Source organism: Lissotriton helveticus, chromosome 10 (genome assembly GCF_964261635.1).
Source record: "Lissotriton helveticus chromosome 10, aLisHel1.1, whole genome shotgun sequence".
Classification (NCBI taxonomy): domain Eukaryota; kingdom Metazoa; phylum Chordata; class Amphibia; order Caudata; family Salamandridae; genus Lissotriton; species Lissotriton helveticus.
In genome coordinates this window covers 118,792,140-119,080,497 of record NC_136071.1, presented here as the reverse complement: position 1 = coordinate 119,080,497, position 288,358 = coordinate 118,792,140, and positions in this window count along the sequence as shown.

Below are 288,358 nucleotides of genomic sequence, written 5' to 3'. Positions count from 1 at the left end.
GGATCCAGGTGCATGTTCATCTACTTGTTCACCCTAGGTGGAACAAGTTGTGACATTAAATTACAGGCCCTGCTGCAGTCTATAATTAAAAGAATTGGCATAAGTTACCCATTAGTATAATAGGAAGGTGGAAACATCATTAAAATGATTATATTACTGAAATTCCTATATCTTTTACAAGTTCCAATTGTTTCTTTTTTTACTTGAGGGGGCTATTGGTAGCTTCATTTAGGGGTTTAAGAAAGTATGGTGTGCAGTACGATACATAACATTTCCCTATAATCAGGGCGGCTACAGCTTCCTGCTTTCAAGTTGTGTTATTGGGCTACATTTGCTGGATGCCTTCATAATTTGCTGTCTGTGGGTAATCCAGATTTTTGTTATTGTTTTGCGCTTGGACCGGATAGTAGACTGCTCTTATATAAAGCATATGATCCCAACTATTTTAAAAGAGTCAGATTTAAGACTATTTGGGATATAGCCTATATTTGGTGCAAAATCTCATTTAAGTACTACCTACCACTTATTCATGCGAACTTCCACCTGTGGGAAAATCTGATGCTCCCAGAAGTCTTTCATGACTCTATTGGCAAGATCTGGGCTAGTTGTGGGGTTTGCGAATAGGACTTGTATACAATATAAATGGGTTTCAAAAGTTTGCAAAGGTCTTTTGATCTTCCTCATCAGCTATTTTTTTTAAATATTTGCAGATCAGCGATTATTTTTGGTGCATGGGGGAATAAAGGTGTGCAGAGCTCAGATCTGTTGACAGGTCTTCATCAGACACCCTAGAAGTCTTAAATAAGCACTACCTATCAGATCCTTTGCCAACACAGAATTAATGACAGCTCAAAGCTTGCTCTGAAATTAAGTAATTTTTTGTCAGACAATATTACCCCTCAGATGTAACCGCTGACGACAGAGAGGTCAACACATCCCATAAGTTGACGGATGTCCGCAAACCTCCTGCATACGTTCATTACTTGCCCTGAATTGGGGATGTTTTGGGAAGAAGTGAGCCAGACTATTAGAATCTGTCTTAGTCTAGATCTGGAATTAACAGATAAGGAGATCATGCTTGGGTATAGGGTCATAGCAGATTTAGGTCTAAAATGCCTCTTCTCTGTTATTATTGTTACAGCTAGGCTGTGTATAGCTAGGGTGTGGATTTTGCCAACACCCCCAAGAGTAACAGAGTGTGGGTTATTCTGAGGGGAATCTATGAGAAGGAACTGGCTCTAGGTAGGACAAGAGGACTACATTCTACGAAAAAATGTCAATGTATATGAAGCAGGTTTAAGTAGGATGATTTGATCTGATTTATCTTGCTCTGACCCCTCTTTTTCCTTAAATCACATTTTGTTTTTGTTGTATATCTATTTTCCATGCTAACAGTATGATGAATATTTATAACCCTGTGTCTGATAGCAAGATATCTGCAAGATGGTACAATTTCTTGTTTTATGAACGTTATGCGTTGAACTTATAAGTATCTTGGATTTTTTTGTCTGATGATCAATTTCACATAAAAAAAACTCATGTGCAGATTTTCGAGTTTTTGTACTGAGTTTGTGCAGACCTGAAAAGGTAATTTTCCGTAATATGTGTGCCTTGTGGTCATGCCATCCATCCATCGATCAAACCACCCACCCACCGGTTCGTCCATCCATCCATCTATCCACCCACTCATCTGTCCATCCATCCATTCATCCATGGTCCATCCATCCAAACCCATAGCACATAAGTCAGTAGAACTGTCAAGGAGAACAATAAGAGAAACTGTAAGAACTAATTAGAATAATAATATTTAGACCAAGAATAGCCATATGAATAAGAGCTTGAGTAATACATCATCATACTAAGAAACCTGCCCTTTATGCAAGTTTCTGTGTGATTGCAAGGATCTGCATCCGCTGAATGGATGCAGGAGCACTAGCATGAGCAGAGATTCCAAGCATGAGTACGTGAGTGGGTGTAAGCTGCTGTGTCTCCCGCTGGGGGTGCACACTGTGCTGTACTGATTGGCAAAAAACTGAATTACATGATTAAGAACATTGCAGTCTTGGGCCAACAGGACATTTTGAGGAAATCAAGTGTTGTTGAAATGTGTGGGAGAGAGATAGTTTCCCAGTAATTTCCAAGCTGAGGAGAGAGAACTTTCAAGATCACTTAACAGTGACCTCACCATCACACACCTCAGCAACGCCACCATCTGATCAGAACCCCACGCACTCTGGGGCATATGTACAAGCCCCTATCGCCACCACAATGTCACTTTTTCTGATATTGTGGTGAACATAGGGGCTCAATAAGGCCCCAGTGGTGGGCAGTGGGTCTTGCGGTAGGCATTCCACTGCAACACCCATTGATTTTTACGCTGCCCCCTATGTACAAGGACAGCGTACATAGGAGGCAGTGCAAAATTTAAGACCAGGAAAAACCTGGTCTTAACTTGGCAAAATGAGGAGAAATGCATTATTTCTCCTAGTTTTTGCTTTTTACATGTGTGCTGCCTTGAGCAAGCAAACTGTCATGGATTGTTTATGTACAGGAAGGTCCCCCTTCCTGTACATAAACAATCTGTAAAAACAAAAATGTCATTTTGTGACTTTCATGTGTGCTGCATGAAGCAGCACACATACAAGTGACAAAATGGCATTTTAGGATTGTTTATGTGCAGGATGCCTTCCTACACATAAACAAATGTCCCCTGCACACAGAAACCCTTGCACTATGGTGCTACACTGCTAAGTGTAGCACCAGCGCAGGGGGAAACGCAAGGCTGCACCATGTCCTTGTAAATAGGGTGCAGCCTTGCGTTTCGGAAGTGGCGGAGTGAGGCGTTAAGCCATGACGGCTAGCGCCTCACTCCACCACTTCCTCCTACATATGTCCCGCTATTTCAACGCTTTTGTCTTTGCTGTCTTTAAGTTAGAGACACCTCACACGGTCTCACTCATATATTACACCAGTGGCCCGTATATTTTTCTAGGCCTCATCCCTAAATGTTGAATGTCTTTTAGAAACATCGGGGCTAATTTACAAGCCTCATGTGCTACCCGTACGTCACTTTTCCCATGTTAAAAATTAGGCAAACCTGGCTCAGGAGGCTTGTAAATAAGCAAGCCTCCTGAGACCATCATTTGTATAAGCATTGTGAAATTGCCCCATCATTTGTATAAGCATTGTGAAATTGCCCCATCATTTGTATAAGCATTGTGAAATTGGCCCCACACTACATTCTCTACCAGATGTGACTGCTGACAGTAATTCATTTATTTACTGTTTTATAGTCAGCTATGTGGCTGGAGGGATGCACAGCCTTGGATACGGAAAGTCCCCATACTCATAGATATTAAGGGCTCAAAAATGTGCAAAGCATTGTGAAATGTTTTGAATGCTGGAACAGAGGAGCTACACCCAAAAAAATTCTAATGTGTTTTTGCTAAGTGCTAGAATTTTCATCCATGTCCTTTAATGGTGTTCGTCTAAGAGCCATGGTCATAGGTTACAATGTTGGCACTTTTGAATGTAAATTCTGGGTTGGATATCTGTTTTCCTGAGTGGAGAAAGAAAAAAGCGACATCAACCGGCCGTGACCTCATGTACTGCGAGAATCTCACTCGGTTGTGAGGTACATTTCTTTGGGAGTTTTGTGTTTGGGAAATATAAACATTGCTGACCAACCCATACTGCCACCATGACGTGGTGGACTGGCTGGTATGCACTTTTTCGCTAAATCGATTGAAGCACTTACCGTGAAAAATCCCCATGGATACTTCATAAATTCTTACCTTATTGGTCCATTTTCCAAAGTCCAAATGAGGCCATTCGTCTAGTAATCAACCTATATCAGTACTTTCGGAATGATTAACTCATGCTGTCCACAGCCTACTTCTGTAATTTTATTTGAACATATAATCAAAGATTTGGCCTAACTTCAGAGCTCGCCACTTTCACCATACTCCTGTTTGTAATCTTCCACACTGGCCAGAATGAGAAGCTGAATACCATATATACATATTAGTAACATGTACTTGTTTATTCTTTAATGCAAGTTATCAAGGCATAAGTTGAGAAATAGGAATGTATCTATGCAGCAATGTTGTACATCCAGATCTCTCCAGAACTGGGCAAGAGATGTGACCCGTATAGCTAGAGCTGGTGGCCATGGAGCTGGGGAGCCACTTTTAAATTCTATTCTTGGCTCAAGATCCTGTGATTCTGGGCAAATCACGTTTTCTCCCCCTACCTAAAATATTGTGTAATGTATCCTGGTTCATTTGTAAAGCTCTCTAATAGTTCACACTTTATAACTTCAAAGAAAAGAAAATGGTGGAGAACAATGATCACAGGCAAAGATCACTCAGCTTTCAAAACATGAAACGCTTTCACAGTATGCGCTCTGGGATATGTGAGTAACGCAAATAAAAATTGTGATTTATTAGGTAATGCAAGGCGACCTTGCGTGTCCCTGCATGGCTTCACAAATCTTGAGCAATGTAATTGAGTGCAAATCACTGCTTTGTCTTACTCTGCTCCAGGGAGGCCTTTCCATGGATGTTGTGTGGGTGTTCCCATGCAACATTCATGGATTTTGATGCATTCCCAGAGTTACAAGAACAGGTAAATCTGGGAATGTTCCAAAAAGATACGCCTTCCCAAGAGAGGCGTAACAATGAGAAATATATTTCTGCAGCACACATAGAAAGAGGGAAACACCTCTCAGGATTGATTTTATGCAAAAAGGTGCCCCTTCCTGCAAAAAAACAATCCATAGAACACCTCCTGGGTGCAGAGTAAGGCGATGCAGCAATTTGTGCTGAGTCGCCTTACTCATGATTTATAAGTGCCCCCTAAGCCATGCAGGGTTGCCTTACTCTGCACCAGGGAGGCATCGCATGGGTTTTGCGGTGAGTTTTCCCGCATAACACCCATAGAATTTGACGCTGCCCCTGATTTACAAAATGATGTACACCTGGGGAAGCGTCAAACGTGTATTCCTTCCTTCCACTTTGGTGTAGGGCAGCACAGCCAGGTGCTGTGCTGCCCTACAAAACAAGGCTTAGTTTACAAAATGTCGTCTGGGTAGACATTCTACAAGCAATACTTATGGGAATTAACACAATGGGTCTGTTTGCAGACCTCATTTATATGTATTAATAGTTCTCTATTTTAACATAAAAAGAAACTTTTGCAAAAATCCTTTTTCATTGACTTGTTCACAAGCAATTCTTTGTAAGGCAATGAATGCTTCGCAGGCAAAACAACAAACAGGCAGGAACGTGCATGTTTTAACCAAGCCACTAATTTATTCCCGTACAACATCCCTGACTCATTTTACAGTAAGCCCAGCTCAGCAATAGTTAGCCTTAAATGAGCCTGACTGCATCCATTAGGGAAGAGGAGAAGCAAAGTCTGCTATCAGCACATGCTAAAGGATACCTGTCGTTTGACATTTACTAAACAACAACATCATGATATATTTTTCTGCTTCTGAATGATTTGAAAAGTCAGTAGACGGTGCATTTTCATTTTGGGAAAGGGTTTCATTGATTGGCAGCATTGTTGCTGTCTGCATCTCAACTCGCCAGTTGTCATAGTATCATTATAAAAGAGTGTGCTTTTGATGTCTTATGCCAGGAAATGACATCATCTGGAACCAGAGATGGATTATGCCTTCCTGTTTCTACACACATCAAAGTGTTCCAACTTATTTTATATTGTATTTTAGATATAATATTAATGGCGTACAGTTATATGAATCCAATAAACAGTTCACAATAAGGTTTACCTATGCAACATTAAAAATAATGGGCCAGAATTACTAAGGGCTGTGCGAGTGCTCACACAGTGCAGCACAACGCTAATAAACAACCCCAATGTATTTGTTTACAGTGCACGACAAATTTAAAGATCCTTTGCAAAGTGCCCATACATTGCCATTTACTTTAGTGCCTGTTGTACACTTCATAAATATAACTTTACACTGTAAAGTCAAAGTCACTTTAAAATCTACATCTGAAGCAGGACCAGTTGATACAGAACACAGGATTATGCAGATGAAATAGCAGAAGTGCCTACTACACATACATCATAATTGTATCACGTTATTACAATCACAATTAGTAGACTTTATGAAAAAACCTTAACCGTACACCGCATAGTCAATTATCTTTACCTTATCTAACAACCGCCATTAAGGGATCAGTGGTAGCATAAATTCATTTAGGACCTGTCATCCCCTTGATGATAATCTAGACCTCCCTATTTTGTAAAACTATTTGTTTTGCCCCAACAGTTTGTTTTATTTTAAATAAGACGGTGTCTCCAACGAAGGTCTCCATATGTGGAGCATTGACTCAGCAGTGTTATAGATACAAAATCCTTCTTTATAATTTTCATAATTGGAAATAGAATCACCTGTCACTGATTAAAAATCTTTTTATACAATAAAGGTGTGTACCTTGGGTGAGATTGCTAAAATACGTTACCTTCAACTTATTGTGCCTTTAGTGGTCTAAATTGAAACTAGGAGGAGGCATAGCCCTTTGCTAATTAAATGTATGATAGTCAAAATGTGTTTCTTCTAAAGTCATTTTTATATTAAAAGTATAAACATCTAGCAATATTGGAAGACTAAGTCACTAAGTCAAGTTTATTATGTTTTCGGCTCTCAAAAGAGGGCCACATATAACAATCACATAACTATACACCAATAGATACAGTAAAAATCACAATAAAAGCCGATTGAAGGATCACAACATGAACACTGGCCGAACAATCATCAAATAACATCTACAGGTTTCATTAATAAATATCTAAAAAACCCTTAAAAAAGTTAAAAATTTTGAAGCAAAACATTTCATTGGGTGGACAATAAAGGGCATGAAAGAAAGTATTTACATTAAGAATTCCTAATTGTAGACAAATAGATTTTAACCATTTAGAGCGCAATGGACGTAATGTAGGACAAATAAACAGAACATGGTTTCGGTCCTGCACTGCCTTATTACAAAAGTTACCTACAGGAGATGTTCCATACCACTTTGCTAAAAGTGAATTTAAAGGAAGCAAATCATGTCTTAAAAGGTACCATAGCCTTCGGACTCGATGAGGGATATTCCAGGAAACATACTGCTGGGCCTGCTTTACTGAATACGTGCTTAGGAGTAAATCACCACCCTTCTTTTCGTGTAAAGCAGTCATATCCAATTTAAAGCAGAGTTCCCAAGATGCATGTTTCAGCTGAGACTTTAGTTGAGAAGGAGAGAGTAAGAACAAAGTACTTTCGTCCAACTCTAACATTGATACAGCTTTTCTAAAAAAATTTACTATTAATGAGAACTCGTTTAGATTGCCCAGCAGTTCCTTTTTAATATGTGCCCGTAAGGAACCCGATTCACCTCTGGCCAAACAGGCCACCCATCTTACCAGGGCAATCAACCCCTGTACCCAACAACTCCGAAGGCCAAATTCCAGCCTGCATGCGGTCACGGAGCAAGCTGTATTAAAGGAAGAAATTCTTCTTAAAACCTTTCCCTCCATTAACTGCAAAAAAACCCAATGCCTTAACTCCACCAGTTCTATTCCGTAAAGCAGAGTTGCAGGGATTTTTGCTCTATACACTTCCAAAAATCGGGCAAAGTGTCTTTTCCCTGTAGCAGAATACAGGGAACATAACCCCATACCATGAGCCAATGCCTTACGCGAATTATGTTCAATATGGGGTTTTTCGCTTAGGTTTGCCGAGATTATTTTACCTAAAAAGGTGTAAGTTTTAACCACCTCTAGTCTCTGGCCTCCTATAGCCCATCCGAAGTTTACAGACCTACATTTTTTTCTTCCAGTAATGCACATGATTTTGCTTTTGGAGGCATTAATCTTCATAAAATGTGCTTCTGCAAATAAATGTAAAGCTTGCAGGCGATTAGACAAGCCCTTAGGAGTTAAGTCTAAAATGAGGATATCATCTGCATACATTAAAACAGAGATGGATGAACCTCCAACTACCGGGGCTAAACCAACACCTGCAGCAATGGAAGCAGGTAGGTCCGCAATATATAATGAGAACAACATGGGGGCCAATAGACACCCAATACGTTACCTTCAACTTATTGTGCCTTTAGTGGTCTAAATTAAAACTAGGAGGAGGCATAGCCCTTTGCTAATTAAATGTATGATAGTCAAAATGTGTTTCTTCTAAAGTCATTTTTATATTAAAAGTATAAACATCTAGCAATATTGGAAGACTAGATAAGGTCCTTTTAAATTATTGTGTGTTTTTTTAACATGTTTCTGAAATTGTATGTATATTGACTGTGTCGATTTAATAACTTGTGAGCACTTAACATTTGTTTTAGATAAATAGAGTGCTAGTTCTAACTGAACTTTAACCACATGAGCGCTAGCGAAATTCCCCTCCTGTGCTCATGTTTTAAAAAACCCATTATTCATGACGAGCTGGGCTCGTCATGAGCGTGCGAGGAGGCTACCTCATGACGAGCCCAGCTCGTCATGAGCGTCGAAGGGGTTAATGATATGATAGAGGTTGTCGTCAGCAACACATGATTGTATAAATAATAAAATTGTTCTTTACTGTTTAGAAAACTGTCCTGAAGAAGGTGAACATCCTTTTAATCACCGAAACGCAGCGTCGACTTTGTTTTCTTAAAGGTAATCATGAAATGTTTTTATGTATGAATTGTTTTTAACTTTGTGAATGTAAAAAACTGATGAAAACTATCTTTTTAAATATAACTATATCTTTTGGTTTTTATTACTTTGTGTTTGCTGACGTACCATTCCTCTTGTCATTTAATGTTAATATACAGCTACGTTGGATTTGTTATGTCCACATTGTGTGCACACTTGTACCTTTAATTTGGGACGCTTTTGAATTGTTATCCCCTTGGTAAGGGCATAATTGTAAATCCTCGCATATCAGAATGGCACTATTCTATAACAAAGGGCCTGATTATCATGTTGGTCAGATCGCCACTGACAGACTGTCGGTGGTGGTCCGTCTGACATCTCAGGCTGCCGTCCAACCGCCGCATAATGATGTGGTCGGTCGAAGCGCATCGTGTGTAGGAGCCTAACGATACCTCTGACAGGCTGAAGGAGCCCGTCGGGTCATCGATCAGAGTGTAATCTCTAAAATGGGAGTGGTGCCTGAGGAGGCACTGCCGGCGGGATTATGATGACCCTTTTTCCTCTGCATTTACATGCTGGTCCAACCGCCATGTGAAGGCAGAAGGAATGGGCCTTTGGGGGCTGCTACCAGGGCCCCCATCCCCTGTGGGCCTCCATTATGGGCCCAGGGAGGCACATGTGGTGCCACCCGAAATATCCATGCCCCATGTGCTATGCTCCCCATGGTGCCTGCCACACGCTGGATACATGTTTGGGATCCACCCTTTTCCATTGCAACTTGTGCTATTGCCATTTTTCAGGGCCACAGCACAAGCTGCAATGGAAAAGAGCAGTTTTTCAACTGCCTACAAGGTGGTCCCATTGTAATTGGGCAGGTAGCACCGCCAACATCTAGTTGGTCTGACACCTACCACGAGGCAACGGTGGTCAGACGCTCGTGTGACTGGCATCATAACGAGGCCCATATATTAAGAAATATACATTTAACTTTCATTGTAACAAATTCCTGGGTCATCTTTACCAGTGGGTGGTAATTTCTGTCTGTGGTCAGCGGGCCTACTGTAGGGTTAAGGATGATTCCGATTACAAAAGGAGAAACGGAAAGGGAAAGGCAGAACCCCCATTGGGGGAAGCACCTGCTGGTGAGAGTCCTGACCAGTCACTACAAGTGGGCATGTGGGTTAGTGGTCATAACTTTTGATGAAAACATTCACAATGGTAAATCACCATATGTCCCTACATCTCTGGTGAGAATGCTGGGTCATGATTGCCTCTCAAGTGGAGGAACAGTGCTGATCTGAATCCAGTAAGTGTGTGTAGGGGGCATTGGATGGTCTCTCCCAGATCCATTTGTTTGCACAGTGAAGATTCATGGTGACCCTACCCGAAGCATAGTGCAACTGGTGTCCTTTCCCTGCCATATATGGCCCTGGCTTTCTTCTTCCTGTTCCTATGGGATTACTTTGTGTATGGTTTTTTAATTGGTCCTGCTACTGACTCTTTTTTGTGGTTGGTCTGGAACTTAATTGGACTAGTTGACAATTTCTATTCTAAGTTATATGCCATTTCTTCTACTTCCCCATACTATTTTTGAATTAAAAGTCTGTGTTGCAAATTTCTTTCTCAGATTGCTTAATCAGTTGCTTCCTAAGATAGTTTCCATATGTCTGAGATGTTTTTGCACTCTTTCTTCAATGCTAGCCATCATTCAATTGTTGTCAAAGGTATGCATTTGGCTTGACCGAGGGCTCCAGGGCCATGTGCCATGCCACAGTAAAAATAGCTTTAAGACCTTGTCAGTGTAGGGGAAGGTTGAGATATTTTCTATCGGTACCAAATTTAAATGCCATGCACCCAACCTTGTGGTCTTCATGGCCTATGTAGGGGTCACTTACTAATACATAAAAGTGAGGTTTTCACTGTTGATTTGTACAGGTCGCACAGCAGGTTTAAACTGTAGCAATTAAGCTACAAAGGTAGGACTAAAGCAGCGTTTTCCCTGTCACAATAAGTGCTGTAGTCCATAGGTGACATTTAACTTTCTATGCCATGCGTGCAGTTTCTACAACATATGCTATTGCCTTGTAGGAGAGTTAATTAAGCCAATCATGGATTGGGCCACTTTCTACATGTTTAGTAGACAGAGCACATACACTGGGCACTGGACAGCAGTGCCCCAGTGTGCAGGGTCTGAAAACCAGCAAGAAATTCAGCATAAAATGTAATTTACCTCACAAAAGTGGTATTTCCTCAGAATTGGGAAGACCACCTTTGAGGAAATCGGGCATTTATGTCATTTGTTTTATCTTACAGTGCTGAGACATTTAACACCTGGGACAGCTCAAAGTTCACTTTGACGCTTGAAGCTTCTGTTCAGTTACTGCATCGACTGCAGGCAACAGCAATAAAGCTCAGTGATTGTAATCATGACATTGTTCTGGTACATCTCTAGTTTGCACATCTCTTTACCTATACTGACACCCTCTACATCTGTGTTGTTATCTCTCTGCTAGCATATTTAATGTAAAGAGAAAGAGGAGTCGGTACAGGGGACATCACTGTCTTGTGTCTCATTTGAACTCAAAGGACAGACAGGAGATACCATTTACCCTTACGCATGCACAAAGATTCCAGTGGTTCTGAATAAGGGGCCAAAGCCACATTTTTACAATGTTTTATTTAGGAATCACCAGTTTACCATGGCAAATGCTCTCTGAGTGTCTAATGATAGTAGAATTGAGCTTTTCATGGAGCTGTGACTATTATCCATAATAGGCATACATTGCTTTGTATTTTCCACAGTTACTTCCCACTTCCACTTCATATACTCCTAAGTAATAGGAGCTGAAAGTCATAGCAATACATGAGTCACAGTATTGTATAATGTTCCTAGCATTTTTAACCTTTGCTATTCTGTACCTTGTAAACTTTCTTCTAAGATTTCAATACATATCGTTTCCACCTTTCTGCATCCATTGTCGAAATTTTGCTTTGTCTGAATTTGGGATTATTTCACCATATCAAAATCCATGGCTTTAAATCGAACCACTAAAAGTTTCTGTGATACCTATCTAACACCAATTGCATTGTGTATTCTCTCCAATTTTTTTGAGTTTCACGTTCTAGGTGAACTGTTTCTCTGGTTTAATGAATACTTTTGAAGCTGCTATCAACTGCCTATAAAAGACCATTTTAAGAGAGTCCCATTAAATTTCCACATTCGCCTCTCCATTATCATTCTCTGTTAGGAATAATATAATGACATTAAACATTTGATGATCAATGTTCATGTATGTTTCTCAAGGAGTAGCGTATCTCTAATCCTCCACCACTTGCTATTGTTTTTTAGACATCCTTTTAAATTTGGGCATGATTTGCTAGGGTACCATCCCTGATCTCTGAGAACATGACTTCCAGTGTAAGAGGTGAACAAAAATGGTCCAATTTAGAAAAGGTGTGGTGATCTGCATGACAAAATGTACAGAGTGTTAAGTCTGTGTGTTAGGTCCACCATATATCCACTAAACCTTTCTGAGTCAGCCAGTCAAATGTTTCTGTAGTCAAGGTTCAAGAGTGGTCAATATCTATCCTTGATCACACTCATCTGTATGTTAAGGTCATCTCTAATGATTTTGCCTCATTCTCCTGTATTCTCTTAGCATTTAGCCTAAAATAGCAGTGTATAAGTTTGTGACCACCAGTTTGCATGCTCCTAGACTGAATTCTAACACTATTGATCTGCCAGATTCATCTGAAAGTGGTGAAACCAACTCCCATGGGCATTTGCGAAGCTAAGGATTGGTACTTCCCCTATTTTGGACTGGCTGGATGTGAAAAAGTCGCTGGGGATATATCTAGATTAAAGGCATTACCAATCTTTTTTTAATTATGTGTATCTCTTGAATCATGACAATACAATTGGTAGGTTGGTGCACACCCTGGTTGTATTATTAGTTTATAATAAATCAGCAAAAGTTATTGAGGTTGGGTGCTCCTACAGGTGGCGTGTCCGTCCTGACACGTCAATAAACATATGACAAGATCGTGTTACCATATGGCAATGGTAACATCCCTGTGTGTGGGCACACCTTTTGGGTTCCTGACAATCAAGACTACTTAGATTTTATACGATTTATTGAAAAGTTCATCAATTATAGTATATCCATGGTATTATTTTCATACAGGTTCCTGTATTCAACTCATAGTTGTTTCAATGTGCTCTAATGCATTTCGGGCACGGCGGCCCTTCATCTGGGAGCTCTATAATGTAAAGTATAACTTATCAACCATGTGGCATAATATCAATTTTCAGCATGAACAAAAACTATATATAATCAAACAACATCACGATAACCGTGCATAATAGGTAAGTAAAGTGAGCGTGCAAAAGCCTTCATTGTGTGAAGAATCGGTATCAACATTGTGTAGCAGTGTGCGAACATATGGAACTCTGACGTTAAAAATCCGTCTGTGCTCCCTGGTTAGTAAAGGTATACGAAGTGGGTATGTGCAATATTGGTCATAATTGGTGTAGAGGAGTGAGTTTCATGATAATAAGAAAGTCATGCATTAAGCGTAACGTCACGATTGGGTATGTGCGATGTTGGTCATAATTGGTGTCCGGTGAAGAGGAGAAGCTAGGTGCCGAAGCGGGTAGCGAGCGTTGAGGGCGATGTGCCAGGTACGCTCCTACCCCCCTCCCGAGACCAATAGTGCAGCTAGCGCCATAAACTAAAGTGCAGAAATACTCCTAATTCAGGAGTTTTTGGAATGAGCAAGCAGCTCTTCCTCCTTTTCTTTTGCACTTTTTCACTTTTTAACCTTTTTCACTTTCACGTCCCCAGGTTAGGGTAGACGATTAGAGAGTCCATACCGCCGGGGTTCACACTAGTCCTGATGAATGCCCAGGTAAATTAACACCAATTTAAGGCTGAAACATGTTGACTGATCTAACTTAACTTCTGAATTAAACCAAACCATTACCTTTGGCTGTAAATTCAGACACATAGCACCCTTTTTAATCGTGTCATAGGGATCCACTAATAAAAAGTTTTTTGAGATACTCTTTAGACACTTTTATTTATATCCCTCACTACACGCCTATTCACACAACCAGCTCCGCAGTCTTCTGGCGTCGCAGCACACCAAAGAGGCATTCGGCCTCTGCGGTGGGGCCCAGTGATAAAGCATGACACTGACTAGGTCGGTGTGTGAGGGCCTTCCTATCCACCCAAATTGGGTGTTGATACTCTTCCTTTACGTAGCTCCTTCTCTGTGGCTGTTGAGACACAATTAATCTCTCTTTTTTTGTTTATACACAATATTGCACATACCCACTTCGTGTACCTTTACTAACCAGGGAGCACAGACGGATTCTTAACGTCAGAGTTCCATATATTCGCACACTGCTACACAATGTCGATACCGATTCTCCACACAATGAAGGTTTTTGCACGCTCACTTTACTTACCTATTATGCACGGTTATCGTGATGTCGTTTGATTATATATATTTTTTGTTCATGCTGACAATTGATATTATGCCACATGGTTGATAAGTTATACTGTACATTATAGAGCTCCCAGATGAAGGGCCGCCGTGCCCGAAATGCATTGGAGCACATTGAAGCAACTATGAGTTGAATACAGGAACATGTATGAAAATAATACCATGGATATACTATAATTGATTAACTTTTCAATTAATCATATATTGATGAAGATAAAATCTAAGTAGTCTTGATTTTCAGGAACCCAAAAGGTGTGCCCACACACAGGGATGTTACCATTGCCATATGGTAACACGATCTTGTCATATCTCTTGAATCAGATATATGTCTGTCCCTAACTCCTTAAGCATCCATAATACAGTTAATCTTTTTGAGGATTCATTCATCCCAGGAGCATTGAATCTTAGACATCAGTGCCATGAGTAGGTGTATACCCTTCTCTGCTATAAGTAGGGGAAAGCTTGTGTGGGGTACTACCTGTGCAAGTGTTGCTTAGCTGCAATAATATGAATGGAGGACATTTTGAACAGATGAATCCCTCTCCCAGCTGCCCTAGCCATAACAACAAAAGTTAAGTAAAAAAAATAAAAAGTACAAATCAGTAGTTTCACTTTTGAACGTCAACCTGTGAATTCACTTCCTCGTCATTAACTTGCCAATGAAATAATATGAATTAAATCAACTCCTGTCCTGTCATTCCTTTCTGGTGCATCTGATGTTGATTCTTCTTGGTCATGCAAGGGATTATTTGGTTTGCTAAGGAATTTTAGTGTATGCAGAATGTCAGCATTGGCAGTTTTCTTATTTCCATGTGATGGTTTCTTTGTCCTCTGTCACACACGAGGTCTCTCTCTCAGCATTCTAAGTCTAGGGCAATATGTGCTCTAATTATGCATTTCTAGTGATGGTTTTCCTCCTGTTCCATTGAAAGATAAGACCCAAAAGGTTCTACCATTAATACGTAAATTGTTGATAGCGTACAAAATCTGTGACATCTGCGATGCTCCTCCATCAGCAGGATATTGCTATAAATTGATATGATTGCATCTTATGACCTCAATATATTATTTCTTCTTGTGCATGGAAGATGGTAATTAATTCCTCCTTATCATCAAAGAAATGAGCCCTCATAAGGATGGCTGGCAGAGAGTATTTTACTGAGTCCTCAGGACCATATCTACTAGTGCAGTTTATTCTTAGAAGTGGTTTATCAGGGTGACCCCTGATGGTATGAAGCAATTTTTGGACACATCCCTGAATGTCCTGGTCTTCCACTTCACTTGGCAGGCTTCTTATTCTGATGTCATTCCACTTTGAGTAGTTTTCCAAGTCTTCCTGATTGATTTGTGGCTATTCATTTTACTCTTGAATGCAGAAAAAGATAAACCATATTCTGTGTTGCTTTACCTATCTGTCACCCACTGCTTCCATACCATACCATACCGTACAATGTTGCCTTAAAACGCCTTAAATCAAGTTTTGATATTGGATATTATGGTCCTAACTTTTGATTTCATCTCCTTGTGGAAGCTGTGCAAAAAGTCTTCAGTGACTTGTGATTTTCATGTGGAGTTGTTTTGAGCCAGGTCACAATTCTGGCACATATTATAAAAAGATATTAAGAAAATACATCTAACTTACTTACAATGGTGGTTCTTAATCCTCACTAAACCTTAGTGATGTAAGTGGACTGTGTATGCCACTGCACTAGGAATCCCTAATATTATTTAATTCAGATTTCTGATCAGAAGCCTTATGGGTACCACACCAGCATTTACAAGTAGACACTTCATTGGAACTAGCATGGGTTAAACCTATAGTGCTTAATTACACACTGATACAGTACCCATAAGTATTGGTCAACACAACTTCTGAGTTGTACCATACACTTCGATGTTACTGGTGCAGTAGCATACATTCTATTTCCGTATACAACTTGGAAGCAAGAAAGTGTGAAATGGGATGGAAAATAAAAGCATGCTTTTGAGGAGGCCAAGAGGAAAAGAGGCAAAATGGAATCTGCTGGAGCTTGGGAAGGATTCTGGCTTCTATTAGTGTAAAAGAGGGTGAACAGGGTAGAATCCCACACGCTGCTCATACCCAATTATTGATCCAGGACCATGAGCATGGCAGTGCAGACTCTCACAGAATTGGATAAATGCACCACCATAGACGTGAAATGCAGAAATACACACCCACCCTTGCGGTGTGAAGAACTTCCCCTTATACACCTAGGGATTACTTTGGAATATGATCAGTGCCAAGACCTTTCTCAGAAGGCCACTACCACTTGCACAGGCCATTAACCTTGCCAGCACTGCCATTACAAATAACACCACAACTACTAACATTACACTTCTACAGGCGTTACAATCCGTACTATTCCAGGTCCCTGAATCTATAAGATTAGACTGGACAGCTCACATTTAGAATTTTGAATGTTCATTTATTGGATGAGAGCCCTCTGCTGTACATTATAAGAATATTTGAGGGTCATCTGTTGTCTGATAGAACACAATTGATTACTGCTCATCCACTACTGAATCACAGCCTTTACCACCCTAGCATACCCTCTGGAATGGTCCAGGACAATATTCACAACCTTTACAGAGTGTCCTTTATGTTTCTTCCTCTTCCTGTTAAGTAATGCTGTCACTGCTGACCTGCTGACTGAACCATAAGAACTGATGCAATCTACATCTCACCGCTTACTCAAGTGATCTCATTTTTAAGGCTGGGGCTGGTACTTTTGAACTGACTATCTAAAAATCAGGAACAATGGAAAGTGCAAGATATGCAGCTTGCCTATACCCATAGAGGTCAGCTGGTCCATTCACCTGGTGGTCTGCATGTGGTACTCTACAGAAACTGAACCACTGAATGTCTCTAATACTCTTTTTCATTCTCAGCATCATATGAAATCCTCTATAATGACCCTCTTGGGTCTTCCAGCTGCTTTAAACACATTGGCTCACTTCCGTAAACACCCTAAATATAGAATTAAAAATATCGAGGGGACAAACTATCGAATCAAAAATATCGAGAGGACAGAATATAGAATAGCCATAATATAGTTGGAAATAATATCGACAAATAGGTCAGTAATATTGAATGTCATTATATCGTATATCATTAAATAGAATTTCATTATATAGAATGTCATTATATCGAGAAAAAAATTGTATTAAATGTTAGTATATGTGTTAAAAGTATATCATATTTTTTTAATGTATGTTACAATTTATTTAAAGATAATGAATTTTTTGTCAATTAATTTTTGTGTGCATTAGTTCTGTAGCGGGTTGTGGGTTTATAGGGGAATAGGGTGGGAAGTAATTTAATTTAAATAAAAAAAAATACTTTTTAAATTAATATTTTTATGGTTAATAATTAATATTGCCATTTAATGTTTGCATATATTAGTTCCGTGGTGGTTTGTGGGTTTATAGGGGAATAGGGTGGGAAGTAGTTTAATGTAAATACAATATTTATTTTATTAATGAATAATTTTTTGGTAAATATTTATTATTGGTCATTTTTATTTATTTGATAAATCTGTAAAGTGTGTTTATTTTTATTAATTACTTATTAATTATTAATAATTAATGTATTAATATGTTAAATATGTGGGCCGTGGCTAAGCACGCAATGGCGGCGGACGTGCCCGGGTAGAGCTCCCTGCTAAGCTCCCTAACCGCAGGCCGTTTCTCCGTCTCATTTCTCCGTTGTTGGCCCACATCCCCAGTGGAGCTCTCACGGACGATCCCCGGCCCTCCTCCTGAATTTGGGGCTGATACTGGCCCTGCAAGTGTCCCGGAGCCGACTGAGACCCGGCGCCTCCCCTGGCAAGCCCCCCCAGCCGGCGCGTCTGCTAACGCGAGACCGGGGTCAAGCCGTGTCCACAAGGCCCAACTGCTGGGAGTGGAGTCGTGGAGCATCAAGATCTGCAGCGTCGCCCTGATTACAACTGCAGCCACGGTAGGATGAGCGCTGGGCCCCCACGTCCCGAGGGGCATGTCGGAAGTGGCTGGCTGGCCGCAGCGGCGTCCCCGAACACATCTGCCCCCCCGCCTGACGTAATACCCGGAACAAGGCTGAGACGGAGCTGCGGCTGTGGGGCTTGGAGCTGAGTCACTTGCAGTACGGGACCTGGTGGCTTGGGGGTGCGGCCGCGGACTTTCACCCCTCCTGATTCTGACGCACTTAGGGGATGCCCTTCCTGGCTCAGACACCCTGGGAGTGAGCTGCGCAACCAGCGGCCTTCTTGGACTACAACGTAGTAGGCCGCACTGCCGGCTGCCACCAATGGTTGCCTGCTGCGCTCCCCAGGACCTGACACAATACACCCCCCGGGAGGCCCCGCTGCTGACGCACTTGCTTGTGGGCCCTTGGCCTGGGCGTTGTCACAGGACTTCACGAGGAGCCCACGGAGACGCCGCCCCCCTGATGCCCAGGGGACGTCGGAATCTGCCCAAGTCTGGAACGCACCCTAGGTGGATGTGAAGAAGGGGTCCCATACAGCTAACGATTCCCCCCATAAGTGGTACCTGGAGTAGACAAGGAGACTTCGCCGCCTGTCCCGCTGGGACTCTGACCCTCACCGCCCCCCCACTCGGTGAGACACTTCTCTTCTGGTGTGCTGGTGGACATGCTGTGGGGCGAAGTGCCATAATACGGCGGTAGCCATCCACACTGTCGTGCGTGCTGTGGTGCTCAGCACCTACTACATGGGTGGGCGGCTTGAAGGGACTGTTGTCCCCGGTCTGTGACTCCCGCCCAGGTCCCCACGGCGACATACTGCCTGCCATCTGCACGTGCCGACCAGCGCTGACCCCAGGCGGAGAAGGTGTGCATTTTCCCTCTCGCCCCCTCCTCGACTGTGGCCGGTAATCCTGGTGGGTAGTGGTGTCGCCAACACGGGACGATGGAGGGGTCGCCCTGCGTCCCCCTGAAGTTGGTATCCACCAACCCCGCGGCATGCTGTGTCCTCATATGGGCTTTGGGAGGCCTTCACGGAAACACTGGCGGATCTACTATACCGCTCTGCACATGTCTGGGGGACCCAAGACGAGAGCTGGTGCTAGCGGCGCCCAAGTGAAGGGAAAGATGGCGAAGACGGCCGAGCCTGACCTGGCTGCCTCCAAATTGGACACGATGCTCGCGGCAATGGAACGCCTGGAAGAGTCACTGCAACTGACTCGTACGTCTCTGGAGACGAAAATTGACAGTGTAGCCATTGACTTAACACACCTCCGAGCTGATCATAAGAAACTATCGGAATGAACGACTGCCTTGGAGGCCGTCATGTCTGATACCACACCCAAGATCAAACAAATGGACCGGCACGTTCAGGACCTCCTCAACAGAGTGGAATTCCTGGAGGACCGCACGGAGGATGCGGAAGGGAGGGCGAGGAGAAACAACGTCCGCATCATAGGACTTCCGGAACGATGGGAAGGTAGAGAGGCGGAGGAGCGCATGAAGCGCTGGCTCATGGAGTTATTGCCTGAGGGTACCCTCTCTCAACATTTTGTGGTGGAATGGGCCCACCGGGTGCCAGTGCGACCTCCTCCCGTGGGATCCAACCCCAGGCCCATGCTTATTTGTATCCTCAACTATCGGGATCGTGACGCCATTCTGAGGGAGACTAGGAAACTGCCGGACATCAGCGTCGAGAACGCTAAGATCATGTTCTTCCCTGACTACACAGTTCAAGTCCAACGCCAGCACCACTCCTTCCTGGCAGCGAAACAAAGCCTCCGCTGCCTAGCTCTGAAATACTCCCTTCTCTTTCCTGCACGCCTGCGTGTGGTGGCCCAAGACAAGACTCATTTTTTCAACACCCCCGAGGCAGTTGAGGCCTGGCTTGACTCGGGCGTTGACACGGATCCCGGTGAGACGCCATCGATGACGCGGCGCGACCAAGGACCCCGACGATGACGCCGGCGGAGACCCTCGCCGATAAAATTGACAAACACGGGGACGGAGGTGGGGCCCACACCCAAACTCGTGCAAAGCGAACAACAGGAGGCTCTTCGAATGGTGGCGGTGATCAGCGGATTGTTGGAAGCGGATCAAGACCTGGAAGCCAGCCCTCGCGCAGTCACAAGCAACGATGACCGCATTTATGGAATACCGGACTCACAAATCTCGGGCGATCTACCGGATGTTACCCCGCAACGTGTGGGTGTTTGCCATGTTGTGCGTGTCTGCCGGCTGCATGGGGAGGATGGCTAGGGGGAGGGATGGGAGAACAGATATATAATGGCTGTGATTAAATTTTGTACCTGGAATGTGCGAGGCATGCATACGCCTTCACGCCGTTACCAGATTTATTCATATCTCAAACGACATCACGTCCACATTGTGCTATTGCAAGAGACTCATTTGACCGGTCCAGAGGTGCACACGTTACGCCGCAGGAGGCGGGGACAATTGCATGCCACTGGATTTTTAGTATTTGCGCGGGGGGCGCTGATATGGATACGCCCTGGGGTCCCCTTCGCACTCTCCCACTGTAAGGTAGACACAGAGGGTAGATATGCAGTACTCCATGGTAAAGTGGATGGACAGTTCATAGTTCTCGCTTCCATCTATGCCCCTAATACTGACCAGGGCCACTTTTTCACACAGCTGTCTAATGGTGCTGGCTCCATGGCATGGAGTACCGCTTCTGCTTGGGGGCGACTACAAAGCTGTCTTAGATGTTGCGTTAGACCGATCATTTTCTCCCCTAGCCGGCACACCTGTGGCTGGGGCGATGAGGGCACTCACAGACTGAGCGGTGCAGTGGGACTTGCATGATGCCTGGCGCAGCCGTAACCCCCACGAGAAGGTATATTCATATTATTCAGGTGCCCACAGACTCCACGTCCGATTAGATAGGTACATGATGACAAGCGACCTACTCCCCCATATCACAAACACCAGTTACCTCGGACGCACTCACTCTGACCACAACCCTCACACCCTCGACTTTGCTTGGGAAATCCCCCACCCACCGATACCAACCTGGCGACTTCAACCAGACGTCTTACTAGACGCCCCGTATAGGGAGGCACTATCGACCCGCCCACTGCAGTATTTTGAAGAAAACAACGATACAGCCTCCGCCCCGCAATTGGAATGGGATGCGTTTAAAGTAGACACTAGGGGCCACTGTCTGGGTATGCAGGCGGGACTGCGGAAACAGATTGAGACGGAACTGACACAGGTCGAATCTGACCTGCTGAAAGGGGAACGAGAGGCGGCGGGGGAGATGACAGGGCTTTGCTGGCAGCCAGAGAACGGCATACACAACTGCTGGACAGGTTGAAGAATCTAAATTATGCTGCCCACTCGGCGCGAACGCATCACCTAGGTGACAAGCCTGGTAAATTGCTATCATGGCTGATCAGGTGCGACGCTCACACCACGCCGGTAATGTCTATCCACACTGCCCCAGACACCACTGTTTACACACAGAGGGCCATTCACGAGGCCTTCACGTCGCATTATGAGGGCCTTTATAGCTCTCGCTTGCGAATCTCAGCCGACGACATCTCGCCATATTTTTTGACCTTGCCCCTGCCAGTAACCACTAATGAGCAACGTGGAGACTTGGGAGCACCGCTCACTTCGGAAGAATTACGGGCAGCTATCTTTTCCCTCTCCAACGGCAAGTCCCCGGGACCTGACGGACTACCCGCGGAGTTCTACAAAGCTTACTCCGTTATCCTTATTCCTGAACTGCTGCGCATGTATAGGGCGGCAATTGCAGAATATGCCCTCCCGCCTTCCCTGAATGAGGCGAACTTAGTGTCTCTCCTGAAACCGGGCAGAGACGAGCTCAGTCTGGACTCGTATAGACCGCTGGCCCTCCTCAACACCGACTATAAGATCCTGGCGTCCACGCTGGCCCAACAACTGGCTCCCCTGGTGCCTGCCTTAGTGCACACTGACCAGAATGGTTTTGTGCTGACTCGCAGCACGTCATATAACATCAGACGCTTGTTCAGAGTCCAGAGTCTAGCTGCGGCCCGATGGCCTTCTTCGGGGTGCTTGGTCCTTGACCTTGAGAAGGTGTTCGCCTCTGTAGAGTGGCCCTACCTAAAGTTAGTGCTGGAAAAGTTTGACTTGGGAGATGCTTTTCTCCAGATGGTGGAGCTCCTGTACCAAGAGCCAACAGTGCGCGTCCGCACGGGTAGACTGCTCTCGGACCCAATCCGAGTGCGCAAGGGCACTAGGCAGGGGTGCCCCCTCTCTCCCTTAATCTTTGCACTCATGATGGAACCCTTGGCGACGCAGCTCCGAGCTTCTGGCGCGGACTGGGGCATCCCTTTGGCCGACGGGCTACATGCAGTGTCACTGTACGCAGATGACCTGCTCCTCTATATTAGAGACCTGACTTGTATCCCACGAGTGCTTACCGATATTTTTCGCACATTCGGGGAGATGTCGGGGCTTAAAGTCAATTGGGCAAAATCAGGTGTATATTCCGTTGCTGCCGGCACGCCAAATGTGACATAGCGGTACTGGGCGAACTACTTGTTTGGTATCCGACCACCTTCCGCTACCTGGGAGTGTATATATACCGAAACCCCACTGACCTGCTGGACGGCAATCTAGTACGGGCGGTTACATTGCTCACAGCTCAGGTAACTTTCTGGAACTCCCTTCCACTCAATGTCCCAAGCCGAATCACGCTGACGAAAATGATAGCGTTGCCTAAACTGCTATACTTTTATGCCAACCTTCCTGTTTATGTCCCGACCCGAATGTTTCGGGAATTAGAAGCCCTAACCAGATGACTGATATGGAACACGGGGCGGCCCAGGGTTGTGCTAAAGACACTGTATGCCTCGGCAGAGAATGGTGAATTGGCGGTTCCCAATCAGGAACTCTATTTCCTGGCGGCCCAGCTACAGTGGGTGACCTACTGGCTGAGTGGGAAGAATCTGGGAGACACTGCGACGGTTGACGCGGTTCTGATGACGGTGCAAGTTCATGCGTTATACCACCCTTTAGCTAAAACCCGATGCCCAGAGCAAATACACTTAGCTGTGGCACGGACGTGCTACATGAGGAGTCTGAAGCTCACGAGCTCCATTAAACCGTACGCTCAGAATTTGCCGCTGCTGGGGATGCCCTGGGAAGGCGGTGCTCTCACGGAGGCAGTACTGAGTAGCTGGACACAAGTTGATCTGGAGGGACTGGGGGACCTGTTCGCCGAAGGTGCTTTACTTCCGTTCAAGACACTAGCGGCCAGCACGGGGCTACCCGTCGGTCAATTCCTAACTCACGCGACGGTAATACACTTACTTTCACAGGCTTGGGGTGACCTCGCGGAAGAACCACCAACCCACTTGTTGATACAGTACTTGCATGTGATGGGGAATGGTTCCCACATTGTCCATTGGCTAGCACAGGCCCTACATACACATACTCAGTTCTCCCCACAACGCTTGCGCGATAAATGGACGGAAGATAGGGGACGAGACTGGACAGATAAAGAATGGGCAAGGGTGTTGGCTGGCGCGTTGAATGTCCCGCGCAACTCCTGCTTCAAGATCATCCAATACTACATTATACACCCGCAGTATTTATCCCCGGATAAAATAAACCGCTAGGTTAGTGGATGCAGACTTCTTACTTATGCTCTGGTCATGTCCACTTCTGCACGACTACTGGACAGCAGTATCGACCTCTCTAGCGACAGCCACGGGGGGAAGCTTACCACATACATGGGAGGCTTGTCTGTTGGCCCTGTATAAGCGGACGAAACAGACGATAGCCCAGGCTAAATTCTGGGACCTTGGCTTAATAACGGCAAAGAGGCTTATCACCAAGCGCTGGAAGAATGGCGAACCCCCCCAGGCCATGCATTGGCGCACTTCATTTGATAATTGGGCACAGGCAGAAAGTGTAGCCCTGCGTAGGGAAGAAACGGCAGGGCTCCGCATGTATCCAATAGCTCAAACCTGGGACGACACCCTGGCTGCTTTTCACCAAGTGTGCCTACAAGGAGGGATTATTTAGAAGTTCCTCCCTCTGAACACCGCCTGACACCCTCCCTCCTCCTCCCCAATAATCTGCCTACCTGTTCCTTTCACCAGCCTCCTTTTGACTGGGACCTTCTTTGACGATTCCCCCCCGCCACCACCACTACGGCCGCTGCGCGTGGCGTTGGACGACACCCACCACAGAAACGACGACACATATACTTACCCCTGCCTGTATCCACGTCCCACTTGTTTTAATAAAAGCTTTTTTATTTTTTATTTTTTCCTTTGTGTTAGTTTTCAGTACCTATTTTCACAAGTTTTTATTTGTTGTTTATTGTTATGAGCAAAAGATATTGGGTATTGATTGTTTGCAGATCTTTTTTGAGCTTCACTTGGTGACTGCAAGACTACACTGAGTGCACAGTTGTAGATATCCCCCTGGGATTGGCGCGGCACTCATGAGTACAGCATAAGAGACTCACCCTGAGAATGAGGGACGCAAGCAAATGCCGCACGTGTTCCCCCACGCAGTAGTACCCCACCCGTCCGGCTCCCCCTCATTAAAACGCTCTTTCTGACTGAGATGTTATCTATCGCCCGGGACGCACCGCAGCTGTCCTGCTAGATGCACTCTTGTTAGTCTCCTGACGCGCCCAATTCCTTTTCACCTGTCAATTTGTTGCCATAGATGCCCTACCACACGGGGTTTTGATTTTCCGGACAAGACTGGGTAGAGCTGTAGGCCTAGCAAACTGTTGTCGTGGAGAGGTATCCTTGTACAGCTGTATTTAACATCCTTGTCATGCTATGCTTTATCCTGTTTCATCTTCTTCATTTGTATGATCATGTATAGACAACGGATGTGAAATGTTATACTTCATCAGTGCTACTGCTGTACTATCTTATTTTCCTGTACTCTCATGAAAGAAATGCAATAAAACATATTCAAACAATTTTTTTTTAAATATGTTCATTTTTTGAGGAGTTTGTTGAGTGATTATAGGGGAGTATGGTGTGTATTAAATTAATTGAAAAAACATTGTTATTAATATTTAAATAATATTTAATCAAAGTTTTTTTATACTGTTAATTGTGTTAATTATTTAGATATCATTGTTTTTATTTTTTGTTAATTGTGATTAGGTAATTAATTAAATGTTATTTAATTATGATAATCTATTCATATTTTAGACTATTGGAGGTGACTTTAATAGTGGAAAATAGTGGGAGGTAAATTAAATTTAAATAATTAATTATTTTTATAATTAATTTTAATTAAATTGTGGGACTGGGTCTACTAAATTATTCCTCGACGCTATCCAGCACTTTCCCTACTGTTGCACTCTCTGGAGTGGGAATAGTAATTTTTACCCCTACGCTAACCAACGCTTTCCCTACTGTTTCATACACTGGAGTGGGAATAGTACATTGTACCCCTACGCTATTCAACGCTTTCCCTACTGTTGCACTCTCTGGAGTGGAAATAGCCATTTTTACCCCTACGCTTTCCAACGCTTTCCCTACTGTTGCACTCACTGGAGTGGGAATAGTCATTTTTACCCCTAGGCTCTCCAACGCTTTCCCTACTGTTGCTCTCTCTGGAGTGGGAATAGAATGTTTACCCCTACACTATCCAACGCTTTCCCTACTGTTGCACTCACTTGAGTGGGAATAGTAGTTTGCACCCTTACGCTATCCAACACTTTCCCTACTGTTCCACTTGCTGGAGTCAGAATAGTAATTTTTAACAACCCGCTATCCAACACTTTCCCTACTGTTGCACTCACTGGTGTGGGAATAGTAATGTTTACCCTCCCACTATCCAACACTTTCCCTAATGTTTCACTCGCTGGAGTCGGAATAGTAATTTTTAACTACCCGCTAGCCAACACTTTCCCTACTGTTTCACTATTTGGAGGAGGAATAGTAATTTTTACCCCTACGCTATCTAACGCTTTCCCTACTGTTGCACTCACTGGACTGGGAATAGTCATTTTTACCCCTAGGCTCTCCAACGCTTTCCCCGCTGCAGCACAACGCCCTCGTACGGCCAACCAGCCACAACAGGAAACTCTAACCACACCTCCAACTCCTCCTTCCAATCACCACACCTCCCCTATCTACCGCTTCCCACCGCCCCTTACAGAAAACAATTCCTCGTCAACTGGCAGCCCCCTGCTCACGAGCCCCTTCCCCACGAGCTTCATCCCAGCTCTCAGACCCCCTAAACCTCCCCCTGTCCCTTCCCCTACCCCTCCCCCATCTTCTACCCCGATCCCAATCCCCCAACCCCTCCTCTTGAACCATAACACGCCTGGCGCTACCCCTGATGCCCACAACCCTTCACATGATTCCATAGCACAGCGGCTCGCGGCCCTTGAAATCCAGATTGACACTATCACCCAAGGCCTAATGGAAATCCTCTCTAACCTCGGAATAGCCTGTAGACCCCCTAAATCCCCTCCCCGGACCTCCTACTCCGCCAACGCCAACAACACCCAGGGGCCCACAGAATTCCCTAGTTCCCAGCCTCTCGATCCCCCCCATAGGATCTCGGGTTCTGGTCCACAGAAGCCCGAAATAACCGGAGCCCCCTGCCCTAGGCCCATGATCTCTAATCTATCTAACTAGGGGTGCTGAATGTTTACTAGTCTTGATGGCTGACCTGTGTTCATTAAGCCGGGTCTTGATGGCCCGTGAGGTTTACCCCACGTATCACAGATTACATGGACAAGTGATTAAGTACATGACATTACGTGTATCACATGTCCATAGTTCCTGTGCACAGATTTTAAAGTTGTTAAACATCAGGGTTTCACCTGTGAGAATATTATTGCAGGATAAACAGGAAGCGCAACTCAAATATTCTTGTCATTTCAAGTGCTTAGATTGTTTCATTTGCTCTCATTGCCTCTCTTTCGGTTTGCCTGGGTGTGTTATTTTACATAAATTGCTTTTCCCTGACCCAGGATTTCTGATCCATTATCAGGGGTCCCTGTTACTCACAAATGCTTACTTTAGCACCTACATGGGGCAAAATCATTAACAGCTTCTTAAGAAATGGAGTGGTCCCTGATTGTCTAAAAATGGGGCAAGTCACCCCTCTGCTGAAAAAAACCGGTCTTGACTCAACAGACTTGAACAATTTCAGACCGATATCTAACCTCCCTTTGCTCTCTAAAACACTTGAACGCTGCGTACTTCTGCAATTGACTCAACATATGGACATGATTAATCTCCTGGACCCCCTCCAGTCTGGCTTTAGACAAGGCCGCAGCACAGAAACTGCGATGCTGAACATCATAGATGATATCCATGGATCTCTGGACGCAGACAAATGCTGCCTCCTCGTTCTTCCCGATCTTTCCGCAGCTTTTGACACGGTGGACCACAAGCTCCTCATCTAGGCTCTTCAAGAAAGAGCTGGCCTCGGCGAGGTAGTTCTCAAGTGGTTTTCCTCCTTTATACACAACCGCACGCAAATAATAAAAATTAAGAACTTCACCTCCGAAACCCAGCAAGTCAGCAAGGGCGTCCCCCAAGGATCAGTGCTCTCTCCTCAGCTCTTTAACATCTATATGGAACCGCTCGCCAAGTTACTCAGGAAAGCCAACATCCGCTTTCACCTCTACGCGGATGATACACAGATCTATCTGGAAACTTCCTCTCTTAATGGCATCCACAGACTAAATGACGTCCTGAATGATGTCCAAGAATGGCTGACAAATAATCACTTGAAACTAAATCCAGGCAAGACTGAGAAACTCCTCATCTCGAACAAAGAAGACAACCCTCAAATCACCGAGTGGCTAAAGGCAATCGATACGCTTAAAGGGAATCTCACTCTAGCTGACTCCGTAAAATCTCTGGGCATCACCCTAGACCCCAAACTATCCTTGACAAATCACATTAAGAACGCGGCAAAAAGCGCATTCTTTAACCTCAGACTCTTAAACAAAATCAAACCCTACATTCCCAACAAGGATCTCAAATTGGCCACACAATCACTAGTACTGTCAAGACTGGACTATGGGAACGCAATCCTAACAGGCATCCCTAAATCGCACTTGGCACCGATCAAAACAACACTACATGCGGCAGCCAAAATGATCACTGGCGTCAAAAAATCTGATCACATCTCCCCGGCACTCAAAGAACTCAAGTGGCTCCCAGCAGAAATGCGTAGTATCTTCAGAACGGCCTGCCTAATACACAAAGCCCTCCATACCGGCAAACCTGAATACTTGGCAAATAAACTCAAAAAAGCAGGCCAAACCAGAAATCTGAGAAGCACTAACTCCCTACTGCTCATCCTACCTAAAACCAGAAAGAAAAGAACAGCGGACTGCTCTTTCACAGGAAATGCCCCCAAAATATGGAACTCTATCCCCCCGCACATCAGAACCATACCATCCTACGTGAAATTCAAGAGTCAACTTAAATCCTTGTTCCTTATCCGTTCCCTAGGTTGTGGATAACACGAATCAGATAGCATCCCCTCAACTATGTGGCTACGCTGAATCCTGTTACCAAAGAAAGTTCTGCTGTCCAAATTTTCTCCTTCACTATTGACACTTGTTGATTGCTATTACTTTTCATATGTCATGTTCCTGCTGATTATTTGTCATTCTCTTACTGTAAAGCGCTCTGTTACCTTAGGGTCTTGTTAGCGCTATAGAAAACCTCCTAAATATAAAAATAAAATGTTGCACTCTCTGGATTGGGAATAGTAATTTTTAGCCCTACACTATCCAACGCTTTACCTACTGTTGCACTCACTGGAGTGGGAATAGTAATTTGTACTCACCTGTTATCCAACAAATTCTCTACTTTTGCACTTGTTGGAGTGTAAATACTTATTTTCTTTCCTTAGCTATGCAGCGTTTTTAATTTTGTTATTTTTAATGTAGTGTAAATTATTTATTAACATAAAAAGTGTTACTTTAATTCTTTAAATTAGTATATATTATTTGTTTTTATATTTATATAATAGGTTTATTTATATATATGTAAATATTGTTTTAATAATGTTTTCAATATTTTATAATTAAGATTAATAATTATTTTTGAATATTATTAAGTAAAGATATGTTAAAAAATATGTTTTTTACATTACATTTATTATTTTTACATTTTAAGCTTTTTTACATTATTTTAACTATGTTTGATTTAATTGTGAGTATTATTTAATTACTTTTATATTATTTTAATACATTTAAAAAATTCTATATTTTAGTTAACTATATTTTAAACATCGATATTTTGTACTCGATATTTTATTACTTACCTGTTTGTAGATAGGGACTTGATATTCTGTCCCTCGATATTTAGTCACTCATCCTCAACTTCATCCATTTGTTTTGTGTCTCCTTTCTAGGTGGTAATGGTACTCTTTTACTTGGGTTTCTTCATATCTTTCTCGACATTCCTTCTCAGTCTCTTGGAAAAGCTTGACTTCTGCATCACATCTGGTTCATTTCGGAGTTCAACAGGTCTCTTTTCGGGTCCACTGTTTTTTTCTCTTAGTACTATTCCTTTCTCCTCTTATCACTACACTTGACATTAACTCTGCTGATGAGTCTCATACATTCGTCATCATTCTCGTTCTTTTCAATGACCCTTCTGAAAAGTGTGCTTGCATGCTTAGTGGATACTGAAACATGGAAGTCATCGCATTTCCTTAAGCACAAACTCATAAACACTGCAGTTTTTTTCTTCTTTGCTGGCCTTTGACTCTCCATACAATCTCAATCACATTCCCACCTGCTACTATTCCCTATTCCTCTTATGGGATATGTGTTTTATTCTTCTCTAGATTTATTAATACAGATTGGAGCAGTAGTCAAAACTTGTTTTCTTTTTGATGTTCAGAAAATGTAATCCTTCATTCCTTTTGTTCTAGTAAAAAGTCATTGATTCTTTCCAGACTTAACTTCTTTTCACCCTTACGGGTCGGCTTGCTCAAAATGTTATATCTCCCCCTTAGTCAGGTCAGAATGCTTTCATTGGTCTCCTTATTCCTATTTTATTTCATTCCTCAATCAACCTATATTAATGTTAACAGTGTTGCTTATCATTTCTGCTGTCTGTAAATGTTGTTTTCTGTATATTGTTTTTAAATGGTATCACTCCTTCCGCTCTTCTCTGTCTTTTCTGTGTTCTTTGATCTCCTCTAATTTTTCTTCTTGGCTTTTGTGCTCTGGTTTTATATGACTTATATTTATCTCTCATTCTCCTTTTGCTTTACCTATAGTTCACTATTATGTGCTTCAGACTTCTTTTCTCTGGAATTGACTTTCTCCCCTGGAAAAAAAGGGTTGTTAGTTCTGCTGCATGTTAACCCTGCTCACCTAACAGCCACAATACCTCTCAGGGTGAACCACAAAAGTTACTAAATTATTTTGTGCAGTCAGACTTATCTTAGGGGCAACGTATAAAGTATTTATGCAACCAACAAACAGTGATAAAGTGAAAAGACAATACAAGAAAAATTCCACACCAACTCAAACTACATTTTAATAAATGATTTGACTCCAAACCACCAAAATGCAATTAGTTATGCAAGAGTTCTGAACTTTTAATGTTTAAGGTAAAAACTAGCGGCCAAACGATCAAAGCCCGACCCGCATACGTCTAGTCACATGAGACGGGTCAAAGTAAAAAATATGGCTGGGCTGCGATTGAGTGCAGGTCAGATAAAATAATGGTTTGGACACAGGCAGCACTTCGGACATAAAAGACATTTTGAAAAAAAATTCTTAGAAGGCGAAGTTCCGAGGGGCAAGGCTGTAGGCGGTGTCTGAGAAGTAAGTGCCGTCATCAGGGAACTGCTGGACAAAGCCACTGGTAGATTTTTTCCTTAGACGTAGACACTTTTTTGGAAGTTGCAATTCTCCAGAAGGATGAGGCTGGAAGCTATAGCCAATGAGAGTTTCATGAGGCTGGAAACCCCTTTGATGAAGTACCACTGAACAGTATTTGCTGCTGCGGAGAAGAATGGAGGTGGAGCTGCAACAAAGTCAGGCGACCAGCGCTGCACCTTGGGCAGATAGATGGGCAGGCTGGTCCTGGTCTCCTCTTTCTTCTCAGTTTTAGGCAAAAAAAAAACATTGAAGTGTCAAGTTTTGAAGTTTGACTATCTGATCACCTTTAGCACTACCACTAGGGTCCAGAGCTTGGGTTCAAGATTGTTGGAGCCTTTTCTGTCTCTAAGGCTCTGATCAAGAGACCAGCCATGTAGCCCTTGGAGTCACTCTACTGGTTTCAGCAGTAGATTAGGGCTCAAACAGCAGGGCAGGCCTCTGAGGGTACAAGGCAGACTTCAGGCAGTAAAATAGTTCTTCGAGGTACAGCAAGGCAGTCTTCTGAAGTACACAGCAGGATACAACAGCAGGATGTCCTTTGAGAAAAGAGTGGGTCTGGGGGTACATTGTATACATGGTACCTCCTTTGAAGTAGGAGATGGTGCTAGAGAATTCTCTTTGAAATCTTTGAAGTTTTGTGCTACCTCTGCACTGGGTCCAAGCTGGCTGCATGAACATTGCGGTGATGACAAGTCCTTTGTGTGAAGGTAGAACACAGACTATTCTGTTGCAACATCCTGCCAGTTGATGGCACATCCAGGCAAAACTAATCCCTCTATTGTGCTACTGTCTGGGAGAAATGGACAAAGTCCAGCTGTCAGATTCACCCCATCACGTTGCTGCAGATACCAAATAGGTAGGGCAGGTATATGTCAAGTTTCTAAAAGTGGAATTTTCAAAATGGTGACTTGAAATCCAACTTCACTAGTGAACAGGATTTTTAATTATAATTTCACAGACACCAAACACAAACATTCCGCCTGTTCCCAATCAAATGTTATTAAATGGTATAAGGCAACGCAATGTTATCATCAGAGAGAGGTAGGCCATACAGCATTGAAAAATGAATTTAGGAGTTTTTCAATACCAGGATATCTAAAACTTAACAGTGCATGTCCAACCTTTTAATTACAATGCACCCTGCCCTATGAGTTACCTAGGGCCTAATGTAGAGGTGACTTATACTAAAAAAAAGAGTTTAAGGCTTTGCACAGGTGTTATAGTGCTAAATTGAATTTGCAGTTAAAGCTGCATTCGGGTTGCGATGGAAGGCCTGGGATATGTTCTAAGGGTCTACTGAACTTGGTGGCACAATGAGTGTTTCAGACCCACTAGTGGCATTAATTTTACAGGCCCTGGGTATATAGTATACCACAATACTAGGGACTTATAGGTAAATTAAATATGCCAATCAGGTGTAAGTCAATTTTACCATGTTTTAGGAAGAGAGAAGGAGCACTTTAGCAACAGTTAGCAGTGGATAAGTGCACAGCATCCTAGAGCCAACAAACACTAAGGCAGTAAAACAGGAGGGCTGAAGGCAAAAGGTTTGGGGAAGGCCAGCCTAAGACTGACAGGTCTAGCACTTCTCAAGTGGGATGCACCTTTAAAAAAGTAGTAACAGAGCATTTGTTCTCCTCTGGTTCTTCTTGTTGCTGTTGTTTGAGTCATGGTTGTTCTCTGCTGTAAACATTGTGTGGTAATTCATAGAGCTGTTGTACAGCTGTTGCTGCAAATTCTCCCCAGATAGCAGCTAAAGACATTGGGTTCATTCTGTGTGTATATGTGTGGTTGTGATGTTGCCATGAGTTCATGTCCACAGTCTATGTTCTACAGATGTGCTTTGCATTCACAGGTTCTAGGTGCCCCTGTGTATTGCAACGTGGACACCACTTTCATTTCTGTTAATTGCTGATTCTAACTAGATCAGTGACTGCCAGGTATGTACCTGGATGTGGTAACATAATCATGATCATAATTATTCTTCGGCTCTGTGATCCCAAGTGCCTCTTTCCATTTGCCCTTTGGTATTCCTCTTTTGTCTTCTATTCTTTTGCATTTTGTGTTTTCATCCAGTGCCTCCTTACCTTTCCTTATGCTGTCTTTTCAGTCTTCCATAAGTGATTCTTGACTATTATTTTCATTCTTATGCCCTCTGTCTCTCTCTTACCATGCATTTTCATGCCTGAAACAACACACTAGCAGAAGGTGTTGCTGTGGACAACCAGAAAACCCATCTCCATGCTTTGGTTAATCTAAACAGAGTGACTTTTGGAATCATACGTTTGACAGTTCATCGGCTTAATTTACTCATTCTCTAATGCTCTAATGGAATATTAAATGCCAGTCAGGCCTTAGAAAAGAGAGAAAAGTCAAGGTCAATTGAGATCAGAAGGGAGATTTAAGGGTATTGATAACAGTGTCTGGTAGTTAATTCGGTTAAATGCAACGGGAAAACTAGGAATGACCAAGATGTAGGATTCACATAGACTATGCTCCAAGAAGTGTGACTCACCCAGCAAGTGAAATTGTACTCTGGTGTGTGGGATGCACACCAAATCAATTTGATTGTGCACAGATGTTTGGGACTTACATCAAAAGAGTGAGATAAAGAGGTGAGACTCATATGCAATGATTAAGACTGTGTACCAAGGTGTGTGGCTACCCTGGCCACTGCAACACACCTTTCTAAGGCTACAAATTTATAAAATACGTAATTGCAGAATCTACAGCTTTATACATCTCCCTGTGAACTTCTTTTCTCATCAGAAACCACACTAGTCCAACAATCAATTTGTTGTTCTCGATCATAGTATAGTCATTTTCTTCATTCCAAAACTTTGCAATAGACTCTGATCTTCTGTATGTCAAACATATCCATCTGTTGTGCTGGCCTTAAACAATCTTCCTCTTAAGAAACCCTTCAAGACAATTTTCCTCAAGTAAAACTGACGTAAACACCATTTTGTAAATTCACTGGGGCAGATTTACAAGCCCCTTGCGCCACTTTTGCGTCACTTTCTCCATGTTAAAAATGATGCAAAAGTAGCGCAAGGGCCTTGTAAATAAGCCCCACAATCTATGTCTTAGTCTTATGTACTCTGTTTGTGATGTACACCGCTTCATCGTGCGCACTGGTAAATCAAATAAACTAAGTTTACTACTTTATTTAAAAAAGATCACTTATCACTGGTTTGTGCAAACCATATATTACCATCTAGAACAATTGCAGCATTGTTTAGGGCTAGAAAAACACAATTACACTAAGGGGGCGATTCCGATGTCAGACGGACCTGAGTCCGTCCGACATAGGTCAGGAGCCGTAACCGACCGACCTGCTGTCGTCGGTTACATCCCTGTTAGTACGATGTGACCGAACAGGGTTCGGTCACATTCGTATACCTCACAATGCAAGCATGCATTCCGAGCGGAATGCATGCCTGCATTGTGTAGAGCAGGGGTGCAGTTCATCCCTGCACCCTGTGGCCGGCACCCCAAGGTGCCTGGTGACGGGATCAACAGAGGGGCACCATAGGTGCCCCCAGACTGCCATTTGGCGGCCTCGCAGCCATGGGGACCCTGCTGGGGGCCCTCAGAGACAGTTTCCAACTGCCTTTTCGTGACGGTACGAAAAGGCACGAAAAGGCAGAGAAAAACTGCCATTGTACTTCCTCGGTCGTAAAGAGGCGACCAGAGGAGTACTGAAGAATTTCCGGACGGCAGACAGGCTCTCCGAGCCCATCGTAGGCCATCCGGAAATCCGAGTCAGATTGCATTCCGACCAAGCCCATCAGAATGCTCGGTTGGAAAGGAATCTGGCCTGCACTAACCAATGCGGTCGGAAGGGCTCTGAACATGGTTCGGAGCCCTTCCGACCGGAATCAGAATCGGCCCCTTAATGTGAAAATGAAATCCTCCAGGTCTTCAGTTTTCTACATAAAGAATACAAATATGCAACATAACATGTGTTACAGGATGCAGATGACGTAGTCTATAAAGATGTTTCTATATCAAGTATAATATATTTAGGATACATTACAAATAGATAAGTGAACCTTGACGTTCCCTCTACAGCAGGTAGAAGTGAAACCTCTTAATATGTTTCTAGATTTATTTCGCAATATAAGCATTTCTGCAAAACAATCTTCGAGTAGCAAAGAAAGCCCCTTCCACTTAGAGTGGCATCATCGGGTGAAACAAAGTTGTATTCCCAAACCATCACAAGAGCAATCGATAGGCTTTTAACTCTCCTAGAGAAAGTTGATAGGAGTACCAATTAAGGTCCGATCCAAGCATGATCAACTGCTGCATACTCCATGCTCCCCATCTCCATACTTAATTGAATGCACACAACACTACTGCTCAACTGAGTTTATTTCACATGTGAAGTAAGAGTTCATAGGCAAGCGGGTGTATCCATCCGTCTTTTCATTTGTTTTACAGTTTGCAAAGGCATAACAATAATGAGTTAAATATGTCTTGTGGTAGATATGTGAACTGTGTGAAATTTAAATTGCAATTAACATGGTTCCAAAAAACAAAACGACTATAGAATATATGTTGCTTAACATTCTAGATGTGTTTCTTATGATAAAGACATTTCATGTTTCAAAGGAACAGGAAGCCTATTTAAAAGCTGATATTTCACAATCTGTTCTGAATAGGCACTCCTGCTGGGCATTGAAATGTCACAACGTAGGTGCAATCTTCAAATGGTTTAGGAATATCACACTGCCAAAGAAACAGATTTTTTTATTTTAGATTTTTTGATTAAGTTTGGCCTTTGCATAAAGTGGCCACTCTACAAGTGTGTCACTCGGAAACGGAAGACCTTCAGTCTGTCTAAGGACATATAGAACTCTATCAGAGATGCCCCCGGCCCCCGCCCCCCACTTCAATGAAATGGTTCACAACTTGTAGACTACCTCCCACCTCTAACCAAAAAATGAAAGACAGTAGCTTGATTCTCTAAGATGGTACTCCCAGTGCATATTTGATATATGCATGCCACTATATGATATCAGTTACAAACTCCACCACCTGATCCTTCATCATCAGCAGAACAGACATATAATGTATGAAAGGACCAGTGGAAACGTGTTGGCACATAAACAGGCAATCATAGCCCACTTAACTAGCCACTCAATGAGACCCAAACAGGCCCGGCAAGACCAAAGAGGTCTGTCACAAATTGCTGGTCGTCAGAGGACTCCAACACATTCTACTCTGCAGGTCCCAAGTTGTAACACAATCTGAGCAATGACATCCTATAATGACAAAAGGGATGATGCTAATGCTGTGCATCTTGCACATTTCTTTACAAGACATCTCATTATGGCAATCCTATAAAGAAGGGCTGTAACATCCAGGCAGCTCAGTGAGCCCCTTCACTCTTTATCTAGACCTGCGTCCTTTCCCAGATCCATAAGGTCACAGAGTAAATGAGCTCTGGCATAGCATAGCAAATATGATCAAGAGCATACATGATAAACTACCAGCATAATAAAGGGACTTGAAGCGTTGATCAGATCTACCAGCATAACACAAGCTATAAAAATGTGGATCTCTGACACTTCTTCATTGTTCACACTGCTAAGTGCTGCATCTGATAATACAATAACTTCATATTGTTGGGCTCCACATGGGATATTGATACACTTCTCACCTAGCCCGAAACAAAGGCAAGACATTTCCAGCCATCACCCACATGGGTGTAGCGTGCTACCTTTTACATAGGAGTAGTACGTTCTATACACATCCTATAATATAGAACAGTGCAATACAGCTATGTAACAGCTTTTATTCCATTGGCCTACATCCATTCCATAGGCTAACATTCCTACTTTTTAAATAGTTCAGTTATAATCAGCATAGGGCGCCTTTCCACAGGTTTGTGAAAATCTTATTTTCTATGCAAAATGCAGGAGTATGTAGTGGGACATTGTTTATCAGCTGCAAAAGTAATTTGACACACCGGAATCTACAGATAGTTTGGGTGTCCAGCATGCATCCCTGTGTATATATAGGGATTGCAAAATATTTCTAAACTTTTATAGAAATAGAAAATGGTGATGGCAGAGCACTGGTAATATCTGCTTTTTACATTACACTGGTGTGTATTTGAATGTGTTTGTATAGCTTTATATCCACTGGAAAACATGAATTGAAGGTTTTGCATTGGTGAACAAGTTCAACTTTGGTTCTGGGGTCCTAGAATAACATTTGCATTACACTTTCTGTCTAAAGAAAACATAAACCGAATATTAATATCTGCTTATTTACTTATTTACCAGTTAGTTCTATATGACGCGGACCAGACCCAAAGTGTGATATACAAAAGTGGTTTTAACAAGAGAAATTCCACATACAATAGAGAAACATGGGTAAATGTCTTTAGTTTTAGGCATACAATATAATATGGAATACAAAGGGAGAAAAAATGTAAAAACACTATTTACATAAATAGTAGCAGTTAAAATCAAGCAAAGATATTCTGGTTCGTATGCAATTAAGGGTCCATCCAAGCATGATCAACTGCTGCATACTCCATGCTCCCCATCTCCATACTTAATTGAATGCACACACTACTGCTCAACTGAGTTTATTTCACATGTGAAGTAAGAGTTCATAGGCAAGTGGGTGTATCCATCCGTCTTTTCATTTGTTTTATATTTTGCAAAGGCATAACAATAATAAGTTAAATATGTCTTGTGGTAGATATGTGAACTGTGTGAAATTTAAATTGCAATTAACATGGTTCCATAAAAAAACGACTATTGAAAATATGTTGCTTAACATTCTAGATGTGTTTCTTATGATAAAAGTCATTTCATGTTTCAAAGGAACAGGAAGCCTATTTAAAAGCTGATATTTCACAATCTGTTCTGAATAGGCACTCCTGCTGGGCATTGAAATGTCACAACGTAGGTGCAATCTTCAAATGGTTTAGAAATATCACACTGCCAAGAAACAGATTTTTTTATTTTAGATTTTTTGATTAAGTGTGGCCTTTGCATAAAGTGGCCACTCTACAACTCTGTCACTCTGAAACTGAAAACCTTCAGTCTGTCTAAGGACATATAGAACTCTATCAGAGATGCCCCCGGCCCCTACTTCGCTGAAATAGTTAACAACTTGTAGCCTACCTCTAACCACAAAATGAAAGACAGTAGCTTGATTCTCTAAGATAGTACTCCCAGTGCCTATTTGATATATGCATGCCACTATTTGATATCAGTTACAAACTCCACCACCTGATCCTTCATCATCAGCAGAACAGCCATATAATGTATGAAAGGACCAGTGGAAACGTGTTGGCACATGAACAGGCAGTTATAGCCCAATTAAGTAGCCACTCAATGAGACCCAGACTGGCCCGGCAAGACCAAAGAGGTCTGTCACAAATTGCTGGTCGTCAGAGGAATCCAACACATTCTACTCTGCAGGTCCCAAGTTGTCACACAATCTGAGCAATGACATCCTATAATGACAAACGAGATGATGCTAATGCTGTGCATCTTGCACATTTCTTTACAAGACATCTCATAATGGCAATCCTATAAAGAAGGGCTGTAACATCCAGGCAGCTCAGTGAGCCCCTTCACTCTTTATCTAGACCTGGGTCCTTTCCCAGATCCATAAGGTCACAGAGTAAATGAGCTCTTGCATAGCATAGCAAATATGATCAAGAGCATACATGATAAACTACCAGCATAATAAAGGGACTTGAAGCGTTGATCAGATCTACCAGCATAACACAAGCTATAAAAATGTGGATCTCTGACACTTCTTCATTGTTCACACTTCTAAGTGCTGCATCTGATAATACAATAACTTCATATTGGTGGGCTCCACATGGGATATTGAAACACTTCTCACCTAGCCCGAAACAAAGGCAAGACATTTCCAGCCATCACCCACATGGTTGTAGCGTGCTACCTTTTACATGGGAGTAGTACGTTCTATACAAATCCTATAATATAGAACAGTACAATGCAGCTATGTGACAGCTTTTCTTCCATTGGCCTACACCCATTCCATAGGCTAAAATTCCTACTTTTTGAATAGTTCAGTTATAATCAGCATAGGGCGCCTTTCCACAGGTTTGTAAAAATCGGATTTTCTATGCAAAATGCAGGAGTCTGTAGTGGGACATTGTTCATCAGCTGCAAAAGTAATTGGACACCCTTGAATCTACAGATAGTTTGGGTGTCCAGCATGCATCCCTGTGTATATATAGGGATTGCAAAATATTTCTAAACTTTTATAGAAATAGAAAATGGTGATGGCAGAGCACTGGTAATATATGCTTTTTACACTTACACTGGTGTGTATTTGAATGTGTTTGTATAGCTTTATATCCACTGGAAAACAATAATTGAAGTTTTTGCATTGGTGAACAAGTTCTACTTTGGTTCCGGGGTCCTAGAATAACATTTGCATTACACTTTCTGTTTGAAGAAAACATAAACCTAATATTGATATCTGCTTATTTACTTATTTACCAGTTAGTTCTATATGACGCGGACAAGACCCAAAGTGTGATATATAAAAGTGGTTTTAAAAAGAGAAATTCCACATACAATAGAGAAACATAGGTAAATGTCTTTAGTTTTATGCACACAATATAATATGGTATACAAATGGAGAAAAAATGTAGAAACACTATTTACATAAATAGTAACAGTTAAAATCAAGCAAAGATATTCTGGTTCATATGCAATGTGGCCCAGTAGTGAACATTAATTAGAGGAAGCCAAATTGAAACAGCATGGTCTTCACTTCTCTTTAAACCTTTTCCACTGAAGGGGTTGTCTGAAAAGCTTGTGCAATGGAGTTCTATACTTTGAGTTCACTTTACGAAAAGTATTGTTTCTATTCTTGATGACGAGCTAGGCACACTTTGAGCATCCCATGGAGTATGGAGTTACCATTGGTCAGTATGAGAGGTGAAACACTTGTTTTAAACTGGAATTAAATATTTAAATTCTCATAGGAGTTTAAGTGGAAACCACCCCCTTTCAACTAGTGACTGATGAGGGTTTGAAGATTAAGCTACTTGTTCATGATGAAGGCAAGAGTTTTAGCACATTACACTCTGAGGGCCCGATGTAGGTAGGACTTATTTACCGATTCTTAATTACCGAATTTTACCGATTCGGTAATTAAGAATCGGTAAATAAGAAGGGGGGACATGTAGGAGCATCCAGATGTTTATTTTACCGAATCGGTAAAAATCTGTATTTACCGATTCGGTAAATACCGACCGGTAATGCCCATTCATTCCTATGGGCTTTGAAGCCCATAGGAATGAATGGGCATTACCGATTCGGTATTTACCGAATCGGTAAATACCGAATTACACAAGGGTGCAGGGGGTGTCACTTTGACACCCTCTGGCACCCCCAAAAGAGGCTCGGGTGCCATGTGGCAGGCATACCTGCCCTAAGGGCAGGTCTGCCTGTCATATGGCATAGGTGTGCATGCACACATGTGCATGCACACCGGAATCCGTATTTTAACATCAAATTGAATTTGATGTTAAAATACCGATTCCGTAAGGCTTGTGGGGTTCAGAAGAGTCCCACCTACATCTCATAATTACCGATTCGGTAGAAATACCGATCGGTAAATTTACCGATCGGTAATATTACCTAATCAGTTACACATGCCCCTACATCCCATTTCTGTAATACCGGTCGGTAACGGCCGAAAATACCGATTTTCGGCCGTTACCGACCGACCTACATCGGGCCATGAATGTGCTGTAAATTAGCAATACAGTGCTTTGAGCCAACTTTGAAGCAGGATGGAGAAGTTAGGTGGAGGGTCAGAAAAAAGTCGATTTTGAGTGGGCTCAGCTTAAATTGGTGGTGTTTAATCTAATTTTGAATATTATCAGGCAAATAAAATGTTACATCTCTAGGGGACGACATTATAGAAGTGTTTCGAGAGGATAAGGATGAAGGCAAGAGGTACCGGTTGAACAGAGTAGGAGAGAGATTGAACCTTGGGTAACCCCTTCCTGAAGCATAGAGGGGCTCAAGAGATAGCTGGCTATGTTATGCTTGTTCTGTGGGTTTCCATCCATGACGAAAATGAAACAAGGAATATATTATTCTTAAATTGTGAATTTTCAGGGGAGTGGTTGTAGAATGCTGATAGTTCAAGTAGGATGTGAAAGCAGGGATCACCTTTGTCCAGAATGCATAGTGCATCATCCACTTGTTTTAATTCAGTAGTTCCTATGCAGTAGGCTTATATGAATCCTAATCAGTATTCATCTACCTGTTAGCTTGCACGAAAAGATTTTGAGTTAGGTTTCCATTCATCTTTCTAAGATTGTATCCAGCAACAGAGAGTTAGTGACTGGCCAGAACTTGTTTAGGTGCTCTAGGTGTGCCTCAGGTTGTATTTTAGTAATTGTGCAAACTGACTTATTTTTAAGAAGTCTAAGACTTCTCGAAGCAGCAGGGCCATAGGCTACCATCAATCAGTCTGAAACTTCATAACAAAGATAGAAAACCTCAGGAGGCCATGCTGCAGAAAAGGGGAATTTGGTTCAAAAACCAATTCATTTGTTCTGGTAAAGGCTCATCTAATAGCCAGCCTTGAAACTTACCATGTCAGGTCTATATAATCTCAAAAACAACAGTAGCCACTGCGTCCACCCTCCTCTCAAAATGCTTCCCCTAAGCATGCAGGGAAGCTGAAGGAGTAGTGATTTCAAATAGTATCAAAAACATTCTTCCGGCTGTAAGATTTGGTATACAGCCTTTACAACGAAACTTTTACAACGAACTACCATTACAACGCAACTTTTACAACGCAAACCATTACAACGCATAGCGCTGGGGGGCGCTCTAGGATAGGGAATAGGTTTAATGTACTATCCAACACCTTCCCTACTATCCACGGGGACTGGAGTTGGAATAGTAAATTAAACTATTCACTATCCAGCGCCCAAAAGCATTATTCGTTGTAATGGTATGCGTTGTAAAACTTGCGATGTAAAGGTAGGCGTTGTAAAAGTATGCGTTGTAACGTCATACATCCGTAAGATTTGAACCTCTATATCCCTACCATCTACAGAGTTCATCCTGATTGATAGAATCAAAATGATATGAAATTCAGGCGACTCAAAGATCACAAAACCAGGGCCCAGTTTTAGGCCTCTATCTATTCCATATAGGGCTTGATCGCAGAAGGTGTGAAGTCCCATCGGATGTGAAGACACGAATGGTCAAATGGTCTTTGCCATCTCAAGACATATGTCTAAATATGTATAGCTATAGCTGTATGAATCATGCAACTATCCACATTTACACTTGCTTCACTTTGATTATTGAGCATCCACTCCATGCAGCTTCCCTTGCTCTGTATGTAGAAGGAAAGAAAATGACAAAGTAAACACATTCCACTTTTCATCAATTGTTTTTGGAGGGGTATTATTATTATTATTATTATTGTTGTTGTTGTTGTTATTCATATTATTATCATTATTAGTAGCAGTAGTAGTATTACTATTATTGTTGTTATACATAAAATAATAATAATAATAATAATAACAATAATAACAATAATAATAATAATAATAATAATAATAATAATAATAATAATAATAATAATAATAATAATAATAATAATAATAACAACAATAACAATAACAATAATTATTATAATAATAACACAATGAAAACCACCAAAACTACATTCATGGCTTTTAACCCCTATAAGTCATATAAAGGTGAACCAATTTTAGGTGGGACTCCCCTGGAAAGAGTTAGTACTTTTGATTATTTAGGAGTTTTACTGGCGGAGAAAATGACCTTGAAACCCCACTTAACAAGGATGGCACTGAGCCTCAAGTGTGACACAGGGGCATTACGGAAAGAACACTGATCCTCTCACAGTGACCTGTTGCTGCAGCTCTGCAGCTTTATGATTCAAAAGCTGTTAGCTCTGCCTTTTATGTGGCAGAGCTGTGGGGCTTTGACAAGACAACCAAGCTCACTAGATCAGAGCATAAATTCTTAAGGAATCTAGTGATGCTGCCCCAAAGCACCCCACTTTCCTCTTTAATGTTAGATATCGGTTTACGCCCTATTAGTGACATTGTTAAGCTCCACCCTTTGTTGTTTTGAGCCTGAATTCAGAGGACTCCGAAGTTATTGCCTTATGCTGAAGCCCTGACAGAGGTCATACGTTTGGATACCTCTAACAAGGTGGGGTGGATAAGAAATGTAAGAAAGACTGTGGTTGACGTTGGGCTTCCGAAAGTCTGGGAAAATTCTTATTCACCCCTGCTCCAAAAAGACATAATAAAGCCACACTATTGGGAATGTGTTGCACAACAAGATTCCATCAGGCCTGACCGGGGGACACTCACTACAGAACTTCTACTCCACAAACAGGTCAGATTCCTGGAACCTTACCTTGACCTAATCCAGGTACCCCAGGATTGGAAACTCTTCATCCAATTCAGGTTTGGCACCCTCCCTGTGAATGAGGTGTCAGCCAAGTGGCACACCAATGACCCCAGCCTAAGCAACTGCCCAAGATGCAAGGCACCTGTGGAGTCTGTAGCCCATGTGTTGTTTATATGTCCAGCTTAAGCGCGGCCAAGATCAAAATGAATAAAACCCATCTGCCAGCAAATGGTCACACAGAATTACCGGGCAGTCTTGCATATTCTTAAATCTGATACTAAAACACCGGTTATAAAATCAGAGGGCCCGTTTTGTAAACATTCTGTAACGAGATCGCCGGGCATTTTAATTTTCCTTTTTACTATTTGTAATATATATATATATTTTTAACTTTTCTCTGTTAGAATGCACTTTTAAGATGAACTGTTTTTATCCCTATCATGATAGGCATGATAGTATATATATATATGTATCCTGTAGGATTGAATAAGAACGAAGAACTTGCGGTCCATTTAGGATAACTTGTTACACTGTTGTACTAACAAAAGTAGCCTGAAGTGATTTTATTTGTTTTGTTTAGTATAAAACTTTTAAGAAAACTATGAACTGATTACATGTATATGTATATTTTATCATAGGAGACGGAGACACCAGCATCTGTAAAATGGAAATTATTAAGGAAGTCAGTATCGCCATATACATCAGCCCACTGAGGCAGAATTGAACAGATTATTCATATTCAGTTGAAGTGCACAAATGGTTAATGAATTATGCCCACTGGGGCAGAATTGACAGTATAAGGTGCAATAGTACTGGACCATCAGTTGATTAATTGGAAAAGAATGGAATTTTCCTTAAAACTAAATTTAGGTGTAAATATTATGAATTTTTACATTTGTTGCATTATTTGTCTGATTTAATTTCAAATAATGAGTTGCAAAAAAGTAAAACCGACCATTAGTAAGGAACAAACATTGCATTTATATGAGTAATGAAATACTACAAAATGGCGCCTATATTTTCTCACCTATTGATGTGGTGTGGTAGTCCTATGTTTATGTTGATTTTTTGTGATGTCCACACTTGTTTTTTTTTATATATATACTTTATTGAAACAAGGAAATAATGACCCGTGACCAAGGAGCTGGGCTCCGAAACGCGTCGGGCAGGATTGCCAATTTATGATCGAATAAACCCTTTCACATGCAAAACGGAGTTTGGGCTCGGTTCTTTCGTTCTTCTCACGAAGAAGCTCACGAAGGAGTTGGTGTAATATATATATATATATATATATATATATATATATATATATATATATATATATATATATATTATACTTATATTATTTTTGTGTTATCTCCAGCTGGTTTTAACAGTGGCAGAGAGTGTCTTGTGCGGAAATTGGATGATGGACTGTGCTCTGGTAACCACCCAACTGTATGTTGTAAAGCCTCCGTTTCTGCATAAGGTTGAATGTGTGTGTATTTTATGGCATGTCTCCTACGAGTTGTTCATATTTTATATTTTTTGACTATATTATATTATTACATGTGTGTTTCGTTCATTCGCTTTTATAACACGAGTTGTCGAAATAAAGCTTATATATATATATATATATATATTACCTACTGGCGGTCGCCAGTAGGTATATATAGTTAGGATTTTTTCTCTATGGGTTTTTTGAAAATTCTATGTCTAATAACTTTGGCGTTTGTGGACGGAATCGGCTGAAATTTTCAGGAAAATGGCACATTTTGTTTCTGAGCAGCCCTTGAAAATTTGGGGGGGGTTCGTCCAGTGGGGGCCGAGAAAAAAGGGGGGTCCCAAAACGTGTTTTTAACATTGAGTTTTCCATAGGGCGGTTGGCCTCACTTTTAGCCCGAACGGCTGAATGGATTTGCACGAAACTTGGCAAAATTGTAGGGACTGGTAGCCCGATGTGCCTTTTGTAGGTCTCAATATATGTGCTCCAGTGGATTTTGAGAAATTAACGTTTAAAAAAAGATATATATCTGTAACAGCGGACCGGTTAGCGCTCTGGTTCACGGACTTTTCGCGCAACGGAGCTTTGTGAAGCGAAGCTGATTGGTTCTCCGGCGTCTGTCAACATTCCAAACAGTCCGTAGCGGCCGCCATCTTGTCTCTCGGTAGGATCGAGAGACAAGAGGAGGTCAAAACAAAGGGGGAAATAACTATAAGGGGGCATAGTAGATCCTCGCTGACCCCCTAGGTTTGATGTGGAGGTTTTAAAAGGGCCCCGCGGGGCAAAAAAAAATAATAAAAATAATAATTGAACGGCTGAATGGATTTGCACGAAACTTGGCAAAATATTAGGGACTGGTAGCCCGATGTGCCTTTGCTAGGTCTCAATATATGTGCTCCAGTGGATTTTGAGAAATTAACGTTCAAAAAAAGATATATATCTGTAACAGCGCTCCGCTTCGCGTAACGGAGGTTTGCGAAGCTGATTGGTCATTCTGTCACTGGGCTATAGTTGGGCTACATCTGGCTGATATTTGGGCTACATTTGTTTTTTTGTGTGTCTGGCGGCCATCTTTGGGCTACATTGGGCTACATTGGGCTTCATTGGGCTACATTCGGCTAATTAGCAAATAGCTCATCGCAAACTAGGAATGGTAAAGAATCGCTATTTATTCCTTAAAGTTCGCTATTTAGGAAATGCAAATAACTTTTATGATACATATGGCGGTTCATCTCTAACAAGATAAGAAGCATAGGGATAGATTTATGATGACTGGCGCATCACCAGGGATGTGTTAGTCATTCTGTGCCGCTGTTCCGTCACCTATGGTGTGCTGCATTTACAATGCGGCGCATCATGGGGCAAAAACAGCACAGATGCGTGATGTATCTGTGCCGTAAAGGTGGCGCATTGCTGGAGTTGTATCGCAAGTGTGATGAAGCTCCAGCAAGGGTCGGGGGTGCCCCTGTCGCAGGGTTTCTGTTCTCACACAGAACTGTGGACAGAGGATTGGAACCTCGGCGAATTAGGGTGTCCCAAAACTCACGTTAGTAATCAAAAACTATTTAGCAAGCTAGGTACAGTGTCACATTGGATATAACAAACTCTCAATGTTTAGACAATCCAGAATATGAACTTATAGTACCTCAGGATACGTGGAACTCATGAACAGTCGGTCGTTATATATTTCTTAGAAACCAGAACATGGAGTTAAGAAGAACACATGTGTATTTGAAATGTTTATTTACTAATGCCGTCTTCTCAGGCGTAGTACCTTAGATAATAAAAGTACACATATTATCAGTAGCAAAATTACCAGCATAGTTACTAGTACATAAAAAGTGAATGGTGATAGTATGTTAACATGCTGTAAATGAATAAGAGTTAGCAACACTTATAAGCAGCCGCGGGCCGTGGAGGGAGTTACGGTGAGGCAGGGAGGCGGGGAGGGGGAGAAGCAGGGTGGAGAATACAAGTACACATATTATCAGTAGCAAAATTACCAGCATAGTTACTAGTACATAAAAAGCGAATGGTGACAGTATGTTAACATGCTGTAAATTAATAAGAGTTAGCAACACTTATAAGCAGCCGCGGGCCGTGGAGGGAGTTACGGTGGGGCAGGGAGGCGGGGAGGGGGAGGGGCAAGGTAGAGAGGGCTCCACCCTGCTTCTCCCCCTCCCCGCCTCCCTGCCCCATCGTAACTCCCTCCACGGCCCGCGGCTGCTTATATCTCACCCTCCCTAATACACATATTATATTATTTGCTAAGAAGGTCTCTTTGTGTTGGTTTAGGGCGTGTCCATACTTTAGTGTCTTAGATTTGAAGGAATCACATCAGCATACACCAGCTCTCTCTTCATGTGAACCGCATCAACTGTTGTGTATGTGTGTTCGGCAAAGCAATATAAAACCCGCCTCATGCCCAGAATTGGCAGAAGTTGCACTTATGTTATGAGTATGAAGTCGTGGAGATCAGACCTCATAACAATTCTGTATCGTGTTGTTCTTGAAACTTTAGCACTCGCTGTACAGATATAGTTTAACAAGTAAAGCAGATAGTAGACCAATAACATATTATTCTCATGTAAACCACGATGAACTACTAGGTGGAAAGCTAAAGCAACAACTAAGTGTCGTGTGCAGAAGTTGCAAAAAAGGAAAAATGGCGTTTAAACCGGTAATGAGCCCATGCTAACTTAACACGGTGTAAAGATATCCAGGACCTAGATGACACCTCCTCATGATCCGGAAACGAACTGAATAAGATAATAGAAGTGCCATCTCATGAGAGCAGATTGCAAGTTTATATGTGGACGGTCCGCAAGGTAAAGCATTAAAAACTAGGAAAATTCAATGCTAAAGAAAAATAAAACAGCCAAGTACTTTATCGAGTCTTAAGCCAATAGGCAAGGTAAATAATAAAAACTTGACAAATAAGTCAATGAATTGTCAATGAAATGCTAGTACTCAGCATATCAAACATGAAAAAGGTCTATGACATAACTGTGTATGCAAAATAAGCTGCAACAGCCTCCAATAGGAAGTCACCGTCTTCATCCGAAAACAGTTCAGCCATCCAATTTAAAAGCGGAAAAGAACATACGTGCTCTCCCAGCACCGGATCCTCTATCACCATCAGAGGACAGCTCGGTGGGTTTTCAAGAAAGCTGTGTTCCAAGAAAGACTGTGCTGCCGCCAGTAAATTCCAGGGACCAAGTAGTCCATGCATCAATGCCACAGCCATAATCCTTTCGCCAGGACAAATCAACTCGTGAGTAATGATAGGAGTCATCAGCTGATTAAAGTCGACGTCAGGAGAAACCGGTCCGCAGAGACACAAATCAATGGCCCAATCGAAATCACAGGTCAGGCAGTGAAATACAGGCTGGACACAGGTGAAGTAGGAGAACCGAAAAGATAATCCATATGCCGTGCTTAATATCGCCAACGGCATTGTGCCATAATATTCTAGCATGCGATTGCGGAACAGTGTCAGCAGCTGCAGGGTCGGAGGTTGCATAGGAGGGACATCCATATTTAAAAATGTAAAAAAGCACAAGAGCGTCCGCTGGTAATGCAAGTAAAAATGCAATCCACGAACCAGAGTGGAGAAAATGGAATGAAAGGGAGCAGGGATGACTCCAAAGATTTTCTCAAATGAAGTCACGAGACCACTGGTAACAACTTTAAAAAAGTGTGCCAGGGATTTTGTGGAGGATGCGTTAAAGATAGTCGGAAACATGTTGCTGAAATTGAAAGGCAAACCTGTGTACGGGTGTTCGCTATGTGAAGTACGAAAGTTTCACGGGCCGAACTCAAGGCCACCTCTCTCTGAGACAAAAGAGCTCTTATTCTTGTCATGCCGTTGAAACGTGTCCCAAGGTTGGTATTTGTGGCCAGATTGAAAACTCCCTATGTTCATGTGTGGGAGGAAATAGAACATTTCTGCAGCAAATAACCCGTTCACTTACTGTTACGATAAAAGGAATACTTTTTAATTAACTCAGAACAATCTTCATTATTGAGCATCAAATAACTACCATTTTCCAACAACTTGAACGTGGGGATGATAGCAGGAACTGGCGTGCCTTGCAACACGCAAGCCATATTTGGTCGGTGTTTGTTGCATGAATCGTGTAACTGTATGTGCCTACACATTAGTGAATGATCTGGCGTCTCAGTGCATTCCTCTCCATTCAGATAAACTTCTTGATCATCTTTGAAACATCTGTATGTGTATGGAAGCGACCAGACCTCATGAACAAAAGCACTACCTAAAGGTTCATAAAGACCTATTGGTATATATTTCATACAATTTGAAAACTTATATAAAGCAAAAGGCAGCGTTATTAAACCGTGGATAAGGCATGTTGCCAAAAAACCCGCAATCCTCTGCTGATGATGTCACTGAGCATGTCATGAATGATGTAATATGTGACATCATCAGTAGTGGATTATGGGTAATAGTATCTCTAGTTTACTCCCCTATAGCTGTCTTTCTTTTAACATAAGTGTGTGTTTCCTTCCCTTATACTTACTGTTTTTGGTTCGCTTCCAGTTCGCGTACCAGCGAGCGAACTAGGAAGCGAACTAAGAGAAATAGAGGTTGGCACAGTTCCAAATATTGTACCAATTTTTTAATAACGGGGAGGTAGTTCTGAAAAGAACTTTTTTTTTTATTTTTCTGAACATTTTTTTACTGTTTTTGAATTTTTCGGAACAGTTTTATATTTTTTTGGGTTTTTCTTGGAGGGGGCAATGAAAACGATTCATTGTAAAGGGCTCAACAGGAGCAACAAAACAAAAAAAAGAAGTATTTATTATTTTGGGCATTTCGGACAAACTTGCATATGATAGTCAATAGCTCTGTTGATCAGAGTGATGCTTCTTTCTCCGTAGGAAATGAATCCATCGCAAAATACGCAGGTGTGTTTTACTTCACCAAATCTCATTTGTATATTTGGCACCATCTCCCTGCCCTCTGGTCCCGTTACTTCCGGTACAACAGATCTTCTGGCCATAATAGGGAGATTATCTAGGTCGTTCCGAAACTGTGCAGCACTGTAGTTGTTAGGATGCCACCTAGTCATATGGCGATGCATTGTGTAGTTTCCGAAACTGTATTTTTTGTCGGTCCCTCTGGACAGTCTATCTTGACATATAAGGCAAGTTACGTATCTTGCATTTACTTTTTTCTGACCTTTGGGAATTTTAAAAAATTGCCAAATGAAGTTTTCTTTCCGGTGAGACGTCTTGGGCTGCTCAGGCAAAAACTGCCTCTCTTCGTGCTCGTCCTCCTGTTCCTCTTCTTCTTCTTCTTGTTGAATTACAACTTGAGCAGGTGGTCCACTCTTCCTTGGATGTGGTGGAGGTGGTGGGGAAGCACCAGCTGAAGCTACTAAAGAAGCCATTGCTCAGTGATCACAAAGGGTCTTTCTCTCACAATGATGAAAGTCAGAGTGAGGAAAGAAGGAGGGATTTTCATCATTTGGGAAAAACAAGAGTTCTCAACCAATCAAAAGTGTTCATTTTAGATTATATGACCTAGTCTTACATCATTAGGAAACCAAAAGTGAAATGAACCAATGAAAAGTGTTATTACCAAGTCACATGACTTGCTGTGTTTACGTTAAGCGCTTTGCAGGGCCTCCCGGTTTGCTTCCAGAAACCTGCGCTTTGGCACTCGCTTCGCGTACCAGTTTGCTAACGTAGCACGTCATATGACGTATCAAGCGACAACGTGGAACGTCATGCGGACGGGAGGCGTCACGATGTTGTTTTCTAACGCGGCACTTGCGGTAAAGAAACGTTTACCGGCTCGCGGTCTATTTCGCGGCATCAAGGTCAGCTAACGGGAAGCTTCCCGATTCGCGAAGCGGGAACGAAGAAAAAAAAATATTTAAAAAAAAAATTATTCATAAACATATAAAATATATTTTTGGATTTAAAGAAGAATACATTTTACAGCTACAGATATTAGCTGTTAAAAAACCAATGAAATTCACAGAAAAAACCATAGGTTATAGACCATATATAGTTAGGAATTAGCATTTACAAAACCTTGAAAATTCACTGAAAAAACCATAGGTTATAGACCATATATAGTTAGGAAATAGCATTTAGAAAACCTTATTTTACTCACACAAAACCATTGAAATTCCATATATAGTTAGTTGCACTAACTATATATCGCGCACCTGCAATCCACTGCTGATGATGTCACATATTACATCATTCATGACATGGTCAGTGACATCACTGATGACATCACTGATGACATCTCAAATGACATCACTGATGACATCACTGATGACAACATCCAGTGACTGTATGCTTCTGTAAAGTTAAAATATGTCTTACATATTGAAGAATGAGTGGATGTATAAGTGTCTGGATGAAGGATTTAGTAGGTGCATGACTGACTGTATAAGTGAGTGATTAAATGTGTCTCACTGAGTGCATGGGTTAGTGACTAAACTGTTTTAAATTGTGCATCATTGTGTCTGTTGTTTTGTAATCTGATGCATGTGTTGATCATTAGCTATATGACTAACTATATGGGTTATTGATTAGTTGCCCAAGTATTTGTATGGGAGACTGAGTGTGTGTGTGGGTGTCTGGGAGGTGTATGACTCTGTGCATAGATGTGTGAGCAGTTGATTCACTAGATGTATGGGTTCAAAAGTGCATGTGGAAACATCTGTATGGGCGGTTGACTGTGTGCATGAGTGTATTGGTGAGTGAATGGATATCTCAGTGCTACATGTCAAAGTAAGTACATATGTAAAACACAGTACATGTGATAGTTGACATATATAAATAACTGTGCATAAGAGCCAGTGAATGTGTGAGTGGCTGTATGGATTATTGTGAACTTGTATCAGGGATTGTATAACAGAGTAAATATGTGTTATTATATGTTCCAATAAGTAAGGTGTGTATAACTATATAGTTGAGGAAATCGAGGTGTGATTGATTCTTTGCAAGACTGACTAGGTGTGTGAGTAACTCCATGGATGAGTGACAGTCTGTGAGTGTCTGTTTACACTGAGTGTATCTAAGGTTATATTAGAGTCTGAAGAGGTTCATTGTATCATCACATGAATGATGTCATCAGTGATGTGATCAGTAATGTCAAATGAGATGTCATCAGTGATGTCATCAGTGATGTCATTTGAGATGTCATCAGTGATGTCATCAGTGATGTCACTGACCATGTCATGAATGATGTAATATGTGACATCATCAGCAGTGGATTGCAGGTGCGCGATATATAGTTAGTGCAACTAACTATATATGGAATTTCAATGGTTTTGTGTGAGTAAAATAAGGTTTTCTAAATGCTATTTCCTAACTATATATGGTCTATAACCTATGGTTTTTTCAGTGAATTTTCAAGGTTTTGTAAATGCTAATTCCTAACTATATATGGTCTATAACCTATGGTTTTTTCTGTGAATATATATATATATATATAATAATGTGCATTATGACCATGATTATTGTTTTTGCTGTTATTACTAATATTATTTATATTACTATTTATTAGTATTGTTATTATATGATTGTTTTTATTGTTCTTATTAAGTATTGACTTCACCAAGAAATTCATTTAAACCTGCTTGGTCCCTTTTGTGATTCGTTGGTACCTTTATGTGGCATTGCCAGATAATTAGAATTAATGTGGAATATGTATTGTGGAAATAAACAGTAGGCATTTCGTAATTTCTAGTAAACGTTAGAAAGTTTAATGCATGTCACTTCAAAACCTGAGTCTGGGTTCTTTAAACATTTAAATATAGTGTATTTGTGACAGCACAAGCCACCTGTTACAAGAAAATTATTTTATTGCTCTACTGTTATAGGTTATGATGAAGTTGTGATGTCAGAGTATCTACAGGCAGAGCTTGGAGACACTGTGAAGATACGACTATTATGACAACTATGAGTCTTGCATAAACATTTAATGGAAAGACTACATTTTCAGCTCCCTTTCTTCTAAAATGTTTTATCCTGAAAAATTCCAATTATCTGGCAATGCCACATGAAGCTACCAACCAGTTATAAAAGAAGGGGCCACACATTTATAAAGGGGTTGTGGCATGGGTGTTGGTGATAAATAAGGTACACCTATAAACAAATTTGGCCTTTTGCCACTTTACTCTCTGTGGTCACAGATACCCTTGGTGACTTGCGTGATCTTTATAGCGTAATGTAGTGTACTACATTCAGTCCAAACAATTATTAAGAAAATTGCAATAGGATATGTAACCCAGTTGGAGCAACCAGCCGGTAAGGTGACATTGATGTGAAACTCTGACCACAGCAATTACGAAATGCAAATTGGATTTTGGTGCACACCGAAATGAAAGGTTTCGCTGAAAAAACATTATCAACACCGCAAAAATATTCAATCTTCTATTACACCAACAGGTACATGCATCAACCAGTTTTGAGGGCTTCTGCGATGCATCAACCTGTCAGCCTCTTGCAATGTAAGAAATCACAAAATATTGAGATTTCTTACATTGCGATTGCATTTAAGGAACTGCAAATTGCGATTCCTTAAATGCAATGCATGATGGAATTGCAAATTGCAAAAACCTTGAAAAATGGACTAAAGGGCATTTTTTAAAGTCTTAGGTTAGACACACACATGCCCTTGGGGCATGTGTGTGAGCAACATGCGTGCACAGATCAATTTCAGGGGTGCAATAGGGTGTCCTTTCGACGCCCTTGCATCCTTGAAATTGCATGCGCAAATTGCGAGTACCTATTGGTACCGATGAGTGTGGGTGGAACTCTCCTGACACATCGGACACATAAAACAAAATGGGAGCCATACTCCTGCTGTCCACAACCACAAAATCACACAGTATGATCACCACATCTCCTAGATCTGTATAGCCTAGTGATAGGTGCTTTCTAATGAATAGACAAATTTCCTGGAATTACATTAAATTAATACATCACTTTTAAAGAACAGTTGGGCTAAAGATTGTGCGCGAAAATTGATTTTTTTGTAAGACAAGTGAGGCTGGGGCACAGATATATTGAACAATGAAAAAGGGTCCATGGCCCATATTAAGTTGGCCACGATTTCAAATACATAATCCATCATTTTCATGTTTGTTTTGAGACTGAAGCAAAGAGTTTATATTCTGATTTTATGCATGGGTTAGGTGGTACTTGTAACTAATGGTCTGTCAGTGTTGCTCTTATATGGCTCTCAGAAGATGTTGTATTGTCATAGTCATGAAATGTTCTGTTTTTCACATATCTGGTATAATGGTTTGCAAAACTGCAGGATTTTATATGCCTGCAAATTAGGTTTTTATTTTATTTTTTTAAATCTTTGGCAGTTACGAAGTGTGTTTGTGAATTTAAAAAAAACACAAACTGGGTAAAATCGTTAAGGGTTAATATTGTTAATATTGGCTTCTACAAAGTTTAGAAATCATTGCTACACAGCTAGAATAGGAGTTAATAGGAAAAATAAACATTTTAAAACTTTCTGGTCGCATGAGATGTTGACTTCAAAATTGTTCTGAAGGAAATGCTTCCGCTGTCACTTTTCCGCAGAAAATGTCTTCTGCAGACAACATTGTACAAAGTACTAAACTAGCAACTTCAGCAATAGCAAAGTTTTCAACTTCACATAACTTCTATAGAGTAATTTAAATTCCACACCCTCTTAATAGCTGGGTCCTAAGCACCTACATTTTGTTATTCACATAGATTCCTTGAGTCCCAAAGTCACTTGAAATGATTTTATGGAACATAATATACCACAAAAGATGAAATAACAGACCATCAAAACAAATCATTTGAGATGTGTCAGGTTATGCTGTCTAAAGTAATGAAGGCATTTTTAGCATATTGTGTTGTTTTGAAGAACTGCTGACAGTGTCACATCTGTTGCTCAAATACACAGCATTTTCCTGACCTTGAGTGATTTGTTTCCCTGTTATGTTTCTCACTGTCAAAATCCTGACCTTTAAATGTGTTCTGCTGATATTGTGTTAGGGGATAATAAGACAATTCCAGACTCCTACTGGGCCTGCATACTGGAAGGTTTCAAAAGGGTAACAAGCATTTCACAGCTGCCTATTCAGCACACAGAAAGTAAGTGGCAAACAAGGACACAGTGTGAGTGGAGAGAGGAAGCCTGTCATAGCTGCCAGATAGAAATATAGGCAGGTCGTCGCAAAGCAATTAGTTTTCTTTTGTTCAGTGACACTGGATAGATATTGTTTAAAACCACTACCTGATGATGTACTGTGACATTACTTGAATAATACTGACATCTGATCAGGTTAACAAAACTTCTCTTCCCTCCTCCTTTGTCTTAGCAATTCTGCATTCAAAAGACAGAAGGATGCACAAAACAGAAACTGTGCACACAGTAGAATTTCTGAAAATACGAGGCAGTTCTGCATTTACTGTGGGCAACATCCCACCGACCTGCAGTACCAACAGAGTCCTGAGTTAAACATTTGACAAATGATCCCTGCAGCAGATTTAGTAAGGGAACAAAGCAACACTCATTTAGCCCAGATTTTAGTTTAGCACATCATGGTGTGTTTGAGAAAGCCAACAGATAGAAACATACACATTAAATTCAGCAATTTATTCACAAAAGTCATAGGGGAGAAGGGAAGAAGTAGGACTCTCAGGCGTAGTGTAAAACAGAATGTCTTATTCAAGTATCACATTGTACAGGAATCGTCCCATCCACAACAGCTGCTGTCAGGTAACTTACCTGCATCATTTCACTACATCCCACATTCTCAATCTAAGGAACATCATAAACCCATTATGTCAGTTATAAGATATTTACGGCTATAGGCAAGGTCCTTTTTTAACCCCATGCACCCTTTTTCATGTGTGCCACTCCAGGTCTGCTGCAAAACACTGAAGGGCTAAATGTTTGTGGTGCCTTTGGTGCCCGACTCCACAAAGTAGCATCATAGGTACTCTCCTTTTTAGGCTTCACCTGCACAGCGCTTACGCTGTCTTTGTGTAAACTCTTGCATTTGAAAAAAAAACTTTAAAAGGGTTAGAGCCCGCCAATATCTTTCCTTTACTTGCCATTGGCTGGCTACCATGTCACTCTTATATCCTTGCTTCCTATTGGTCAGTGCCTCCTCCTGGCCTCCTCTCTCTCGTTGTTTTTGCTACAGATAAAAAAAAATTAACAGAGCCAATGGATTTTGCATAGGCGAAACCTATTGGTTTTGCCAATGCTTGTTAATCTATGAATCGAAATGGACCTGACGCCCCACTGGCTGTATCACCATGTCTGGCGGCATGTTATGCTCTTCAAATTTGATAACATCCCTAGAATGGACATCATAGGAAGTGGTGAAAACAATTCCACTATACAAGTAAAATCCCAAACAACATACTTCAAAATCTCACAAAGACAATTACAAAAAGGCCACGATTATTATTCTTAGTTGCGACCCCTAATCACCCACAAATTAAATCCCTCCCATCAATTGGTGAACTAGACAACGGCCTTCTATAATTGTTTTATTGCTGTCTATGGTAGCAGAATGGTGCAATAAAGTGTCTGCAATTTAGTATCCGAGCTTTAAAAGATAGCTCATTTTAAAGTTATTGGTAAGTGCTGAACTAATCATTTGGTTGTTTATTTTGCTTTTTCTATGCTTAAACCTCACCATCAACATTTGTTACAGGAAGTATTCCGGGTGTAATTACTGACGTCCTTAGAGAGTCCCACTGACCCACTACCTGGGTTTAAGCTGCAGAGTTTGTCTGCAAAGAGATCCTAAACAAGATGGAATGGTCAATGTACAGATATACTTGTATAGACTTACATGTGAGTAGATTTCAACTGAGGTGTGCTGATTGATGTACATATTTGAGTCTATAGACGTGCAAGTACGTAGATACCAACGAAGGTGGTTTGATTGATGTACATATATGAGTGTATAGAGTTACATGTGAAAAGATTTAATCTAAGGTGATCTTAATAATGTACTGATATGTTTGTATAGACCTGTGTGTGAGCAGAACCCAACCAATGTAGGCTGATCGATGTACAGATATGATTATTTAGATTTATGTGTGAGTTTAGAACCAAGAAGGATCATATTCACTTATGAGTGAGCAAGCAATCTGAGGATCCAGCAGCACTTATCCAGGTGACCATGTTTAATCTACGACATCCATACACAGTTAGAGCTACTCCGTATTTCAACATAAGTTCATAATTGAATAATCACTGAACACCAACTGACCACTTCAAGAACAAACCCAGCGCAAAAGGTCTATGTAATTGTTTGTGGGAACTGTGATAAATAGGGATGTTTTGCGCTGAGGGGTTCTGAGTGACACCAAATTCACAACAAAAGCAAAGTTTGAGTTTTCTATAAGGTCGCTCAGAATCCGAAGTTGGAAACCATCCTCTTTATTCATAATTCTCATATACAAATGTATGTTTTTTATAAATCCACCTCCCCCGATTCTTTTCCTCAGATAAGCAGTACATTGGTAGAAGAGTTATCAAGGAGCCATACATATTCTTGTTAGGTCTCGGCGGTGAACTTCGCTCCGATCACAGAGTTTTTGAAGCTCGCGGAGTGCAGAAAACTCTGCTTCGCGATGTGCAGAAGAGTTTTTCCCCACTCACGATCGTGAACGGTAAGTTTGCAATCGCGAACGGTAAGTTTGCAAGCTGCCGTTTGGGTGGAATTTCTACCCGAGCTGCAGGAATACCAGCAAAAACTGCAGTTCACCACTTGCAGCACCCAGGCATAATTCTGGTGTCCTGCCACCTAACCCCATCACCCTTGGATTAGGCTGCACTCCCCCACACAGAGGTAAAACATTGCCTGGCATGGCAACTACTCAATTCCCCTTGCCAATATGTCCCCTCTACCAACCACATTTATTAAAAAGAAAACTAATGCCTGGCATCCCTTCATCCCCCATCAACTCTCTTCAATACCCTTCTCCACTCCAATGCAAAATATCCTTCCCTAGCAACCTAACCAAACCCTAACCCCTCACACTGCCCCCTGTGAACTTCCACCTCCACTGGCCTCCCACTTCAAATAAATAATAAGTAACATTACATGAAGCTGCAGAATTATCTCAATGGTTGGTGGTAGTAGTGTGATTATGCCAAAGGCGACGGAGGACATGATGTCGAGGTATGTTGATCTTAGTTATCTAAATAAATGGATTTGGTTAGACCAGCAAAAGTTAGTGATAATAAATCAAATGCGAGTCGTATTTATTCAGTGCATTAGACAAATCAATAAAGTATTACCAAGTACATTTTCAACATGACTCACATTTGAAGACATTGCCAGATGCCATTAGGACTAGCAGTTGACACAGCCCAGTTTTCAAAGACAAATGCAACTTATTCGTAAGGATTTGCAGGGAGTATGGCATCTCGGTGCATAGCACATACACTGATGACAAGGACTTGAGGTTTGTAGAGGTATCTAAGAGGTCAAAGAGAGATGATCTGATAGCATTTTCGCGGATTAGATAAATACTATTTCTAATTTGGAAAGGATTTATTAGGACGTTGAAACTGGTACGAGACCTAAATAAAAGGTACATTTTACTTGGTTTAGAGTATGGAAGCATTTAAAATAACTATAACTAATTAAACGAGATTTGCTCCAGTGTTGAACAATTTAAAGCAAAATGTTCCTGATGACTGACACAAATTGGTGTCCTGGGTGACTCATGTTGCATGTAAAATGGCATATGCAGAATTTCTAGTTGTTTTTATGGGTATTGACTTGATAATGTGATCCGAAGATACGTCACTTGTGCATATGTTCACCATTAAAAGCTTCTAGCGGCAGGAGCATGGACAAGGCGAAGGAGAGATGCACAATGTTACAGCAGTCCTTTTTTCAGGACTCGCCTAGAGTTGCAGCACGCATGCGCTTCACCCTCTTTGCGACATATTGAGTATGAGGAGATTTCAGAAGGGAACTTGAAGCCCTGCCCATCATTTTTTTTCGGCCACGTTAGCGTTTATACTAAACTCTAGCTTCCCGTTAAAAAGGATGCTCTTTCTCCTTTTCGTCCGGCCCATCCGGAATGGGTCGTCTGCTTCACGACTGTCGTGAAGCAATTTCTTATATTCATGGGGGCCATCTGTTTCTAATTAGCGTGGCTTCAAGGAACACGCTTGTTTGTTACAGCAGAGGGTATTACTGCAACCCGCCCATCGGTCGATTCTCAGACTGTCTTACGTAACCCTTGGCGTAGTTCGCGTAGTTGCGGCTGCTCGCACTGATTGTACAGTACCGGATGCTTGTCCGCCCTGTGCAATCATTGCAAACGGCATCTTGCACAGTGCAAGCGGTCGTTTTCTGCTGCTCGATTGGATTTGTACTTGAGCTGCAGTTTTCTCAACGCGGACTGGTAGTTTCTCATCACGAGCGGTCGGGAGCATACGTGACCACTCGCAATCCGAAACCTGACCTCCCCGCATTGGGAATCTCGGCGTGAGGTTTATTTTCCACGCATACGATCGGTAACTTGATGTTGCTGATCATGAACGAGGAAAAAGTCTTGCCAGGATGTCATTTTGTTCGCTCGCGGACGCCAACTTGACCTTGAGGACTGCGAGCAAGCAAAAAATTCCCACTATGCTACGCTACATGTTTTTGCACTATGATACGTGCAATTCGCATATCGCGTAGTTGCACAAACTACGCGAGTGTAGCATAGTCCTACGCCCAGGGTTAGTCTTACGCCACTGGCACTGGACAACACTCTACTTGTGCTAATGCCTGGTGACACCTCCTGTAGTTTCAAAATAAAAAAAAAAACAGGCGTGTGCTCGACAACCTACGACCTGCCGCCTCTTTATTACAAATGCCATGGGAATAACTATTTGTACGATGTCAGAGTCGTTTCCTCGACAGGACTAGAGCCAGCAAGCTGAGCGCCTTCTTGTGAGGAGTCATCGCCAGCCAGGATGACCCGTCTCCTTTAGTGTGGCTCAACCCAGGCGAGGGCATTCTGTTCCCACTGCACCTTTGCTGCGGCCCCTCTAGAACAGGATCACCAATAGAGTGCAGTCAGCACCGGACATGACGCACCAGGGACATGAGGCTGGCTTCTCTGGCAGAACATGCGCTGCGTCATCTTCCAGAGCCTTTTATGGCATTCATAAGCACCCCCAGGGTGCATGGCCGAACCCCTCAATTAGTTTCCACCCACTGGTAAATGGTACTTTCTGTACTGAACACAATTAAGAGGTCTAGACTAGGGGTGGGTGGAATTTGCATAGTCGTGTTATGCAAAGTTCCGCAAAATGGTAAAAATATCTCTGCGAGCTACGCAGAATTCCACAAACACGTATAATTGCTTGTCCTGCCCGTTCGCGATGCGTTTTTCCTGTTCAGGGATGCTGTTTGTGTGCTCGGGGGAAAAGTCTCGCGAACCTGCCCATGCGGTCAGGCCCATCTTGTTTCACTTGTCCCGCCTGCTCGCGATACGTGTTTTCTGTTTGCGAACGCGGATGTCCGATGGCGCGTCCGAATGACGTATTCGTGAACGCACACTCTCGCAGGATCGCGTGCCCGGACGCAAATGGATAGGAAAACCCATCGGCGAATGCAGGGATCCGAGTAAGTAACTCCCGCGTGCGCAAACACTCATTTTGAAAGCGCTAACAAGGAATAAATTACGCTACGCCGCGGATCGCGGAATTCTCAGCAATTCCGCGTTCTCCAGGGAATGCGGAATTGGCAAAATTCAGCAAATTCAGCAAGTGGAGCAGAATTTACTGCACAGGCCTAGTCTAGACCTGGTTTAACTGAGTGAGGGTGAGCAAGCTCAGGGCCCCAAGTGGATGGAAGCTATGTGCTTAGAGCTGGGGACACAACGTCACTGACAAGCATGTAGTAACGTGTAGTCTGCACTGCTGGCCTCACAATATGCTGCTAAAACTAAGAGCAGACGTCGGAAAATCACTAAACACGTCCTTCAAGAAGTGAAAAAACTAATGGCAAAGAATGTGAAAGAACACATTTTCTTCACTAGGCTCAAGATTTCTCATTTAAGCCAACCACTGCGGTGACCTTACACTGAGTGACCACTGATCCCCCATGACTGGTACTTAAACATTTTGTCAGGGGCCCCAATGTACACTCTGGGACGTGCCAGAGGACCGCACCCATGACGTGGAATTCCCAAGAAGACAGGGTGGGTTTGGAGATTATCGTGACTGAAAGAAAAACGTACCTTTTCACAATATAACTAGGACATGTTTTATTGAAAAACGTTTTGAACATTTAGCTGCAGTTTATAGCATACTGTGTGTAGCCCATTCCTTTTTAATTGTGTAGGCTAGGTGTTACTGGGTGTAATACATTTGAATGAGTACGTGCATATTCACAGTGCTGTCACAGGAAGGGGCCTCGTAGCATTATATAGGCAGATCACTTTCCCCACTAGTCCAACCAGGATGTAACTATGTGACCTGCTCTCTAGTCAGAAGCGCAACTACAGCCAAAGTTCGGCGTGGGGGGCTAAGAAACATTTTTGGGGGGGGCTAATTCTTTCAGCAATAGGCTGATTGTAGATGCAGGGGCTCTAAGAAGGGGAGAAAAAACAACCGAGCCTCAATCACAAGCAAATGGTCTTTTAACACCTTGCGTGTGGCGCCGATTCTCCCCCGGTGCTGGACATTCCAGAACAGGGTGTGGTCGTGACGGAACCATTCCGTCATCAGCACAGCTCAACCGTGACTGATGACGGAATGGTTCCGTCACAAGCATCAAAGGGTTTAAAGACCTATGTACTCAGGTGCAGCTGTGTGTGTGTCTCAGCCTGGGCTGCCACACACGAAGGGGGGGCTGAAGCCCTTTGAGCCCAATGGGCATTGCGCGCCTGCCTCTAGTTACACACAGACGTGAATTTAGTAGAGATCACATTAACTAGCTGGATTTTCCATCCAAAACCACTCATTTCCATGGATCAGTTTCACTTGCACTAAATTTTCATTCAAAGGTTTTGCATTACATGTTATATTCAGGTACCTTCAGGGTATAAGTGTAACTTTTATCTCTTGATATGCCGGCCTCGCTTTCTCTTAATATGCAAGGTTACTGAAATTATGCAGCAATGGAAGACCAAGTTATGCGGCAGGGTAAATTAAATTATGTGGGAAGAAAATAAAAATTATGAGGTGCAGTGTGGCACAATCAGTGGAAGTTCTATTTCACTATTTTATCATATAATATTGTCAAGCATTTGCAATGCAATAGGTCTCGCATTCACACGATTTTAAGCTATTAGTATTGGAAATAACAATGCCTTGTATTTATGTTTTAAAACCCAGAACATAAATAGAAGGCATTGTCATTTACAATGCCAATAGCTCAAAATCGTGTGAATGCGAGACCTATTGCATTGCAAATGTTTGTCTTATCTACCTGTTGGTGAAGCCAAAGTGAGCGAAGACACTGGTAAAGGAGAGGATTTGGTATTGGAAGTGCAGGCAGGTAGGTGCCTTTGCTGAGGAGAAAATGGAAAGAAAAAAGGGAGCAAAAATAATTATGCTGGGGATGAAGGAAGGAATTATGCGAGGATGAAAAATGAAATGAAAGAAACAATCAGGGAATGAATGAGGGGATGAGGGATGAATTCTCAGAAGTGTTTGTGACGTTAAATAGGGGTATTTAAAATATGCACCTCCAGGGGCACTTCTAAAGGCACTATTCTGAAGAAATTTAAATTTAGCACATGGAGGTCATTAAGGGAGGAGCCTGATGGTCCTCTGAATCAGGCGTACATTTTGTAAGATTGCAGAGATTGGTCCATGTGTGATGAAAAACTGGCTCATTAGGGGACAATTCCCTACTAAATCACTAGAATTTGGGATCCATGGCAGAATACACTCGGGGCCAGATGTACGACAGGGGCATTTAGCAACTCGCAAATTGCGCTAAATTGCAAGGCGCAATTTGCGAGTCGCTAAATGCCATGTACAACATTGTCAGAGACACTGTTTGCAATTTCCAATGGGGCCGCAAATTGCATGCCTTATGATTATTCATGAGGAACTCACAATTTGAGACCCCAGTGTGAATGGCTGGCCCTCCCAAGGATGGTGGCCTGCTGGTCTCAGCAGACCTCCATGCTTGGGACTGCTTTTAAATAAAGCAGTCTTCTTTTTTTATGCAGACCATTTTCCTTAAAGGAAAACGGGATGCAGTTAAATAAAAGAAAAATGAAACGTTTTTGTTTAATTTTTTAAGGGCAGGCAGTGGTCCCAGAGACCACTGCCTTCTCCTACAAAATGGTTGCACATGCATTCCCAAAGGGGAAGGGGTCCTCTAGGGACCGCTTCCCGTTTGCAAGTGCTTTACCACCCTCTTGAAGGGGGTGGTAAACTGCGAGTCTCAAAACATTTTTTACATGGCTTGTGGCGTTGCTATTAGAAAGGGAATGCCCCCTACTAATAGCAAAGCGGTACAAAAGGGGGTGGTGATGGATGGAGCATCTGAACCAATCAAACAATCACACCCAGTCAACAGATCTGGGTTAAATCCATCACCCTTCTTTAGCCCACTCTGCCACCCCAGTTCAGACATGGCCATATGCAAATCAGTCTGACCCTGTGCCTCATGGGAACAGTCCAGCCCGAACTGCCAAGCCATGCATCGCCTGGACCAGAAACAAGCTTCCTAGGACCGGTTTCTGGCATTACAGCCATCTTCAGCCAGGCTTGCTTGAATCCAGTGGCAAAGTGAGCAAGGGACTCACGTCTGAGTATACCCTGCCAATTTATGGCAAACAAAGCGGTACAAAAGGGGGTGGTGATGGACGGAGCATCTGAACCAATCAAACATTCACACCAGTCAACAGATCTGGGTTTAATCCATCACCCTTCTATAGCCCACTCTGCCACCCCAGTTCAGACATGGCCATATGCAAATCAGTCTGACCCTGTGCCTCATGGGAACAGTCCAGCCCGAACTGCCAAGACCCACTTTTGTACCGCTTTGGCCGCCATAAGTGTAACAGTGTATGCTCAGACGTGAGTCCCTTGCTCACTTTGCCACTGTATTCAAGCAAGCCGGGCTGAAGACGGCTGGAATGCCAGAAACCGGTCCTCGGAAGCTTGTTTCCGGTCCAGGGAAGGCATGAGTTGGCAGTTCGGGCTGGACTGCTGGACGGTGATGGATCAAACCCAGATCTTTTGACTGGGTGTGAGTGTTTGATTGGTTCAGATGCTCCGTCCATCACCACCCCCTTTTGTACCCCTACTAATAGCAAGTCACAAAACACTATTTTGAAAGTCTCAAATTATTTGCGGCTCGCAAAATAGTGTTAATACATGGCCCACAGGATTTTTGCATGCTCAAAGGGGTCACAAACCTATTTGCACATGCAATTTTCCATCATACATCTGGCTCTATGTGTTAAAGAGTGGGATGCAAGGAAATACCCCACAGTAGCTCACATCTGACACTCACCCACAAAATGGGCACTCTCTGTGGGAATCTCTGAATTACTGACTTTGAAATCATGCCACACCTCAGAAAAATAAAGCCCTTGAAGGGAATGTTTAAAAATCCTAAACAAGTGCTGAAGGAGTTTAGTGTGTTTCTGGAACCCATTAAGAAGATAGAAGTGAAGTTCAATGCTTGTGGTATGAATGATGTATATTTAGGTGACACATGGCAAGGTGCGCTACACTGAAAGAGAGTGTAGAGGTGGAAGGATGGAGAAGGTGGAATATCCATACAGGAAAAGTAAAGGGCGGAGCTGGAGGGCATGACAACACTGGCCTGGAAAGGACATGTATGGACCCTCTTAACCTTCAAGTGCTGGTTGACTTCAGTTGCTTCAAATATTTTCCTGCAATTATTAGCTTATTTACAATTTTTTTGTTTTACTGTACGAAGACGGTGCATCTTTACCGTGGGTCGAATAAAGCATCAGGAGGTTTGGTATCCTTTTGTCTTCCTAGGAGCTAATGTAGGTGGTTCAGAATGGAATATGCCAGTGGTTGCTTTTTTTGGCAAGCATTACTCCCATCACTTTGTGTCATTGTTCTAAATGTGGGTGATGGTATGCCTAGTCGTGGGTTCTGTGCTCACTGTGTCACTGGAACCAAGCTACAAGTGACTGAAGAGGCCCAATCAGGCCCAAAATGGTCTTAGGTTGCTTGTGTTCTGGTTCAGAGAGGACTTGGATTGGCAGTTTTGGCAGGGCTGTTCTTATTGTAGGAGAATTCAAACTGATGTGCATATGACTGGGTCTAATCTGAGATTGCATAGTGGACAAAATGATGGGTTGGAATCCTACTGCTGAGCAATTGTCAGTGGTTAGACTTTTTGCAAGCATTCCTCCCATGACTTTGTGTGTGTTTGACTTCAAAAGAGATAAACACAACCTTAGTGGGTCTAAAGAGGTAATGTTAAAAGGTTTTACAATAGGAATTGTAGAAAAGTGCAGCTCTGGTGGTCGTGTGACCAGTAACTTACGACCAGAAGGAACTTCTAGCATCTAGTGGAAAGCATTGAATCTAAAATTAGGAAGCATGTTGATAAGAAAATACTTTTGAGTTTCCCTCCCTGAAAATCTCATGGTATTCTGTGAGGTGCGGGTGTCTACTTATAGTGGACCTGCCTGTAACTAGAAGATGCAAACCAGAATTTGATTCAATTTGTAATACATTTTAGGATGGGCAAAATAAAGTTCATATTCAGCTCCTCCTTAGCTGGTATAAAACGCTCCATTATGTGAGGAAAGGCTCCTCTGTTGAATGTGAACTCCCATGGGTTGATTGCATTGAAAACCTTCAACACAATTTACTATAGCTGTTTGATAGGTCTGCAAAATGAGATTGTAAGTTGTTGCCAAAAAGGCACTTCTCTGTAGTTCGAAAGAGAAAGAACATCCGATGCATCCTATTTTAATCTGCCACTATCCATTAAAATGTGTGAAAGATCTAATTGAGCATTTGCTGATTCAAATTGTTACAATGAACTGACGGGCTGCTGCTGATTATCTGCTTAGAGAGGACAATGTGCAAAAATTGTATTAAATAGCAACTAAGTGAGGGAGGGGCTACAGCTTAGAATCATGTCAACTGAATTGCAGTGAGAAACAAAAGTGGTGCAAGGCATGCTTCAATTAGCCTAAACCAATGTTATTTTACCTCAGTGGCATAATATAAGCAGACACACTATATGCACATTTGTGTTGGCAATGCCACTAATGGGATAGTGCATATAGCCATTTTTATGTGTGATTAACATGCACAAATGCCTTGATGTGGAGTACGGAGTAGTCACAGTATGATCTATTACATTTTTACATTCTTTTACACAGCTGAGGCCCATCATTAAGGATGGAGAAGCCTGCCTCTCCACTATTTTCCAAACAGAAAGTGTGTCTGTCAGGCTGAGTAAACGTCAACCTGACAGACACTCATCATGGTCGGGTCAGGCAGCCAAGTGCTGAACATGCTCTTAGTGTACAGGTGCGTGGTTGCCTGAGCCAGAAGATGCCAGGCTGAAGATTTCACAGCCTAGTGGGTGTGTCCTCCTCAGTCCAGCAAAGTATTCTGGGAGCCTCCCCCTCATGACAAGGGGAAGCGCTACTGATAGACTTGATCATGATGCTTGTCACAGGGTGGGACGGGGTCAGCAACTCTAACTGAATCCATTCCACTCTAATAAGGTAAGAAAGTCCTCATTTCAGAACGTCAGCCAATGAGAGGAGGTGGTAGGATCCTTCTCCCTCCAGGAAACAATAGAGGCTTCACTCCCACCACCTGAAATCGCTGCTGTGGCCAGGGAAATGTTTTTGTTTTAATGTTGGGAGTATGTGTGAGTATGTATGAATGTTTGTGTGTTTGAATATGTGCGTGCATGCTGTGGATGTGTCTGTGTGTGTGTGCTGGATGTGAGTATGTACATGCGTGTATGAAAGAGAGTATTCATTTTTGTTCCCACCTCACCCCTGCAGCACATTTTTACCGCCACTGGTTTTACTCAATGTAATATATTACTACATGATGCTGCATCATTACGTGTTAGTGAATCCCAGTCAAGGGGAGGAAATGGGTGTCCCAGGGTGGGGTTCATCTTGAAAATTGAGACACTTTGTGGGTATTCTTAAACACATTTTTTTCACCTTTGTCCTTGGGTACTTAGGGCCTGATTACGAGTCTTGAGTTGTGAGGACTGCCAGACTCGCGGGGGCGCGGTGGTGACGATCTAGTCAAAACGGTGGTCCAGCTGCCCCATTATGACTTTGGCGGTTGGAACGCCATGGGGCAGCCGCCAGCAAACCGCTATTCCCTGGAGGTGGTGCGGCGGTCATGAGGCTGCAATATACTTGGCAGGACTGCCACGGTCCCACCAAAAATATATTACGAGTTTCCTCTCTGCCGCGGTGTCATGCAGGTTCCTCCTCGATCAAAACAGTGGCCTCCTCGGCATGGCAATGCATGCAGGGGGGCACATATTCTGACCTCCTTTGTGCATGCACCCCTGTCCCTACATGGCATGGACTTTCGAGTCCATGCCATGCAGTAACCTTATTGTGCAGTCCCATTGCGATGCCTGGTTTCTAAGGCACCAGAATGGAAATGCCTCGCCGCCTGCCTGCCAGGCCACTTTAAACTTGCAATCTGGTGGGCAGGGGGCGATGACCTTCAGCGGTGGAGGGCCGTGGGGGTGGCGTATTGCCCGCTTCTGCTCCGCCAAAAGATGTTATCAGGCCCTGAGAGTTCCTGCTGCCCAGTGCTCAAGTAAATCCATCCAGAGGGGAAGTATGGGTTGGGAACACTTCACATTGCTAACAGGAGGACTTTCCATGAGACATTAGAAATATTTTCCCTGTGGAGAATAAAAAATATGAAATTGCAATACAAGCAATTACATTTTAGCAGGTGTAACTTTACAATATATACAATTACATCCCTATTACTTTTAATGTGGAATTTAATGAGGATATTCAAGGAAAGCGAAGTTACTGATTCCAACCAGAATCCTTGCAGGGAAGTGCTATATTTAGGAGTTAAACCCTTCAGAATTGGATGCAACTGCAAACCAGAATATATTGGTAAGAAGTCTTCTCTAGGGTAGTAAATATCTGCAAGCACTCCTGTGTGAAGTGGTGCGGAGAGGGAAGAGTAATGAAGAATGTAGTCTGGTGGCGGGGAGCCTTAGATGCTCTTCCACAGCCTTATCTAAGGGTCAGGTAGGCATCCAGCCAGCCAGGCAGGCAGACAGGAGAATGGGCCAGGGCTGCAGTACAGTCCTCTTCCAATTGTACCAATATTCCGGCCTGTGAAATCACGACTAGTTGTCTCACGCTTGGAAAAGATGGCCCCTTTATTTGTGAGAAGGAAAATCCACAGTTAAATTCCACTCTGCTCAACTTGTATTCTGGGTTTTGCTTATGAAAATGCCAGTGTAAATAGCAATTCACAAATGATTTCCTAACAGACACAGATTGCTAGGCACACTTTTATAAAGTGTTGCAAATTTTTTTTAAAGCAAAACTTCACCAATTGAAAGATAAAGCCTGCTTAAATAGTATGCTAATAAAATTGAGCAAAACTAAAATCGAAGAGATACGTTCCCTGCATTATGTGCCTGATGGCATTTGTAAAGCAAATGTAGTTTTGTATATGCTGATCAGGAGTTCATTGCTGGTGTTGTTTTTGAAGGTATTGGTGGCTGCATCATTCTGCATGATTATTATTTTTTGTGCACTAGTGATTAAACATTAGATCTAGAACTGGAAAGCTATCACTGAATTTTCATTGGAAATTGTGAGGAGTAACTTACACAGGAGACGTGAAAAAGAACCTAGAGCATTACAATGCTCTTACATGAGCTACTACAGTATTTTACACCCTATAAACAAGCATAATTTGCATTCATAAAGGCACTGCAGCAAAATATGGCCACCTTGGACAATCCAATTTACAATTTTCAAGGTCCAAGTGTGCACTGTCTTGAGTAATTGTCAAAGAGAGATATGACAGAGTGTTGCAAATAACAAGAGAGAGCAAGACCTTCTTAAGGTGGAGAAAAACATCCAGATGAGGAAGACATTGTGGATGCAATGCATAGCCCACAGATCAATAACAAGGACATCCAGGGTAGGTTCTTGGATGCTGGCAAAATTAAATTGCAGTCTTTAAATCCCTCTTGAGAAAGATCCATACACTAAAGTTTCTGCAAAGATGAAAACTTGGCGTTTGAGTCTAGCTTGAGTGGCTCTTCTTTCAGAGATGCACCTGCCCTTTTCAGATTCCTGTCTGGAAGCAAACGCAATGGCACTTCAATTCCCTGAGAGACTCAAACAATAACATATGTTTACTAATATTTTGCACAGCACAGTTTTTGTTCTGGAAAATAAATCCCAATTCTACTTTGCCCAGATTTGTGCAAAGTTCTGGTAAATTTGCCCCACTGTATCAGGTGCTGCAATAGGAATTCGGTCAAATATTCTTTGAGGGGATGCTACCAAGCCTGTTGAAATATGGTGTCATATGACACACAGTTGCCTAGGGGCGTAACAGATATGCATGCCCTTTTTTTGTTGCCTTAGAAACTGTTGTATTACAGAAGGGGTTGTAGACACTTGCACGTCCCTGTCTGCAATACTGATAGCTCCAGGGCACAAATAGTGCTGTGCTATGTTACAAGTGTGTTCCCTCATTTGCTGGTGGTGTAGCCCCATGCAAATGAGAGAAACACTTTGCCTCTGCACCTGTGCTGCATTATGGAATTAGGCATAGAGGCAAAGAGGTTGTCAGGAGGTGCACCGACTGTGTGCCACAAAAAGGTGGTGCAACATCAGTGCTCCCTCTGATACCATCCCTTTAGAGGCAGTGAAGGGGGTACCATTCCCCCCAGACATCCCCGTTTAGGTGGGTGCTGTCACTATACCCGACTGCACGGGGACCTCCGCTCCACCTTTGAAATGCAGGTGAGTTGCCCCTGCATAATGAAGAAGGAGCAGCTACTTCAATCTTCACCTCCAGTCAGGCTCAAGTTCTTGACCGCCCTTGTGGCAGCGTCGGGATGGTAACAGGGTGTACTGCCCCATCTTCGGCAGGTGCTCATCGTAAAAGTGCACCATGATGTAGACATGGGTGGTGCATCTTTCCATATTGTGATCCCTGATGGACAAAAAATATAGCATTAAAATATCTGCTTGGTATCTGCAGCAAATAACTATGGCACTGTTTCAAATAATATCATATTTATTTTAAACTTCTTGCTACATCTAGGTATAGGTGATATTGACTATAAAGTAAACAATGGCTTGTGCTTTAACTTCTTGGCCGCGGCGGTAATTCTACCGCGGCGCTAGGGGGGAGGGGGTCCGCACGGCGCCACCATGTTCGCGATGGAACCACTCCATCACGAGCCGCGGTGGCGCTGTGCTTGTGGCGGAATGGTTCCATCACGGCCCCGCCTGCTCAATAGAACTTGCCGCGCAGGCGCGAAATCAGCGCCGTGCAGGCGCGGCGGCCGGGCCGTGACAGAACCATTCCGGCACCAGCACAGCCCCACCGTGGCTCGTGACGGAATGGGATGTATGACGTTACAACGCATGCTTTTACCACGCATGCTGTTACAACACAGTTTTTACAACGCAAACTTTTACAACGCATAACGCTTTGGGGTGCTGGATAGTGAATAGTTTAATTTACTATTCCAACTCCAGTCCCTGTGGACACTAGGGAAGGTGTTGGATAGTAAATTAAATCTATTCCCTATCCTAGAGCGCCCCCCAGCGCAATGCGTTGTAATGGTTTTCGTTGTAAAACCTGCGTTGTAAAAGCACTGCGTTGTAAAAGTTTAGTTGTAAAGGATGTTTCCCGACGGAATGGTTCCGTCACGAGCACGCAAGGGGTTAATAAGCTATTTTTATAGTTTCACCAATATTTTCTCTGGGTGAACCTTGTTACTGCTTTCTTGTCTATCAGCTAGATGTCCGGTGTTCCACTTCTAACAAGAACTGCACTTCAGGCTTCTGTGCTGCTAGGCTCCAGCTTCAGAGAGCCTTCCGTTTCATCAGTCCAGAAGGTTACAGTACTCCTTGGAATGGTGCCAGGAAATCCTGGCCTGGTGGCACACCTTTATCCCACACGGTCTAGAAAAGATCTTCAGATGGCAAAAAGCGTGGTTGAAAAGATGTTCAAATAAGTGGTCCAAAGTTTTACACAATATGTGGAAACTCCTAACCTCACTGGGGGCAAATGAACGACAACGAGCATAAAGTCAAAATCTCCCTATATGGGCCTCAAACACACAGTGTGGATCATTTTGCCTTATTGTATGCCAGATTTTAACTTTCAATGGTCCCTGAATTGTTGATCAGAGCAAGAAACTGTGGACGTTTTCAGAGCCTATATTGTTTCTTCATGCCATTCTGAACACAGGGTAAACAATGTCACTGTGTTTCCATTTGCTGGACTGGGCCTTCCAATGTTTAGAAACCCGATTCCAAGGGTTACTTGGATCAGCTTCCCTCTGAAAGAAATCATCCCTCCCCTGCATAAAGATCCTAATACATTTTGTGCTGTACAGATAAAAAGAGCTTCCCTCTTTGGATTTTCAAATGAGAGACAGCTGTATTCAAACAGTAATTGGCTACAAAATGAAGACGTCTATAAGCCTGTATTACGAATTCCACAGTCTGAACATCCAAATGAATGCAAATGTTCTAGTAAAGTATCTAAGTGATGTATGTTTGAGCAGACACATTAAGCTTCCATAAAAATAATATTTATACAGCAAAAATATGGAGGTAATGATACAGCATATATGAGGTTTCCTTGATTCAGTTATAAGACTACTGTAGGCAGCCACAGGATATCTTTTGCAAAGCTGGACGAAAAGTGCAGACCTTCAGAGCTATGTACAGAAAATTTCTCAATCATAGTATTAGTACAGTATGAATTGGAGACAGAGGTTTGTGTTTTGAGCCTGGTGAACTGTAACAGTGAGGTGTTAGTAAATGGTGCAGATCAGTAGTCATTCTGTGGTAGAGTACGATATCTCTTACACTGGAGATCCTCCTAAAGTTTGGTGTGAAGAAAGATTAGAAACCATTTGATGTAGTTAACACAATATGGTTGTCATGTTCATCAGCTGTGTAGAATGGCACAGTTAAAGTAAAGTTGGGTTCTTTAAGGTGTTAGGTGTAGGTTCTCTTTTTCAGTTTGTAATGTTTTCCCATAGTGTTTTTGCCTAAGCTTCTGCTTATGTTATGCCCTTTTTGGGTCTGGCTTGATAGTGCACCTTTCACCAGATCCTGTGTGATCAACCTATAAAAGAGCTTTCAGAGTACTGCAGAGAAGGGCTTTAGCTCAGCCTACATGTTGGTGGACATGAGTACAGGATTTAACTCAGTTGACATTGTGTGCTCGCACTGGTCTGATTCACTCAGAGAGTTTTATCTTCACTGAAGATGGCCACCCTGTCGAACGTAATGACACTGTGGCACCTTGCAGAAAATACAGCTGGTCACCACTGGTATAGATGGGGCAGTTTTGACAGCACTGTGGTCTTCTCTTTTGGAGTGCAGGGAAGCCAAAGACTGATAGCAGTGGTTTCCCCCATTACTAGATTCACCCTATGTCCCTTTTGGAATTGGAAAGCACATAGTGCTGTTGAGCTAAGGGCAGGCTTCAAACTTGGTCCCTCAGTTCCAAGGCCAACCACTATAGCCTCTAGGCCACATCTCCTGCCGGATGTTTCATGCAGCAAACACAAAAATAGACCTATTGTTTTTTCAAAACAGTGGGCACACAGGAGGATATCACTGTAATACAACTTTAAATCGAACATAATGCTTGTTTTGCAGTTGGATGCTCTTTAATTGTAAATATATAAACAAGGCTAACAGGCCTAAGTGACCTACCCGTTCAGTGGAAAGCAATCTGCAAGTAGTGGTTGTTGGCATTGTGTCTCTTATTCCATCACGGGGGGTCCTGCCCAGTACAAAGTGGGGATGACAGTAGTTGCTGCTGGATAGCGAGGCTTGTGGTGGAGGAAGCCAGGCAGTACTTAATTTGAGCTAGTGGTCTCTGGTGCTTGGCACCAGCACTAAGTTGCCAATACTGGCACTTATCACAGCTGCCAGATGGTGGCACTGTTTCTGTAATTTAAAAATGAAAACAAAAACAGTTGTTTAATTCAGTATACATTGTAAACAACTAATACCTACCTCCCAAGCCGTTCTTATAGCTTTGGGGGCCTCGAACAGTCTGAATTCTCACACTTGTAGCAGTGTGAGGATTAGGAGTTGTGTAGGTACTGTCATTGGCGGGGCTGACAGTGACAATAAGTGATGCAAGCTGCTGTGGTCTCCTGACAAGGGCCCTGGCACTTATTTTTTTTACAGATCAAGCTCTGAAGCCAGGCTTCGGAGTCTCTGAGCTGCCGGAGCAGACAAGAACATGTCACCGCCTGCTGTCTAGCAAGTGCCAAACTTTGTGGGGAACAGAATATGAGCAGGCTGAGCAGAGGGAAGGGGCGACAGAAAAGGCAGGTAACAGCCACAAGCTCAGGGGAGTGGGATAAGAATTACATCGGGTGGAGAAAAGGTGCTGGAGTCAGTGAGAGTTGTGCTGAGGATGGAGTGGCGGAGCATAAAAAACAAGAAACACTAGAAAGTAGAAAGAGGGTCCGAGGGAATATTTAAAGACGGATATTTTCCCCAATCACATACTGTATACAAACCACAATATCCATGGGTCTTGATCATACAAACCACTAAATTGATGTGTGTTGGAGCCTACAAAGGACCTAAAGAAACCGCAACCTATTCACGTCTTGACAAGCTATAGAGAAATAACTTTAGAAAGGACGGATTCCCATCACTCACCATTGGTGACATGCTTCATCATCTGGGTCTCCTCCTAGTGACACGCTAGTGTCACTAAGGGCTACAACCCTTTCAAAAGGAAAGGGGAGCTCACAGATGATTTTATGTTGTTCAGCTATGTATGATCCTACAGATGTGAGCAAACAGTTTGTGTAGGAGTGATAAGTGCAGTGCAAAGTAGCGGAAATTAGTGAGTTAAAATTGAACAGTGAGGGAAAGAAACTTTAATTGGTATCTCTCATTGCTCAAGCTTAAAAACAGTTCAATGACAGTTTTCAACAAATAACTGACTATGAGTGGAAACTAAGGGTCAGCATGTTTCAGCCAAAAAGGATTAGTTCTTCCTAGGCCTTCTTCAGGACCACATAAATGTTGCTACTGCATTGATGAAAACAAACAATACGAATAGGAAAGTAAAAGGTTGGTAACAAATACAACCTCGTCACCTGTAAATAGGGATATACAAATTCTCTGCAAATGGTGGTTAACTGTGGATATCTGAAAAGAATAAAAGAATGGTCCACATGTGAGGGTCGTCAAAACTTCAATGGAACTCATAGGCTTCATACATCTGATCGATACAGAGTGACCTTTTTAGTTGTCATCTCTGATCTTAATTGTTACGTAATCATGTGTCTTCATGCTTACACATTTTGCACGAGAACAAGACCTCACCTCGCCTGGCAACAGCTCAGGAAAAGGAGGCACCGCTCTGTAAGAAAATAAAGGAAAGAACAACTAATGTTCACCTTGTTCTCCAATACCCTCATTTGTCTGCTGTTGAAAAGGAACATAAGGTGCACATATGTCACACTAAAGCATGACTATAAAAATGCCAGATTAATACTCTAGGAGTATTCTGGTCTAGGATGATAAAGACCTTGTGGAGGTGTCTACATGAATAATTTCCCTGGCTCTTATTTGCTACACTGGGAGATCGGTTCTAAGCGCCTTTCACTGCTTGAACAGATGCCGATTGCACGCTAACGTGTCTTAGCATGCGTATCCCGGCATAGTATTGCGCACTCGTCAGCAACAGCTTGATCTAAAGACAAGGTCAGTTTAGGCACTTGTCATCTAAACTGGCAGTATGTGTCATAAATCTCTCTAATGAGTAGTTATCGGACAGCCTTCTTATATATCCGAATCTCAGGTATAACAGAAGATCGAGCCCAAATCTCAAACCCCGCCAGGAAATTGTTAAGCTGGCGAATGCAGCGGAAAATGCAACTCGCATAGCCAGACAAAGCTGCCACGCGGAAACAAACTCTCTAATAATAAATGTTATTACAAAACTAACAGAAACTTTAGTGCAGTGCATGTCATACATCTCTCCAATGAATAGTCATCAGACAGCGTTCTAGTATACCTGAATCTCAGGTCTCACAAAAGATCGAGCCCAAATCTCAAGCGCCGCCAGGAAATTGTTAAGCTGGTGAACGCAACAATAAAGACAAGTCTGCCGTGCGGAAACTAACTCTCTACACACTAAATGCTTTTACGAAACTAACAAAAACTATAGCGCGCGCCACAACTCATCACTCACCTGCCCGTCTGTACCTCTGGTGGTTTATTAAGCCATATGGGGAGGTACCGAACAGATGGTGACTCCATTTTTTAAAAAGGGCTATCAAATAACGTCACTCACAGTGTATTGGGCAAGGTTGATCATGTGACTTGCTCCAAATTGTCGTTTGAGGAATCATGGGACTTGTAGTTTGTTTTGTCAAGACGTCCCATGTGATTCATAAAAAAAGAAGACAGACTGCCAAACAGTTCTCGTGATAAGACTAAATGTTGCATGAATTCATATCAAGAATATATTCACATGCACCCCAATTTGGTAAAGGAGCGATTTCATCCCGTTACTCGTAATATATTGGGCAAGGTGTCTCTTGTGCCTTCCTCAGAACTGCGGTTCACAGACTCATGAGTCTTGCTCAAAACTGTTGTTCTCTAAGAATCATGGGACTTGTAGTTTATTGTATCAAGAAGTCCCATCTGATTCAAAACAAGAAGAAAACTGCTCGCCTATTCTAATAATAAGACAAAATGTGGCATGAGTTCATGTCAAGAATGTATTCAAATACACCCCGATTTGATTGAAGGGCAATCTCAAATCGTCACTTGCAGTGTTTTGGGCAAGGTGAAACACGTGCCTTGCTCAGACCCGCCGTTCTAAGAATCATGGCGCTTGCATTTTGTGTCGTTAGGACGTCCCATGTAATTCATAAAAAGACTGCTAACCAGTTCTAGTAATGAGTTTAAATGTTGCATAAATTCATATCAAAACTATATTCATATGCACCCCGATTTGATATAAATTAAAGTTTGAATTACAGACAACCTGTCATGAGGATTACCAGATGTAAAAATGTGCATGTATTTTATTCCGTCAAAAACGTGTGACTCATACCCTGTTCGCTCATCTGTCGGTACTTGAGAGGCAGACTATATATACACAGTGGAGGAAATCTAGACTCCCTTAACAACGGTATATTTGCTGCTCTATAATATCGTACAGTTTATGATATTCCTGGTCTTAGCTGGCTAGATATGGCCTCAAATGGCTACATATGGTCAACTGGAAATGCCATGTCCAGCTCTCTTGCACCATCAAACAGCTATCTTGATAGAATGAATTCCATAATACCCCTTGGGTTAAAGCTAAAGGGCGATCCATGGTATATCATCATTCAGTCCTGTTTTGTCGCTCTGCAATTTGAAAACCCATTTCTGTTCTCTTATAAATAAGAACTTAGAGATGTCTGTAATGGGTGTGGAATGAAGGGGTGTTCAAGAACTGTCCATACTAGGGGCCAGATGTAGGAGAGGAAATACCGGTCGGTAACGGACGATTTCGGCCGTTACCGACCGGTATTTAAGAATCGGCATGTAGGGGCCAGCATTTTACAGAATCGGTAAATTTACCGATTCGGTAAATTTACAGATTCTGTAAAATACCGAACCGGTATTTTTACCGATTCGGTAAATCCAAATGTAGGTGGCACTTCACAGAGTGCCACAGGCCCTTAAGAGTCGGTATTTTACCACCCAATCCTATTGGGTGGTAAAATACCGAATGCAGGTGTGCATGCACATCTGTGCATGCACACCTGTGCCATGTGACACACAGACATGCCCTTAGGGCATGTCTGTGTGCCACATGGCACACATGCCTGTATTTGGGGTGCTAGAGGGTGTCAAAGTGACACCCCCTGCACCCTTGCAGGATTCGGTATTTACCGATTCGGTAAATACCGAATCGGTATTGCCCATTGATTCCTATGGGCTTCAAGGCCCATAGGAATCAATGGGCAATACCGATTCGGTAAATAAGAAAAGAAATTTACCTACATCTGACCACTTCTATCTTACCGATTCATAAATACCGAATCGGTAAAATTCGGTATTTATGAATCGGTAAAATAGAATTACCTACATCTGGCCCAAAGTCTTCAGCACTGTGATTGTCTTTCAGGCAATGTCTTGTGAGTTTTGTCGCTTCTTTCTTGCATCTCACCATGCACTTGTGTTCCAGGATTCGTAGTTTAACCTTTTGAGTGGTCATGCCCACATATTGTCATTTATATGTACAGGTAATAAGGTAAATAAGTTTATTGCTATTGCAATTGATAAACCTATTTTGTACCCATGGTCTGTTAGTCCCTATGTCCATGGACTTGGATTGTTGTGTTTGTGGACTTTAAAATATATTTAAAATAGTAAACATAGTCACAAAACATAAACCAAAATATGAAATTACAAATGACAAGTTTTAGTTTACAAATAAAAAATATTAATCAAAAAATATTTAAAATATTAAAAACACTTCCCACCCTACTATCCTAAAATAGAGACATCCACAAACAATTATAGCATTAAAAACATTTCGGACTGATTACAAAATCAGACGGTATTGCTTCCGGCCAACACTGTCTCGTAAACGGGACTAACAGACTTCCAGTCGGCGGTCCCGACCCCCTGATTAGAATGCGTCTGAACACTGTTCGGGCACATTCTTACATTACCCTATGGTAGCAGGTGTTACAGTCCCATAGAGAAATGGGAGGGACTGGTAATCCTTGCCCCTGGTGGCAGGCACCTCAAGGTGCCTGCCACAGGAAGCAGGGATTTACAGGGGGGCCTTGGTCCCCAACTGGAGGCCCTGCTCACACAATTTCTGACAGGGTTTTAATGTCGGAAAAGCCGGAATGGCAACCCTGCTAGAAACTATGCATTTTGCACTCCCAAGAGCGGAAAGACCTTTGGGAATACGGGCTGGCCTCCACTGGCTGACGGGCTCCTTGAGCCCATTGGAAGCCAGCCGGAATGACTGGCCAGTTTCAATTCCAACCGGCTGATTCATAATCAGCCATTCGGAATTGAAACCAACAATGCCGGATCCAGAAGTTGGAGGCATTCCAACCTCCATCGTAATAAGCCCCTAGATATCTTGTCAATTATTAAATAAAACAATTACAACAATTACAATTAGTACAATTAGTGAGCAAAAAATAGTTAACAGAGTATTATAAATAAGGTAATCAACCAATTGACAGTTATTTAGAAATCAATATTCAATTAAAATGACAATATTCAGTTAATTAATTGACACCATTGATTAGCAATTCAAAAAATTGGATTACGTAAAAATAAAAAAAGATAATTTACATATTAAAAAACTCCCAACCCTAGTCATCTGCAAACCCAACCCACTAGCAAATTTCAAATTTCTAATTCTCTAAATACATTTAAAAAAAATCTATTTCATATAAAAGCACACTATATTATATTAAATTTACCAATATATAATAAATCTACATCAAACAGTTTTTAGTATACCTTTTGCGTAGTAGGAACTTTCAACACTGCGTCCAAGCTCACCGTTACTTGCAACAATTGCCAGATGATGAGACCTGTCTCTGTGTAAGGTCATTTCTCAGCATGACTGTGCGCTCTAGGGGTAATATGTGTCTACAGAAAATTGGATTTCTGTGTTTTAAATTATTTAGGTCTTTTACTTGGTTAGTAGGATGTAGCAAGCATATCTCAACTTGTTTTTGAACTGTGTCTATTTTGTTTTATGGTAGAACAACACTCTGGACATCGCTTTATGCATTTGTACTTACACATAAACTGATACATTTATGTTTTATCATATGTGTAATACTTTTTGTAAATATGGAGTGATGGATTGGTTTTAACTTATTTTATGCTGATGTATACTTTTGTGGTTGTGTTTTAGCCGAATAAAGTCTTTCTGAATCTGAAACATAAATCATTTTACAGCAGTAGCACCTTAGTGGTGGGGCGGGGAAGGATGGTAGGCAGGGGGTTTAAAAAAAGAAAATTGGACTTACCTGGCCGCCTCCACCTCACCTCCGGCCTTCTTACTTCAATGAGGCAGGAACAGTAAGGAAGCATCTAAACTCCCTACGCCAATCAGGACGCTGCTAATTGCATTGTCATGATTGATCTGAGCACCATGGTTCGGTGCTCAGAGAGGGAGTGGGAGCCTGGGCATATTCTCCACCCAGACTGTAATCGAGTGCGCATGATGGTTTGGCCAGCCCGAGACAGTCGGCCAAATCGCCGTGTGCAGTTAAGAGCACATACCACTCCTCCCCTGATGGCTGACAGACCAGCCGCACCCACCCTTATTAATAATTGTGCCAGCCCAGTACCGTAAAAATTAAATCCTAATAACATTATGCTATTATCATTTTATTTTTCATTTAGGGTGATGCTTCTCTGCATTAGCAGAGGAGCCACCACTGTTTTACTGTAATAATAATATATAAAAGTAAAAATGATTAAAATGTATCAAAGTGCTTACAAACTACTTTTTTATCCAACTATTTTAAAGAAAATGTGGTTGTATAAAGTGCCTGTCCTAGCTTACCTATCACTCAAAAAGCACTCTAATTAATTTTCAGCTACCTCCAACATCACCACCTCTGCTAATTCTTATGATCATAATATCGTGCTTAAGGGTAATGAGAGGCACCAGCAAAAAAAGTAAGTCTGTGTCTCGACCACCACCTTTTCAGGGATTCCTGTTCTAGCGCACATGCATGTCTAGCTTGTCTATAACTGTACAAGGACTTAAACCAGTGGTATATTACTCCCACTGCTCATTTGTGAGGTAATGATATCATGCTTGAGTGTGTTGAAAGCTACCGACAAGTGCTGCAACATAAGTCTGTAGCTCCACCATCCATAATGGTCACAATAGATGACTGTACCTGGGAAAATATTTTATTTTTTCCCTTATGGTGTAAACCACACCTGCCATTCACTTATGTAATTCTTTTTCTCAGTGAATACTTTGACCTTTGGTTTACTTTGTGTTTTTCCAGCATACTAAGGAGAAAAGCCATATAGACTTTTAGAATTTACTTTAGTGGGCATATGGACATGCCATGTGAACTCCTTAGGCAGCCTTCCTAGCTGAAAATAGAATTATAAATTAGTTGGTTTATAGCCAGGACTAATTCATTTATTTAGTGCTTTACCATTTTCAGTGATTAATGGCTGCTGAAAACACAGTGGAATTGCATCCCCTTGACTTACTTCTTTTTAGGAAAAGTATTGGAATACTGATGTCTGAATGTAGGTTGATGTCAATATCATGTGCTGACTGTAATTTACAAAGTTAACATCCCCCTTATAATTGATATTAGGAAATCTACATTCAAAGGGATGATGTTTTTCAAGAGGTATTGAGGCCATGTTATTTGTATGAATCATATTTCTGTCCACTGAATTTTGGCATTCAACCAAGCAGGCGATATCAACATCTTGGTGTGTCTGTGGCTCCCTGACTCCTTTTAATTCGGATTGTGAGAACCGTTTTGTCCTTTCTTTCTTTCACTGTTCTTCCAATTGCCACCATTTTGCTTGAGAAACATTTTTAAAGGTGCCACACATTGTATGTTACACCTAACAGCTGCAGTTTCACAAGCTTGTATTCAGGTATTTGGTATTTGTATAGCGCAAGCTGACCCAAAAAGACAGTGGAGGGCTGTCAGGGTCTTCAGTCTGCTAGGTACTATAATGTTCAAAATAATGCTTCAGATGAATTCTCCTCATTTTCAGTATTTAATGCAAACAGTGTTCCTTATTATCTAGGATGCCTTTCCTGTGCAACATGTGATATATCTAGGAAGATGTCTCAGTGAGCTGAATTAAAGATGCTGATCAATGTGATGCTCTCAAGATCACACGTTTGAATCCAGCAAGGCTGACTCAGTCTTCAATCATTCTGCAGGTCACTAACCTGAGTACCATCAATTGAGTAATTATACCATCCTATTTGCAGTGCTCTGAAAGAGCAGAAGTGTAGAATTGAACACTGAAAACAAATCATTATTCCATAGCTTTTCAGACAAAGCCATTCCTCAGTCAGATCTCACTGCCATTTCTGTTCAAGTACTCTGGGAATTTTTTCATCATCTTTTGAGAACTAGCTTTTCTTACACTACCTTGTTTTAGTTTTACTTGTGGTGTAAATTGTGTTATCAGATTTGCGCCTTAGACGAATTATCATTTAATTATATAGGATGCAGCATTATATAGTCTCTTGGAGTGTCTAATTTAAAGTTCTATATCTCAATATACTGCATATGTTCTCAGGATACTTATATGTGATGATACAATGGTAAATAACATATAACAATATGGGCACGTTCCCTGATACAGTATGTTACTACAGTGCCATTGGCCAAAATCCAACGTAAAAGATGGTTCCTATCAGGTCATGGTTGAATGTATATTTGGGAAAAAAATGCCAACCCCTGGAATGTTTTCCAAATTTAGAGGCATCCATGTTTCCTATCTCACCAAGCTACTGATTGATACATCACCCAACCACAGGCTGATATCATCCAGTCTATTAGTTAGGATATTGGATACAGTAAAAGGAGAATATTCTCCAAGAACTCTGTTCCAAAGAGGTCACTTCTCTTCTAGGTTGACTTATTAAAAGTAAGCATCATGATTCCATGGCCCACAACCCTTTCAATATACTGCCACAACCTGCCACCCATTCCATTTAAAGGGTTGATTAAGAGTCTGACAGGCATATGTCCACCTATATGCCAGAGCACTTTACTCTCACCATACCAAGTGCCCTACGCCCACATTTAAAAAAAATGTTTTTGGCCATCCCAGAAGGCAAATCTAAACACTGGCAGGAATGCTATCACAGAGGTTCTTGTATACAAATGTCACTGATGGTACTGTCAAAAGGATGGTACCACCCATCAAACTTTTAATATTAATAATATTATTATTATATTTATTTTTATAGAGCGCGCAGCTACACGGAGGTTTCCCGGCGCTCACGACACGTTCAGCGAGAATACAGTAGGGGGACAGAAGGGCCTAATAGGAAGTTTATTGGTTAAACAGCCATGTTTTTGAGTTCCTGCGGAATTGGAGGTAGCATGGGTCTGTGCGAAGATAGATAGGGAGGGAGTTCCAAAGGGAAGGGGCAAGGTATGAGAAGGAATGACCACCCATTCTTACTCGGTTAATCCTGGGTACCTGAAACGTATGTTGGCTTGAGGAGCGGAGGGCTCTTGAGGGACAGTATTGGTGGACAAGGGTACTCAGGTAAGATGGAGCTTTACCTGATTTTATTCTGTGCATGAAACACAAGGCTTTAAATTTTGTGCGGCTTTCGATTCGAAGCCAGTGAAGATTACGTAAACCAGAGGAGGTGGAAGATTTTTTGGGCAGTTTGCACAGCAGCCTAACCGCTTTGTTTTGCACTGTTTGAAGTTTCCTCGTGACTTCCTTACAGGCTCCTAGGTACAAGATGTTGCCGTAGTCCTGTCTGGATGTGATTAGAGCCTGGACTACGGTTTTTGTGTGTCCTGGGGGAGCATCCATATGATCTTCCTAAGCCACTTGAGGATGGTAAAACAAGTGGCAGCAACTCTGACCGCTTGTTGTTTCATGGACATTTGGTCATCAAAAATGATGCCAAGATTGAGAGCGGTTTTGGAAGGAGAGGGTGTGGGTCCCATCTGAGGCGGCCAATGTTGGGGACCCCACAGGGCAGTGTGTTTACCAAACAGAAGCAATTCAGTCTTTCCCCCATTGAGTTTAAGTTTGTTATCATGCATCCATTTGGCAATGTTGTTAAGGCCGGAGCAGAGGGAAGACGGGTTAGAGTGTGCATTAGCGGAAAGCGAGTAAATAAGCTGGGTGTCGTCAGCGTATGAGTAAATTGTCAGCCCGGCTTGTTCCGCTAAAGTAGCAAGGGGACTGATGTACAAATTAAACAGTATGGGGCTGAGAATCGAGCCTTGAGAAACCCCAAATTGAGAGTTATGTGGGTTTGAGGAGGATGTGGAAGAGAAGACTTGGAAAGTTCTGTCGTTGAGAAAGGTTTTGAGCCATGCAAGGGCAGATCCAGAGATGCCACAAACTAGCAGGGTGTTAAGGAGGATGGTGTGGGAAACCGTGTCAAACGCGGCACTAAGGTCGAGTAAGATGAGTGCCACGGTTTCCCCATTGTCAACTTGTCGGCGTATGGTATCAGAGACCCCTAGAAAGGTCGATTCGGTTGAGAATCTCGTCCTAAATCCCGACTGGGATGTGTGAAGGAGATTCCTTGATTCCGTAAAGTGAGTGAGTTGAGTGACAATGTGTTTTTCCAAGATTTTAGAAAATAAGGGTAGAAGCGAGATCGGGCGGAAATTAGAAGGGTCATCTGGATCCGCATTAGCCTTCTTCAGCAAGGGTGCTATCATACCATGTTTCCATGCCTTGGGGACTTTTGCTTCACTTAGGAAGGAGTTAAGGAGCTCAAAAACTAAATCCCTATCAGGACTTTGTTTTGAAAAATACAAAAACTAATATTCATGGTGGTGGACTCCCATGATAACCCTGGTAGAGAGGAAACTTGTAATATCCTTGGCAGGACCTTGGTAGTCCGGTCAACTATATTGCTGCCTCTGACCGCCACTCCTATGCCAAGGAATGGCAGTTCGACTGCCCAGATAGTAATCGGTCAGTCAGACTGGCAGACTCGTAATAGGGCCCTAAATTGGGTGGCTGGTTGAATGGATCTGACAGCCCTTACTCCATCAGGAGTTGAGTGGGAAATTACATGATCAGGACTACCCAGAACATGTCGTCAAAATAGCCAAAAAGAACACAAAATAATAGGGACTCACTCTTGGAAGTTACTGAGAGACCAAAAGAAGACAGGAACGTGTGTGTGACAACTTTCCGCACAGCATCCAACTGTATTATTGAAAATCATAACTAAAAACTGGCATATCTTAAACACCAATGGCCTAAATTTAAAGAGCCCACTGTTCTTGTATTAAACAAAAATAGTGCGAGCATAAGACGTGCTAGTGCATACTAGACCACAACTACAGAGACAAAGATATCAGAGAATTCCTAGAGACAGGGTTGTTCCACTAGCGAAAGGACATTACTGCTGTGGGTCATGTAAAGCTTGCCCAATTACTTCAAAAACTAAATCCATGGATTTGGGATTTAAATACCCATGGGAATTGAGGAATCATAAGACCTGTAAAACAGGAAATGTTATTTACTTGATCACCTGTGTGTGTGGCCTGTAATATTTAGGAATGACCACGAGATGGGTCAAAGTCAGAATATTGGAACACATGAGCGATATAAGATGTCGAAAAACTATGACCGAACTCACAGCGCATTTTGTGGAAACGAATCACACTGAAAAAATATCTGAATTGGCTAGTGATCGACAAACCCTATATTCCCTCAACTACAAGAGACAAAACGAAACTGTTGTTTGTTCAAGAACCACGATGGGTACACAGACTGAACAGCAGTGAAAAGGGCTTGAATGATTTCCTTTTCCTGCTCCATCTGCATAATACATGGTGATGTATTAGGAGATGAGTAAACACAATAGCCCCTTTGATGTTCTTTAACTGATTAGGGCACTTGAAACAACATATATTGATATGGGTGGTCGAGAATACTATGTCTGAGTGGTCATTTTTGGGCACCAAGATTAGGTCTATATGAGTGGTTGATATGCAAAATAAAAAAAACTCTCATTAATACTTCAGTAACTTTATGAATGTAAAAACAAAGTCTGATTACCCCGGGGTATGTACTACAAAACAGAGCGCTAAATTCTCTGAAGAGCAAAAAGGGGACCTCCCTTGAATGAAAAAAGTTACAGCCTTTACAGGAGTTTACGGCCAGGTGTTGTGGAGATCCAGGTTTCAGTCTTTTCTTAAACATAGATTCCAGCTGTATGAGTCTCAGTTGAGTGGGTAGATAGTTCCATGCTTTTGTTCCCAGGACTGCCATAGACTTTCCTCCTCTGGATGTCAGATGGAAATGGGGGGGTACTAACAGATTTTCCGTGGAGGATCTCAAGTTGTGTGTAGGTACACAAGGTTTTATTCTAGTCCTGAAGTATTTGGGGCCGCTTTGTTTTACAGCTCTGAAGGTTATTACCGGGATCTTATAAAGAATCCTCTTGTGTATTCGCAACCAGTGGAGGATTTGGAGGGCCCCAGAGGCAGATGACCCCTTGGTAGTTTCAGTACCATTGGGTTTTAGCATTTTGAACAGTCTGCAGCTTTTTCAGGGTACTCTTCTTTACTCCTGCATAGAGACTGTTACAATAGTCTAGGCGTGATAAGATTAAGGCCACTGCCACTGTTTTACAAGCTGTAGCTGGAAGAAAGTCACAGACTTTTTAAAGAGTTTTTATCCAATGGAAATATGCTCCTGCCACCGACAGTGCCTGCTGGTGAAAGGAGAGGAAGGTATCAAATCTAACCCCTAGGTTCTTAACAGTCTCCACTGTATTAGGTGGGGGGGGGCTGTATCTGTTAGCCACCACAATTTGTGCGTGGAGATGTTACATTTTCCTAGCAGCATAATCTATGTAAATCATACTTCTGGGGAGAAATGTGGGAATGCAGATCGATAATACTTTTTACCATTTGCTGGAAGTTCCTGAGATTTCGTGTGGTATTGGGTCATATGACTGGGCAATTATTAGACCTTCCGCCCAAGGCAAGTTCAGTCTGATGCCAGGAAGGACTGACCTCCACTATATTCCTTTTTTATTTTGTTTCTCTAAGGTGGTCTTGTGGGTTCACCACCACCATAGGCATTTAGCCCCTTCTGTCACTAGACAGTCTTTGTTGCCACTTATGGGGAAGATTGGAAGAATAACCTCCAATCCTCTTGCCCACAAGGAAAAATGGGAATTAGATACCAGAGATTGGTTTCTATAAAAGTAATGATGTGGACTTGAACATTTTCCTACTCCCCCACCTTGTTCTAGAAATGCTCTTGGGGCTCTAGTGGTGGAGGGTGCCACCCAATGACAGGATAGGACAGCCTCCATCACATTCTTTAAAAGGAAATATAATCTTTTGTATGTAGTGTGCTTTCTGGCCCTATGGGGAGAGCAAATTAGGATCCAGAAAGACAGAATGTCTGATGTGGCTTCAACAGTGGGTGATGTGGTCCTTTGCTAAGAAGGGGCATCCCTCACCCTAATATTTTTTTAAACACCTATCCATCGTGCCTATTGGAGTCTCTGACACCATGAGGTCGGCAGATTTGAGGTACCACCTGATCATCCTGACCGTGGGCTAGAAATACTATATGTATAGGGAGAGGCTGCTCGAGCCTGCCTCCAAAAATAAACAAACAAAGTATACACTCGTTGCTCTATGCGGATGATATAGTGATGTTTGATCTCACTCCATTCGGTTTGCAAAATTCTTTGGACATCTTGTATCAATACTCGAAAGAAAATTTTCTAGTCCCAAATATAAAGAAAACAAAAGTTGTAGCTTTCTCTGGGAGGAAAAAAAGTGTTAAATACAACTGGAGGCTCGGCGGAGAAAAGATCGATGAAGCAAATGAATATATATATCTTGGCAGGATCCTCTCAAAGAATCTAACAAACAAAAAACATATAGATAATTTAATAAGGAAATCTGACTTACATGCTGGAGCACTCTCAAGACTTTATAGCGCTACTGGGAGCAGGCATTTTTCCTCACTATTAAAAATATATAAAGTAAAGATTCCTGCAGTCCTGTCGTACGCAATGGAATATATCCCTATAAAACAATGGGGCTTCATGGATCGCCAAGAAGGAAAAATCCTGAAAAGAATTATGAAGGTCCCAATGGCAACACCAGTACAAGTTCTAAGGCTAGAATTTGCTATAACAAGTGCTTATGCCACGGCTGTGGCTAACATTATTAGGTGGGCCTACAACCTCCTCCATGCAAAGGAGGGAACACTTAGATTCCTGCTGAATAAAGAAACTTTTGATACAGAAGCAGCTAAGCAAACTTTTCTAGGGAATATGACAGCTGCATTTCGAATGGCTGAAATTACTACAGATATCTTACTCACTTGGTCTGTATCACAATTAAAACTCTTCCTTAAATGTTTTACCTCTAGGCTGAGTTTTGATCTGGACCTTGCGCACAGTAAAAAATTACCAACATACAAATCTTTCACAGACCCATTACAGTATAAACATATTCAGCCTTATATCGGGTTTTCCCTTACACATAGTGCAAGGAGGGTGATCCTGATGTTACGAATAGGTATTTTACCTGTGCAATCCTATAAATCAAAATGGTCAGCTGGGGAATTCTCCTCTCTCTGTTCTCTATGTCAAGGGGGCGAGCAGACCACGGAGCATTTATTATTTGTTTGCCCTAGTTCCAAAGTAGTAGTAGCTCGTGCTATGTATCTTGAGCCAATATATCGTACTTGCAGGATAACAAAGGTAAAAGATCTATTAACAGTAGGCAAATTGCCCCCGAATGAACTTGTATGTTATAATTTTTACAAATTTTTTAAATCTATGTTGTTTTTATATTAATTAATGATGTATATTTCTTTTCACCTCTGTTTTAAATGTTATATTTGTGGTCCTCTGTTGAGTACCAACACAAATAAATCTTTTTGACTATGTATAGGGAGAGGCAAATAACCATAACTGGGATGTGCACTCTCCCCATTGATAACATCACTGAAATCTAGTGGTTGGATCCTTGCTCAGGTACTGTCCTGCTGTAGTGATCTTTGAGCAGGGATCCACTTTGGAGAAGTACCATTGGAAGAAAAAGAGTCTTCCCTTTCCAATGTAACTCTCCCATTCAGATCAGGACTGGAGCAGCTAGCCTGTGCCCCTTAACAAAGATCACACTCAAAGCAGCTAAAGCCTGCTTCATTATCACACACAGTGATGTCATTACAGATTGCGCTTTGCACCCACATGAAAATAAATAAAAATGTTGCACTGTGAGTGACACTTACAACTCACATTGGGGCCCTTAAAAGAGATCTCTCTGGCAAGGGCATCAGAGGAATTCTCAGCCATGAATCTGGGGATGAAGCTTTCAAGTGCTTTACATTGCACTAGTGCACTAAAGAAGTAATTGGTAGTCATGTAACTAAATATAAATATGAATGTATGTTACATTAATGTATAAATTCAAAAAAGTTTGTTGTAATATTTTATAAATAAATAATAAACGTGGTTTATTTTTTGTTATATTTTAACATTACATTATATCCATTGATATTTTTAACTATTTGAAACAGTTGAATTAAATGGAACATTATTTTCTATAGAATTTTATTTTCTGCCACTACCTCCATAACTTACTGTGGGATGGTGCAGTATCAGTGGCTGCCCACATGTGGTACACGACTTACTGCTGCTTCTTTTCGGTAGTAGTAAATTAGACTCTGAATTTGGCTCCACTACCTTTTGCAGGGGGTAGAGACATGTGAGTCTACACTTTTGAGTAACTTTACACTCAGATTTTGTGAATAGCCAAAAGTAGTAAACTCATTCAACAGTGTAAGAGTAGTTTAAATGTGCAAATTACAATTCTAAGTCACCTTTCTGCATAGCCCCTGATGTGTATTTAATTGCATGTATTATTTAATCATTCGCACACTTTCTGTGCATAAATAAATGGAGATGTTATACTCAATTATACATCAAAGAAAACTGTTATAATTGGGACAATTTGTCCCGTGTTGTGTGAACACTTGTCTGTCCTTGCTTTATCAAAATCATTATTTTCTGTGTTTGCAAACACAAATGGTTTCAGTTATCTCCCTTGTGGAATATCGTGTTATACAGCAAAATTACATACACAATGGGGATCCATTAATGTTCTTGCACAACTGCTGTTTGCAAAACAATGTGTTTGTAATTAAAAACTATCAACAGGCTTCTAGAATTTAGATCAAGGATCAATTCCACGAATGCACTCGTTCCTTCACAAACAAACACTTCAGGTGAGAGAGGAAACAAGAAACAAATATTCTGTTTATACACATCTGTTTTAAATTCTGCTGCAGGCAGATTTCATATTCTCTGATGGGGAAAAATGTTAAGTAAAACCACAGTCCCAGAATACAAAGTGCCATTGGTGTTGCAAATATTAGCGTTATTAATTTTATTATTATTTTCATTATTATTTTTGGCAACTTTTTGGCACTTACAACTAAGTTGACTAAATTCAAGAGTGAACGTCAACACAAACTTGTAAAAGGCTGAATTTGTTAAGCAGTGTTTGTTACAAATTATTTCACAGAGTATCATAGTTATGATTAATAAACAAAGGCTTGATGAACATGTGAAGATTTAAAGTGCATGGTTCAGCATCCACTGGAGATGGCAAAATCACTGTGAGCTCCATTTCATCCCTGAGTTTCTGTCCGGGAGAATGTTCTGAGTGCTGCTGGATGGATTGCTTGGATGGATTGCTTGAATTAATCTCAGCCACTGGCAACTATGCAACGCTAAACAATGACACACCTCACACAAGTCAGTGGTGACCCTACTGCTCATGAAAATAGTCCATCATGAGCTGCAATGTTGAGTCCCCCACAAGATGGGACCAAAAGCAACCCTTAGAATAGCTTGGGTGTCATCAGTAGGGTTTCGCTTGAGTCCTACAACACATTGAGGAGGGGACTCACATTTGGGTATACCCGTCATAATTGGCAGTCGGTCTAAGCTGCATTCTAGTCCATTGATTTTCACCACCATGCCAATCTAGACAAAGGCACTCCCCATGTAAATCAATATCAACCCTGCTCTTCAAGGGAATAGACTACCCTGAACTACAAGGCAAGACCCCTCCAGAAGGGACCACAAACAACTCCAGACCAGATTCACCCTTCTTGGGGTTTGTCAGTAGGGTGCAGCTTGAGGCCTATGGGTCAGTGAGCACTGGTCCCACTTCTGGGCATACTCGTTGCACTTAGGGAATCAAGCAGGACCTTGCCTGGCAGTTTGAGTTGAACTGTTCCTGTCCAAACTGAGATGGCATAATGCACAAGAAAAATAATAGACCAGAATGCGACCCTAAATAATTAGCAGTTGATAAGATTAGTTCAAGCATTCCACCCATCATTTTTGTGTGTACTTCAGGGCATGCCCAAATAAGGGTCCCCTACTGTGCCACTGGAACCATGCTACATCCAACTGAAGAGACTAAATAAGGGTGCAATAAGTCTTGGGTTGCTTATGTTCTGATTCAGTGAGGACCTGTCTTGTCAGTTCGGGCTGAACTGTTTCTAGTGGTAGCATGGTGTGCAAAATAACAATGGTCTTGGATGCAGTCAGAGTAATTAATTACCAGTGGTTGAGATTAATTCAAGCCTTCAACTCATCACTTTTTTCTAGACTTCTTTGCAATGCACAGTGTGACGAGTATGCCCAGGCGTGCGTCCCTTCCTTACTGTGCCACTGCAACCAAGCTACACTAGACTGAAGAGCCTCAGTTGGGGTGAAACTGATCTTGAGTTACTTCTGTGTTGGTTCAGGAAAGACCGGGCCTGTCAGTTCAGGCTGGACTGTTTCTACTGGAGCAGAGTCAAGACTGATTTGCATGTGGCTAGGTCCAAACTGAGGTGGCATGGTGCTCAAAATAATGTTGGACTAAGATGCAGGTAATTGCCAGTAGCTGAGATTAATTCACCCATTTCACCTATCACTTTTTTGTATACTTCAGTGCAACACTCAATGAGCAACTGATAGGCCCAGACATGGGTGCCAATGGGACTAAGCTGCCCCAGATTGAATTGCCCCAATCAGTGTGAAATCAGTCTTGGCTTGCTTGTGTTAGGGTTTAAGGACCACATAGCTGGACTGTTCCAGCCGGAACAAGCGCAAGATTGTTTTGCATCCTGCTGGATCTAAACTGCGGAGGCAAATTGTGCAAAATAACAATGGACAGGGATGCAGCCCAGAGTTAATATCATTGGGTGAGATTAATTCAAGCAGTCTACTCCTCACTTTTTTGTATTTCTCAGGAATGATGGTACATGAAGAAACAGTGACCTCATTTGTGATTATGCAATATTATTTCTTGCTTCAGGAAGCCACATAGATATAAAATATTAGGCTGAAATGTTACCTCATGTGATGGAAAATAGTGGTAGTCATTTCAGATGCACAACAATGGTGAAAGAAGCAATTTTTGATCATGAATATGCAAACACCATATCATTTCTTTTTAGCAAGGGATTTCTTATAGTATTTGGTTGAAATCGTAATTGTCTTTTGATTTTTGCCATAATTATTTCCAGTGGTACTGGCAGTTGTTCATATATCTGCAATACATAGACAAAGAGATAGTAAATGGTATAGAAATGCACAAATTGTTCAGAAGTTAAATGTTATGCAGGCTGTAGTTTGTATATACATCACCGATGTCAAAAATATATGTCTGGTAGAAGCATGACTGTGCTCTGGCAGACCTGCAATTTAAGGGTGCTGCAGATACATTTAAAGGAAAAATGCTACTGCTGAGTAGAAAAACCCATTTTTATATGTTAATAAGTTGCCCCTAAAGAGTACCTTGTTAGCCCACAGAAATCAGTGCCTAATGTATGAATTAGAACCCTACAATAAAACCCTATATTGTTAAAATAGCATGCCCTCATTTTGAATAAATATGTACTATTTTTGCTGTGTAGATTAAGCTATATTATCCAGGAAGAAGCCGAGGTATAATTAAAATCATTAATTTAGATTTTCACCTGGGATACTGCTAGCAAAATCAAACTTATTTTCCACTCAGTTTTCAAATCGATTTTAATGGTGAAAACATATTTTGGTAAATTTAGCAGAAAGGTAATTTATCGAAATGAACAGTGTGCTAACTGAGCCAAAACTATGTTTTTCACTCATCTAAATTCAACGAGCATTTCTGGGTGGGGATTACAACCCAGCTCTCTTGAGGGTAGTGGCTTTGAGGGTAAAGACAGGAAGGCAGGGGGTGAAATAAACAACTTGCCATTCAACAGGAATTTGGTGTCTGGGGGAGGGACAGGATCTGTTGTCACAAAAAATGACAGCCTTCATTTTATTTATTTATTTATTTATAAAGTTTTATATAGCGTGAACTTGATCCCGAAGGATATCCGAGCGCTTTACAATTATAGGGAAAGGTAACAAATCAAAAAATGAGTCAAACATGGGGAGTATAATAGGCATTGAATCAAATAGTGCACACAACAGCTCATTTATAAAAACCTTAGTGAACGAGGAGTGGGCTATATGATGGAGCATAGTGATATAAGGGGAGTAAGTGAAATAATCATATACAGAAGGGAATGACACAGGCTCTTCACCTACGTGTTATGCACATTATGAAAAATACATAAGGGGTGATGCATCGCGCAGTTTTCCTAAACATCTAATACCGAATACTAAATGTAAGATTTCATGGGTATGTTGTCGTAGCCTAAAGAGGCAGCTCACAAAAAAGTCCTTCAATGTCACACATAGACCTCTCACAATAAGACACCTGGGTTCAGATCGCTTCACACTGGACATTCTGAGATAAATAAATTACACATGTGGCTCCAAAGTATCACATGGGTTTCGGTAAAGCAACTGCACCAATCTGTACTAGCGCCTAGATCAAGCGCGGCCGACAATACTAAGAACAATACTATTTTACCTCTTTCAACACTGTGATCGCAAATGACGCTGATGGGATATTCTCCTTTTCATTCTCAGGGTTCTCCTAAGCTTCCTAGCTTCAGAGGAGAAAAAAAGAGTATTAGAAATGGATTAAATCTAATCTAAAGACCTCATAAGCGCTTTGTGAGAGCCATAGACACTTCTGATTGAAGAACAGTGGTTTTTTTTTTTTTTTTTAATATCCTCATTTTGCGATTATATGTATAAGGAGTTTCGGGAGTCTGTTATTTCAACGGTCTTTACCTTCGCTGCCCCATGTATCACGAACTGAGTTGGGGAGTATCCCTTTCGGTGTTGATTATAAACAGATTTCTCGTTTATCCTTTATCATTACCAATAATTCTGATTTTGGTAAGGAGGGTAGCTAGCCATCCTGGCTACTCGGCAGAACTTATTTCACCTGAATTATTGTCATCGCTTTAATCATTGGATGTAGTTAGCGGGTCTTACTGAGGTATTAGCTTGATATTTGAAAATGTTTTTCCCATATTTCCCAGAAATTTGACTTTTTACTTATGTTCCCTTTCCTATCCAATTTATTTGTTGTTAATATGGAGTTCAGCCAGTTTGTGTGCAGAGGAGGAGCTGGTTTAATCCAGTTGATACCGATCTCTCTCCTTGCCAGTAGTATTAGTGCAAATAATAGTCTTTCCTGATTTTCAGTCAAAATACTTATCTCCACATCCCTTGTAAGATGAATCCCAAAAATAATTAAAGTAATACTTACATCTATTTGGTGACCCAAGACCATAGATATCGTCTTACCGACTTCATGCCAAAAGGTTGTGAGTAGAGGGCATTCTTGGAACATATGAATATCGTTCACCTTCTCCAATCCACATTTAGAACAAGATTTTATATTGGCTCCTTTAAATTCCGATAGTCTTTTTGGGGTCCAGTAAGACCTATGGACTGTAAACAAGTGATTTCTTTTCAGGGTTGCTGCTTTCAGGCTAGACCAGCAAGTTTCTAGAGATTTTTGCCAAAGAAAATGAAGGTCTAATTCGGGCATATCTTTCCTCCAGGTTGTTTCTGGGACTGGGCAGTCTTCCTCTCCAGCCTCTACAAGGGCCCAGTACCATTTCGATATTTCTTTTTTTACTGTTGAGGATTTTATCATTTCTTTCTCTAAACTTTCATTTCCCGTTTTTTTTTCCGTTAAAGATTTGGTCCAGCTAGCCAGCTGGTAGAATTTGAACTTAGATATATTGGAGTTAGTGATTAGAGAAATTTGGTCCCACGTAAAATGACGTTATCTTTTAGGAGTTGCCCCCAGGTTTCGATTCTGACTACTTTTAGTGGTAAAGCCAGAGAGTCTTTTAGGCAGTCAGGTGTGCCCGGGGAGTCCCATACTGGTGCCATATTGCTATAGTAAGGTATATTTACTGTGTTTCTAATTTGGTACCACAATTGTGCGGCATTGTATAAAATCTTTAGTTTTATTTTCTTAAAGAATTTTGGATGGCCGAATTTGAATAAGAAATGATCTGCTTTGCCTGTCAAATTCTGTAAATACTCTGGGTAGAATTGATAATTTTTTAGTAAGGGTCTCATGTTCTTAAATTGAAAAGCCCTGTAATATTCAAAGAGATCTGGACTCGCTATTCCTCCTTGATCTTTCTTCCTCCTTAGTTTGCTCTATGCTATTCTCGTGCTTTTAGATGCCCAAATGAAGCTGGCTAGTTCGCCTTGGATTTTCTTCAGTGAGTTTTTCTGGAATTCCAGGGGAATGGTGTTAAATAGATATGTGAACTTAGGTAGAATTGACATTTTTAAAATGTTCGATCTTCCCAGAAAGGTTAAAGGAAGCCCGCCCCACACTTTAAGCAAACTTCTTGTTTCTGCAAACACTCTATTCAGGTTTAGTTGTGGAATTTTATCCAACTCTTTGACCAGGATAATCCCCAGATATTTTATTTTGTTTCTGGAGTATGTAGTATTGGATTGTGTATTCAAACTCATGGCTTCAGTTTCTGTTTGATTTGTTAGGTAACCAGATACCTTGCCAAACTTAGAAATCGTGTCATCTATTGCGTTGGAGGAATTGTCATAGTTATCTGTGAATATCATCAAGTCGTCTGCATATAGTGCCACTTTCTTTGACCACATATAATAACTGAAAGGAGATATTGAAGTATGTTTTCTCAGGGTACAAGCCAGTGGTTCGATGTAAAGATCAAAAATAAGAGGGGATAAAGGGCTCCCCTGTCTTGTCCCCCTTTGTATTTCAATGTTGCTGGTGAGTGATCCATTTATTCATATTTTTGCTCTTGGTTTTTTATAAATTTCTTTTATCATGCAGCCGAATCTTGTCCCTAAGTTGTATTTTTTGATGGTTTGTTTTAAAAAGGCCCAGTTTACTCTATCGAATGCTTTGGCAGCATTGAAGGTGATTATGGTTAACGGTAATTTTTCACAGATGGCTATATCGATTGTTGAAAAAAGTTCATGTGTTATTTCGTGAAGTTGTCTGCCTTTTGTGAAACCTTTCTGATCAGGATGAATTAATTTTGGTATTACTGTAGACAGTCTTTTTGCTATGACCTGCTTTTAATATGATACTGATCGTGGCATCATTCCAGGAGTCAGGAATGTTTTCCTGGTCCATATATACTTTATTCATTAGGGGCCCGATGTAGGTCGGTCGGTAACGGCCGAAAATCGGTATTTTCAGCCGTTACCGACCGGTATTGCAGGAATGGTATGTAGGGCCACATATTTTACAGATTCAGTAAATTTACCGATCGGTAAATTTACAGAATCTGTAAAAAACCGATTCGGTATTTTTACCTATTCGTTTAATTTTATATGTAGGTGGGACTCTTCTGAGTCCCACAACCCTTACCGAATCTGTATTTTACCATCAAATATATTTGATGGTAAAATACCGATTCCGGTGTGCATGCACATGTGTGCATGCACACCTGTGCCATATGACAGGCAGACCTGCCCTTAGGGCAGGTATGCCTGCCACATGGCACCCGAGCCTCTTTTGGGGGTGCCAGAGGGTGTCAAAGTGACACCCCCTGCACCCTTGTGGAATTTGATATTTACCGATTCGGTAAATACCGAATCGGTAATGCCCATTCATTCCTATGGGCTTTGCAGCCCATAGGAATGAATGGGCATTACCGGTCGGTATTTACCGAATCGGTAAATACAGATTTTTACCGATTCGGTAAAAGGAACATCTGGATGTTCCTACATATCCACCCCTTAGATTTACCGATTTTTAATTACCGAATCGGTAAAATTCAGTAATTAAAAATCGGTAAATCTATTTTACCTACATCTGGGCCTAGGTCTGTTAAGTGAACTACCACTGAATCTTCCAGTGCTAAGTAGATTGAAGAACAGTTTAGCTATTTGGGACCTAGGGTTTCTAGAAATGTTTACAGTAAAGAAAAGAGGAATTGCTGCTAAAGGAGATGTGCATAGAGAGAGAAAGTAAAGAATTTGGTGAGATAATTCCTTTACAGGACAAGACTGGCACCTCATCAATTCCATCAACTCCTAGAAATACCCCTGAATCTCAGAAGACTACACCTGAAAAAGAAGGCCCTGATGAGAGTAACAAGAATAAAGGACTCCTCCTGGTGACTTGAACTGCTCGCCAAAGATAAAGGGACAAGAGTCTGATCTCATTTTTCCTGCTCAGGGACAGAAAAATCATAAGGGTGCCTTTGTCCAAGAAAGCACAGCTGTCTACAGAGAACTGGACACTGCAGCAGCTCTTACTAGAGAAAGACTTGGTGCCAGTAGCCTTCCAAAGGACCTGAGAGCTGCAGAAGTTACAAGGAGAAAAAGTAGATTCCAGTCGCTTTTTGTCACCTCCTGAGGACAGGAAGAAGGAGCTGCAGCTTTTCAAAGGAGGGCACACCCTAAGGGTGTCCTTCTGGATCCCACAACAGTGGTGTAGCTGGTGGGGGTGGGCAAGGGGGTGGTCTGCCCCGAGCAGCACTCTTTTTGAGGGCGGTGAAGATGAGAACGTTGTGTCTGTCGACTGCCACCATCCCCCACCAACAAGTCATCCATCGGCCAACACCAACTGCCCCGCCCCGCTCTTACCTGCAACTTGCAGCAAACTTAGGGGCCACCCTGGGTGGCAGTAGGTTGAGCTACGCTACTGTCTCACAATAACTACATCTTCCAGCCTTGCCCTACTGGAAAAGTTTGAGAACCAAAACCGTGACTTTGGGTTTTGTTCAGAGTTTTGCTGGCAGGGTACTCTACCACAAATGTGGTGGAGTACCATGTCATGCATCTCTCAAACTTCTCAGTCTAATTAGAGTTGGGTAAACCATCAGATTTCCACCAGCGTAGCCTCTGCTGATGGAAACCATTCACTGAAAGCTGGTGGATAGAGGGTAAATGGTCAATGAAAGTCCCCTATGCAGTTAAAATGTTCTCTGATACATTTGATAATCACCACTATAACATTTGATGGAACAGTACAAGAGTCCATTTAAAATTGATCAAGTTTGTCACTTACTGAGATAAGGGCATACCTGATGCACTTACTATTTTATTCGAGGTGATAATTGGGCTGGGTCAACACACTTAAGCACCTAGTAGTATATGCACAGTGGCTTACAAGTGTCTGGGCTATAAACCTGGCATTTTACTTTAGAGGTGTACAAAATCCGTGTAATTTGCTTCGGCGTACATTTTAGCAAAATTAGGTGGAATTACATGAAACTCACATCCATCACTTTGCGCTATATTTTACCATGAACTGCATCCTTGTGCCAATTTTTTATGCAAAGACGCAATTTGCTCTCAAATAATTGTGAAAGAAACCAAAAGCACGGCAAACAACAGCTGCTCATATCTGTTGTTCCCATGCATTCTCAGTAAATTTTTTCCATGTATTCGTGGTAAGTTTTTATCATGAATGGCACATAATTATGTGAAGTGGCATAATGATGTAATTTGGGGAATTTCATGTCACAAGGGTAAAGCGATATTCATGAAAAAATACACGTTATGCTGATATCATTTAAATTATACCCAGGGCTAGTTCACATCCACACTTTTCATGACAGAATTAAAAAAATAAAAGACAAATAGTAGACAATATAATTAACACTGAATGCAACAGAGCACAGCACAGGAAAAATAATTTCCTTTCTGATCAGTTCAAGTCGGACTTATATTTTATTGTCCCATTTACAACATAACATATTCAAATCCAAGTAGCAAGTATGTGAGAAGCCAATATTTGTAAGAAAGAGTTGACACGGCATTCTTTGAAACTCCACAGCTGACAAGTGTTTCATCGCAAGAGCGACTTTTTCAAGACCTGATACAATAAGTATGTATAAGTAATACAAATGTATTCTCAGGAGTCACAAAACGTTCTTTATCTTAGTCATGGCTAAGTCAAAAAATCTTTAAAAGTGTTTGGTAGACGGGATCTCCAAGTATGCCCTCAATAAAGTTCTCTCTTTGTTATTTCAGGCATGGGGAGCGTAGCTCAGGCACATTTTTTGTATTTCTGAAAGGGGTCCAAGCAGTACCCGTAGAACCTCCAGGAACACGTTGAGATCAGCGTAGCACCTAAATGGGGTAGGGGGCAAAGGATTGAATGTTCCATACTTAGAAACCTCGGATGACAGTTTTGGATGAACCACTTAGGACTACCGATACTGCCTTAAAAAAGTCACTCTTGCGACAAAACACGTGTTGGCTGTGGAGTTTCAAACAAAGCTGTGTCAACTCTTTCTCTCAAATATTGGCTGCTCAAATGCTTGCTACTTGGATTTGAATATGTTGAATATGTTATGTTGTAAATGAGACATTAAAACATAAGTCCGACCTGAACTGATCAAAAAGGAAATTATTTTTCCTGTGCAGGCAATAAGACAAGCTATCTTAAATATTTGCTAAACTCAACAGAGGTGCTGACTGTTGATGTAGCTACCATTGCCATCATTCATATTGTAATTAATAATAAAAACAGGAGCCCGTAAGATACCTAAAAAAAGTTCTTCCTCAACTAAGGCAACCTTCCAAGATCTAGAAATAGCAGTTAAAATAGAGGCTTTGAAGTGATAAGAAGTCACACTATCAAGAAAATATCTTGAGGCCAATAGGCAACAATCCTAAAATGTCCACCATCTTAAACAACAGATCCTGAAAAAAATCAAGAACTGTGGAGAGAATCCCATAGAGACTTTGATTAACTTATTCAGACAACTGACAAATATAGCTGAAAGTGAATATAGAAACAAAAAGTAGATAACATAACTAAGAAAGTAGAAGCCAGTAAGTGGGGAGACATGACAAAACAAACTATGGGATTCTTAGCACAGTGATACATGAATTTGAAGTGGACCTCCCTAAAAATAAAGACTAGGCCATTCAGATGAGATCTGCTGGATTCACAACTAAGAAGTATGTATGTACTTGTCAAGAAGTATAATAGATCAAACAGAACCCAATTAGGGAGCATAAACTGCAACGATTCAGTTTCATAGGATATAGACTCAACATGAAGAAAAGCAGAGATAGCAATAGCATCCAGAATTCAAGTCAATTGTTTAAGAGTAAAAGGATACCAGAGGGCAATATAAAGAACCCACAAAAAGAAATACCAGAAATCACAACCAACGAAAACTAAGAACCTATGAGGAGAGATCTGAAGTAACAAACAGGAATACAGGCAAGAACCAGAACTGGAGCTTCTTACCAGTGCGAAAAAGGTATCCAATTTTGCCCCATGGTTAGTTGGGAATTTGTTTTCCACAACATTGGTCTATTTAACCCCTTGCGTGCTGCCGTCTGCAAACGGCCGACGGCAGCACTACCTCCCTAGTGATGCCGTCGGCCGACGCAGCCCCGCCCACTCTTCCGAACGCCCGCACAGCGGCGGAAAAATCGCCGCGGTTAAGGCGTTAAGATCACTCAGAACTTAAACTGCAACTCTTCCTAATGGGCAACCCTATACACCCCAGTACCTCTGTGTAGGAAATTCTCCTTTTCTGCATGGTCACCCCACATTTTTCACTGTTGCTGGACACTATTTTTGTTTGCTGGTTTTAGAACTCTACCCACTTTACTGCTGCTAACCAGTAAGAAAGTAATTGTGGATGTATGACATTACAACGCATGCTTTTACATCGCATGCCTTTACAACGCGGTTTTTACAACGCAAACCTTTACAACGCATAGCGCTTTGGGGTGCTGGATAGTGAATAGTTTAATTTACTATTCCAACTCCAGTCCCCGTGGACACAAGTGAAGGTGTTGAACAGTAAATTAAACTTATTCCCTATCCTAGAGCGCCCCCCAGCGCAATGCGTTGTAATGGTTTGCGTTGTAAAAGTTGCGTCGTAAAGGCACTGCGTGGTAAAAGTTGCGTTGTAAAGGATGTTTCCCAGTAATTGTGCTCCTCTATAGCCATGGTTAAATTGGTGTAATCCTTATTGGCAATTTAACATGCGTGTAAGTGCTAGGTATATGGTGTAAAAAGTGCTTCCAAACCCTGGAAGTTAAATGTCACTTGTGAACTGCAGCATCTATTGTGCCAACCACTATCATAGCATAGTGAACATGGTTTCAGGCCTACTTTATGTAGCCTGACTAGCAGTGTAAAAACTGCAATTCGAACTGACAAAGTAAACCCTTGTGAACAGATTGTCACCTCCCTTTTAAATATTAATAAGTTCCCCTTAAATAGGCCCTGTAGCCCACAAGCAGGGTGTATACTATTTAAAAATCGGGCTTGCAGAATTGTAATGTTAACATGTCCTTACAGTGACCTGCACCCAAAAGTTATTTTCACTGTAAGAAGGCTGAGTGGACCAAAGAGAAGCACAGGAAACCAGGATTAAGTTCTAATACTGAGCACTTTACGTGCACTTTACCAATCACTATGTGTTATATTATCTTCAGTGTTTTGTGTACTTCAAATTCTTTAGCTGGCATGAAGCATGAGATACAAGCTGTGCTTTTTGCATGTCATTAGAAGATCACGTGTCAAACGTAGGTAGGCCCAGGGGGAGGCATGTGTTCGGAATGGGACAGAAAATAGTTACAGAGGATCAAAACACAGCCTTTTAGACAGCCACTGAAAGGAATCATTGTGAGGCCCCACAGATAATATGATACTCCAAGCAGACTGTGCCAAAAGCAAGTGAGAAACAGAGATAGCAGCCGGCAACCATTCATTAAACTGATAACAATGATTATCTGACAGAGCTGTAAGAGGGCTATTCTTCATGTGTGTGTAGTTTTGGTTAAGTACAGGATGGTTCCCTGGAGGCTTCAGACCATTTATTTCGCTGAAATAATGAGCTCCATTGTGGGTAAAATGAACTTAATTGCAAGCAGCCCCTTTTAATGCTAAGCAGGAGATTCCTCTTAAAGGACTTAGGAAAATTATGAAGAAAGGATGCTCTTGGTATTATTTTGAGTGCAAAGGGCACGGTTTAATTCCAGTCTGTTACCACACCTAGCCAGGCCTCCGAGGAGGCTTGTCTGCAGGCGGCGCGCGCACAGGACTATTCATCAACGCTCTAGTTTATACCTTATTAAGGAGCACGATGACCCAGAGCTTTTCAATTCAGATATGCAGATGCAGGGTCCTATCAATTTAATTAGAAAGATTAAAATCCAATGATACTGTATTTCAATTTTTTTTTGGAGCTGCTGATTAAGATTAGCCCACGGTGCGAACGCAAAAAGAATCAATCATTTGAACAGGGCTGGCCTATTGTTTGTAGCTCCCAAGATGACGTGCCTAGGGAACAAGAAGGCCTTCCGAACAAGTGTAAAATTCGTTTTTGAGACTCGCATGCAAGCATTAAAACCAACATTACAAGGATAATTGTGAAGCTACAGTGCTTAATTTGTAAAAAAAAAAATGAAGTGCAGGGGCTGAAAATGCTGCCAAGGAGGCTGTAGTCCACTTCTACCTCCAGTGTGCCCAACTTTCAACACCCACACTGCCTCAGTCTCTATCCTGTAACCATGCTCTGTTGTCTGTCCCCTAAGACATGCATTTGACTTCTTTATCTACACCAACACCAAATGAAAATGCTTTTTTGAACATATTTATCAGTATGGTCTGACTAGGTTTGTTGCAGGTCAGGAGGCTGCTTGATCATAGCAGGTCATGTCACTGCTAGTGCTGTCTGTAATTAGTTTGGTCCAGTTATGATGATGGCATAGGCCTCCACTGCTCAGCATGCTATGACCCTGCCTGCCACAGCACAAGCACTGTACCCAGCCGCAATGCTACAATGCCTGTGAGATGTGAGTATGGCTTTTGCACCTACTGGGCTCAGCAATTAGCATGCTTGGAGTTAGCGCACGGAAACCACAGGTGACTCCATAGCGCACAAAAGTTGCAGTGGGCCACTGCCACATCAAGCATGTTGAGGATAGTAGCAATGCAGGGCTGCAGACGACCACTACAATTATCCAATGGGAGGCTCAGGCTTAGGCAGTGGCAGTGTGCAGCAGACTCCGGGAATAGAATGCAAGCCATTCGTTAATGATGACTTCTTGGATTCATAACAGGTGTGACGACATCATCACTAAAGTGATGAAACACAATCATGCCTGACTGAACAGATGTATGCCTGCCTATGAAACCATACCAGCTCGTCACCATGCAAGGTATGTGGTTCTTTTTATTTTAAATTGGGCAATTAATATTGAGACCACCACCTGCAGGACCAGAAATCATAGCCCCGGCCCTGTGAAAGAAGTGCCGTGCTGAGCACCTGAAAGCACCTGCTCAAATTAAGCAAAGCCATAGGTTCTGAAGAAAAAGAAGAGGAATTTTCCAGGAAGAGGGGAGAGAAAATAAAATTTGCGTGCACTTACTTGTATGTGTGTATGCACTTTCGTTCACGGGTATACACATTTGTGTGTGTGTGTATGTGTGTGCAAGCATACAAGTGTGTGTCTGTGTAGAGAAGTTGCTACTGCTCTCTTCCGAAGTGCCCGTGCACACTCAGGCTGCCTAGCAAGCACGCACAAATATTTATTCATGAGTATAGTATAGGTTTTATACAGGAACACTGGGATAGAAACTGATGTGGCAATGAGGGATCAGGGACAGGCAAAGGTGCAGCTCATACAAGTCACGGCGTACTGGCAGCCATACCAGCTTTAGTTTGGCATAGTAGGCTGCGTTAACAGCTTTGACAGCTGAGACGCTGTACCTATAATGCGTGACAATGCATTTCAGTGGGGTGATGAAGGTCACCACACTGAACTGCGTTAGTGTAACGCCTGATGCGTGGTACTTGGCAGGACTGAGTGGTTTACAAACTGGGGGTAATTTAAGAAACTCATTTTGGAATGCATGCATGCTTTTCACATGAAAGCCATGTGAACATTAGCATCATGAAAAAACTGTAACCTAACTAATGACCCTAATGACTGTTGTCATGTGAAGTTACGTGTTGTCACTGTAGACTTGGCCATTGCAGGAATAAATTAATGACTGGTAAGTGTATTACCATGAGTTGCTGGCTGGAGATCCCAAACGAATTGCTGCTTGTTTCCGAAGCAGCGACTCTACAATAACTAATAGTGTTTTTCCATATGCTGATTTCCTCTGTCAAACTGACCATTACTGGTATAAAGACAATTTTTAAACTATGCATATGCCAAAGAAACAAGACATTTTCGCAAGTCCCATCACAGCAAATTCCCCGATTTATTTCAGCACTCTAAAATTACAATGTATGCCATTTTGGTACAAATATATCTGTGCTCGTGGATGCCTTTTTCAGTCTAGTTTGATTCCTCTCTAGAAAAAGCTTATATTTCAATAGTCAGACTTCAGTGAAATGATTTCTCATCTTCAGATACATTTGAAGGATGACCTGCCAGTGCAAGCTGCTTTAAATGCTCCTTTGCTGATAAAACCAGCAGTTCCTAAAGCTGAAGCCCTGCTGTTCCAAGATGTTGCAATTTATTTCAAAATAGCTTTCTATGCTGTTGTCCTCTTTTGCTTGTTTTGCTTGGACCTCCTGGTTACACGACATCCACTTTTTCATGTATCAACAAACCAAAGCAGGAGTGAAGCAGATTTTTTTGTATCTCTTGACTTTGAACAGTAAAATAAGTGATTCTTCTATGTTAGAATCAGTTTGTTGTACAAAAACTAAGGATCACAATTCAGCCATCTCTTTGAATTTGGTTTGATTGCTCGAGTAAGCTATAATGGAGACCTTGAAGGCCAACTTTCAACTGAAGGCTACATGCAGAACGTTGTGGTGAGTGTGGAACACCTCCAGTTTCACATTTCATATCCCTACTTTGTCCCTGTGACTGAAGGACCAGGGGAGAATGCCAAGCTCACCAAGTTTAATCCTGGTTGTAAATTGGCGAAACAAGAAGAAATGCATTATTTCTCATCGATTTTGCTTTTTCCATGTGTGCTGCCTTGTGCAGCACACATGGAAAAAGCAAAATGCCATAGTTTTTTATATATAGGAAGGTGTCCCTTCCTCTGCTAGACGCTCTTTGCCACTATCTCCCTTGCAGCAAGAAGTACCCAAACTTCCATGAATGCCTCTTTATTGCTTCCATATCGCTCCATATGCTGTCTGTTTCATATTTTACTTTTCTATATTCAAACTGTATATTCCATGTTACTATGTTCAATACCCTCAGTGGTTTATTGCTATACAATTTAATACTCTTCAGTCATGTATACAGTTTATTCCCTAACTTAAGTTGTTTTCTCCTCATCTCCCATTTTCTTTGCAAATTCTACTAAATTTTATGGTGCTTGCTATTATTGACATTATTATTTTTTATTTTATTTTCTTTCTTATTTCTTTCTTTTTATTATATCAGTGCTTGATCTTATGTAACATCTCTATTGATTGACAGTGCTTATCTTATTTGAAATTACTTTAATAAAATCTATTTTCAAACTTGAGGAAGGTGTCCCTTCCTGTATACAAACAATCTTTAAAAAAAACTCAATTTTGTCACTTTCATGTGTACTGCATGAAGTAGCACACATGAAAGTGACTGAATGGCATTTTAGGATCGTTTATGTACAATACACAGAAACAATCTTCCTCTGCACGCAGACACCCTTGCACTATGGTGCTAGGGTGCCTGTATTGGCACTAAATTGCTAAATGTAGCGCCATCGCAGGGGGAAATGCAAGGCTGCACCACATTCTTGTAAATATGGTGCAGCCTTGCGTATCAGAAGTGGCAGAACGGGGCGTTAGGCAAAGGAGGCTTGCGCCGCGCTCCACCACTTCCTTGTACATATCCCCCTATGACTTTTCGATATGCTATCTATACTAATATAATAAAGAGAGAGCCCAAATCCTTGAGGCGGGTAATCTCAGGAACCACAGCACCAATCACAACACCCAATACAGCGTCGGAAAGGGCAGTTGCAGCAGAAGGACATAGACTATGCAGACGCCCATCATATACATTTAAAAGGTAAAAGAACCGTGCCAGCAAAGTAGTCCCTTGTGGGCGTGTCTGCGTTGTGCTGTCGGCGTGTGCTGGGGGCGTGACAAACGCTGGGGGCGTGTGGTACGTTCCGCCCTTCATGCCATGTCTCATATTGTGTGCTAATCCCAACCTGCTCCCTTTAAATACCCCTGCAGCCCATAATCATAACCCACCCTTACTTCTTAAAATACCCCAACACCCTTAAACACTAACCCATCTTAACCCTATAAATATACCCTTGATAGAGCAAGATTTCGCATCGCGACTTGCTCGAGTCAAGAACCTCGAAAATCTATTATAATCTCATAACTTCAATTGTTTGTTTTACTAATTTTATGTATTTTGAATGTGCGTGGGTATCATAAAGACGCTTGCTTATGTGTTTTACTAATACGATTAATCTTTGTTCCTAAAATGGCCGCTGCTTGACTTTCCTCTTCTGCGCATGCGTCAGTCACACTCACGTGACTACACGTAGAGATAGTTTTGGAGGGAAAGGGTGCGCATGCGTAATAGCCACAAGATGGCATTTCCCTGTATTAACGTGGTAAAGCTTGTGCTGTTGCTCTCGTGTCGTTATATATTGCACTAATATTTAACTTGCATAGTATATTTTTATGATGATAAACGTGAAGTACGAAAATATAACATGTAATGCCTTCATTTATTCTTATGTACTAATTTGTTTTCGCTTACTTTTCATGTATCCTCGGCACTGAGGGGTGATGGGGCTGGGGAGTCCATCTTGGAGGGTACTTCTGCGCAGAATCAATCGATGGTGCGGTGGCATTGAAACCAAGCCAAAGAATGTTGCTGGCAGAGCCTGCATGGGAAGATGAACCTTTACCCAGCGAGAAAGCCTAACTTGTACCTTATTTGTATACAATGTATTCTTTCCATTGTCTTCCCTGCGACTTCTCGTGGGAACCCCAATCTTGCTAGGCGGCACCTTAACATGCAAAATAAGCCTTAGAATAGTCTGGTCTGATTGGTGTGTTAACCAAATCCTACCTTAGGACCAATCCAACTTGGGGATTCTGACACTTTGCAACATTTGGGGGGTGGTACCCTGTCCCAAAACAGTATATCTAGCCTAGGTTTAGCTAGAGAAATTGTCCGACTTGTCTGAATAGCTGACCTGTCACTGACCCAACGCACTCAATAGGTGACTGAAGATACAGAGCGCTGCGGAGCACTCTGTCCGAATTTGACCATAGACTAAGGTTTTACTAAACCTTAAAAGTGCTGGCGGAGCACTTTGCTGGGGAGTTCGCTGACCCAATCGGGGTTCTGATCGATAGCTGCAGAGAGGGTGGAGTGCGGGCGTTGCTTCCAAACTGCGGGTGCTGGTCGTGTCCTGGTGGTCCTGTCCTGATTCCTAATCTGGGTTTCCTGTCCTGTCCTGAGGGGTCCATTCTGCACCTGCTGTCCCATTGATGACTGCTATTCCTTGGGGTATTTCCTGTCCTTAACTGACCCGTGGCCAGGGTTGGTTTCCACACCAGTCTAGGTAAATATCTCGCTGAGATCTCTGAAACTGCACCTTTCTATTTTTCTGTCTTTGCTTCAATAAAGACATACCTTTTGCATATGTTAATTTTCCATGTTTTCTCCGCAAAACATTGCATCTCATTAAAGTCATTTACAGTTTGCATTTCATAGCATGTTCCTATGTTCCCCTGTCCTTTTAGTATAAATCTCACCCTACTGTTTATGAATTTAATGTGTGATATAAATTTCTTCTCAAATACTGAATTGAAGTAATAACGTTAGAATTATAGCGAGTTGCACTTTTACCTTTCCATAGATGTATAGGTTACCCTAGTGTCTTTTCTCTCGAAATATGACCCCATGATAAAGTTCCAAATACGTGCATAAAATTCCTTGCATTAAGTACTCTCCCTAAGAATTTCATTTCCGTTATTTCTGAATTTCCTCATTAGTGGACTAGATGGTTACCTGTGTACTTTTCCTATGTAGTTATGTGCTCTTCATTATTCTGATTATAGATTGCCTCATTACTATAAACTGTATGATTGAAGAATCTGAAATCTAAGATAAACTTTTAAAACTTCTCAGTTGTCCGTGGTCATTTCCTGAAATAAAGTATAAAAGTTGGGTTTTGTATTTTGCTGCCTTTCCTTTTACAGCTAGCTCCCTGACCCATTGTTGTCATAGGTACCCATAACGGTGGATGGTAAGTTGGGTACACTGGAAATAAAAGAAAGGGAACTCACAATTATTGATAGTAGATTGTGTGGTCATCTGATCAATGTATATGATAAAGTAAAGTATATGGGCCCGAAGCCAGAAGTGGCGAAATTATTGATAGGGTGACCCGCGATCTCTAGCAGTAATTTTCTGGTAGCGAAGAGGATGGTTAGGGAATAGTTAAAGGTTAGGTAGGACTAGTTAGTCTAGCTAAGTCGGAAGCTGCTAGTATATTGATGCTGCTACAAAAGTAGGCACTTCAGGAGATCTGATCAATCACTTGAAATGTTTGCTTTGAAAAATTATGAAATGTTTTAAAGTGTTTTTCTTATTATTGTACTGATATATGTATTTACCCATTCGTTCGTAAATTGTTAAATGTTTTGTTTGGAATCCCCGGGGAATTGAATAGCGAGTGGTGAATAGAATCCACTTGCTTTGAGGTCACTGGCCCAAGGAAAGTTGGTGCAGGTTAGGCAGAACTGGAAGCACTAACTAGGGTTTTTTCTGAATGTATGATTGAATAAATGTTAGTGACGAGGTTCATTGGTAAAATTCCTACTGTGGCATAACCTAGTGAGGGTCGCATCGGAAGAGTAGCAGGTTCATCGGAGCTCGAGTGAAAGCAAAAGGGTTCGCTAGGGAAACTTTAGGCTCGGATATATCCCGGAAAAGTGGATGAGTCTAGGGGAGTAACAGGTTCTCCAATGCTAGTGTGAAGGGTAGGCAGAAGAGATCTACTCGTAGTGAGTGAAAAGTAAATGGAAGTAGTTTACTTGCAGTAAAACAAATCTTTCCTGTCTAGACACTTGAGCACAGTGGCGAATGTGTATTCGTTGTTAAATAACCAAGCACTAAGCACTTTTAGAAAGAAAGAAAGTTTCCGTTACCTTGTGAAGGAGGGAGTCAGTCGCGAAGCGGCTCTGACGTCACTCCGTGCCGCGCTGGGATTGGTAGGCGTAGCAAGCTGGTAGCAGAGCTGAAATTGCAAAGGAGGGGTGAGTGCCAATGCGTGAGAACTGTCTCGCGAAAGGCCGCGCACCCATTGGTCGAAATTATTTGAACTCGTGCATTTTATTGGCCGCACGAAAATAAAAGACGCATTTGGATTGGGAGTGACTTGTAAACAAAGCCGCTTGCAGAAATCGTATGTGGCACTCGCATACTCCGGAGACTAGACCCGATCCAAGATACCTAGGGTTTGGAAAAGATCAGTGGAAGACTAATAGATATGACATTATGTACGGAAATAAGAGAAATTTGTCTCTCGCAAATAAAGTAAAAAAAAATTTCAAAAAAGACAAACCGATTAAAACTAGAGAAGGTGTTGTCATACCACCACCAAATACTCCCGCATCTTTCATGATGTTCGATAAAGGGTATAACACATGTGTGTGGTTGGAAAATTGGGTGGAATACACGAAAGATGACGGAGTGTTGGCTTTTCCGTTAGATGGAACATTTAACAGTAGGATTCTATTCAATCTGAGAACCCGAATGAATGATTTACATCCCAGACCTAGATTAACGCAGTACGAAGCACTAGAGGAATGGGAAATTGAGGCTTTCGAAAGGGATAAGCCCCGAATGGATAAAGGGTTAACTAAATTTTATCCAAAATTAAAGCAGGAAGCACGAGCTAAAAAGATGAAACAGTGGAGGCAGAATATGATAGTGGAGGGATTGTTTCCCATGATGCCAGCAGAAGATCCTCCTGGGGGGGGGAAAAGGACAGAGAAATCCAAACACTGGGGGCCCATCGGAGAATCGGATGACGAATTGTTAGATGACATGTGCATGAGAAGTCCGCCTCCTTATAATGAAGGACACCGACCTTCGAGTGCAGGGGATATTCCCCGGAGACCTCTACAAAGGGAAGAGGTCAGGTCCGTAAGTGTAGGAGGGGGTTATCTAATTCCTCCCTATACTGAGAATTTAGGACCCGTAGAAACAAGAAGTATTTACCCCAGGAGACCCGTTGGTGGGGAAGCGGGATATTCACGTGAGGGAGATTTTTGTTCTCGTCCCCCCTACAGAGGTGAGGTGAGATCCTTAGGTTCAGGAATGCCGTTATTACAGCCTCAGGATGAGGAAGAGCCGAGGATTCTAGGCACAGGAAGTTTGTTCCCAAGACCTAATTATGGTGGAGGACCGAGTGAGACACATCCCACTGCCCCGAGTTATGCTCCCACTCTAACCCCACAGGTGTTACATGACAAATCTTTGGACAGGTTATTAGAAGAGAAAGAGCGAGAAGCACTAGCAAGGCAGAGAGCTGAGATAATACAGAAAATGTCACAGCTAAATACAAGCCCTGAAGCCTTGACGATCCCAGTAACTATCGGACCAGTGGTTCCGTTGTACGGGGACCGTCAAGGGACTCCGAAAACTCCAGTAATTACTCCTGTCATTGCACCAGCCAGACCAGAACCCTTAATTGTAGATGACCAGACAAGTGAGTGCGAGTCGGAGGTCTCGCTGCTAGATCTGCCCGTTAGAAATATCTGAAAAAGGATACAGAAAAGACATAATCCTTTTAATGCGAGGGAAATTCAAATGGAATCGACCTCGGGTACTAAGAGTGTGACATTGGTGACTCCTGAAGAAATCGAAAGATGGAGTCAAGAATTTGAAAAACAAGCGTCCCCAACGAAACCTTTAGATCTCTACAAGCTGAGAATAGAAATAGAGGAATTGATGGCAGGAAACGTAGGATTAGACAGATTAAATACCTACTCCGAAGACGAAATGCTGTTTATCTGCAAGAGTCTCACCCGAAATACTCAAGTACTTCATGAAAAACTGACAGACACTGCTGCTAGCATGGGAATAGATATTTCAAAATCGAAACCTCTGCAGAAACCATATAGGGCAGATTTCTCAGACAAGGATTTGGAAAACCTGAATGTTTCAGGGAAGAAAGCACAGGTCAAAGAACTATTGACAGTATTACAAAAATGGGGAGATGTGGAAAAATGGAAAGCAAGATGGGTCAAGAAAAAGGATGAGGCCAGGTCTAGGCAGGCAACTCCCGAATTTGTTCTAAAGGAAATTGACAAACCAGAACAGTTATGCCCTATGCGCGAAGTACCAGGTGGAAAATATGTTCACGTTCCATGGTCCAGACAGGATATTGTATCATTTACTAATGATTTTCCGAAATTACGAGAAAAACCCGTGGATTGGTATAGGCAGGTAGAAAGATTCGTAAAGGTGCAAAAATGCCTATGGAAGGACCTGGATGGGTTCTTCGACATAGTGGTCCCTTTAGATCTGTGGACCGAGTGTAAAATAGCCATAGCTTGGCCTAGTGAGGAATACCCGAGAGACGACAAAACAGGGGAACCTTCGAAGGAAGTGATGAGGAAGTATGAACAAGTAATTCAACATTTGAAAATAAAAGTGCCCGCAAAGGAAACTGATTGGACCAAGATAGATAGAACCACGCAAGAAAGAGACGAGACAGTGCATTCCTTTTATGAAAGGCTGTTGCAGGTATTTAAAACATACAGTGGTATAGATAACATCGAGATGAAGGACATGACCCATTTCATTTACAGGTTTGTAAACGGTTTAAGACCCGAAATTTGTCAGTGGATAAAGGATAATAAAATCTGTTGGCATACCAAAAAGATAGATGAGGTCCTGCGGTACGCAAAGTACTGTGAGGACGAAATGGCAGAAAAGAAAAAAGCCCTGAAGGAGAAGGTGATGTGGGCTCAAGTAAAGCTCGCAGAACAGCAAGAAAAGCAATTGAGTAAGTTAAACAAAACTACTCAGAACCAAGGCCCTGGGGGTGGGGTGGAGGAAAACCCCGACCTAAAATGAGTAGAGAAGAAGCGAAAAAGAAATTTCCCTGCCACCAGTGCGGAGAAATTGGACATTGGCGAGACGAGTGTCCGTATTTACAAGGTGATAATGCCCAAACACCTGATTTAATTCCACAGACGCAGAATGAAAAACAAAGAAAGACCCAGCAGCAGGTAAAACGATTCAAGTGCCTCGAGCGCCAAAACCTATTTTTAAAGGGAAGTCACCACAGGGTGATGATGTAGAAATCTGGGGAGGCAATGAAGATAGAAATACAGCAACTTCGCAGTATTTGTTAAACGACACCTTTTTCTGTGATGACCAGTACTGACGGGGCCTGAGAGGGGAGGACGAGGAGTGCATACTTGGCGCCTCTTTACCGGTAGACCAGTCAGGGCCATACATTGAAGGAAAGGTTGATGGAAATGATGTCACCTTTCTATTGGACACTGGTGCTACCCGTTCTACTGTGAGAACAGTGGACGTTCCAAACCTACCCCTCTCGGGAGAAGCAATCCAAGTAGTAGGAGTATCTAATCAATTGATTAGTACACCTGTTACCGAACCCATGGAGATCTCAATTGGAAACTTTAAACAAATGCACAGATTTGTTGTATGTGATACCAGTCCGGTAAATTTACTGGGACGTGATTTGCTGTGCAAAATGAATTGTACCATCTTTTGTACACCAAAGGGCGTCGAAATTCAAACCCCAGACGAAGACGGTATCTACAAGCTAATGTTAATTAGACCTGACTCAGAAATAAAACGACTGACTATACAAGACTTACCTGAAGAACTCCAGCAGACAGTGAAGCCAGAAGTATGGGACTTTACAGGAAAGGATGTGGGATTAATGAAAAACGTAGACCCCATACAAATAGCCATGAGAGAAAATGCAGTGTACCCCAATGCCAAGCCTTACAGAATGAGTGCAGAAGTGAGAGCAGGTGTTGTCATTGAAATACAGAAATTGCTTGAAGCAAACATCATACAGGAAGTAATGAGTAGCCCGTGCAACTCACCCATTATGGGCATCAAAAAGCCTAATGGCAGGTACAGAGTAGTGCAGGACCTGAGAAACGTAAACAAGATAGTGGTCCCTTGCTGCCCTATTGTCCCGAACCCAGCAGTGATTCTATATCAGATCCCTTGGGATGCTGAATGGTTCACTGTGATAGACCTATGTCATGCTTTCTTTTCGATCCCATTGCATCCAGATAGCAAATTTCTTTTCTCATTTGCTTTCAACAGTAACGTGTATGTCTGGAACAGGGTCCCCCAGGGGTACACAGAAAGCCCCTCTATCTTTAATCAGATCTTGAAAAAATGCCTGGAAACTTTGGTCTTACCTGGAAAATCTGTTTTGGTACAATACATTGACGACCTATTGGTGGCGTCTAAAAGCCATAGGGATTGCGTGGTTGACACCATTGCCCTACTGAATCACCTGAGTGAAAAGGGACATAAAGTGGCCCCTGAGAAATTACAGTTCTGTTCGAAATCAGTGAAATATCTGGGACACCAGATAGAAAAAGGTATTAGAAAAGTCACCTCAGAGAGAGTCAGAATAATTCAAAATATGCAGTTACCCCGTACTCAGAAAGAAATCAGGATGTTCCTCGGAGTTGTAGGTTACTGCAGGCAATGGATTGTGGGATTCGCAGTCCTTGCAAAGCCTTTGATACAAATGACAAAGAAAGGAGCAAAGGACCCAGTTGAGTGGAATGACGAGAGCTTAACAGCTTTCACACAGTTGTGAAATTGCCTGTCTACAGCCCCTGCTCTGGGAATGCCTGACTACTCTAAGGAGTTTGGCTTATTCTGTGACACTCGTGACAATTGTGCATTGTCAGTCCTGACTCAGGAGCATGGACTGACCAGAAGGCCTGTGGCATATTTTTATGCCACGTTGGATCCAGTGGCTGCTGGACTACCTGGATGTCTAAAAGCAGTAGCTGCAACTTGCACCAGTTTAGAACAAAGTGAGTCTATTATTATGGGACATCCTGTAACTGTGTATGTTCCACATGCAGTTGTGATCCTATTGACTCGTACAAAAACTCAATATCTCACCCCTAGTCGGCTGACTAAATATGAGAGGATTCTCATGGGTGCTGCAAATATAGTCATTACTCGATGTAACATTTTAAACCCTGCCACTCTACTCCCTGATTCAATGGTAATGGAAGATAAGGGAGATCATGAGCATGACTGCATTGACCTGACAGAGTTCAGTACTAAACCTCGCCCAGACATTAAGGAAACTCCTTTACCTGTACATGATGAGGAATGGTTCGTGGATGGTTCTTGCCTGAGGCATGAACTAGGAGGCCTAAGTGCTGCTTATGCTGTGGTCACGTTAAACAAAATTGAAGAAGCATCCTATCTATTTGGAGTAAAGTCTGCACAAGTAGCCGAATTGATCGCCCTGATAAGAGCTTGCAAATTGGGAAAAGACAAAAGAGTAACAGTGTATACTGATAGTCAGTACTGTTACGGGGTTGTGCATGACTTTGGCCAATTATGGCTACAAAGAGAATTCCTGACTTCCTCAGGTACCCCCATTCGCAATGGAAAAGTTGTCCAAGACCTTTTAGAGGCAATCCAATTACCAAAAGAATTGGCAGTGGTCAAATGTGTTGCTCATAAGAAGGGCCTTGACCCTGTATCTTTGGGAAATGATTTTGCTGATCGGGTGGCAAAACAATGTGCTATGGAACAAATGAGAATAAATCCCAATCGGGGTGGGGTTGGAAACAGCTGCCAACTTAGAATGTTTGAAGAAGTGCCTACATGGGATGAAGTGAGAGAATGGCAGCATGTGACGCCCTGGGAGGAGAAAGAGAAGTGGAAGGAAGAAGGTTGTAAACCGAGACGTGAGGACGGTGTCATTGTGGGCCCAAATGGTATGCCTGTGTTACCCAGACACCTGCTTGCCCCAATGGCTCGATTGATACATGACGGATCACACATTGGGAGGGACGCCATGGTTCTGGTATTTCAACAGACTTGGTACAACAAGAAGTTCAGGAAAGTAGCAGAGTCCCTTTGCCAGAGGTGCTTGACATGTCAGCAGTTTAACGCTGGCAAGAGAACAGTAGTTGAACTGATGAAAATTGGGAGATCAGGGGGTCCCTTTGTGAGAATACAAATTGATTTCATTACCATGCCACGATGTGAGGGAAAAAGATATGTCCTTGTCATTATCTGCCTATTTTCAAAGTGGGTGGAAGCTTACCCTGCCACACATTGTGACGCCATAACAGTAGCCAAGCTTCTACTAAAAGAATTGATACCTAGATTCGGGGTTCCAGTCTTTATTGATTCAGATAGAGGCACCCATTTTCAGAATGAAATTTTGGCCCAGCTTTGCAAAGCATTCGGGATCACACAAAAGCTGCACTGTGCATATCATCCAGAGGCTTCTGGAGTGGTAGAACAAATAAATGGCACTATAAAAAATAGATTGGCAAAAATGTGTGACTCTACTGGCTTGAACTGGATAAATGCCTTGCCTCTTGTTCTGATGGGACTCAGAAGCATTCCAGATCGAAGAACAGGCCTGAGCCCCCATGAGATATTGATGGGAAGAGTGATGAGATAAGCTTGGGTACCAGGATACAAACTGTTAAGCATTTCTGATGATTTGGTACTTGAATACTGCAAGCAACTGGGTGACCAAGTGCGTTCTATCTCTCGCCAGATTGGGGCAGACGCCGTCGCCAACCCGACAACACCAGTTCACAAATTGGTTCCTGGTGACTGGGTTAAGATAAAGAAGCATACTCGTTCGAGTTGCCTTGAACCGAGGTGGGGACAAAAGCGCCAAGTAATCCTGGTCACCACGACAGCGGTGAAGTGTGCAGGCGTTCCCAAGTGGATCCATGCCAGCCATACCCAGAAGGTAATACCCGACGAGGAACCTGGAGCCGAAGGTTGTCCAGCTGAGGGGTCTACAGTTGTTGGTCCAGAAGTAGCTGATATCAGACGGCCGAGCACCAGTCCCATTGAGGGTCCTGTAGGCGTTGGTCCAGAGGTAACTGATGACGTATGGCCAAGCACCAGTACTGCTGAGAATCCCACAGATGTTGGTCCAAAGGTAGCTGATGACGAGCTGCAGAGGATTTGGCCAGAAGATTGGATACCCATAATCGACCTTCCTGGAGACCCACTCAGAACAAGAGAGCGAATAAGGGAAGATAGAGAGTGGAATAGAGAGGTCGAGCAAGGCACAGGCGAAGACCCTCAGATCATTGAGATTCACATCAAATCTGAGGACGAAGAGAAGGTCAGACAGGGACAGAACAAGTGATCGATACTCCTCCACTGACTCCTGATGTTGAAAAGGGACAGACTAGACATAGTGTAATAGTTCGAGCAGAAGAAAATCAAGGGATCGAAGTGCTCGAGCAGGATCAGACAGAAATAGAAGAACGTGTTCAGGACACAGAAACAGAGACATTTGAAAGCCAAAGTCAAAACTCACCTGAACAAGGCCAGCTTAGTAACCAGGCAGAAGAAATAGATACAAGACCTGGGACTAGTCAGACAGAAAGGGAGAAGGCAGAAATTCAAGTGCCACAAACCGGTGAAAATAAAAGGACATTAGAAGAAAGCCAAATAACGGTGCCAACCAAAAGACTCAAGAAAAAGAAGCACATTGAGCCAAGGTATATTAAGAGACTAAGATTAAGATTAAAAACTGTCCAAGAGAAACTTGCAGATATAAGAAAAAGTCCCCGAATTGCAGAGATACCTGAAGATAGCTCCAAGAGAAGGAGTGAGCGAATAAAAAGACAAAACGAAAAATACAAGGATCCGGAGTGGACCTACTTAATTTTGGAAAACTTTGAAGATCTTGATATTACTGACGAAAGCGACGAAGAACAGATTACTGATTACTCTGCAGAGGAAGAGGAAGAACCGCCGTGAAATTGCTCAGCATAAAAATACCTGGGCAAAGCCACAAAGAGGGGTTAAAATTTTCTTCTGAGCCAAAATGTCTGATACAAATGTGAGTGGTAGACCTAGCCGCAGTTGTTGCAAAACATGCTGCAAGGTGTGTATATGTAGTATAGTTATAGTTATATTAATTTGGATAGGATTAACAGTTTTTATTCCTTTTATGGTAAGCAAAAACACTAATATTGACCCTACCCAGACTACTGACACTGAAGAACTGACAACACGAAGTGTAGAAAGACGTGAAAAAGCACTTAGACAGACAAAACGAGACTTAGAAGCATCAGATGAGGAAGGACTACATTACCACGGAGTTAGAAACAAGACTCATTTAAATGTTTTCGCAAACTTGTTAGTGCATTATGTAGAAACTATGGAAATAGAAGACTGCTATGTCTGCATGAAGCTACCTACTTCTGTAGCTGAAGGCGTGACATATCATCACCTACCTCTGACCTATGGAATCTCCTGTAGTATTTTAGCAAGCATATTTTACAAAAGAGGACCGTTACAGTACTATTACTCTAACAATGACGTGATTTTTTTTCTGAACTTCCCATACGTGGAAATCTGAATCCTGTACATACCAAAAGACACGTTATATGGGGGAATATTTTCTGACTATAGGCACTATAGACTTAAATGAAGCACACAGAGACAACTTGACCTGTTCATTACATGAACAAGAAAAAGTATTTTTAAACATGGCAGAGAAAAGAAGGGAAAGTTTCCAAAGAAAGGCAAATGACAAAAGGCAGAAAACACCTAAATGGGCTGAGAACATGGAAAGCACCTCAAATGGCGGGGCAGGGCCTGCTTTGTTGCTGGATTTCGAGAAGAAAGGGAAACTCTGTCTTCATCGCGAGAAGACTGATTATTATAATAACATTTTCATTGGTTCCAGTCAATGTGAGCACAATTACAAAGTAATTGGAGGTTGGGGATTCAAAAATGGGTCAGAGCCTGTGTTTCCTGGAATTTATTATATATGTGGAGACAAGGCTTATTTCAAATTACCGGATCACTGGTATGGAAGCTGCTATTTTGGCATTGTTTTCCCGAGAATATACCATGTGAATGAAATGGCTGGAAGCAGTGAAAATACTAATGGCTTAGCGCGTAGTAAAAGAGAAAGCGTAGGTGAAATAATGGGTAGTATTTTTAGTGCACTGATACCTGGAGTGGGAGTGGTTCTGAACACTCACAGAATTTGCAAATTGTCCACAATAGTGGATATGTTGTCTACTGACACAGCTCATGGATTTCTGCTGGTCAATACCGAAATGGTTGCGATCAGATCAATGGTTTTGCAGAACAGACTTGCTCTTGACACCTTATTAGCAAAAGAGGGCGGAGTCTGCCGGATGTTGAAGGCGCAACATTGTTGCACTTACATTCCGGACAAAAGCGTACAGCTCAAAAGATATGTAAAGAACATTACTAATTTGGAAAAGGAACTCAAACCACTCGAGGTTGACAGTGCCTGGAAGAGACTGGTTGATGGTCTCTCCAATGTAGGACATTGGTTTGCTAGTTTAGGTAAAAGCTTACTACTTAAGGTACTGATGCCAATTGGAGTGATAGGTCTTATCCTATTTCTCATATTCGTCTGTTGCAAATGTCGAAAGCATACTAAGAAGTATCAGGTGAATACAAGAGGAGTGAAACGGAGTGCGGATGAACTTGAATTGGAAGAAATGAATAATAAGATTTATAAAAAGGTGAAAAATTCTCACCCTACAAAAACTGAAAAAGAAAAGCTGACCCGACTGTTGGAAGAGATAGAGATGTACAAGGTGTGAAAGAAAGTTGGCATCTGGTTCCATTATTTTGTGATGATAGTAAATATCATCAAAGAGGGGATTGATAGAGCAAGATTTCGCATCGCGACTTGCTCGAGTCAAGAACCTCGAAAACCTATTATATTCTCGTAACTTCAATTGTTTGTTTTACTAATTTTATGTATTTTGAATGTGCGTGGGTATCATAAAGACGCTTGCTTATGTGTTTTACTAATACGATTAATCTTTGTTCCTAAAATGGCCGCTGCTTGACTTTCCTCTTCTGCGCATGCGTCAGTCACACTCACGTGACTACACGTAGAGATAGTTTTGGAGGGAAAGGGTGCGCATGCGTAATAGCCACAAGATGGCATTTCCCTGTATTAACGTGGTGAAGCTTGTGCTGTTGCTCTCGTGTCGTTATATATTGCACTAATATTTAACTTGCATAGTATATTTTTATGATGATAAACGTGAAGTACGAAAATATAACATGTAATGCCTTCATTTATTCTTATGTACTAATTTGTTTTCGCTTACTTTTCATGTATCCTCGGCACTGAGGGGTGATGGGGCTGGGGAGTCCATCTTGGAGGGTACTTCTGCGCAGAATCAATCGATGGTGCGGTGGCATTGAAATCAAGCCAAAGAATGTTGCTGGCAGAGCCTGCATGGGAAGATGAACCTTTACCCAGCGAGAAAGCCTAACTTGTACCTTATTTGTATACAATGTATTCTTTCCATTGTCTTCCCTGCGACTTCTCGTGGGAACCCCAATCTTGCTAGGCGGCACCTTAACATGCAAAATAGGCCTTAGAATAGTCTGGTCTGATTGGTGTGTTAACCAAATCCTACCTTAGGACCAATCCAACTTGGGGATTCTGACACTTTGCAACATTTGGGGGGTGGTACCCTGTCCCAAAACAGTATATCTAGCCTAGGTTTAGCTAGAGAAATTGTCCGACTTGTCTGAATAGCTGACCTGTCACTGACCCAACGCACTCAATAGGTGACTGAAGATACAGAGCGCTGCGGAGCACTCTGTCCGAATTTGACCATAGACTAAGGTTTTACTAAACCTTAAAAGTGCTGGCGGAGCACTTTGCTGGGGAGTTCGCTGACCCAATCGGGGTTCTGATCGATAGCTGCAGAGAGGGTGGAGCGCAGGCGTTGCTTCCAAACTGCGGGTGCTGGTCGTGTCCTGGTGGTCCTGTCCTGATTCCTAATCTGGGTTTCCTGTCCTGTCCTGAGGGGTCCATTCTGCACCTGCTGTCCCATTGATGACTGCTATTCCTTGGGGTATTTCCTGTCCTTAACTGACCCGTGGCCAGGGTTGGTTTCCACACCAGTCTAGGTAAATATCTCGCTGAGATCTCTGAAACTGCACCTTTCTATTTTTCTGTCTTTGCTTCAATAAAGACATACCTTTTGCATATGTTAATTTTCCATGTTTTCTCCGCAAACATTGCATCTCATTAAAGTCATTTACAGTTTGCATTTCATAGCATATTCCTATGTTCCCCTGTCCTTTTAGTATAAATCTCACCCTACTGTTTATGAATTTAATGTGTGATATAAATTTCTTCTCAAATACTGAATTGAAGTAATAACGTTAGAATTATAGCGAGTTGCACTTTTACCCTTCCATAGATGTATAGGTTACCCTAGTGTCTTTTCTCTCGAAATATGACCCCATGATAAAGTTCCAAATACGTGCATAAAATTCCTTGCATTAAGTACTCTCCCTAAGAATTTCATTTCCGTTATTTCTGAATTTCCTCATTAGTGGACTAGATGGTTACCTGTGTACTTTTCCTATGTAGTTATGTGCTCTTCATTATTCTGATTATAGATTGCCTCATTACTATAAACTGTATGATTGAAGAATCTGAAATCTAAGATAAACTTTTAAAACTTCTCAGTTGTCCGTGGTCATTTCCTGAAATAAAGTATAAAAGTTGGGTTTTGTATTTTGCTGCCTTTCCTTTTACAGCTAGCTCCCTGACCCATCGTGGTCATAGGTACCCATAACGGTGGATGGTAAGTTGGGTACACTGGAAATAAAAGAAAGGGAACTCACAATTATTGATAGTAGATTGTGTGGTCATCTGATCAATGTATATGATAAAGTAAAGTATATGGGCCCGAAGCCAGAAGTGGCGAAATTATTGATAGGGTGACCCGCGATCTCTAGCACCCTGTACCCCAAAACCCAAACCTATCTCTAAACCCTAAAAATACCCCTGTACCCCAAAACCCAAACCTAGCCCTGAACCCTTAAAATACCCCTGTACCCCAAAACCCAAACCTACACTTTAACCCTAAAAATACCCCTGTACCCCAAAACCCAAACCTAGCCCTGAACCCTAAAAATAACCCTGTACCCCAAAATCCAAACCTACCCCTGAACCCTAAAATACCCCTGTCCCCCAAAACGCAAACATAGCCCTGAACCCTATAAATACCCCTGTAACTTAAAACCCAAACCTACCCCTGAACCTTAAAATTACCCCTGTACCCCAAAACCCAAACCTAGCCCTGAACCCTAAAATACCCCAGCACCCCAAAACCCAAACCTTGCCCTGAACCCTTAAAATACCCCTGTACCCCAAAACCCAAACCTACCCCAGAACCCTAAAAATACCCCTGTACCCCAAAACCCAAACCTAGCCCTGAACCCTAAAAATAACCCTGTATCCCAAAACCCAAACCTACCCCTGAACCCTAAAATACCCCTGTACCCCAAAACCCAAACCTAGCCCTGAACCCTAAAAATACCCCTGTACACCAAAACCCAAACCTAGCCCTGAACCCTTAAAATACCCCTGTACCCCAAAACCCAAACCTACCCCTGAACCCTAAAAATACCCCTATACCCCAAAACCCAAACCTAGCCCTGAACCCTAAAAATACCCCTGTACCCCAAAACCCAAACCTATCCCTAAACCCTAAAACTACCCCTGTACCCCATAACCCAAAACTATATCTGAACCCTTAAAATACCCAAACACCTCAAAACAGATACCTCAGTACCCCAAAACATATACCCCTATACCCATACTTACCTTATCCAAACATTAAAAAAAACATGCTTTTACCATTCATGCATTTACAACGAATTTCGTTGTAAATGTATGCGTGGTAAAGGCATATAAAATGTAATGCCATGCGTTATAATGGCATTGCGGAGTCATGGTACTTTTGTAATGAAAGTATGCGGAGCGATGGTATGCGGAAAGAAAGTTGCGGAATAATGGGTGTTTACCCTCCCCCGGTTGGTACATTGGTGGCACGGCAGCCCACATCTCCAGCAACATACTCATATTTTTTCACCACCCATTTGAAAAATGCACAGGTCTCTCTCATTGATGGCCAGCACCGACATACACTTTTAGACACACCTCCCGCCACAAGTTCTAGAATTGCGAACTTTAGAGCTGGGGAGCTAAGTTCGAATCACGGCATCAGCTCAACATCCTATGATTCCAGGCAAATTTCTTTGTCTCCCCGTGCCTACCACAAATTAATGTGTTCTTCTGTAATGTAAATTGTGCTCATGCCATGTTATCGAGTTAGCGCTATATAATATGGCAAGGAAAAATAAAGTAGGGAAACTCGAGTTCGCACACTACTGAACACGCACTCTTAAGTGCATCAGCAGTGCACTGTGAATCGGAGCGTTTCACAGGCCTGTCACAGATAAGAAATGCTATCAAAACGAAAACCTACAAAACAATATACTACTGGCCGGCAGCAATTCATACCCGGACAACGTCGGGACGGGGTGCTAGTTCATATATAAAATAGTCCCTTGTGCATTAGAATGGAACCACTTCTTTGAAGGTAGAATTATACAGCAAGGATACAATGGTAAGAGGTCAGGGATTGCTACTCCAGGAGGCTGATTGAACACGTGTGGGACAGACCGTAAAAGGCCAAAGGGGAAGGGACTGACTTATAATGTTCTATATACAAGACAGCTGAGTTGTAAAGTCCCACATAAAGAGGATCACAAGATAAACACTTTCAGTCAATCCAATTTCAAAAATATGTATTACAGGCACTTTATATTTTTGCTACATTTTAAGGGGGATACAAAAAATATAATGCAAAAACAGTGCAATGTCATTATTGCATTTCAGATTCAATTAATTAGTTCATCAAATATATTAACATCGAAAGTGTTCAAATTAACTTTTATTTGCACATTAAAAGACTTAAGTGGTGTACAATGAAGGTCATTATATTCATGGAGCTTGATTTCCGTGACGAAAATTCAATATTAAAATGTATGTTTTTTTTTTATCTGTCTACATATTTACTCATCAGAGCACTTTACATTGCAGCATGCAACTTTCCAGCTGCTTAAACACATACTTTTTATGTACCTTTTGACATTGTAACTGTCAAGGCTGACACAACTTATATGAGAGCTGTGAATGAAAGAACTGCTTCATATGAAGCCAAGTGGTTTAGAACAATTTGCCACAATTCAATTTTCATATTTGCCAGTTTTCAAGGCAAAATAAGATCACAAACGATTTTAAATTTACTCTTCTTGCATCCTCCTTGTTGCCCTCTCAGGTTGATTGATGAAGCTGCCTTTAGCAGGAAAGTGACCTGCTGTTTAATTTAATCATTCATTTATAGTTATAGTTTTGTTATGAGCCAGCAGGCCCCCTTGCATTCACTTCACAGCACTGAAATGTCAAGTGCAGCGGGCTTGGTAGTATGTCCCTCCTTGTCAGAGGCTTGCAGATTATGCCTCATGAGGGTTGTCTGGGTTAGTTCTAACTCATGATGGTTCTTGAAATCCTAAGACATCCTGGTGTTGCATTGGGCGAGTTTGTGTTATATTCTGCCATTGAGTGTGGTTTGCAAAACTTGCACATGATTACTGGTCCATGCTTTATGGATGTAGTGGTCCAGGTGCTGTTTGCACTGTGGCTTCCTTGAAGGGATATCTTACTTTTCATAATATGAAGGCATTGCCAAACCATTAATCAATATTTATGTTGAATTTGTTTCTATATAGATATTTCCCAATGTCAAAGAAGTAAAATACAATTAGAATATAAATTATAGTCTCCTTCAAGTACTTTTGTTAAGGAAGAAAACAGTCAAAACAGGTAGGGAATCTGAGCCGAAGATGCTAACAAATACAGCAAGCCATCTCAGAAACAATTCATTTATACTGTGGGTTCCTCTGATGAATTAAGCATATAGCTCTGTTTACTAGTGACAGATTGTGAGAAATTGAGTTGTTGGTTCAGAGCAGCTGTCCAGCAGAGTGTCAGTCCTTCGAAGAGCACAGCAGTCCTTCTTTCTGGGCAGACTGTCCACAGGTCCAGAAGTGTACTAAAGAATTGGTGTCTGAGGTAAAGCGCTTATACCCAGTTGTGCCTTCGAAGTGGGGAGAAGTTTCTAGAGGCAAGCTTTTGAAGTGCTCAGGTGTTCTGCCTAACTGCATGGGGAACGCAGCCCTTTGTGGAGAAAGGATGAAGCCTATTCAAGTGTAAGTGGGGCTTGGCCAAGCTCCTCCCTCCCATCCTGCCAGTGATGGCCCGTCCAGTCCCACTTAAGCTCCCCATTGTGTGTGGCTGTCTAGCCCAACTGTCACCCACATCCAGTCATGTGACCCAGAAACAGGCTGTAGGCACCAAATTGCCAAGGCAAGGAAATGATGACTTTCTCAAAATTGCATTTTCAAAGTTGCAATTTAAAATTCGATTTTACTATATGTTAGGATTTTAAATTCCAATTCCAGATATGCCAAACATGAACCAGTTACCTAGTCCCATTTGGAAACTACATTTATAAAAGGTAATAAGGTAATCTCAATGTTATTGAATGGGAAACATAGGCTTTGCAGAAGTGAAAAATGCATTTGAGAGTTTTTCACTACCAGACATGCAAAACATAAAAGTACATGCCCTCACGTTTTAAATACATTGTACTCTGCCATCTTTGCTGTCAAGGCCTACCCTAGTGGTGAGTTATATGTTCTAAAAAGGAAGGTTTGGATCTAGCAAAAGGTTTAATTACCCAGCTCGAAATGGCAGTTTAAACTGCTCACATAGGCTGGTGTGAGACATGTTTTAAGTGCTACTTATGTGGGTGGCACAATCAGCATTGCAGACCAGCTAGTAGCATTTCATTTGTAGTCAAGGAAACAGGCAGTGCCACCTTATTAGGGACCTACAGGTAAATTAAATATGTCAATAGAATGAAAGCCAATCTGACATGTTTCAAAGAGACAGCATAAACACTGTAGCGCTGGTTAACATTCAGGAAAAACAGGAGGGCTGAAGGAAAAAAGTTAGGGGGACAACCACATCAAAGAAGCCAGGTCTAACACCGAATAACATAATTTCCTACAATAACACCACAATTCCATGTATCATACTTTTTACTCAGAGGTTTATGACTCTTTTAAGTTATTTGGTTTTCCTCCATCAACCTCACTTGGGGTGGGGGGGCATCATAAATCACTTCATATTTGCACCAATATATAATGTCACATGCAAATGTTTGAAGCAATCTAGCAAGTTCATGTACTCCCTCAATCAATTTCTGCTTTAAAGTGAACGGTACTTAGTATTAATACATGTGTTGGAGTCAGTATTCCCGCCCACCAGACATATGTTGTGGCGGTGCCCTTGGTGGGACCAGGACAAATGGAGCAAGGGCAGGGGCCGCATCTGTAGTGTATTTGAGGTCTATGGTGTATTGCGACATATCGACCACAAGTAAAACAATGAGGTAGTGAAAGAAGTATTACAATGCAACCTAAAACGCTAAGGGCCTCATTAGGATGTTGGTTAGAAAGCCTCCAACCACAGATCAGAGGCTTTCCGACTGATAATCCTGGTTTGATTTCCACCCGCCTACTTACAATGTAGGCGGTCAGACATCAAACCGGACAGTCATTCCGACTGGCTTCCGACGGGCTCAAGGAGCCCATCAGCCAGCCAGAAACCACAACATAATCCCTATGGACGGCCTTTCCGCTGTAGGGATCATGATATCAGTTTTGCACAGGCTTTCCAAGTCAGGCTTTCCAACATGGATAACCTGTCGGAAAATGACTTTGGGGGCCCTCAGAAGGGCCCCAAGCTCCCTGCTGCCTCCGTTTGGGGGTCAAAGGGGCACCTATGGTGCCCCCCTGTATATCCCTGCCCCATGTGGCAGGCACTGTGAGGTGCCTGTGTATAAACAATGAGATTCTATCAATGTGTGGTGGTTTTAAATATTTAATTTTTATTTTTACATGTGGATAGTGAAAAGAATAAACTCTCTCTTAAGATGGTAAAGATGAGAGCACAATGTGCTTGTTAAAATACCCCTCACACACTAAAAAAATCCTTTAGTGTCATGCTTCATCATGGGGGTCTTCCCGTCCCTCTACGGGGCGGGGCGTGCTACGACCTGACGAACTACGCGGGAGCACTTTGAAAGTGACAGAGGCTATGTGACAGTGCAAAAGTGAGTGATGTCAGTGAAGTGTAGGGACCTATTTATGTGTGGGAGGTAGGTAACTGGTTCATGTTTGGCATATCTGGAATTGGAATTTAAAATCCTAATATATAGTAAAATCGAATTTTAAATTGCAACTTTGAAAATGCAATTTTGAGAAAGTCATCATTTCCTTGCCTTGGCAATTTGGTGCCTACAGCCTGTTTCTGGGTCACATGCCTTACTTCTACCCGTTCTGCCGCTCTGAAGGGGTATTTTTAGTTTTTAACTCCCACACATAAATAGGTCCCTAGACTTCACTGACATCACTCACTTTTGCACTGTCACATAGCCTCTGTCACTTTCAAAGTGCTCCCGCGTAGTTCGTCAGGTCGTAGCACGCCCCGCCCCGTAGAGGGACGGGAAGACCCCCATGATGAAGCATGACACTAAAGGATTTTTTTAGTGTGTGAGGGGTATTTTAACAAGCACATTGTGCTCTCATCTTTACCATCTTAAGAGAGAGTTTATTCTTTTCACTATCCACATGTAAAAATAAAAATTAAATATTTAAAACCACCACACATTGATAGAATCTCATTGTTTATACATATCGAATTGGAGGGTGATTCTGTCAACACCTCTATACTTCCTCTATTGTTTTGGAACTGTGAGGTGCCTGCCACACAGTCCAGGGATTTACTAAGCCTTGGGTTAGGACTACACTACGCTTGCATAGTTTGTGAAGTTTGAGCAACTACGCGCTCGGCGCATTGCACGTAGCACAGTGCAAAAACGCGTAGCAGGCATTTTTTGCTTGCTCGCGGACCTCAACGTCAAGTTGGGGACCGTGAGCGAGCAAAATAACATCCCGGCGAGACTTTTTCCTCGTACAGGATCAGCAACATCAAGTTGCCGATCGCGAGTGTGGAAATAAACCACCTGGCGATATTCTCGCGGGGAGGTCAGGTTTCTCATTGTGAGTGGTCATGTATGCTCGCGACCGCTCACGATGAGAAACTACCAGTCCGTGTTGAGAAAACTGCAGCTCGAGTACAAATCTACTTCAGCGGCAGAAATCGACCACTTGCACTGTGCAAATTGCGGTTTGCACTGATTGCACAGTGCGGACAAGCATCCGGCACTGTGCAATCAGTGCGAACAGCATTTTTCAGAGTGCACTACTCAGTTCGCTTAGCTAGCGTAGTGCAAAGTGCACTTCGTGTAGCTACGTGTAGCAATACTATGCGAATTACGCCCATCCAAACAGAAATGGGAGTTTGTGACCGCTCCATGTGCTGTCACATCCTAATATGGTGTTCGGAACAGCGGACCTACGGTTGGTCGATTCGCACAACGAAACTGTGTTGAGCAGATACAAATCCACCAAACACCTTCATTAGGGCCATAGTGGTGAACCAGGTTTCTTAAACAAGCTTCACAAAGCCTTGAAATTTGTTTTAGGGAGGTCCATGAACAGAGTCAAGTAAAATAGAAGTAAAGGTGCACACATGCTGGTAGAGAAAAACACTCCCTTTCACACATAGCCGACCCAAGAGTTAAACACCCATACAGAGAGGGCAACAAGCAAACTGGCACAATTGCAGGCAAGTTCAAAAACATAATACATCTTCACACACATGCAAGGATGCATACAGGTGGATACATTCTTGTGTCGGTGGATTAAGCAATTAACACATACATGATTGGGAGTTCGTAGCACACATGGATTCAATAATCAGTGCTCCGATGTCACAGTGAGTAGGAACGTAGAGCAAAATAAAGCTCCAAAATATTAAATAAATGAAGCACATGTAAAAATAAATGGTAAAGTAAGAACATACATCTGGTATTTTTGAAATTACAGGTGGGCTGGGATGGAGTCTCTCATTTGGAATGAGACATGATTCAAAGGTGCTTGTCTCTGGATCGCCTAAACACGAACTCTCCAAGGCCTGAGAAAACTGCACAATTTCTAAAGTGGGGATATGGCAAAATATGTTAACACCTCTTTTTTGTTTGGGTAAACTCCAATTCCACAGATCGACAGCCACCAGGACTCGTCCTCCTCACTTCCCTCTTGTAATGCTCTTTAAACTCTGCTGTGAAAAATAATCCTTTGTGAAATGTCTGTAATCTGGCCTAAGGGCCCTTTCTATAAATCACCAGCAAGTGAAAATGCTGCCAAAAGGATAGAAACCGAATTTCGGAATTACCCCTATGTCTCCCTTTACAGAAATGATCTATGAAGAACAAGAACGTGTTTGATGACTTTATTGCACAGCTCACTGAAAATGGCACTGCGCAGACTAGGCCTGTTAACGCGCCATGCACTTTATTTGGAAAGCTCGCCATGCACTTTATTTGTAAAACGTGCCATGCACTTTATTTGTAAAGCAAACAAACAGCCAGAGATGTCAAGTGGTTCAATTGCTTGGGGCACACCTTCAGCCAGTCCTATTTCTGATAACTACTGAAAAGTGCTTTTGATAATGGCGTTTATGAACCATTACTTTCGAAATTAGAACTGAAACTACAAGTCCCAGAATGTAATTTACTGTTGGCTAGAGTACCAGAGTTGGCTAACAGTGTCACATATGACTTGTGGCCATTCAGCAGCAAGCAAAAGTGTTATGACAGCTGTGACTGAGCCACCTACCAGTTTTCAGTGTCACTGTCAGTTCTCAAACTGTGTACCAAGTGTCCATATATAGTGGAGAAGTGTGGCTCAGGGGTTAGAGGCAGCAGACCCGGAAGCTGAGATCGGTCCTGGACCAGGGTTCAATTCCCCGCCTCGGCGGGTCTTGGGCTAAAAATTCCACGGTCTCGATAATTCTCGCCCCGGTGCCTCCTCGACTCACGGGTTCACACTCTGCGACTCTGGGCAATAGCTTGCTTAATCTCCACAACGGCCCCTCGCGGCGGGATGCCTGACTTTCACCTTGTGGATACCCTGCTATCTCACAGGGGAATACCAGGAAGGGTTCCCTAAGCAAGCGCCGGGAAACCCACTGCGGGTAGCTGTGCGCTATATAAGCTCAACTACATTTACATTATGCATGAAACCTTCACCACATCCTGGTAATTTAATTAGCCTATAATTGCATTTTAGTTTTTAGCTTTGTAAGAACGGGGCAGGAAAACGTATGTTGACTAAAACTGCAACCCTGTCTGAGGGTGTAACAGGTGATATGGTGCCTCTGGCAGCTAGGACTCCAGTTCTCATTTTGAGGTACACCAAAGAAGGAACTATTTTTTGTGGGGGCAAGACAACAGGAGAGCACTTGATCCACCTCGAGGGTATGCATCATTGTAAAAGGGGTTCCTTATTTTTCTCAGCCAGCCCTGTTCAGTATTGCACTACTAGTGTTCACACGCTTAAAATGGAAATCTGAAGAACTGTTAGTACTCACTATCCCAGAGTGCTTGTTTGATACTGCATACTGGTGGTACCCTCCCATCACAAGTATTGCACAAGTGCTGAGAAATGTTGTTAATCTCCTTTTCAAGTTTAAAAAGTGCAGGCACTTAGTACCTGAATGTGCATGCCAGTATAAAGCACTGAGGGGCTTATTACCAACGATTAGCGATATTTATCGCTAACGAGGCTTAGCAACGAATTTTTTAATGCTAAGCATCGCCGGAAATTATCGCAGAGATAACTTGCTATTAGCAAGGTTAATCTCAGAAGTGATAAAAATCCTCGCGCTGACTGCCAAATGAGAGATTATCGCTGGAAATCCAACGATAATCTCTCGAAGTTTGGCATTAGCTTGATGATAGGGGCTCACAAACTTAGCCATGATATCCACCTTCCATAGGATATCATGGCTAAGTCAGGAAAATACCAGGTGTAAAAAAAGCAGTGCCAACTGCGGTTAGCGCTGCTTTTTTTTATCACGAACAGGGTTAATGACATCCTTGATAATAGGAGAAATGTCGCTTAACAACATTTCTCCAATTATTTTTCTCTGGAACGCCCCCTCTGCATCTCATTAGAGATGCAAGCGGAAGCATAGAGAAAAAGGGTGCAAACATGCGAATTTGCGTGTTAGCACCCTGTTGCTGATAGGGAGATAATTTTATCTCCGCTTTCTTGGCTTTTAAAGCCAAAAAAGCGGAGATAAATCCCTTGATAATATGCCCCTGAGTGTTTACAAAAAAGAGCTGGAGACCAGTCTGACATCAGTTCCAAGGCCATGTTATTTCATTTTGTTACAGGTACTGGTACCACTGTGCACAGAGAGCATTCTACTTGGACTGGGTGCAAACAAGAGGGTAAAGTTCAAGGTAGCTGCCTTGATAGGAAAATGTTGTCAGCAATCCCTACTTGCTTGAAAGAATATGGTTGTTATTTGAAGTTTGGTGGATTGCATACTGGACAGATATCCCTTCTGCCGTATTACGAATGGTTGTATTACAGAATCACACATGCGTTTTGAACGCATGCCTTTTCAACACTGGCATTAGAACAAACACGTTGTTACAACGTGTTCCTTTTGCACGCAAGTCATTACAAGCACTGTACTTTTGATTAGCAACAGTTACTATTTTAACTCCAGTCTACACAACAGTACGAAAGGTGTTGCACTTTAAATCCAACACCACACCACCAATGCGTCCCCCTAAAGCAAGATGTTGTACTAACTTTTGTGCTGAATGGATGTGCTTGTTGTATTGCCAGCGCTGTAAAGGCACAGTTTGATTCCGGCTTCGTATCAAAGGATGTTTCCCAATACAAGTGCCACATGTGTTATTGCACTAGTAATACGCGGACAGAGAGTTAGGACATCCACCACATTTGTGACAGAATATCCCAGATGCCTAACTAAAAATAAGGCCCTAAATCAATCTGTAAGCATCAAGGAGGCTCCTTGGTTCAAACAGGTCAAACTCACCTTTGGTTGGTGCATATAATGAAAAATGTGTTGTAAAAGTCATCATTTTTACCACCTCTTTAAAATATGTCTTGAGGTAGATTGGCACCAAGCCCCGCCTCACTCTCTGCGCTCACTGTATGCAGTAAAGCGGCTTGTCTGAAAACACTTGACTGAGCCATTTGTGGTTCCCAGACTGGCACTGCTGGCTGGGCCCTCTCAGAGTCTCTCAGTGCAGCTCAAGCATAGCTTTGAAAAGGGGTGGGGTAGGAAGACATTGATGGTGGTGGCTGAATGTTAAGTAGCCAGGTGTGTTTATTTTGCATTTGAGAGTTGAGTGGCCATGTCATGCATGGCTCCCTCAATGCTACGGTGCTCTGTCCGTGTGTAGCAGTTGAAAGCAGGGGCAGAGGATATGTAACCTGGGTCTGGTGGCTCAGTGGTCTAAAGCAGCCACTGCATGGGCCTGTGTTTGACCTTATGGTCACAGGTTAAAATCCCAGCGGGTCCACGCGGCCTTTCATCCATCTGAGGTCGATAAAATGAGTACCGTTGTGTTGGGCAACAAGAAACATCTGTTATTCAGCGGCAAGACGCCTATGCGTAATCATGCGCTTTACAAATACTTTTGTTATGATTTTGGGGGCAAACATACTATAAAAAAAGAAAGTGAATAGAGGGGATGTTTTTACATCAGGTTTCTGAGTGACATCATAGAAAACCTGAGCTTCGCTCTCTGTGTCTATTTGGTTTTCTAGGAGCCCCTCGGTAGAAAATCTCAGTTATTCTCTGTAACCCATCCATAATCAATATATCTTTGAACTTCTGTGGTGGGGGATACACGAAATGCCTGACATACAAACATAAAAGGAAGGTTATGCTATTGATTGCATTTGTTAATTGTTCACTTGGCTTTGCCAGTGATGCTTTCAAACTGGCAGAGCTGGAGGAAACTCACTAAAAGGATAGCACTCTTTTGCCATTCATGCAGTGTATTAGTGGAACAAAGCTCCAAGTTTCTCTGGAGAGGAGAGTGTTATTAGAGCACTTAACCCAGGATTGCTGTGGCTATCAATTATATCCTCAATTTACACTATACAAGGTTGATGGCTTGTTAGAAGTTCAAAAGGTATTTTTAATGAGATGTTAATTGAGTGTACCTGCAGTTGGCTAAAATGTTCACGGGTAATTAAGTGCAATCATTTACTTACTAAATTCAGTTCTATTTCAACGAGTTTTACATACATTTCAGATAGTTTAAAGTTATTTAATATAGATCTGATACATATAGACGATGCCCTTAAGCAAATACTCAGTAATTAATGCAAATCAGTTAATTTCAAACCGCAGCAATGAATGCATTAGTTTAACTATGCCTGGCCAAAATGTTGTTAAATAAATCATTGGGGAAAATTATACATCGAAAAGCCCAAATAATATCCACAAAAACGCTTACACCATTGGAGTATTTTTAATGTAAAAATCTCAGTTGCATAAAGCTCATCCTTTACAATTATTCACAAATTATTGTCCCGAAAAATGGAAAGCTGTCCTTCTTTATTTACTCGCCATATTTTTCTCGTGTTACCCCCTCAACAGTGTAATTGAATTCACCAGGGTCGTCGCCCCACAAGCCCCAGAGCTATAACAAAAAATTATAATATAGTTTTATTTTTCAGCAACTCGTCCTGAACTGCCAGGACGGGGCGGGGCCAGCGCTGCCGGGTGGCAGCAGCACGGAGTCTGCGCACTTTAAAATGCGCATGTCTTTTTGGCCGGAAGTCTTGGGACGGCCAGCCAGATTTGTGAATTTTAAATTTCTTCGACCTAGCTGTTTTAGCCTACTGGGTTAGAGAAAGTGCACGTCTCCTATGCTGGGAGAGCCTGCTCTATCGAATCCTGGTGCTGCTTTCATGCTGTGTAAGCAGCACCAGGATTGGATAGTGCCGTTTCCTGCATCGGGAAATTCCTGGAAGACACCCGTGGGAGGAGGATGTCCTGCTGCGAAGGCAAGTGGATTTTTTGTGGCCCCCTTTCCCCAGCCTCACCACCCTCGGTGCAAGCTAGCTGCCATTCGAGATATCAGCTGAAATGTTCAGATGAAACTCCAGGGGAAAACGAGGCAGAATTAAGGGAATCACAAGTGGTAATTCCTCATGTCTGAGTGTACCCTGGCAGTAGTCCCTGCAAATGCCTATCCTTGAAATCATTATTGCCTCTGGAATCAGTAAATTTGTGGCAGAGGGGAAACACTGGCAATACCAGGAAACTAAAAAAGTGGTAGCGAGCAAGGAGTAGCTGCAAGAGATAGTTTAATAAACAATTTTACAGCTAGAAAGATGGCCCTGTATGATCTTCAGGTCACAAGTCTGAATTCCTCTGGCATGAACTCTGTTTTGCATTTTTTAGAGTTTGCTAAATTGCAACATGCTCACCGATGCATTTTCCAGAGCCCAGGTCCAGAACAACTAGACCTGAATTGTAGTGACCTAATCAATCTGCAAGCACAGCACTTCTTTCTAAAACATTTATCGAACACATAAAAATATAAATAAATTACATTACAGGCCTCCTCGCTCGGCTTGCCCAGGCACAGTGTCCACAGTGTGCCAGTGACACTCATCACCAAGTGCAGAATTGGCGACCACCTTATGTTTACCTCATAGAACAAATTATTAATTGTTTTGGTTTATAACTTCTCTGCTGTTAACATGCAATTAAAGTTTGTATCAATAGTCTTACGTCAAATATTTTACAATTATCGCACATTTTCTAAACTACAGCAATGTGGGGTCATCTTTGGTAGGACTGAGATGTAAGAGAAAAAAGAGAATTAATATTGTCTTCAAATGGCACCGAAATATTTTAACTACTTTCCTAAAAAGTGAAAACAAGTATAAAGTTGAAAACTCAGTGATAAAAATAGTTTAGATAATTTAAGTAGCCCTTTGAAGGAAATGGTGGACTGCCTTGTGCTGCTTAGAACACATGTGTGCTTTAGAAAGTTATCTTGAATTGTGCTGATCAATTGTATGGCCATGTCCTCTCTCCTTGAAGAAGATATGAAAGCTTAGGGGCCCAGGTTCGCCTTTGGGATCAATCTAGATTTGCAAGAACCAGTAGTCAAAACTGGTAAATAAAGGTTTCTTTCACTTCAGATTCTGTTGTTTTCATACAACACTATAAATTCTTCTTGCTTGTAACCCAATTTTGTAAAGTAGAATTGAGGGCCCACAATGCAAGTTTCCCAATAACCTGTGTGGAGGAAACAGGCAAATAACACCTAGTCATATTCTGCTGCAATACAGGCTGTTAGATGGCTTCTAGATCCAGGGCATGACCTCCTTCTCCACTGATTCCTTCATTGCCACCCTCCAGCAGTGCCCCTAATCTCTCGATAGCCTTTCTCTCACATGCATTTCTCTACTCATACCAGTGTAGAGTGTCAGAGCACTTTACCTCACACACACACACACACACACACACATTACACAGAGGCAATGAACCCTATTTGTGGTAATCAGTCTGTAGGAAATTTTACATAAGCAAATGAGGATTACAAGTTGTAGGAATCACATGTCATCCATACTGGTATGTTGTATATTTTAAGAGTGCTTGGTCTGGAGAAACATAAACTAAGGATCTAATGCTTACCACAGTGGTTGGCTTTACTATTATGAATGTATTATTACCAAAACGCACCCTTTTTTAGCAATATTAGAATAATGAAAGAGTAGGGAATAGTATCTAACAGTCTGACCTGTACCCTGCATTTTGCATGCAGCTCTTTGATGAGAGTTCCTAGCCCACTGTGCTATATTATGTTTGTAACTTATGAACTGCAACTAACAAAAGGGTCTCTGTGACAAAATAAGTAACCCCCTAGCCACATACCGTTCTGTGATAAGCATGGTTCCACTTCTCTGTGCTACTTATCGATGAGTCAAAAATGTCCCTAGACAAACTCCGATCTCACTGGAGTAGGAACATTAATCACCTGAGTTATCTTGACATTTTTACTGTTGCCACAAGAATCTCTGTGACAGATACATATGAACCCATATCTTAATTCTAAACATAGAGCCCCACACGTTCGGCCCCAGGTGTGGCTACACCCGTCGCACCACCCTAAAGGCTTCTCACGCCCATGCTTTGGAGCTTTCTGAATCCATGATCGGTGGTAATCAGCCACAAGAGACTTAGCATTTGAAAAACATATCTATCTCTCAGGAAATTTGTAGGATTGGCATGAGAGACATCTATATCTGTGACTGAGTAGATTTTTTTTATTTCCAGGATTGAGAAAAATCCGGCCGGTGGTCTTCCAGAAATATGGCAGTCTGTACAGTAAGAAATATTCAGGAACCTCATTTCTTGCACCAGATTATCATTCTTCTCTGTCCCTTACCATTGCTTAATTTGAGCCTCTGGTGTCCAGTGCTCAGCACCGGCACTTAATTGTCAACACCGGCAATTATGACAGACTGCCACATGGTGACACTGTTGGTCTAATTTAGATATAAGCACAACAGTTGTTTATTAATTCGATACACATTAATATGACTGATACCTGCCTTCAAGCCAATCTCTAAGCTTTGCAGACCTGGAATAGTCTGAATAGTCATACTTGTACGTGTGTGATGGTCAGTAGTTGTGTTTGAACTATCAATGGCAGCGATGGCAGGGCCAATGGTCCATGTAAGCTGCAGTGGCCTCCTGGTGAGGGCCCTTTCATTTATTTTTTGTACATATTGAGCACTGTAAAGAAATGTTATGTTCTCCTTGATCTCACAAGTCCTGGTACATGAGAGGCCTTTTTCCCCAGCATGGGGCAAAAGCCCCACTTATTTGTAAACTCAGACTGAAAGGCTCAGTTTACTTAACTTGCTGAGTGGCAGCAATTGAGGGCAGACATGACTGGGTTGGGCCTTCTTGGAACAGAGCTATGAAGTACCCTGGTATTGATTGTTCTTTGGAAAATGTCAAGTATCAATGTAAACATCTGGACTGGTTGTAAGTCTTATGTAGTTTTTATGTTTTATTTACAGCCCTGATAAAGTTTAGTTTAGCTGAAAGAAACGCGTTGGCTGTAACCCGGGCTGTTTTTATGAAAAACCATCAAACATTTCAATAAAGGATCATTTCATTTCATTATTAAACTTTATTTCGATTAATCAGCAGAATCATAAAAGTATACAATTTTAAAAATCAAATTTACACAGAATTCTCTAAATTCCATAATAAAATATTACAATCAATCAAAGGAAAGAGAAGGCCATAGACAATTGAAATAAAAGTGCTTGTGCTATTAAACAGCAAAGACTAACTACAACACATTAGGTCATAATACTACTCAATAGCGTTTTCTTATAGTTAGGGCTAGCCTGATAAAGCTAAGCACAGCACTACATATAGCTGCAGTAGACAATGACATCAAGTACTTGTATCTCTCCCTGTAATCACATGGTCGAATATCCAGCAAAACAGGTTTAATAAACCGATTTCTTGGTTCATTATACAGAGTACAAAAAAGAACAAGATGCAAAGTGCATTGTGAAACCTTATTATTACAAGGACAAGGGTGTAGCCTCCCACACCAACCCCCTTGTTTCAGAAATGCAAACAAAAGATGCAGTGTATTTAAGCGAAATCTTGTCAAATAGAAGCGCCATTTGGTGTGCATAGTGAAGGATAAATAGAACTGATGCTGCCATTTACCTCCATTGTATGATGTTTGCTCAATGTCTTTTAACATACCCAGGGTAATACGATAGCATTTTTGATTGTCAGCTTTACATCCTTCTGGATAGATTCAGGGTTATCAAAAATTTGTCCCAGACCAATCTTATGGAAAGTTTCCCTCACATATAACAGCCAAGGGATATGCATGGCATATTTAAGTTTAATGCAGTCTTGTAAGATTTCTTTTGATAATTTTAAATCTTCCGACTGCCAAATTTTCCCCCATAAAAGTAAAGGGGAAACGTGAATGATATCACTCACAAATTCTATACCTATCTCTGAATGACAAAAGATATTTGATGAACCAGATGGGATTGATAGAAGACGCTTTAGGAACTTATTTTCCATTATTTGGATCTGAGTGCATTTATGTATACCCCACACCCCGCCCCATATGTTACAACGGGCACGCATTTGGCTTTGTACAAGGTCTTTAGTTCAGCAATCGGTTTTTGGCCCAACTTGCTGGAAAAGCGAAAAAGGACCTCTATAGAGCGAGTTGTCTTCTGCACATGTGCTGATATTAAAGGGTCCCAACTCAGAGTTCTATTAAATACATTTCCCAGATAATTGAAATTATCAACTTTTTCAATGGTTACATTGTTTACTACATACTTGCGGGTTTTTGTCCCTTTCGGGCCGCAAACCATCGCAAAAGACTTTGTAAAGTTGACCCTAAGATCCAGATCTGACATAAAGTCATTAAAAGCTTTTAAACAAGCTTGCATGCTATTTGCAGTAAGGGTCATTAAGACAGTATCGTCTGCATAAGATAACATAGGTATCCGTTTGCCATTTACTTTTGGGAAATCTGAGCAGTTTTTCAACAGATAATTTTCCAACCCATTTGTGTAGACCAAACACAAAAAAGGGGCAAGAATACAGCCCTGGCGTACCCCTTCAGTTGATGGGATGGGTTTTGTCTTCTCGCCCCCCCAATAAAGGATCAAGCCAGATCTACTGTGTGTCTGTCGGGAGACAATGACTCATGGCTGATCACCAAAAGTTCCTCCTCCTACGCTGGACGGAATGACAGAATACACAGTGAAAGGCTAATCACTCCCTAACACGGCTGTGTCGGTGAGTAATTGCGGCTACGATGTTATTTAGATAAACCGCCGATCTGACACATTTGCTCTTTCTTGCCTTGGCAGTCACAGGATAGCACAGCAGTCCAAACACACAAAGGCACAAGGTCCTAGGGAGACGTGAAGGCTTCTGGAGAGCAGCATTGCCAAAGGTAGTACGCCTGTGTCAGGTTACTATAGTCTGCATTCCACATCTGTTCTGAAGAGGGTTTTTTACAGCCCTCAGTTCATTCTGAGCTACCAATTGACCGCATCTGCTACACCTGGAAAACACTTGCTCAGGAGATGAACCAACAGGGCCAGTCTATGGTCACCAGGTTCTCGCCAGGGGGGTAAGGGCATCACACTGGGGATAGTTAAGGCACGGTGAGGTGTCGCTACCCAGGTGAGGGTCACTTGGCAGGCAATCTCATATATGATTGTGACAAATGAATTGCACTTTCTGGTGAATTCCGAAAAGGCTGCTCTGTAAATCGCTGCTTAACCACTCCTGTGGGATTATAAAAAGCTGGTATTGGGCACAGCATGAGAGTTCAGTCAAAGGTGCTCGGCACCTCAGCCAATCTGGATTCCTCAGTCCCAACACAGAGAGTGAAAAGAAGGGTGGGGTAGGCCACAGTGTGTGCAAATCGTACTTCCTTTTTGCGTAAAGACTTGGCAATGACCTCCAATATGGAAAGCCAGTATAGTAGTTCCACCACCCCAGAGCTTTTCCAATCCCCAGAAACAGACTTGGAGGCGGAAAATATCATTCACCCATTTCAGATTAATTGCCGGCAGCTGGAACAATGGCACTCAATCAGCCTTAAGCCGTACAGTTAATTACGTCATTACTTGAGACTGAGGCAAGTCCGTCTAAAGGACTATGCGGATTACGCTGCCGCGCAGCGGAGCAGAGCTCATTACCGAACACTAGCAGTCCGGTTCTTGACTTCAGTACGTAGCATAACATTGTGGAGGAAACCTTAATATTTTTAAAACCTATGCTAATTTGCACAGTATTTGAACTGTAATATTTTACTTACCAACCATCTTTGCAGTCTGTTGTTCTGGGGAAAGGATCTGTGTTCAGTGCTCCTGAGAGGGAACTTCAGTTAAGGGCATTGCCAATTTGGTCAGCACTCTAGCTGCGACGGTGACCGCGCTCGCCCTTGATTGAAAAGGAGCGGATGACACAACGCGCTGCGGGCGCGCCTAAGGCAATCCTGTCTGCGCCCGTCCGACCCCCGACTGGGCCCAGGGGCCAGAACCCCTAGTTCTCCTACTAGAGAAACGCATTCCTATTTGGCAAACCAGATGCATTTCCTTAGAGAGATCCTGGCACACAAATGCTGTCACAGATTCGCACCAGATAACATCAGAAGTAAATGTCCTCATTGCCCATTTGAACTAGGTCCTCAGGCCATAGACCAGCTGTTAAGAGTCCCTCTTACCAGACTGTTTTCAAAATGCGCTTACTGAACTGCCATTTGATGCCGAAGCACACAATTGAACTCTGGGTATTGCTGGAAGAAGAAGATCCGGATGCCTTGTTTCTTATTGAAACATGGCTTACGAATATATTAGATCCGGTGGTGGTCCAGGCACATCCCCCTGGATATCTGATCCAGAGGCAAGATCGTGAATTAAATAGAGGAGGTGGCCTGGCCATTATTTATAAAGACACATTTAATTGTTGTATAATGACAGGTCTGAATCCTGATTGTGAAAGCTCTCTTTTTCACTTGGTTTCTCCCATAGTTGTACCTTTTCTGGGGTCTTAATGTATCCGCCTCCAGGAGCTACTGATCACTTCAGTAGAGTCCTACCAGAGATGAAAGCCAAATTGGTCAGTTATCTTCCCAACTTTTCCGTATTAGGGGACTTGAACATCCATTTTGATGATATTTCTTCACCAGTTGTTGAGGAAGTAACTGACAGCTTGGGTGCTCTTTTACTTGATCTGAAAGTGACTGGCCGACCCATCAAAAAGGCCATCTACTCGACCCTATCTTTTCCAACATTAATAATCTTGTTGTTAAAAAGCCTATCCCGGTACCTTGGTTGGATCATTATATGATATATTTTTCATGGACCCCTCTGGCCAGTAGTCCGCCAATGGAAACAGTTAAAAAATTGAGTCGCAATTGGGCCAAATTGCCCACTGAGTCCTGGGCGCTAACTCTTAGTAACACCAGACCATTTTTGAGGATGACCCAGAATCCGCCAACAAAACATTTAATAACTGGCTTGAATCCTCCTTAGAAGTGATGGCTCCCAAAAAATGGATAACCAATAAGAAAGGTCCCAATAGAATAGGATGGTACACTCCCAAGCTTAGAGAGTTGAAGCAAAAATGTAAATGCTTGGAGAGAAGCTGGAGGAAGGATTTCTCAACCGATAAGAAGATCAAATACAGAGAGGCTACTAAGGCATACAAGGTAGAAATCAGAAGTGCTTAATCTGGGTACTATGAAAAAAGGATTATCTCAGCATCCAATTCCCCGCTCAAAATTTTTCAGATTGCAAAATCTCTTCTTAACACCCCTCCCCTTTCTTTGCCCTCTGATGATATTTTAGGGCGCTGCAACAATCTGGCAGAAGTTTTTTTTTTTTATTCAAGATATTTATTCGGCATTTTCCCCTACTCCAGCACTTCAAAACGCTTCCCCAGTGGAGAACCAGCCACTAACCCCTGGTGGTTTCTTAGCTGTAATTCCTCTCATGTATATGAAAACCCTAAAAAACTACCTCAACAAATTGAAATCAGGTTCCCCTAGAGATGTGCCCCCCTCTGTTTTAAATCAGGCAATTGATACAGTTTCCGAACCATTCTGGAACTCATTAACATCTCACTCTCCTCTAGTCTTGTTCCCTCTCTTTAGAAACGGGCAATGGTCAAAGCTCTTCTCAAAAAAACGAGTTTGGATCCAGAAGTATTCACAAACTATCGGACGATTTCACTTCTCCCAGGGATCACTGAAAAGTATGTTAATTCCATTCTGCCCAATTGTTTGGAGAACAATGACTGCCTTCATCCCTCACAAACTGGTTTTAGACCCCAACAGGGCACAGAGACCGCCCTGTCTGTAGTAGTCGAGGAAGCCAGAAAAATTCTAGATGTCGTGGCTCTGCAGCAATTGTCCTCCTTGACCTGAGCGCGGCCTTCGACATGGTTAATCACCAACTACTGATTGCGAGATTCAGAGAGGTAGGAGTGACTGAAATGCACTTAAGTGGCTGGAGTCCTTTTTGGACGACAGATCATTTAAAGTTTTTGAGGACAGCTCTATCTCCAAAAGTATGCCTCTAACATGTGGGGTCCCTCAGGGTTTGTCCCTGAGCCCCAGACTCTTTAATATTTACATGAGTCCACTGGCCGAGGTCATCAAGCCCTTTGGCTTTCATATTGTTACCTATGTGGACGACACTAAACTGATTTCCTCCTAAACCAATCTGAGAATGCGGAAACCAATCTAGCCGGCTGTCTGGAAAAGGTGTCTGCATGGATGGAAGGCTCATATTTAAAACTTTATGTTCTTGGGAAAACCCTCCCCCCTGAACTCTAGCTCTCTCTGGCCTAAGTGCTTAGGCATTATGCCTCCTCCCAAAGATCAAATCAAAAGCCTTGGTGTTTGGCTGGACCATAATTTAAATCTGAAGGAGCAAGCAAGGAAGGTAGCAGGAACTTGTTATGGAGTACTGAAAATGATAAGGAAAATCCTCCTCCTGCTGCCTTTCATTGCTAGGAGACTGCTGGTTCAAGCTCTTTTTTTTTTTTGCAGAGTTTTATATAGCGCAAACTAGACCCGAGCCGAATCGGGTATCAGAGCGGTTTACATAGCACCAGTTACGTTACATGAGGACACACATTCATTTTAGGCATGGGGAGATTAAGTGATTTGCCCAGAATCACAGCAGGTTTTGGCTTTGTTACCTTGACTCGAACCCAGATCCCCAGGTCCAAGGTCGAGTGCCCTAGCCGTTAGGCCATTAGTCAGGACTTGACTATGCTAACGCTCTCTATTTATGCTCCCCGTGCTCAACAATCAGAAAATTACAGATTGTGCATAATTGTGCAGCACGCCTCCTCATCTCCTCATGCAGATCTCTAATAGGGAATCTGAAAGATCGTCAAACGCCTTTCTCCATTGGCTGCTGGTTGCAGAAAGAGTGCAGTTGAAAGCTCTACGTATCGTCCATAAGACTTTATCTTTCAAGGGTTCTCCGATTCTCCAGTCTATCATCTCTTCCTACTGTCCTAATAGGTCCATGCGTTCTGGGAATAAACACCTGGCAGCTGTTCCCAGGATAAATAGGTCTCAGAGCAGGGGAGGACTGTTTTTATACAATACGTCAAAACGTTGGAACCAGCTACCTAATCATATCCGCCTTGAGCATGATTACCTTTCCTTTCGAAGATTGCTCAAAACCTTTCTGTTTCTTTGATGTGTTGTGGTAGTTCTGTGATGGCTTTGTTCCTAGCGCTGGGAGGCCTTCTGATAGCCATGCGCTTTATAAATGCCAATTCAATTCAACTATCCTTTACTTTCAAAACCCATACTGGGTCCATGTGACCCCTCTGAGACCTTGCAGTTCACTGCTCCACACACTCTGAATTTGGCAACCCCTGAAAATCATGCAGCTGCTACGACTCAATTACTTCTGCCAGTCTCTCAGGACTCTTCATCTTTGGCTTTATCAGAATAAAATGAGAGACCCATCTTGGATAATGAGAAGGGGCATTGTGAATTAGACAAGCTAAGTGAAGCATCTCAGTAGGGGAGCAGGACACAATGTTACGGGATGCTAAAAATATGCTTTACCTTATTCTTGAAGAGATCAAAGGTCTTAAAATCTCTGAGATGACAGAAATTGCCTCTTTGCACAGCAGATTATCCAACACTGTAGCTCAGATTCCCAAGAGGCTAAAAGAAGCCGAAGCCGGGATTTCTGAACTCAAGGATCAGGTTGCCACGATGCAGAAGAAGCAAGATACATTTCACAAACAGAACTGCGAAAGCCAGGTTGAGGAGTTGGATAGTCACCGCCGGTGCACAAATCTCCACATCGTTGGGGTACCGGAAGGACGTGAGGGACAAAAAGTTCCTCAATGGGTGGATTCATTCATTAAAACCCATGTACTCTCTGAATACTCCGGTGACCTGACCATCACCAGAGCTCATCACATGCCAGCACAGATTCCTCCCAACCCTAAATTTCCTCGTACAATCCTGGTGAACATTGGGGACTTAAAAGTTAGGGAGCAGGTGCTAACAAAGGCATTCAGACAGAGACAGTTTATTACCCTCACTGTCACAGTTCCTCACTATCATATTTTTCCAGATATGGCTGCCTCAGCAGCAAGGTGCCAGAAAGTATTTGTAAAAATGCTTTCTTTGTGCAAAGCTCAGTGGGCTCAGGCAATTATTGCACAGCAATCTAAACTGAAGGTGCTGGTAAATGGAAAGTTCCACATATTTTGTAATGTTTCTGAGGCACAGGAACGTTTACAGCAGATCTCCGATAAGTCCTAGTTTTTTGTTTTATCTAAACCACTAAACCAGAGAATTGTTTAGTATACTTGGACTCTGCTGTTTCTCTGTCTGGTTTACAGGTGGATTGGTTAATATAATTGTCTTGTGCGTTTAGTCAGGCTATACTCAGGTTCCTGTTTCCCCTTTCTCTTTTTCTATCCTTTTTTAAATCTCTTTTTATTTTCTTCTTTCATATCGTTCTCACGGACTGTAGGGGTATGGAGGGGGGGTGACCGTGGAGTCCTGACACAGTGTCACTGTGCCATTATTTCCACAAGGGGGGTGCATGCCAGATTTGAGTGGCAAGGTGAGCCACTCACCACTGCTTGGATAGGGGCTTAAGGGGCCTAATGGTAGGCGCAGTGGGCAGATAAAAAAAGATCAAAAATTGTGAATTTTAGAAAATTACACCTGTTTAGGACACTGAAAGGTTTATATTAGTAATAGGTGGAGTAGAGGAGTGTCAACGCTGGGTCGACCATACTTCATATTTGCAACAACCTTATTGAGTAATAAGGTGGTCACCTATAAGAAAAGGTCAGATACACATGATAGGTGAATTAGGTAATAGCGTAGAGAGAAGAGATATTATACTCAATATGGGGCAACAGGCCATAGCTGGGGAGGCTCGATACGGGGTCCTTTTGGGCGCTAGTCATGGGATTGAAGAATACATGTCCACACTACGCACTTTGCACACTTTCTGCCATGCTCTCTGTGTGCATTTTTGGACTCGCTGTCAATAGACAGTCGAGAGGATGCTGAATCATTTCTTAAAGGTAGCCATTTTTAATGTTAATGGGCTGAATAATAAAAATAAATCACATACAATAGAAGCTTGGATTAAAGCTGAGACTCCTTCTGTAATTTTAATTCAGGAAACGCATATTTCCATCTGTAAACTCTGCGATTTTCGTTGTTCAAATCCTGGGCAGGTTACAGGGGCTTTCCCTCTTCATGTGCGGCACAGAATGGTACCGCCATCTTCCTTGCCCAAAGGCTTGGTGCCAAAATAGTTGATTTTGCTAGCGATAAAAGTGGACGTTGGTGCTGGGTGATTTGCCAGATGTTATGCAGGCGTATCACATTTGTAAGCTGGTATGCTCCAGTGGAGGACAACGTCATACCCTATGAGGAGAACCTCCAGTCTTTATTACAAAATCCCGGTGAAATTATTTTCGGAGGGAAGTTTAATTTTTACAATGTCCTAGACTAGATTCTTCAGTAAATTCAAAGAGGCAATTAAAGTTTAAAACCTTTCAGGTACTGCAGTTCTATCAAAAAACTCTGGGGATATTTGATCCATGGAGGGCTGCTTTTTCCACCAAAATTTAATATACCTGTTTCTCTGGACAATTTCGTAGCTCCCCTCATATAGATCTTTCTCTATTATCAAAAGCTCTGGCTTTTAAAGATCAGCAGATGTTGTCCAATGATCATTTAGACCAGTCAATGATTGTTTTAGGGATATCGTTGGGCAAGGCTACACAACATTCTAGACTGCTAGTGGTTAAATTACAAATTATTCACAGGAGGAAGGTTGGGTTAGGATATATAAGGAATATTTTGTAGGGATAAATCATGGCTCAGCTTACCCAAGTATTGTGCAGGATGCTTTAAAAACCTATATAAGAGGGGCGGTGATAGGGAAGGATGTCAAGAATAGTAAAGGGGTCAAATTCCAAAAGCAAACTCTAAAAAGGACTATCCAGCACATCTATGAAAAAGTCATTAGAAATCCTTCTAAGTTGAATAAAAGAGAGCTGGTTAGGTCCAAGCAGGCATTAACTCAGGTGTACTAACCAAAATGCAAGGTCTCAAACAGTACCTATATGCAAAAGGTTTATGAAGAGTGTAACTTCACATGGAGATTTTTTGTTTTGCTTGGCAGGTGCACAAACAATATGCTATAACAGGACAGATATTTGTAAATGCCCGGTCCCAGGGTTAGATATAAGGAACCGGAAAAAGTGGGGAACATTATGCTCGAACACCGATTTACTCCCAAAACCAAGCAGTAGATACATTAATCCTGGAAAGGTGTTTAGCAGAGTGCAATATCCCCATTTTATCCGAGGATGAGGCGGAGAGTTTCACTTGACCCTTCTTCAAAGAAGAACTTGAGGAGGCAGTTAGGAATCTCCCAAATTGCAAAGCCTGCAGACCTGACAGTTTCCCGGCAGAATTTGTAAAATCCTTTTAAGATGTTTTAATTGAGTATTTTTATTAGTGGCCAACACAATATTGGAGAGAGGCCCTATCAGGTTTCATTTCATGGGAGGAATGTTGTAAGTTTTTTTTAAAAAGGGGAAAGATGGTGCAGATCCAAAGTCATATCGCCCTCTCACTCTATTAAATGTTGACTATAAAATAGTCACAAAATTACTAACTAATACATTTAACCTAATTGCTTCTAAATTGATTCATTCAGGTCAGAATGGTTTTATCGCCAGATGGCAACTGGGCACAGATACACATTACTTAGCCAAAGCTCTCCATTATTTCTCAGTAAATAAAATTCCTGCAATTGTACTTTTACAAAAAGTATTTGACCTTGTGGTCTGGGATACACTGGCTTGTATTCTATCAAGATGTGTGGGTCCATCCCAGATCACAGGGTTGATACATAGGATGTATTGCAATGCAGAGGATAAAATCATTATAAATTTTTCAGAGGTGGGGAAATCACAAGTACCTAGCTCCGATCCTTTTCACCTTCTATATTGAGCCATTGGCAATTGCTGTTCAGAAAAATGCCCATATCTGTTCCCTTTAACAAAGATGGGGAAAATAAAATGATATGCTGATGATATTATGCTAATCCTCTATAGGAATATAGGCGTGCAGGAGAAGGTGTTTGAGATTTTTGCATATTATGAGAAATTGGGGGGTTACAGATTTAGAGCATGGTTCCAATGTGGTTAGGAAGGCCTCCTAATGGCATTTGCTCCGCCCAAATCGGATCGGGAACGTGTTTTTCTGACCGAATTGGAAAGGTTTCCCACCAACCGATTATGATGCGAGTTAGGCGTTAGGAATAGCACAATTCAAATCCGACGGCATTCAGAATGACCAAGCCATACAGAGCAGAATCGTACATCTCTACAAGCCACGTTTCAGAATGACCGATAATGATGCTGGATTCGGACAGCCATTCTGAATTGTGCCGTCTGACTCAAATCAGTAGTGAGAATCAGACTTCGGGGGCCTGTAGTGGGCCCCCAGCCTCCCGAGCCTTTCCGATTAGTTCCAGCCACCCCTTTCTTTAATGGGAGCCTATGCATTTGGTCGGAACATGCATAAGTGTCAATGGGAATCCAACCAAATCGTATCTGGTAGCATCAAATTGCATTGTGATCGGTCGGTCGCATTCTCCCGATCCTAGTCGGTCGGAAACCATTCCCAAACCAATTCGGTCGGGAAGACTTCAAAACTGCATCGTGATCGGGCCCTTAATAGGAAGAAAACAGAAATCATTTTATGCAGCTATTACCCTGATATACTACACCTAGACATAGTCTCCTGCATTAGTGTGTCAACAAAAAGATATCTCAGTATTAGGTTCTCTCAACAAATTGAGGATTTATATGATCTTAATTTTCCCGCTCTCCTGTTAAAAATACAAGCCTTATTTGCACAATGGAATTCACTGCCTTTAACTATTTTAGGAAGGGTTGCTCTGATCAAAATTTCGATTCTCCCATTGTTTATTTTCTTCTTTCAACTATCCTGTGTGTTTTAACTGCAACTTTGTTTTAAAAAGTGGAGTCCATTTTTACATCATTCATTTGTCAAAAAAACCTTCCTGAATCGCCCTTAGCACTTTGTATGAAGAATTTGAAAAAGTTGGCTTAGCTCTCCCCGTTCTTAAGGATTACTATTTTGCTTATTTTGCACAGTATATGTCCAGGTTTAATGTAAAACTCCAAAATGGCATTTTTAACAACTATTAGCACAGCTGATTTCTGAAGAATACAATTTATAGGATATATTAAAATGATCAAAGTCACCCAAATATTTTGCTACAAAGGTTTTAATTGGTTCTTCCAGAAGTGTACAGATCTTTATAGGAGGTTTGCTATTCCCCATATTAATGCAGTTACTCCTTTGTCAGAAATTGTTAATTTTGCACCTGATATAGTGCAAAAATGGGCAGAATTGTGGTTCAGAGCATCAGCCGACTTTCCAAGTGGTCAAAAATGGATAAGTCTGTCCGAAGTCCGCGATTTAGCCGGAGGTGATTTTCTGCTTCTCTAGTCCTTTAGAATGCTGAACAAAGTATTCACTGATTTTGATGCCCACCAAATTAGCAAGGGACAAAAAGTCGTCTCCGCTTTGGTAGAACTCCTGACCATAGACGTCCCAGGGATTGAAAAAGATTGTTTGCATCTTTGAAGAGCCCTGATTTCAGTAAAACTTCCATTATAAAATGGGAAAAATATGAAGGGGTGCATTTATCTAACAAAATGTGGATTGAAGTTAATATGCTAAATTTCAGGGTTTTTAGAGGAGGCAATTGGCGTCTAAGGCTATTTTTTAGTAAATGGTTGGTATATACAACTCAACAATTCCTTTCACAAATCAAAAGTTAGCTTGCAGGATCATTATTTTAGATGTACGTCAAGGGTGGTTGCAAGTTGGTCACATAATATTGGTCTGTGCCCCCTTATCCAGGAATTTTGGCCTGGAATTTTCCAGTACTTGGAGAATGACTGGCAGATGAAATTAGCCCCTACCATTGGGTGGGAAAGTTTGGGGTACAATCCTGCCTCTGGTTTAACTAGTAGATTTGTGAAATTGTTATTCATGGCAATGGCGGTGGCCAGATCATTACTACATCAAAAATGGAGGACACCATTGATTCCCACAATAGGAGAATGGATGCAAAAAATGAAACAGGTTTGATGTAAGGAAAGCCTATACGCAATGCACAATGGCGGGATGAAGCAATTTAACAAACGTTGGGGCCGGTTTATGGGCAAAGCCTTGAGATAGGCACTAAACCTGGAAAAACATAATTTTTCGCTTTTTTACACATTTAGCACTTATGCACTTTTTGTGGCTTACATTTTCAAGGAAGCTGATTAGATTCACTCGTATTTAGACTATATGGAGTGTTCCATTTCTGATTTCTCTCCTGGTTTTAAATGTGATAAACATTTTTTATATTTGTATTCTGGTGTCTAATTGTTTAAAATGTATGTATTTTTATTGCAATTTATGTATCTCCATTAAAAAAATCATGGTTGGGTGCACCGTCCTGTGGTTCATCTTTATGCATTTCTGTTTAGCAGTGGTGCCAAGCAACGGGTGACACCTTGGATGAAGTACAACTGTGTGGGAGGTGCAGTTCCAGGAGTCCACCATTACAATCGTTGATCATGAAGTGGTTGCAAGGCATGTTTGACTGTTCATTTCTAAAACAAATAAAAAAAAGAACTTGCTGAGTGGAAGCAAAAATGAATATAATTTCTAACTTCACCAAACTTGTTTTTGAGTGGGTTGATAGTAAAATCTAATCACTACTATGAATTTCATCAGCAGTTTTATGTCTTGTAATTTTCGTACAGATCACAATATATCCATTAAAATGAAGCAGTTTGTAAGGTGGCTAGTTACTGTACTGGTAACTTGATGATTTATGAATTCTTTATTATTGCAAAAACTGCCTCTGTAGAATTTTAAAGACATTCTACTTTATGAGGCTAGCAGACCCTGAAATAGCAACCTTTGAAAATAGAAAATGGCAGCTTTCTTGCAATCATTTTTTTTATTTCATTGTCAATGGAAACACTCATTTTGAGCTGGCAGTCATGTATTCTTTTAAATGAAATCTCACAATCCATACAATCAACAACAGAGGAGAAGGACATCATTGTCACATACTGCAATCGACACTCGACTAAAACATATCACTAAAAAGGACTACAATGGCTCATAGTATATTAAGGTAAATAAAACAACCCGAAATAAAAAAGAAAACATCAAATTAAGCCTTGTCTCATTTAAGAAAAGTATATATATGCCAGTTGTTAGAAATTGAGTTATCTGTTTAAGGCATGACCCCAACCAATTTAATAAACACAATCTGATTAGGCCAAAACATATTTAATAGATACTCTCTGATTGGCTGCTAGCAGCTGTATTACAACCAATTGACAATTGACAGAGAAGTGCATTTTAAGTTCAAGCAATACCACAAATTTTAAAACACATCTCAATGAAATTCCCAAATCAGTCAGCAAAACCGAGAAAATATTGATCAAAAAGACACCACAATTATCATAATTGAATAAAGGAAACCAGATAAATGTTTCTTATGCATTTTAGAGCAAACAACACTTACATAAAAAGTAAAGCACAATTGAAAAACAACAATTTGAGATTGCCCAAGATCTGGCTTCATTTCAGGTGGACCAATCACAATAAGGAGCTAAAGAGGGAAAAATAATCAGATCGCCCTCCACTCACATATTCCACTTTCTTTTATAGGAATGAGAGGGGCGTTAAACTTCCTCTACCCACTTATTGAATTTGAAATGTGAAATGTTACTCCGGCCAGAATGCTTACAATACATTTTAATGCTTATAAACCTCTTTCCAAGTATACCGCCAACTATATAGGCGTATAAAAGACACAAAAAATTGTGTGGAAGTGAGATAGCTCTTCATGTGCGCTACACCAAAGGAGCTACTGGTAGGTTCTCACCAGTTATGCCCTCGTTTCTCATCATTGGTAGCTATCTCACCTGTGAAGAGAAAAAAGAAGGAAAAAGTGTCCACTACAAATAGTAAAGGTGAAAATAATGATGTGTATATCACAAAGAAAGAGAGACCCCGTGGTGTTATGAGATAAAAAATATCTCTAATTAAAATTGAGTTAAGACTCACATATACCATGTGCCAGTTTTATTCAAGATCATGAGCTTACTCAAAGTTTAAAAACAACTGCATGATGCAGACCAATTTAGGATGGGCCAACATGTTTCATTGCCTGTGTCTTTGTTGTGGCGATTTTCTCGCAGCTCACTGTCACAGATTACCTTACTGGACTTCAAATTTTGTACAAAAAGTGACAGATGGTAGCCAAGGCCCCTCGTACCAACTTTCCACCTTGTCCAGGGTGTTTCTTTCTATTGTCAGCCCCTTTACAACACCATCTGTTTTAAATCGACCGCGTGTACCCATGAAGCAAGCTTCGTCTCCTTCCAGCGTTATTTCAGTTGGACCGCTGAAGTCAGCTATACCTATTGGGTCATCTCTATAAATGTTTTTTCCGTACGGCTTGAAATTGGATGCCATAATCCTAGTTGTAAATAATTTTGTCCACCCTAAGCGTGGAAGGGTATACTCAGATGTGAGTCCCTTGCTCATTGCACCATCAGGATTCAAGCAAGCCGGGCCGAAGACGCCTGAAATGGCAGAAACCGGTCCCCGGAAGCTTGTTTCCTTCCCAGTGTAAGAATTGGCTTTTGTAGTCTGGTCTGCCCTGTTCCCATGATGCACTGGGCCAGGGACAGACTAATTTGCATACAGCCAGGTTCTGAAACTGGGATGGTGCAATGAGCTAAAAAACGGTGTTGGATCTAGCCCTGATCTCTTGACTGGGTGAGAGTACTCTGCTTAATTCAGAGACTCTGTCCATCACCACCCCTTGTTGTAAATAATATAATCCTAGACTTGGCCAGGTCCAAAGTTGAGGCCAGAGAGGATCAGCTGCATCATCACCAAGCTCTAGCTGAACTGATTTATTTTTTTGACAAAAAGCTCAGAGCAGCTCAAAGCTCTATTTTGTGATTATAAGGTTGCTCTGTGGGGCTGATTGATTTGCTGACTCTTTCAAATCAAATTTTTACCTTTGTACATAACCACTTTTTTTAGAAGTCAGAACCTTCAAGTGGGGGAGGGCTGGAAGGGTTGTTGGAGCCACGACTGCCAAAACAGCGAATGGCTTTACAACAAAGAATTTACAACAACAATACCTTTGCCTCAAATGTCTTTTTAAATGATTTTGTTTTACAACGAATATGCCTTTACCAAAGATGCCTTTATCATGAAAATGTAAGTATGTAGAAACATACACGATAAAAACAGATGCTTGGTAGAAAATTCACAGTAAGGTCATTGCTCCAAATTTTCCCGCAGGCATGGACGCACTCAACAGCAAAATCACGGGTAAGAGTGAGCGCCACAGTCTGATGTATTTCCAGCTCTCATGTCGGTGATATTGGCCTAAAGCATTTCTGAACTTCTTTGTGGTGACACACCCATTCATTTTCTACACAATTTGACTGCATCTGATGGGCTTTAGCGCAATGCTTGCTGGGTTTTGTAGTGTGTGTCAAAGTTCATTAGTCCACAGATGGATGCACATCTATTTAAAAGCTGTTATTCATCTAAACCTTTGGATGGGCCTTATAATCCTTGCCACTCATAAATCCCTTTATCTGCTGATCCGCTTCTTGGGCTCGGCAGAATTTCCGGGCCCCGTGACCCCCAGGGATCAAGGGGTGGTGCATCCTTCTCGGCCGGGCTGCCGCGTGTAACATTTGGCTCCAAGTTTGCCCGCAGGCAAGGACGCACTCAACAGCAAAATCACAGGTAAAAGTGAGCGCCACAGTCTGATGTATTTCCAGATCTCATGTCGGTGATATTGGCCTGACGCATTTCTGAACTTCTTGTTCTCATCAGAGGCTCCTCAGATGAGTTCGTGCTGATGCACCCATGCATTTATACATAATTTGACACCCTCTGATGGGCTTTAGCGCAATGCTTGCAGGGTTTTGTAGTGTGTGTCAAAGGTCATCAGTCCACACTTTTCCACTGCTTTGGAACCTTGCCAGATAGAAGAGAGACATTTAATACTCTATATACAATCAGGTTAATAACCTAGGCTACCTTAACCAACATTGCTGGAGGTCATGGATCAGAAGGGGTACCTGACTTCAGGCTCTTATTGGCTGCAGAGGAGTCCTCAAGGGGTAGAGGGCAGAAATTAGCCAAAGTGGGACCCCCCTTGGTAGGAATTGTAGCTTCTATTGTCTCAGAATTAATTAGATCAGATTGCACGTCTATAAGATTTGCTTGAATGGTGGAGATTTTATCATGTGAAAATAGTTCCAACTCATCGCACCAATATGCCGAAAGTTGGCAGTCTCTGGAGACGACTTCACGACTTTAAAGATATCCTTTGATTTGTTACCGACTTTGGTGATCTTCTTTCCAAAGAAGGATTTTTTGGCCAAATGCACCTTTGTGTGATGGTCCTCCAGTGCTAGCTTATAGGTCACTTTATTCCTTCAGCTCTAGTTCAGCCTCCATTTCCTTTCAAGATGTTTACATTGCTTTTTGCTCGATCTGAGGACCTCAGTAAATGAAGGGGCTGTCGGTTTAGTCCTATGGGAATGACATGTTGAAATGGGGGCTAACTCATTAATAGTCCCTTGAATCCAGTCATCCATGCATATGGCATCTGATTCAAAGACACCAGAAAGGACCGGAGTGTTTGCTGCCAATGCTTAAATTTGATCATTGTGCTGAACTTTATGAAAGGCGCTAGAATGATCCCCAGTATTCTCCCTGATGGAATACCCTTTTGATTGTTGTGGCCAAGTAAATACGATGAGGTGGTGATCAGACAACACAAGAGGAACTGGCTCTGAAACATCCCTCCTTAGGTTGGAAAAGACCTAGGGGCCCATTACGATGTTGGGCGGATTGCCTCCGCCAGGCTGGCGGTAGCCACTGCCGGCCTAGCGGAGGCAATCCACCCGACATCCATTCCCGAATTCCCCCCCGCCATATTAGTATGGCGGGGGGGACCGCGGCGGACGGAGAATGTTTAATATGGTGGCGGTGTCTCATAGACGCCGCCAGCCATATTAGTATGGGCTGTGAGTCATGCCTTTATGTGGCGGAAATGCCGCCACGGAAAGGCATGCGGTCTTCACTCTGGGGGCCCGAAGGAGGGGTGGGGGCTGCACACGGGGGGTACCTGTGGTACCCTCCCACATTTGTATAAACAAAGCGGCAGGCACCGCGTGGTGCCTGCCGCTTTGTTTATGCAAATGCTGAAATGCATTTCTAGCATTGTGGCGGGCGTTGCTGAGAGCAGGCACATCCTAAGGCCCCCCACGGGACCCCCGTCCTTATGGCGGGCGGTCCCAATCCCCGCTATGATGACGGGCGGACAAAGTCCGCCCGGCATCCTAATGACCCCCCTAGTCTAATACATGATCAGCTTGGTGAGTTGCACGATTACCTGTTGTTTGAGAGCAAAGGATGACATAGTGTCTGAAAGTGAAGAAGCCGAACGATCAGAATTGTCCAAATGGGCATTGAACTCCCCAAGGACTACAAAATGAGCATACCTAAGAGCCCACGAGGCAAGTGCGCTGCCTAGTGATCGCTTTGGCCGGCATAACCAGGGGGATCTCTAAATAGGAGCACCCGCTAATGACTGTTGAGGAGACAAGGTCAGGCAGAAGCCTGAAGCCCTGTGCTTCTGCCTCCACAAGACCCTCAAGAAGAAGTGCTTCACTTTCATACTCCTTTTAGGTCTCGCTGGCGTCGCAGCGTGAAGCGCTGTCGTCAGCGAGACTTATTGTCGGCGTGTAGGTAGCTAAGTGGGACAGGAGAGGTGCACAAGCTTAATAAACCCATTGCAGTCAATGGCTGTGACCGTGTGCTTTAGGAGACACGCGCTGTGAACGCGTGCCCTTTAGGAGGCACGTGCTGTGAACTTGCGCGTCTCTTCTCGCGCTCTCCCTCACTTTCACTTTCACAGCGTGTGTCTCCTAAAGCGCGCGGACGCAGCCATTGACTGCAATGGCTTTGGTAAGCTCGTCAGTAGGGCCGCGCACGCAGCAAGGCAATCTCGGCTTTTACGAGGAAGGGCGGGGGCCGTGCTGGCCAGTTAATGGGTGCTCGGGAAGACGCCTCATTCCATGGACGGGCGAGGCCTTCTGCAGCACCAATACCGGTACAAGAGCATTCCCCAAACACTTCAGCCCTTCGTCCTGCCTAAGCCGCTCCCACTTTTACCCTGCCTCCCCCTCCATCCATCACAACATTGTTGCACATCTCCCCCTTTCACCACTGTCAGCCATGCTCTACCGTTCCACCCTGGCTCCGTCTACTCACCCACACATCCTCCGACCATTGGACCGCTCCACTCCTCCCCCCACCACCTTAACACTTTCCAACCGCTCATTTCTCCTCAAGTAGTCACTCGTCCGCTTTTCATCCCTCAGTCCGTTTACTCACCCATCGGCCCGTGGTCCCCCGTCCACCTATTGCTCTCACCTCTGCACCCGCCCTCTCAGTATTCTTACTTGCTTCTCCCAATCCGCTCCCCTCCTCTCTCTTCATTCTACCCGTCAGTCACCCCGACCGGAAATCTCGTCATGCAGGTAAGTCTTATCTTTTTTTTTTTCTGTAAACGGCCTAGATGTATTTATTCTTTTCCTGGTGTAACACACCCACACACAACAATCTCCAGAGGCAGAACACCCATAAATCACACACACCCAACATACACACAGTGATCTATTCACTCACAAATCCAACCAAACAGACCAACCAACACATCCCTGGAAGTTACAATCACAGTAACCCCACATGCACAAAAAACAAAAGAGAACGTAATTTGTATAAACTCAAAATGAATAATATTACTAAAATGTAACTCAGTATTTTTTTTTTTGTTCTTCAAATTACAAACACATCTCTGTAGCAGGCACACAAACCCACTGGGCGATCGTGGTGGTTGTTACCCGGTGACACACGACGTTTCCCAAATAGGCCAAGTTTTAAACGTTGTAGGTTGGGAAGAGCTTGACAGCAAAGGGTTAATCGCCATCGTCTTTCATTTCAAATGTTTCTATGCGATAAAAAACATTATGGTTTACAACACCGTTTACAATTGCAAAAGCTCTAATTTAAGCAAATGTAACTGTCACCAGGAAACAGGCCGCGTCCGTGCCGTGCTCAATTAATTGAGTCTAAATGACATCTAATCCCAAAGGAAGCTCTGTTTTCAGTGACCCGAAGCTGACATCTAGGGGATGTGTTATTGAATGCAAGGTCGCTGGACAGGCGAACCTGTCCTGCAGATTTAAGAAAGCAGTGCCAATGCGAAGCACGCTTAGAGGAAATGGCCTTTCTTTGGGGAGAGGTGTGGCGCAGCGGGCAGAGCGGCTGGCTGACTCTGGAGCACGGTCCTATCCCCGGTGCCAGCTCAGCTCAGCTCAGCAGCACCATGTGACCGTGGGCAATCGCTCATTTAATTTCTGCGACTGCCCCCAGCGCCTTGAAACCATAAGGGGCGATATCTTTGCGCTTTACAAATATGAATTATTCCTTGCACATGTATACATTGATATTTCTTTATTCTAAAAGGTATAACATATTCACCCACTCTAAATGGCATCCTGGCTGATCTCTGTACAGCTGCCGAACACAACGGAGGTCACACAACACAGTCACTACATCGCCTACTCAGCACCGAGAGTTACAGCGTTGTCTTCCGAGGGATAACGTTTGTTTTTACACTATGTTTTATAGCATTCTTAATCAGTTGGAGAGGTATGTGTATTTATTTTATTCACTACCACTCAGCCAGAAAGCAGTAAAAAGAAGAAAACTTCATCTAATGGCTAAAATGCTGGTTTTGTAGGGCCAGTGGTTAGCATTTCTTTGGTACCATTTCTCACTTATCAGCACATGTGGCACTTAAAAAATCTCTTCCACCTTCAAAAAGCATTTGCAATGCAATAGGTCTCGCATTTACGCGAGTTTGAGCTATTGACATTGCAAATAGCAATGCCTTTTATATTTGTTTTACTTTTAAATACATAAATAAAAGGCATTGCCATTTACAATGCAATAGCTTTAACGCGTGTAACTGCGAGACCTATTGCATTGCAAATGCTTGTTATAGACTATCGCTAACCCACAACCTCTACCGATCTTACTGTCTTTCCTAAGAATTTTATAATCCGATGGGATGGCTGTAGCTAAAGAGCTAGATGTACATTGGCCTACTCTAAGAGCAATTATTTGGTAAGAAACAGAGGGGCAGATTTATGTAGGGGTTGCGCCATGTTTACGCCGCCGTTGCGTGACGCAACGGTGAGGAAACGTGGCGCATCCCTGCGACCTATTTACAACGTGACGCATCTAGGCAGATGCGTCACGTTGTAAAGCCCTGCGCCACATGAAACCTGCGACAGGTTTCATGTGGGCGTTCTGTCGCAGGGTGGGCGTTCCCTCGTAGGAAAGCCCCCTAAAACTGACGCAGTGAAATCTACAAGATTTCATTGAGTCAGTTTTACGACGCTGCTGCGTCAAATCCTTACGCCTGCTGGAAGCAGGCGTAAGGAGTGACACACCACGTTATGTATGGGTGGCCTCTGTACATTGCGGGAGTTGCGTCGCACTTGCGACGCTACTCCAGCAATGCGCCGCCCGTACACCACAAGATGCGTCACGCATCTGCCCTTCCTTGCACCATGGAGCGCCGCATTGTAAATGCGGCGCATCTGTGGTGCCGCAAGGAGGGAATTGCGTGACGCATCAGTTCTGGCGCATCCCTGCTGATTTGCAGAGATGCGCCAGAACTCATAAATCTGCCCCAGAATGTCTAGCTTCCGTTCCAATCATTTAAGATGGCAAATACCTGCAATTCATGTTTTTGTAGGGAGTGCACGTTTAATAAAGCTGCAGAGAACTGTGCTAATGGCAGAATAGATCTGTGGGAGAGAGTTGATGTTCTCCCCTTAGCTTAATCCTTTTCGTGTCCATGCAAAGTGAGGACATACAAGTCTTTCAATAGCATGTAAGGTGAGTGCTCACAAACCAAAACTCCCAAACCGCAAAAAAGACTCCGTAATTCTACTGTCCAACCAAAATATTAGCCGCCCCGCCTCCCATGTTTAACCAGAATCAAAAGATAAATGAGATGTTTCTAGATTCAGTCCAACAAAGGCTAGAATTTATCCAGGAATTTTTTCATGGGATTATTTAAAACTTGTGCCCCAATGCTGTCAGTGAATTGAAGCCTTCAGATTGAACTCATCAAGGTTCTGTTAGGGGCTCTATCGACTGCATGGAGTCACATGGGAAGGCCTCATTTAACACTTTGCATTCCTTTGAAAAGGTAACTTATCCCTTAGTTATAGTTTTTCCTTTGTCTGCAACAAACCTACTATTGCATGCTATTTATCAATTAAAGTATTATTTATCCCCCTGTGACTTCTCATATTTGATTTATGTGAAAGTCTAGCTTGGTGCATATGTTTTTTTAGGTATACAACCTTTACAACGCAACTTTTACAACGACCTACCATTACCACACAATTTTTACAACGCAGGATCCATTACAACGCATACCATTACAACGCATGTATTTACAACGCAGGTACCTTTACAACGCATACCATTACAACGAAAGTATTGGTAAGTATATCATTTTATTAAAAATATTATAAGTTTGTTTTTTTGGGTAAAGGGGTATTTTTAGGGTTCAGGGTCAGTTTTGGGTTTTTGGGTAAAGGGCTATTTTTAGGGTTCAGGGTCAGTTTTGGGTTTTTGGGTAAAGGGGTATTTTTAGGGTTCAGGATCAGTTTGGGGGTTTTGGGTAAAGGGGTATTTTTAGGGTTCAGGGTCAGTTTTGGGTTTTTGGGTAAAAGGGTATTTTTAGGGTTCAGGGTCAGTTTTCAGTTTTTGGGTAAAGGGGTATTTTTAGGGTTTAGGGTCAGTTTTCAGTTTTTCTGTAAAGGGGTATTTTTAGGGTTTAGGGTCAGTTTTCAGTTTTTGGGTAAAGGGATATTTTTTAGGGTTCAGGGTCAGTTTTCAGTTTTTGGGTAAAGGGGTATTTTTAGGGTTTAGGGTCAGTTTTCAGTTTTTGGGTAAAAGGGTATTGTTAGGGTTCAGGGTTAGTTTTCAGTTTTTGGGTAAAGGGGTATTTTTAGGGTTCAGGGTCAGTTTTCAGTTTTTGGGTAAAGGGGTATTTTTAGGGTTCAGGGTCAGTTTTGGGTTTTTGGGTAGAGGGGTATTTTTAGGGTTCAGGGTCAGTTTTGGGGTTTTGGGTAAAGGGGTATTTTTAGGGTTCAGGGTCAGTTTTCGGTTTTTGGGTAAAGGGGTATTTTTAGGGTTCAGGGTCAGTTTTGGGTTTTTGGGTAAAGGGGTACAGGGTAAAAATTAAATATCATTAAATTTAAATTACATTAAATTAAATTGATTAAATTAAATTAAATTAAATTAATTAAATTAAATTACAATAAATTAAATTAAGTTAAATTAATTAAATTAAATTAAATTGCATTATATTAATTTTAATTAAATTACATTTGAAAAAATATTAAATTAAATTAAATTAAATTAATTAAATTAAATTAAATTAAATTAAATTAAATTAAATTAATTAAATTAAATTACATTATATTAATTTTAATTAAATTACATTTAAAAAAATATTATATACTTACCAATACTTACGTTGTAATTGTATGCGTTGTAAAGGTATCTGCGTTGTAAATACATGCGTGGTAATGGTATTCGTTGTAATGGATCCTGCGTTGTAAAAATCGCGTGGTAATGGTAGGCATGGTAAAAGTATGCGTTGTAACGTCATACATCCCTTTTTTTAAATTGATTTGTTTTAAGGTTAGGCAATACCCTATATGTCATTACATTGCTAATGATTAACAATAACACTTTGGTGTATAAGTGACCTCTATTGATTAATTAATTTTCAGAAGACAAAAGTATTTAATTAACTTAAAAGTTACAAGCTAGAGTATGACATACACCAAGATTTGAGCCTCGTCTGAAATCACTCTAAAGGATTCAAACACTCCTTATAATGGCTGACGTAGACAGGTGTGTGCCCCGGACATCCCTACGCCGGATCATGATGAGTCAGCCGCACCTGGGCCACCCCCCATTGGTACTCCCCTCAAGAATCCTCATAATAAGGCTGTCAGATGTGGCAGGTTTAGTTGACAAACATTTAGATCTGAAATGGTTACGTTTTTTGAAGGAGTTCCACATTTTAAGTCTTGGGAAACGGATACGACTTTTTATGTTGACAGTTATTTCTCTTTCTGTCCTCACTGGCTATACCATCCCCCAGAGAGATATCATTTGGTATTCCTTGAATTATTGTTCAGGTTCCTACAGGCTCTGAGCTTGTCTTTGCAGTCCTGTTGACGTTCACATCCACCATAACACTCTTAGTGCCTGATTCTGATGTCAGACGGACCAACATCGGCCAGGAACTGTAACTGAACGACCTCCTGTTGTCAGTTACAGACCTGCAAGTAGGATGCGACCGAACCCTATTTGATCGCATGCCTACACCTTTCAATGACGGCATGCATATCGAACGGAATGCATCCTCTCAATAAAAGAGCACCTTAGGTGCCCCCTAGTCTGCCATTTGGCTGCTTCGCACCCATGGGGGCACCCATAGTTTCCAACTGCCATTTTGTGGCCGGCACAGAAGTGCAGTGGGAAACTGCCATCATACTCGCTTGGCCGGAAAGAGCCGGCCGGGGGTAGGGAAGGGTTTCCGGATGGCGGTCGGGCTCTCTCCGATGGTCGGAGCCCTTCCTTCCCGCATTACAATTGCCCCCTTAGTTGTACATTTTTATAATTCTTATACACAGATTACTGAAAATGAACCTCTTCAGGCACTCAAGTTGTTCATGGAAAAATGTTTAGAAAACCAGTGTCTCAACCAGGGTTATTGTCCTAGGGAATGTTAATGTTCATCTACGTACGGAGACTTGCTCGAGGGGAGAGGGCCTGAATACAGAGGAGAATCCTCATTTCGAATATACAGGTCCAGGGAAGCTAATGGGGAACATTCTAGCAGATAATAATCTGCATCTTCTAAATTACACTGGGGCGGGCCCTTTATGGATATAATCGTTTCCACTTATGTGGGGCAAGGTCATAGCTCTACGGTTACTGTAAGCTATACTTACGTTGTAATGGCATGCGTTGTAAAGGCATCTGCGATGTAATATCATGCGTTGTAAAGACATTCGTTGTAAAGGATCCTGCGTTGTAAAAATTGCGTTGTAAAGGTAGGCGTTGTAAAAGTATGCGTTGTAACGTCATACATCCATTCACATGCATGCTTTGATCTCTACTATTGGGCTTGCGGAACTACACCTAACTTCTGTTACTGACTATCTGCATCGATTGATGTTGATGCATTTTATGCTTAACCAGTTGGAATGGTTTTTAGCAGATCATATTGGGTGGAATAAAGTCAATAATTTAAACAGACAGTTCACTCAGGCTAGACCCGCTTTTATCTTTTTTACAACTGTTATCCCATGAAGTTGTCTGTTTTAATGTTGCCACATTTTTTATGTCCGCTGTTAGACTTTGAAAAAAAGAAGGGATAGGTTTACATTTGGAATACACTGTTTACCTGTGTTTTTATCCTGATGACATTCATTATGGTTTTTGAGCCTTGGGTTTTATCAATTCTATTTTATATCCAGAAATGTTTAACTAAATTGTTTTTTATTGATTCAAGATGAATTTCTCCCAGAGGGTGATTACTATTATTATTTTTATTGGTATGTAACTGTTTGTCTAAAATTCAATTATTTATTTATATGTTTGTATTTTCATGGTTTTTGTTATTAACCGAATAATGATTATTAAGACTGAATTGGCTTACTGATTGAGGAGGGTGAAACCTTATTCAACCAGGAACCACAATCCTTTTCAGGGTGAAATCACAAGCAATCCCTAAATTAACCCGTGCTCAACCCCCCGGTAGGTTGGCTCTTAGGAGTCAGACTTAACTCAGAGGCAATGTGTAAAGTATGTGTGCAACACTTCAAACAGTAACACAGTGAATACACACAACAAAAGGATCCCACTCCAGATTAGAAGAAAGAACAGTTATAAATAAAACAAGACCAAAATTACTAAACTCCAATCCGTAGAACCGAAGATATTCATTTTTTAAGAGTTCAGTAAAAATAGAGATAAAAACACACATCCAAAATGTATGTGGTGTTTGAGTATATTTTTTGTTTAGACCAATGTTGAAATTTACACTTAAAATGTCTTCAATATCTCTTTTTAACAGGAGTGCGACACCTATGCCTTGGTGCCATTAAATGTTGAGTACAGGTATATGGATGTATCATCCAATGTAAAATGTATTTATTTTTTCTCACTTTTTATGTGCAGTACTTAGATCTAGGTCCTGAAGAAAGCCGTGGTTGTAAATGGCTGAAACATGTCGACCGCATTGTTAGCATGCTCATATATCTATTAAGGGCGCCTATTTGCACTTTTTTATCCTTTGGTGCCATAGGATACTGATTAAACATAATTTTCCTTTGGTAATCAATTTTAATTCACTTAACACTTCAGTGGGGTTTTTAGAAAATCAGATCACTCAGGCGCACTACCTCGGTTAGACGTTACAGAGTGTAAACTGACAGGTAGCAATGTAGTGCGTGAAGAGCAGGCGGAAAAACACCCTTAACCGTCTAAAAAGTCAAGGGACTAAACAAATATATACAATTGTGCTCTCGCTACTACAAAAAAGTATTACAAACAGTACAGTGACTGATGAGTATTTAAGAAGACAGAAGCAGATTCTTTGGTGTGTTCTTGATACAGCAAGAAGATGGTTTATTCTCTCCAGACTCAAGAAATGTTATGCAAAGCCGACACGTGTTTCGTCGTGTACAGTTGAGTCAACACGACTCTTCAGGGCTGATAATACAAGAATAACATATACAGAATCAGTAATGCCGTTGTTACATACTGCAAATGGTGACAAGGTGCAACCAACATGCAGTAGTGGCGTGCGTGTGGGTTCGCACGTGATGGTATTGTGTAGTGGTGATGCCAAAAAAAAACCTGGTAAATGTGTCACTCCAAGGCTGTGAGTGGTTGCCCTTGGGTGATGGTGCACAGACGTGAGGTCTTGTGACATAACGCTTCGGTGTGTGGTCATGTTTAACAAGTACACGGTGATCTCGCACTCCGAGGGTTCATGCAGTAGTGAATCAGTTGAAAATCAAAATTGGTGAGCTATTGTGTAGTGGTATAGGTGAGGGACTATAGCGGTAACTTGACGTGGTTTGTCGACGATGTTTATCCGTGGTGTTTGTGGGCAAGCAAGATGTTCCGTTGCATTCCAAACTATTCAGGAAACCAACCTCCTGTAACTCCATTCTCCACGCTTCGAGCTTTCACCCTGAGCATCAGTTAAGGTCTATCCCATATGGAGAATTCCTTAGGGCTAAACGTAACTGCAGTGAAGCAATTGAATTCGATAACTGTATCATGAACATGAAAAACAGATTTCAAAAAAGAGGGTATTCGAGCTCATCCCTTCTGAAAGCAGAACGCAAATCCAGAGTCATCTCTAGACCAGACTGTCTGAAAGCACGTACGGAGGTTGATTCCTCCAAACAACAAATCAGACTGATTACTGAATTCAATGCACTAAACTATCATGTCAAAAAGAGCTTCTACAAACACTGGAAAATCTTAACAGATGATCCTGTTCTTAAAGAGCTTCTTCCGAGCAGACCATCTATCACATACAGAAAGGGCTTCACCCTGAGAAATAAACTAAGCCCTACAGTCCCCCATAACACATCGGTTCGGGACTGGTTATCTACACGAGGTCTTGGTTTCCACAAATGTGGGTTTTGCTCCATGTGTATTTGGGGTAAACATGGTACCAAGACTTTTAAAGGCCCTGATGGAGTTATCTACAAAATTAAACACAACATCACGTGTCTGACTAAATTTGTAGTATACATAATCGAATGCCAGTGTGGAAAGATCTATGTAGGCAGCACCATCAGGACATTTAAAGAAAGAATTTCAGAACATATAAGGGCAATACAGAGGAGAGACCCCAAATACCCTGTGGCGTTACATGTAGCAGAATGTCAACCATTGGGAGATGATATCAAAGTACGTGTTTTCGGCATAGATGTGATTCCCCTCGACATCAGAGGGGGCAACCGCGAACTGAAGCTCAGACGTAGGGAGGCGACTTGGATCATGCGTTTAAAATGCGTGGAACAGGGGCTCAACTACGACCCTGAGCTTCAATTCTTCTTGGGCGACTAGGCAGCCGTCTGGGGGACCCTTCTTCTACTATGATTTACTGAACCTCTAATGTTTGATCAGCGAGGAACTCGTAGTGTCAAATATAGGCATTTCCAGATACACTTACCATGCACTATGAAGTTAATGAAGATAATTATCATGTGTACTGTGTAGATACATGTTTGATCAACGAGGAACTCACAGTGTCGAATATAGACATTTCCAGATACACTTACCATGCGCTATGAAGTTAATGAAGATAACTATCATTTGTACTGTGTTGATACATGATCTCATGAGCGGCTATACCATGTAATATGTTTTTTTTCCAATACCTAGGTCCAATACTGTTAAAGGATCAGACTGTTTAAGAAACTAATTGTATTGTGTTTTGAACCCTTTTGATAAAAATGACACGCTCACTTACGAGAGGTGCGGGTGGGCACTTTATTCTAGAGGCCATCACAACTTTCGGTCAGTTTACAGCACGGCACATCTGGCCAATGAGCATGCGTCACCCAATCACTTAGATCACTGAATTTACGATCTTTACCTCGTTTGGGTCTAGTGATCCTAGTACTCATGTACACACTAACCACCATGACGCGCCTCCTTTTCTTAACCATGTAGCAATTTATGGCCCTATTCTCACCTCTTCATCCGTGATGAGAGAAACTCTTTTTCTCATCCAATAACATGCTCCTCTTAATTTTTCAGCCGTGAACGACATGGGTTTTTCCACCCTCGGACACCCGTTAATATGTGACATTCACGTCCTTAACGGTCTAAACCTGTGACCTCTTTTTGACTTTTTTATTCTCAAACTACGAAAAAAGCCCCCATATTCTAGGCAGGCTGAGACAGTACGAGTTCCTTTATAAAAAGACTTTCATTTTCGCCCTTACTGAGACCACTTCTACATAGAACTGAATACACATATTCTTTTGATGCACATTTGCCACTTAAAGATGGCGAATCCGTTTTTCTAGACCACTGACTACGTGGACATCTTTGATGTCTACACTTTTCTATATAGTAATCCCTCCCATCTGGTCACGTGTCCGTACAGGGAGACGGCGACCGGGAACCACAGGAGGAGGGATACCAAGACAGAGGTAACCGACAACGAACTCCCGCTGTCACTACTGCATGTTCTGAAGCCCACGGTACTGGGCTTTCTATGAACTAACACGCGCTCTTGTTTGCCGTTTTTCAGCGCACCGCCTGTTTAGGGACGCACCTGTCTCTAGCGAGCCCAAAATAAGACGGATCCCCTCCCGGCTACCTCCTGATACACCAGGAGTCAGGTACTTCCTTACCTTAGTCACTTAGAGACCCATTTCTTCAAAAGGATATAATATGTCTTTTTGCAACAATGCGCTATTATGCGCTTTTAGCTGTGAGAACTTGACACACTAGGAGTCAGGTATTTTCTTTAAGTCGTGCTCTATAGACCATTTTCCTCAAAAGAAGCAATATGTCCTTTTGTTTAACATGGCGCTATTTTGCGCATTTTGTTGTTAGAATATACTTGATTTTTCTCCCCTCATTTCTCTTTCTACGATCCCCTTTCACACAGAGTGAACAAACACGAAGATTTGTGACATCCAATAGGCAGACTGCCATTTCATAAGTACTTTCTACGTGACTATCCTAAAGGGACAGACCGTTTCTGTGTAGTCACATTTGAATTGTGGTAAGAATACCGCATTTTTTGTCCGCCATCTATCCTACAGAATAGATGCCTTCCCCCCTTTAGTATGCCTTTCCTAATGATCCCATCTTGTATATACTTTTTCCTTTAGTCTCTCTCTGACAAGTAACGTCCAATACATGGATACTAGCCCAGACCTAATGCCAAGTACCACGAACATACCAATCTTCAAGGTAAACAATTCATAATGTCGAGAGAGAGTAGCATGTCTTATCTAATCATACTATTTTGAATGTACGCGGTAACGGAACATCTTGCTTGCCCACAAACACCACGGATAAACATCGTCGACAAACCACGTCAAGTTACCGCTATAGTCCCTCACCTATACCACTACACAATAGCTCACCAATTTTGATTTTCAACTGATTCACTACTGCATGAACCCTCGGAGTGCGAGATCACCGTGTACTTGTTAAACATGACCACACACCGAAGCGTTATGTCACAAGACCTCACGTCTGTGCACCATCACCCAAGGGCAACCACTCACAGCCTTGGAGTGACACATTTACCAGGTTTTTTTTTGGCATCACCACTACACAATACCATCACGTGCGAACCCACACGCACGCCACTACTGCATGTTGGTTGCACCTTGTCACCATTTGCAGTATGTAACAACGGCATTACTGATTCTGTATATGTTATTCTTGTATTATCAGCCCTGAAGAGTCGTGTTGACTCAACTGTACACGACGAAACACGTGTCGGCTTTGCATAACATTTCTTGAGTCTGGAGAGAATAAACCATCTTCTTGCTGTATCAAGAACACACCAAAGAATCTGCTTCTGTCTTCTTAAATACTCATCAGTCACTGTACTGTTTGTAATACTTTTTTGTAGTAGCGAGAGCACAATTGTATAAATTTTAATTCACTTGTCACTGCACTGCACTGTACAGTCACGGTATGCTTCATTAATTACAGACCCATTCTATATATCTGTGAGCCCCTCTGTACGACAACAAGGAGGTTTCATGCAGCCGAGAAAAGATCCCCAGATGAAGAAGCATATCACATCGGTGACTGATGGGAATCTATTCTCTTATTAGAGATTCTTTCCATTTGAGATTACCTCCTGTTTTGTGTAATTTTGTTGGTCGGTCTTAACTTTAAAGCACTTCTTTGGTCTAGACCCCCGGATTCTTTGTTATTGTTATATGTGGATAGGAGATTTATCCGTGCAGGTCTGTAAATATCCCTTGGACCCTCTTTTCCTACCTGGTATCGTATTGAAACCTTATTCAACCAGGAACCAGAATCCTTTTCAGGGTGAAATCACAAGCAATCCCTAAATTTTTTTTTTTTGTCCTCATATATGCCACCAGTAGATAATTGCTCTAGATAGGCGCTCTTCAGGCCACTGACACAAATCTTCCTTTCCAGCCCTCGTGTTTGTAGATAGCCGATGAAGATTGCCCAGAGGTAGGGTTGTTACCCGTCCAACTTCCTCTCGTGATGGTACTTGCTACATAGGAAGGACAGGACCACAGAACCTCTGGCATAATCATTGGACTGTCAGTTTATCTCTCACTCCAGGCATTCAAGGCTGACCACAAATTAACAGACTTTTCTCCCCCACATAATATGTCCAATTTACTCACCGCCATGATGTTTTTGAGGCAGTCTGCAAATGTCGGAGGGAGTACCGACTTCCACACTTTACAGATCTCTCTTCTAGCAATCACTATTACGTAAAAAATAAACTGTGATAAATTGCTGTTAATATCATAATCAAATGGGAGACCATAAAAAACCAATCTGGGAGTACATATAAGTGAAAGTGAAAGTACCTCCTCCAAAAACCTACACACTTGTCCCCAAAAGTTACTTATATTAGGGCATTCAAAAAACATATGTATGTCATTTGCTTCTTGTAACTTGCATCTGGGACACGAGTATTGAACTGCAGCTATCTTAGAGAGTTTCGCTGGTGTCCAATAGACTCTATACATTGTATATAGATGATTTCTTCTTAAATTAGAAGGTTTGATTATTTTTTGAGACATAGAAAAAGAGTCTGTCCACAGTTTAACTAGATTATCAGAAATCTGAACCATGGAGGGGTCCCATAATTTAGTAATCTCTGATTCAAAATTATCCTTATTGTCTGTAAAATTTTTATACCATTGAGCAGTCTCCCCTTTCCTACCTATGTTGCTGCTGATTAAATCCAACAGGGGGCTCTCATCCTCTAAATCCCAAGTTTGGCTTCCCCACCAGGCCGACAGTTGATAAAACTTAAATCTTGTGAGAGTACCCCCGGTTAGAGCCACTAGGATTTCCCATTTTAATACTTTCGATGCATCACAAAAGTCCCCCCATTTAGAGAGACCAGCTCTTTTTAACGGGAGTGCTAGTTGATCAATCAAACAGTCCGGGGTACCAGGGGAGTCCCAAATCGGGGCATATGAGTGATAGTAGTGAATACCTAGCAGCTTACGTATCTGTAGCCAGTTATATAAGGTAGCCTTCAAGAGCTTCAGTCAAACCTTTAAAAAAAAATTTGATCTCCAAATTTAAACAGAAAAAAGTCTGCACCGTATGGAAGGTCTAACAACATAGCCTGAAAGAGTATACCGTGAGAAGTAAAGTCCAATTTATTGGCTAGGAGTCTGAAATTTTTTAACTGGAAGGCATAGCAGTAGAGAAGTAAGTCTGGGAGAGCAAGGCCACCTAGTTTTAATCCTCTCCTCAACTTCTTCCAAGCTATCCTAGGAGATTTTGTCGCCCAGATAAAGGATCCTATCCTACCTTGCAGGTTGAGAATATCTTTTTTATTGAATATTAAGGGAATAGAATTAAAAAGAAACGTTACCTTTGGTAAGATGATCATTTTAAATAAATTCACTCTGCCATAGATGTTTAAAGGCAGGGAGTTCCATCTAGTTAGAAGTTTTTTAACCTCTTTAATCACTACTTCCCAGCTGGTCTTGGGAATTTCTTCTAGTTTGTGAGTGAGTTGAATACCCAAATATCTCATCTTGAACTTAGCTTCTGGGATAGAAACTGAATTATTCCAACACATAATATCAGTTTTGTCCCTATTAATGCTATACCCTGAAACAACACCAAAATCCTCAGCACGTTTAAATAATCTTGGTATTGCTTCTAATGGGTTTGAAGTGTACAGAAGAAGATCGTCTGCATATAAGGCTGTCTTGATTGTTAAGTCTCCTATTTTAAAGGGGTGGATTATTGGATCCTGTCTTACGGAACAAACAAAAGGCTCAATATATATGTCAAACAATAATGGAGACAAGGGGCATCCTTGCCTTGTCCCTCTACAAACATTTAGCCAGTCTGACAGACCACCATTTACCAAGATCCTAGCTCTCGGACCCCTATATAAAGTTTCAACTCCATTGATAAAAATCTTAGGGAAGCCAAATTTCATCATCACTTTCCAAAGAAAAAGCCAATTCACCTGATCGAAGGCTTTGGCTGCGTCTATTGCAGCAATGGCAAGTGGCTTCTTCTTCTCTATTGCGTAGTCTATGGTGCCAATTACTTGAAATGTGAGTTCATTCAGTTGGCGACCAGGAATAAATCCCCTCTGGTCGGGATGGATGATAGACTTTATGACGTTAGCCAGCCTGGTTGCTAAAATTCCGGAGTAGATTTTTAAATCAGAATTTAGGAGTGAGATGGGGCGGTACGATTCTATTTTTTCCGGGTCTTTATTCGGTTTCGCAATTAGTGAAATTGTGGCGTCTAACCAAGAAGGCGGTATTTGTTCTCCCTGAATGAAGATTTTATTAAATAATTTCTGTAGTGGAGCTAGAATTTCTCCAGTATTGTCCTTGTAGATCTCTATTGGAAGTCCATCGGGACCTGCAGCTTTATTTCTTGCCATCTTCTTTAGTTGGAGTCTGATCTCTCCCTCTGATATTTCCTTTGCAAAGAGAGCTATGTCTGTATCTCTCAATTGCGGTAAATCCCTCAAGATCGACAAGGTATCCAGCTCATCTATTGACCGGTTAGTTTTATCCGCATAAAGTTCTTCATAAAAAGATCTGGCTTCCTTCCTGATCTCATCATCTTCTGACAAAGCAACACCAGTCCTACGTTGTATCAGGAATTTAATATTATTCCTGGTTCTCTCCGACCTAGCTTTCCACGCTAGCAAGGATCCACACTTCTCACCATATTCAAAATTACATAACTTACTTACTTCCCATTTGTCTTTAAGTAATTTTTCAGTTCTTGATCTAAAGTTTAATTGTAAATCTACTAGTTCCTTTTCCAGTCTTGGTACATTAGTTCTATCGTCCAGAGTAGCAGAGAGAAGCTGCTGTTCTTTTATTTTGATCAAGCTGAGCTCCTTAATATCCTTTTCCTTATTAAGCTTCCTGTTTAAAATCATCTGAGAGCCGTATATTCCTCTTAGATAAGATTTAAATGCATCCCATATAATGTTCTCTGGAGCAGTTTTATCATTAAATTCGAAGAATTCTGTTAACTTTTCTTTAACTTTGATATTAAATACTTCATTTAACAAAATGGTCCTGTCCAATGTCCACCTATATTCTGAAAAATTCTTCTGGATATTGATATTTAATTCAACCACTGAATGGTCTGACAAGCCAATCGGAGTGTAAGAAATAGAATGAGTATTTGCTAGAAACGATTGATCTAATAAAAAAAAATCTATTCTGGAGAACTGATGGTACTTTTTACTATAAAAAGAGTATTCTCTTTGGGCTCCATGTTTAATTCTCCACACATCGCACAACGTATAATCTTTCATAATATTCTTCAGAATTGAGAGGGATTTTTTTGGACAATTGTATTTAGCTTTGGAGGTGCGATCTACTTCGGGGTATAATAGTAAATTAAAATCACCTCCTAACACGATAGGGATTGTATACTGAATCATATATTTTTCTACTTTCTGCAGGAAACAAGCATTATCCTCATTCGGGCGTAGTAAACCCCACATAGAAACTTAACTGAACTTATTGAAACCACTGCAGCCAACCACCTCCCTGACTGATCTGTGGCCCAATCATGCACAGTAATTCCCTTATTGGCGCTAAATATTATTGCCACACCTCTCGTCGTGCCCGTTTGTTTTGAGCAGAAAATATCCTGAACCCATTTATACTTAATGAATATTTTCCTGCATTCCTCTGCTTCCAGGTGAGTCTCTTGTAAGAGGATTATAGAAGCTCCAGTATTTTTCACAAAGTGAGAGATATTTAATTGTTTCTTACAGCTCCCTAAACCATTCAAGTTCCAGGAAAGGATTTTAGTACATCTAGATTGAGCCATCATGTGACCTTACTACCCTTTCGTTCGTGGCCAGCAAAGAGCTTGGTAACCTATGGTCACGTTTAAATTCAAGAAAGTAAAATTTTATGGCAAATGAGGACTTTTTTGTCTGATTTTTTCCCCCACCCCTGTGAGCCCATCCCCCCCTCCCCCGAGGAACCCTACCCTCCTGATTGGCGAAATTACGCCCTAGGAGGCCCTGAACCTCTGATGCCCTGCCTATATATACGAAAGTGTCGGTCTCTAATTTCCCTTATGTCCTTTTTTTTTTTTTTTCTCCCCCTCCCCCCAGTTTCCTTTTTCGCATGAGCACACCACCTCATATTGTTTTTTTTTTTTTTTTTTAAACCAATATTGCCCCTCACCATTCTTAACTAAATTAAACTAGGTAATGTTACAATCATAATACAGTTACTCTGTCTGCTCCTTCATCCTAGTTAACACTGCATCAACTTCCTCCGGGAAATGGCACGTATACATTTTATTGTTCCACATTATTTTGAGGAGGGCTGGGAATTTCATTTGAACTCGTGCCCCCATTGAGCGCAATTCTGGCATTCTGGAGCCAAGCTCCCATTGTCTTTGAGCTGTTTTACTACCTACATCTGACCTAACTTGGTAAGGGTTGGCTCGAAAATGTAAAGAGGTGCGACATAAACATCTGGTAAGAATGAGTTCTTTGACACTATAAGTTTGAAAATATACAAGGATCTTCCTGGGTGCCTTCCGTTCAGGGTGCAACCTGAACGGGTCTCTGTGAACCCGCTGAATCTCCGATTCCAAGTTAATGTCAGGACGATCCTTTAGAATGTCCTCACGAAACAGTCTGCATACAAAACCTTTTATATCCTCTACTTCAACTCCTTCCGGAATTTTAAGGATCCTCAGATTGTTGCGTCGACTCTGGGTTTCCAACCTTTCTAGGTCCATTGTTAAGGTACGGTTCTGAGCTTTTAGGGCATCTATGTCTTTAGAACTCCCTTTAGAAGACTCTGTGAGAGATGACACTTTTCCTTCTAGGACACTAGTCCTAGCACTGATACCTTCAATTTTGGCCTCCAAGAGGTCGAATCTGTCATGTAGTCCCCTCTGATTTTTTTCAGAAATCTCGAATCTGCCCAGTAAGTCTTCTCTAAGGGTATGTAGTAGAGAGCCCAGTCTATCCTCTACTACTCCACTCCCTCCACTCGCTCCAGCTTCCTCACTCAAATGTGTAAATGAGCCATTGGGATCACATACGTTTGGGAGGAACATGGCGGCGGCAGGCTAGCGGCTGCTGCGAGGCTCTGATCCTGAACGCCCCGAGACGAGCTTTTGAGTCGGTCTCTACGCTTTACAAACACGGATTGCTGTAGCGGATTAATTGGTGAGATGAAAGGTATTGTTTAGGTTAATGTTTTGAGCGTTTTCGTTGAGGATTCCCCCGCTCTTCTCCCCTTTCCGAGTTAGAGTCTGCAGGAGCACGGAATGTAGAGGCTCTAGGACCTACGCGGAACACTGGGCGGGACGTGAGATGCGAGAGCGTGAACGGAGGTATGCTGAAGAGCGGAACACCGGGCAGCTGCGCCGGATTTCGAGCGAGGAGAATAGCGAGTCTACGAACCTGGGGAGAAGAGGCTACGCTAGTAACACTATACAAGCAGCGAAAGTTATAGAAGCCTCTGGACTGCGGGTAAGCTGTTAGAACATATGGCTGCGCTCAAGAGCAGCCTTTTAGTACCGAGCGAGCGCCTTTGCCTGGCAAGTTCCTCTTTCAGTAACTTCTTCTAGTGGTGATCTGGCTGATTGTATGGAGGCAGATAAAGCTTCTTCTGAGCCACAGAACGCTATCTCCGCATTAGAATACACGAGCAGAGCTGAAACAACAGTTCGGAGTCCCGCATTAGGCTGTTCTCCAGTTCTTAAAGGGGTTGCTGTCACTAGTGAAAAAAGGGGTGTAGTTAAAAACCGCTATCAGTTACGTTCCAAACAGGAGCTCAAAAAGAAAGGAGTTCTTAACCCCATTGACTTAGCCGAAGGAACGAGCAGCGGGCTGATCCCTATTTCACCCCTTAAGCAAAATAGGAAAGGGGGGGTAAAAAGAGGAAAATCTAAAGGACCTAAACAATCATCAATACCCAGAGGGACTCCTTCTCTAATAAGCTATTTTAAAATCATGGAGCAAGCGGTGTCCTCTAAAACGAATAATATAGAGAATAGCATAGAGAATAACACAGAACATGGAGGAGTGGATAAAGATTTACATGGGACAGAGAAATCCATAAGAGATATGACTGATAAGACTCACTTAACAACAGACTCCCCTCTCCTAGCTACTTTCCCTTTGAGCAATAAATATGCAGCTTTGGATTCAGTTAATCCTCAAGAAATATCGGGGGCAACTGCAATGTATCTCCCTAATCAGTGTCTCGAACAAGGGGGACTTATTCTATCGAATGGTGAACAAGCCAATCAAACATTGGAACCCCTTTCTAATAGCTCTTTACCATTACCTCTACCTAACCTGGAAAACAATGGCTCATTTACACATTTGAGTGAGGAAGCTGAAGCAATCCCTAAATTAACCCGTGCTCAACCCCCCGGTAGGTTGGCACTGAGCAGTCAGACTTAACTCAGAGGCAATGTGTAAAGTATGTGTGCAACACTTCAAACAGTAACACAGTTAATACACACAACAAAAGGATCCCACTCCAGATTAGAAGAAAGAGCTGTTAAAAATAAAACAAGACCCAAATTACTAAACTCCAATCCGGAGAACCGGAGATATTAATTTTTTAAGAGTTCAGTAAAAATAGAGCTAAAAACGCAAAGGGACTGATTTTGATTTCGGCAGACGGATTACTCTGTCACAATAGTGACGGATATCCCGTTCCCCAAAATATAAATCCAAAAGGATATCTGGTTATGCCAGACCAGGACAAAATCTCAAGCTCAGGCTGACCAAGATGGAGGGCGGGCCAGCTACAGGGACCCAGTTAGGCCCGCTGAACCGAGTACCTTCAATCCTGGTTTGTGCAACGTTTCGATCCGCATCAACAATACATCGCCCAGCCAAAGTGCTGCATTGGTTCTGTGTTGCGAACGAGGCTGCAATGCGAGGTTGCGCCATCATCGAGAATCCAGTTGACAATGGCTTGCAATGCAAAGTTCGGCATTGAGGTTGAGTCGCGCAACCAGGGCGATGTGTCAGTCCTGAGGAGCTGTGTGGCTACGATGTGAAGTACATCCTCTAGGTTGCCATCGAAGAAGGATGTGAGGGCCTGTGCTGAGGATGTGTCATACACCTGTGGATCCAAAGAGGCTGCGACTGAGAGGCTATGGAAGCTTTATGATGGGTTCCACCCTAACTGTGGCAATGCATTGGTTCTGCATGGGGAGCGCTGTGCACCAGAAGAGATGAGTTAGCTGTACTGATTCACGGAAGCTGGCAAAGCACCTTAGGACCACTTCCAAGGATCCAGCACTTGGCAGCATAGACTCACAGATGACAGAGTCCAGGTGTAGGTGCAAGTTTAGTTGGAAGCCTGTAGTGTCCCTGAGGCTTCAGACCAGGAGGCCAGCCAACTAACCCTTCGAGTCACTCTGTGGTTCCAGGTTCAAGAGATGCAGATCCAGTCCTTCTCACCCAGGCAAGAGGACAGCATGGCAGCACAGCAGTTCAACAGCCCTTGAGAGCAGCAGTCCAGCAGAGTGGCAGTCTTTTCAGTAGCACAGCACTTTTCTTTTTTGCAGAGTATCCACAGGTCCAGAAGTGTAGTGCAGAGGTGGTGTAGGAGGTCCAATATGTAAACCTAGTTGTGCCTTTGAAGTCCGGGAGAAGCTTCTAGATGTTTCACTTTGTAGTCCCCAGGCATCCGGTCTTCCCTGTCCTGGCTCCAGAATACCTACATATATACAGCCCTTTGTGCAGGACACAACTTATTCAAGTGTTAGCAGGACTGGGTGCTGCTCTGCCCTCACATCCTTTCAGTGATTGCCCAAAGCTCTCTATTGTGTGTGACTGCATAGGAGGAAACATTTCAGTATGTCTGCAGTTGACTCTATCATATGCATAATGTTCACCAGAATTGGCATCAGTAAGTCAGCATACCTCCTGATATGTCTATAGTACATATTATGGTTCCATGTTTAAATATCGATAACAAAAATATAGTTTACAAAAATATAGATGTAAAAATATCGATTACAAAAATATCGACTCCCTATACTTAAACAGGTAAGTACAATAATATCGACTCAAAAATATAGATGTAAAAAATATAGATGTAAAAAATATCGACTTTAAAAAGTATTATAACTTAAATTAAATAATTAAATAATATTAATATTATTAAAAAAATTAATTAAATTACATTTATATTTTAACTATTTATAACAAATAAACGTAATTTAATCAATATAAACATAATAAATGTGTACATATACATATATTTTCTTAAATACATTTTATTATCTTTATTTAATTTATAAACTTTAATAATTATATAAAAATAAAATAAACACATATATAAAACATTTTGAATAAAATAAAATATTCTATATTTAATTAACACATTAAAGTATTAAAAAACTTAATAATACGTACATTTAATAACAAAATAAAAACATTAGTAGTTAAAACATTTGATAGCGTAGGGGTAAAAAATACTATTCCCACTCCAGAGGGTGCAACAGTAGGGAAAGCGTTGGATAGCGTAGGGGTAAAAATTACTATTCCCACTCCAAAGGGTACAACAGTAGGGAAAGCGTTGGATAGCGTAGGGGTAAAAATTACTATTCCCACTCCAGAGAGTGCAACAGTAGGGAAAGCGTTGGATAGCGTAGGGGTAAAAATTACTATTCCCACTCCAAAGGGTGCAACAGTAGGGAAAGCGTTGGATAGTGTAGGGATACAAATTACTATTCCCACTCCAGAGAGTGCAATAGTAGGGAAAGCGTTGGATAGCGTAGGGGTGAAAATGACTATTCCCACTCCAGTGAGTGCAATAGTAGGGAAAGCGCTGGAACCCAAAACAATAAAAAAAAAACTATCACATTTTTTATAAAATTTAATTTCCAATATAAACATATTTAATATATACATTGAAATATAATATTAGTAACAAAGATAATCGAAAAATAATTAATTACACATTATTTAACACTATAATATCCACCACACACACCTAAAATTAATTACACAATTACATTTAATATTTACTAATTAATTAATGAAAATGTATGTATATTTTAATTAATTAATTAATTAACAGCTTTCACACCATATACACTTATAAACACCACAACACAAACCTAAAATTAATTACACATTTACAATTACTAATTACTAATTAATTAATGGTAAATAATTTATAAAGTATTTAATAATTAACCAATAAAAAATGAATTACTTCACACTATTTACACATATAAACTCCACTACACACACCTAAAATTAATTAAACAACTAACATAATTAATTAATAATTGACTAATTGAAATGAATTAACAAATAATTATTAAACAATTAATAATAAATTAACACATTAATTAATCAATTAATTTTATATAATTAAATTACTTCCCATCCTATTCCCCTATAAACCCACAACCCGCTACAGAACTAATAACACAAATTTCAACATAAAATACATTAATAACTAATACAATTCAACAACATATAATAAAATGACAAACAATTCTCATTAAAAACACTAAAATACATAACATTATTAAAAAATCGATATTTTTGTAAACTATATTTTTGTAAACGATATTTATTACAACTATATTATTGTTATCGATATTACTTACCTGTCAGTCGATATTCTGGTCAAACGATATTTTTGTTGTCGATATTTCTTCAACTCGATATTTCTGCGGAGATATTAATGTCACACGATATTTCTCCATCGATATTCCTACTCTGCACCACATAATAAATAGGTGTATATGCAATTAAAGCAGAACATTAATATACATCACATCTGAAAAAAATGAGAGCTATATCACATTGGAACATTTAGCTGACACATACTAATGATGTATGCAAAATCGATGGAGCATAACTGATGTATGATCACCTAACGGATTTGACTTTCAGTTATTTAAACACCTACGGTAAAGTATATAAAATTTATATAAGTATGAAAAGTAGAATATCTGGGACCACTTTTTGGCATCAGTGAGAGTAAGACAAGCTATTCAGAGCTTTATGTATCTCATTGTAGCAGTTTAAAGTCCAGTTTAGGGTTCTTATGTCTCAAAACGTTAACACGGTTTATCACAGTTTACAGTGCTTTTGAGAATATGAAAAAGAATTAGCATTGAGATCTAATTTTAGTGGAAAGTAGTAAAGTTCCAAGAGCTGAGCATTTGAACCAGCTCGACAGCTTGGGCTTCTTTCATCCTGTAGGCATGGGAAAACAGCATACTCATCAGAACTAAGGCTAGTTAGTTTGTGGTTCAGCTCTGTTAATGTTGAACCTCAAAAGGTGCTCACTGTGTTGGCTAGTGTAATCTCATCAGTAAATCAACAGGTTATCTCAGGGAGCATTAGACTCATTACAGTTGCATTTCAGTATCCAATGTGGTTGTTAGTGATTCACGTAATTCTCTTCCTCATAGAGAATTTGGGAATGCATACCAATCCACTTAGCGCGAAAGGCTCGTCAGAGATCCTTATATTAGAAAAAAGCTGAATTTCTAAATGAAGATTGGACAATTTTAGTGATTGAATCATCAAATATTATTCTGTAATCTGTTTATCAAACATCCATCTCCCATTAGAAACCAGATACCTGGACAAAAGTGTTACAACTTATGACCTACTTGGAAAGAGCTAATAAGCTAATATTCTACACCCTAACCAGTCAGGTTTCAGATCGCAGCATTCAATGGAATCCACCCTGCTGTTCACGGCTAATTCCCTAAAAGCTGCCCAGGACCAGGAAAAATGTGCTGTGTTGGTCCTTTTGGACCCATCAGTGGCTTTCGACACGGTCTTGCATGGCATCCTCCTAGACCGTCTCGAAGCCTATGGAATTTTCCCATCTTCCACTGGCCTGGTTAAAATCTTTTCTCCAAAATCGAAGGCAAGTTATCACTCTCGGTCAATATCAATCGGCAGAAAAACTTCTGCTTTCCGGGGTCCCACAAGGTTCCATCCTCAGTCCAGTATCCTTAAAGGCATATATGGCCCCACAAATCAGGTTAATCTTGTCTTTCAACATTGATACCATATCAAATGCGGATGATACTCAGTAGGAATTGGTCATAGCCAAAAATACTACACTAGCTGCCAATGTCTTATAGCTGTCTTCCACTGGATGAAGACCAACCACCTGAGATGCAACTCCGAAAAACGGAAATCTTGGTGTTAGGGAAGGGTAATAACAGGTGGCCGGCACACACCCTTCTGGCCCCCAATATCGTAGCTACCGTCAGAAACCTGGGGGTAAGATTTGACTCTGCTCTGTCTTTCTATCAACACGCGCTATAAGTAGCTAACACCTGCTTCCACTTAATCAAATCACTAAGAAACTTTTTTAACTACTTCCTAATTCAACAAGGCAGACTGTTGCTACAGCCCTGATCACTTCTAGACTGGACTATTGCAACAGTCTTTAAGCAGGCACTAAGAAATCAATCCTTCATAAACTTCAGATGGTTCAACACGCTGCAGCAAGATTAGTACTTAAATGGCCCAGGAAATTCTCTGCATCAGCTGCCCTTAAAATACTGCACTGGCTACCTGTGAACAGAAGAATACTGTTCTAACTTTTAATAATTACTTTCAGAAGTTTTCATTCCTCTGGCCCCCAGTATCTTTGATCTAGATTCACCCACTACACACCTTGGCGCACGCTTAGATCTTCCAACCCTAATCTTTTAAAACTCTCAACCTTAAAATGTATTTCTAAAGGAGGTAAATCCTTTGCAGTGTTAGGCACAAAGAGTAGAATCAGCTCCCTTGAAACCTCCGCACCATTCATTCAGAAACCTTTTTTAGGAAGTCCTTAAAAACCTGGATCTCACCTTGCCGGATGCTCTAAGTAGAGCTCTGATCTAACTCTTTCAACCCTGTTTCTCAGCAGCTGCTACGCTTTACTCGCAACCTTATCCATTACAGTGCCATGATGCTCCCGGGAGTGATAGGTGCGCTCTATAAATACCGCCTAACATAACATAACATAACATCACAACTATATGACTGTGGATAGGAATCAGTTCCAGCACATGATGCACCTAGGCTTTTGACCTACTATCAAACAGGAATTAGACTGGTGGTGGTGTGAAATGAAATGCCATTTGAGACCTGAATACAACACTGATGCTTACCATCCTTCTAGGAAGCCTGTAATTATCAAGGAAAAGGTTAAAAGCTATGGAGGTTTGAATTTTTTGAAAAATGTTGCTAATTCAATTTTTAATTGTTGCAGATTGCTCAGTTTGCATCCCTAAGACATTATATAGAAATTTTAAATTGGCCTTTGATAACATGGCCCCTATACTCACTGCTTGAGCCAAGGAGCTGCTTGTTTAAAATTTGATATCTAGGTCATAACATTTTGTATGTGCCGATCCTTAGTGACTCATTACGATGTCGGGCGGAAAGCCTCGGACCGACTGTCGTATTCTCCTAGACCGTCTCCAAAAATATCTGCCCGACTTGGTCGGAAACAATTCTGACCAGCCGATTACTATGCTGGTGGTCGGAAGGGGAACCGTTCTGTCATTTCGAATCGGTTTCGACCGGCACTCAGAGAATCCAAGTCGGTCGTAGCCGATTCATACAGCTCTACGGACACCGTTTCCACCCGACAGATTACGATGTCGGATTCTAACAGCCTTTCCGACTCAGTCTGTCCGACATGAAAAGGCTGTCAGAAACTGACTTTGTGGGCCTCTAGCTGCCCCCCCCTTTCATCCTGAGTCCTCCGGTTTGGGTTCAAGGGGGTACCCAAGGGATCCCCCTGTAAAACCATGCACAATGTGGAAGGCGCCATGGGGTGCCCGCGACATGGTGCAAGGTTTTCCGCACCCATTTTCCCCATAGGAGACTGTGTTGTCGGTCAGAACACAGACACCCATTGAAGTCAATGGGAGTCCTTCCGAACGGTGTTCGGATGCATCATAATCAGTCAGGCAGAACTGCCAACCATGTGTCGGTCAGAACTGAATCCGGCAAGGAGTCGGGTGGTTTAGTTTTATACCGACATCGTAATCAGGCTTATAGAGTCAAAAATATTGACAACAAAATGATCGACTACCTATACTTAAAAAGGTAAGTACAAAAATTTCGGGAACAAATATTGTTTACAGTAATATAGTTGGATTAAATACTGATTTTTAAATATATACAGATTAAAAAAATTAAAATAAATATATTAAATACTAACCTTAATTTAATAAAAATTATCAGCCTGATTCATGTAGGCAATAGCGCTCGCAAAAGGGCCAGATTCTGAGAATCTGGCCCTTTGCGAGTGCGATTTTTGCATTTGGTATTCACAATCCCAAATGCAAAAATCGCTATTTAAGAATTCGCATATTTGCGAGGAATGGCATTTAAGGAATCTCTAATAGAGATTCCTCAAATGCTATTCATGACATATCAAGAAATAGCGATTTTTCACTTTTGGGGCCGCTATTTACCGAGAGGTCAGACCTGTCGGTAAATAGCAAAAACTCAGAAAAATGCTTTTAAAAGCATTTTTCTAAGTTGCATGTTGCACACACACATGTCCTTTGGACATGTGTGTGCGCAACACCTGTTCAAATGTGCATTTTAGGGGTGCTACAGGGTGTCCTTTGGACACCCCTGGCACCCTTAAAATCGCTATCTTATTTGCGAGTAGCAAATTGCTACTCGCAAATAAGGGATACTCCCCATTCATTCCTATGGGCCTCTTGGCCCATAGGAATGAATGGGGAGTTTTTGCGAGTAGCAAATTGCTACTCGCAAATAAAGAACATGTAGGAATCGCTATTTTATTAGCAATTCCTACATGAATGCCGTTTTGCGTGTCCTCAATAGCGAGTCGCTATGGTTCGCTATTAGGGCCACGCAAAACGGCATGTACATGAATCAGGCTGAAAATATTTAATATATATTTTAACAAATATAACAAATAGTTATAACAGTTAAACCCACATACATATATACATATATATTAACATAAACTATTTAGAAAGCAAACCACTTTAATTAAAATTAAAACGCAAACATCATACATTTTTTACAAATTATTAAAAATAATTTACAAACAAAAAAATTAAAATGTAAATAATGCTTCTAAAGAAACAAAAACACAATTATATAAATTAGAACAATCTACAATAAAATATTTAAACATTCAATTAATACATACACTTTTCCCACTACAAATAAAAAAAATAAACAAATGATTATGCTAATAATATATAAAATCTCCTACTCCCACCTCACACAAAATTGTTACATCACATAAAAGTAGAATTTACTACTCTTAATACAATATTTCAAAGGTAGATAAAATATACAAATTTAGTGTAATAAAATCTACTATTCCCATTACAATTAATACAACACTAGTAAACCTTTTAGATTGCAGAGATATAAAATTTCATATTCCCACTTCAATAACTGCAAAAGTAGGGAAAGTGTTGGATTGCGATTTGGTAAAATGTATTATTCCCACTCTACTGAGGATAACAGTAGGGAAAGTGTTGGATTGCAGAAGGATAAAACTTAGTGTTCCCACTTCAGTTGTCAGTGGAAAAGTGGGGAAAATGTTGGACTGTGGTGGGCAGAAAATGTACTATTCCCACTCCAGTCAGTGCAACAGTAGGAAAAGTGTTGGATTGAGGAGGGGTAACATTTAATAGTTCCACTTTAATAAGTGCAACAGTAGGGAAAGTGTTGGACTGCGGATGGAAAAATAATAATATTTCCAAAACAAACACATTCTCTACAAAGCAATAAAATAATTTAAAAAACAAAATAAATTAAAATATACATCTTAAAAATAAACAAATATATTGCATATAGGCATTTTTAAATAAATACATATTATAATGGTAAATACATATAAGTAATTACAAACATTATTAAAACTTAAATCCAAAAATAATTATCCTATAAAAAAATATTTTAATTTAAAATTATTTGCTCACAAAAAAAGTAGTCCATGATTTGCGCCCCCCTCAGTGTTGACTGTAGTGTGACACTACTGTCAACTCTGAGGGGAGTGTAAATCATGGACTGCATGTACCATGATGCAAAGGAGAAAACGTTTCTGGAATATGAAGTAGTGTCTGGCCACCGCCTTTTCCCTACCCAAATTGATTTTCATGACCTCCTCTACCATTTATCACTCGTTCCTAATGTTCCTTTTTGTGAAAAAAATTGTATTCCGGCCCACTGATTACACTTCATCCGTCCCGAGCTGGAGAGTACTGCTGGAGCCTGAGATTACGGCCCTGGTGTGGAGAGTACGGCCCGGGTGCGTAGATTACAGCCTGACTGCGGACGTAAAGATACAACTCGTAAATGACCTCTGTGAATACCAAAAGTCGCAAAGTTAGACTTTCATCTCAGATTGCCTTTGTGAATCGGGCCAATAATATACAGTTGCCAAAAAGTATAGCAAACATTAAATACAATGATGAAGGTGGGAATAATACTTTAGAATCGTGTGTGTGTGTGTGTGTGCATTGTTGGTATAAGTGTGTGAGTATGTTTATACACCTTTTGCTACATAAAATGTATTTCCTTTTTTCTGTTGAGCTTAAATCCTAATTTGGGTAGAATTGTGCTTCCTTCCTGAGGTTAGTCTGAATATTTTTTCTATATTACAGGTGCTGTTTTAATCATAGTGTTACATCAAGTAAAGTTTTTAGCTTTCATATATTTTTCGATTAGCTAGTCAGATGTTGGTAAATTTTATTTAACCTTTTTCTCAAAAGCAAAAAGTTATGGTTTTAAGTAAGATAAGATGTTTCATGCTGAGATATACATAAGCACTATTTAACATTGCATTTGTAACTAAAATACTATTCAAAGTTCAATGAATGCTCTTGGACATATCTTTGGGTATCCAGCACATTTGGATTCCCCCGTCCACCTCCTCTCTGCAGTCTGTGACCACAGGAGTTCCCCAGGGGTTTTCCCTTACTTCCCTTTTTTTTAAATTTATGTGACACCTTTAGACTATCTGGCCGAGAGCCTGGGAGCCATGGTGATGGCCTACGCTGATGACACCCAGCTGCTCTTTACTTGGAACGATAACAACGAATCAGTCTCCTCGGTTCACCACTGTCTCTCTTTCATTTTTAAATGACTAGCAGCTGCCCAATTAAAGTGTAATGAGGAGAAATTCGAGATTTTCCTCTTTGGAAAATTCCCTCCGAACTTCCAGGAATCTCTTTGGCCTCCTGAGTTCCCCTTGCCCACCTCTGTAGGGAAGCCTGCCAAGAATTTGGGGGTGTGGTTTGATGAGAGCCTCTCCTTCTCAATCCATATCAAGAAGCTGGCCGGCAATTGTTTTGGTCTCCTCATGACTCTGAGGAAGTTCTTCCCTCTCCTTCCCCAGGCAGCGAGAGAAACGGTCACCTGTGCACTCATTCTGTCCGGCTAGATTATGCCAATGCTCTCTACATTGGCATTCTGGGCTACTTGCTGAAAAAGCTCCAAATGGTCCAAAATGCGGCAGCCAGACTTCTTTTGGGTATCTCCACTGGTAACAGCGTGCAACATCACCGGCACTCACTACACTGGCTCCCCGTGGCAGAGCGGGTGAAGTACAAATCGTTGGTTTTGGCCCACCGCGATCTTCATGGGCTCGGCCCATTCTATCTACAAAAACAGTTCTCTTTCTATGTTCCATCTAGACAGTTGCGATCTATGTCTCTTTGCCTTGCGCAGGTTTCCTGATTCAAATACCAGAGGCTAGGAGTCAGTTCGTTGGCAAGGAAGGCCGCTGTTGCTTGGAACGCACAGCCCCTTGCCCTACGCACCATTCAGGACCCAGCAGTATTTAATAAAAACTTGAAAACATATCTTCCCTCACCCTTTCTGGCATCGCGTGGGGACACTTGTGATTATCCGTGCGTGCTGCAAATCAAAATAACATAACATAACTGTGCAACCTTTTTGCTCTTAAAAAAAGAATGATGGTTCAAGTGGCACTGCTACAGTGATCCTGATTACCCTCTTTTATGTTCTCAATGCAAGTCTTTGAAGAGGACATAAAGATCACACCACAAGAACCATAAGGAGGGTTCTTCGTGCATGACTTTACCAGGAAATTGAACCTGTGCTTGAAATGTGCTTGCAAAAGACCATTTCTTGATATGACTCCAAGGCCACAGGATGAAATATTGGAAAAGCATGCAATAAAAGCTGTTCGCTCATTCATTGGCTTTGTACAGGCCAGGGAGTGTAGGGGCGTCACCCCACAAGCTGCAGAGCTTAAAAACAAAATGGTAATAAAGTTTATTTATTACCATTTTTATTTTTCAGCAACCTGTCTTAAACTGAGTGTCAGGACGGGGTGGGGCCATTGCTGGCGAGTGTAAGCAGGGAGCGGAGCGCTAAAGTTTGAAATACGCATGTCTCTTTGGCCAGCCATCTTGCAACGGCCAGCCAGACATGCATGTTTTAAATCTCTCTAACCCAGCTGTTTTAGACAGCTGGGTTAGAGAAAGCTCAGGCCTACAGTGCTCTTGAGAGCTATGAGTGAGGCCACTCCCTCCAATCCTAGTGCTTCTCTCATTCTGGTTAACAGCATGAGAGCAGCTCCAGGATTTGTTAGGGGAGCTGACTAGGTCCCACGTTGAGACCCGAGCGAGGAGGACATCACGCAACAAGCCAAAAACGTAAGTCTACTTTATTTATCTTTTTTGTTGTTGTTGTGCCCCCGCCACATCACCCTCAGTACATTCCAGCGGCCACTGGTACAGACAAAGACGCTGCTTTATGCTTTGCACTTTCACCATCAATGTAAACGGCATATTTTCCGAGGAAAATTGCTGAGTGTGTTCACCACAAACAAGTCAAAGCTTGTGAACAACACAGAACAATGAGCGCACATTCTTAAAGGATCTATGCATTCAGTCCAAAGAGGTACCTTTAAATTGTGCTTTCAATTTATGATTCAAAGGGTAAGGTAAATAGCCAGTAAAAGAACACTTTTTAGTATGAAAAATAGTAAATATTAGATGCAAAATGCTCTGAAAAATCATTTTAGGCCATACTGCGAAGTGATGCTCAAGCACTCTGAGAAAATCGTTTAAAATCCTCACAAGAGATCAAAATGTACCAATTAGTTTGAAAAACCTATTTACAGTTTCTCAAAATGCACTAAAGGCAGCATTAAGGCGATCAAATTATTTAAAGAGCCACTGCTGTGTAATTTTCAACTTCCTCAAATTGACTTTTAAGGCTTAGAAGAGGCAAAGTGCATAGGACATTTTATAAAATAAGCGAGTCAGAGAAAGTAAACAATCCCTGGTGAGAACAGTGAAGAGGGAACAGTCACAGATCCTGTGCAGCTGTGTGTATATGGTAAGGAAGAAGTTGTGCAGGACTTGGAAGAAAGAGGATGGGGAACATAAAGTTCATCTGAGGGGGGAGGGGGGAGTGGTGGGCTAATTGAAAGGCTCATAGAAAATGCTCAGTCAGAAGACAAATGGACTGGTCGAATTTCTCCTCCAAAACTATAAAGTGGCAGCGAGATTTTACAGGTGGATTAGCTTGCATGGTTGTGGATTTACAGATTCTTGGGATACTTGAAACTTAAAAACGGGTAATGCCTGGAAACATGTCCCAGTCACAGCTTTGCAGGAGTAATCCCATTTTTGAGCGTTTCATTTTCCCAAGTAAAAGAAGTACAAAGTAAAAATGGCAAATGAAAATGCTTCTGCTAACTATTTAAATTTTATTTTCTACACAGGGAAAACATTTTCACCATAGAAAATCCCATTCCTTACACCGCCACCAATTTAGTGGGCATTTCTTTTTCCTTAATTCCATGACGTACACTCATACGGTGTAAATCTTAGGCTGTGTTCAGGGAAGGAAGGGGTCAGAGAGAAGTTTGTAAATACCCAGTAATGTGTCAGATAGTGTGCGCTGAAAAACACAGAGGACCTCATTTATGAGAGGCTTGCATCATGTTTGTACCACTCAATGTGGTACATGTGTGACACAAACCTCTAAATTAGATTTTTGAAGCCACGCAAGATTTTTGAAGCCACGCAAGCCACTTTGCGTGACTCCGAGTGGCATAAAAAATCTGGAGTAACGCTACACAGCACAAATCGCTGCATTACATTACTCTGCCCTGGTTAGGCGTTCCATGGGCATTGTGTGGGTGTTCCCACACAACTCCCATGGATTTTGACACATCCCCAGATTTACACACACATAGAAAGAGTATTATGCCTCCCAAGATTGGTTTTGTGCAGGAAGGTGCACCTTCTTGCACAAAAACAATCCTGCATGCAATACATGCCCCTTGACCCCGGTCACAGGCCTGCACTCTCCCCGGCAGCTCCTCTGCTCCTGACGCCGCTGCTGATCCCCCAGCCTGGGTTTCTAGGCTGCTGTCTGCCCTGTGTGCCACACCGCAGTAATCTTTGACCTACTGGCTATATTTTTCTGTACTTGCTCTCTTTATTGTCATTTGCGCATTGTTTCACTGTGTTTTTTATTATTCTGTTCCCATTCACTGTGTTTTTTAGTATTTGGTTCATTACTCGCAGCCCCTCGCAGTTCCCATCTCCATGTTACCACCGCTGCAGACCCGCGGCCCGCCGCCCTGCCCTCGCCCATTTCCCACCTCTAAGCTCAGCGTCCCTCCCCTCCCCTACAAATGCGACCGCTATGTGGTCACGCTGCTGGCCCACCGAAGGCAAGCCTGTCTGCGTGTGACCGCCCCGCGACCAGCGGCAGGAAACCAGGCTCTCCAGGGCCCCGCCGATATGACTCCACCACACTCCTTGCTCTCAACCCCGGAACACACCCTGACTGCCAGATCTCCTCACCGAACACCACCCATAGACTTTTCTCCAGCAGACTCTGCCAACGTTCCTTCACCAATTACAGCGCCCCCAAGTCCGCCACATCCTCCTCAATGTATGCTTCCTCCACAGACACGCCGTAGAGAACTTGGACCTGATTGACACCCTCGCACCAGACGCCGCCTTCTTCACGGAAACCTGGACCAACGCCACCTCCAGTCCCGACATCGTGACAGCAATTCCCGATGGTTACAAGATCCAGAGGAAGGACCGCCCACAGTGCCCAGAAGGAGGACTCGCCATCGCACACAAGAACTCTCTCCAACTCTCCACCTCTAGCACGAGTGAACCCCACTCTAACACAGAACACCTCCACCTCCACTTCCAGATTCAGACCTCCCCCAGGACCACGCTCTGCAGTGCCCTCACCTACAGACCCCCGGGACCCCGCTTCCTGGCAACAATCACCGACCTCATTGAAACCATGCCATGACCTCCATAGACTACATCCTACTCGGAGACCTGAATTTCCACCTTGACAACTACAGTGACCCCAATTCCAACTCCCTCCTCAACAACCTCTCCAACCTCGGACTGAACCAGCTCGTTAACACATCCATGTACAGAGCAGGACACACCCTCAAACCCATCTTCGCAGGAGGAACAAACGTCCACTTCAGCCACACCACACAGGCCTCCTGGACCAACCACCTTACATTTCACCTTAAACACCACCACCGCACCCAAACTGGCCCCCCGCCAGCCACAAAGGAACTGGAGCAAAATCACTGAGGAACGTCTCAAATCCTCCTAGACCCCCGACCACCACGACCAACGCCAACTCCCCAGCCAAAGAACTCCATCGATGGATCTCCAGATGCGGCAACAAGATCGCCCCCCTCCACCACTCTGCCAAACAATGCCCCCTGAAGGCCACCTGGTTCACCACCGAACTCCAAGTCGCCAGGTGTACCCACAGATGCCCCGAGAAAATATGGCGAAGATGGAAAAACACAGAAGACCTAAACAACCATAGGAGCACCCTGATGGACTACCACCAACTTATAAGGGACACCAAACGGACCTTCATCCAAAACAAAATCGACACCAATGCAACATACGCCAAAAAACTCTTCAACGTCATACAGCAATTCACCAAACCCCCAGCGAGGACACGGACTTCTCACCATCCCGAGAACTCTAAAAACAAGCTCAGGGCCTACTTCCATCAGAAGATCATGACCCTCTATGACCACTTCAGTGACCCGACGCCGTTCACTACCCCTTTCCCCTCCGCTAACCATCAGCCGAGCATCACCACCTGGACCCCCGCCACGGTGAAACTCATCACCACAACCATGATGAAAACACGGTCTGGAGCCCCCAAGGACCTCTGCCCACCACACATCTACCAGAAGGCCGCCACTGCCATCGCCCCTAAAGTAGGATGGACCATCAACGCCTCCCTCCAGTTTGGCACCTTCCCTAACGACTGGAAGCAGGCAGAAGTCAAGCCCCTCCTTAAGAAACCCTCAGCCGCCCCTATGGACCTGAAGAACTACGGCCCATCTCTCTTCTCCCGTTCACCAACAAAATCGCCAAGAGAGTCGTAAATGCCCAGCTGACCGCATTCATCGAAGAACACTCCATCCTAGACGCCTCCTGGTCCAGAATCCGCAGTAACTACAGCACCGAGACCGCCCTCCTCGCCGCCACTGACGACAACCGCATGCTACTCGACGAGGGACACACCGCAGCCCTCATCCTACTAGACCTCTCCGCTGCCTTCGACACCATCTCACACCACACCCTCGCAGCCAGACTGGATAAGATCCTTTCTTTTCGGCAGAAACCAGAGGATCAGACTCTCCTCTTTCATATCCGAACCCACAGAGATCAACTGCGGAGTAACACAGGGATCATCACTCAGCCTCACACTCTACAACAACTACATGGTCCCCCTCACTGCCATCGTCAGACAGCATGGGCTCAACATACTATCTTACACCGATGACACCCAACTCATCCTCTCCCTCATGAAGGATCCTGAAGACACCATGCTCAGCTTACAGGAAGGAATGAGGGAAGTCACGGCCAGGATGAAGGACAGCTGCCTGAAGCTCAACACTGAGAAGACAGAGGTCCTCATCTTGGGACCCTCGATCTCTGCCTGGGTTGCCACATGGTGACCCTCCGCCCTCGGGAGTCCTCCCACCCCGACAGACCATGCTCGGAACCTTGGCATCATCCTCGACTCCTCTCTCATCTTGACCTGCCAGATCAACGCCATCGCCTCCACCAGCTTCAACTGGCTCTGCATCCTCTGAAAGAACTTTAAATGGATCCCCCCCAAACACAGAAAAACTGTCACCCACACACTCATAACCAGCAGACTGGACTACGGAAATACCCTCTAGACCGGCATCAACAGGACCCTTCTACACAAGCTCCAAACCATCCAGAATGCTGCAGCCAGACTCGTCCTCAGAACCCCACGGCATGATCGCATGGCGCAACACCTTCAAGACCTTCACGGGCTTCCAGTCAAGAAGGGAATAAACCACAAGCTTCTCACTCACACCTACAAATCCCTCAACAACATTGGCCCCAAATACCTCAACGATCGAGTCTGTTTCCACGCACCCAAAAGAACTCTCCGATCCTCCTACCTCGCCCTAGCAGAGATCCCACCATCTGCATAAGCAGAGCAGGAGGAAGGGCCTTCTCCTATGTCGCAGCCAAAACCTGGAACAAGCTCTCGATCAGCATCAAAGTCTCCCCTAACCTGCGCATCTTCTGGAAATGAAACCCGAGTGAATTCTACCCTGGAAATGCTGCACAACACAGAGAAGACTTCCTCACACAGATACCTCTGAGTGAGTAAATCTGTACATATAATTCAAATTAAAAGTGTAAATATCTTTGTGATTTTGGCGTTTACATTAAAAAAACACACACACTAATATATTCAACCTTACAGCCACAATACAGCGAACACTCCATTTAAAAAACCACACCAATGGAAATAAGTAATTACAAAGCAATGCCATTAACTGTTAACATTAGCAAATCAGCAACAGATTCAAGTCAATGTATTAGTTTTGTAATATGCATATTTAGGCAAAACAAAAACTTGTATTTTGTCTTGCAACGTTAAAACAACTCATTTGTACTGTTGGCTAAAATTATCACAGCAGCAGCACATATATACAAATAGCTTGTGAAAGAGTCTGAATGAAAATAAACATAAATAATTAGCTATCAAGCGAAATATCTGGAACCTGCTCCAATTATACATCAATCTCGTATACCTTGAGAGCCTTCTAAAGTGTGAGGCATTTTTAAATGCACCTACAAAAAATGCAACTCAATTGGGGGCAGCCGCGGTCGGTAGGGGAGTACCTGATGGGGCCGTGACGTGGGGAGGGGAAGGGGCAGGGTGGGGTTAGTAATGTATGGATAATGGAGGTTTGCAGGTAAGTAAACATTTAAATAAATCAAACGAATTTCGTTGCGCGCACTGCATTGCATTTGGGGATGCAGTGTGCGCAAAGAAATTCGGTTGATTTATTTAAATGTTTACTTACCTACAAACCTCCATTATCCATACATTACTAACCCCCACCCTGCCCCTCCCCTTCTCCACGTCACCGCCCAGGTAGGTACTCCCCTACCGACCGAGGCTGATTGGGGGTGGAAGCACCACTCAGGCAACAACCATGATACTTGAACCACAAAAAATAACTAAATTAACCTGTTCTGAACCATCTGCCAGCTTGCAACAATAGCAGTCAAGCTTAATTTAGAGGCAATGTGTAAAGTATTTATGCAGAACACAAACAATAATAATGTAAAAACACAACACAAGAATAATTCCACACTAATAGAAAAATTTAGTACATTTTATTAAATAAAATGATACCAAAGTGACAAAAAATCAAACAGTAGCACCGCAGATATTCAATTTTAAAGATTTAATTAAATATAAAGCTAAAAGCACAAAGCTCCACGGGCAGCCATCTGGCCATTCTAGATGGGGAAATTCACAAGTTCAGGCCGACAACAATGGTGTGCAGGCTGGATACAGGGACCAGATTAGTCCTGCTGAAAAGGTTACCTTGCGAAAGTCGTGACAAAATAGTCCTGTTTGCAGTGTAGATGGCCGCTGACATGGCACCCTCATGCGCCCTCTGTGTAGTTGGCCTGGCACACAGGGCTCATGTTACGCTACATCTGTGGGATTTTAAGGCGCGTTATGATTCCATGCTCAAGTTTCCTCTTTGCCTTTTATTCCATAACACCCAAACTTGAAAGCATTCCCTGAACAGGTGAACTAACGGCTTGTCTTGCTCCCGCTGTTGCTGGTGGTTTGGAGTGTTTTCCCTTGTGCACGTCTAGACAAAACCAAACATTTATTTCCGGTCAAGAGATTCCATCTGGTAGTTTGCACCTGCTCATCTCCTAAGGTTATGCCAGTGTACTAATATGTGTTTCCTTCTGGAGTCTTCAAGAGCCTTCCAGATTGCCACGTGCACTACGGGCACCATGTGCCACACGTGATCCCACTGTATCCATTGGACTCTGAGCCTGTATATAAATCACACCCACACTTGGCCCCCTGCATGACATACGCTTCCAGCGGAACAAGCTTCCTGCCTACCCACTCGCCTAAAGAATTGACCGGACCAGGGAACGTTCTTCCCGACTGCGGCTCAAGTTGTTCCAATGATTCCCTTGGCTCCAGCTCCCTCATTGCATCCATCATCTCTGCCTCCTGCTCAGTTACTCCAGTTTCTCTGCAATTTCCTGAGTCAAGACTTCAAGATCTTCTTCAAACTTAGGACAAGTTAAAGTACTAGGATAAGTACTTGATATCAGGTTAGAGCGTACCATCTTTTATGGTAGTAAGCAGGCCGGAGTATTGGCGTCCTCAAGCCTATAGACCTGTCTTCAAGTTTCCTCTCAGTTACTTCCCTCTATTTCACCTTGATTATTCTTGTGCTGGACCCTTCCTGCAACCTTGGCCTTTGAACTGTGTTCATACAAGGACTAGAGACTTTGTTGTGTGTTTCGCTGATGAATAGTAGTGCCTAGAGAATTGTACTCCGAGCGCTTGATTCATGTATTGACCCAGTATCAAGAGCTAAGATTTAAGTTTATCCTGGGGAGTGTCAATTAACTCCAATCTATGTTCCCAGTATTTCATTGGGAGCGCCAGTAAATCCAACCTGTATTTCGACGTATTTCTTAAAAGAATATAGCTCCAATCCGTGATTATTGTTATTCTGTTTCCTTGCTGTGTTTCTGAAAGAGACTTGCAAGATCGTGTACATCTACATAGCTAATTCAGAGGGTCTCCAGTTAATGCTGTGCTGCACAGTTGCTGATAGGAACCAGTACCGCAAGTCTCTATTTTCTTATTTTGTCCTGACCCCCCCCTACCTACTAAAGGCAGCACCTTGTTTAGGGAGAAGCTATTCCTTGAACCGACCAGGACCTGGGCGATAGCAGGTCCACCATCAGCTCCATTATCTTCTCCAGTGCATGACAGCCACAAGGAGCAGGGATAACATTGCCAATGTTTGTCACTGTGCAAAAACAACAATTGATGTTTGTCACTGTAGCACGAAAAGCAGACCGGCAGAGCAGGCTCTAATCATTGTAGCATGAAGAGCATGCCAGGCATCACAGACAGCTGTTGCTGGAGCTTCACATTGGTGGTACCTGCAGGATTTTATTGCTGTACAATGAATTGCAGATCTCATGCTACAGTTCGTCCCTGCTAGTCACTGTAGCATGAAGATTCGGGTTCACAGGAGCTTCTGGGTGCTTACTGGCATGGGCAGCAGAGTTTTGGCCTGAACGGGCGCCTTTCGCAGTCACGAAGGGCCCCAAAACTTCAGCTTTTCATTTTTCTTTGCCGAGGAGTGTACTCTGATGCGAGCCCAGGGTTCAGGAGCTTTTTTTAATAGAGTCTTTAAAAAATCATATGTCCGGTTCCTCTTATTGGATCTTTGTTGTTCTTTTGTCACTAATTAACATGTACTCCTTTTTTTTGGGATAAATTGGTTTGGGATTTTTCATCCAGTGCATTATGTCTTCATTACTGTTTTGGTACTGCATAAAAACTTTGCAGATTACCTTTAAGTTAGGTCTGTCTGCTCTGTGCCATAGCTACTAGGGGGTTGAGCTCATGTTAGTTTAGTGACTTTAGTGGTTCACCCCGATAAGAATTGTGTTTGTGTCTTTATTACTTAAGACAGGTGGTCACACCCCTTAAGTAATAACCTATCTCTTACAGTGACTAACAACATTTTATTTTCCAGTTTTTAGGGCAGTTGCTCAAAAGTGCAATTGTATTGTATTAGTGTTTCATATCCTCTACAAGGTGTCAAAGTGCTTCATGCACTGGTTTAATGTTATTTCTGAGCATTTGTTGTATAGCATTTTAGGACCCTAGTGTGATTCATGCCCTTATATAGGTATAAATCACCATGTCCTTATATAGGCATAGAAATCATAACCATATTTAGACATAGCTCATGCAGTCCAAATACGGCATGGCTACTTCCACTAGTTCCGAAAATCCACAACGATTTCTTGGAAAACTCGGCTTCAGCTTAGGAACTTCCCCCTGTTTGAATATTGATTTGTCCAAGAACTCATGGAGTTTTGAAAGAACTGAAACTCTTTGATGACGTTATTATGTCCACCTTTATGCCGAACTCGGCACCTTCAAGGTATAAATATGCCCACCCTTGCCCAAGCAAACACAAGGTGGTTTGGAGCAGTTCGACTATGTACTTGCCCGCTGCATCTCGCTACAGCAAGTGCCGATGGAAGCCGACCCTCCAGCAGATGCACTGAGAGAGACGCTGTCTTTTCTTCTGCCGAGAAATCCAGCTCCAGTGTTTCCAAGCTCTCCTTGCGGGGTGTTGGGAAATCGAGTCCTGAGACAGAGAGATACCAGACCTCCTTCATTCTAAACCAAGGAACGGAGCTGATTAGACCCTAAGAGAAATCTTGGATAGATTCTTGGCAAAAGAATACTAAACTTATGCTACACCACACTTACTTCTTCCCTCGTACTAAACTTAGGTTAGGTACATCGCGGTAGGCGTATTTTAGAAGCACCAGTTGAACACTTTTAGGGCCCGATTCACAGAACTAACTTAAGACAAAATGCTAAACTTACTACTTTTGGTATTAACAGAAGGCATTTAGTAGTAGTGAAGTTAGGATTTTGTCTTAAGTTTGACTTAAGACAAACTTAAGAAAGACTTAAGACAGACTTAAGACAGACTTAAGTTAGGATTTTGACTTAAGTCTGTCTTAGGTCTGTCTTAAGTTTGTCTTAAGTCTGTCTCAAGTTTGTCTTAAGTTAAATTTAAGACAAAATCCAAACTTTACTACTACTAAATGCCTTCTGTGAATACCAAAAGTAGTAAGTTTAGGATTTTGTCTTACGTTAGTTCTGTGAATCGGCCCCTGCGTCTTTATTTATTTATGTATGTATTTTATGTCTTAGAAACCATACCATGCTTTCCATGCTTTTACAGTATTATTTTATAATACTCTTCTTGCTGTACGGATTATAGTTTACAGCCAGTATTACGATTGTAGCAGTTCATTTCTTCTGCATGAGAAAGAAGACTGTTCAATAAACACTTTTATTGAAAACGCGCTTCTTTCTATTTTCTCTGCACCTCTGATGAAAAGCAGCATGCACGATTGACTGAGTAAAATATCTATCTATTGTTTCCACGACTCTGAAGATCACTTTTATCTTGGGGAAACAAAGTTGTCATGTTTATGTGGTTGTCAGAAACTAATCCCTTCTTGTGAATTCGAAAAAGTTTCTAGTGACCTCTGAGCTAGCTGGCACTCACAATTAAGTCTAATATATTCGATAGAGACCTAGTAGACATAAGTCCTACGTCACATATATTGGATATATTATTCCAATGTTCAGAGCCTATTGGGAATATAGGAACTACACTAAACATTTGATTGGTTGAAAGAGTATGGATTGTAGTGGGGCCTATGCAGAAAGTGTTTTTCTGTTGTTGGTAATGACTGAAGGTGCTCTTCTCGCTTTAAGTGTTGTTGTGCTTGATTTTGTAGAAGAGTGAAAGGACTCAGAGATACAGCACTTAAGCTCATTAGGTTTTGTGTTGACTTGTCACTTGTTGTTTTGTAAGTGCGGCCAATGGGAGTAGTGTTGTCATGCTTGGCTGATGCTGCTCATATTGAGTTGGTGTGCACGTATTGGAACACCTGCATAAGGATGGAAGAAGAGTGAATGATAAGTGTGCTCGTGGTCATGGCACCTGTCCTTGAGGTATATTTAGTTCCGGTTCTTAGGTGGTGGTGATCCGGAGTCCTATGCATTAACTGTAAATGGTTCTGTCCGCTGGTTGGAGCAACCCTTCAACATCTGTCGTAATAGATCCTTTTTAGACTTAATGAACTGGACTTGCTTTAAGGTTCTACTCTAGGGTCATGCTTCTTTACCTGGTACAGCACCTTTGTACTTTTGAGCAATTTTCTCCCAAAAACAAGTAAAATCAGCAGGATGTTTTCCAACAGAGACATGGGCAAATAGAAACCAGTGCTCTCCAGGTCTGGACCAAAGAACTGAACCTAGAATGTGACTTATGGAAATCTGCAATCACAACTGTGCTTCTAATTAATACCTAAATGTCCAGCCTGTAAGACTAATCTGGGGCCCCACCACATAGCTAATGACACAGGACCTCCGAAGCATTGTGGCAGATCAAGAGAGCATGGCACAACCTCATTTGAACAAAGTCATGGACCATGAGAGCCTTGCCGTAATACCATGATGGACACTGTTGGTGCGCTTAATTCTCTAACCCTTACCAAAACGTAATACATGAGTTCTCATGAGATTTCCACATTTTGCAATAATTGGCAGCCATTTTGGGCATGGCTACTATATAAGCTACACTCTTGCTTCTCAAAGCTACTTGTCATTCTGAGAACTCACCTGACTGAATCCCTTTCCTAAAATTCCCAGGTGCACATCCAGGAAATCTTTATCCGAGATACCTGAAAAAGAGAAGAAGAAAATTATAACATTCTGAAGGTGGTAACACACTGGCAGCATGAAAGCACATTGACATTGTTCAGCAAAGACTTGCCTGAAAATTAGACTCGTGTTTAGCACACAGTGTTGTTGTTTCACATGTCATGTAAAAGCACCTTTGTAAAAAGAGTGTGAGAATTAATATGTGGGCTCTTCCAAATATGTTTCGCGAAAGCTAATGTAAGTAGTTGTTTAAGGCTCTGTTCTGATATTCCACGTTTGTGAATTCTGAGAAAAAACAAGAGAGGTTGCAAGAAGTTAACTGTGATTGGCAAGAGATGAGACAAGTGTTACCACAAGATGAAGAATTGTGGTATGTTTAGTTTCTAAGGGGCTTATATACAAGCCCCTTTCACCACCGGTGCATCACATTCTGTGACACACACTGGCAGTGCATCTTGCTGTCCCATATTTACAAGGACAGGTAGAGCCACCGTGCGTAGATACGGCCCCTTTACTCGCAGCACTTTGTATAAAAGGGGTTTCCCATGGGTGTTGCTGTGGGTGTTCCTACACAGCACCCATGGCTTCTGCCACATTTCCAGATCTTCGAGATATTGTAAACCTGGAAATGCATCAGAAAAGGTATGCCAGGGAGTCTGCTGTGTGTAAATGGGCCGTATTTACAAGGACATGGAAAGCTGAGCAGGGTGCCTTTACATGTCCTTGTAAATATAGGAGAGCAAGATAAACTGCCAGTGCGTCACAAAAAGTGATGCACTGGCGACGTAATTGACTTGTAAATAGCCCCTAAATGTTGAACTGAAGGTGCTGCATATGTGGGAGAATACCACCTATTTATCTCTGCCATAAAGGTATTCAATGGATACCAACTAGTGAACTGAGCAATTAGAAACACATGGGAAATAGGGAATATACTGGCATAGTTATAATCACAGGGGATGGTGGGCGGAAGGTAATGCTTCATCAAAACAAGGAAGTGACAGTGTTAATTTTTATTCTACAGAAAAACAGAGAGACAACACAACACACAGAATCCAGACAACATTCTTACAAGTGCAGAAGCAACCAGAAGCAGAAACTATCTTGTTTATCCCATTCCCCTTTCCCATTCTAGGCTCAGAGTTCCATCAGATAATATATTCATATACATTGTAAGTTCAAGTGCAGAGGAGGAGTTGGAACCTACATGATCGGACTTCGACCTTCTCCTGCAGGAACCACCAGGTTAGTGATGAACACGAATGCAGAGCTAGGCCTAGCAAGGGCTTTCAAAAAGAACCATGAACAGATTAGGTGGATGCCCTAAACCAATCTGTAAACAGTTCCCATATTCCTCTCTGCCACATGTACTTTCAAAGTGATGTTGTTCCTACTGGCACCACGTTTCCCAGAGTGCGTTTTGTGTTGAAATTCAAAGTACCTGACACCTCTCAGGTTGTAGAGCTCGTTCTAAACTCCCAGTTGCACTCAGTCGTGGTCCATGGAGTTGAATACTCTTGATTAGTAGTAAAAGTGGATGGTAGTCCACTTCAAGTAATAATGGCACTATTCCTAACTAAGTCCAATTCGGTCTAAATAATTTAAACCTGAGTGAAACCTTTGGGAGCCAGAGCACAAAGTAAGCAGGAATAACTTGGGAGAAGTATGTAAAATATATATCAGTAACAAAATAGTTAACCCCTTCGGTGCTCAGAATGGCCCCTGGCGATCACGGTGGGCATTTGCTAACGACGGCCAGGGGCCGTCTGAATCCCGCCCACTCTATTTCACCCGCACAGCGTGAAAATTCAGCCAGGGCGCAAGGCGTTAATAAGTAGAAAACACAATGCAATCACAATCCCACTCTAATTTATATAAATGGATAACATTTTAATCTTAAAATAGACAAAAAAACAACAAATGTAGGGAACTGGAGGTATGATTTTTTTTAAACGTTTTAAATGTTTCTAGTGCCTAAAAGTGCAAAATGTGAGCTGTGGTTATCTAGTTGTGGTAGACCACGTCAAAGTTCAAAGTTAAGGCTGGCGGCAATGGAGAATGGGTCTGAACCAACAACCAGGCTTGGTCTGTTGGAAAGTTTACCTTCTGATATAGGGCTTGATTCAAATGTTGGCAGAAATGGAACCCCTTCGCCACCAACATTGTGGTCCACCCATCTAGTTTAGAATGAGGAGCACCATAGGTTTGATGACAGTGAAGAATACTCTGTCTCTGTTGTGGTGAAACCTCTGTTATGATACTACTGACATTTGGCTGCATGTTCACTCATCTAAATAGATAAGCAGACTTAAAGCTGATTTTCAATGGCCGTCACTGCTAGGAAAAACCTTACAGTTAGGGGCATTCTTGTTTTTCCCAAATGAAAACCCTGCTTTGGGATTTTCTCTTTGAAAATAAAAATATTGCAAGTTTTCTGTTCACCTCTGTTAAACTTGCAGTGCAATGACAGGAACCAATGTGACAGCCGTTCCTGCCAAAGCTAGAAATGTTCACTGGGCCATTGACAAGCGGCACCTCCGTCAAGACAATGGAGTATTTAACTTTGTCTGCCTGGCGACGAAACAGGCTTCCCACAAATATTTAAACTGGGCCCTTCATCTTTTTTCTTGCGAAAAGCTTCATCGACAGGGCCGTTGGTGGTCCGGGTACCAGCTAGTTTCAAAGGGGGGGCTCGTCGTCATCGGCCACCCGGAGTGCAGGGCCTCGGTGGGAGCCTTGCCTTTGGCAGGAAGTTTGAGACTCATGGTGTCAATCCCGTGAAAGTTATAAATGGTAGAAGTCCAAAGTATGTGCCTAGGAAAGTCTTGTCAGCAGTCTACTATACCTTGGTGCTAGCCTCAGTAGAATCCCTCTACATTCTTACTCTTCTGGAAATCAAACTAATTTCCGCAGGTCAAACCAACAAGTTGAATCTAACCATGATGTAACGTTGGTGGCTGCAGCTCCACACCAGTCTGGTGATAGCCTTTGGTACCAGTGGTGGCTGCCTCTGTATGGGGGTGGTCGGTAAGGGGGAAGGGAGAAAAAATACATAACATAAACTTAATTTCTTTGCCACTGATACTGCTGCACTTCTCTCCTCCGTCCTCGCTCTCTGCCTCCGGAAGTACCCAGGCTATGGGACTCTCCATGCCAATCACAACACTGAAGGAGGAGCGTGGTGATTGGCCTGTTTGGCTGCTCAGCCAATGCCTGGGAGGCTGGGTATGTTCTCCACTGGGCTGTGTAACCCAACCCAGTGGAGAACATGCAAGTGTGCATGACTGTTTGGACGGCCTCAGAGAGCCAGCCAATCCATCATGCGCACTTAGGGAGGGAGTGCATACCACTCCTGCTCCCTCTGATGGTAGTGAGCCCAGCCCCACCCTCCCCCAACCTGGCTCGAGTTCCGCAAAGAAAAATAAAATGATAATAACTTCTTGTTATTATAATTTGTTTTATTTTGCACTGCTCAACGAGCAGTGGGGCGATGCTCCTCCACCTTAGAGGAGGAGCCGCCACTGTTTGGTACTGTCCTGATTTGCAGTTCTTGATGTGTGAGAGTCCCTTATAACAGCAGCCTAGACTCCTGGGTTTTTGAGAACTATATGAGGGTAAAGACTCAATCTCCCAAAAGACACCAGCTGGATCCAGGGCAAATCCAATTGGAACAGCAGAGTCCTAGACCTCTTGAAGCTTTTGTGTTCTTGGAGCTTAACAGGAGGCTAGCCAGCTAGTCCTTGGAGTCCATTCTTCAGTCCTGGGTACAAGTGGGTGCAGGCCCAGCCCTTAGGGCCTCTCTTCACAGGTTACATTAAGTGCAGGTTTCTCACTGAAGTCTAAAGTGTACAGCAGGTGCAGTCCTTATTCTGTTCTCCACAGGCCAAGGGGTGTTCTGAATTAGGCATGCAGGGGTGCCACCTTTATGCCTGGCACTAGCGTTTTGGTGGGGGGTAACTCCCTGGCCAGTACAGAAAAGTTTCCAGGGGCAACCTTACCCACTTTGACATAATTTCCTGGTGGTTGGTCCAAATATCATTCCCACAGTGCCCTGCTGTCAGAGCTCTGCCATAGGCCCCTAGTTTGCTCGCCATACATCCCCAGTCTTCCACGTTCATATCTCAGTCTTGTTACTGCCCATTTTACCAATATCTCAGTGCTCCATGTTTCCCCCTTCAATGACTAGTTTCCCTTTTAAGGTCTACCTTTATTTGTGCTCTCTTGTTGTGCCTGCGAGCCTTTTCTCTGCTATAGACAAAGCACAGTGCCCGAGAGCACTCTCATTCCTCAAGTCCTGGACCACACCTACCTTTAGAGACCTTGACAAATTCATAGTCCTTACATCCTCTACGCCTTGTCTAGAGCACTCATCCTTGGAACCCAGCTAGAAGGGCTTGTTGTGATTAAGAGTGAGTCAAATCAAGAGTGTTTGTGAAGTCTGAATTGTAATTTGAAATGTGACTTAGCACTGTATGTGATACCCATTATAAATGCAATTTGTTCTGTGTGTTACTAGAGACAAGTGGTGTACCCAATTTGAGACAAAATGACTAAAACACTGTGAGAGGTCTTCCACATCAAAATGTAAGAAAACTTTACCCCTTCTAAAAAACATTAGCTCAAATCAAGGCTACGTAACACTGATCTCTGGTACATGAGCCCTTGGGAGAATTCGAATCCAGAAAAAGGAAAGAAAACTTGGGTCGGAAGCACAGGAAGTAGTCACTTAATGCAAATATGCTCTTGTCTCACTTCCGGTCTAGATCCTCCCATGAGATTCACGCAATAGCAGACCACAAAGAGTCAAGACCCCCTTTCTTAGGCATGATGCATCCTGTTTGCTGTTACTAGAGAATCACAAGAAAGAAATGGTCAGACTTAGTAGACTTAGGAGCCAAGTCCATATCATCTCTGCAAAGCAACAAAACAGATACCAAGGTAAGCATCAGTGTTGTCAAACCTGTCACCTACTCTGCCAAAATCCAACATGGCAGAATAGTCTTACCTTTGTCAGTGCTCTTGGCACATCCCTGAGATGTGCCTAGGGAAATGAGGAACCCCTCCCCCCCTGCAAAACCAAATCTGGGACATGTTTCCCACCACTGGATTTTGTGCTACTCTAGCTACTTGGAAAATGGCAGGAGCAGGGCTAGGTGAGGTACATCTGACAGGGGGTGCACCTTTGAAGCTTATGCAGTTGATAGGCCTTAGTGTCAGGAGAATATCACACCTCCTCTCAGCTAAGGCCATGTTGTTCCCTTTCTTGGGAGCCATTCACACCTTCCAATATGCTACCAGGTAACAGTTGTGATTATCTCTGAAAGGGCTACTAGAGGCGTTAGGAAAATGGCAACTTTCTAGAAGTGGTATTTTCAAAATAGTAACTTAAATATGACTTGACCATTGAATTGGATTTAAAATTCCTTGAATCATGTTTCTAGCTATTCCCAAATAAAAGGTATGCTTTTCTAAGGGGAACCCAGTTTGGCCACAGTGAGAAATTACTTTGGAGATGTGTCACTCCTAGGACATGTAAAACTTGAATACGTGTCCTTCTTTCAAAACACCATGCACCGTGCCCAAGGTTGGGGTTTATTGAATGGGTGATTTCACCAGGTCGAATTGACAGTGCTAAAACAGCCATGCAGGCTCCTGTGGCAGGCCTAGAGTAATGTTTTATGTGGTCACTTGAGTGGTGGCACAATAAGTGATACAGTCCACTAGTGCAATTTAATGTACAGGCCCTGGTACCATATACTAGGGACTTACTGGTAAATTAAATATGTCAGTCAGGAATTAGCCAATTGTGCACGTTTTAGCGATCAGAGCAAATGCACTGGGTGCTGCATTGCAGTGCTTTAGTGTTCAGAGTCCAGGCACCAGCAACATCAGTCCTCAAGTTGTGGGTTCGGGTGATCATTCAAAAAAGGCCTTTTCTTACAAATATACTTCACAGTATCGCACCATTTGTCAACAACCGACCAGTATATGAACCTGTGTTGAGGATTATCTGTGTCACCTGTTAGACCACTGAATGAAAGAAACATGTTTGATCTACTTGCCAAGACATGCACAGGGAGTGTACTTAGACTAATTTTTGCTTCTTTCCTGTCCACTGCATGTGTAGGTCTTGGACATTTGGAAACTTTCATGAAGGGTGCCAATTGGAGCAAGGTAAAACTGGACTTTCCTAGTTGAAGTGTTGTGAAATAATGTGAAAAGTCTTCAGCTAAGGTAAAGATCTCATAATGTCACATCAATTAAATTAGTCAAAAAGTTACTTCTCTTGAGAAATTTCTCTCACTCCTAGTGCCTAAGGTCTATAGATACTACTGGTGAATATACATTTAATACATAGGTTTTCATTCATTGATTCCTATCTCATGACTCAAAAGTCTCAAAACTGAAATAGGCAGTTCACTCCAGATTACAGATTAGAGCATTTGAATCAAATTATAGTAAGTATATAAAACATTTCTTAAACCTGAGATCCATATAAATATTGAAGGTATATCATATTTAAAGAGACATGCCGTCTGCAGCAAAAGATGCACCGCCATTTTGTTTACCTCTGTGGAACTTGGTCTTCTTGGCTGCTCAAACTTAATTTTTGCTCCTGTAACTCAGTGTAATACATATAGTACACAATTGAGATATCCACCTTCAAATTACAAGCGTCAGAATCTTCGGCATAAATGGAGGAATAGCCTGCACTCTGTCAACGAGTAGCTTTTTAGGACAGCTTAGAAGTACTTTTATATTGCCAGCATCATCCCTCTTAACTGCCCATTCAAGGAGCTTTCCAATATACTTTTCAAATGCCACTGCCCAGCAACGTGTCTGAATGAGTTTAATCTGGTGATTCAACCATTTAATAACACATGAACAATGCTTTAGGTGATCACTGTGAGGACAATGCCCTGGATCTCAAAACTCTTCCTGCAGAGCAGTTTAATATCCTGGGTCAGATACAGACCTTCAATCCCCCTACTCTAGGTTGTCTGATTGTGACTCTATTGGGCTCAAACATCTTGTCCTCTAACCAGTCTTAGCTCCCAATTTTAGCACTGAATCTACCTCCGCAACCCCAAAACCTGAAAGATTAAACATCTTTGCAAAGAAGCCTTTCCTCAATGCCAAGACTCCCAACCAACTTCAATCCTCGTACCAAATTATTATGAATTAAATCAGCTTTCAAGCAGCGCAGCACAACCTTCTGGCTTCACAACTATTATTGGAGCAATTCTTCTATTGCTACTGATTTGGATGATTTCAATGGCCAAGGTGAAGTTCATTGAGCTGTGTCTCGTATATTGCTTGACCTACCAGTAGCCTTTGACTTCGTTCAACACCCCATTCCATCCTGCTCATTCACCTTCCTGACATTATTGTTCAAGGCAATGCTTTATGGTTCATTCCATCCTTCTCCTCACATTGTGTATAGTCTCTACCCAATTTCACATCTTCAGCTTGCCCATCCACTTCCGGTATCCCACAAGAATCCACTATTGTTCCTATCTTTTCAAAGTCCACGTAAGATCACTTCCCTCTCTTAATGAATTCTACAGTGTGATGTATTAGACATATGCCATCACCACCAAGATTGCCCTCATTTTGGAAATAAAATCACACAATAATTGTAGATTACAAAAATCACAAGAAACCCCATGCCAGTGCTCATAGAATTATGACATGGAATCATGCCACATGTTTTGCCCGTTTTGTTGTGTTCTGTAGAGGTCTTTCACCACCGACTCGAACAATCACTGTGAATAGACTTGAGCTCAAATTTACTGTCCTAAACGTAAGGGAGAGCTGTGTGAAAAACTGCATCACTGTGATTGATGATGGACTGAAAATCGAGGCAGCATCAGATTTTATGTACGTTACCTGTCAATTATATCACTGGCAGCTCTCCAGCAAAATCTGGCTGCTCTGCATGACACAAAGAGTCTTACACTGTGGTGCAAAGAAGACACACTATTTAGCCTAGCGTTTTTATGGAGGGTATCCACCCGAGTCTGCGATGCTACGAGCGCAAGGTAAGTGGTTTTATTTCTATTTTATTTTAAGTTAACTTATCCTGTTGTATGTTGAGTTTTCCGGCTCCCGCCTCACCGCTCTTGCCTGTGGCGGCCGCCACTGCTTTGGATACCCAGGGCGATATGTTAGGTAAGGGGGGGTCAGCGCTGTCGAAAGACCACAACAAGCAGGTGGTGCGGTTAGAACTTACCTTGCACTCAAGAATCTCCGCTGCCCCCCCCCCCCCATTACGCCACTGGAGGAGTAATTTACTTTTTGTGAATCTCCACTTTAGTTGCAATCCATCACAACTTGGCAGCCCACTCATTGTATAGGTGTCACATCAAATAACATTTTTCACATTCATACATTTATTTCTCTGCATGCAGCTCTTTCCAAGTCATGGTAGCAGAACTAAAAGAGCATCACAATGAAAGATTGCACCAAGTAAATGACAATGAGAACTCAGGATGGTTCTCGTATCCTATAAATAGCAGGAGCCACTGTTTTGCTACTTGAAACTAGACAAGGCCCAGTTGCAGCTTTTATGATTACTTAAGGTAACGTCTGCTGATGCCAGGGCACAGATACAGAATGAAGTGTGTGCCATCTTCTACAGACGTGTTAAACTGCAGGGCTTTTGAGCAATCAATTGTTTGTAACTGTCATGTGGCAGGTGTTTGAAGTTTATTTTTTATGACATTGATTCTTTTCCAATGAAGTATTGTCTGTCAGTGATTTGCAGAAATCCACTTATCCCACGGTGAAAGGTATATTGACTAAAGTTTGTAACCCTTATCTATGCTTTTGTCTCTGGTGTAAGCATCATCCTCCGGATAGACCAAGTTAACATTTTCAGGGGAAATTATATTTGTCACAGGTTAATAGCTGTTGGTGGGTATTTAAACTTATTTTTTACAATTCATTTTTAATACCACAAACAACAATCGAAAATGAATTATGCAGTGCATAATAAGGAACTTGTAATAAAGAATTAATAACAGACAAAATTCAAACAGAGCCAGCAGGTTTTGTGCTGAAGATGACAACACCTCAGACCTTCATTTATGGATCCGGCTCTGAAGTTTCCATTGCCTTGTATTCAATGTTGACAGTTTGCAAATCACTAACTTAACCTTGGGCAGCATTATTATGTTTTAACTGTTTGTCGTTTACTGCAAATAAGACATGTTAAAACATATTAAAACATTTGTCGACCTCACACATGGAGCAGCAGGGTGTACAAATGATAAAACTATAACTCGGAGTTGGACTGATTTCAGACAAAACCAATTTGTTTACTTTGCACAACTATATGAGAATATTATTATATTAAATTTTATATGAAAATCAGACACAATAAATATTTGTGGAATTAGACCATGTAAGCCTTACTCTCAATGGGACATTTTGATGTTATTGATCTAAAAAATAAACAAGGCTTTTTAGGACACACTGTAACCATGTGAAAATATTTTCCTGTGCCCAAAAAGCGATATCTTTGTATGTGTGTCCTCTGTATCATCAATTGAATTTGTGAAATCTATCACAGATGTTACTCCAAATACATTTCTCATTATTGCACATTTTTTGTATACTGGAAGGACACATCTCTCTGACATTCAAACCTGAAAGCCTTGTGCAACTTTAAGTATTAATAGCTGTTAAGTAGAAATGGACAGAGAGAGACTGTTGCAGAAGAGCCTTGCTTTAATGCATGCTATCTTCCTATAAATTATGCAGCAGCCTAAAATGGTGCCCTGCTGTTTCTGAGCGATGCCAGGATACTCAAAATAAACAATACTGAATATTATTTGGGGAAACTGACACATTGCGCTACCGACTGTGCTCCAATAACAGGCAGATTCATGTTATATTATTATGGGACAATGACATATTGCAGAATTTCATGTGGTTTCTAACAAACTGTGAGCGTTGCTAGAGAATAGTGTAGGTGTCTTAATGCAGAATTATTTCAGTTAATTCATACTTTGTATATCTTTTATTATTGCAAAAAACGTGTGGCATTCTATTCAACCCCAATACACTCTTATATGCACCATATTAGCAGAAGGCAGTTGCCATTGTAGCAAGGAACAGTAGTACACAATTTGGTTAGCTAGTAAGGAAGACATTGATTTTAAAGTTTGTTCCAAAAGTACAGTAAAGTGTTCAACTTTCTAAGAGATTGTAGAAAGGTTTCAATTTTTGCAGGTGTACCTTATCTCGTACAGTAAGAATTTAAAGGATTACAATATTCTGTGGTTGATGAACCACAAATAAGATGGCAAATGAATTTCTTAGGTTACACACTGATAGGTATGCATTGGTGGGGCTTATGTAGTGGAACCCTACCCACAAAACATTGAAGTGCTCTACAGAGAAGAGTGCAGGCGAGGAGGGTCAGGGAGATAAAAAGGTAGAACAATTGGTTGCGGGACTTCTACCAGCCTTGGTCCACCATCTACAGTGATGAATTGTATCTTGAAAAAGGAATTCAATTCCTTCCGGAACAGGAAGTTTTCCAGATCTGGGTGAGGAGAAAGTAAATATGCTTATTGAGATGTTATTCTATCATATGTGACATTACAAAATAAAGTGAACATCTTCTTTGAAATATAAAAAAAAATACTTTTGTTGTGACTGTGTTTTCTGATGCATTTTCCATACTTTATTCAACCAACTTGTCTGTGGGATGGGAAGGTATCCCTAATAACTTCGCCACCACTTTTATCCCTCCGTCATTTGCGCTGCTTTTTCAATTATATTCAGAGTGATGTCTGGCCATACTTTGCCCCATGTCTCTGTTTTTGTGACATATGTGATATTTCACATTTTTGTGCATGATGGTAGGAGATGAATAATATTTGTGGGCCTTTTCTTGCATGGCACCTTTGTACTACATTTAAAATATTTAGTGTTACCAGCTGTGAAAGAGCAAGTATTGTGTGAGTCTGTTTCCAATTCAATTTGGATAATGTATTGACATTGCTGTTAATATTAACTGAAATCACAGACAAATAGGCATTTAAGGTCACAGACATCTTTCACTACTGAGTAGTACTATGGTGAACAAGCATTGGCAAAGACAGAAGGTCTGGCCTTAGCAGGTTGTATGACTGAAGAACACATGGCTAAACCATGCATGCCTCAACAGTGTGGTCCCCTAGAAAATGAATACAATATGTCATTGTCTAAACATGTACTATTTATGCTTCCAATGAAAAAAAATTAAAAATCACTGATGCAGTAGTTTTATTAGCAATTTTATTTCAACCAAAAAATCCTTTCAGATATACAATATATTTTATAATTTTTGTGAAACATTCATAAATAAGCCACCATATAACCAAGCACTCAAATGATAGGTAGCAAACAATGTTATAATGACAGTTAAACAGTTTATAACATACATTTTATATGAGTGCACACAATTAGATAGGTAAATTTTTAAAATTCATATTAAAATAAATAGGAAAGAACACACTTCGAACAAGCTTGGCAACTGAACTGAAAGGAACTGTTTTTGGTGGATGTTAACAATAAGCACAGGTTTTGTGAAGCAACACAACGTGAAGTGAGACGATGGGAGAAATTAACTGACACATTGCCCCGTGCTTTATGCTGTGGTGGATGGATGCAAAATGTGAATGACAGTTTAACAGACCAATGGTAGAAACTTGCTGAACAACCGCACCTCAGTGTATGCATATTATGTATATTATTCTGGGAAAAACAATCATCTAGCGAGACAGCTAAAGCTAATTTCATAGCCAGACCTAAAAATGTTCAAACTAGAATTTTGTGAGACCTAATATATCCATGGAAATCCATTTGTACATTTACAAAGTATGTATTGTTGGCATCCTTCAATCTATGCCTTCCTTCCCTAGATTTATTAATACCATTCCTATAGAGTAATTTTATGTGAATAGCATCATAAAACGCAATAAAGCATGATTGCAAATTGTTTTATTTAGAGATAAAGTATCATGTTGTAATCAGGTTTTCTCCCTAAACCCCAAAAATGTGCTAGCAAACAAATATGGCATTTTAATCAAAATAATATTGTGTTATATGAAAAGTCAATTAAAAGCAAACAAAAAGTAAAAGAATGTAAATAAAGGCTAAACAATAATTCAATAGGACGCATTGGTTGAATTACTGGTACACAGATTGTAACACCTAAAAATGGTGGCAATTGTATTATGAGAATGGTTATATCAACTGTTACCTCTACTTAATTTAAATCAGTTATCTACACACATCAATTATTTCCAAAATAGAGGATAACAAATATATTTCAGATCTATATCTGAGACAACGCTCGATTCTAGAGTAAACACATTAGTGCTTTACTCTTTTAGAAGACTGATGAAATGAGTATAAAAGCCCTGAGTGTTCTGTAATAGTTATTAGTCATTTGGGACTCATAAATAAATAGATGAAAATATATGGAATTTGAACCCTTCTCCATTGGTTGCTCACCTTGCTTTTCATGACCCTTAGATCATATTCACAGCTCTGACTGGATTGGAAGGGACACTGTGCCCAATTACTTCATTCTAACAAAGTGCAGTGACCATTCACTACGGATTTGCTGTCCAGAGATATATTAGGGTCCAAAGCTCACTTGGCTGGTACAAAAACATTCACCAGGAATAAACACGTTAGATTCCAGGCGTTTGTAGATGTTCTTGAAGTATGGGCATACATCTTTTTTTCCTTTTGAACAACCATAGAAAAGAATATACAACTTCCAACAAAAAAAATTGGATATGGTGGCTCAGTGGAAACACACATCCATTCTACATCAGTGTTTCATTCCATGGTCAAATGTTTGACTCTCAGTTGATCCACTCACTCATTCATCCATCCCAGGCTGATAAAGAGTAGCATTGAGTTGGGTAAAAATAAACCATCATAATTTGCCAATAGAACCAGAGTTCATAGATGGGGTCAGAATTCTCTTGACAAATATGGCTGTTATACTATGATATTAATTTATTTATTTATTTTGCTATTTGTAAAGCGCTCTGCATAATTGATATTTGGGTTTTCTTACTGTTAGAAATAGTATTCCTGGTTGGTTGAGGTATGCACCATGCCAGGCAGGAGCCACCACTCTAGTTAGCGTAAGCTAGATACACAATTAGATGACCTGTACTCACCCTCTGGTAGCATGGCACTGAGCAGTCAAGCTAATCAAAAAAGGCAGTAAAGTATTTGTGCAACACACACACATACACAACAACACAATGAATACACCACCAAAAGGATCCACACAGTTTTAGAAAAATAGATAATATTTCCCTGAGCAAAATTAGACCACAACAACGAACATCCAATAAGTAGAAGTTGAGATATGAATTTTTAAAGATTAAATCAAAAATAGTGCTTAGAAGTCACTTGCGATCTAAAGGTCATTAGAGGTTGCTAGGGACCAGTGCAAATCCGAAGTTCAGGCCGACCGCTATGGAGAGCAGGCCGGCAACAGGACCCATGTAGGGCCAGCTGAGAAAAGTGTCATGGATGGAGCAAAGCATTAATGCTGAGGGCTCGATGCGTTGATTGTTTTCACACAGTCCGGTCGCTGCATCATCATCATCATGCTTCGTGACGTGAAGGCAATGAGTCATTATCGAGCTGTGCAGAGATTCGTTGTCGAGCCGCGCAGGCCATGGAATTGCTATTGTGGGGTAGCCACGTTATCGGTGTTGAAGGGCGATGTGGCAGAATTTCTTACGCAGTCGATGCAATGCGTCTGTTTTTTTATGAAAGCAGCTGAAGAACCTACTTCTGAGGCCCAGAACTTGGATTGGGCACCTCAGCCAAGGGTAGGACTGAAAGAAGGCAGAGTCCAACAGCACCAGCAGAATTCCTGGAAGTCTTTTGTATCCCTGAGACTTCAGAAGAACAGGAAGAACGCCAACAAGCCCTTGGAGATCACTTGGAGGGAAGGCAGACAGACAGATGTTCAGTTTAAGATTCAGACATGTCTGTTTTCAGGGGGTCAGAGACCCAGTACTTATACCCAAATGTGCCTTTGATGTAGGGGGAGACTTCAAAGCAGCTTTCTTAAAGGCAAAAGGATCTCTTCCAGCCCTGTGGGGTAAATCAATGCTGTGTGTGAGGACTGGTCGCTGCCTAGTAAGATGTAAATGTGTGCCACCACTATCCCTTACTGCCCAGGATGGCTATCAGAATGCAGATGAATGCAGATGAGTCATCTGTCACACCCAGTCCTTCTTTTGTTTTTGTTTGTCTAGAGGGAATGCACAAAGTGTAGCTGTCACCTAGCCCAGATGTGTATTGGAGACAGGCTGTCAGGCACAAAGAGCAGTAAGTACAGAGAAATGTCCACTTTCTGAAAGTGGCATTTCTAAAACAGTAATATTAAATCCAATGCCACCAGTAAGAAGGATTTGTCATTACCATTCCAAACACATCAAACATGAAAAAGCTTCTCCTCTCTGACCAAGAATTACAGCTTAAAAGTATATTAAGATATTCCTAATGCTGGCCTACAAGAGGGGTAGGTCTCACAGTAGTGAACATTTAAATAGGTTGTTTGTTACTACCAGGACATGCAAAACATAGAGGTACATGTTCTGCCTTTTACTTACATCGCACCCTACCCTTAGGGTTACTTAGGGCCTACCTTAGGGTTGAATTATATGTAATAAAATAAGAGTTTAAGACTTGGCAAGTAGTTTTAAAATTCCAAGTCAAAATGGCAGTAAACTGCACATACAGGCACTGCAGTGGCAGGCCTGAGACAGGTTTGAAAGGCTACTTCGGTGGGTGGCACAATCAGTGCTGTAGCTCACTAGTAGCATTCGAAGTACAAGCCCAGGGTATATGGTAAAGTCAGTCAGACAGTCAGTCAAAGAATGCTTTATTTCGACCATACAGGCCATAAAGGCACGTAAAAAACATCAGAAAAGCTATATAAATTATTTCTGGGTTATAAAATTAATACACTTCGAGTGTGCAAGTTTTTAGTGCATTCTTGAATTGACTCCCTATACCTGCTCATAGTTCTATCGCTGGAAATAGTACGATGTACAACGACATTTATAATTTCTACATTGGATACGAGAGGGGGTAGAATGGCACATTTTATAGCAAATGACTAGTTCATTAATAGATATAACGCCTATCAGATGCTAACAACTTTGACTTTATCTAACAGATATTTATAAAGAATGTTAAAGAGTCCGAATTAAAACAACTAAGATTATATAATTAAAACACCTAGTTATAGGGTTAATTACAGTGGGGATAATCATACAGTACATGTATGCAAACCGCGTTATTCTGGCTGGTGCATAGTAGCGTAAGTAAAGGTTGCTGTGGAACTAAGAGTTTCCTAAGAAGGTTTTCTTTAGAATAGCTCTACGGGTGCACCACATAAAGTATAAGAACCGGGAGATGAAAAACACAATAAGTGTGTCGGTTTCATACTTAAAGAGCCTGAACACCTCTGTGCAGTGTCTATTCCCCATGTTTCTGCACAATTGTAGCAACCACCGAGACCTTGACTTTCCATAGGCAGGGCAATAGCACTTTACAAGGGTGTTGGACTTGGCCCTTTTTACAGGGTCATCCCAAAACTTTTCGCCTTCCTCCTGGTATTTTTTCTGACCTGGTGTTGGTGGTTTTAGGACTCTGGGCACTTTATCACTGCTGTTAAATGTTAAAGTGCATGTGCTCTCTATGGTAAACTTTGTAAGATTGGTCTACAGCTGTTTGGCGTATTTAAGTTACCTATCAGTTCCTTGTCAAGTGGTATCTCATATACCCAGGACCAGTAAATCAAATGCTACCGGTGGGCTTGCAGCGCTTCTTGCGCCACCCAGCAAAGTAGCCTTTCAAACCTGTCTCAGGCCTCTGCCATTGCAGGGCCTGCGCGCAGTTTACTGCCGCTGTGACGTGGCACATAAAGTGGTTGCCACATCTGTGACTCCCCTTTTACTACACATCAGTCCCCCTAAGGTAGGCCCTAGCTAGCCCTATGGGCAGGGTGCGGTGTATTTAAAAGGTCGGTCATGTGCCCTAACTGTGTAGCATGTCATGGTAGTGACAAACAGCCTATTTGGTTTCCCACTACTGTGAGGCTGCCCTCTCGTAGGAATGCATTGGAGATTCCCTGATATGTGTTTCAGAGGTAATTCCTGTCATGAGAGGAGTAGCATGATCAAGTTCGGTATGTTTGGAATAGTGGCGATAAATGCTGAATAATGATGTTCGCAGATTTATTATCACTATTTTAGAAATGCCATTTTTAGAAGTGGGCATTTCTGTGTGCTATGTGTCTTTGTGCCTGCCTATTGTGTAGTGCATGTCTGGCTCTGAATGACAGGGGTTTGGGAGGTGCAGGGGTTCCAGATGGGCCGTGTGAGTCAGCACTAGACTGAATAGGCCTGATCTGCATTTGGAGTAGTGGGAGGAGTAGCACCTGAACCTGAATAGGGCTGTGCCTGTCTTCCACATTGCTGGCTCTGCCCCCTGCGGTGTGTCTGGGGCCAGAACCTACACTAACAATCACGGTGTTTGTGCATTTGAAAAGACGGATGTACGTAACCCCCAGAACTGGTTTGAAATGGGCACAGAGCCATGTGACAGGGGGGAAGATCTAAAACACTTTGCATATAAATATCGGGGCTGTGGCCCCATGTATTGTGCTTACTTGAAGACAGGACTTTAGGACTACTGGGCGCCAGGAGGAACCAGCACGAAGGACTCCCTCTCTGTTGGAGGGCCCTGTGAGCTGGACTGCCTGGGTCCCACTCTGCCCTGTGTGCCCTCTCGTTATATCCCTTTAATACCTCTGAAATTCAGCGCTGGTGAAGCGCTTCTACTGCCATCTAACTGAGTCTTGCAAGTAGGCTCCATCTGTGCAAAGAACGGGCGCCACGTGCCATGAAGAGAGCTGCAGGAGAGGCCGGAAGCCAGACAGAGTCCAGTCCTGGTTGTGGGCGGGGCTCCAGAGAGAAAGTAGGTGGGCCAAGTCTGCGAAGACTTAGCTACACACATACTCGGCCCTCTCGATGCAGGAAGACAGGCGGAGGCTGCCTGAACATGGGCGGGGATCCTATAAGGAAGGGGAGAGCCCCGCATGCTGCCTGAGCCAGTGTGGAGGGCAGGGCCACCATCCACAAGGAGAGCCGCTTGAGACTTCCCTCCGGGGCCGGTACCTACTTGCAGGCAGAAAGAAATTGTGGACGTGGTTGCTGGGGGTGACCAGCAGGTCTTGCAGGACCAGTACCTTGCATTGATGGGCAAGCGACGGCTGTGGGAACAACTGCTCAACCCCCAAGGAATGGTGAGTGTGGCTGAGCTATCTTGTATTAAGCTCCTGTCAATGTGAGGCAGGGGCATTGCCCATTTTGAGTGAGGGAAGAGGAGGGGGAGCAAGGTGTTGGCGTCCCTTCTCCATCGAAGACCCAGAGCCTCTTTTGTGTTTAATGCCGGGCCAGGGTGCTGACGGGCCCTGCCATTCTAACATTGAGCCACTGCTCCACATGGTCGCGGGCAGCTGCACCCTCACCGGGTGTTTGGGGCATTTTTCCCTTCTCTGTATTCCCAGGCAAGTCCAGCATGGGCCCCGGATTGGAAAGTGTCACTGAGGAGACCTTAGTGTGAGGTCGAGGTGAGACCTCGGTCGGAGGCCTCGCTGCTCCATGCGGTGTGTGTGGAAAACTACTACTTCACGGGCACGGGGCTGTGTTGTGCCCTGAGGTGCACTGCTGAGGGGATTTCATGGCAAATGTCTCACTCTAATGACCATGTATACGTGGCCTGACATTATGATGTCACCTGGTTGTACAGTAATGGTGTCTATGCCTAATGTGCTTATGCTGTCGTGGCAATGTGTACACCCTATGAGCAGTTACGTTTATGCCTGAGATGTGCTCATGAGATGTCCATGGTGACCCGTGGTTACTATGGTGCAGAGAGGCTGCATATGTGTAATATGCTCCTCTATGTAATGCTACGATGTTCATGCCTCATTGTTATGTTGTCCCTTTAAGTACTTTTAGAATTATTATCTTAGGTTCCATTGTATCTTAGCTCCCTTTCCTAGCAACAGGAGCAGTTGCTGAGGAAGAAGTCCTGTGTAGGATGTTACCTACCTTGCTCCTGTGTTTCTGTTAATAAACTACATTTTTACTACTAATTTTGTATATTCAACTTTACAATTTTGGCGACTTGGCTTCAAGAAACACTAGGAAAATCCAGAACCCTATTCACAATTCTTGGAAAGAATTCAGCATTTTTCTAAATTTTTATTCCATCAAAAGAAACTTCAAAGAAAACATTTTTCTACCAACGCTACTCAACATACGGAAAGCGCATCAAGTTCTGAAGCTTTTCCGACTTCTCCACCGTTTTAGAAAACCTCCATCGTGAGTAATAATTTTCATTCATTTTGAGTAACTTGCGCATTGAACTAGCGGTTTTAACCTTTCCCGCTTGCGCTTTCTCTAAGTTATTATTAAAGCTTTCACCATTTCAAAGCAGTTAGAAGCAGTGAGAAATACTCCAACCTTTACTTGCATTTTTCAAAAGAACAACTGCTAGCGCGCTGTGGTTTCATTCCTCGCGCTCCATTCCTCGCTCACTCGCTCGTTCCATGGTGTTACCCTTGTGATGTCACTTCGTCTTCATGCTTGAACGCGGCGCCTCACGCAAGACGCACAATACGTGTTGACGCTCAAGCTCTGCAGCCATGTTTATCATCTCCATGACAACATTAAAGAGTGCGAGGAGCGGATTTTGATTCAGCTTACAACGCTCATATTTACAAGCAATAAAAACGATTATCAGTTTCAATTTATTCACTTCCTTATAATTTATATTTCCAACTCGTGATTCCCGAGAAGAAAACTGCTTTTGGACCTACAAGTAAGCTTTATAAAATTTTGTTGTAATTACCTTCAAAATGACTTCACAAAATTTTACAATACAATCTCCTCAACCGTTTTGGCCTTCTGGTTTGGAACCATGTATGAAATGGCTTCAGTGGAAAGCTTATTTCATGAATTTTATCGACACCATAGATGAGGATGGTAAAATGAAACCTAAAAAGAAAAAGAAATTATTTTTACACTCATTAGGCGCTAGTGGCCTCAAAATTTATGAAGAAAGGCCTAAGAGTAGTGGTGGTGGTGATGCAAATGTTTTTGATAATATTTTAAAGGACTTTGATGATCATTTCTCACCAAAGGTTTGTATTGGCATTACTCGTTACAAGTTCTTTCACAGGAAACAACAACCTGGAGAAAACATTGATGTATATATTGCAGAACTTAAAAAAATAGCAGAAGATTGTAAATTTGACCATTTACAAGAGCAATTCATACGCGACCAAGTAGTAATGCATGCTTCTGATCCTTCTATTCAAGATAGACTTTGGATAAATGGTGATTCGGATCTCAAAGACATTTTAGCTATCGTCAGAAAAGCAGAACTTTCAGGTCGTAGTGCAAAAGCAATCAAAAACGAAGAAAAAGCTATTCTTGTACAGAAATCCACTTATGATCAAACTGTTTCGAAAGTTCAAAGCAAATCCAACTATAAGCAAATAATTCAAACTAAAAACAAGCCTCCTGAGATGAGAAAAACTGATAATTTAAAATGCTTCCGGTGCGGCAGCAACTCACATTTGGCTAATTACAAGCTTTGTCCTGCAATTAAAGAAAAATGCTCGAATTGCAACTTAATAGGGCATTACTCAAGAGCTTGTAATAGACTTAAGAGCAAAAAAGTTAATGTTGTTTACGATTCATCTTCTGGTGATGAAGAAGATTTGTCCAACAAAGTAATGCATTGTCATGTTGATGATGATTGTGTGAAAAATGTTATACCTTGTTCAATGAATGATGAATGCATCACGAAACCTATCGAAAAAGTTTACATATTTAATATCAATGACTCAGGTAAAAGAAATGTTCTGAAAAAGCCTATATGTAATATGCTTATTGGTGGGATCCCTATTGACATTTATGCAGATTCTGGTTCCCCATATTCCATTATCAATGAAAATGTCTGGAATTCGAAGTTTGTACATTATCTAGGAAACAGTCTCTATTCACCTGATATTTCTGCCGAAGGATTTTCAGACGGAAAAATTGATGTGATTGGCTACAAACCATTGAAGTTTAAGTTCAAAGGTAGAGAATCCTTAGGCAAATTGTATGTAGCAAAACTCGGACCTTCAGTTCTTGGGTGGAAAGATCAGTGGGATTTAGATATTATTTTAAATCCCAACAGTCCAGATCCTGTTTTAGTAGTTAATGAAGGAACAAAGATTGGTGAATCTATGCTTAAAACATTTCCTAAAGTGTTTAGTGGGAAAATAGGCAATTTTAAAGGATTTTCCCACCATATTGTTTTGAAAGATAATGCCAATCCTAAAACTTTCAAAGCCAGAAATATTCCCATCTTAATTCGAAATGATGTTGAAAAAGAACTGGAAAAACTAGTTAAAGAAGACATTATTGAACCAATTGAGTCTTCCAATTGGAATTCACCAGTTGTTATAGCAAGACGTACCAATGGCAAAATCCGTCTTTGTGTCGATCTTCGCCATTTGAATGAAAATATTATAATAGATAAGTTCCCCTTACCTAAAATTTCTGAAATGTTATCTTCAGTTAATGGTGCTAAAAAAAATTCCACAATTGATCTATCTGCTGCATACCATCAGATTTCTCTTGACACTGAAAGTAAACAACTTACTGCATTTATTACCCCCATAGGGTGTTTCCAATTTAAACGTATGCGATTTGGCTTAGCGTCTGCTGCTGCCATCTTCCAACGCATTATGCATCAGTTATTTGGAAAACACCCTAAGGTTAAATTTTTTCAGGATGATATTCTGGTTTACGGTGAAGACAAAGATGAACATAATGCTGTTCTGGAAGAAGTTTTAAGTATTCTTGAAGAAAAAGGTATGACCATTGAATTCTCCAAATGCAATTTCGCGGTTGAATCTGTAACTTACCTTGGTCATGTTTTAAGTGGTGACGGTGTTGCAACCAAACCTAAATTAGTAGATGCTATAAAAGAAGCTCCTTCTCCCACCTGCAAAGATGATGTAAGGTCATTCTTAGGGATGGTAGAATTTTATTCTAAATTTATCAAGAATTTTTCCAGTAAAGTCTTCAATATAAGACAACTTTTGAAAAACAAAGTCAAATTTGATTGGTCCCCTTCCTGTGAGAATGAATTCAACAGTATCAAGTTGGATATTATAAACGCTCCTGTTTTATGATCTTTTGATTTAGATCTTAAATCTATTATCACTGTTGATGCCAGCAACAAAGGTTTAGGCGGTGTTCTCTCTCAGATCGATAACCTAGGTAAAGAACATGTTATCGCATTCTCTTCTAGAGCACTTTCTATCCCAGAAAGCAAGTTTTCAGTTATAGAAAAAGAAACTTTAGCTGTAGTTTGGGCCCTCGAACATTTTCGCAGTTTTATTTGGGGAAAAGAATGTGTAGTAAGATCTGATCATAAACCTCTTACCAAACTTCTCACTACCGAAGGCCTTTACAACGCTACAGCCAGGATAGCTAGAATGTCCATGCGTTTACAAGATTTTATCATCAAGGTCGAATATTTACCTGGAAAAAACAATGTCATTGCCGATTTCCTTTCCCGCATGCCCACTGATTTACAAGAATGTGAGGTGAATGAATGGGATTCCTTTCACGTTGCTTATATTCTTGACAATAATCCATTTTGCATTGAGAAAAAGTTATGGAGAGAACAATATTTGAAAGATAAAACTTTAAATTCGGTAATTTCATTTATTCGTGAGGGGTGGACAGAAAAAAAAGAAATTTTACCTGATTTAAGACCATATTGGGAAGTTAGAAATGAACTTACTGTATGCGATGATACTATTTTTCGAGGTGACAGAGCCATTCCTCCTTCATCTTTAAGAAATAGTATTATTGAACTGTGTCACAAGGACCATTGTGGAATTATCAAGACCAAACAAAATGTTGAACAATGGTATTGGTGGCCAGGAATTGATGTCCTTACAGAAAGAATTGTTATGGAATGTGTTACTTGTTCTAATTCAGACAAAATACTTAACACTCTTAAACCTAACATGTGTGAACCTTTAATACCGGAAGGTCCATGGCATACCGTTGCAATTGACATTATGGGACCAATTGGGATAGATCACAAATTTATAATTTCTGTGATAGATGTATTTTCAAGATGGCCCAGTATTACCATAGTTGATAAAGTTGACTCTTCATCAGTACTAAATTTCATTGATAACGTTTTTATTGAAGAGGGTCTTCCCAACCAGATCATTAGTGATAATGGTGTCCAATTTACTTCTAAATTAACTCAATCTTATTTTGAGAGAGTTGGCATTATTCATAAAACTACCTCTCTTTATAACCCTAGTGGTAACGGACTTTGTGAGAGGTTCAACAGAGTTCTAAAGAATGCCATTCAGATTGCTAATCAAAATAATGAAGATTGGGAAACATCTGTTTTTAAGGCTGTGTGGTCTTATAGAACCAACATTCATGATGCTCTAAAAATGTCACCGTTTGAAATCATGAGGGGTCGCATTGCTAGAACCAAATGTAATCCCAATTGGCTACACAAGAAATCTTGTTTAGATATATGCATGAGTAAAGTTAGATCTGATGTTATTGATAAACATCTTGAGTATAAAAAAAATTTTGATAAGAAATGTTGTACCAATACTGCAAACGTAAGTGTCGGGATGTGGGTTAAAGTAAAGAAACCCTGGAAAGTTCGCAAAGGAGATTCTCAATTTTCTGAACCCCTGATGATTAAGAAAATATTGCGCAATGCAGTTCTTTTAAGTGACGGTAAGGTGTGGAACCTTAAAAGAATTGCTATTTACAGAGGAAAAAGGAGTTTAATGAAAGACTCTATTAAATTACCTGAGAAATTACCTGCTCCTCAATCTATTCTTTGCGAGGATCATGGTGGTTTCAGATATACTGAAAATATTCCCATCACCAATACCAACTCCGATATTTCAGATTTTAGTAATTATACTGATGTTGTTGATCCTTCTCCCAATGTTTCCAATATGTGTACCTCATTTGATGCTATTCCATCTAAACAAAGTTCTAATATTACTCCAGTTAGTGATGAACCCAATTATAACAGTGAAGTGTCCAGGAACCAGAAACGTATTTGCTCTAAACCAAAATGGTTAGAAGATTTTGTGTGTTAATAATTTTGTTTTCTTTATTTTCTTACTTTTTCTTTTTAAATTATTATAAAAGGGAAGGTGTGTTATGTTGTCCCTTTAAGTACTTTTAGAATTATTATCTTAGGTTCCATTGTATCTTAGCTCCCTTTCCTAGCAACAGGAGCAGTTGCTGAGGAAGAAGTCCTGTGTAGGATGTTACCTACCTTGCTCCTGTGTTTCTGTTAATAAACTACATTTTTACTACTAATTTTGTATATTCAACTTTACACTCATGCTTGGTGCTTAGTGCACCCTTACCAATAGTTACGGCTGCCTTCACTAACTGAATTATAATGTTATGACAGTGGCCCGATTGGCCCTGTGGTGTACATAATCCCTGTAAAGTCATGCAAAGTGCCAGGTGTTTATATGTGATTACCTTCTAATGTGTTTATTGGATAATACAAAGGCTATTTTTATGTAACCTTGTGTGGAGTTTCTTTTGTGGTGTGCCTAAGTGTGTCACTGCTGTGTGAGTGTATTGTGCAAACACTTTACACATTGCCTCTGGGATAAGCCTGACTGCTTGTACCAAGCTACCAAGGGGGTGAGCAGAGGTTATCTTCAGCATGTAACTCCCTTGCCCTGACTAGAACGGTGGTTTCTGCCTGGCTTAGGCGCATGCCCTAGCCAACCACAAATCCCATTTCTAACAAAGGGACTTACCTTACCAGTACAGCAAATATTCCAATCAGGTATGTACCAATGGTCCATATTTAGGGGAGAAGCACATGCACTTTAGCACTGGTTAGCATGGTAAAGTGCTCAGAGTCATTAGGCCAATAAAAAGAATCAGCACAAATGGGACGCAAAAGGCAAAACGTTGGGGGAAAGACCACCCTAAGGATGCCAGGTCTAATGTGTCCCCCACTGCTGAAACTGGTGCTATCTACCCAACCTCTAGGGAGTTCTCATCACTCCAGGTCTGTGGTCCACCCTGATGTCCATACACTGTAGGGAAATGGATCACCTTAATAGTTTGGGATTCTCGCCCCTCATTTGCATGAGCCACCTGAGGGGCCTGTGGTCAGTCTGAATCACTGAGTGTCAAACAGGTATGACCTCAACTTCTTCACTGCCCAGACACCACAAAAGCTTCTCTCTCAATTGCACTCCACCTCTGTACCCTGGGGAGTAAGCTCCTGGAGATGAAGGCTACCGGTTGTTATAGGCCTTCCATGTTAATTTGGGATAGTATTGCCCCTATGCCATGCTCTGAGGCATCTGTCTGAATGATAAACTCCTGGGAGAAATCAGAGGCCCTGAGCACAAGACCTGTTCACATGGCTTGCTTCAGGGATTGAAATGCAGTTTGGCGTGCCTCTGTCCAAATCATATTACTGGTCTGCTCAGTCAAGGGGGCAACAATGGTGCCATATTCCTTGGCAAACTTCCTATAGTACCCAGTGAGGCTCAAGAATGCTCTGACCTCAGTCTGAATTTTAAGGGTCAGCCAGGCCATGATGGTTTCTATCATGGTCTGAAGGGGTTTCACCTTCCACCTGCCCACCAGGTGTCCCAAGTATATCACAGCCCCCTGCGCTATCTGGCACTTACTTGCTTTGACAGTCAGGCCTACCTGTTGCAGAGCCTGAAAAACTTCCTGGAAGTGAAAAAGGTGGTCCGTCCTGCTGCTACTGAAGACAGCTAAGTCATCCATGTAAGCAGTAGAGACGGCCTCCATACCAGCAAGGACATGGTTCACCAGCCTCTGGAAGCTGGCTGGGGTTTTCTTTATTCCAAAGGGCATCACCCTAAACTGATAGTGGCCCTCTGGTGTGGAGAAGGCTGACCTCTCCTTTGCTCTCTCCATTATGGCGATCTTCCAGTACCCTGATTTAAGATCAAAGGGTACTTAAGAGTGGAGTAGCCCTTAGCCTGTCAATGAGCTCTCCCGCCCTGGGGATTGGATGATTATCAGTCTTAGTAACAGAATGTATCCCTCTTCAATCCACACAGAACCTCAGTTCAAGTGTGTTGCCTGCTGGGGCAGTTTTTGGTACCAGAACCACAGGTCTGGACCAGGGGCTACTGGAGGGTTCTAGCACCCCAACTCTAGCATTTTAGACACTTCAGCCTTAATGCTGTACCTCACCTTTTCTGACAACTGATAAGATGTATTCTTAACAAGGAGGTTATCACCTGTGACCACATCATATGTACATAGATGGGTAGCCTCATCCTTCTTTAACCACACTCAGAGATCCCTTTGCTTGGTCCCCATGCAATTCGTCAAATGTGAGCCACATTTTCTCAGAATGTAGATCACTGTAGATGAGTCCTCTGTCACACCTAGCTCTTCCTGTGTTTGTGGCTGACTAGAGTGAATGAACAAAGTGTAGCTGTCCCCTAGCCCAGACGTGTATTGGCAACAGGCTGTCAGGCACGAACATCCCAAGAGGAAACCCATGAACCCAGTTGAGACCTGGATGTTTAGTATGTAACAAACAACATTGTCTCAACAGAGAACCTTTATAGGCAATTACATAGAATGCTAAATAAAATGCTCAATAAATTGCGACAGAGCAGAAGCAAGGAGACAGCAATTCTTTAGGAATTTTTTTTCTGTATTTAAGGATTGGGGGTGCAAATTGTATTATTTATATCAGTCCCATTACATTGTTTGTAGGTGTAATCCACAGAAAGTGTTCACAAAGTGCTCGTGTGAAAGTGAACAGCGCAAGTGAACATGTGAAGAAGTGTAAAGAACCAGCAAAAACGTGCAAAAATATTTGAAGTTGGTTACAAAACACAGGTAATGAGAACACAATTAATGAAGGACATGTTAAGAACCAAAAAATCCAAAAGATTACCCTGAATGGTCGATGGCAGTTCAACCTGTTTGAATTTCAGGTCATCATCAGGACCGGACTACATACAATTCTGTAGTGCTGTGTAAAAAAGAGAAAATTCAAATAAGGAAAGTATTGGACAGAATAGAGACAAGGAGATACTTAAAAGGATAATTGAAAGGTAAATGAATGCCTGTGAACGAACAAGAACCCTCTAATATGAATGGAAGAGGTGCGGCGTCCTCAAGTGCACATAATGTTTAGTATGCACAACTTGGTAATATCGAGGCGTTTTAAAAAAGGGAAGGTGGGCGGAATTAACAAATGCCTCCAGAAGGTGGGGCCTATGAATCCAATTCAGTTACAAGAAGCTTACCTAATTTTTCAAGTATATAGTGAAAGCATTCAATCAATACAATACAGTCAGTCAGATAAGGGCCCAATATGCTGAAGCTGTAAAGAAATTTGGTATAATTCAGCATATTAAATAAAGGTCCCTTTTGACCCTACTAACCAGGGGCCCTCTAACAACCTTGGTGTTCCCTTATGACCCCTTTAATTTAATATGCTGAATTTTACTTAATTTCCTTGCAGCTTCAGCATATTGGACCCTTATCCGATTGACTGGATTACATTTATTGAATGCTTACATAATCTAGTGGATCAGTTACGTAAGCTTCTTGTAACTGATTTAACTGAATTGGATTCATGGGTTTTACCTTCCGGAGGCATTTGCTAATCCCCCCTTTCACTGTTTAGAATGCTCCAATATTTCACAGTTGTGCGCACTAAACCTTATGTGCACTTGACGATTCTTCACCTCTTCGTTTCATATTGTAGGGTTCTTGTTCATTCACACATATTCATTTACCTTTTCAATTACCCTTTTATTTGTCTTCCCTTTTATGGACCCCCTGTCTCAATTGTTTCCTATCCTATCCTTTCCTTATTTGAATTTTCTCTTTTTTACACAGCACTACAGAATTAAAAGTATTCTGGCCCTGATAATGACGTGAAATTCAAACAGGTTGAAACGCTGTCGACAATTCAAGTGTTTTTTGGTTTGTAACATGTCCTTCATTAATTGTATTCTCATTACTAATGTTTTGTAACCAATTTTTAACATTAGTGCACCTTTTCGCTGGTTCTGTGCACTTCAGGTATTCACTTGCACCAGTCACTTTCACTTGAACACATTGCGCACACTTTCTTTGAATTACACCTACATATAACGTAATAGTGCTGATATAACTAATTTTTGTATCTGTAGTTCTTAAATACAGACCACTTTTTTCCTTAAAAGTTGTTCTGTCCTTGCTTCTGCTTTGTGGCAGTTTATTATCCAATTGATTTTATTGCCTATACATATTACCTTTTGAGACATTGTTGTATGTTACACATTTTCTAAAAGTGGCTTTCCTAAAACAGTAATGTTAAATCCAACTTCACCAGTAAGGAGGATTTATTGTTACCATTCTAAACATATCCAACATGAAAAAGCTACTCCTCTCTGATTAGGAATTACAGCTTTAATGTATTTTAAGGAATTTCCAATGGGGGACCATGAGAGGAGTAGGCCTCACAGTAGTGAAAAACGAAATGGGGTGTTTGTCACTACCAGGACATGCAAAACATAAAGGTACATGTCCCACCTTTTACTTACATCTCACCCTGCCCCTAGGGTTACTTAGGGCCTACCTTAGGGGAGACTTACATGTAATAAAATGGGAGTTTGCAGGCTTGGCTAATCATTTTAAATGCCAAGTCAAAGTGGCAGTAACCTGCATACGCAGACATTGTGGTGGCAGGCGCAATACAGGTTTGAAAACTACTTCTGTGGATGGCACAATCAGTGCTGCAGGCCCACTAGTAGCATGTTATGTACTGTCCATGGGTATAAGGTATACCACTTTACAAGTAACTTATCAGTACAACATATCAGTTCAACAAATATGCCTATCAGGTATACGCCACTGTCATCATGTTTAGGGGAGAAGCACATACGCTTTAGCACTGGTTAGCAGTGGTAAAGTGCTCAGAGTCCTAAGGCCAACGAAAGGAATCAGCACAAATGGGAGGGAAAAGGTTGGGGTAAAGGATAGGTTACAAGTCTAATACTTACCTAAACTTGTGACACAATCCTTATATCCCAATGTAAAAGCAGCCCACAAGAACATCAGAGTCAGAGTTTAAAGAAAGGAGGATTTCCCAGTTCAGCCCTAAGCTTCACAGAAAGTACTGGAGTTTAGCATCGCTTCACAAAAAAGTCCCAGGAATGAGCACCAGACAGTCCCTGCACAAATTAAACACTGAACACAGGCCCTAAAAACAACTGCCAGATACTGTGCACCGTATTTTTTTTAATAAAACACAGATAAGTATAAGTGGGTGTGTTTCAATGACCAAGCTGTTAATCCTCATAGGTTTGGAGAAATTCACCGAAGATGATTAAAACAAACCACAAACGCAATGTAAAGTCTGTGGCATTGCCTCCGTCATTCAGTTGACTTTATAAGAATCACCAGACACGTTGGTAAATTATGGTGAAAAAAATATCAACTGGTAGAGTTAAAGAAAAAGTAATCTTACTATAAAGCGTGCAATAATTTTAAATTTTCATCACAGGCTGTGTTTTATTTTAATGCATGCCTGTTTTCTTTTGTCGTCATTTGCTATAAAAATCTGCATACATTTTCAACTTGGCGAGGCAACTACTGCTCAATATAAATATTTTCAAAATCATTTCTTCTGTGAACGTTTTCTCCATTAGGAAGAAGTTTGATCAACTATATTGACCAATTTCTTTCGTAGTAGCTTGACCACTGCATTTATAAAATAATGTGGCGCAGGTGCAAACGCCAACATGCGTTGTATTTACCAATCAACTATGGGAAATCGTAAAAAAGTAACTATGAGGTTCATAGAATTATTTCTTTTTTCATCACGTGCAATTGTTCAGTACATGCCAACAGTGTTATGAAAGTAACAAAATCGTGGGCGATGGCCCCACTTCAAAGCCTTTGCGCACAATCTCCCATTGTGAGTTTGTCCAAGACTGCAATCAGTTACTGAGTCACTGCAAACATCTCTCCTGGACATCTCCGCCAAAATAAGCAATTTAGTCATCCTTCCGCTTGAAAATATATTTCCGGACGAAACCACATTCTGTGGCGCAGATGTCGGAAAATGAACTAAAATAGATGCATGTTCCTTGCACAGGATTGCCATATGTTACCTCACCTGAATCCAATTAAAGCAATGCCAGCATGTTTCATATGAGTGAAAATGATTCTGAAGTGTCTCAATGTGTCAATATTTGGAGGCCTTCAATAAGAGTTGTCAAAGAATTTTTAACGGGGTGTGGATGTCCTGGCATTTTGAAGTTTGCACTTATTTACTTACCTCTTTTATTAATGTTGTATCCTCATATGGTGACAAATGCCCGCATATGCTAACACCAAGCACTGGCACAAAAGCAACAGAAAAACACGCAAACTTAGGACTGTTCGACAAAAATAAAGAAAAAGATTTACGCAAAAGGAGATTTGCATGCAAAGTCACACTTAGTCCTGCAACTAGCCACACAACGGGCCTGAGTTTGCTGGCAGTTATTCATGATACTGTTTATTACAAGTGCCATAGGAAATAATGTACTTGTATTATAGCGAACAGGATATCCTTCACATATGTGATAAAGTAACCCATCCGCCGAGCTCTAAGTAAAGCCATAAGTTGCATTGAACCCAATCCCCAAAGGCGGCATGCAAACCCAGTAACTACTTGTCTACAATGCAATATGCAAAAGCATCACAGCAAACTCAATTATATCATTCTAATGCAACATATCTCTACTTACTATTGGCAAAAATAGTGTCAACGCTTTGATTCACACGAAAACCGATGTAAATACTGGGCAGCAATTAAGAGGAATACAGAAGTCACCTAGAATCTGAGTCTGCTCCCTCCTATGCTATGTGTGAAGTTTCCTATGGCATTGTGGCTATCCTCTGGTTCCTTTAGATTAACACAGGTAGTTGTGGTGGTATGACCAAACACAAATAACAGACTTTGAGAGACCCGTGACTGATGACCATGGGTCTCGAAGTACATCAAGTATTTTGACATGCACTTAAATTGCCTGCTTTTGGATCAAGAGATGGGGTTTTGGTCTTGGCACTTTTATGTTAGTGAAGTGCTCAGTGTATAGCATTGCTCTTGTAAACAGTGTTACCTTCACTTTAAATGTTATTTTGTTATGCAGGTTTCTCTTCCGGGCACTTCTAGCCAATTGCCGCTATCTTAATGGAAAACTACATTGTGGCTTGTTCGGCGGAGAGGGGATTATCACTTTTAGATGATGGACAGCAATTGGCCAAAATGCCAAAGTGACACCACAAGGCCAATGCTACATCCCACACTGATACACTAAATAACCGTCTATTGGATAATGCTGAGAGCGACAGAATATGCAAAGGGTTGAAACTATGGAAAGTAAACAGGGCCTACAGAGCCATGATGACGCCTGAAAGGTAGGCTAGCAAGGATAGTGCAAAGGCACCAAAAGGCAAGGGCTACCACTGAATGAGGCCCACATTTGGGGAATAAAAAAAACCTAACAGTCACCTAAAGCAAAACAATGTATTATTGTTCATTATTCTATGGGTAAATCTTAGAACCGTGCCCCAGGAGGGCCAACCAGGGCCGGGCACGATCTCAATATGAGGAAGTTGCTGAAATAGAAGAGGTTGTCTGATAAAACGTTCAAGTACTACATGCATGTGGCATTTATTTGCCCTGAAAGATGGGTGAAGGAAAGCAGAAGCAAACGACTTGAGAAAACTTGAAAATAGTTGTCAGCTGCTCAAAGTTCGATGGCTATCATTCCTACCTCGAAGATTTGAAAGCAGGTCTAGCCAAAAAGGCATTGCATTTGCACAGAGTGTCTCCTGGGAAGAGATGAGGATATAGATCATGTTTTATTTTTTTGTAAATTATATGAAATTCCCAGGAAAAATGAATTAAACCTCTGGCCAGGAATTTTGGTATTAGAAAATATATTGAGATTCTGCGCATCCTCAAGTCTGATACATCTAGATTGGTTGTATTTGGAATCAGCAGATTTTTATTGGCTACTAATTTTATTAGAATAAAGCGAGGCTTAAGGTTTTGATGAACAATGTATTTGATAAATTAAGATTGTTTGGTTCTATTCGAAAGGAATGTAATTTTATATATTTATACTTTCGTAATTGGATATAAAGGTAGAAAGCTTTTGTAGCTTTGCTGATTCTTGAATTTTATAAATTAATTATTTTAATTGGCACTTGCACTTTATGTATCTAAGACTCCGCAGGTTGATTCCTAATTGAATTATTGATATGAAAAATCATTTGGAATTTTTAAATAATCGCCCCAATTATTGTATCTAAGAAAGATTGCTGGTCTTGTGCTTTGTTAATACCATCTTATGCTGCTAATTCTAAAAAGATCATATTTTTGGATACTTTTTAACAAGATATTGTTTGTACTAAAAATGTGTCCTTTTGCTGCTAATAATCCAGAGTTTTAGAAATTGTTTGGAAGAAGATATTTGTTCGTTTTTAAGTAAATGTGTTTTTTATTTTACTTTGATGATTCTGTGAATAGAATAAAGATGCTTGAACTATAAAAAGGAAATAGTTAGCCACTAGGACATTATTTAGGTCCTTTTTGAAAGAGAGGCATGAAGTCAGGAAGGAAGGTTTTGTTGTGCACATGCAAAACCGAAAAAGACAGGAATCAAAAACATTTGGCAATGATGTTTCTGGTGATATTATTGAAGAACCAAATACAACAGCCCAGGTTCATACTGGGGCACAGCAGAAAAATAGGCCTGGGCTTCAAATTAAAAATTGCACCATAGCAAATCATACAGTGGAAAAAGTGGCCAACATTTATAAATATGAGTAATTTTTATTTTGAAAAGACGCTGCAAATGTGTTGTGCATGGTATGAGAGACTGCATGCATTTATGCCTCTTGCAGGTAATATTTCTGGAAATATCTTAGAAATCAACAGTAAAACCAGGCCCACCAGACCATAAAACAGGGCCACTGATCGTCAAAAAGAAGCAGTGGGAAAGCCAATCGGTCTGGACTTTAGCATAGCTATAGTAACTCAAGGAATTACTGGGTGTTCTTTTTAAGTCAGAAGAAACTGTGTGAAGTCTTTAAAAAGTCTGCCACTCATCAGAACTTTACTAGATGTCCATCTAAATTCAGAAGCAACTACTTAACTAATTTGTCACAAAGCGGCAATAAAACGTGTTGCTACTAAATGTGTCTCTTGAGTAAGATGCAACTGCTTCAAATGTCCTTTAAAAAGTTGAGGGTGTGTGGCATCAATATAAAAATGTACATATCCACTTTTACTGCTCTAATAAATTGTATTAGCTTTCAATAGGATAAGTAAATATGCCAATGCTGGTATATGCTGATAAATCAACATCACAACTTTCAATAAATGCCTTGATTACTATGGAATACTAGTAAATCTAATATTAATATATATATATATATATATATATATATATATATATATATATATATATATATATATATATATATATATACATATATATGTATATATATATATATATATATATATATATATATATATATATATATATATATATATATATATATATATATATATATATATATATATATATATATATATATATATATCCAGGCTCACGTGTTCAAAAACACACTGCACTCTCGGGTTTTCAGTCCATTGATTTTATTTCACGAGGACGCGTTTCGGCGTGTCTGCCTTCTTCCAGCTCGTTTCCCAATGCAGACAAGCCAACGTGGAGGTGCTTTTAAATGCAGGGATGCATTCCCATTGGTTTGCGCAATCACGGGGAAAAAGATTAGTGTCTTTATTATTGCCAGATGGTATATATATATATATATGTATATTTACATATATATATATATATATATATATATATATATATATTACCTACTGGCAGTCGCCAGTAGGTAGTTATAGTTAGGACCTAGTTTCCATAGGAAATCCTCAACATTCTATTTGGATTAACTTTGGAGCTGGTGGATGAATCTTTGCGAATTTCTCAAAGAAGATGGCTCGGTCCGCTGCACTCCTTCCCTGAAAGTTTGGGGGGGATTGGTGAAGTGGGGGCTGAGATAAAAGGGGGGTCCCAAAACGTGTTTTCTCCATGTTATTTTCCATAGGAAGTTTAGACACGGCTACAGGTCGAACGGCTGAATGGATTTATAAGAAATTTGGCAAAACTGTAGAGTCCGGCTCGCAGATTACGCTTTTTTTGGAATGGTGTAAATCCGTTCAGTAGTTGCTGAGAAAATGAAAGTTAAAGTCAATTATATATCTATACGCGCACGGGTGCGCGCACTCAAGCGGCTGCGCGCGAGCAGAATTTTTTGTTTGCTGCGTGACGTCTGTTAACGTTCGATTCGAAGGAAATCAGGAAGTGTTGACCGCCATTTTGTCGCTGCGAGTGAATATATTGTTCATTTCAAAGCGTTGGAACATGGAAAGGGGAGAAGGTAGAGATTGTTTTGCTGTGTAGGTTTTCTCAGGGTGTGCAGTAAGGTCCTTAAAGGCGTAAATATATTTTTTTTTTTGAAAAAAGTTGCGGGGTGCGCGCACTCGGGCGCGCACACCTATTTACAAGAGTGTGAAAATGGAGATAAATCAGAAGTTTCAGTGCTTTGATATAAGGTGGCTCTGAAAAGAGCCCTTGTGTTAATTGAGTTTTTTCTGCATTTATAAGTAAGTAGCGATGCAGAGCCGGATGTTGCAGAGGAAGATTCTGTTTCTGCCTTCCTTCTTACTTAGTTATGGTTTTTTCACTCCCACTCCAGGATTTTAGTCTGTGGATGGGAATCCATGAACCTAGACTCACCTATGAAAATCATACTATTGATGCTTGACTGAGGCAAAGGAGATCAGACTGGATGTGTGTGTAAGGTGATGTAACTCTGGGGAGATGATGTTACGTTTAAACGTAGCCCCTGAGTGCTTAGTTCGGTTCTGTTCTCTGTCACTGTTGTTGATTTAGAGCCCCAAATACAAAGGCTTGTTGTTGCTTGTGAATCCCCAAGTGTATATTTGCTCATACTGATCCATAACGCCCCGGCGTATCCATGTCGTAGGCCGCAAGAGTGGGCGAAACTCAGCTGGCCGAGCAAGACTTGGGGAGGGGGCAGGAGCCAAGAGGAAACAAGGAGGGGTTTTCATCATTTGGGACAAAAAATATTTCTAAACCAATGAAAAGTTTTATTAACAAGTCACATGACCTGTTATGCTTACGTTACGCGCTCCGCGCCGCGCCCCGGATTGCTTCCGGGAAGCTGCGCTTCGCGCCTCGCGCACCGGAGCACTTCCGGGTGCGCTAACGCGGCGTGTCATATGACGCATTATGCAACAACGCGATACGTCGTTGGGGCTCCACCGGTACTGATTGAATTGGTAGTCTACAGTGTTTCTGGAAGTTTCAGACTGAAGCTGGCATCAGCATGAGAGCACCCAGTGGCTACGTCGTGGCAATTCCGCGAGCAATCATGGCAGGCGCTCCCCACCGGAAGTCTGCGGGAGTCGGGGTCCCCGGTGACTCTTGTAGAATCTTCAAGGCTGAGGGGACGCTTTTGGGAATGGGGCCCATGCCGTAGCAGTCAAGCGTCCGAGTTCCAGGGTTGTCCAGAGCCATCCTTGCAGGCCAGGCCCAAGTCTGTGGAGCCGACCACCATTTCCTGAGCTCCGTGGCAGCCGCCTGTCGCTGTACCGCAAGAGTGGGTGCAATTCAGCCGGATGGCGGGTGAGACGCTGTAATAGCAAGAGCAGGCGTAATTCAGCTGGCCGAGCGAGGCAATGTGCCGCAGGAGCGGGCGCAACTCATCTTGTCGAGTGAAGCGCTGGGGTGCAGCTGAGAAACCTCCACCTGGGGAGGTGGGGGAGGCTCATTCGCGCCGCCTCTTCCTTCCAGTGCACCCCACGCCGTCTCCTGGCGCAGGTATATGTGATGGTTGGACCAGGGCACCGCAGGACGTGTCTTCAGGTCAAACGGATTGTGGGACAAGGTCCAGAATGGAAGAGTCACCAAAAGGCTAAAAGTTCCGCCGGACCCCGGGAGCCGGCCGCCTATGTCGAGTGAAGTGCTGGGGTGCAGCTGAGAAACCTCCACCTGGGGAGGTGGGGGAGGCTCGTTCGCGCCGCCTCTCCCTTCCAGTGCACCCCACGCCGTCTCCTGGCGCAGGTATATGTGATGGTTGGACCAGGGCACCGCAGGACGTGTCTTCAGGTCAAACGGATTGTGGGACAAGGTCCAGAATGGAAGAGTTACCAAAAGGCTAAAAGTTCCACCGGACCCCGGGAGCCGGCCGCCTATGTCGAGTGAAGTGCTGGGGTGCAGCTGAGAAACCTCCTCCTGGGGAGGTGGGGGAGGCTCGTTCGCGCCGCCTCTCCCTTCCAGTGCACCCCACGCCGTCTCCTGGCGCAGGTATATGTGATGGTTGGACCAGGGCACCACAGGACGTGTCTTTAGGTGAAACCCTCAACTATGGCACCCAACTTCCAGGACTTATGCCATTTGTGGAAGGTAGTGACATCGAAGCATCTCAGGGACCAAGCATATCCAGAGTCCTTCCTACAGCCGTTGCGTTCCTTCTTACCTAGTTATGGTTTTTCACTCCCACTCCAGGCTTTTAGTCTGTGGATGGGAAACTATGAACCTACACTCACCTATGAAAATCTTACTATTGATGCTTGACTGAGGACAAGGAGATCAGTGAAGCACTGGGGTGTAGCTGAGAAACCTCCACCTGGGGAGGTGGGGGAGGCTCGTTCGCGCCGCCTCTCCCTTCCAGTGCACCCCACGCCGTCTCCTGGCGCAGGTATATGTGATGGTTGGACCAGGGCACCGCAGGACGTGTCTTTAGGGGTGTAGCTGAGAAACCTCCACCTGGGGAGGTGGGGGAGGCTCGTTCGCGCCGCCTCTCCCTTCCAGTGCACCCCACTCCGTCTCCTGGCGCAGGTATATGTGATGGTTGGACCAGGGCACCGCAGGACGTGTCTTTAGGTCAAACCCTCAACTATGGCACCCAACATCCACGACTCTGGATATGCTTGGTCCCTGAAATTCTTCGATGTCACTGCCTTCCACAAATGGCATAAGTCGTGGATGTTGCCGTCTCCTGGCGCAGGTATATGTGATGGTTGGACCAGGGCACCGCAGGACGTGTCTTTAGGGGTGTAGCTGAGAAACCTCCACCTGGGGAGGTGGGGGAGGCTCGTTCGCGCCGCCTCTCCCTTCCAGTGCACCCCACGCCGTCTCCTGGCGCAGGTATATGTGATGGTTGGACCAGGGCACCGCAGGACGTGTCTTTAGGTCAAACCCTCAAGTATGGCACCGAACATCCAGGACTTATGCCATTTGTGGAAGGCAGTGACATCGAAGAATCTCAGGGACCAAGCATATCCAGAGTCCTCCCCGGGGTATTTGCACAACGGTCCTCTACCCCTAGGCCGCCAGCTATGCTACCTTGACAGGAACAGTGTCATGCATTTGGATCGATGTTGCAGCAGGCTGCCATGTAAATAGTTATTTAATGAAACGTTTTACCCTGTTACTTTGTTGGTGTGTTGTATATATTTATAATATTTGCATAGGGTTTGTCGTTATTTTGGGCGGGGTGGGCGGCGGAGCAAATTCACTGAAAAAACCATAGGTTATAGACCATATTATAGTTAGGAATTAGCATTTACAAAACCTTGAAAATTCACTGAAAAAAACATAGGTTATAGACCATATATAGTTAAATATCTCAAGTCCATCTGTGCACTCGATGGAGATACAGGTCGTCGATCAGAAAATGTGCTGGCCACCTCTAATGGTAATAGCGTGGCCAGGACTTTTGTCGATGCCTCTGCAAATTGCACAGGGTGCACTTGTTTGACATGCCGCACCATGGTATGTATGGAAAAGGAATATTTTTTTGTTGGATTTCCTCTTGAGAGAAACGAGTCACATATCGTGCAGGTTACTTTTGGTGCATTTACTTTCTTTTGATCTTCATGATAAGTGAAAAATTGCCAGATGAAAGATTCTTTTTTTCTTCTTAAAGGTAGTCGATCATTTTGTTCAGATTCGGAAGATGAATGAGATACGGTAGCCATTTCACCAAAGTCTTCTGAAAAATGTAGGACGTTGTTCTCTCTTGAGAGTAGAAAAGATAGTGAGAGAAGTGGGTGGAGTGCTGCGTGTAAATTCCAGAATAGAAACTAGTAAGAACCAATTGGAAGTGTTGTTTTCATGTTGCAGCAGGCTGCCATGTAAATAGTTATTTAATAAAACGTTTTACCCTGTTACTTTGCTGGTGTGTTGTATTTATTTATAATATTTGCATAGGGTTTGTCGTTATTTTGGGCGGGGTGGGCGGAGGAGCCGAGCTATGTTGCAGCCATCATGGCGTCGAGCTCGGTTTCTCTTACTAGTTTCATATTTCTCATGAGGGGTTGTTCCTAATGTTTCTATTTTAGCGAGGTCAAAAAGAGATCCTATCAGTGGCCTACTGATTTTGCTCGATTCCTTTTGTTTTTTCTAACGATTTTTAAGTTAAAGTTTGCTAGCACGATACAGCGGCTAGTCCGCATTTTATATATATGTCTTTTTTATTAGGGGTGTCCTCCGGTGGAGTCGGACGATCTACCTCTAATAAAACGGTAAGTGTTCCTCTGAAGGAATGCGTCTTGAAAGTGGCTGACTGTAATGTATGATATTTCACTCAGTGACTTTCAGGCCCATGCTGTTTCAAAACTGTGCATGTGCTTGAAGCAGGCGTAGGTATTGACGCAGGATTGTGAATATAGTGCATTGGTGAGCCTTGCTGGAGCTGCATCACAGTTGCAATGCAACTCTAGCAATGTATTACTTTTTCAGCACAGATGTGTTACGCATGTATGGTGTTTTTGTACCATGGTGCGCCACATTTCAAATGTGGCACACCATGGGTAACGGAGCACTAGCATACTGTGGTGCACATTAACTGGTGCATATCTGGGTATGAAGTAGTTAACATAAATCTGCCCCATAGGTTACAAATCCGCGTTTAGTAGACTGTTTGGCCTTTGTAGTTTTATGTTTTTTCTGTTATTCTATGTAGGTATGTAATATTGCAATATTTTTGTCACGAAAAAGAAGCCATGAGTATTGGGTTTGTGAAAGATTGCAAGATTTTTAAAATTAAAAAGCAACAACCATGGCATTGTTTAATATAGTATTGTAAATACTTATCTTTAACAATGATGAGAGAGTAAAAAAAGGTTAACCTGATGTTTTAAAGTTATTCACAGGCTTCTTTAGAGGAAGTATTCTATATGATTGTAGCGTGGGTGTTTCACTTTTTTATAGGTAATACAATGCATTCTGTATGCTGTAGCAGGAGGAGTACTACATGCTTGAATATTCTTCAGTGCTTATTTTCATTTCGTAAGTGGTATTGAGACCGACACAGAACTTCAATGGATCGGAGGGGCTGTTCCTGTGCATCTGGAGGACTGCCAAGCCGTTGCAGCAGTGGGAGTGAGGCCTCTCACGACAGAGAACTTCAATGGATCGGAGGGGCTGTTCCTGTGCATCTGGAGGACTGCCAAGCCGTTGCAGCAGTGGGAGTGAGGCCTCTCACAGGGGCGTAGCGCAGCTCCTTTTGATGCTCACAATTGCAGATAACAGGGTAGAGATGTCTGTGGAATTTATAGATGGTTAGTCACACTAGAGTGTGGGCGGCGCCCCTAGCACTTCATTACGGCACACAGGGGAGCCGCGTTGCACAGTTTGAGAATCAGAGACTTAGGAGATAAACCTTCATAATAGGAAGGCTTCTAAGTGATAAAAATTGCCGGTGCTCGGCGTTAAAAATGTCACTGCTATCGGTGGAATTTTCCACGGTGTTAGTGCTTCAACAGAAATGGGAACACATATCTGATAGAAAATCCTGTAACAATCTCAGTATTTCACATTATCGCGTGAAAAGAAAGTCTTTCGAAAGATGTTGAACGTTGTTCTCTTTTCAGAGTAGAAAAGATAGTGAGATAAGTGGGTGGAGTGCTCCGTGTAAATTGCAGAATAGAAACTACTAAGAACCAATTGGAAGTGTTGTTTTCAAGTCACATGACTTCACATGCGCGTCTCAGGACGTGTACGCGGTGATAGTATCTGGTCACGTACGCCATTTGGAAGTAGCGGTCTAATTCAGCGAAGTTTCAAAACGTGAAAAGGAGTAAATCCAAACACATCCGGATTTAATATATCTTCTGAGCTCGATTCAAGCATACAATTGTTAAAGTATAAAACCTTTTATATATTTTTTTAAAAATACCAAGGTGTGTACATTCGGTCACGCACGAAAGTTTAAAAAGACATTCGGCTCCATTTAATGAAAATTTTCATAATAATAAAAAAGAAGCCTAGGTTTAGTGTCTTTGACGTAGTATAAGTTCTTTGATGGGTCTATGAAGAAATTTAATAAGTTGCAATTGCAAAGTTTTCACGAAATATATAGGCGGGTGCGCGCACACGGTCGCGCACGAACGAAAGCCAAAAAAGCGGAGATAAACCCCCTTTATAATATGCTCCTGGAGCTCTTTTTGGTAGAATGAGTTAGTTCTGAAAAGAACTTTTTTTTTTTTTTTTTTTAAACAAGTGTTATGTTGTTTTTGATTTTTTAAACTTGCAACAACATTTTCATGTGTGACACAGGATCAAAATGAAATGAAGAAATTTATCTTTTCTTAGGGCATTTATGACTCTCAATTTTTAGTTTAGTAAGAATGAGGCTCTGCTCTCCGTACAGAAGAATTTCTCCACACTCGTTGCATTTCATGTGCACCTTTGCAAGATATGGTCTCAAGTCCATCACAGCACTCGATGGAGATACAGGTCGTCGATCAGAAGATGTGCTGGCCACCTCTGATGGTAATAGCGTGGCCAGGGCTCTTGTCGATGCCTGTGCGAATTCCACAGGGTGCACTTGTTTGACATGCCGCACCATGGTATGTATGGAAAAGGAATATTTTTTTCTTGGATTTCCTCTTGAGAGAACCGAATTGCATATCGTGCAGGTAACTTTTGGCGCATTCACTTTCTTTTGTTCTTCAGGATAAGTGAAAAATTGCCAAATAAAAGATTCCTTTTTTCTTTTTAAAGGTAGTCGCTCATTTCCTTCAGATTCGGAAGATGAATGCGGGGCGGCAGCCATTTCAGCAAAGTCTTCCAAAGGATGTTGAACGTTGTTCTCTTTTGAGAGTACAAAAGATAGTGAGGGAAGTGGGTGGAGTCCTCCGTGTAAATTGCAGAATAGAAACTACTAAGAACCAATTGGAAGTGTTGTTTTCGAGTCACATGACTTCACATGCGCATCTCGGGACGTGTAGGCGGTGACAGTATCTGGTCACGTACGCCATTTGGAAGTAGCGGTCTAATTCAGCGAAGTTTCAAAACGTGACAAGGAGTAAATCCAAACACATCCGGATTTAATATATCTTCTGAGCTCGATTCAAGCATACAATTGTTAAAGTATAAAACCTTTTATATTTTTTTTAAAAATACCAAGGTGTGTACATTCGGTCACGCACGAAAGTTTAAAAAGACATTCGGCTCCATTTAATGTAAATTTTCATAATAATAAAAAAGAAGCCTAGGTTTAGTGTCTTTGACGTAGTATAAGTTCTTTGATGGGTCTATGAAGAAATTCAATAAGTTCAGATTGCAAAGTTTTCACGAAATATATAGGCGGGTGCACGCAGTCGGTCGCGCACGAAAGCCTGGAAATGCGCTATCCATTTTATTGAGAACTGTTGCCGAGATTGGGCACACCGGGTGGCGCCCGAAAGTTTAGAAAGGCTATTTTTATTTACAGACAAATTTTAATGCGTTCAAAAAAAGGCAAGGTACAGACTTTCTAATTCTGTATCGCTTTACAAGAAGTCTCTATGCAACTTGAACAGTGAAGAAAACGGCTTGTTTCCGAAAAAAATATTGCCAGACCTTTATTGACAAAAGTATAGGTTGTATACACGAGATATTTCTGAATTAGCATTTTAAAAACCAATGAAATTCACTGAAAAAACCATAGGTTTTACACACGTTATAGTTAGGAAGTAGCATTTACAAAACCTATGAAATTCACTGAAAAAAACATAGGTTTTACACACGTTATAGTTAGGAAGTAGCATTTACAAAACCTATGAAATTCACTGAAAAAACCATAGGTTTGACACCAGTTGTAGTTAGGTGGAAATTTTACTGATATAAAACCAATGAAATTCCACGTTATAGTTAGTTGGACTCACTATAACTTGCGCGTGTAATGCACTGCTAATGACGTCACATATTACATCACTCATATTTCCACCTAACTACAACTGGTGTCAAACCTATGGTTTTTCAGTGAATTTCATAGGTTTTGTAAATGCTACTTCCTAACTATAACGTGTGTAAAACCTATGGTTTTTTCAGTGAATATATATATAGATATATATATATATATATATATAACTCTCAAAGGTGTCCCACTTCAAAAGACACTCTGGACACACTGGGGATTGTATGAACAACTTTTAATTGCAACCAGCATGACGCGTTTCGTCATTGCGACTTCCTCAGACGCTGAATGCAAAGTTCAAAAAGCTTCTTGCTGTCAACAGTTTTTAAAAGTCAGCCTGGCTCCTCCTGTTCTGGCACAAGCGAAGAGGGACTCTTTCCATAGTCCTCCCCCTTCTAATTCACCTGGTTTTAGCTGCCATCTTGGAGTGTGTTTTGCGTTTGTCAAATGTGCAACTTCAATGTTCGTGGCTATGTTCCACTGGTTAAGTCTTCCATTGTTTTGGGTAAGAAACACACTGTTCAATATGATGGTACGATTTTGCCAGAAGTTGTTTGTGGAGCTTGTTGGTCCGCTGTGTCCCCTTCCGCCGGCCGCTGCTTTCGAAACCAGTGTCTGGGTAGACGATGTAAGTCATCCGTCCTACCTTGCGTTAGTCGCAATTTCAGAAAACGGGGTTCACTTGCAACGGCGGTTCCAGCAGGCAGTATCCACAGATTCCATCACAAACGCCGCTCGCCTGCTGAACTGCTTGGGGCGGGTGCATCCTTCGTGCAAACGGCAATGCACGTGTAAATATAACTCTCAAAGGTGTCCCACTTCAAAAGACACTCTGGACACACTGGGGATTGTATGAACAACTTTTAATTGCAACCAGCATGACGCGTTTCGTCATTGCGACTTCCTCAGACGCTGAATGCAAAGTTCAAAAAGCTTCTTGCTGTCAACAGTTTTTAAAAGTCAGCCTGGCTCCTCCTGTTCTGGCACAAGCGAAGAGGGACTCTTTCCATAGTCCTCCCCCTTCTAATTCACCTGGTTTTAGCTGCCATCTTGGAGTGTGTTTTGCGTTTGTCAAATGTGCAACTTCAATGTTCGTGGCTATGTTCCACTGGTTAAGTCTTCCATTGTTTTGGGTAAGAAACACACTGTTCAATATGATGGTACGATTTTGCCAGAAGTTGTTTGTGGAGCTTGTTGGTCCGCTGTGTCCCCTTCCGCCGGCCGCTGCTTTCGAAACCCGTGTCTGGGTAGACGATGTAAGTCATCCGTCCTACCTTGCGTTAGTCGCAATTTCAGAAAACGGGGTTCACTTTCAACGGCGGTTCCAGCAGGCAGTATCCACAGATTCCATCACAAACGCCGCTCGCCTGCTGAACTGCTTGGGGCGGGTGCATCCTTCGTGCAAACGGCAATGCACGTGTAAATATAACTCTTAAAGGTGTCCCACTTCAAAAGACACTCTGGACACACTGGGGATTGTATGAACAACTTTTAATTGCAACCAGCATGACGCGTTTCGTCATTGCGACTTCCTCAGACGCTGAATGCAAAGTTCAAAAAGCTTCTTGCTGTCAACAGTTTTTAAAAGTCAGCCTGGCTCCTCCTGTTCTGGCACAAGCGAAGAGGGACTCTTTCCATAGTCCTCCCCCTTCTAATTCACCTGGTTTTAGCTGCCATCTTGGAGTGTGTTTTGCGTTTGTCAAATGTGCAACTTCAATGTTCGTGGCTATGTTCCACTGGTTAAGTCTTCCATTGTTTTGGGTAAGAAACACACTGTTCAATATGATGGTACGATTTTGCCAGAAGTTGTTTGTGGAGCTTGTTGGTCCGCTGTGTCCCCTTCCGCTGCTTTCGAAACCCGTGTCTGGGTAGACGATGTAAGTCATCCGTCCTACCTTGCGTTAGTCGCAATTTCAGAAAACGGGGTTCACTTTCAACGGCGGTTCCAGCAGGCAGTATCCACAGATTCCATCACAAACGCCGCTCGCCTGCTGAACTGCTTGGGGCGGGTGCATCCTTCGTGCAAACGGCAATGCACGTGTAAATATAACTCTCAAAGGTGTCCCACTTCAAAAGACACTCTGGACACACTGGGGATTGTATGAACAACTTTTAATTGCAACCAGCATGACGCGTTTCGTCATTGCGACTTCCTCAGACGCTGAATGCAAAGTTCAAAAAGCTTCTTGCTGTCAACAGTTTTTAAAAGTCAGCCTGGCTCCTCCTGTTCTGGCACAAGCGAAGAGGGACTCTTTCCATAGTCCTCCCCCTTCTAATTCACCTGGTTTTAGCTGCCATCTTGGAGTGTGTTTTGCGTTTGTCAAATGTGCAACTTCAATGTTCGTGGCTATGTTCCACTGGTTAAGTCTTCCATTGTTTTGGGTAAGAAACACACTGTTCAATATGATGGTACGATTTTGCCAGAAGTTGTTTGTGGAGCTTGTTGGTCCGCTGTGTCCCCTTCCGCCGGCCGCTGCTTTCGAAACCCGTGTCTGGGTAGACGATGTAAGTCATCCGTCCTACCTTGCGTTAGTCGCAATTTCAGAAAACGGGGTTCACTTTCAACGGCGGTTCCAGCAGGCAGTATCCACAGATTCCATCACAAACGCCGCTCGCCTGCTGAACTGCTTGGGGCGGGTGCATCCTTCGTGCAAACGGCAATGCACGTGTAAATATAACTCTCAAAGGTGTCCCACTTCAAAAGACACTCTGGACACACTGGGGATTGTATGAACAACTTTTAATTGCAACCAGCATGACGCGTTTCGTCATTGCGACTTCCTCAGACGCTGAATGCAAAGTTCAAAAAGCTTCTTGCTGTCAACAGTTTTTAAAAGTCAGCCTGGCTCCTCCTGTTCTGGCACAAGCGAAGAGGGACTCTTTCCATAGTCCTCCCCCTTCTAATTCACCTGGTTTTAGCTGCCATCTTGGAGTGTGTTTTGCGTTTGTCAAATGTGCAACTTCAATGTTCGTGGCTATTTTCCACTGGTTAAGTCTTCCATTGTTTTGGGTAAGAAACACACTGTTCAATATGATGGTACGATTTTGCCAGAAGTTGTTTGTGGAGCTTGTTGGTCCGCTGTGTCCCCTTCCGCCGGCCGCTGCTTTCGAAACCCGTGTCTGGGTAGACGATGTAAGTCATCCGTCCTACCTTGCGTTAGTCGCAATTTCAGAAAACGGGGTTCACTTTCAACGGCGGTTCCAGCAGGCAGTATCCACAGATTCCATCACAAACGCCGCTCGCCTGCTGAACTGCTTGGGGCGGGTGCATCCTTCGTGCAAACGGCAATGCACGTGTAAATATAACTCTCAAAGGTGTCCCACTTCAAAAGACACTCTGGACACACTGGGGATTGTATGAACAAAAGTCAGCCTGGCTCCTCCTGTTCTGGCACAAGCGAAGAGGGATATTGAACAGTGTGTTTCTTACCCAAAACAATGGAAGACTTAACCAGTGGAACATAGCCACGAACATTGAAGTTGCACATTTGACAAACGCAAAACACACTCCAAGATGGCAGCTAAAACCAGGTGAATTAGAAGGGGGAGGACTATGGAAAGAGTCCCTCTTCGCTTGTGCCAGAACAGGAGGAGCCAGGCTGACTTTTAAAAACTGTTGACAGCAAGAAGCTTTTTGAACTTTGCATTCAGCGTCTGAGGAAGTCGCAATGACGAAACGCGTCATGCTGGTTGCAATTAAAAGTTGTTCATACAATCCCCAGTGTGTCCAGAGTGTCTTTTGAAGTGGGACACCTTTGAGAGTTATATTTACACGTGCATTGCCGTTTGCACGAAGGATGCACCCGCCCCAAGCAGTTCAGCAGGCGAGCGGCGTTTGTGATGGAATCTGTGGATACTGCCTGCTGGAACCGCCGTTGAAAGTGAACCCCGTTTTCTGAAATTGCGACTAACGCAAGGTAGGACGGATGACTTACATCGTCTACCCAGACACGGGTTTCGAAAGCAGCGGCCGGCGGAAGGGGACACAGCGGACCAACAAGCTCCACAAACAACTTCTGGCAAAATCGTACCATCATATTGAACAGTGTGTTTCTTACCCAAAACAATGGAAGACTTAACCAGTGGAACATAGCCACGAACATTGAAGTTGCACATTTGACAAACGCAAAACACACTCCAAGATGGCAGCTAAAACCAGGTGAATTAGAAGGGGGAGGACTATGGAAAGAGTCCCTCTTCGCTTGTGCCAGAACAGGAGGAGCCAGGCTGACTTTTAAAAACTGTTGACAGCAAGAAGCTTTTTGAATTTTGCATTCAGCGTCTGAGGAAGTCGCAATGACGAAACGCGTCATGCTGGTTGCAATTAAAAGTTGTTCATACAATCCCCAGTGTGTCCAGAGTGTCTTTTGAAGTGGGACACCTTTGAGAGTAATATTTACACGTGCATTGCCGTTTGCACGAAGGATGCACCCGCCCCAAGCAGTTCAGCAGGCGAGCGGCGTTTGTGATGGAATCTGTGGATACTGCCTGCTGGAACCGCCGTTGAAAGTGAACCCCGTTTTCTGAAATTGCGACTAACGCAAGGTAGGACGGATGACTTACATCGTCTACCCAGACACGGGTTTCGAAAGCAGCGGCCGGCGGAAGGGGACACAGCGGACCAACAAGCTCCACAAACAACTTCTGGCAAAATCGTACCATCATATTGAACAGTGTGTTTCTTACCCAAAACAATGGAAGACTTAACCAGTGGAACATAGCCACGAACATTGAAGTTGCACATTTGACAAACGCAAAACACACTCCAAGATGGCAGCTAAAACCAGGTGAATTAGAAGGGGGAGGACTATGGAAAGAGTCCCTCTTCGCTTGTGCCAGAACAGGAGGAGCCAGGCTGACTTTTAAAAACTGTTGACAGCAAGAAGCTTTTTGAACTTTGCATTCAGCGTCTGAGGAAGTCGCAATGACGAAACGCGTCATGCTGGTTGCAATTAAAAGTTGTTCATACAATCCCCAGTGTGTCCAGAGTGTCTTTTGAAGTGGGACACCTTTGAGAGTTATATTTACACGTGCATTGCCGTTTGCACGAAGGATGCACCCGCCCCAAGCAGTTCAGCAGGCGAGCGGCGTTTGTGATGGAATATATATATATATATATATATATATATATTACCTACTGGCGGTCGCCAGTAGGTATATATAGTTAGGATTTTTTCTCTATGGGATTTTTGAAAATTCTATGTCTAATAACTTTGCCGTTTGTGGACGGAATTGGCTGAAATTTTCAGGAAAATGGCACATTTTGTTTCTGAGCAGCCTTTGAAAATTTGGGGGGGGTTCGTCAAGGGGGGGCCGAGAAAAAAGGGGGGTCCCAAAACGCGTTTTTCCCATGTTAATTTCCATAGGGCGGTTGGCCTCACTTTTAGCCCGAACGGCTGAATGGATTTGCACGAAACTTGGCAAAATTGTAGGGACTGGTAGCCCGATGTGCCTTTTGTAGGTCTCAATATATGTGCTCCAGTGGATTTTGAGAAATTAACGTTTAAAAATAGATATATATCTGTAAGCGCGGACCGGGCAGCGGCCTAGGACGCGTACTTTTCGCGCAACGGAGCTTTGTGAAGCGAAGCTGATTGGTTCTCCGGCGTCTGTCAACATTCCAAACAGTCCGTAGTGGCCGCAAACAGTCCGTAGTGGCCGCCATCTTGTCTCTCGGTAGGATCGAGAGACAAGAGGAGGCCAAAGCGAAGGGGCAAATGACCATAAGGGGGAATAGTAGATCCTCGCTGACCCCCTAGGTTTGATGTGGAGGTTTTAAAAGGGCCCCGCGGGGCAAAAAAAAAAAATTATAATAATAATCTTACGGCTGAATGGATTTGCACGAAACTTGGCAAAATTGTAGGGACTGGTAGCCCGATGTGCCTTTGCTAGGTCTCAATATATGTGCTTCAGTGGATTTTCAGAAATTAACGTTCAAAAAAAGATATATATCTGTAACAGCGCACCGCTTCGCGTACTTTTCGCGTTACGGAGCTTTGCGAAGCGAAGCTGATTGGCTCTCCGGTGTCTGTAAACATTCCAAACAGTCCGTAGCGGCCGCCATCTTGTCTCTCGGTAGGATCGAGAGACAAGAGGAGGCCAAAGCGAAGGGGCAAATGACCATAAGGGGGCATAGTAGATCCTCGCTGATCCCCTAGGTTTGATGTGGAGGTTTTAAAAGGGCCCCGCGGGGCAAAAAAAATAAATAATAATAATAATCGAACGGCTGAATGGATTTGCACGAAACTTGGTAAAATATTAGGGACTGGTAGCCCGATGTGCCTTTGCTAGGTCTCAATATATGTGCTTCAGTGCATTTTGAGAAATTAACGTTCAAAAACAAGATATATATCTGTAACAGCGCTCCGCTTCGCGGAGATAAAATTATATCTGTATTACCTAGCTGTTGCTAACACCAGTTAGCGACGGCTAGTAGGAGATAGCGACCATCTTGGGCCCCACTTTGCATGTGAGTGATATTTATCACTAATGACATGCAAAGTGGGCATGCCAAGATGTTAGCGACTGGAAACAGTCGCTAACATCGCTATCTCCTATTATCAACTTTTGGAAATATTCGAGATAAGCGCGAATATCTCCAAAAAGTAACAGCTGCCCTGAGCAGTTCTTAGCCATGTTATCCTATGGGAGGTGGATAACATGGCTAAGAGGATTAGCTCGGTAATGCATGAATATCGCTGAGTTTTCAGCGATATTAATGCATTGGGGTCGGTTTTTATCGTATTTGCGATAAACTTTGATAATAGCAAGGTTTATCTGCGATAATTTCTGACGGTAAAAAAATCTTTGCAATGCATCGTTAGGGATAAATATCGCTTAACTTTGGTAATATGCCCCAACGTCTGTTAACGTTCGATTCAAAGGAAATCAGGAAGTGTTGAAAAACATTGTCTGCGCCATCTTGTCTTTTTTCAAATGCCACACTTTTGTCGTGCACGGCAGCCATTTTAGATGCCTTGACCAGACCCACTCTGTGCACGCTGTCGATCCTTAGCATGGCTCCCCACCCTCGCAAGCATCTCCCCCAGGCAGTGGTCACCCCCGCTCTCTGTCTTATGCATGGGTAATAAACCTCCCCCCATCTGCGCTGCTCTTTCCTGAGAATCACACCCTGTGCCCGCCCGACACCTCCCTTTCGCCCTATTCACTACTGCACCCTCTGACACTCCTTTTCCTCTGTGTCCGATTGTCCAGGCTGGTCCTAGGGTATCAGCTAGCCCTGCAGATGTAGTTTATGGCCACAGCTGTAAAGATTCACCCCTCTTCAAAGGAGTTATAGTAGATCAAGGCCCACACTCGATGAGATCCGTCACAGCAGAAGCGTTGCTATTATCTGAAAACCATCCTGTATTGTGATTGGGGAGGGGACCGAGCGTGAAGCGGAAGATTCCAGGGATGACTCTTTGTACATCAAAGTTTTTACAATTATGTGTCACATTAAAAATATATAGCACTCCGACAAAGTAGTAAGATTATAAAACTTTAATAATTTATAAATATATACAAGAAAACAAAAATAGTAATAACATATAAACATTTTTAGGGAAAAACAACGAAGTAGCGGTCGGCTGTGCGAATAGTCCCAACGCAGCACAACGTCCAGATTTCCGGCGTGGGGCGGGTCATCAGTAGCAAACTGTTGTGCGAATAGTTCCAAGGCAGCAGAACGCGCTGAAATCTAGATGACACGAAAGTGATGTCTAGTAAGTTGCCACCCAGCAAATAACGGCGTGGGGCGTCGCGGGGGGTGGGTCTTCAGTAGCAAACTGTTGTGCGAATAGTTCCAAGGCAGCAGAACGATGGCACCAAGGTGATGTCCAGTAAGTTGCCGCACTGGTTTTGGTATCCTACAATGCTGCTCCGAATAACGGCGTGGGGCGCCCCGGGGGAGGCGGCGTGAACGGGCCTCTCCAGGTGGAGTGTCATCTGTTGTAGTGGGGCGCCCCTTTACCGTTTCAGTTGCCATTCCGTCCGTTTTTGGTCCACTGTGTCAAAAGCCGCAATTCAGCTGAGTTGCGCCCACTCTTGCGGTGCAGCGATAGGCGGCTGTCACAGGACTCTCAAAATGGCGGCAGGCTCTTTCCTTTTTGGGCCTGGTCCACTGAAATGGCCCTGGGACACCTTGGAAATCGGACGCTTGTCTGCTAGGTCTTGGACCCCATTCTCGAAAGCGTCCCCTCCGCCTTGAGAATTCATCAAAAGTTTTGGGGGCCCCGACTCCTGCAGGCTTCTGGTGGGGAGCGGCTGCCATGATTGCTCGCGGAATGACTACGACGGAGCTACGAGATGGTGGTGCTCTCATGCTGACGCCAGCTTCAGTCTGAAACATCCAGAAACAAGGTGGGGCTTTCATCGTTTGGAAAAAAAAAAAGTTTTCATCCAATGAAAAGTGTTGTTTTTAGGTCATATGATCAAGCCTTCCATCATTAGGAAACCAAAAGTAAAATGAACCAATGAAAAGTTTTATAAACAAGTCACATGACCTGTTATGCGGCATAGGGTATAAAATGCGGAGAAAATACGTTGGCACGTGAGGCGGCGTCAGTAGCGGACCGATGTGCGAATAGGCCGAAGGCAACACAGCGCGCCAAGATCCGGATGGCACCGAGGTGGTGTCCAGCAAGTTGCAGCACTGGTGTGGCCATCCTACAATGTTGAAAGTCGGCGTGGGGCGCCCCGTTGGCCTGTGAGTTTGCGTCAGTAGCGGACCGATGTGCGAATAGGCCGAAGGCAGCACAACGCGCCAAGATCCGGATGGCACCGAGGTGGTGTCTAGTAAGTTGCCGCACTGGTGTGGCCATCCTACAATGCTGAAAGTCGGCGTGGGGCGCCCTGTTGGCCTGTGAGATGGTGTCAGTAGCGGACTGATGTGCGAATGGGGCCAAAGGCAGCGCAACAATATTTTCTGAGTGACACCACAAGGCGCTGAGATGCCAAGATCCGGATGGCACCGAGGTGATGTCTAAGTTGCGGACTGATGTGCGAATGGGGCCAAAGGTAGCGTAACAATATTTTCTGTATGGAAGATACCACTAGGCGTTGAGATGCCAAGATTCGGATGGCACCGAGGTGATGTCTAGCAAGTTGCTGCACTGGTGTGGTCATCCTACAATGCTGAAACTCGGCGTGGGTCGCCCCATTAGCCTGTGAGATGGCGTCAGTAGCGGACCGATGTGCGAATAGGCCGAAGGCAGCACAACGCGCCAAGATCCGGATGTCACAGTGGTGGTTTCATAGTTGAGAGGCACTTCATCTGCAGTGGGGCGCCGAGATCCGGATGGCACCGAGGTGATGTCTAGCAAGTTGCTGTACTGGTGTGGTCATCCTACAATGCTGAAAGTCGGCGTGGGGCGCCCCATTAGCCTGTGAGATGGCGTCAGTAGCGGACTGATGTGCGAATGGGGCCAAAGGCAGCACAACGCGCCAAGATCCGGATGGCACCGAGGTGGTGTCCAGCAACTTGCCGCACTGGTGTGGCCATCCTACAATGCTGCGCCGAAAGTCGGCGTGGGGCGCCCCGTTGGCCTGTGAGTTCGCGTCAGTCAGTGGGGGCTGTTTGAGGATCTGACTGCATTGGAAAGCAATGTGATGCTGTGCGTCGCCCCCAAGATGGAGGTTCCTCGGCTGCAGTGGGGCGCCCCTTGGTGTTTCACTCGCTATGCAGCTGAGTTGCGTGCGCACTTGTGGCGAATAGGCCGAAGGCAGCACAACGCGCCGAGATCTGGATGGCACCGAGGTGGTGTCCAGCAATTTGCCGCACTGGTGTGGCCATCCTACAATGCTGCGCCGAAAGTCGGCGTGGGGTGCCCCGTTGGCCTGTGAGGTGGCGTCAGTAGCGGACCGATGTGTGAATAGGCCGGAACCAGCACAAGGCGCCAAGATCCGGATGGCACCGAGGTGGTGTCATAGTTGAGAGTTCTGAGCAGCGCTTGTAACACTGTCTGAAGCTTATTTGCACCTGCTGCAGCTTCACTATTGCCCTGGTGTGGCCTAAGATCGCCCATGACATAGGCGGCCACCTCCCGGGGTCCGGCGGAACTTTTTTCCTTTGCCTTTGTGCATCTTGTCCCACAATCCGTTTGACCTGAAGACACGACCAGGTCCCTGAATGTGTGCAGGGGGACGCTATTGATTGAATCAAAATGGCGGCTTCACACAAAGCTGACTCAAGCGTTGCTGCTGATGCTATACAGAGAAAAACTGGTTTTCAGTTTGTACATTCTTCAGGATTTTTCCATCCAAGGCTGGTTGAGAGTTTGTATAACAATGGCTTCAGATTTTCAACATACTACTCTTCAACATTCTTCCTAAATGTAACAATGTGAGACTCACTAGGAGAACGGTGTAGTGAGGGCCACAAACGGCTGTTTGTCTTTCCTTTCAAAATGCTGCCAACAATATTTTCGGAATGGAAGACAACACAAGGCGCTGAGATTCGGTTGGCACCGAGGTGGTGTCCAGCAAGTTGCCGCACTGGTGTGGCCATCCTACAATGCTGCGCCGAAAGTCGGCGTGGGGTGCCCGAAGGGGGGGGGGGAGGCGGCGCAAACGAGCCTCTCCCGCTTCTCCATGTGGAGGCAGTTCATCTGCAGTGGGGCGCCGAGATCCGGATGGCACCGAGGTGGTGTCTAGCAAGTTGCCGCACTGGTGTGGCCATCCTACAATGCTGCGCCGAAAGACGGCGTGGGGTGCCCGAAGGAAGTGTCCTTATCCAGGGCATTATCGCTGTATCATGTCCTCCACTAAAATGGCCCTGGGACACATTAGAACTCGGACGCTCGATTTTTTTTTCCTTTCCTGTACATGCAAAAAAAGGTAAATGCCCGGTACGTTACACGCTTCATCTGCCACGATGAACTCTCCAGAGGAACCGAAAAAAAATATAGTTGTGGTAACTATACCATGCATCGTCATATGGAGAGGTGGCACCAATTAATTATAGTGCTGCATAAAAGAGAGATTTGGAGGAGAACCCCTGACCTGCTAGTACATTCATCAAAGAAGTGGCACTGAGAGCTTCAGAGGCAAGGGAAACGGTCCCAAATTTTTAGAAGAACTTTGGAAAGATTAAAATGACATGTTTAGATTGTGGCAAATTAATTTCATGTGGACAGATGAGTGTTACTCTAATAAATACAGCATATGAACATCATCATAGTCGATGGTTGGTAGAGACATTTTGACTATATCCTGGACCTGCCCGTCCTCGCCCAAAATGGCGCCGGAATAAATGGGACTCGTAACTCCTTGTTGTGTACTGGTTGCAGAACCTTGAAATCACGAGATACGTATGCAGTTTTGAAGCACATGGCGGGCGGGGACGAGAATTGATTGAATATTTCGACATCCCTATTGATATTAAGTTCTGATGTGTTATTGATTACTGTACTGTTGAAAGTTCGAATTAACGTCACCCATGGTACTTGCCCGCAAATGTATATCTAGATAATTTTATTGTAACTGGCCCTGTCGTATTTTAATTATAAAATGTACGTCCACCGATTCCGTAACTGTTAGACACCTTAGTTCTTGCAACCTAATGGCCCGCCCGTTACGTTCCTCTACAGTGTAAATGTCTACTCATCACATACGATTACAGTTTGCTCCGTGGCCGGCCCACGTGGTTATAGGCTCGTATTTGTATAATGAAATTTTCACAATAAAGGTTTTTAAAAGAAAACATGGTAGTAGTATATACATTGGTAAAGTTTGTAATAATAGTCACTGTTTTAGAATCATTAAAAGGCAAGTGAAATAAAGCAGACCAATTACATGAAGGGTAAAAGGTATAATACGAAGGAACGCAGTAAAGATAAATGGTCAAGGGCTGTTGTGTTTTCTATTCCTGCAACATAAAGTGATCGATAAGAATCTCATATTCAGGCGTATCGGCGACTAAGACAGCAGGTCGACCCTCTTTTGCTCAACGGCTCCATCATGGGACGAAGAAACGCTCTTTTTCTCGAAAAAAGAATATATTTTACTTGCAGGACAGTTGTAAAATTTCCGGGAAAGTACATTAGTCTGGAACATTATAACATATATTTAAGAAAAAATAATGTTCGGAAGTAATGAAAAGCGTAATTTTTAGGTCATATGACCAAGCCTTTCATCATTACAATAAGAAAAGTAAAATGAACCAATGAAAAGTTTTATTAACAAGTCACATGACTTGTTATGCTTACGTTACGCGCTGCGCGCCCCGGATGACTTCCGGATGCGCTAACGCGGCGCGTCATATGACGCATTACGCGACAACGCAGGTCCAGAATATAGTCAAAATGTCTCCACCAACCAGCGGTCGGAACACAACCCCTTTCAGCAGGCTAAATAGTTCTGTTAAATGACAACAGAAGGGACAGGCAACAAGAACCATCAGTCAAAGAGGGGAGGGCTAGTTCTTCTCTACCGGGTTACATTGGGGCGCTACCGGAACTGATCGAATTGGTAGTCTACAGTGTTTCTGGATGTTTCAGACTGAAGCTGGGGTTAGCATGAGAGCAGCATCATTTCGTAGCTCCGTCGTGGCCATTCCGCAACCAATCATGGCAGCCGCTCTTTATCGTTATTTTGGGCGGGGTGGGTGGCGGAGCCGAGCTGTTTTGCAGCCATCATTGTGTGGAGTTCAGTTCATCTCACTAGTTTTGTATTTGTCATGAGGGGTTGTTCCTAATGTTTCTATTTTAGCGAGGTCAAAAAGAGATCCCATTAGTGGCCTACTGATTTTGCTCGATTCCTTTTCTTTTTTTTACACGATTTTTCGTTATCTGCAAAGACTAAACAGAGTATTGCGACTCTGTGTTTGTTTGTAAATAGAGAATGAACCAAAGAGAACTAATTCTAAAACAGTAAATACTTGGATAACAATCAATCAAATGGAGAGAGAAGCAGGCACGACGGATTACAACGGGGGCAAAGGCCTGCGTTAACTACCTTTCACTATCTGCAAAGAGAGAGTACTCCTAATAGAAATGAGGGGGGGGGCACCATTCAAAGCAGATCAGTGTGCATAAACACGAAAATGTTTTCACTTACCACGTACTTGACATTCGACAGCTTATGATATTTGCTATTAAAAAACCATTGAAATTCACTGAAAAAACCATAGGTTATAGACCATATATAGTTAGGAATTAGCATTTACAAAACCTTGAAAATTCACTGAAAAAACCATAGGTTATAGACCATATATAGTTAGGAATTAGCATTTAAAAAACCTTATTTTACTCACACAAAACCATTGAAATTCCATATATAGTTAGTTGCACTAACTATATATTGCGCACCCGCAATCCACTGCTGATCATGTCACATATTACATCATTCATGACATGGTCAGTGACATCACTGATGACATCACTGATGACATCTCAAATGACATCACTGATGACATCACTGATGACATCTCATTTGACATCAATGACCACATCACTGATGATATTATTCATGTGACAATACAATGCATCTCTTCACATTTTAATATAACCTCTGTTTCACCCAGTGTTAAAAACAGAGTATAATTTTTGAAACCATTGACACACCAATACTAGTTACTACATACGTACTCACTGATTCCTACGTCTACACACACATTCACTCATTCACCCATACAATCATTCATACATACAATCACTCATGTTTACAACACAATCATATGCACTCATACACCTATACAGACACTCACACTCTGCCACTCATCCATGGAGTTACTCACACACCTAGTCAGTCCTGTAAAGAATCAATCACACTTCCATTTTCTACTCTATACAGTTAAACATAGAGCACCTTACGTTTTCAACCATATACTAACACATACTTACTCTCTTATACAATCATTGATACAAGTACACATTGATCTGTACAGAGTCACACACCTCCCATCCAGCCACACACGCACTCAGTCTCCCATGCAAATACTTGGGCAATCAATCAATAACCCATATAGTTACTCATATAGCTACTGATCAACACATGCAGCAGTTTACAGAACAACAGACATAATGATGCACAAATTAAGACAGTTTAGTCACTAACCCATGCACTCAGTGAGACACATTTAATCACTCACTCATACATTCAGTCATGCACCTACTAAATCCTTCGTCCAGACACTTATACATCCACTCATTCTTCAATATGTAAGACATATTTTAACTTTACAGAAACATAGTCACTGGATGTTGTCATCAGTGATGTCATCAGTGATGTCATTTGAGATGTCATCAGTGATGTCATCAGTGATGTCACTGACCATGTCATGAATGATGTAATATGTGACATGATCAGCAGTGGATTGCGGGTGCGCAATATATAGTTAGTGCAACTAACTATATATGGAATTTCAATGGTTTTGTGTGAGTAAAATAAGGTTTTGTAAATGCTAATTCCTAACTATATATGGTCTATAACCTATGGTTTTTTCAGTGAATATATATATATATATATATATTACCTACTGGCGGTCGCCAGTAGGTATATATAGTTAGGATTTTTTCCCTATGGGATTTTTGAAAATTCTATGTCTAATAACTTTGGCGTTTGTGGACGGAATTGGCTGAAATTCTCAGGAAAATGGAACATTTTGTTTATGAGCAGCCCCTGGAAATTTGGGGGGGGTTCGTCAAGGGGGGGCCGAGAAAAAAGGGGGGTCCCAAAACGTGTTTTTAACACTGAGTTTTCCATAGGGCGGTTGGCCTCACTTTTAGCCCGAACGGCTGAATGGATTTCCACGAAACTTGGCAAAATTGTAGGGACTGGGAGCCCGATGTGCCTTTGCTAGGTCTCAATATATGTGCTTCAGTGGATTTTGAGAAATTAACGTTCAAAAAAAGATATATATCTGTAAGCGCGCTCCAGGCAGCGCTCCGGTTCGCGGACTTGACGCGTAACGGAACTTCGCGTAGCGAAGCTGATTGGCTCTCCGGTGTCTGTCAACATTCTAAACAGTCCGGAGCGGCCGCCATCTTGTCTCTCGGTAGGATTGAGAGACAAGAGGAGGCCAAAACAAAGGGGGAAATTACCATAAGGGGGCATAGTAGATCCTCCCTGACCCCCTAGGTTTAATGTGGAGGCTTTAAAAGGGCCCCGCGGGGCAAAAAATAAATAAATTTTTTTTTTGTTTTTTTGCGTGGGTAGCGCCCGGTTCGTGAACCGGGAAGCGTTCTGGGCAGCGTACTATAAGGAAAAAAGAATGATAGACTTTTCAAATACTGTATGTTAATTGATTGTTGGTTTTGTTGATTATTTTTTAATTTTTTTATTTTTTAAGCAATTATTTATTATTATAATTGTGTTTCAAAATTTAATAACATTTCTAACATTTCACTAGTTTATGAATTACATATAAAAATGATTAAAGACTCAAATAATTTTTTAATATTACATATAATTTTATTTTTCGGATTGTTTTTCAAAATTTAATAGAACGTCTAAACTCTGCCGCGTTAGAAATCAACATCGTGTTGAACCTGTTTAGCTCCTTTTGTACTACTCGAGGCTTAACCATTAACACTTCAAAAACCAAATTGATGGCTTTTGCCCCCTCCAAAAGATTTAAAAATCACCTCGTGCTCAATAGTGCCCCCCTTGAGCTGGTCACATCTTTTGATTATCTTGGAGTCCGGATAAACAGCCGTATGACCTGGAAAGATCATCTTTCCAAAATGCTCCTTAGTCATCATAGAGTTTCCGGGGTGACGCTGAAGGAACTCCGGGAATCTTCTAGTAAACCGGTTTCTCCAGTTATGGCCATCTATGAGGGTCAGATTCTTCCTTCAGCATTATATGGCTCCGAACTTTGGGGGTTTGAAGGGGTTACAGATTTGATGGTGGCAGAAAATAATTTCTTTAGGAAAGTGGCTGCTCTCCCTGCTTCAACACCAATGATCCCCCTAAGACTAGATCTGGGCAGAAGATCTTTAAAAGACCTGGTGAGGCTTCGCCCGCTGCTCTTCTGGTCTCGACTAAGAAGAACTGAGGAGCTGGCTAAGTATGCAGAAGGGATGGATGATCTACTCTTGCTGGACACAGGTAATAAAATAGGATGGCTAAAAAAACTGAAGGATTTGGCCATCAACCTGGGTCTAAGAGAGGCATGGGAGTCTCAATCCCCGCCACCCAAAGCCGTTATTAAAAAACTTTATTGGGATTGGGTCCAGAGTGAGGCTACGAGGGCTACGAATGTGGGTTCACTTACGGACAAATTTTTATCAATTAAGAGTGTAAGGAAATTGGAACCCTTTTTAGACCTAATAACTAAACCGTTGGATCGATCGCTGTACCTGAAACTGCGCTATGGGACGCTTCCAGTACTTGATTTCACGGCAAGTTGGTCGGCCTCTGATGCCCTCTCACGTACATGCCCCGGCTGTGCGGCCCCCAAGGAATCGGTGGCCCACCTGTTGTTTGCATGCCCAGCCTATAAAGGGGCGAGGAAGCTTTGGCTGAAACCGGTCTGTAGGGAATTAGGGCTGAGGTGCCATAAACAGGCACTCCGTGTCCTCTCTACAGACTCTTCGTCTGCCCTCATGATCTGTGGGGTGGCTAAATTTTTGGGAAATGCATGGCGGATACGCTCCCGTTTATTAAAACCCCGGGGGGCCCTACTGGTCGATACTAATCTGGTTGTGTTGTAAATCTATCAAAATGAGATCTCCCTGTTCTTATGTATTTTACAAATTTTTATTGGTAAATGTGAATTGTATATGTATATGTGCTCTTTTATGGTGATAAAATTGCCGAATAAAGATATTTCAAACATCGTGACGCGTCGCGGAAGCGCGACGTATCACGTTGTCGCGCAATGCGTCTTATGACGCGCCGCGTTAGCGCACCCGGAAGTGCTCCGGTACGCGAACTGAGACGCGAAGCGCAGCTCCCCGGAAGCGATCCGCGTCGCGTCGCGAAAGCGCGACGTATCGCGTTGCCGCGTAATGCATCTTATGACGTGCCGCGTTAGCGCACCCGGAAGTGCTCCGGAGCGCGAACCGAGGCGCGAAGCGCAGCGACCCGGAAGCGATCCGGGGCGCGTTCCGCAGCGCGTAACATAAGCGTGAGAGGTCATGTGACTTGTTAATAAAACTTTTCATTGGTTCATTTCACTTTTGGTTTCATAATGATGTAAGGCTAGGTCAGGTGTCCTAAAAATAACACTTTTCATTGGTTTAGAACTATTGTTTTTCCCAAATGATGAAAACCCCTCCTTCTTTCCTTACTCTGACTTTCATCTTTGTGAGAGGAAGACCTTTTTTCATAGTTGAGCAATGGCTTCAGTAGTTGCTTCAGCTGGTGCACCCCCACCACCACCTCCACCTCCTCATGGGAAGAGAGGACCACCTCCCCAGTTTATCAGCCAGACAGATGAGGAAGAGGATGAACTAGAGGAAGAGGAGACCGAAGGACCACAGTTCTTACAGGAGGTGCCCCGGGTTTCCCGTTGGAAAGCCAGCTTTATTTGGCAGTTTTTTTCAATCCCTCGAGGGCAAAAAAAAGTAAATGCTAGGTATGTCACCTGCCTGATTTGCAAAGAACAGTTATCCAGAGGCACTGACAAAAAATATAGCTACGGAAACTATACAATGCATCGTCACATGAACAGGTGGCATCCATTGAACTACAGCCGGGCGGAGATACGTGACATGGAAGATAACCCAACAACAACTCCTGTGGCCAGGTCAACATCACTAATATCGTTGACAGCAGCAGAGGCACGGGAAACCGTGCCAAACATCCAGGAGAATTTTGCGCATATGAAACATACTTGTCTGTACTGCGGTGCATTGATATCATGTGGTAACATGAGCATTGTGGAGAAGTGTGGCTCAGTGGTTAGAGGCGGCAGACACGGAAGCTGAGATCGGCTGTGGACCAGGGTTTGATTCCCCGCCTCGGCGGGTCTCAGGCTCTAAAATTCCACGGACTCTATAATTCTCGCTCCGGTGCCTACTCGACTCACGGGGTCACACTCTGCGACTCTGGGCAATAGCTTGCTTAATCTCCACTATGGCCCCTCGCGGCGGGATGCCTGGCTTTCACCTTGTGGATACCCTGCCGGGGTATCTCACAGGGGAATACCAGGACGGGTTCCCTAAGCAAGCGCTTAGATACCGTGTCGGTGATTTGCGCTATATAAATACATGTACATGTACATTAATTCAATCAACCTAGCTTATAACAATCACAATTGCCCTAACCGCCCCAGACAGTAATTTTTTTTTGTTGCTCCTGTTGAGCCCTTTTCAATGCCTGTTTTTTGTTGTTTCCCCTCCATCAAAAACAAAAAAAAAACCATAAAACTGTTCAAAAAATACAAAAAAAACAAAAAATGTTCAAAAAAAAAAAAAATATATAAAACAACAAAAACATTAAAAAAAAAGTTCTTTTCAGAACTACCTCCCCTTTCAAAAAAAATTGCTAGAATGTTTAGCACTCTGGCAAGCTCTATTTCTTTTAGTTCGCTTCCCAGTTCGCTTCCCGGTTCGCGAACCGGGAGCGAACAAAAAAAAAGTATTAAAAAAAAATTTATTAATAAACATATAAAATATATTTTTGGATTTAAAGAAGAATACATTTTACAGCTACAGATATTAGCTTTTAAAAAACCAATGAAATTCACTGAAAAAACCATAGGTTATAGACCATATATAGTTAGGAATTAGCATTTACAAAACCTTGAAAATTCACTGAAAAAACCATTATAGACCATATATAGTTAGGAATTAGCATTTAAAAAACCTTATTTTACTCACACAAAACCATTGAAATTCCATATATAGTTAGTTGTACTAACTATATATCGCGCACCCGCATTCCACTGCTGATGATGTCACATATTACATCATTCATGACATGGTCAGTGACATCACTGATGACATCTCAAATGACATCACTGATGACATCACTGATGACATCTCAAATGACATCACTGATGACATCACTGATGACATCTTATTTGACATTACTGATCACATCACTGATGACATCATTCATGTGATAATACGATGAACCTCTTCAGACTCTAATATAACCTTAGATACACTCAGTGTAAACAGACACTCATAGACTGTCACTCATCCATGGAGTTACTCAGACACTTAGTCAGTCATGCAAAGAATCAATCACACCTCCATTTCCTCAACTATACAGTTATACACACCTTACTTATTCAAACATATACTAAAACATATTTACTCACTTATACAATCCTGGATACAAGTTCACAATGATCCATACAGCCACTCACACATTCACTGGCTCTTATGCACAGATATTTATATATGTCAACTCTCACATGTACTGTATTTTACATATGTACTTACTTTAACATGTAGCACTGAGATATCCATTCACTCACCAATACACTCATGCACACAGTCAACCACCCATACAGCTGTTTCCACATGCACTTTTAAACCCATACATCTAGTCAATCAACTGCTCACACATCTATGCACAGAGTCATACACCTCCCAGCCACCCACACACTCAGTCTCCCATACAAATGCTTGGGCAACCAATCAATAACCCATACAGTTAATCATATAGCTACTGATCAACACATGCAGCAGTTTACAGAACAACAGACATAATGATGCACAAATTAAGACAGTTTAGTCACTAACCCATGCACTCAGTGAGACACATTTAATCAGTCACTCATACAGTCAGTCATGCCCCTACTAAATCCTTCATCAAGACACTTATACATCCACTCATTCTTCAATATGTAAGACATATTTTAACTTTACACATTTATACAGTCACTGAATGTAGTCATCAGTGATGTCATTTGAGATGTCATCAGTGATGTCATCAGTGATGTCATTTGAGATGTCATCAGTGATGTCACTGACCATGTCATGAATGATGTAATATGTGACATCATCAGCAGTGGATTGCGGGTGCGCGATATATAGTTAGTACAAATAACTATATATGGAATTTCAATGGTTTTGTGTGAGTAAAATAAGGTTTTTTAAATGCTAATTCCTAACTATATATGGTCTATAACCTATGTTTTTTTCAGTGAATTTTCAAGGTTTTGTAAATGCTAATTCCTAACTATATGTGGTCTATAACCTATGGTTTTTTCAGTGAATATATATATATATATATATATATAGAGAGAGAGAGAGAGAGAGAGAGAGAGCGAGAGAGAGAGAGAGAGAGAGAAAGAGAAATGGATATAGATACTAGTAATCACTGGTTAAGTCAAGTGCCTTCTACTGTATTGTTGGGAAACAGTTTTATTGAGTGCCACTATATTTATGTCTCATTACAATGTAAATTGCATTATGCTGTGAAGTATGGTAGGAACAAGCAAAATGTAAGCCAATAGATAAAGCTATTTGGTGAAGGGTTCATATATGTGTGCGTGGGTGTGTGCGTGGGTGTGTGTGTGCATGCATGTGTGTGTGGATAGATAGATAGATAGATAGATAGATAGATAGATAGATAGATAGATAGATAGATAGATAGATAGATAGATAGATAGATAGATAGATAGACAGACAGACAGATGCTCAAACTTGCACTGCCTCAAGTTGTTACTAGAGGTACTTCTTGAGTCAAGTGCCAAATCTTCAAAATTCCTGCTTAGCGCTGCAGTTCCTCAAGGGCCAATTGAGTCAAATGCTAAAGCATTCATATTATTTTGTGAAGGTGCAATTCCTCAAGTCGTTGCTAGGTGTCCCTTACAAGTGAATTTCGAAAGCACTGTAATTCTTGCATTAAGCCGCAGTCCCACTAGTCGTCACTAAGTGTGCCTCAAAGCTTAACCTCTTCCATGCTCATGACGGCTCCCGGCCGTCATGAGTCACGGTGGGCGTGTGCTGATGATGGCCAGGAGCCGTAATGACCACGCCCGCGATCGAAATGTTCAGCACTGAGGCGGAATTTGCGCCGCAGTGATGAGGTTAAATACAAAAGCACTGATATTCTTTCATGAAGCTGGAGTTCCACCAGTCACTACTGGGTGTTGCTTTCTAGTCTAATGCAAAAGTCTTGACATTCTTACACGAATCAACAGTTGCACAAGTCATTACTAGGTGTCCCTATTAAATCAGATGCAAAAGCATTCCAATTCTTGCATGCATCTGCCCTTCCCTTAGTGGTTGCAGGGGTGTCCTTCATAAGTCAAATGCAAAACCATTGAAATTCTTACACAAAGCTGTACTAGGTAACCCTCACAAGTCAAATGCAAATACATTGATAGTCTTTTGAGAAGCTACAGTTTCTTACGTCCCTTCGCAAGCCAAATGGAAAAACACAGAAATTCTTAGATCTAGCTATAGTTCCAGTAGTCATGTGAAAAAGCATTGCCATTTTTCACAAGGTTACAGTTCCACCATTTATTACTAGGATTCCAGCAATAGATAAATGCAAAAGCATTGAAATGTGTACTTGAAGCTGCAGTACCACTAGTCATTACTAGGTATCCCTCAAATTAAATGCAAATGTATTGAAATAGTTTCTTGAAGCTTCAGTTCTACTAGTTGTTACTAAGCAACCCTCACAAGTCAAATGCAAATGCATTAATAGTCTTTTGTGAAAATATAGTTCCACACTTCAATACTAGGTGTCTCTCACAAGTTAAATGTAAAAATTCTGACACTTGAAGATCAAACATTTTTCACAAAGTTGCAGTTCCACAATTCATTACTAGGATTCCTTGATTAGAAAAATGTGAATGCTTTGAAATTCCTAATTGAAGCTGCAGTTCCAATAGTCGTTACTAGGTGTCCCTCACAAGTCAAATGCAACAGCAAGGGAATTCTTATATCAAGCCACAAGTCGTCATTAGGTGTCCCTCAAAAGTCAAATGCAAAATAATTGAAATTCTTTCATAAAGCTGGAGTTCAAAAAGTTGTTACTAGTCATCTTCTTCTAGTCAAATGCAAAAGCACTGACATCAGGCTGCAGTTCCACTAATAGTACTGGTCACTAGGTCACTAGGTGCCCCCTACAAATAATCAGAAAAAATATAAATATTTTAAAGTATCTGCAACTCATTTGTTGTTTATAGTGGTTCAGCTCAAATCAAAAATGTCACACATGACTTATTCTTGTTTATTAAGTATTCAGTATAAAGAATTCAAGGATGTATTGTACAATTATTTTAAATCATTACAGATGGATTAAAATTAATATAGTAAAAAGAGCATTAAGTTTGCTGCTCGGAGGGAGCCAATCACTGTATTCGGCTGAGGGGTATGGAGACAGTTTATCGTTGACAGTGATACATGCAATGTCCTGTTGTGCCTATTCTTAAGTAGGATCTAACCTTGTAAAGGTATCCTGGGGTGATCTCCGTTAGGGTCTAAGGTGTGCTATTGTCCCTTACGTGCGATAAAGTGATTTGTGCTGCTGATCCTGAATCTTCCGCCGTTAAACCTACTGGTCTTGGATCTAGGTATGGCTGGAAAGTACCTTTTATTTGGTATTTCTTTTGGCTTTTGTGGGTGGAAGTATGGTGAGTCAGTTGTTATCCTCTCGTTGCTATACAATGTTTTGAGCTGCTGCACTGTCAAATTTATCCATAAACCCTATAACTGCATAACTGTTGACTCCCTTTCTCCCTGTGGGACTGTTCATCAGCTGCTTGCAGAATTCAGAAGTTCAAGAAGTGTGCTAACAGCTGTGTGAATTCGCCTGTCAAGCAGCAAAGCATTGCATCGTGAGATGCAGAAATTTAGGGGCCCATTAGAAAGTCCGCCCGCCATCCCGACGTAAAGCGGGACCTGCCGCCCTAAGTGCGGCGGTCCTGTGGGGGCCATTAGGATGCGCCCGCCACACTGGTGGGCGCATCCCTCATTTTTTTTGCGACGGGCGGTGCTGAAAGCACCGCCCGCCGCAAGGCTAAAAATGCACGCCACGCACTTCAATGCACAACGTGGCAGGCACCATGCGGTTGTTGTACATTGAAGTGCAGGGGGGTACCTTAGGTATCCCCCTTGTGCACCCCCCCACCTCCCAGAATCCCAGGAGCATTGCTGCCACGGAAAAGCATGTTCCCGCTGCCTTCCTAATATGGATGACGGTGACTAACAGACACCGCCAGCATATAGAACCCTTTTCCACCCGGTCGACATGCAGACCTGGAGGAATAGCGGCGGACGGTCTTTCCGTCCGCCGCGATCCCCCCGCCATAGTAATATGGCGGGGGAAATGGATGGTGGCAGGGAAGGATGTTGGGCGGATCGCCACCGCCCGAAATCCTAATGGGGCTCTTAGTACTTGCAGAAGGGGGCGCAGCCAAAATCTCCCGTAAGGGAATAGCTGTTTGCAGATGCTGGTTACGTGTATTAGTGACTCTCCTTCCACCGCACACAATCTACATAGCCTTCTTTCATCCCCATCTCTTCTTCCATACCTGTATGTATTGAGAGGGATTAGGCCAAATCTTTATTTAATTAAATTGTGTTCATGTCCCTGGCCCGTGTTTTGGACAGGCAAGTAGGAAGTGATCCAAGGTCGTATAGGTTAATAGCCCATCTACTGTGGAACTTTCCTTTCACGGCTTTCATGTCTTGGTCCAAGGATATTAGCCTTCGTTGCTTTAAAAGCAGTTTTCCAATGGTCACACCATAGAAAGCTTGCGCCTTTTGCTTTTCCCAGAGCCTTTGCCACTTGCTTTGACCCTTCCTCTTCCCTTCTGCAAGTCTTTCCTAATGATCCCCTGGGTCCCTCCCTTCACCCAACTCCTTGCCCCTATTAAGCCTGCTGATTTAATTCCTCCACACCTTATTGCAGGTGTCAGGGTTTGATGTTCTAGACTCTTCTGGTCTCTCCTGAAGTCCCGCGAGATTTGGGACTTTGCAGCCATTTTAGGCGCGTTCACATAAATACCGCACCCATGCGGGCTCATCTTACTTGGCTTCGACCTCCTCACAGAGAGCGCATCTCCATGCCAAAGATCCATAACACTACTTGCAGGACAATTTGCGCTTAATGTAATTCAGCAACGCTTGTGGTGTTTTGAATCAGCATTTTTTCACCCGACCGTCATCCCAACCATCAAGAGAAAAAAAGCAAAGACAAGTTTAATGCATTTGCTTCCCGGCAAGATGCATTACTGTTGCGCTGCAGCACATCGCAGAACGCATATTGAGGTTAGTGAGTGTCCTAATCACAGAGGAATTTGATGATACAGTTCTCACGTACAAAGACTTGTTAAACAGAAAGAAGGAATTCCAGAGATAGATAGATAGATAGATAGATAGATAGATAGATAGATAGATAGATAGATAGATAGATAGATAGATAGATAGATAGATAGATAGATAGATAGATAGATAGATAGATAGATAGATAGATAGATAATCAGGGACACACCAAATACAAAGAAATTCCAAGATAAAAGGAGTCATGGTCATAGCAGATAGTCACACACGACAGTGGTACAAAGATCAAGGACAGACCGGTGCCAGTCTCCTCTTAGTCCAACCAGCGGGTCTATGTTCATCAGTTATCAACCAAGGTAACAAGGACTGCCTACAGAATAGGTCAAAAACATCCAGTTGAAGAGTCATTCTGTATGTAAACCTCTCACAATGGGCAATCCGCTGGAGTTCAGTCAGCCACTTGTCACGTGGTCAGAAAATTTGGATGCCAATGGCGCAAAAGAGAACATTTGGCTTATATAAAGTGACACAGCTACCCATCTATGGCTGTTTATGATCAGTCCAGTTATGTATGTGATGTGATGTAGAATGGCCAAGTGCATAAAAAGAGTAATGGGCACGTCACTGTCTAAGCTTACTTCAGCCATTCTATTTTTCAATATGGATGCATGGCTGTGCAGCTCCATAGGATGTGGTATAAGTCACACCTAATGCACTCATCTCTCCGACAACTAGCTTGCTAAAGAGTCCAACTCTCAAAATCCTTTGAGGAGAAGTATAACAATCATTTAAAATACAGAAATACAGAAGTTTCAAATTAGATTCTCTAGGCACAAGGCTGTAGTCTTGCAAAAGAGACACCCAGTCATCTGGAGGTATTAACTACACAACATTATTTGCCAGTGCAACAAAGAGGCTAATTGTTGTGAACAAGTTTGTAATAAGACCACCCTGCAGAGTAGATACCAACACAGGTTTGAGACAATTATTGGCCTGTCCAGCATCTTTAATTTCACGAAAACAAACCAACCTTCCTTGGCTGCCATATTTTTTGAAGAGGTTAATAAACTGAGGGGGGTATAGGCCGTGGCCAAGCAACAGCCACAATTCTTGTCAGGGTAAGGACAAGCAAACCCCAAATTAACCAGTGCTCACCCCTGTTGTAGCTTGGCACAGAGCAGTCAGGCTTAACTCAGCAGCAATTTGTAAAGTAATTGTGCAACACTTCAAACAGTAAAACAGTGAACATGAATGACCACACCGAATTTAGAAAAATGGAAACTAAATAAAGCAAAACCAAAATGACAAAAATCCAATGCATAGAACCAGAGCTATTGAATTCAATTATTTTTGGTGAAAATAGCGTCAAAAATCATAACACGCCGAACTGGGGATATCTGATCGCGCCACACTGAGACAAAAGAAAAAATCAAATGTTCTGGCCGACCACAATGGAGCATGGGCCAGCTACAGAGAACAAGTTACACCCAAGGAACAAAATTCGTTAAATCCTTGTTTCGGGGCATTGAGAGGATCAGCGTTGAAGATGCTCTGCACAGCCTAAGTGATGCATCGGTACCGAGTTTCATCGAGGCTGCTGAATGAGGTCCTGTTGTGTAGTCATCAAGGATCCCATCAACAGGGCTTGTGATTCGAAGTCATCATCAAGTATTCAGCGCAGAGCAAGCGATGCAGCTGTTTAGAGGAGCTGCAAGGCTGCAATGCGCAGTGGTGGTGGCTGCCTTCAACAAGAGATGCAAAGCCTTGGGCTGTGGGTGCGCCTCCTCGTCAGGGTAATGAGTCAGTTCTGCGGACTATGGATGTGAAGTGGGTCTTTGTACTGGTTCCAATTCATGCAGCAGCAATGATGCGTCGGATCTACTAGAGGATGCACCGTTCAGCAGAGGATATGCATTGGTTCTCTGGGTGGCGTCTCTCAGAAGAGAAGATGCATCAGTTTTGCTTGAAAGTACATTAGGCTCCCTTCCAAGTGTCCAGGACTAGGGTGGGACCTCTTGGCAGGGTAAACTCACAGATGGTAGGGTCTGGGTGCAGGTCGAAGGTGGTTGGAAGACTAGCCCTTGGGTTCTGGCTTCAAGAGATGCTGGTCAAATCTTCCCATCCAGGCAAGAGGGCAACAGGCAGGAGGAGTCCAGCATTGGGCAGTCAGGCAGAGTGGCAGTCCTTCAACAGCACAGCCATCCTACCTGCCAGAGTATCCACAGGTCTAGAAGCGTCCTGAAAAGTTGATGTCTGAGGTCTTTCTTTTATACTCTGGTGCTCTAGTTCAGGAAGCTGGGAGAGGCTTCTAGACCATGGCTTTGAATTGCACAGATGCTCTACCTTCCTGGCCCTACCTCCGAGTGGGCTGAAGTGACGATGCAGCGTTGTTAGGCCCTTTGTGTGAAGACAGGACACAACCTTTTCAGATGAAAGTGAGGCTGTCCCCGATCCCCCTCCCATCCTGCTAGTGATGGTCCATCCAGTCATGCCTAAGCTCCCATTGTGTGTGGCTGTTTAGGAGGAATACACAAAACCCAAATGCCAATTACATTCAGTCATGTGACCAGAGACAGGTTGCAGGCATCAAATGGCTAACGCAAGAAAATGAGAAAATGCTAACTTTGAATTAATAAAATGAAATAAGTTAGCTCCAGTGTTATTCTACGGGAGAGATAGGCCTTGCAGTAGTGAAAAATGAGAGAGGACTTGTAAAACGTAATTACCAGGACATGTAAATGTATATGTCCTACTTTTAATATACATTGCACCCTTTCCTCTGGGCTGTCCAAGGCCTACCCTATTGATGACTTATATTTATTAAAAAGGAAGGTTTGGGCTGGGCAAAAAGGTACCTTTTCCCAGGATGAAGTGGCAGGTTAAACTACACATACAGGCTCTGCAATGGCAGGCCTGAGACATGTTTAAAGGGCTACTTAAGTGGGAGGCACAATCCAAAATGTTTGATAAAAACAAATACTTTCCCAATTGGGTTCTCATTTCACTTCCAGACTAACATACATAGACAATTAACTTTTGCTATCAATGACCTATTGGTATTTAATGACTCCTCATGGATCTGGCTGATTATCGCAAACTAAATATTCTTCAAAGAAACCTCTCAGAAATGGAAGCATTGATGTTTTCATCCTTAAAAGTAAGTTTTACTTGGACAATAGACACATCTAAAGTTACCCAGGTACACCTGTACAGTTATATATCATGAACAGAGATGCCACGCTACCCTGCCGGCTAAACCACCGTTTGAATTACATAACAAATAACTTAGAGGATACTCCTGCCTTAAAACTGGTTGACTACCAATCGTGTTTACTCCACCATAGAAGGACAGACGAATGCTTCATCCTATATTTGAAATACCAGATATATTTTCCATGGAACTGGTTGATTTTCAACCATGTCCGCTCATCAAAGGATAGATCTTGATTCCATCCCATATTTGAGATATCAGACAATTACGCATCTCCAGATTTTAAAAGGAGAAATTAAAAAAGTGAACAAATATAGTGAAGATTTTTTGACAGAATGTTCTATCCTGCCCTGAAGAAGTCCGCGAGGATGAAATGCGTTGGCTACGATCTTTTACCTTGTTGATAAAAAGAAAAAAGAAGTCATTAATAAAGGATTTGGAGATACAACTTCTGCTGGAATTGACAATATTTGATTCTGATATGTGAATTACAAATGTTTACACCGTATTAAGTTACTTTTGCTAAACTATGATCTGACTTAGGTGTGCTGGGCCATTGTATTTATGGAATTTTTAGATACTCTGTATCTTAGGAGATTTAGGGGCTTTGAATCTCTGGTCCCTAGCAACATGTGTACCTATATTAAGGTTACTCCACTAAGGATAGGTGCAATCTTTCTCTGCCTCAATCCCCTTTCTATTTGCATTTCAGTTATATATCAGTTATCATAGATCTTCTAGATTACAGAATGCAAATGAAATGCTCTGTTTACTAGTATGTTGGTTGGACCATCCTTGAAGCGATACCAGCATTCTCGTTCAAAATTGATCCCATAATGCCATATAAAATGTCAGTTTTCATTGATCGAATGGGCAAAAGTTTAGGCACACTTCAAATAAACTGCCTATGGCAACTATTGAATCTCCATCATTTAATATAGGAACATTGAAAATGATTACAACTAAACCTCATTGCAATATCTATAACCACTGAGAAACATTATCTTACTTGTTAAAGAGCATGTTCCAGATCGCCTCCTGATACTTGTACTGCTGGAAAACGGCTAGGAAAATTCCTTTCGAGCTTGATACAAAATCAAGATTAAACTACTTGTGAAAAATGCAAGCCAGGAACTCGGGAGTCACTGGTGAAGATGTCTTGTGTCAAAATGGAATTGCTCATTAAGAAATCTACAAGACAATGAGTAAAGGATCTCAGTATGTAACAGCAACATAGTTCTTAGGCACACTTTTTCTAGTATCTTCTTTGGAGGAAAGAACCTACAAGGATTTTATTCACTTCCTACTTCTATGCCACCCCATCCTAGAATTTGAGGAGTAATGGAGAGAAATCATTGAGTAAAACAGTCTTTGCCAACCCTATGCCCCTAGTTTAGGAACTTTGAACAGCTATATTGACTTTGTTCTGCACTGCAAAATGTACGCAAAATAATATTTGAAATCTTTACCAAAGAAACTTGCAGGACGACTAAGCCAGCTGTTTCAATAAGTTTCTCCAATAAAAGCAACCAAATTATTAGTTGAGAAGTGAAGTTTTGGATGATCACCAAGCAAAGAATCTGTAAAGTGCAACAACCAGAGAGTGACTATGATTAGAGTTCCGAAACTCTATCAGCCTGATTGAAAGAATTAGTGAATCTGGACACTTTTTGGGGTCATTTTAATATTTTTGTCTCATTACCAATTGTTAGACAGTGACCTTCTATAAAGGGTCACCCCAAACATTTTGCCTTCCTCATCCTCTTTTTCTGATTTCGTATTGGCTTTAGGACTCTGGGCACTCTACCACTGCTAACCATTGCTAAATTGCATGTACTCTCTCCCGAAAATATGTTTTGATTAACTCATCCACAAATGGTATTATAATTTGCATATTCCCAGGGCCATGCTTCTAGTGGGCCTGCAGCACTGATTGTGCCAACCACACAAGTAGCACTTTAAACATGTCTCAGGCCGGCCAATGCAGATCATGTGTGTGCAGTTTTCACTGCCATGTCAACTTGCCATTTAACACCCCTTGCCATGGGTTGTATGATGGGCAGGCATGGCTAAACCATGGCTGCCTCTACTATGCGGCCCAATGATGAATGCATCTGAACAATGCATTTCTTTACCACGCATGCCTTTACCGTGCAATTTTGTGGTAAAGGCATGACTGGTAAAGGAATGTGTGGTAGAGATCACACCTCAACCCTCCACCCTAAGCCTAAAAAAGGACCCTGTACACCTGAGCCCTAAAAACAACCCCACTCAAGCCCTAAACACTACCCCGAACCCCCAAACTCGAAACACTACCCAATCCCCCTGAGTCCTAAAAACTACCCTGACCACCTCAGGCCCTAAACACTACCCCAATCTCCCTGAGCCCTAAACACTACCTCAACCGCCCAAGCCCTAAAAACTACCCAGACCCTATAACTACTCCAGCTCCCCTGAGCCCTAAATACTACACCCACCCCGTGAGCCCTAATAACTACACTGACCCCCATGAGCGTTACAAAGTACCCCAACCCCAAGCACTAAAATCTTCTGCAACCCTTAAAACTACTTCTTAAAACCCATCTCCAGTCCCACTTACCTCACTGCGTCCTTTCCGGTTCCCTCCTTTTCCTGGGCCCACCCATCCCAGTATCTAGACAGGCCACTGCCTTAACCACTCATATGTGTGATTAAGGCATATGTGTGGTTAAGGCATGCTTGGTTGAGCTTGCGAGGAAATTGCATGCATGTCTCAGCCTACGTTGTAAAGGCCATTTCCCCTTTCTAAGTCTTAAACCTCCTCTTTTAATACATATAAGCCACCCCTATGGTAGACCGTAGGTATTTCATAGGGCAGGGTGCTCTGCAATCAAAAGGTAGTAAATATACTTAGGTTTTGAATGTCCTGGTAGAGAAAAACACCCAAATTTGTGTTTTACTACTTTGAGGCTAGCCCTCCCATAGGTTAACAGTGGAAACGCTTTACTACACTTTATGAGCTTTAATTCCTGATTAAGAAGGAGTAGATCTGCCAAGTTTCATATCACTGGAATGGTAATGACAAATCCTCTTAACTGGTAAAGTCGAATTTATAATTACCCTTTTAAAAATTCAATTCCACTTTTTGATGGCATTGTTCTGCTCTTAGCCTTGTGTGCCTGTAGCCTGTCTCCAATACATGTCTGGGGTGGGTTAGACCAGGGCATTCTCCATTCCCACTGGACAGCCACAAGCAAAGGTAGCTTAGATGTGACTGAGTGGCCATCCACATCCTGATGGGTCATCCTGGCCAGAATGTGAGTGAGGAGCTGACACTTACACCTGAATAGGCTGTGTTTTGTGTCCATAAAACGGGCTCCATACTCCCTTTTAGTGAGTCTGGAGCCAGACCTGTGAGGGAGTACCTCTGTGCACTTCAAAAGAAACCCTGCTTTGAAGTCACCTCCACTTCAAAGGCATCACTGCGTATAAGAACTGGACTTCTGACCCTACCACTTCAATACACTACTGGACCTGTGAATGACTCTGCAGGAGGAAGGACTGCTGTGTTGCTCAAAAGACTGCCACTCTGCTGGACTGCTGCACTCGAAGAACTGATTTTCTGCTGTGCTGCCTGCTACCCTCTGCCTTGCTGAGGAAGGACTGCATCCATCTCAATTGATGCCAGAGTGACTCCAAGGGCATGCTGGGTTGCCCCCTGTTCTAAGTCTCAGGGATATCAAAGACTTCTCATCAAATTGCAACAAAATCTGGACTTCACTTACTACAAGTCTTGCTATGCCAAGTGATGCCAATCCAGTCCTAGGCTGTTGGAAGTGGGTATAAAGTACTGAAACTCCCAGAAACCATGCATCAGGGAGGTTGGACCAATCAGAACTGATGCATCTCCCTCGACACCAACTCAGCACCACAGACATCGTATCTCTGACTCTACAGTGCACTGTCTCCAGTTTTTAATGCATCTATGACTTTGCGTGGTTCAGCGCAGATTTATCACCTTTAACCCAGCGGTTAGACGACGCATTTATAGTGGGCCAAGGCTGGTCCCTCTATCCGATGCAAAAACGATAATTGATGGACAAAGCCATGCTCCATTGCGGTCAGCCTGAACTTTTGCATTTACCCTGGTCTAGCGAGACTAGATAGCCCATGTTGACGCTTTAAGCGATTAAGGACTACAGTGTAATTGAATCTTTAATAATTCATAAACCCATTTATATTCTTTTTATTTCAATCTAGTTTTGTTAATAAAAATATAAGCTACTTTGCTAAACTGGCATGAAGTCTTTTTGTGGTGTGTTCACTGTGTTACTGTTTGAAGTGCTGCACAAATACTTGATACCTTTCCTCCTAAGTTAAGCCTGCCTGCTCTGTGCCGATCTACCAGAAGGGGAACATCGATTAATGTATGGTGTGCATCTGACTTACCCTGACTAGTATTGTGGTTTCTGCTTGGACAGGATGCATACCTCAACATAAATCTGTATTGGGAGGGGTACAATTGCTGTATATATATGTATTTATTTATGTATGTATGTACGAATATATATATATATATATATAAATAAATGCAGAAATTCACCACCAACAACTGCTTTCCCGCACATCACAATGACGAAGAGCAGACCCAAGGTTTCAGGTGCAAAATTAAAGTGCCTTTATTGTGCCCAGCATGTCCGCCATAACGCATTTCGCTTCCCTACGAAGCTTGATCACATGACATGTTGCGAGTGATCAGGACGGCTTTTTAAAGTGCTAGTGCAGAGAAAAAATGGCCGCTTTCAGTGCAAATACATGGGGCATATAAATATTAAATATTTTAAAATTCAAGGTTCCTTTTTTAAACAAAATCACATAATTGATTACATTTCCAAAAAGAAAAAACTCCAAAAATGAAATAAATAAATACAGCCCCATGAACAATGATTTATAAATTCCTGCATAATGCATAATAATCACTGTTGTTCTTGTAGCTAATGATTGCTAAAGTCAATGCCTTTAAAAGCAATAGAGCCCAAGTGGGTCAAATACAGTGCACTGCCATTTAATTTCATTCCAAATATTTCAATATAGCCAACCCTTAAAGATCATATGTGCAAATAATCCCCCAATGTGCAAAAGACAGTAAGTGCAATTAGTTAATCTGAAATTAGAATCTACCCTCACATATTGTAAATGACTAAAACCAAGAAAACGGATGCAGGCTTTTAACATTTATAGGACATAGTAAAATACCCATGGTGGTAATACTTCTTCCACATCAGTTCAGTTTTGTCGCTATACAGTTCAGTTAAAAGATTCATCCAGACAGGCACTTGAAAAATGGGATCTAAAGACAGGTATATACATCCTCACTGACATTCAGCCCTTTAGGATTTTTGCTATCAAGCTCCAGTATATAACGGGTTTCGAGGAGACGTAATTTGGCCTCACGGTCCCCTCCAAGCTTTAATGGTAACACCGTATCAATAACAAAATACTGGCGATGAATTGGATTCCCTTCATGTTATGTTTCAAAGTGCCTGGCAACTGGATATGCCTGATCCTTGCCCGTGATTGCCCTAGTGTGCTGGAGTATCCGTTTGTGGGCAGGTAGCCTGGTACTACCAGCATACCTCAACCCACAAGGACACTCCAGCACATAGACTGCGTGATCAGTTTTACAAGTCAACCTTTTGGTGATCTCAATGGGTTCCTGTTTGAAAGGGCTACTATAATGAGTCTTATTACACCCAAAGCGACACGCTTTGCATTGAGGACACTTTTTGAAACCCTTACTTAAAGACATCCATGCACCTGGAGTTGATGTTTCTAGGCTATTGCTCACTAGAGCTTTTGCCATAGAAGGAGACCTTCTAAAATTGAGTGCCGGTTTATTAGCTACACTCCCTTGATCAAATTTCAATTTTTATAGAAAATTTTCCTTAATTCCGAGTGATGGCTGTTATAAGTTAGGATAACACATGACTGGATACTGGGTTCCTTGATTATGTTGGATCTAGGTTTGACTTTTGGAATCAATGCTTCCTCCCTCGTCATATTTTGAGTGCGCTTGATAGCAACCTCAAGAACTTGATGAGAGTACCCCCTGTCTCAAAAGCGCAACCTACTTGCCTCCTGTGCAATTGCACATTCGGTGTCAGAGCTGCATATCCTACTGATACGCAGCATCTCCCCATAAGGGATACTGAGAATCAGGTGGTGCGGATGGTGACTCGCTGCATGCAAGACAGTATTCCCCGCAGTGGGTTTCCTCTACAATTTTGTTGCCAAGTTGTTGTTTTCTACATATATTTATACATCAAGAAACCAAATGGAAGTAGCGTGGATATTGGATGTAAAATTTAAGTTTAGGCTGTTGTTATTTAGCTCATCCACAAATGCCCTGGCACTGTCTTCTGAACCACTCCGAACGAAGAACAAGTCATCTATATACCTTAGATACAGGATTATATTGTGTTCCACAGTTTCTCTATGTTTCCCCATGAGGACCTGTTCCTCCCACAGCCCCATGTGCAAACATGTGTAGCTGGGGGAGAAACAGGCCCTTATAGCAACACCCCATGTCTGTTGGTATATTTGGTTATTGAAGCGAAAGTAATTCTGCTCTAGACACATCTGTACCATGGTAAGCAACATTTTGTTGTGCGATGAAAAGTTCATCGGACGTCTACTCAGAAAGTGTTCAAGCGCCTTTAGTCCATCATAGTGCTTTATTGATGTATACAGGGCAGATACATCCAAAGTCATTAAAAACATATCAGGGCCCCATGTCACATGATCAATTTTGCGTATATATATATATATATATATATATATATATATACATATATATATATTTATATATATATATCACAAAATCACTCCAATTAAAGGATCACTCAGAAGTATTGCAATTACCAAAAGTTGGTTTTAATCCAGGTTACGCGTTTCACTTGCAAAGTGTGACCAAGCTTGCTTTGCGAGCAAAATGCATAACCTGGATTAAAACCAACTTTTGGTAATTGCAATACCTTTAAGTGATCGCTTTATTGGAGTGATTTTGTGATAATAATGTCCAGCATGCTCCGCCGGCTAAGAGCGATCCACTGATCCACTGCACAGGGCGCGGGAAGGAGCTAGAACTGAGAGGAAAAAAAATATATACACACACATATACATATATATATTCACTGAAAAAACCATAGGTTTCACAATAGTTATAGTTAGGAATTAGCTTTTAAAAAACCTTTGAAATTCACTGAAAAAACCATAGGTTTGACACTCGTTATAGTTAGGAATTAGCATTTAAAAAACCTTTGAAATTCACTGAAAAAACCATAGGTTTCACACCATTTATAGTTAGCTAAACATTTTACTCATACAAAACCATTGAAATTCCCACGTTATAGTTAGTTGGACTCAATATAACTCGCGCGCCCGCAATCCACTGCTGATGATGTCACATATTACATCATTCATGACATGGTCAGTGACATCCCTGATGACATCACTGATGACATCTCAAATGACATCACTGATGACATCACTGATGACATCTCAAATGACATCACTGATGACATCATTGATGACATCATCCAGTGTCTGTGTGTTTCTGTAAAGTTTAAATATGTTTTACATATTGAAGAATGAGTGGATGTATAAGTGTCTGGATGAAGGATTTAGTTGTTGCGTGACTGACTGTATGAGTGACTGATTAAATCTGTCTTACTGAATGCATGGGTTAGTGACTAAACTGTCTGAATGTGTGCATCATTATGTCTGTTGTTGTGTAAGCTGCTGCATGTGTTGATCAGTAGCTATATGTGTTTCTATATGAGTTATTGATTGGTTGCCCAAGTATTTGTGTGTGAGGCTGCGTGTGTGTGGCTAGGAGGTGTGTGACTCTGTGCATACATGTGTGAGCAGTTGATTCACTTGGTGTATGGGTTCAAGAGTGCATGTGAAAACTACTGTATGGGCGGTTGACTGTGTGCATGGGTGTGTGGGTGAGTGAATGGATATCTCAGTGCTACATGTCCAAGTAAGTACATATGTAAAATACAGTGCATGTGAGAGTTGGCATATATAAATGACTATACATGAGAGCCTGTGATTGCGTAAGTGACTATATCTATCAATGTGTACTTGTATCAGTGATTGTAAAAGAGAGTAAGTATGTGTTAGTCTATTTTTGAATAAGTAAGGTTTTGTGAGTATAACTGTATAGATGAGAAAATGGGAGTGTGATTGATTCTTTGCATGACTTACTAGGTGTGTGAGTATCTCAATGGATGAGTGCCAGTGTGTGAGTGTCTGTATAGGTGTATGAGTGCATTTGATAGTGTTGTATTGATGAGTGTTTGTATGTATGAGGGATTGTATATGTGAATGAGTGAATGTGTGTGTAGACCTAGGAATCAGTGAGTGCGTATGTAGTTACTGGTAATGGTGTGTCAATGGTTTCAGCAATGGTAGTTTGTATTTAACACTGGGTGTATCAAAGGTTAGATTAGAGTGTGAGCAGGTGCATAGTATTATCACATGGATGATGTCATCAGTGATGTCATCAGTGATGTCATGTGAGATGTCATCAGTGATGTCATCAGTGATGTCACTGACCATGTCAAGAATGATGTAATATGTGACATCATCAGCAGTGGATTGCAGGTGCACAAGTTATAGTGAGTCCAACTAACTATAACGTGGGAATTTCAATGGTTTTGTGTGAGTAAAATGTTTAGCTAACTATAACTGGTGTGAAACCTATGGTTTTTTCAGTGAATTGCAAAGGTTTTTAAAAAGCTAATTCCTAACTATAACGAATGTCAAACCTATGGTTTTTTCAGTGAATTTCAAAGGTTTTTTAAAAGCTAATTCCTAACTATAAAAAACGTGAAACCTATGGTTTTTTCAGCGAATTTCAAAGGTTTTTTAAATGCTAATTCCTAACTATAACGATTGTGAAACCTATGGTTTTTTCAGTGAATTTCAAATGTTTTTTAAAAGCTAATTCTTTTGTATATCGAGTTTGTAACCTACGATTTTTAAAGTTTTTTTTTATTAGCTGTTTTTTATAACTTAATTATTATTATTTTTTCCCCAAAATTTTTTTCAATGTATTTTTCATGTTTTTTTCATTTTTTTCATTTTGGTTTTGTTTTTTTCATTCAAAAGGAGTGAGTGAAGTGGAGTGCAGTGAGAGGGGAAAGGAAAATGAGTGAGGGAGCAAAAAAGGGACGAGGGTGGAAGGGAAGTGAAGTAGGGGGATTGAAAGAAGGTGAGTGTGGGAGTATGTGTGAGTTATAGGGTGTGAGCGTGACAGAAGAGGAGTGACCGACTAAGGGGACGGAGAGAATGAGGATAACAGAGAGAGAATGAGGGAAGGGGAGTGTATAACTAAGAGGACAGAGGGAAAAAGAGGAGTTAGTAAAGTGGAGTAAGGAGAGTAAGGAAAGGGAAAACAGTGAAAGAGCGAAAGAAGGGAAGTGAAAGGAAGGAAAGTAAAGGAGAAAATCTGAAAGAAGGTGAGTGTGGGAGTATGACTGAGTTATACGGAGTGAGCGTGACAGAAGAGGAGTGAGACACTAAAGGGACGGAGAGAATGAGGCTAAAAGAGAGAGAATGAGGGAAGGAAAGTGTAGAACTAACAGGACAGAGGGAGCAAGAGAAGGAGTTAGTGCAGTGGAGTAAGGAGAGTAAAGGAAGGGAAAAGAGTTAAGGAGCGAAAGAAGGGAAGAGACAGGAAGGAAAGTAAAGGAGAAGGTCTGAAAGAAGGTGAGTGTGGGAGTATGGCTGAGTTATAGGCAGTGAGCGTGACAGAAAAGCAGTGAGAGACAAAGGGGACGGAGAGAATGAGGCTAACAGAGAGAGAATGAGGGAAGGGGAGTGTAGAACTAAGAGGACAGAGGAAGAAAGAGAAGGAGTTAGTGAAGTGGAGTAAGGAGAGTAAGGGAAGGGAAAAGAGTAAAGGAATGAAGTAAGAGAAGAGAGAGGAAGCAAAGTAAAGGATAAGGTCTGAAAGAAAGTGAGTGTGGGAGTATGGCTGAGTTTTAGGGAGTGAGTGTGACAGAAGAGGAGTGAGAGACTAAGGGGACGGAGAGAATGAGAGTAACAGAGAGAGAATGAGGGAAGGCGAGTGTAGAACTAAGAGGACAGAGGGAGAAAGAGAAGGAGTTAGTAAAGTGGAGTAAGGAGAGTAAGGAAAGGGAAAAGAGTGAAAGAGCGAAACAAGGGAAGAGAGAGGAAGGAAAGTAAAGGAGAAGGTCTGTAAGAAGGTGAGTGTGGGAGTATTGCTGTGTTATAGGGAGTGAGCGTGATAGAAGATGAGTGAGAGACTAAAGGGACGGAGAGAATGAGGCTAACAGAGAGAGAATGAGGGAAGGAAAGTGTATAACTAACAGGACAGAGGGAGTAAGAGAAGGAGTTAATGAAGTGGAGTAAGGAGAGTACGGGAAGAGAAAAGAGTGAAGGAGCAAAAGAAGGGAAGAGACAGGAAGGAAAGTAAAGGAGAAGATTTGAAAGAAGGTGAGTGTGGGAGTGTAGCTGAGTTATAGGGAGTGAGCATGACAGAAGAGGTGTGAGAGACTAAGGAAATGGAGAGAATGAGGCTAACAGAGAGAGAATGAGGGAAGGGGAGTGTCGAAGTAAGAGGACAGAGGGAGTAAGAGAAGGAGTTAGTGAAGTGGAGTAAGGAGAGTAAGGTAAGGAAAAGAGTAAAGGAGTGAAGAAAGGGAAGAGAGAGGAAGGAAAGTAAAGGAGAAGGTCTGAAAGAAGGTGAGTGTGAGAGAAGAGTGAGGAAAAGAGGAGCAAAAGAGGGGATTCATAATAAGTGAGGCAATCGCAATAAGGGAACAGGGGTGTGGGAGCATCAGAGAAGAGTAGTGAGGTTAAGGAAAAGAGTATAGGGAAAGTACATTTTGTACATCAAACTTACCTTATAAGTAATGTAAACTTAATTACATATTTTCATTAAATTTAATATCCGTGAAAGAGAAAACAAAATAAGTTACAATATTTATAATATATATTTTACAATACAAGAGACTAAGTAGGAGATTAAAAGTCATAAAAGGTTAGTAAGAGATAAAGTAGAAGTGAAGGACTCAGAAAGAAAAACAAAGGAATGGTGAAGGTCAGAGAGAGTTACAAATAAATAGAGAGAGAGCAAATTACTAAAAGGATAATGACGTGGATACATTCAGTGACAGTGAACAAGAGCAGGAGAGAGAAATGAACTGAAGGTGAGTAAGATCCTAAAGGAATGTGCATTAGGAAAACTAAAGGAAGAAAGGGGAGTAAAGAAAGGTGAGTGAGTGACAGAGAAGCAGGAGTGAATAACGGTGGATTAATGACAATGAGGCATGGAAGGTGAGTGAGGGTGAATGTAGGGTTGTAAGGCAGTGAGGAGACAATGGGAGTGAAGGTAACAGAGAGGGAGTGAGGGAAGACAAGTGAGAATATGAGAGAACAGAGGTGAGTGAGAGAAAGAGTGCGTAAACAGCAGTAAAGTGAGTAAAGGAAGGAGAATGACTGAGGGAGCAAAGGAAGGGAAGAAAGGGAAGAAAAGTGAAAAAAAAGGGACTGGGAAAAGGTGAGTGCGTGACGAGAGAAAGAAAAAGGGTCGTTAAAGATGATGAATGAGGATAACTGAAGGAACTGGAGTAAGGGGACAAGGGTGAGGGAGGGTGAGTGAAGGGCAGTGAGGTTGATGAAAAAGGGAAAATAAAGAGAGGATAAAAGCAAGTGAGCTTGAGACAAAGGAAGTGAAGGAGTGAGAACATAGAGGTAGTGAAGAAAAGAGTGGCAGAAAGGAACTGAGTAAGAGAGCAAAGAAAGGTAAGTAATGGAGTCTGGGTGAGTTTAAGGGAGTAAGCGTGACGGAAGAGGAGTGACAGAGTGAGAGGATCGAGAGACTGAAGCTAAGAGAGAGGGAGTGAGGGAAAGGGAGTGAGGATGTGAGAGGACAGAGGAAGTGAGAGAAGAAGTGAGTGAAGTGTAATAAGGTGAGTGAGAGAAGGGGAATTATTGAGGGAACAAAGAAAGGAAACAAGGGGAAGGGGCGTGAAGTAGAGTGACTGACAGCTGGAAAGTGATGGATGGGAGAGAGGGAAAGGGCCGTGAAGGAGTGGAGAATGAGAATAAGTGAAGAAGTGGAATAAGGGAAGGGAGGTAAGGGAGAGTGAAAAAAGGCCAGTGAGCGTGAGTTAAGAGGAGTGATAGAGGGTGGAAATAGGTGAGTGAGCATAAGAGAATGGGAAGATAATATATATTTAATAATAGAAAATACAAAATAATTTCAACAACATGTTACATGGTTTATTTTTGCTGTTCTCAGAATATATTGAATTTCACTTAAAACAGTGACTTCAATAGTACTCATCATATAACAGCGGGCAAAAAAACCACAATCAAAGTGATTGTGTTTAAAAAACCCACACAATCTTTTAATAAATAATGTAAAATTTAGAAAAAACATATCTAAACTCACTTTTGATCCATCCACTTTTCCACGAGGCCAAATAGTATATGAAAAGTCATTTTCTTTGGAAATTAGTTCAGAGTATTCTTAATGTCTCATTTACCCGAGTTTCTGAAAGAAAAGCTCCAACATCTTTTACATTATGAAGCAAGAGTTTTATTTCCACCTCTAGCTTACTTTTTAGAAATATTTTCTATAATACTCACAGCACACACTATATGATATACATATACTATCCCTATGAGAACTACATGTTTTTTATTATCTTCATCACTCTCATTCAGAAAGTAATTTTGAACAGCAGACTTAGTTAAATTAACTGCTGCAATCTTCATAGGCCAATTACCTTCCCTAAAATTTCGGTTATAAGAACACTAGGTAAGAATTTTGTTAGTCAGAAGGCAAACGTTGTTTGAAAGTCAATTGAGTATCATTACAGTGTTTCCATCCTTTTTGACATTTTAAATACGCTGTGTAATGTCCTGATGTTGTTGAAGGACCATCATGGTAAATAATTGCTGCAGTTGTAAAGGTTCTTCCTGAAATTGATAATTGAGAAGCCACAACATTTTTAATTAATGTTGTCAATTTAGTTCCATCAGGTCTACATCGTTGGAACATTAAAATAACATACTGTCCATATCTATGTATAAATACTGTTGATAGCATTGCTGATTTACATTGAGTACAGACCATGCTTTGATTTGCTTGTCTAACTAGTTTATTAAATGACACTGATTTGCAGTCTGGTAAAGTCAAATATATAAATCTTTCAGTGCCTATTGTAGTATTACTTGAAAAGGAGCAATTGTCGCAGTCATGCTGCCATTTATAAGAAAGGCCAAAAAGATTTTCGACATCTACACCTTCATCTTGCAAAACAACAAGCATATACATTAGAAATTCCTGACAATCTTGCTGAATATTCTGTGAAAATTGATTTAGACCAGAACATATGTCTAAAACATTTCGAATTTAATAAACAACAAAATGTTTGATCACGATTTTCAGCAATCTGTTCTTGTACAGTTTGGAGAAAAAAAACAACATTAACCACTACATTAGCATAGCAGTTGACACCAGAACTATTTTCAAACTGAAATCCAACAACATCTTTAACTGAATCCATTTCATTTCTGCTTACAATTACTGGTTCATCTAGCTTTTTTCTTTTTGCTACAACTTCACTACAATTTTTCTCATTTCTTCTTTTTTGGCCTCCCACATGCTTTTCAAATAGAGGATATTGAGGTAAATTTGGAGCATACTCTCTTCTTAACCTATTATATTCTTTTACACAATTTAGATCTGCATTAATCTTTGTCTCATCAAAATCAATCAAGTACAATCCTGATAAAGTTCTGACTCGAGATAAGGCAACATATGCCATACCCTCCTTCAACACAGAATTTCCAATATTCACCAAAGCACGATCAACACTTAAACCATGAGATTTATGAATAGTCCCTGCATATGCCAAAGAAACAGGAAACTGTTTTCTGCGGACATATAAATCTTTCACAAGCAAAAATCGGGCAGAACAACAACTGATTTGTTGTGCTTCTTCAATACCATCAAAGTTAATTTTTATAAATTCAATTCCATCTCTATTTCGGTAATTCACAAAATCCACAACATGACCCATTGCTCCATTTACTAAACCTTTTTCCACATGTAAATTACGTCGTAAAATTATACGACAATTTAAAGATGCATACAGAGTCTTTTCCATACCAGCAGTTTTAGATATTGTCTTCTCTAAAGAATCCAATTTTGATTTCAACTTTTCTGACAAAATAATAGTTGCTCCTTCATGTTCGATTTTATCAATAGCTTCCAGTTTCACAATCTCTTCATTTTCCAACTTTAACATGTTGTTGTTGAACATTGAACATTCTTACAGAGTTGGCATCAAGCATATGACAGATTTGTTTTCAGGAATTTTCTTAAAAATATTCTCTGGGAGAATATTTTCATTTGGAAACAAATTTGAAATTAATCGTCCATGTAAAGCTTCTTTGCCATGCTCAGTTAGTTTTCCAATTCTTACATCTTGTAGAATATTTTTATAATCTTCATCCTTTGCCTGTTGCATATTTTGAAGCAGTTTTGCATATTTGAAATTTAATCATATGTTAACATTTCCAATGCTTCCTAAGCACTTCCTGGTATCGTCATGCGTAAGCATTTTAAACACTGGCTGTCCTTTCACTGGAGTTAGTTGCAGTAGATCTCCAAAAACAATGATGTGTTTGCCTCCAAATAACACATCTTAGTCTGTTTTAGGAATTTCTTGCATTCTTAAATGCACAAAAGCAAGCATTACATTTGATACCATGCTTACTTCATCAATGATAAGAAGTTTAATTTTCTTTAGGACTCTTGAAACTTCACAACAAGCTTCTCCAGATAGCTTGTGGTATCGTAATTTGTTATCATGCTCCACTGGCAGCATCAATAAGCGATGTAAAGTAATCCCTTTAATGTTGTGTGCTGCCAACCCAGTTGGAGCAGTAACAACACAAGAGAGTGATGACTCCGTTGTTGCCTGCAAATATGTTGCAATCGCTTTAATCAGGAAACTTTTTCCAGTTCCTGCTTCTCCACTCACACACAGTCAGACAGGTATAAATGAAGTACATGAGCACTCTTTTTTCTCATGAGATAAACAATGCTCAATGTGTTCTGTGACTTAGTCATATATTTGTCTCTGCTCAACGTTTAGTTCTTTTTCCAAATCTTCTAAGTGAACTCCATCCTCCTGAGCTTGTTCCATGGCTCTTTCAACTTCATCCATGGCAGTGGCAGCTTCATTTTGTATAATTGGTCCTCCTAGTGGATCCTGACTCAATGAAGCAGTACTCTGACTATCTTGAGAACTGTCTCTAGCAATCTCTGCTGCAATTGTAGCTTCTTGCAGTATTTCCTCGTTCAACATTTGCAGATAATTTGAAAAAACAGGACATTCTATCGTATCCTTGGTTGCATTGAACGAATCTTCATAAGTAAGAAAATCTCCAAGTAGTTCCTCTTCTGTACGCCAAGGCTTAAAGAGTTGCAAAAGAGCTAAGTAATAAAATTCCCTTTTGTCTGGAGAATCACAACTCAATTTTCGATGATTAATCAAATGGCCTTTTCTTTGTTTCACTAGACAGCCTTCACAACCAATTATAGCATATACACCTTTATTGATGTCTTCTGTGACGTTCTTTTTAAAAGTATAGGTTTGCAGAACTTCATAGAGACAAACGTTCTCAAGGTGAGTACTTCTATTTGGATAGTATGTATCCAACATGTTTGTCTTCAAAATATCTGTACTGTCTGGTTCTTTCTCCGCCAAATACTCTATTTCTTGTACAGATTTCAAAACTCGGTTTCGTGTTGCAGCAAGACTTAGACTCACCCAAATAATGGTTCTAATTTTGGCATATAGACTTGCTGATGATAACCGATCAGAACATTCATATGCTCCAATTTCTCGATGCGACAACATCTTCAGACTGTAACTGTATAATTTCTTGCTTAGACTCTTTTCATATGAAATTTCCTCCCACATTTCCTTCAGTTCCGTCTTTTCTGATTTTTTGATGTAAGACGTCACATATCGAGCCACAGCAATAGAGTTGTCAGCTACATATTGAATATCCATGTTAGCATTCCACATGGGCAAAATGACTGGGTTGTAGTCATTTATGAATTTGGATTCCTCATTTCTTCTTAGGTTGTATGTATTTTTGGGTGATTTTCTTGTCACAGTATGTCGCAGAGAAGACATAAAATTGTTGACTCTTTCTTTCGATGTTACTAGACGTGGAAATGCGAAACGACATTTCGTGTAGAACTTGTCCTTGGATTTGTATTTTCGACGACAGTATTTCCGACAACGATGGGTTTGAAAGCGTAAAACTTGATGTCTTAAATTGTTTTCTTCTGTACTTTTCGGAACAGCACGTGTAGAATACTGCTCAAAGAAACTCATCACTTTCTCATCTGAATCTGTTCCAAATGTTGGTGCATCTTTAATCCATAGCAGCTTATGTATATGAGGAGCACCTCTTGCTTGATACTCCTTTCTCCAAAAGAAATCCAACACCTCTCCAAGCGGAGGATTTTTTTTGTTTGTAATAAAAGACATCATAGCTTCAAACCTCTGATTGAAATATCTGCATACATTAACTGGATCCAAAGAGCACAGTTCTCCAGGTGTCTTGCATTCAATATTTTCAATGTTTTTATTTGCCTCTCGTAGAAATTCAAGTAAGTCTTCCCAAGCATACTCAGCACAGCTAAGAGTGAGGAACCATGTAGGAGCTCCTAAGTTTCTTAGCATACATTTTAATTCCCCATGACGACGGTACCAATACTCGTAAGTACCACGCTGACATGCCATGAGATTAATTAGCTGAGATTCCAAAACACTGTCTTGCAGTTTCACTTTATCCATAAAATCCCTTGCCGAAACATTTTGTAGATGTGTTCCACTTTTCAGTATATGGTTTACTGCATAGGAAAGTCCAGACAAATCACTCTCAAACAGTAGATGGAACAAATATGGAATGCATTGACGAAACCTTGGATCTTCCGCATATAATCTTGAAGTCCGGTATTCAGATGCAGGAATTTGAACAGGTCGGTCGTCATATCGTCCACCTTCACCTGTTGGAAATAACTGTGGAAAACAACGATCTTCCAAACTTTCTTCCCATACACTAATGGGACTTCCTTTGGCTTTTTTCATCTGAAACAAGTCAATAGCATTCCCCATTACTTCTTTGGAATGCAATGGATGAACACTATAATGTTCATAAATTTCTTCACTTCTAGAGACATCAACTTTTTCTATTTGCCCAGCAGAGACATCAGTGTAGTCTTGTACAATTGTTTCCTCTTCTCCCACATACACATTTTTATAGTACTGATTATTTTTTACCAGATACAACGTTGCCTTTTTGACTTTCCTAACATCCACTAATTCTTGCCAGATTTTCTTACTTTTTGTCGGAACACCATTAACTAGAATAACCAGAGGTTCCTCTTCTACTTTTTCGACACCAATTGTATCAATATTTTTCTTAAAATCTAGAGGCAAATAAACAACTCGTCCCTTTAATCCTCTCTGTATATCTGAAGGAGGCAATTTCCCTGTCTTAGGCTCCATGCGAACAATAGCCTGAAAAGGATGCACACATTGAATCAGAATAGACTCATAGGTATTTAAATCCATCAATTCAGAAGGAATGTCTACCAACTCCAGATTATTATGAACAGCTCTAGCAGGCATTCTGTTTTCATTTAATTTATTATAACAATATTCACAAATACGTTGATCAGAACCCAAATCAAAACAATTTTCAACCAACAAATAAGTTGCAAAATCCTTCCCCTCATTATTATTTATCTTTTCGCTTTTTACATATAAATCAACTAATCTAGTCTGATGCTTGTAATAAGTTTGTCGACAACACACACAAGTAAAATTAGGCCTTTCACTTGAATTGACCTTAAACTTTGTAATTTCATTTTCAAATGTTTCTGTTCTTAAAATCTCTACATTCTCTTCTACATTACCTTCTATTACTGTATCAATTTCTGCACTGACCTCTTTTTCACCAAAGTAACAAAACTCAATTTCATCACAAATCTAATTCAGTTCCATGCAAAAGAGCACTGTTTAACTGTTTTAGTTTAAGTGCTGGACTTTTTGCATAATACAACCTTCTCACTAATTTCCTCACTTTATTATGATGCACTGCTAACATCCTAAAATGGTGAAAAACACTCTGACATACTTTTCTTGAAAGACAAGCCAGTGAATGCACTTGCAAACCTGTTTTTTCTCTCACTCTACAAGGATCTAACTCTTGTAAAATTTTCATTTTTTGTTTCACACTTTTCTTAGTATATGTCCGTAAGAAAGTACGAAACAAATCAATTGGATCCTGTCACACACTACAAATACTACTACAATTCCAAGTATACACTGGAGCCTTAGGACATCTGCCTAAAACTTCATCAGCTAACACCTCTTCTGTATTTCTAGGCACAATCTCTTCTTTTTCAACCGGACAACTGTCCTTCACCTCATATGCTCGACCACTGGTGTCAACTGCATGCACCAAATCATAATCCTGAAAGTAACTTTCTTCATTAAAAAATGGCTCACAACTTGAACTATGCTTCCATTCTCCAGAAAAAACATCACAAAAATGTGTCCGATTAATTACTCTCCTCCACTTACATTTTGATTTGAACACATTGATTACCTTATCGAGTGTACAAATTCTATTCATTACTAAACTAAACAATTTATTTTTCACTTTAAATGCTTCATCCACAATATTAACTATGTTTTTTTTTTCTTGTAAAAAGCGGTCTTGTTTTGATACCTCTTTACATTTTTTAATACATTAGATATAATTCTGTTATAACACATTCGTCTACGAATTTCAATAAATTGATTTCTCCTTCTTTTGTTATAGACAATATCATCTCCTTGTACAGGTCTAACATTTTTAAAGGGACACACTGTCTTCTTTCTAATTACAGATGTCTTATTCTTGTTTGAAAACACATGTTTTTTTTTTTACATTTCAATAAGTTCCTGAGAAAATTTTGAGTTTCCTTACCAGGAGCATTTTTTTTTCTCTGAATATTTTGTTTTGGTTGACTCTTGTTGTTTTTTTTCCTTAGACCTTACATTTTTTTAATAAAGTTTTTCTCGTCTTTGTATGGATGGCATATTTCTGTTTCTTTGTATAGATGATTATAATCTGTGGTAAAGAAAAAATAACATATTATAGACCACTACAAACATATTACATAGCAATTATAATAAGTAAACCATATAAACACTAGTATACAACAAAAGACTGATTTACATTACATGTGCTTTGCTTTGTGTCAAAAAAACGATTTACTAATTAATGTTATGTCTTGCTTATATATAAGTGGCCTGTTTTTGGCCTGTAGAGACAGTGAAATAATATGAGCAGAGACACACATACTGCTTGCAGAGACAGACATGGTAGATTACATGTAACATACTGGTCATGTGCCTAAGATCACGCTGTGCGTCAAGCTTGATTTTAAATGGATCTGGGTGAATAATATGCTTAGTTGATGTCTTTAAAAATATGGAAGTACATTAGAGACATGGTTGATTAAATGTAACATCCAGATCATGTGCCTAAGATCACACTGTGAGTGAAGCTTGATTTAAAATGGATGTGGGTGAATAATATGCTAAGTTGATGTCTTTAAAAATATGGAAGTACATGTTTTTTAAAGACATGGTAGATTACAATTTTGTCCACAGATTGAGAAAGCAAGGAAACATGTAAATAAATCTGTTTCTGCTTTCCTCAGAGACTATGGTATGGGCTCCATTTACCACAACAACTTGCGTTACAACATGCAAGGCATCTATGAGAGAGATGGTGTACATTTTACAGATGAGGGGAATAGAGTCTTCCTCTTGAATTTGAGACTCTGCATTGGTACCTACTTGTAGGTACAAAAAACACCCACATAACACAACAGCTCTTTTCAGAGCTAACTTACCTCTAAACACTCTACATTATTTTTTTACTCTATTTTTTTACACTGTTTTTCCCCGTGGTGCACTCAGGGTGCGCGTACCGGAGAGCGTACACGGGAACGCACTCAGCGCTTACCCTGCAAAAATGTTTTAAAAAATAGTGTTTTGGCCCTTCAGTGTCCTTCTAGGCCTCCCTCAAAAAATCTAGGGGGTCAGGGGGTGTCTACCCTGCCCCCTTTTAATCGTTTCCCCCTTTTTTTTAACCTCTTGTGTCTCGATTCTACCAAGACACAAGATGGCGGACTCTCCGGACTGTTTAGAATGTTGACAGCCAATCAGCTTTCTGCTCGCGCACTCCCGTAGCTCGCCGGGTGCGCTCCCGGTACGCGTACCGGAGAGCGCTCGGAGTGCGCCGATAGATATATATGTGTTTTTGAAGTTAATTTTCAAAAAAACACTGGAGCAATTTTCACCGAATATAGCAAAGGCACATCTGCGTACCACTCCCTACAATTTGGCAAAGTTTCGCGTAATTCCGTTCAGCGGTTCGGGCTGTAGACATGTCAGAACGTCCTATGGAAATTAACATGGGGAAAACAAGTTTTGGAACCCCCCTTTTTTCTCAGCCCCCACTTCACGAATCCCCCCGAAACTTTCAGGGAAGGAGCGCAGCGGAGCTGTACAAATTTTAGAAAATTACACGCAAATTCCTCAACCGGCGCCAAAGTTATTCCCAATAGAATGTTGTGGATTTCCTATGGTAGCTAGGTCCTAACTATAACTACCTGCTGGTGACCGCCAGTAGGTAATCATATATATATATATATATATATATATATATATATATATATATATATATATATATATATATATATATATATATATATATATATACATATATGTATATATATATATATATATATATATATTACCTACTGGCGGTCGCCAGTAGGTATATATAGTTAGGATTTTTTCTCTATGGGATTTTTGAAAATTCTATGTCTAATAACTTTGGCGTTTGTGGACGGAATTGGCTGAAATTTTCAGGAAAATGGCACATTTTGTTTCTGAGCAGCCCTGGAAAATTTGGGGGGGGGTTCGTCAAGGGGGGGCCGAGAAAAAAGGGGGGTCCCAAAACGTGTTTTTAACATTGAGTTTTCCATAGGGCGGTTGGCCTCACTTTTAGCCCGAACGGCTAAATGGATTTGCATGAAACTTGGCAAAATTGTAGGGACTGGTAGCCCGATGTGCCTTTTGTAGGTCTCAATATATGTGCTACAGTGGATTTTGAGAAATTAACGTTTAAAAAAAGATATATATCTGTAACAGCGGACCGGGCAGCGCTCCAGGACGCGTACTTTTCGCGCAACGGAGCTTTGTGAAGCGAAGCTGATTGGTTCTCCGGCGTCTGTCAACATTCCAAACAGTCCGTAGCGGCCGCCATCTTGTCTCTCGGTAGGATCGAGAGACAAGAGGAGGCGAAAGCGAAGGGGCAAATGACCATAAGGGGGAATAGTAGATCCTCGCTGACCCCCTAGGTTTGATGTGGAGGTTTTAAAAGGGCCCCGCGGGGCAAAAAAAAAAAAAAATAATAATAATCGAACGGCTGAATGGATTTGCACGAAACTTGAAAAATATTAGGGACTGGTAGCCTGATGTGCCTTTGCTAGGTCTCAATATATGTGCTCCAGTGGATTTTGAGAAATTAACGTTCAAAAAAAGATATATATCTGTAACAGCGCTCCGCTTCGCGTAACGGAGGTTTGCGACGCTGATTGGTCATTCTGTCACTGGGCTATAGTTGGGCTACATCTGGCTGATATTTGGGCTACATTTGTTTTTTTTCGTCTCTGGCGGCCATCTTTGGGCTACATTGGGCTACATTGGGCTTCATTGGGCTTCATTGGGCTACGTTGGGCTACATTTGGGTTCCAACATATATATAGGCCAATGTAGCCCAATATATATTTTTCAAAGTTAATTTTCGTAAAAACCACTGGAGCATATATCTTGAGACATAGCAAAGGCACATTGGGCTACCAGTCCCTACAATTTTGCCAAGTTTCGTGCAAATCCATTCAGCCGTTCGAGCTAAAAGTGAGTCCAACCGCCCTATGGAAATGAAGGAAATGAATGGGTAATTTGTAATTAGCAAATAGCTCATCGCAAACTAGGAATGGTAAAGAATCGCTATTTATTCCTTAAAGTTCGCTATTTAGGAAATGCAAAAAACTTTGATGATACATATGGCGGTTCATCTCTAACAAGATAAGAAGCATAGGGATAGATTTATGATGACTGGCGCATCACCAGGGATGTGTTAGTCATTCTGTGCCGCTGTTCCGTCACCTATGGTGTGCTGCATTTACAATGCGGCGCATCATGGGGCAAAAACAGCACAGATGCGTGATGTATCTGTGCCGTAAAGGTGGCGCATTGCTGGAGTTGTATCGCAAGTGTGATGAAGCTCCAGCAAGGGTCGGGGGTGCCCCTGTCACAGGGTTTCTGTTCTCACACAGAACTGTGGACAGAGGATTGGAACCTCGGCGAATTAGGGTGTCCCAAAACTCACCTTAGTAATCAAAAACCCCTTAGCAAGCTAGGTACAGTGTCACATTGGATATAACAAACTCTCAATGTTTAGACAATCCAGAATATGAACTTATAGTACCTCAGGATACGTGGAACTCATGAACAGTCGGTCGTTATATATTTCTTAGAAACCAGAACATGGAGTTAAGAAGAACACATGTGTATTTGAAATGTTTATTTACTAATGCCGTCTTCTCAGGCGTAGTATCTTAGATAATACAAGTACACATATTATCAGTAGCAAAATTACCAGCATAGTTACTAGTACATAAAAAGCGAATGGTGACAGTATGTTAACATGCTGTAAATGAATAAGAGTTAGCAACACTTATAAGCAGCCGCGGGCCGTGGAGGGAGTTACGGTGGGGCAGGGAGGCGGGGAGGGGGAGGGGCAGGGTGGAGAGGGCTCCACCCTGCTTCTCCCCCTCCCCGCCTCCCTGCCTCACCGTAACTCCCTCCACGGGCCGCGGCTGCTTATATCTCACCCTCCCTAATACACATATTATATTATTTGCTAAGAAGGTCTCTTTGTGTTGGTTTAGGGCGTGCCCATACTTTAGTGTCTTAGATTTGAAGGAATCACATCAGCATACACCAGCTCTCTCTTCATGTGAACCGCATCAAGTGTTGTGTATGTGTGTTCGGCAAAGCAATATAAAACCCGCCTCATGCCCAGAATTGGCAGAAGTTGCACTTATGTTATGAGTATGAAGTCGTGGAGATCAGACCTCATAACAATTCTGTATCGTGTTGTTCTTGAAACTTTAGCACTCGCTGTACAGATATAGTTTAACAAGCAAAGCAGATAGTAGAGCAATAACATATTATTCTCATGTAAACCACGATGAACTACTAGGTTGAAAGCTAAAGCAACAACTAAGTGTCGTGTGCAGAAGTTGCAAAAAAGGAAAAATGGCGTTTAAACCGGTAATGAGCCCATGCTAACTTAACACGGTGTAAAGATATCCAGGACGTAGATGACACCTCCCCATGATCCGGAAACGAACTGAATAAGATAATAGAAGTGCCATCTCATGAGAGCAGATTGCAAGTTTATATGTGGACGGTCCGCAAGGTAAAGCATTAAAAACTAGGAAAATTTAATGCTAAAGAAAAATAAAACAGCCAAGTACTTTATCGAGTCTTAAGCCAATAGGCAAGGTAAATAATAAAAACTTGACAAATAAGTCAATGAATTGTCAATGAAATGCTAGTACTCAGCATATCAAACATGAAAAAGGTCTATGACATAACTGTGTATGCAAAATAAGCTGCAACAGCCTCCAATAGGAAGTCACCGTCTTCATCCGAAAACAGTTCAGCCATCCAATTTAAAAGCGGAAAAGAACATACGTGCTCTCCCAGCACCGGATCCTCTATCACCATCAGAGGACAGCTCGGTGGGTTTTCAAGAAAGCTCTGTTCCAAGAAAGACTGTGTTGCCGCCAGTAAATTCCAGGGACCAATTAGTCCATGCATCAATGCCACAGCCATAATCCTTTCGCCAGGACAAACCAACTCGTGAGTAATGATAGGAGTCATCAGCTGATTAAAGTCGACGTCAGGAGAAACCGGTCCGCAGAGACACAAATCAATGGCCCAATCGAAATCACAGGTCAGGCAGTGAAATACAGGCTGGACACAGGTGAAGTAGGAGAATCGAAAAGATAATCCATATGCCGTGCTTAATATCGCCAACGGCATTGTGCCATAATATTCTAGCATGCGATTGCGGAACAGTGTCAGCAGCTGCAGGGCGGGAGGTTGCATAGGAGGGACATCCATATTTAAAAATGTAAAAAAGCACAAGAGCGTCCGCTGGTAATGCAAGTAAAAATGGCAATCCACGAAGCAGAGTGGAAAAAATACAATGAAAGAAAGCAGGGATGACTCCAAAGATTTTCTCAAATGAAGTCACGAGACCACTGGTAACAACTTTAAAAAAGTGCGCCAGGGCCTTTGTGGAGGATGCATTAGAGATAGTCCGAACCATCTTGCTGAAATGGAAAGGCAAATCTGAATTGAAAAGGGTCTGCACCTCTGTACGGGTGTTCGCTATGTGAA